At 31.6% G+C, this 288,358-nt stretch overlaps 13 protein-coding genes and 1 long non-coding RNA gene across 19 annotated transcripts; 7 read left to right on the top strand and 7 right to left on the bottom strand.

Annotated features, from left to right (window-relative positions):
- Positions 1 to 12,334: 12,334 nt before the first annotated feature.
- LOC134701385 (phospholipase DDHD1-like) lies at positions 12,335 to 34,670 on the bottom strand. 2 transcript variants are annotated; one of them, XM_063562534.1, is made up of 15 exons: positions 34,098 to 34,670; positions 32,153 to 32,320; positions 31,237 to 31,365; positions 30,412 to 30,550; positions 29,608 to 29,723; positions 28,884 to 28,990; positions 28,151 to 28,262; positions 27,307 to 27,383; positions 26,766 to 26,804; positions 25,523 to 25,590; positions 24,835 to 24,910; positions 23,343 to 23,492; positions 15,192 to 15,459; positions 13,607 to 13,771; positions 12,335 to 12,528 (listed from the first exon to the last, which is right to left on the bottom strand). In XM_063562534.1, the coding sequence occupies exons 1-15, from the start codon at positions 34,540 to 34,542 to the stop codon at positions 12,377 to 12,379; spliced, it is 2,211 nt and encodes a 736-aa protein (XP_063418604.1). In that variant the 5' UTR covers positions 34,543 to 34,670; the 3' UTR covers positions 12,335 to 12,376. The 2 variants fall into 2 exon arrangements, with proteins under 2 accessions (XP_063418604.1, XP_063418605.1); XM_063562535.1 differs by lacking the exon at positions 26,766 to 26,804.
- Positions 34,671 to 54,078: 19,408 nt separating this feature from the next.
- On the top strand, positions 54,079 to 59,569 carry LOC134701379 (neuroendocrine protein 7B2-like). Its single transcript, XM_063562520.1, has 6 exons — positions 54,079 to 54,215; positions 55,057 to 55,344; positions 55,763 to 55,864; positions 56,517 to 56,698; positions 57,402 to 57,461; positions 58,681 to 59,569. Exons 2-6 carry the CDS (start codon positions 55,065 to 55,067, stop codon positions 58,804 to 58,806), a joined length of 750 nt encoding a protein of 249 aa, XP_063418590.1. The 5' UTR covers positions 54,079 to 54,215; positions 55,057 to 55,064; the 3' UTR covers positions 58,807 to 59,569.
- Positions 59,570 to 63,401: 3,832 nt separating this feature from the next.
- On the bottom strand, positions 63,402 to 90,017 carry LOC134701442 (uncharacterized). Of its 4 annotated transcripts, none has more exons than XM_063562597.1 (7): positions 89,872 to 90,017; positions 77,727 to 77,880; positions 75,904 to 76,527; positions 68,844 to 68,891; positions 68,150 to 68,253; positions 67,238 to 67,331; positions 63,402 to 66,124 (listed from the first exon to the last, which is right to left on the bottom strand). In XM_063562597.1, exons 2-7 carry the CDS (start codon positions 77,850 to 77,852, stop codon positions 66,071 to 66,073), a joined length of 1,050 nt encoding a protein of 349 aa, XP_063418667.1. In that variant the 5' UTR covers positions 77,853 to 77,880; positions 89,872 to 90,017; the 3' UTR covers positions 63,402 to 66,070. The 4 variants fall into 4 exon arrangements, with proteins under 4 accessions (XP_063418667.1, XP_063418666.1, XP_063418669.1 ...); XM_063562596.1 differs by lacking the exon at positions 89,872 to 90,017 and adding an exon at positions 85,521 to 85,747; XM_063562599.1 differs by lacking the exon at positions 89,872 to 90,017 and adding an exon at positions 84,426 to 84,546.
- Positions 90,018 to 91,804: 1,787 nt separating this feature from the next.
- Positions 91,805 to 93,754, top strand: LOC134701516 (uncharacterized). The gene is made up of 3 exons (XM_063562666.1): positions 91,805 to 92,496; positions 92,854 to 92,920; positions 93,148 to 93,754. Exons 1-3 carry the CDS (start codon positions 91,818 to 91,820, stop codon positions 93,752 to 93,754), a joined length of 1,353 nt encoding a protein of 450 aa, XP_063418736.1. The 5' UTR covers positions 91,805 to 91,817.
- A 4,935-nt stretch (positions 93,755 to 98,689) lies between these two features.
- On the bottom strand, positions 98,690 to 116,734 carry LOC134701461 (uncharacterized). The gene is made up of 11 exons (XM_063562616.1): positions 116,602 to 116,734; positions 108,907 to 109,071; positions 108,187 to 108,361; positions 106,027 to 106,318; positions 105,171 to 105,296; positions 102,994 to 103,187; positions 102,161 to 102,357; positions 101,489 to 101,580; positions 101,146 to 101,200; positions 100,414 to 100,511; positions 98,690 to 99,450 (listed from the first exon to the last, which is right to left on the bottom strand). The coding sequence occupies exons 1-11, from the start codon at positions 116,661 to 116,663 to the stop codon at positions 99,221 to 99,223; spliced, it is 1,686 nt and encodes a 561-aa protein (XP_063418686.1). The 5' UTR covers positions 116,664 to 116,734; the 3' UTR covers positions 98,690 to 99,220.
- Positions 116,735 to 117,561: 827 nt separating this feature from the next.
- On the top strand, positions 117,562 to 126,034 carry LOC134701463 (uncharacterized). The gene is made up of 6 exons (XR_010104124.1): positions 117,562 to 117,660; positions 120,834 to 120,858; positions 121,929 to 121,982; positions 122,840 to 122,914; positions 125,074 to 125,178; positions 125,820 to 126,034. It is a non-coding gene; the product is annotated as an uncharacterized LOC134701463 (long non-coding RNA).
- Positions 126,035 to 130,423: 4,389 nt separating this feature from the next.
- Positions 130,424 to 155,245, top strand: LOC134701460 (uncharacterized). Its single transcript, XM_063562615.1, has 12 exons — positions 130,424 to 130,522; positions 132,341 to 132,582; positions 133,044 to 133,251; positions 133,742 to 133,860; positions 134,287 to 134,489; positions 139,632 to 139,800; positions 146,521 to 146,689; positions 147,056 to 147,153; positions 148,130 to 148,274; positions 151,409 to 151,491; positions 152,033 to 152,198; positions 154,006 to 155,245. Exons 2-12 carry the CDS (start codon positions 132,349 to 132,351, stop codon positions 154,122 to 154,124), a joined length of 1,713 nt encoding a protein of 570 aa, XP_063418685.1. The 5' UTR covers positions 130,424 to 130,522; positions 132,341 to 132,348; the 3' UTR covers positions 154,125 to 155,245.
- Positions 155,246 to 157,328: 2,083 nt separating this feature from the next.
- LOC134701386 (protein phosphatase 1 regulatory subunit 21-like) lies at positions 157,329 to 197,583 on the bottom strand. Its single transcript, XM_063562536.1, has 21 exons — positions 197,513 to 197,583; positions 194,455 to 194,523; positions 193,673 to 193,819; positions 192,085 to 192,189; positions 190,511 to 190,675; positions 188,632 to 188,690; positions 187,788 to 187,882; positions 187,182 to 187,384; positions 186,687 to 186,788; positions 185,777 to 185,865; positions 185,020 to 185,156; positions 184,190 to 184,282; positions 183,384 to 183,511; positions 181,703 to 181,870; positions 180,466 to 180,558; positions 179,761 to 179,862; positions 178,999 to 179,142; positions 163,881 to 164,027; positions 163,014 to 163,112; positions 162,384 to 162,518; positions 157,329 to 159,616 (listed from the first exon to the last, which is right to left on the bottom strand). The coding sequence occupies exons 1-21, from the start codon at positions 197,558 to 197,560 to the stop codon at positions 159,593 to 159,595; spliced, it is 2,352 nt and encodes a 783-aa protein (XP_063418606.1). The 5' UTR covers positions 197,561 to 197,583; the 3' UTR covers positions 157,329 to 159,592.
- A 3,035-nt stretch (positions 197,584 to 200,618) lies between these two features.
- On the bottom strand, positions 200,619 to 228,548 carry LOC134701515 (splicing factor 3B subunit 2-like). The gene is made up of 20 exons (XM_063562665.1): positions 228,425 to 228,548; positions 225,438 to 225,484; positions 224,868 to 224,938; positions 222,442 to 222,640; positions 220,359 to 220,521; positions 218,754 to 219,580; positions 218,070 to 218,208; positions 216,941 to 217,035; positions 216,340 to 216,455; positions 214,001 to 214,079; positions 211,981 to 212,115; positions 209,987 to 210,295; positions 208,860 to 209,009; positions 208,164 to 208,253; positions 207,544 to 207,651; positions 207,015 to 207,122; positions 205,276 to 205,412; positions 204,273 to 204,471; positions 203,295 to 203,486; positions 200,619 to 200,774 (listed from the first exon to the last, which is right to left on the bottom strand). The coding sequence occupies exons 1-20, from the start codon at positions 228,513 to 228,515 to the stop codon at positions 200,712 to 200,714; spliced, it is 3,318 nt and encodes a 1,105-aa protein (XP_063418735.1). The 5' UTR covers positions 228,516 to 228,548; the 3' UTR covers positions 200,619 to 200,711.
- Positions 228,549 to 231,407: 2,859 nt separating this feature from the next.
- Positions 231,408 to 238,300, top strand: LOC134701417 (large ribosomal subunit protein uL11m-like). Its single transcript, XM_063562565.1, has 4 exons — positions 231,408 to 231,579; positions 233,907 to 234,002; positions 234,724 to 234,817; positions 237,962 to 238,300. Exons 1-4 carry the CDS (start codon positions 231,439 to 231,441, stop codon positions 238,222 to 238,224), a joined length of 594 nt encoding a protein of 197 aa, XP_063418635.1. The 5' UTR covers positions 231,408 to 231,438; the 3' UTR covers positions 238,225 to 238,300.
- A 3,003-nt stretch (positions 238,301 to 241,303) lies between these two features.
- Positions 241,304 to 250,375, bottom strand: LOC134701368 (ribosomal RNA processing protein 36 homolog). 2 transcript variants are annotated; one of them, XM_063562507.1, is made up of 10 exons: positions 250,309 to 250,375; positions 248,602 to 248,865; positions 247,925 to 247,940; positions 247,329 to 247,389; positions 247,030 to 247,107; positions 246,321 to 246,387; positions 245,191 to 245,295; positions 244,643 to 244,717; positions 243,554 to 243,671; positions 241,304 to 241,481 (listed from the first exon to the last, which is right to left on the bottom strand). In XM_063562507.1, exons 2-10 carry the CDS (start codon positions 248,842 to 248,844, stop codon positions 241,348 to 241,350), a joined length of 897 nt encoding a protein of 298 aa, XP_063418577.1. In that variant the 5' UTR covers positions 248,845 to 248,865; positions 250,309 to 250,375; the 3' UTR covers positions 241,304 to 241,347. The 2 variants fall into 2 exon arrangements, with proteins under 2 accessions (XP_063418577.1, XP_063418578.1); XM_063562508.1 differs by having other exon boundaries at positions 250,220 to 250,329.
- Positions 250,376 to 250,377: 2 nt separating this feature from the next.
- LOC134701367 (dynein axonemal assembly factor 10-like) lies at positions 250,378 to 259,298 on the top strand. The gene is made up of 8 exons (XM_063562506.1): positions 250,378 to 250,637; positions 252,384 to 252,484; positions 253,614 to 253,741; positions 254,032 to 254,133; positions 254,550 to 254,665; positions 257,515 to 257,649; positions 257,981 to 258,078; positions 258,650 to 259,298. The coding sequence occupies exons 1-8, from the start codon at positions 250,464 to 250,466 to the stop codon at positions 258,855 to 258,857; spliced, it is 1,062 nt and encodes a 353-aa protein (XP_063418576.1). The 5' UTR covers positions 250,378 to 250,463; the 3' UTR covers positions 258,858 to 259,298.
- Positions 259,299 to 264,049: 4,751 nt separating this feature from the next.
- LOC134701403 (protein cornichon homolog 1-like) lies at positions 264,050 to 268,473 on the top strand. The gene is made up of 5 exons (XM_063562551.1): positions 264,050 to 264,185; positions 265,255 to 265,323; positions 266,113 to 266,225; positions 266,903 to 267,046; positions 268,133 to 268,473. The coding sequence occupies exons 1-5, from the start codon at positions 264,105 to 264,107 to the stop codon at positions 268,158 to 268,160; spliced, it is 435 nt and encodes a 144-aa protein (XP_063418621.1). The 5' UTR covers positions 264,050 to 264,104; the 3' UTR covers positions 268,161 to 268,473.
- A 17,959-nt stretch (positions 268,474 to 286,432) lies between these two features.
- On the bottom strand, positions 286,433 to 288,174 carry LOC134701393 (probable E3 ubiquitin-protein ligase MID2). The gene has a single exon (XM_063562544.1). The coding sequence runs from the start codon at positions 288,095 to 288,097 to the stop codon at positions 286,463 to 286,465; it is 1,635 nt and encodes a 544-aa protein (XP_063418614.1). The 5' UTR covers positions 288,098 to 288,174; the 3' UTR covers positions 286,433 to 286,462.
- Between the last annotated feature and the right edge of the window lie 184 nt (positions 288,175 to 288,358).

Raw genomic sequence — 288,358 nt, 5'->3', positions numbered from 1 at the left:
TTTTTTTGGTCATTTCCCGGATCCCGCTAGACCTTATTTCTTATTTTCACGAATTTGACTTTCACGTTTCACGCTAACAAAAAAATCGACAATCCCACGTCACGCTTAGACCCCACTGAGACCCAGGATATATTGGTAGTCAAATGATGTCTTGAAAAGCTATTATACCTTTTTGCTTTGATGCCTTACATTAAATAAGGTTTAAAAGCAAACATATACATTGTAATAGCCTTTTAAGACATTTATCATTATTTATAATATATTGGGTATGAAGGAAAGTTTTTTATACATAATTTCATGTTAAGTTCAAAGCTGAAAAACGCCCAATCAGATAACCATATTTATCTATTTAGATAACAGAGTAGAAAGGAAAGGCTAATTTTTTTTATTACCATTTGGTTTAGTACCAGTAACACTGTCAGAAAAATTTTAAAACTTACATTAAAGTTTAAAATTAAAAAAGTTGGTAAAAGTTAGGTCTAGGAACTTTAATTTAATGTTTAATGTTCTATATATAGTGTGCCCTTTTTTGCTTGAAATTTTATGGGCACATTGACCAGTTGCATATGGCAGCATCATCACGGATGAATATAACTGTTTTATTTTGAGGTGTTTAAAATTTGAAATCACCTGTACATTTGTAGTTCTAAAAGTACCAATACTTTTAATGCCCCACCTACGATAGTAGAGGGGCATTATGTTTTCTGGTCTGTGTGTACGTTCCTCCGTCTGTCTGTTTGTTCGTCCATCTGTCTGTCCGTCCATTCGTTCATCCGTCTGTTCGTCTGTCTGTCCCGCTTCAGGTTAAAGTATTTGGTCAAGGTAGTTTTTGATGAAGTTGAAGTCCAATCAACTTGAAACTTAGTACACATGTTCCTTATGATATGACCTTTCTAATTTTTAAACCAAATTAAACTTTTGACCCCAATTTCACGGTAAACTGAACATCAATGAACATAGAAAATGAAAGTGCATGTTTCAGGTTAAAGTTTTTGGTCAAGGTATCTTTTGATGAAGTTGAAGTCCAATCAACATGAAACTTAGTACACATGTTCCTTATGATATTATCTTTCTAATTTAAATGCATAATTATATTTTTTATCGAATTTCATGGTCCATTGAACATGGAAAATGATAGTGCGAGTGGGGCATTCGTGTACTTTGGACACATTCTTGTTTAAATATGTATTGGCTTATAATTTCTTTTGTGGAATGATTCTGTTGAGAATTTTTTTTTAATTCATCTTTGTCAATAAATATCGGTATGGTTTACACCAAATCATCTCTTCTGATAAAATATGACTTCAGATAAGAAAAATTCTTAGTATGCTTGAAAAGTTGACTGTAGTTTAATAAATTGTAATTTTATATTTTATTGATTCATTTCAGGTTTAAATGAAGAAAACATAATACCGGTATGTGGCCCTTAATTATGACCTTTGTGAGGACAAATGCTGTGTATATGACTTTCCCAGTGGCACTTGTAGTCGGTTTTGTTGGATATAATTTTGAAGCTGTTATTGGAAGAGCCGAATCACCATGGAAAACGAAAAGTATTCAGGAAGAGCGGGATGAAAGACAGTTTAAAGAATTAAAAGAACATAACCCTAGTGATGTGCCAAGTTTAAAGTCTAAAATGGATATACCAAAAACAGTTTTGAATAGAAATGACAAAAGTCAACTCAATCACTGAATAATAGCAGTAAAATTTTTATGTTTTCAGATTATTTTTTTTATTTGGAATATTTTCCAGCAATGTTTTGTAAGGATGAATTATTGCAACTTTTCAAATGACTAAAAATAAAAAGGTACAATTTTTATACGATCAATATATTGGTATCATGTCGTCAGCGTTAGTTGGATTCTAGTGTAGCTGTGGGATTTTAACTCACAACCTCAGTGTGGACATACTAGTGATACAGTTGTTCCATTGGACCACCATGCCCCTCCTTTCTAATTTTCTGGTCTGAAGTTCAATGTTCCTTGCTTTTAAATATCCAAGTGTCCCTGATGAAGTTTAAGTCAAGAGATAATAATATGTATTCCAATGTGCAAACTGTTATTTATGTCATTGATTTTCTAATGTTTACCCAGGGACCTTTTATCATTTACCATGTCATGAAACAGAAGTTCTCAAAATATTTAGTTTCTGCTTCTATCTGAATAAAGGGTGAATAGTATTTATATAATATGGCTTTGTGTTCAAGATTGCACCTGCTGAAATATCTCACCTGCTTTACTGACCATTGATTTTATGTTAATAGTCAAAATTATAAAGTTTCCTGGGGAAAAAAAAGGAAAGAAAATGAGGTCAAGGTCAGATAAATCAAACCAAAAATACATGTTCATCATACAATTATTCCATACATTGCATATACTTGACCAATTATCTATAGTATACAAGAAACAGACTAACTATGAAAACTTTATATTGACCTATCAATTATGAAAATGAGGTCAAGGTTAGATGAAACCTACCAGACAGGACAGATATGTAAACCTTACTAAATATTTACCAATGAATCATGAAAATGGTGACAAGGACCTAAGGCCATGTGATACCTGCCAAACATATACACCTTACAATCATAACATTCACCAATTATAGTTGACCTACATGTATTGCTTATGGTTTCGGAAACTCAGACCAAAACACACATAGATAAACTTCACTTTAAGCAATAAACAGTGAAAATAAGGTCAACATCAATTAAAACCTGCTAAGTCAGATGTACATCGTAAAATATATCCATACACCAAAATATAGTTGACCTATTGCATACAGCACTGAACAATGAAATGATGTCAAGGACTAATGACATATGACAGACAGAAACTTCATAACATAAGGCATGGTTTATACCAAGTATAATGCATAAAGGTCTTCTACCTTCTTAAATATCTAGCTTCTTAGTAATTACTTAATGCTGCTACCAAATCACTCTCCCTTTCTGCAGCGGAAGTGGAAGGGTCAACAATAAACATGTTTCCACAATACCTTCTTTTAGGATTCAGGATTCAAGCGTTACTGATGACTGAGTCTTATGTAGACGAAATGAGCGTCTGGCATGATAACAAAATTTAATCCTGGTATCCATGATGAGTTTATATAAGTGGAATTAATACACATTTGACAACCATAGAGTATGGGTTTTGCCCATGTTGAAGGCCATCTGGTGATATCTAGTTGATTAAAACATCTTTGTACTTTGATCTTTGGTGAAAAGTTGTCTAAACTGTTGTTCCAAGATTGTCCTGTTTTATCATCTTCTATTTCATACTGTCATTCCAAGATTTTCCTGTTTTTGTTCCATTTCATTTTACACTCAAACGCCATGTGATAACATCAGAATTCTATGCAATGTTTGAATCAGTTCAACATTGTATACATTAAACATTAAAACATCATATGGACAATGTCACCTTCTGTAGGTTTTTCTTCAGGGGTACAAACAATGACAGCCTGGTCGAAATTTTAGCTGTGTTGTAGTGGTTGGTACATCAGACTACTAACACAAAGGTTCCTGGTTTGATTCACGGTCCGGGATGAAAATTCAGGGACTGAATTTTCGCCTCTTCCTAGACATCATTTGCGAGTATGATGTTAAGGAAACAATGGAAGTCTGTTGGTAGGGGACAATAAATGGCAGACCCTTGTTAGGAGAGAGCCATATCTCTTGCTTGTAAAAGACACCCTTGTAGATTTCAAAAAAAGAGCAGGCTAATGCTGCTACAAGGCAGCACTTACACCTGCAAAGTGGAAAGGGATTAATATAAGTTGCAAAACTTGTTTCCCAATCTACTATAACAATGAATATGTTTAAACTAATTTTTTAAATGGGAATCTAATCAAAACCAGGCATGTGCATAGAAATATATCACATTATACAACCTCTTCAATCTCCACATTTAACGCAACAACTTTGCAGGAAGGGGGTCTCATTGGTGGGTTCCAATCCCGGATCCCGCTTACTGTTTTGTCAGATTCCCGTATCCCACTTACACTATGTATGTAAGCAATTCTCATTTTTTTGTCATTTCCCAGTTCCCGCAAGACCTCATTTCCCGTTTTCACGACTAAATAAGTTGACTTTCATATGTCACGCTTACAAAAATCAGCAATCTTACGTCACGCTGAGACCCTAATGTGACCCACCAGGAACTCTCCTCTTGGCAATCATACCACATTTCCATTTAGTAAGCAGCATATAATCAGATGAATAACCTCTAATCCTTGTCAAATGGTATGTATTAAGTGAAAACAAATGAATATTAGTAACAATAAAATTTTATTTAAATTTTCACATAACAAACAATTTGATTTCTGTAATAAAGGTTTGGTAGTAAGCACACATATTGCACCTAACAAAAAAGTCAAAATAACAACAATGAAAAAGATCAACTAATATTTGTTAATTTCCCCTTCAATAAGTAAATATTAAGTATAAATGAAAAAAAAAATTCCTATATTACCATGTCAACCTGAAGACAGAATAAATAGACTATTAGTATCTTTGAAAATCATTATCTTAACATTTAAGACTGTCTCTTTTTTTAAGGTGGAATCTAACATTACAGGGAGATAACTCTGTAAAAGTCAGTTGAACAATTTAATCACATTTCTATTGTCAAGGATCAAAATTAAAGTTTGTATATATCCAATGAAATTTTTCTGATAAAAGGCTAGTTCAAGTTTTTTGAAATTTTTATTTTTTTTATCAAAGGGTCAAAGTTAATGTATTTTGTCCAAATTCTATGAAAGTTGAATGAGAGAAATTAATATGTTTAGTATTACCTTGAACTAGAGGCTCCAAAGAGCCTGTGTCGCTCACCTTGGTCTATGTGAATATTAAACAAAGGACGCATTTGAATTCATGACAAAATTGTGTTTTGGTGATGGTGATGTGTTTGTATATCTTACTTTTCTGAACATTATTGCTGCTTACAATCATTCTATCTATATTGAACTTGGCCTAAGAGCTTCAGTGGAAAATGTTAGTTAAAATTTACAAATTTTATGAAAATTGTTAAAAATTGACTATAAAGGGCAATAACTCCTTATGGGGTCAATTGACCATTTAGGTCATGTTGACTTATTTTTAGGTGTTACTTTGCTGTACATTGTTTCGCTTTACAGTTTATCTCTATCTATAATAATATTCAAGATAATAACAAAAAACGGCAAAATTTCCTTAAAATGACTAATTCAGGGGCAGCAACCTAACAGCAGTTTGTCCAATCCATCTGAAAATTTCATGGCAAATAGATCTTGACCTGATTAACAATTTTACTCCCTGTTAGATTTGCTCTAAATGCTTTGGTTTTTGAGTTATAAGCAAAAATCTGCATTTTACCCCTATGTTCTATTTTTAGCCATGGCGGCCATCTTTGTTGGTTGGCGGGGTCATCGGACACAATTTTTAAACTAGATACCCCAATGATGATTATGGCCAAGTTTGGATTAATTTGGCCCAGCAGTTTCAGAGGAGAAGATTTTTGTAAAAGATTACCAAGATTTACGAAAAATGGTTCAAAATTGACTATAAAGGACAATAACTCCTAAAGTGGTCAACTGACCATTTTGGTTATGTTGACTTATTTGTAGATTTTACTTTGCTGAACATTATTGATGTTTACAGTTTATCTCTATCTATAATAATATTCAAGATAATAACAAAAAACAGCAAAATTTCCAAAAAATTACCAATTCAGGGGCAGCAACCCAACAACAGGTTGTCCGATTCATCTGAAAATTTCAGGGCAGTTAGATCTTGACCTGATGAACATTTTTACCCCACATCAGATTTGCTCTAAATGCTTTGGTTTTTGAGTTATAAGCCAAAAACTGCATTTTACCCCTGTGTTCTATTTTTAGCCGTGGCGGCCATCTTGGTTGGTTGGCGGGGTCACCGGACACAATTTTTAAACTAGATACCCCAATGATGATTATGGCCAAGTTTGGATTAATTTGGCCCAGCAGTTTCAGAGGAGAAGATTTTTGTAAAAGTTAACGACGACGGACGACGACGGACGCCGGACGCCAAGTGATGAGAAAAGCTCACTTGGCCCTTCGGGCCAGGTGAGCTAAAAATGGAACCAAATGTTTAAAAACATAAAAAAATGTATACAGCTTTAACCAGATGCTCCGCAGGGCGTAGCTTTATACGACCGCAGAGGTTGAACCCTGAACGGTTGGGGCAAGTATGGACACAACATTCAAGCTGGATACCGCTCTAAATTTGGATTGTGATTAAATAGTTGACACAGCATAGGTTTCTGACACAGAATGAATGTATTCAAATGAACTTAATTTTTTTGTTTTCTCTTAGAGCAATTCACTATGCTGTTGAATATTAATCCTCTCAAAAAAATGTTTGAAGAAATTTTCTTTTTATTTATGAAATTTCAAATGAGAAAAATTGAACCCAATTTTTTAATCACATCCCCCTTTCCCTTATTCCAAAACTAATTTCAATTAAAATATTCTAATGGAGTTTGCAACAATTACTACTCATTTAAATACATCATAAAATATTAAGATGTAAAAAAAACTGCTTGTTATCACTGAATGGTAAAGATTATTTAAATTTATCAGTTGGTAGTAAAAAGTGAATATACATTGTATATTGTATATAACAAAGATTTAAGTTGATTCTGGACAAAGAAAGATAACTCCAATTAAAAAAAATTCTTGCTTACTATACTGGACAAAGAAAGATAACTCTTAATTAAAAAAAAATTTGCAATTTCACAATATTGTGAAATTAGATATTTCTTGCCATTGCGCAATACTGTGCAATTGAAAAGACTTGCTATTGCACAATACTTAATATAATAATTTTAGATCCTGATTTGGACCAACTTGAAAACTGGGCCCATAATCAAAAATCTAAGTACATATTTAGATTCAGCATATCAAAGAGGCCCAAGAATTGAATTTTTGTTAAAATCAAACTTAGTTTAATTTTGGACCCTTTGCACTTTAATTAAGACCAATTTTAAAACTGGACCAAAAATTAAGAATCTACATACACAGTTAGATTTGGCAGATCAAAGAACCCCAATTATTCAATTTTTTATAAAATCAAACAATGTTTAATTTTGGACCTCAATTTGGGCCAACTTGAAAACTGGGCCAATAATCAAAAATCTAAGTACATTTTTAGATTCAGCATATCAAAGAACCCCAAGGTTTCAATTTTTGTTAAAATCAAACTAAGTTTTATTTTGGACCCTTTGGACCTTAATGTAGACCAATTTGAAAACGGGACCAAAAATTAAGAACCTACATACACAGTTAGATTCGGCATATTAAAGAACCCCAATTATTCAATTTTGATGAAATCAAACAAAGTTTAATTTTGGACCCTTTGGGCCCCTTTTTCCTTAACTGTTGGGACCTTAACTCCCAAAATCAATACCAACCTTCCTTTTGTGGTCATAAACATTGTGTTTAAATTTCATTGATTTCTATTTACTTCAACTAAAGTTATTGTGCGAAAACCAAGAATAATGCTTATTTGGGCCCTTTTTTGGCCCCTAATTCCTAAACTGTTGAAACCAAAACTCCCAAAATCAATCCCAACCTTTCTTTTGTGGTCATAAACCTTGTGTCAAAATTTCATAGATTTCTGTTAACTTAAACTAAAGTTATAGTGCGAAAACCAAGAAAATGCTTATTTGGGCCCCTTTTGGCCCCTAATTCCTAAAATGTTGGGACCAAATCAATACCAGCCTTCCTTTTATGGTCATAAACCTTGTGTTAAAATTTCATAGATTTCTATTCACTTTTACTAAAGTTAGAGTGCGAAAACTAAAAGTATTCGGACAACGACGACGACGACAACGACAACGACGACGACGCCAACGTGATAGCAATATACGACGAAAATTTTTTCAAAATTTGCGGTCGTATAAAAAGAGTTAAACCAAGCTACAAAAAAAGTTCCTCTTAGTACATAAAGTTGAATTTAAATGCTAACTAAAAGGAAGACAGTAGCCAATAAAATTGGATGAGAAATTTAACCTCTTTAACATCAAAACCTTATTTCTTCATTCATGAAACAAAGGCATTGACCTTTTTTTTTATAAGAAACATTATAACCTCAATTCAAGACACATATGGATTGCAATAAGATGATGTATCAACTATAGTGGTCGCTGAGATATATCTAAATGTTGACACAGGTGAACTCTCAACTTTGTCAAATCAAACCATAGCATTTTTTTATTACAGTATACATACACCAATATAACAAGAACAGTTATATAGATATAAGAAGATGTTTTAAGTATACAATAAAATATGGAAAAAAATACAGCATTGCATGTCAGATTTCCAAAATAATAATTTAAAAATAATTAAGCACTTGTTATCAAATTTAACGGATAATATAAACAAAAGTTGACACTTGAAATGTTTCACTGATGTTATATTTAAATTTTTCCATAAAAAAATGAATTCTGAAAGTGATGTCACTGCCAAAACTTATAAGTAACCGCTTGAGTGAGAGGATGAGTTCAAGGCCATCTTGCAAATTTCACAATCTTTTCTACATACTAGCTAGTGCAGTCAACCATTAAAGAGTTTAATCTATAAACAAGAAAAGTATACTTTACTGAGCTCTAGGTCGGAGTAAACATGTCAATAAATATACTTGTAAACATACAAATATAAAAAATATATCAGGCACTGAAATAAGATTGTCACATTTCACAACATCATGGATTTTCTTTAAAATAGATCATTATATTTAACATATAATATAAAATATCAAGAAAATAAAATACTGAAGACATAAAGTAATAAGAATACTGAAGACAAGATTTGCTAGACAATGGCATAGCAGAGGGAAGGTTCATCTGGAGACCAAAAACACAAACAAATAGTTAATATATCTCATACCATATTAACATAAACAGGCATTGGTTCAGTGCTTTTTAAAAGCAAATAACAAAACACATTCACATACATGTAATAATACAATAGCTTCATATATAAGTAAAACATATCACAACATTGTCCATTTGTTTCGTACAACATTTTTCTTCGAAAAAATTTAAATAATCCATGAAAACCAGCAGGCAGACATTTGAATCAATTAAATAATCTAACACAATAATCATTGAGTATTTATAAAGGTAAAAAAATGCAAATGCATATATATGAACTTGTCCATATCGGAACTTTTTGGTCAACATCTACTTGTACCAGGAATTCATGCGTAGGTTTGGAATGGTCAGTGAAAGTTTTTAACTTGATTCTATGACCTCAAAGACTCATTATTATTTTTCAAATATTCTTTAACCTGCAATCTTAATATTTGAATTTTTTTTATTAAAAAAAGGTGAGAGAACGGAAACCAAAAATCAGCATTTTTTTTAGGTGTAGAGGGGCATAACTCTAGAATGGTTAAAGTGATGCCACCCAAATTCACACTTGATCTGTGTTTTACAGTGATAAGCATTGTGTTAAGTGGCAAACTAAAGTTAAAGAGTGGAAACCAATTTGGGGATGTATGTACAGCCGGGCAAGGGTTTAACTTAATACCCCCTACGGTGGGGGGGCATAAAAAATTATTAAAAAATCTGTGTGTGTTCTTTTTTGTAATTGGCTATTCTCTGCACAATAAGACAACTGCATGGCATGCCAATGATATGTGAAAATAACAAGAATGTGTCCTCAGTACACGAATGCCCCACTCGCACTATCATTTTCCATGTTCAGTGGACCGTGAATTTGGGGTAAAAACTCTATCGGTAATTTGGCATTAAAATTAGAAAGATCATATCATAGGGAACATGTGTACTAAGTTTGAAGTCGATTGGACTTCAACTTCATCAAAAACTCACTTGACCAAAAACTTTAACCTGAAGCGGGACAGACGGACGAACAGACAGACAGACAGACGGATGAACAGACGCACAGACCAGAAAACATAATGCCCCTCTACTATCGTAGGTGGGGCATAAAAATCAGATAGTGTAACTTCCTGATAATAACTTTCATAAGTATTGAACACATACACTTGTAATACACACATACCGCTTACATAGAAATATTCCTTAAGGTATTCTTTATATCATAAATATACCAGATATCTTTCTGTGTTTACCATTTGTGTGATAACTGAAAAGTTGACATTGTAAAAGAGGTTACAAAAAATAAATTTCAAATCTTTTGGAAAGAAATAGTCAAATGTTTTGTTATTTTTCTTTTTAAATTATAGTTTTAAGGAGAGCAATCTGACATGGAGAGAAAGGACAAGGGTTTATTTTTATTCATAAGTTTCAAATTAAGCTTTAAAAGATATCAGTCTAAGTAAAAAGTAAAATTACAAAAATAATGAACTTAGAGGAAAATGAATGGGAAAGTCCATAATCACATGGCAAAATCAAATAACAAAACACATTAAAAACGAATAGACAAGAACTGTCATATTCCTGACTTGGTGCAGGCATTTTCAAATGTAGAAAATGGTGGATTAAACCTGGTTCTATAGCGCTAACCCTCTCACTTTAATGACAGTTTCATCAAATTCCGTTATAAAATACAGGAGTGAACAAGAAAAACAAGACAATTTTGGTTCATTAGACTTCAAAATACACATTAGCATAGTATTTAACATATGAATGCATATCACAAGAAAAAATGGCACCTTTCTGTTCTGGTTTGTTGGTTTACTGGCATTTTTGTCATATTCAGTATATTTGTACATTGAAATTTCATACATATCTTTTACAATCATAGAGTTATTAGATCATCCATATTTTATTATTCATATTCACATTCAACAGCAATAATTTATATATAAAACAAAAGAGAGCAAGGTCTTTCCAGCAGACGTCGTAATGACTTAATTATCTATTGGAATGAAACTACTTGAGACAAGTTTTTAAGAAACACTGGATTCTCACTGCCATATAACAGAGTAGTTAATACAAATCATCAGTTGTGCTTACAATTCAAATTTATCACAAAAAAAGAAGGGCACTGAATACCAAAAACCTAGCAAAGGCCATCTATGCCTGGAGTAACAAAAAACCTTAATATATATTGTAACATACAATTTTTAGTTTATACTCGGTAAAAAACAAAAAATGACTGCATTAACAAAATACGGAAACGTAAACAACTTAGACTTTTTTTAAATATAGTACCATTATCACATAGATGAAATTGGAATGTTTAAATTAATATATATGTATCACAAAATAAATATAAATAAATGAAAGACAATTGGTTTACATCAATATAGATGCTGTCTGGTAAGAAAATAATGTCATTAATAGCTACCTTTCTGGAATGCTTATCAAATGACTAGAATATAGTGTATAGGATGTGTAATACCCTTATAATTTGACAGTTTTTCTCATATAAACATTCATATTTTATTAATACATTGTATGTAAATATATAATTGATTGTACCTTTTAAAACTAAATAATAGATATTATTGTATAGCAATATAACATTTCCCACAGAAAGTAACCAAAAGTTAGAGTGCAATAAATCTTCAAATTCAATACATCATCAACATCAAAATCAATTTTTACTTCCAAATAATATATATAGCTATACAACAAAAGGGTTATTGCATGAATTTTGGGGAATATTGTCCCTTGGAGAATATATATTGCACTCACAAGCTCGTGCAATATAAAATTCTACTCTGGACAATATTCCCCAATATTCATGCAATTACCCTATAGTACCTTTCAATACATGTATATGCCCATCAAAATAATCATCCTATTTATCACCTCTTTTACCACTTTAGCTTAACGTTACCATTATGACATCATTGATATTTTTAGAGTCAATTATATTTGGTATCACAAAGATGTAAACAATGTGGTTAGACTAAATATAACACCATAATAACACTATTACTTAGAATAACCTGTATTCTACTGAAAAATAATAAAGAAATATCTATTTTTACATCAAGTCTGATGACTTCAACAAAACAAATTTTACACAAAAAACTTAAACTTAACTATTTAAAACATAAAGAATGGCAAGGCGAGCTGACATTGGTCATTACCCTGTTTTTTTGTAAACTCAAAAAAATAGACAACTAAAAACTAACGCTACCAACTTTTTCTTCTATATATTATATAAATCTATTTACCCAGATTGATTTTTTGTTTTGCAAAAATAGTATACACATCAAAACTGACCTTTGGTTTTGAAATTAGTCTACATCTAATGTAGATAATGTAAATTGCAATATATCAACTCTCAGAGGACCCAAAACCTAAGTAAGAAAGTTCTCTGCATTATGTAAACAAAATAAGAATATCCACCAATCTGTCATGCTGCCAGTGCTGGGTCAAATGAGTGTTTTTGAAGAATGCTAATTTTCTATATCAATCAAGAGTCTTCCAGACCAGGAAACAAATGAGTGAGTATGAAGTAGGCTAAGTCTTTATTTCCCCAGTATGAGGTGTGTGATGTCAACAATGAGATATAACTGTTGGTAAAATTCCCAAGTCTTATCTGGTAATCTATTCTGTACTCCAAGTCTGGAAAATAGAAACATATAAAGTGACTGTTAATGTTATGTTAACCAATAGTCCACTTTCCAGTTCATCCATCAACGGGAAAGACTCGTCAATTAGGCGACCCTTAGTGACTGCATTTACCAGATAGAGGGGATAGACTGTATCCCAACAATATTTACATTCATCAAGCCTCTTAGTGATTTTCGTTGTGCAGGATAAACTAGAAATAATTTTTGTTTTGTGAGTACTGAATCACAATTCCTTTATGACAGCAGTGCTTGATTGTCAATTATGAGAATCTAGTTTGCCGAATAAATCGTACAAAATAGTATCAAAATTTGCCAACCACTCGCTCAAAATTGAAATGGAAGTGACGATGCCACTAAATGCATGAATGATGTTCACTAAAACTAGAGTATTTGAGGGAAATGCATCGAACTCAAAAGTTGTCTATTGTGTCCTATTCTGGTTTGTCCTATTGCAAGGCAAATGATGCACCCATAGCAGGAGATGCTTATCTTTTTGACACACCCAATTTTTCCATTTAGAGTTCAGTATATTCTCACAGTTTTTGTTGGTTACCTAAGATTTGCCTTTTTTCAATTAAATTACAAGATTTGTACGTTTGTAGCATTGTAACCTATTTCCATACCATTCAAGGTCAATGACTATCAATAATGTTGTAAAAAAAAGTCCTGTGTTATAAAAATAAATTTATTCACTGTATCTGAAAAAATATCAAGAAGTTTACCTAACTTTATTACAACACACATAAGTGTGTTCACAGTGCTTTAGTTTTGAGATAGTACATTTTTCTGTATCCAATTTCATTTCTTTAATTTTTGCCGCAATATAACCTTTTTGTCCTCATGCGGCGTAAAGCAAACATTAATTTATCAATCAATTTTGTCAATTTCATTAAGTTAACAAAAAAAGTCACCTAATAAAGCCAGAATTCTATTGCAGTGTTGAGATAACAAATATATATATATGGAAGTGTTTAACAACCTTGACTGGCTTTTCAGCCCTCGCACGGTCGGTGTAACAAATAGGAGGGAAACAAATATTTAAGAGGAACTGAATATACTAGATTGTGTACCAGTTTGTTCTGCTTGCTCAACTGGCAGTACTGTCATGGAAACACTTCTGGATTGTTTATCAAATGTCAACTCAATTTCTTCTCCTTCTTTCTCCATTTTCTCTAAGTTTTTCAGTTCTGCACTCATCTGATCTTTGATTTCCTTCTTTTTGAACAAATGACCAACTATAATCAAAAATATTAACAGATTATATATTTTATCTTACCTCCTATACATTTCTAGGAATATGATTGACCTCCTATACATTTCTAGGAATATGATTGGTTAAAAGCGACCTCGTGGAGACCGTGAATATTCAACATAAGGTTAGTAGGGAGGCGGGGCTTATTTCAATACACGGTTAGTTGTGGATTTACGACTTGGGAACTGTTTGATTATTTAAAACTATTAAAGTTCTGATTAATATTGTTGATATCAAGGTTGTTGATAATAAATATTTATCATTTACATTAGTTGTTTAGTGCAGACCAATTGAAGAAGGTTCTTAAAATTGAACACTTGAACACTTTAATACAGAAATAAGAAGATGTATTATGATAGCAAATAAGACAACTTGAGTCTAAATTCAACAAATAAAGATAGTCGGTAAGACAAATTTGTTACATAGTGTGCTAGTATCCTAATATGATATATACAGGGTAAGTAAATTCCATATGGGGTTTGAGCTTCTCTCTCCCCCCCATATGGAATTTACTGACCCTGAATATATCATATTAGGTCACTTACACACTATGTAACTAATAATATCTGTCAAAGGACCAATACTGGTATCAACATAGTGTACAGGGTTTAACAAAATAAATATCAAAGTCAAATATTGTGGATTAATTATTATTCGTTAGATACCAATTTTTTGTGTATTCCATTGGTACAAGATAACCACAAATTGAAATGATGACACAATAACATATGTCCAGTATTTAAAAACAAGCAATTCTACTATAAAATAAATCTTGCTTTTCATGCATTTTCCATACACTCTCAATCTAGAAACGAATGAATAACAAAAGGAGAATGTGTTGTTAAACATGTATGCCCTAGCTCAAGCTTGGTGCCAATCATAATGTATGAGTTTCATAAAATTTGCATGATGCAAACTAAAGTTAAAGAGTGGAAAAGAAAAAATTGTAACATTCCAGTAATAAAGGGGCATAACTCTAGAATTGTTATTGAGTTACTTTCAAAATATGACCTCAGTCTGCCAGATTTTGTTCTTAGTATTGAGTATGAGTACTAATACACTTAATTTAATCACAATCTTTAATATGTTAACTCAGGAAAAGTTAGGGAGTCATTAAACTATGAATGAGGAGGTGGGGGCAAATAATTGCAATGTTAATAAAATGTGTCAAACCGTATACAATTGCATACCAAATATTACATGCTAATACAAGTGGCTCCCCATGAACTGAACAAATCAAAATTTTAGCAAATTGTGGACAAAATCAAGCAAAAAATCACTAAGTCTTTCCTTTGTGGCTTTTTAGGACAGAACAAATACTATAATACATGTATGCATAGAAAAAGGAAGACTAAAAAACTAACAAATATAATGCCATGCACCAATACCAAGCATATACTAACTAAAAGAGAATCTAGGTTGCCTAGAGGGTGAAGTATCAGCACTTCCCGTCACCTCAGGTTCTGTTCCATTCATGCTGCTAGTGTCTGCTTTATCACCTTTCTCAGTCAACTTTTCCATGGACCCTGACCTCGAAGTTGATTCAAAAGCAGCATAAGCTTTGGTTTTCATTGTTTGGTATGGCACTTTATTGGCTGCATCATATTTATGTATAGGTAAAGGCATCACGGTGGTATAATGCTTCAATATCAATGGTTCTATTCTATAAGCCTGTAAAATAAATAGAAGCATCATATTTATGTATAGATTAAGGCATCACGGTGGTATAATGCTTCAATATCAATGGTTCTATTCTATAAGCCTGTTAAATAAATAGAAGCATCATATTTATGTATAGATTAAGGCATCACGGTGGTATAATGCTTCAATATCAATAGTTCTATTCTATAAGCCTGTAAAATAAATAGAAGCATCATATTTATGTATAGGTAAAGGCATCATAGTGGTATAATGCTTCAATATCAATGGTTCTATTCTATAAGCCTGTAAAATAAATAGAAGCATCATATTTATGTATAGATTAAGGCATCACGGTGGTATAATGCTTCAATATCAATGGTTCTATTCTATAAGCCTGTAAAATAAATAGAAGCATCATATTTATGTATAGATTAAGGCATCACGGTGGTATAATGCTTCAATATCAATAGTTCTATTCTATAAGCCTGTAAAATAAATAGAAGCATCATATTTATGTATAGGTAAAGGCATCATAGTGGTATAATGCTTCAATATCAATGGTTCTATTCTATAAGCCTATAAAATAAATAGAAGCATCATATTTATGTATAGATTAAGGCATCACGGTGGTATAATGCTTCAATATCAATGGTTCTATTCTATAAGCCTTTAAAATAAATAGAAGCATCATATTTATGTATAGATTAAGGCATCACGGTGGTATAATGCTTCAATATCAAGGGTTCTATTCTATTAGCCTATAAAATAAATAGAAGCATCATATTTATGTATAGGTAAAGGCATCACGGTGGTATAATGCTTCAATATCAATAGTTCTATTCTATAAGCCTGTAAAATAAATAGAAGCATCATATTTATGTATAGGTAAAGGCATCATAGTGGTATAATGCTTCAATATCAATGGTTCTATTCTATAAGCCTATAAAATAAATAGAAGCATCATATTTATGTATAGGTAAAGGCATCACGGTGGTATAATGCTTCAATATCAAGGGTTCTATTCTATTAGCCTATAAAATAAATAGAAGCATCATATTTATGTATAAATTAAGGCATCACGGTGGTATAATGCTTCAATATCAATGGGTCTATTCTATAAGCCTGTAAAATAAATAGAAGCATCATATTTATGTATAGGTAAAGGCATCATAGTGGTATAATGCTTCAATATCAAGGGTTCTATTCTATTAGCCTATAAAATAAATAGAAGCATCATATTTATGTATAGATTAAGGCATCACGGTGGTATAATGCTTCAATATCAATGGTTCTATTCTATAAGCCTGTAAAATAAATAGAAGCATCATATTTATGTATAGATTAAGGCATCACGGTGGTATAATGCTTCAATATCAATGGTTCTATTCTATAAGCCTGTAAAAAAAATAGAAGCATCATATTTATGTATAGATTAAGGCATCACAGTGGTATAATGCTTCAATATCAATGGTTCTATTCTATAAGCCTGTAAAATAAATAGAAGCATCATATTTATGTATAGATTAAGGCATCACGGTGGTATAATGCTTCAATATCAATGGTTCTATTCTATAAGCCTGTAAAATAAATAGAAGCATCATATTTATGTATAGATTAAGGCATCACGGTGGTATAATGCTTCAATATCAATGGTTCTATTCTATAAGCCTGTAAAATAAATAGAAGCATCATATTTGTTGTATAGATTAAGGCATTACGGTGGTATAATGCTTCATTATCAATGGTTCTATTCTATAAGCCTGTAAAATAAATAGAAGCATCATATTTATGTATAGGTAAAGACATCACGGTGGTATAATGCTTCAATATCAATGGTTCTATTCTATAAGCCTGTAAAATAAATAGAAGCATCATATTTATGTATAGGTAAATGCATCACGGTGGTATAATGCTTCAATATCAAGGGTTCTATTCTATGAGCCTATAAAATAAATAGAAGCATCATATTTATGTATAGATTAAGGCATCACGGTGGTATAATGCTTCAATATCAATGGTTCTATTCTATAAGCCTGTAAAATAAATAGAAGCATCATATTTATGTATAGGTAAAGGCATCACGGTGGTATAATGCTTCAATATCAATGGTTCTATTCTATAAGCCTGTAAAATAAATAGAAGCATCATATTTATGTATAGATTAAGGCATCACGGTGGTATAATGCTTCAATATCAATGGTTCTATTCTATAAGCCTGTTAAATAAATAAAAGCATCATATTTATGTATAGATTAAGGCATCACGGTGGTATAATGCTTCAATATCAATGGTTCTATTCTATAAGCCTGTAAAATAAATAGAAGCATCATATTTATGTATAGATTAAGGCATCAAGGTGGTATAATGCTTCAATATCAATGGTTCTATTCTATAAGCTTGTAAAATAAATAGAAGCATCATATTTATGTATAGATTAAGGCATCACGGTGGTATAATGCTTCAATATCAATGGTTCTATTCTATAAGCCTGTAAAATAAATAGAAGCATCATATTTATGTATAGATTAAGGCATCACGGTGGTATAATGCTTCAATATCAATGGTTCTATTCTATAAGCCTTTAAAATAAATAGAAGCATCATATTTATGTATAGATTAAGGCATCACGGTGGTATAATGCTTCATTATCAATGGTTCTATTCTATAAGCCTGTAAAATAAATAGAAGCATCATATTTATGTATAGGTAAAGACATCACGGTGGTATAATGCTTCAATATCAATGGTTCTATTCTCTTAGCCTGTAAAATAAATAGAAGCATCATATTTATGTATAGGTAAATGCATCACGGTGGTATAATGCTTCAATATCAAGGGTTCTATTCTATGAGCCTATAAAATAAATAGAAGCATCATATTTATGTATAGATTAAGGCATCACGGTGGTATAATGATAATGTCAAAGGAGTAGGAAATTTGTCAAGTCCAGCCTGCAGTGATGTTAATGTAATGAGTTTATTTAATACTACCTTACGAAACCAACGTAGTCATGGACAAAAACGTTACCATCGACCTAATGTAAAAAAGTCTTCCAAATCTAGATCGGCCTCTGGAAGCTTTGATGACCTTCTTTCTCATCTGCATCATCCGTTAGGGTTACATTACATTAGAACTATTCTTTTTTCACTGCCGGTTAATTTTCTAAAATGTTTGAGAGATTATGCACTTGACAAAGGAGGTACTAATACATTTTCTCCAATATACAGACTTGTCAGTATAATTTGTGATGTAGCTCTTTTCCGTCTCTTTAAACCAGTAAGATCGGAACCTTTACATGAGGAAAAGAGAAAATTCCTTCCTGTTCACTTTAACAATAGAGGAATTGATGCAATCAACATCAGCAACGTTCTACATAACAAGGAGGTAACATCTAAAATTCCTATTTATTTTCAAAATCAGTCTGTTCCTATTGTATCCTACAGTTACACCAAAACCATTGCACCCAAAATATTTAACTATAAACAAGCATTACATGACCTTGATTTAGAACAATACCTAAAAAAACCTCTGACATGTGATTGTTCCAACTCGCCTTACAATTACAGCCCCTCTGGCCATGTTATTACTGGGGATCTAAACATAATTCAACATGATAATCTCCGAAAGGTGATTTCTCGTGGTCCTAAGTTTAGAGAACCCCAACACATCAATTGGAACCATAACTTCAAAATAATTATGGATTCCATTGAGAACTACGCCAGAGCATGGGCTAAGCGAGAAGAAGTTCAACTGGACACTTTGTCAGAATGGGTCAAAACAATCAGGTCTCTGATAAAACGTCGCATTCATAAGTTGAAAAACTGTGTGAATGATCGACCTAAGTCCATTTTCAGTGACAAAGAGGCTGTGAAATGTCTATCATCTCTTCAAGATAAGTATGTTGTTGTTCCTGCGGACAAAGCTTCAAATAATATTGTCTTTGTATGTAAATCGTATTACTACGAGTGTCTTATAAAAGAATTAGGAATTAATGAACACTCAGGTAATCCCACATACAAAAACATATCATTTGACAAGGATGAGATTTTGGCGAATCATAAGTCCTTCATGGCTTCTATGAACATTGCATTGAACGACAAATCGGAGGACTTACCTTGTTTGTATTGGATACCTAAACTTCACAAAATTCCGTACAAACAACGGTACATTGCCGGCTCATCTGCTTGTTCTACTAAAGAATTGTCCATTAGACTGACTAAAATTCTGTCCGCAGTTAAAGAGGGTCTTCAGATATACTGTGAAACTGTTTACTCTCGTAGTGGTATTAACCATATGTGGATTCTGAAAAACTCTAAAGAACTTCTTGATAATTTTAAATCTCGGTCTTTTTCTGAAATTAGTTCTATTAAAACTTTTGATTTTTCAACCTTGTATACAACCATTCCCCATGTGAAATTGAAAAACCGTCTAAAAGAAATAATCCACAATGCTTTTCATCATAAAAATGGTAGCATACGCTATAAATTTATCACTTTGGGATACCATAAGGCATATTTTGTTAATAAGGAACACAAGGGTAAAACATACTACACAGAGGAACAAGTGATCAGTATGCTGGAGTTTCTTATTGACAACATATTTGTTGAATTTGGAGGTAGACTTTTTCAACAAATTGTCGGCATTCCTATGGGAACGAACTGTGCGCCTCTCCTTGCTGACCTCTTCTTATTTTCATATGAATCGGAGTTCCTTCAGACACTTGTCAAAAACAAGAAGATCAAAGAAGCCAGGTTATTTAATTTCACTTTCAGATATATTGATGATGTTCTTTCCATTAACAATCCGAACTTTTCTGATTGGATTCCATTAATATACCCACCAGAACTAGAAATTAAAGAGACCACAGACACGGCTTCCTCCGCCTCATTTTTAGACTTATACCTCGAATTTGACATACACAGTCATCTCAGTACCAGAATCTATGACAAACGAGACGATTTTAATTTTGAAATTATCAATTTCCCCCACCTTAGTAGTAATATACCAACTTCACCTGCATATGGAATATACATTTCCCAACTTATTAGGTATTCAAGAGCTTGCAGCTCCTATTCAGACTTTGTAAAACGTCACCAGTGTCTGAGCAGAAAGTTGATGAACCAGGGGTATGTCAAAGAACGTCTCGTCCTTTTTCTAAAAAAGTTCATCGGAAGATACCCAGAACTTGTTGATAAATATTCCGTATCAACTTCACAAATAATACAAGATGGTCTTGAAGGATAGATTTTGCGTACTGACGTTTGTTATCATCTTAATTACGTATTATAGAATTCTTTTATAAGTCTTTTTTAGATAATCATTTGAAGTGACTCAGTGGTTATGTAAAACCACATACTTTGAACGGCAAAATCATTTCATTGATTGATATTACTTTTACTTAAGGATCTTGAATACTATGAATGACAAAACTATTTTATTCAATAATACTACTTTTTCTGTTTAGTCTGTTTTTCATGATATACATTTGACGTGAAACTGTACTTATGTATCCCGTCATACTTTGAACCACACCATTATTTTATTTATTATTATTACTTTTACTGTTAAGTCTGGTTTTTGGTATATCTACTTTACGTGAGTCTGTATTTATGTATGCCGACATACGACAAAATTATTTTTATGTCTACCTGTGCGAATTTCAAACGCGCATTTTTAAACCAGTAATGATAACCTTCTATCATTTATGGGTAGACTTTACATAGATAAATTCAGCCGTATTTGACGTGAAACTGTTCTTATGTATCCCGTCATACTTTGAACCACACCATTATTTTATTTATTATTATTACTTTTACTGTTAAGTCTGTTTTTGTTATATCAACTTTACGTAAGTCTTCATTTATGTATGCCGTCATACGACAAAATTATTTTTATGTCTACCTGTGCGAATTTCAAACGCGCATTTTTAAACCAGTAATGAAACCTTCTATCATTATGGGTAGACTTTACATAGATAAATTCAGCCGTATAAGAAAAGCAAAATGAGAATGTTAAATTAATGTATGCCTTTTTGTGCTTCTTTGTTACATTTGTTGTTTATGTAGAGATATTAAGATGATAACACAATATTGACTGTTGTACCCCTATTTTTGACATTTTTACTCTTTGAGTATGTTTGTTTTGTTCATGCATCGTTGACCATTTAATGGAATTTGATGCGACTGTCATATAAGTGAGAGGTTTAGCTAGCTATAAAACCAGGTTCAATCCACCATTTTCTACATTAGAAAATGCCTGTACCAAGTCAGGAATATGACAGTTGTTACCCATTCGTTTGATGTGTTTGGACTTTTGATTTTGCCTTTTGATTTTTGATTTTCCTTTTTGAATTTTCCTCGGAGTTCGGTATTTTTGTGTTTTTACTTTTTATAATGCTTCAATATCAATGGTTCTATTCTATAAGCCTGTAAAATAAATAGAAGCATCATATTTATGTATAGGTAAAGGCATCACGGTGGTATAATGCTTCAATATCAATGGTTCTATTCTATAAGCCTTTAAAATAAATAGAAGCATCATATTTATGTATAGATTAAGGCATCACGGTGGTATAATGCTTCAATATCAATGGTTCTATTCTATAAGCCTGTAAAATAAATAGAAGCATCATATTTATGTATAGATTAAGGCATCACGGTGGTATAATGCTTCAATATCAATGGTTCTATTCTATAAGCCTGTAAAATGAATAGAAGCATCATATTTATGTATAGGTAAAGGCATCACAGTGGTATAATGCTTCAATATCAATGGTTCTATTCTATAAGCCTATAAAATAAATAGAAGCATCATATTTATGTATAGGTAAAGGCATCACAGTGGTATAATGCTTCAATATCAATGGTTCTATTCTATAAGCCTATAAAATAAATAGAAGCATCATATTTATGTATAGGTAAAGGCATCACAGTGGTATAATGCTTCAATATCAATGGTTCTATTCTATAAGCCTGTAAAATGAATAGAAGCATCATATTTATGTATAGGTAAAGGCACCATAGTGGTATAATGCTTCAATATCAATGGTTCTATTCTATAAGCCTGTAAAAAATCAACGGAACATCTTAAATATGGAATATAATATATAGCTTGATTGTATTTCAAGTTTATAAAATTCACTGCATTGTTTTATTTCAGATATTTTAATAGTTAAAAGTATTCTATAGCTTAATTTTATTTATCTTAGGGAAGACATCAAAAGTTCAATGAAGGATAAAAAACTTAATTCGCATAGTTTTTCCACTGACCCCCCTTCCCCCTCTTAACTTAATTTGGGAAAAATTGATTGACCCATATGGATATATATAAATCTTATTTGTATAGTTTATAAAAGATGAAGAATCATTCTTGTGTAATGGTTGATTGAAGGATAAGATATAATCTTCTGGGACTTTCCATGTTGAGATAAATCTTTTTATTCCACTGCATGTTGATTTTTATAGCGAAATCAACATTTGATTGGTTGAAACTTTCACACTTAACTTCGAACAAAACTTCATATTCACCTCTGAGAATCATATTCCCCTATTCCCCTAAATGTCGGAACTAAATTGTGCGACGTTATGTTAAAAAAACTCTAGTGAATAATATTTTCGTGTTCACACGTATTTCAGATGTTAAAACAAAAAGACTAATTGAATAATTAATGTTTATCTGTACTGTTTATCAATATGTATGTCGTGTTTAGCAATTAAAACAAGCGGATAAGAAAAATGCCGGTTCGCAAACTAATATTTGAAGTTTATATAGTATACAAAGCTTAGGCAGTGGGATGAAACATTCATTTCCCTTGGCCTCGGGATATATGAATATTCTTAGGTGAACAAATCTTCATATCTCCCTCAGGCACAGGAAATAAATGTATAGTAAACCCAATTACTTATTACTACTTACTACAGGGTCATAGGGATGATAGAGGTTAAAAAGACGTTTACAGACAGACTGTGGTAAAATATGATCTATAGTTCCTTTAGGCGTAGGTCTAACTCCTCGTAAAGCTAAGAAAACAGCCAGCGGGGATCCAACACAAAACAAATTATCAACCTACAAAATATTAAAAGTAAAAGAATGTTATTTAATATGACATAGAATATATAAAGGTGGATATAAGGCAATATTATAAATATTTGACGATACAACAGGTCATACCGGCATATCAACCACTATTATTGGATTATCCATAACATGCCTAGAATTTTTTGAAAATATCTAAGATGGTTGTGTTACATATGATTTTGTTTAGCATTGTTTAACATCCAGTGGAAAATATCACATGCATATTCAGGTTAATTGCATTTAAATTCATTTCTATATAACGTTTATTATCCATTTTTTTTTTAATTACCTATTTAGCTGCATCGATATTATTTTAGAACTATAACAGCCCTCAAAATAGCATTAAAACAAGAATGTGTCCAAAATACAGGGATGACCAACTCACACTATCATTTTCTATGTTAATCACACAGGCACTTGTTTCTGTCAATATGGGGTTTACTATCCATACCAGTACAAAAAAAACACAAGGTAGCTAACGGGAATTTTCAATGTGTTCGCTTCAACCAATATTTTATTACTTTCCCTTGCCCCTTTCACGAATAAAAGTACACCAGTCTTTCGGTAATTGAATTATCTTTACAATGAAACCGCTCTCACGTACCTTGAGAATACCCCTCAAACAGTATAACACACTTGAGATGAGAATTATTGACCTTTTTCCAGACCATTGAATTTGGAAGGACTACACTTCCGGTTTACTTAGGAAGTTAATAGAACACAGCAATCTGATTGGTCGAATTCATCTGGTTACCTGTTTATTTATACTAGTTACCAGAAACCAGAAAAATCTGACCAATGGGATTGCTCAGTTTTATTAATTTCCTAAGTAAACCGGAAGTGTAGTTCTTCCAAATTCAATGGTCTGGAAAAAGGTCAATAATTCTCATCTCAAGTGTGTTATACTGTTTGAGGGGTATTCTCAAGGTACGTGAGAGCGGTTTCATTGTAAAGATAATTCAATTACCGAAAGACTGGTGTACTTTTATTCGTGAAAGGGGCAAGGGAAAGTAATAAAATATTGGTTGAAGCGAACACATTGAAAATTCCCGTTAGCTACCTTGTGTTTTTTTTGTACTGGTATGGATAGTAAACCCCATATTGACAGAAACAAGTGCCTGTGGTTAATCAGGTTGTGAAATTGGGATATAAACTCTTTTTTGGCATCAAAATTAGAAAGATCATATCATAAGGAACATTTTTACAGTTTTAAGTTGATTTGACTTCAACTTCATCAAAAACTACCTTGACCAAAAACTTTATCCTGTAGGGACAGAAGAACGGACAAATAACAGACAGATAGACAAAAGATAAATTCTTATAATCTTACATGAAATTTTAAGGCTGAATTTGCAGAATTCTGTTTGTCATGAACACCAGTCAATAGTGTTTCCAACTCTATAACTCTGTAAATATAAATTGATTGTATTAAAACAAATCAAACAGGTAATATACCACATCTTCTTTTTTTTATATCATGAGGTTTATGAAATCAGGTTCAAAACTAACTTGTAACAAGTGTAACTTTCAAGTTGATTTGATCACAATTTCATGGTTAATTTCCATAACCAAAATCTATGACCAGGTACTGGACAAACTAGGGGGATGAATGGACACACATACTAAAACAGATAATGCACTCTTTCTATGAAATAAAAGGCATACAAATATTGAATTATAAAACCATAATAGTAAAATTTATAATCATGATGTAATTATTTCATAATTTTTTATTCCTGTGAACTATAAAGCTGAATGTACATGCATTATACTGTTGGTTTTCCCGTTTGAATGGTTTTAACCTAGTAATTTTGGGGCCCTTTATAGCTTGTTGTTCGGTGTGAGCCAAGGCTTTGTGTTAAAGGCCGTACATTGACCTACAATGGTTTACTTTTTTAAAATTGTTATTTGGATGGAGAGTTGTCTCATTGGCACTCACACCACATCTTCCTCTATCTAATAAATGAGAAAGTACAACTGAATATCAAATCAAATCAAAAAATTTTGAATTAACAAACCTTTTCTTGGCTTCATTCAGCTCATTTAAAAGTTCATCTGACCCCTGAGCTTGTTCCTTTTCTTCATCCTGTAATAAAAACATATCCATTCTCACATATCTTTTAAGTTAAAAGCATACATTAAGGAAACTGGCTTGTCATGTTTTAGATATTTTGTCAGATTTTCGAAATCCTCTGGTTTTATCCAACTGAATGCCTTGAAAAAAATTGCCCAGTAATCCCTATTTTTCTATTTGTAAATCTTTTACATGTATAATGATAAGCCATCTGTAAAAGTCTTATAAACTTTTAATCACTCTTAAACAGTTTTTGAGAACTTCAACTTGTTAATGATAAAGCTATGAAAAGTCAAGAGAGAATAATTTCCCGCAAAAATTTCAATACCTAATATCTTAAAAACAAGCACGGTGACATATATTTTTTTTTTTTGCTCTTTGGATTCCTTTAATAATCCCCCATCAATATTAACTAGTGTTTTGAAAAGTTAATTACTTTGAAACTAAGAAGCAAACTTCATTAAAGGAACTACCTTACATAACCAAATTTTTCAACAATGTGCCTCCTTAAACAGTTTGTAGTACTTTAAATGGATTCATTAATTTTAGTGGGTTCCAATTTTCATTGATTGAGGAAAAATTAAATTTTCATAGATATTTGATTTTGTGGTCTTGCCAAATGTGTATATAACACTTACAGCTTTAGAAAATTTGTAATTCACTGAACATTCAAATATGTGGGTAACCTTTACTCTGGAAATTAACAAAAATTGGTATCTTCTTTTCTTCTTCTATATGTGTATCCTTCCAATTATAAATCACCTCCTCAACGGATATTATACAAATGGGAGTTAATTAAAACTTATAAAGTAAGCAATGAAAGTATCACATCAATAATTGAGAACTTACAGTATCTGGAAAACATATCTAAAAAAAAATCCTCATTAGATTTTGGAATTTTCCATAAATATTTGCAGAGTTATCTCAAACTTCCTCTAATAGGAAACTATCTGCAGGCAGCGCCAAATTCAAACTTGGTGAAATAGAATAAATAAACTCGTTTCTATCACAAAAGTCTGGATTTCAATATTTGATTTTTTTCAGTGTTTACTGTTAACAAAGTACAGCTTTTCATTTTAAAAGATAATTTGGATAAAAAGACAAATATTATAATATTCATATCATTTTGTGATAAAAACTTTCACAGCAACAAGTAATAAACAATCAACAAATTAGTTTTTAAGAACCTTTTCCGGTATTGTGCTTGGATGGATGGCTTCTTGACTCTGTCAAATGGAGAACCCATTAAATTTGTGAATATTCTTATCAAATCTATCGATTTACTAAGAAGTTGAAACCATTTTCAATAGGGAAAATAAACAATCAAATATTTTGTACAATTTACAGCACTTTCTGTACAAATTTAGAAGCAAATTCAATGACAATTTTAATTTTGAATAAAATGTACATGTATGTCTAATATATAAAACCCTCATCAAAGATACTAAACTTAAAAAATATTATGCCAGATCCCAATGTGTCAAATTTTACAATGGTCATAATTGCCATGGGGTTGAAAACCATAATTATAAGTTTATAAACAGAAATTTATAGAAAACTACAATATCAATATGTAGAACAATTCATATGGTGAAAAAGAAGAATTATCCTCAAGAATAATTACAGTTTAGTTTTACTTTTGACTAATCATATGTGATCAAAACTTTGGCATACATCTATGTAAATTTATAATCATCAGTTAATTTCTTTAAAGTTTTTGACACTTACAATGACTTTCGAGACTAGCTGATCATACAGAGTTATAGGGTTCCAGCCCGTCAGTATATCATAAGTAATAACAGCACCTACAGTAAACAAAAACATTTTGATGCATTATTTTCGTAAAATTTTACAATATAAAAAAGAAGATGTGGTATGATTGCAAATGAGACAACTGTCCACAAGAGACCAAAATGACACAGACATTATACAAACCTATTTTATAGGATAAACTTTAACACTACATTTTTTTAGTCGTTTGGTCCTATAAAATGCATTCATGTATATTACTCACCCTTTTTTTACCTTTGGAACACCAGATAAAAAAATCTTTGTACATATAACAGACATTTTTGAAAAAGTCCAAAATATTGACCATTTGATGTTTGAAAAGATCAGGAATTAATACTATGGCTCTTATTTGACAAATTTGGAAACAATATCTGATATGTTTACATGGGTTGATATTAGGGTATGAATCAAACTGGCCATATTATGCTAATGTAACATTTACAGATCCTTTTAGCTGTATCAAACACCTTGACTAAGATAAATTTGGCTTGTTTAATTTTCATAAAATTTTTACAACATATTTTAATACTTTGATCTTAGTCAAAAAATGTGAAAATTTCCCCAAAAATTAACCACACACTTTAACATAAAAATTTCATTGGGGATATATCTCAGTATGACATACACTAATTTTGATGATTGAAAAGCTTAATATTTTCCTAAAAATAGGATGTTATTAAAACGTTCATCTGATTTTTACAGAGTTATCTCCCTGTAGTGTTGTGTCCCACTCTAAACAATGCAATAATTGAAACATAGTGTTATTTCAGTAATTACTTACCGAGTGAATGAGCAACAACAGATATCTTGCCTCCGCTAGGCATAAAATAGGGATTTTTAGCACAAAATTTATCGAACAATTGGTTTATCTGTGTCTGTAAACTTTGAGTAATCTGAAGAGAGAAACAACTTTTACTTTTCTATACAAATTCATTTTAATATAATATTTGAATTTGTAGACGCCCTTTGGTAATTTGTAAATTGGTTGGTGTCTCATAGACAAGTTAAGGAGAAATAGTAGTTGTTTTCAATTCGACTTAATAATCAATTATAAAATTTGCCATATGTCATTTAAGATGAACATATTCACTGATTTCGACTCAAAATCTTATATCTAATTTCTTACACACTTAAATGCCCATTCAAATTACAAAAATATCTAAAGAAACAATTAACTATGCTTCGACTTGTTATAATGTATCAACATTTCCTATGTATTTTCAGAAAAGATGCCATCAAAATCTCATATCTAATTTCTTACACACTTAAATAAAAAAAATTCTGAAGAAACAATATACTATGCTTGTACTTGTTATAATGTATCAACATTTCCTATGCATTTTCAGAAAAGATGCCATCTAAAGTTAGAGAAGGGAAACCAACTTTGCGACATAAGTACATACTTACAGACAGACAATGGTTAATCTTAATGCACGATCAGCAACAGCTGGGGTATAAAAATATCTCAATCATTGAGAACCCAGAATTACTGACATAAAGAGATTAATATTTACCTCAGATCTGTAAAGGGGACTTGTATAGTATAATATATCCATAGCACTACTGTTCAAGATAGATCTAAATCCCAACATTTTGTTTGGTGTAATGGAATCTACTGTATCTGTAAATAGAAAACATCATCTTCCATGAATAGATAAAAATATCTTAATTAGGTCATATGATTTGCTGCATTTCATTAAAAAAAAAATCTATATATTTTGGCATTGTATTTAGAATACTAGACAAATTTTTCCAAGAGCATTATCTTTTTATTAAAAAAAAATAAGAGATTTTTTGGCATTGTATTTAGAACAGTATTTTAAAAATAATATTTTTTTCAGGCTCCAAAAAACAGTAGCACTCAAACTGGTCACATGTGCTTTTAATTTAGAAAATAGCAATCTCTAGCATCCGTACCCTTTGGTGTTTGGTGGATATTTGTCTCATTGGCAACCATTTCACATCTCATTATTTGTAATTTTTTACTTTGCTGCTCTAAACAGTAATTGAAAAAGAAGACACCCTATACGATAGTGTAATTTTGACTCACTAGACTTGGCTATTGTGACTAAATTTGATGTGCTTATGAAGAAGCAGCGAATTTTTTTTTTTAAATACATTTGTTTGACCTAGCATGGGTTCAAATTCATGACCAAGAGCAACAAAGGCATACACACAACTATGAAACCATAGATACATGTACAATACACTAATGGAAGCATAAAATCCCTTGCCTACCTCCATCTAAAGTCAAGCTTGACCGCCATTCAACAGGTAAAAATTCTGCTCTTTTATTATCATAATCCAACTGTGGAAAGGTTTTGTTCTTTATAATGACACATTTCTCTCTCAGTCTATAAATAGTAAAAAAAAAAGACAAAATTAACAGTAGCGTAATATCATAATAAAAGAGTAAAGCGTATCATATTTTTGTCATTGTTCCTTCATTTCACATAGATCCTGTGGTCCTTCTAAAATTAGGCAAACCTGAAATAATTCACTGTTGAATCTAAGTTTTGATGATATAAATATAGATTCTACCACTGCATCAAGGGTGATATGATATTTATCCACGTGAGACAGAAAAATTTTCAAATTTAAAATGCGAGGCTTGCCAGAGTGTTTTAAATATTTAAAATTTAACTGATGAGATTTGGTGGTGTTATATCTGTTTCTCTAATGATTTTCTAACATTATGCAGGCAAACTTACTTCTTCTTTTTGAATGATTTGCAAAAAGATGTGGTCTTTCTATGTGACGTCACTAGGCATGGTCGCCTTTTTTCATGCCGTCACAATAGGAATTTCAGAGGAAAGCAAGAAAATTCGACGTCATAATCAGATTTTAACCAATGAAGTACTGAGATCAAACGGGATGCAGAAAGGGATAAATTGACGAAGAATTTGAGAAATATATATATAGGATGCATTGAGAATGTTCAGTTCTACCATCCTCTAAAGTAAAATGCAAATCCTATTGTATGGATTTAATTTTAAATGTGATTCTCATTATAATGAATTAATAACTAAACAAGATATTTACTCTATACAGCTTTTGACTATACTACCAGTGTCCATCTTTTGACCAATACCATGAACAACAAATACTAAATGTGTGATATCAGGTGGCTTGTCGTCCATTACAGCTTCGTATCTGTAACCTCTCTGTAGTCGAGAGCCAGCTAAAACACAAGTCTTAACATTGATAAATCAAATAACATAAGGACAATAAAACAAAGAAACAGTAAGATATGAAGTAAGATATTCACTTATAAACATGTGGTTGGATCTATTTCAAAATAATTCATAGTTTTTTTGGCAGGGCGGGGCTTATATTTATGATCCATGCATCTAATATGTGAGATATGTATGAAACCCTATTCTCAAAAGCTTCATATATGTAGTACAGACTTTAATTTTTTGGGACAATCCTTTTATTTATAATGAGACAATTAGCTTCTATCACACATGTTCATGTCATATGGTATTTTTAATCTCTGCCGAAATTATAAATAGTTCTGGAGCCTGTAATTCAGTGGTTGTCGTTAGTTTAAGTGTTACTTACATGTTTTTCTATCATTTTTTTACATAAATAAGGCCGTTAGTTTCTCATTTTAATTGTTTTACATTGTATAATCGGGACCTTTTATAGCTGACTATGCTGTATGGGCTTTGCTCATAGTTGAAGCCGTACGATGACCTATAGTGGTTAATGTCTGTGTCATTTTGGTCTTTTGTGGATAGTTGTCTCATTGACAATCATACCACATCTTCTTTTTTATATTTAAGGACAAAGGATTAATAGATTAACATTGTTAGTTTTCTCTATTTTCTATTAAAATAAATGTATTATAATTGATTTATTTACCTCGCTGCAAGCCCAGCTTATTCCCGACTGCTCTGGCAAATTTAGAAGACATGGACTCACTATACAGATAAACATCATTAGGCCCGTTCCATTCCACATAAAACCATTCAAATTTTAATAGAAGTATAACTGAAAATATATATATTCATATTTCATTAAAAGATCAAAGTGAAGGTAGAGTAAAAAAACAGGCCCACAGGGCCTTAAATAGCTGCCTATGAAGTATGAGCTTTGCTCACTGTTGAAGGCCGTAAGGATGAATGATAATTGTAAATTTCTATGTCGTTTGGTCTGTTGTGGAGAGTTGTCTCATTTGCAATCATACCACCTTTTCTTTTGTATATGCTTATAGAATAACTAATCAAAGAATTCAAATATATAGAAAAATATTCAATGAGTGACCAAACAACACATTAATTCACAAATGCGCATAGCACATGAGTTAATTATCAGTGTTGTTCAGTGAGTTGAATATTTTTCAATACTTGAATTCTTCAGTTTGGTTAGATATTCTTTTATTACATTGGCAAATGTCATTCTTTTACAAAATTTATGTAGAAAATGTAAGGAACTATATTTTTTTCCTAAGTATTTACAATTTGTTTCGATCCCACGTCTTGACAATGCCTATTGTTGTATGATGTCAGAGAGTGAAATAACCACGTTTATTTCACATGTGAAATTATCTATTTTTATCAACTGGAAATCAATGTAATTCATTGCAACCAATGTAATGTAATAATAATATATATTGTTATTCAATATCAAAAAGAAACACTGCTTTACATCTTAAAGACATACATGTATAATACACTTGACAAAATCAACTATTTTAAATAAGCAATAAGTAATATGCATGGCTTTCACATTTCATTTGAATTGTTAAATAGTGTTAGAAATGTCAAATTGAAAGTACCTGGTTTCTTCCCTTTTAATGGAGATGGAACAAAGTCATCCAACCTACGACCAAGAAACTTGGACATATGTTCTGCTTCTAATTGCTGACTATAATCTTCTTCTAGAGGTTGCCAGTCCTGTTCATAAAACCATAGACCACGAGTAATTTCAGACTCATCTAGATCTCCTGTGAAAAAAATCATATGTACAATTTTAGTTATAGTTTATAAAATTAATCAATTGTGCTAAATCTATAGTTGCAATTCACTCAGACAGAATTTAAGTCAATGGTGTTTGTTTTGTTTTAAGTTTCAGCTCTTTCAGATTCATTTTTTTTTTCAGTTTTCTTAACTTTCAATCTAATTAAAATTAAATCCTTTAATTGCTCCTGTTCTGATATGTCACGCATGATGCGGGACATATCAGAACAGGAGCAATTAAAGGGTTTAATTTTAATTAGATTGCTAATTTTTGGTCTTGAGCATACAATGTACTCTGATGAAGATAATTTAAGATTCTACAGAAAAAAAACATGCTGTGTTATAATTCCTTGTAACAGAAATTAAGTATTTTTATCAATTACACAAAATGTAGATAACTTATCAAGAATATCTTGGACTTTTATGATATAAAAATATTATCTATAAAAGCAGTATTACTCCAAATAAAATTATGATACAAAAGTATTATCAACACATGCTATAATAGATGTGCAACTCCAAATAAAATCAGAGTTTTTGGTAACATATCTATTAGTTCTTAGGATCCTATTGATTTTTTTTAATTCTGAGGAAAATCATTGCAATGATTGTACCACTTACATTATACAAATCTAACTATTTATTTGGTTTCTTTTTATAAGTTAACCCCATCATTTTGAATGAAGCTTTGGAATATTATACATTTTGTAATAAGAATTAACTTGTCTGACAGTCACACCTGGTACCCAATGCACTTTCGCACCCTACACCTTGGCAGCCCACCATACATGGTCGCACCCAATTCTAAATCAAATTCCAGTTGAATGAATAGAAAATCATGATTGTTGTTATAAATTGCTTTGGTATAATACTACAAAATGTATATGTATTTAGCTTGGAATGAGTAAAACATTGAAGATTTTAAATGAAAAACACAAAAGATAATTGTTATAAACAGCTTGGCCCCTTTGATCTGAAACAATAAAACAAAAAAATATAGCAGTACACTATAAACCAAAACATGATTAAAGTTTATTCAACACAATAAAAAATTGTCAGAATCTTACTTTATTTTGAAACAATGAAATAAAGTTATAGTAATACACTAACCAAAACACAATTAAGATTTATTCAACACATAATCAAAGGTTGACGGAATCTCACCTTAATTAGAAACAATGATTATTTTTTTTAACAATACACTATTCAAAACAGGATTAAGATTTATTAAACAAAAAAAGAAACAAACGTCCCACTTTATAATGAGACAATGATAACAAATATACTTATATGAATACACTTGCCAAAACTTGTTAACATAGTTATCAAACAAAACTAATAAAAATTGGGTGCGAATGTGTATGTAGTGGGCGAACATGTAGGGCGTGAAAGTGAAACGTGAATGGGTTTCGAAACAGACTTGGATTTGTCAAACTTTGTTTCCACCATTTCATTTTTCTTTTTCTGACTATGACCTATAGACCATGACTGTTTCTTTCCAAGTTTATTTATTCAAAAGAGCATGCTTTAGAATTTTAAGAAAATTTTAGACGGCATACTCATTTGATTCTTTCTAAGTTTGTGTTCATGTACACTACTAGTCCAAATAATTATGACGTCTTGGAAGGTTATTTAAAATTTCTTTGACGCCTTCCTGCAATGTAATGCGTCAAAGAAAAAATATATAATAGTCTTTCTAGATGTCATGATTAGTTGGACTAGTACAGTTACTATCTAAATAAGAAAAGGAACATAAAACCATACCAGACCAATAAACTGGTTTGCATGTTTTCAGTACCACATCAACTTCATAAAGGCCTCCTCGAACTGAAATAACATCATTATCAATAATATCTTCATCTTCATCAATAGTCTGTAAGGCTCTAAAACGACATTCAATTCTTAAAGAATCATAGCCAATAAAAGCATGCCATTTCTTATCAGTTTTTGATTTATAAAGCCACCGGACTTCTTCTGGACGTAAATGATCTACTTCTTCATTAACAGGGTAAAGTAAGTTCTTTTGTCTGGTCAGTGGTGGCGTTGAACGTGATTCGCTTACAGTGCTGAAGCAATCACTATCAGGGCTATCTTCGTCGGATTCAAACAGCGACGGATACAACCGGTCGCTAGAACTTCTGCTTGAGGAAGAGTGTCTCGAGTTTGAAGAAAATATTCCATCTCCAAGAGATCCAAATTCACTCATCATAACATTTTTACTGTGGTGTGTTTGAGATACGCAGGATAGAGTTAGACTTTGTGAAATTACCGGATTAACAACCAGCTGATTCTGACTACTACAATACCAGTTTAGAATGACCTTCACCTCTTGCAGGAAGTATTTCGTACCTTTGCTCCTCGTTCCAAATTAATATTTCGACCCAATATATTATATTTCGTACCCCTTTCATTTCGTACCCATGTTAAAAACAATTTCATACATTAAAGACCAACTTCATATACAATTTCGTATCTTATAGATTTTGTTTCATATTTGTGAATTTTCTACCAACATTGTTAATGGAGATTTAATTTGAGTTCAACATTCAACATTTGTTTTCAACATTTGTCTTCAACATTCAACATTTGTACCAAACATTCAAATATATAAAAAAAACAGTTTAATTTTTTTTATTTTTCATTGTTTTTTTATATTCGAATGCAACATTCAACATTCGATTTCAACTTTCAACATACGTCTTTCCACATTCTATTTCAACTCTTGTTTTCAACATTCAACATTCGATTTCAGCATTCATCAGTCAATTTCAACATTCAATATTGAAAAAAAAGTCATCATTCGAGTTCAATATTCAACATTCAACATTCGTTTTAAACTTTCAATACTCACCAGTTCAGTAGTCAACACTTCGGTGTTGACATGAATATCAATAATGTTGTCATTTTTACAAATTTCCTGTTTCAAAACTTTGAATTTTTCGGAAAACTAAGGATTTTCTTATCCCAGGCATAGATTACCTTAACCGTATTTGGCACAACTTTTTAAAATGTTGGATCCTCAAAGCTCCTCAACTTTTTACTTGTTTGGCTTAATATATATTTTGATATGAGCGTTACTGATGAGTCTTATGTAGACGAAACTCTAGTTTGGCGTACTTAATTATAATCCTGGTACCTTTGATAACTATTCAACATTCGTTTTCAACATTTAACATTCAACATTCGTTTTCAACTTTCAACGTTCTTTTTCATTTGTTGTTTTCAACATTCACATTCAGCATTTATCAGTCAATTTCAATATTTAACATTAAAAAAAAAATTGTTTTTTCTTTATTTTTTTCATCATTCGATTTCATTATTCATTATTCAACATTCGTTTTAAACATTTAAAATTCAACATTCGTTTTCAACATTTAACATTCGTTTTCAACATTCAACATTCGTTTTCATCATTCGTTTTCAACATTCAACATTCGTTTTCAACATTCACCATTCGTTGTCAACATTCAACATTCGATTTCAAAATTTAAAATTGATTCGTTTTAAACATTCAACATTCGTTTTCCAACATTCGATTTCAATATCTAAGGATGTTTGCTTGTCATATTTTGGATTTTTTTGTCAGATTTTCGGAATCCTCTGGTTTTATTCATTTGAATGCCTTAAAGAAATTTTGCCCATTGACCCCCATTTTTCTTTTTATACATCTTTTGCATGTATAATTATAAGCCATTTGTAAAAGTCTTATAAAATCTTATTTATTTTTAATAGTTTTTGAGAACTTTAACTTGTCAATGATAAAGCTATGAAAACTCAAGAGAGAACATTTTCCCGCCAAATTTTCAATGGCTTATATCTCGAAAACAAGCACATTGACCTCTACATATTTTTTGCTCTTTTGAATCCCTAATCAGTCACCCATCCATATATAATAGTTTTATGAAAAGCTATTTATTTTGAAACTGAGTAGCGACTTTTAACATTCGTTTTCAACATTCATTACTCGTTTTTCAACATTCGTTTTCAATATTCGATTTCAATATTCGATTTTATTATTGAACATCCATTTTCAACGTTCAACATTTGTACTCAACATTCGTTTTTAACTTAATATATGTGGAGCAGGATCTGCTTACCCTTCCGGCGCACCTGAGATCACCTCTAGTTTTAGGTGGGGTTCGTGTTGTTTATTCTTTAGTTTTCTATGTTGTGTCATGTGTACTATTGTTTTTCTGTTTGTCTTTTTCAGTTTTAGCCATGGCGTTGTCAGTTTGTTTTAGATATTATGAGTTTGACTGTCCCTTTGGTATCTTTCGTCCCTCTTTTAATATAAACTTGATTTTTTTAATCTATTAGCAATGGAAAATTTGCAACATTATTGGGAAGAAAAGTTGAAAAAGATATATATTTTGGAAACATGTCTGTGTTGTAAATTGAACATTTACCGAAATGGAAGATTTTACATTTAAGTGCAATAATCACTTAAACGGTTGTTTATACTTTATTTTTCTATTTTGTATCATGTGTAGTATTGTTTGTCTGTTTGTCTTTTTCATTTTTAGGGCCATGGCGTTGTCAGTTTATTTTCGATTTATGAGTTTGACTGTCCCTCTAGTATCGTTGGTAAAGGTGTACTAAGGTGAGATTTAGGAATTCGTGTTAGGCAATGCTTTTAAAGCGAGAAAGAAGACCCAGACGCTCTTTCCGAATGGATTAAGGCTGTGAGGTCGCTGATAAAATTCAGAATTCAGAAATCGAATGTGGCTACCTATACCCATGCATCATCAATCTTTAATACTTAAATGTTGCAACAAAACACTTGTCCTACCTCAATGAAAACTAAAGTGTTGCCCCCACAGATAAAGCCCTAAACAACATAGTTTTTGTGGGTAAATCACATTACATAAACTGCTTGATAAATGAATTAGATATTGACAATTCACTTGGAAACTCAAAGTATATCCCAACGATACTTACTATAGAAGAAATCCTTGATACTCATAGGTCTGTTCTGTGTTCCTTTGAAATTTCAAAATTCAATATGAAAAACCGGATCTTCCATTACCAGAAATTGATAATGAGGGTTAATTGAAAACATAAATACGACAAAAGAGATGATTTTATCTTCCTAATTGTGAACTTTCCATTTGTATATAGCAACATTCAAGCAGCGCTTGCATACTGAGTATATATCTCCCATTTGATACGATATTCCCGGGCTTGTTTTTCCTATCATCATTTCTTTGATAGAGGGTTGCTGCTCACAAGTAAGCTGTTGAACCAAGAATTCCAAATGGTGAAGCTGAAATCATTCCTTCGTAAATTTTACGGACGCCATCAGGAGTTGGATGAACGTCATGAAATACCCGTTTTACAATTGATAACGGGTATGTTCCTAATGTCGAAACTACAATCCCGTCCCCTTTTCGCGAATTTGACCTACCAAATTAGACTTGCCACCGGGTTTGTACTTACACGAGGAACACGACGGTTGCCACGTGAGGAACAGGATGTACCTACCATTTCCAAGCACGTGATATCACATCTAGTTTTATAAGAGGTTCGTGTTTCTCTTGCATTAGTTTTATGTTTTTGGTGCGTTTTTCTTTTTCTTTTCTTTTTCAATGTTTGAGTTGTTTATAGTGCTGACAGTCTCGTCTATCATCTTTTGCTACCATTTCAAAATTTCACATTCGGTCAAGTTTCAGAGTAACACAGTTTTACATACACGATGGTAAAGAACTTGATGGTGTCTCAGGGTTAGACAAGAGTCAATTACCAATCAAATGTTGCATGATCAATTGATTTATAGTATTAAACGCACTATTATTTCATTGGAGTAGCAAAACGGATGTCACATGTGAAGCAGGTTCTGGTTAGCCTTTCGAAGCACATGAGATCAAACCGTATTTAGCGGGGTTTGTATTACACATTCAATAGTTTTCTACATTTTGCTTTGTGAACTGTTGTTTTTCTGTGTGTCTTTTTCTGTTTGAGCCATGGTGTTTATTTTCTTTTATGCGTTTATAAACTGACTGATTAACAACCAAACCTTTGCGATTTTTCTTATATCCAGTACACACCTCTTTCAATTAAACCAATTGAAATTTTCGACCAAAAAGGGCTTTATTTTGTCCTTTTAATGCGACAAGCCTTTTGAAAAATGTAAATCTGCAGCATGCACGCATAAAGGGCAATCCTAAATCGATAAATGTACCAATCTTTTAACATATCATCGTGCAGTAATACATACAAGTAATTTAATAAGCACATTGAACCGAATCTGGGCATACCTTTCCTATATCTTATTCATACTTGTCTTTTTGATGATTGTTACTAAAAAAATTATGTATTATGTAAACTTTCATCATTAAATCATGTGGTTAAAATTATGTATTGAAGATATTAGATTCAAAACTTAAACTGTAAGTGATCAACAAGATAAAATTTTGATACATTGGTGGAAAACAGAAATACCGTAATAAGTCAGATTGCACTTCGTCGCCAGATTTTCTCAAAGCTTATATTAAATCCCAACAAAAAAAATGAAATTTTACAATCAAGGTTGTGATGTAAGCTATATAATTGTCAGTGAAACTTACAGGAGTATTGTATATGAAATAGACTATATAGTATTTTTTTCAAGATTTTAGGTCCCATTTTCCACTCGTAAAAAGTCGAAGGCATCATATATTATTTAAATTGAATGGATTGTTTTCCCTCAAATTTACACAAATGCATCTTAACATAATGGCTGATTATGAATAGGACATAATCTTGATAAAGATCGCAGAAAATCATAGTTTGTGTAGAAGAAAAATCTCCTTGCGAAAGGACACCCCTTTGGTCATAGTACTCTTATAAAATTCTTACAATATCTAGCCATCGAAGATGATGCTTTAAATAACATTCTTATGGTCCTTCTCATTGATTTAGCATATTACATAGATAGTAGCTGGAGAGAAAGGTCATTGGCTAGGAACTTTTATTGGTAATACTGCTGTGTATGGGGATATAGCATATGTAGATGTAACCTTTTGACTTTTGTAATCTTTAATCTATTATGTTAAGATCACCCCCAGTTTTTAGTTGGGTTCGTGTTGCTTATTCTTTTGTTTTATATGTTGTGTCATGTGTACTATTGTTTGTCTGTTTGTCTTTTTCTTTTTTAGCCATGGCGTTGTCAGTTTATTTTCGATTTATGAGTTTGACCGTCCCTCTGGTATCTTTCGTCCCTCTTTTAAGAACTTTGCGAATTAAGAAAATGTTGAATGACAGTTATTTTATTTTAGAAGCAAACAAGGTTTCACGGTATTTTTTTCACAGGGGATCAGGCATGAAGTTTTTTTGTGTATGCATTATATTTCAACAATTAGTTCTTTAAAAAAAAGTCATATCAAACATAAGTAACTTGAAGCTTGTAAAATAAAACATAAAAAAAAATCAAGTTTGAGCTAATAGGTTTTTTTTGTGTCTTTTGACTTGGCTTTTTTCAACCTTTTTTTAATTTCTTTTATTTTGGTATTTGTTTGTTTTTGTTTTGTTTTGTTTGTTATGAATTTTTTGGAGGTGCAGTTTGAACACTTGTATGTCAGCCTTGATACCTGCTTTTTTTTATGGCGGAAACAGGTATAGTAACCGTTCGACGCCGTCTATTTAGTCTGATGTTAAGGTTTAGTGAGTAAGCATTTTTTACATTTGCGATGCATCTTCTTCTTGTTTGCCATTTTTTAAATTTTACAATACTCACTGTACAATTCCTAGAGATTTTAGAATGTGTACATATTAAAACTTTTCAGTTTTTTTATTTAGATTTACTCAAAGAACAATTAATTAACATACGCCGTACGGTGAAAGCAGGGCGAGAGATACCAGAGGGGCATTCGTCTACTCGTCTGTCGAAAATAATAAGACAACGCCTTGGCTAAAAATGAAAAAAGATCAATAGACAAACAATAGTACACAAAACACAATATAGAAAACAAGACTGATTACAACCAAGCCCACCAAATAGAAGGTGATCTCATGTGCTCGATCAGGAAGGGTAAACAAACATTGCTCCACAAGTTGTGACCCATAGATGATTACATCAACGTCATACGGTCTCTAATGGATAGTCAGTACATATCAAATGATGATAAAATCATAAACCAGGTATCTTTGGTAGGGGGTTGCTGCTCACAATGAAGCTATTAATCCAAATGGTGAAGTTGAAATCATCCCTTCGTAAATTTGGAGTTTGGTCACGAGTTAGTTGGCCATTATGAAATAATCGTTTCACAGATGATATCTGATATGTTCCTTTTGTCGTAACTACATGATCTACTTACCCGGAGCACCTGAGATCACCCCCACATTTTGGTGGAATTCGTGTTGCTTAGTCTTTAGTTTTCAATAATGTGTCTTGTGTACTATTGTTTGTCTGTTTGTCTTTTTATTTTTAAGCCATGGCGTGGTAAGTTTATACTCTGTATGTTAGTTTGGCTGTCCCTCTGGTATCTTTCGCCCCTTTTTCAATAGGACACAATCGGCATGCTTACAGATCAGACGACTTTTATTGGCATCTAAAAATCTAAGAACGCGTAAAATATTTCTCCAGTGAGTTGAGACATTAATATAAGTCAACCAAGTAGAGATGGTGACTGTTAAACTCATTTTGCACCGATGGTGTTCGTTCTTCCTATTTACTGTGTCAACTGAGATTCGATATGAACAAACTGCTTTGAAGACCCATTGGTGGACTTCGGCTGTTGTCTGCTCTATGGTCGGGTTGTTGTCTCTTTGACGTATTCTTTGAAACAGTTTTGGAAGTTATGGCTCTACCAGCAGGTTGGTGGTCTACACCTTGCTGGAGTAGTTGTCTGATATGTAAATTAACCCATTATAACATTTAACTGGGTTTGATGTGAAGCGTGGAGAACATGAGACGCTTGTCCTGTCGGTGCATATAGCCCTCTTCTATTGTAAATCATGCGATCGTTAAGGTTTTTTTTTTTTTTTTTTTACCTTCATTTGTATAACTTCTAAATGGATTTAATAGATTTGAACATCGGTAAACTACTGGTGCTTATCATGGACAAATCTGCTGACAAATCAGTTCGTTTAATGGTGATAATATATTCGAAACCCGGAAGATGATAAAACTGACTGTCTTCTGATGTTGATCGGATCAGAGTATTGTGATTTTCAGGTCTATTGTAAATGTCTGTAATTATCATATCCACATCGTCAAGGCCGGGAAATGGATCAGAAACATACTAGTGTTTAAAAATATTCAATTTAGGACTGGGGTTTTGGAACGTATGGTACAAACCTTAATGTTTTGTTGGGCTAATATCTGCCCTTAGAAGACTCACTCCACAGCAAGGAAATTCCACTACCTGTTTTGCAACAACAGCATCTAAATCCTCGTCAGAAATGTTAGAAAATTCAAGTTTACTCAAATTATACATTTTCATATTTCTATAAATTGTACTCTCCGATACACTAAACATCTCACTAATTTCTATAACAGTTCAATCGATTTCAAGCAGGGATTCCAGTGCTTCTTTGGGAATGAAAAACTTGTTATTACTCTTAGTCAAAATATTACTGCTGACATGAACACAAGCTATTCTTAATTCCATTATTTTTCTCCTGTCGTTCATACAAAAATATGCGAAATCTTGTAGCGACAACTTACAAATTAAGTCAGGAGTTATTTTTTCCTGGTGAAAAATGCCAACTTGGGAACGTAAACCACGCCGATTTAAAACTGCTTCCATTTCTTCCATTTTCATTCAATCACGTAAAGGTGTTCATGAATAAAACGTCAGTCAAAAATATCCGCGTTCGTTTTTTCCCCGACAGTTTCCGTTATTGACTTCCCGACTTTTACTACATCATCATAATGATACAACTACTGAACATAAAGTTGAACGAATCGAATATAATACAAATGCTTTTACTGAACATAATGAATAATCTACTGAATATAAAGAAACCGGGACTACTGAAGGTATTACATAATGTACTGCAAATAATATTGAATCTACTGAACATAATGTCGAAAGTACTGAACATTATGAAAAATGTACTGAATATAACGTCAGAAGTACCGAACATAATTTAAATACCACTGTATATAATAATGAAACTACTGAACATAATAACCAAAGCACCGAATGTAATGTAAAAACTTCTTAACATAATGTATTTACTACTGAACATAATAGGAAATCTACTGAACATAATATACATACTACTGAACATAATGCATAAAGCACCGAACATATTAAACAATCAACATCAGAAGACAGTCATGGCGTTCCATAGTACTACATAACGTTACGTTGTGGGTCATGAAAAATATGTCTTATCAATCCAAACGGTTCATGGGGAAGTAAAGGACTACAGTACTGAAATAAACTTTCCAATAAAGCATGTATAATTGTTTACTTTTTCGATTTTTTTCCTCGCTTGCATCACTTTGACTGAATCATTGGTGAATTATGTTATTATATCGAATGATGATGCGAATTAACAGCTTAATGGCTTAAACGAAAAATGCGTTCATTTGATTGACTTATCCAAAAACATGAAAAATTGAGATTTCAATTTGTAGGTCATTCATTGATGACCTTCAAAGATAAAAACGATGTACATTGAATGTGGTTGCTATATTTGATATTATTCTGTTTTGTGCCTCTTTGTAACATATTTGTTTGTTTTTATTCTTACTAAGATTGTGACACGGTGATGACTGCCGTATCCCTTTTTTGACATTTTTACCTTTTATGTCTTTTTGATCACACATCATTGTCAATATACTGAAACTTGATGCGACTGTCGTACACGTGAGAGGTTAAGCGCTATAAAACCAGGTTCAATCCACCATTTTCTACATAAGAAAATACCTGTACCAAGTCAGGAAATTGACAGTTGTCTATTCGTTTGATGTGTGTAATCTTTTGATTTTGTCATTTGATTAGGGACTTTCCGATCTGAATTTTCCTCGGCGTTCTGTGTTTTTTTCAGAAACTTTTTTTGTCAATTTTTTTAATTTTTCAAATTTTATTTTTTTGTATTTTTTTTTTACATTCAACCGTCGTGTTCAGCATTCTACATTCGTTTTTCATCATTCGATTTCGACATTCAACATTCGTTTTTCATTCAACACTTGAATTTAACATTCAAAATGCAAGGAAATCCTGATAAAAATGTAAGTGGGAAGCTTTAGACCTCTATTTGTTCGTAAAATCTTGTTCTGAACCCATGTATATTTTCATTTTTTTTTTAGATGTACCGGTAAGTCAAGTAAAAGGCATACTTTATTAAAGTATATGTAGTATCCTTCATTTGAAGTTTGATTGAATATGTGTTCAACACAGTCACCAGAATTATATAAGTAGAGGATATCATCTACAAAGATAGCGTCTTTTCGTTTTTCTACGCCTGTTTACGGGATGTATTATGGTATACCGTTGTCCGCCTGTTCATCCGTATGTCCGTCCGTCCTTCGTCAACGTGTCGGAAAATAACTTAAAAATGCTTTAATCAATTCGCATGAAACTTTTGTGAATTGTTTATATCTACTAACGTGAGCTCCCTTTCGTTTTTTTTTATATAAATCTATGATTTTAAGTTTCCGCTTTTTTGTAGGTTTTTATTTTTTGTTGCTGTTATAAATGGTTTTTTTTCCAATTTTAGGACAATAACTCCAAAACACTTTTTCCAAATAGCAAGAAACTTTGGTGAATATGTTAAATCTATTGAAATGAGATCCCTTTTGATTTCATAAATTTTAGATTTTACGTTTCTGAGTTATAGGGTTTATTCATTAAAAAGGGATGAATTTCCAGTTAGTGGACAATATTTCAAAAATGTTATCAGCAGTTTTCATAAAATTTTGGTGAATTGTTTATATCTTTTGACGTAAGCTCCTTTTCGATTTTTATAAATTTTAGATTTAACAATTCGGAGCAATGATATTTTTTTCATAAAAAGTGGCGGTTTTCAAGTGTCCAATGCTTTGATCAGATATTATAAAACTTTGGTGACTGGTTTATATATCTATTAAGATAACTTCCCTTCAGTTTTTCATGAATTTTGATATGACTTTGAAAAATAATTGAACTTTATTTCTTGAAAAAGTGACGGTCGTATCATGCGCTTATGGCACAGCTGTTAAGCCATAAGAAGCTCTGGTATGCAAACAGTCTAATCTGAATAATGGAACAAGGAGGCAAGAAAAACAGCACAGTTGATTTCTCTGGGATTCCAAATATTTGTTGAAGAACAGGGGTAAAGTAAACGAATGGTGAAATTGAAATCAAATGTTGAAAAACTATTGTTTAATGTCGAAAATGAATGTTGAATATTGAAAACGAATGTTGGATGTTGAAAACAAGCATTGAATGTTGAAATTAATTGTATAAAAAAAATAAAAAATGAGTTGTTGATTTTTTTTTTAAATGTTGAATTCGGATGTTGAATGTTGAAAACGAATGTTGAATGTTGATAACGAATGTTAAACGTTGAAAATGTAAGGTTAAATTCGAATGTTGAAAACGAAGGCTGAAAGTTGAAATCGAATGATGAAAGAAAAACCAAGAACAAAAACCACTTTGTTGTAAGAATTTTTTTTTAAAAACCGAATGTTGAATGTCAAAATCAAACGTTGAGAAACAAAGTTGAATGTTGAAATCGAATGTGGAATGTTAAAAAGTAAAATAACAAAAATACTGAACTTAGAGGTAAATCAATTCGGAAAGTCCATAATCACATGGCAAAATCAAATAACAAAACGCATCAAAAACGAATGGACAAGAACTGTCATATTCCTGACTTGGTACAGGCATTTTCAAATGTAGAAAATGGTGGATTAAACCTGGTTTTATATCGCTTACTCTCTCACTTTGATGACAGTCTCATCAAAATCCGTTATATTAACATGGATCAGTGCGTTAACTAAACCGACACAATAAATAAAATAGTCAAAATATGGATACATCAGTCATCATCGTATAACAATTTTAAAAGGAATGTTGAATATTGAAAACGAATGCTGGATTTTGACTATTGAAAACGAATTTTTAATCTTAATAACACAATAAATAAAATAGTCAAAATATGGATACATCAGTCATCATCGTATAACAATTTTAAAAGGAATGTTGAATATTGAAAACGAATGCTGGATTTTGACTATTGAAAACGAATTTTTAATCTTAATAACGGATGTTGAGTGTTGATATTGAATGTTGAATGTTGAAATTGAATGTTTTTTGTGGCACCCGTCGTGTTGCTTATATGTGATTACAAATCCGGTAAATAGTCGAATTCGGTAATGAAAGGAAAGGGGATTGTTACCATTGTAATTATTCAATATCAAATAGGTGAAAGCGTAGATTTTAGTGTTTATCTTCATGCAATAAATCGTACAAACAGTGAAAAACTGTTTGAAAAAATCGATTTCATTTTATTTAAGAAAGATAAAATAAAATCGGAAATTGAAGAATTTAAGAACAAATTCATTTTGATTCATAAAGAAAGGCAACATTTACCCTTTCGTGAATTAGTTAATCCTACTTGATTCAATCCATAAAGATAGATTGGGAAAACGTGTTTTTTAACAGATCAATATACTACGTGTGTCGGTTCTTTGTACGCGAAATGTACAAAATGAGTAGATTCTATTTTTTAGCCACTACATTTTCTTATCAAAACCACTGATTTACGGCCAATACGCGAATCTTTTTTTTCTCCATTTTTGTTATTTCAAAAGTCGTATTTTCACCCGAAAATTTCAAAATTGTTATTAGAACTTAAAACTTTATATTAAAACATAATCTACTGAAAGTTTTAAATGCTTTTGCAGATATTTAAATACTTAAGTCTCATCTTAAAAATCAAGTGTCGACTTTTATCATCATTTTCCGCAAAATTAATTTGACCTATATGTTCAATAACACGATATTCTCTCACTTTTCAATTTGATCAGCTTCTTTGAATCATATACATTTGCTTTTAAAATTAACGGGCTTTTCATATTTGAGTTTGAACTTGTGTATCGTTAATTTTTATGACTACTATGTTTATATAAGGAAAATGCATTGCCTTATATCGTTTCGTTGTTAACTAATATACATGTCTAGAGATTAGAGATTGATAGACTAGTGTAATGCCGTATATGTATACATTTTGAAAGTAATTCATGTAAAGTTCCCTAAATGCATTAAGTTTTATTTTAAGAGGTAAAATGTAATGAAAAAGTTTTAAATAATTAAAGAAAATGTATCCCCCATTTTACTTGCACGACACGTCCATGGACATCATTTAGGGAATGACTGTAATATTTTTTCTGTCTATGAAGTAATAACATAAAAAAAATTGTGCACACTGAATAACGCGCGTAGCGGGTTATTTAACAGTGTGCACCAATTTTTTTATGTTATTTCGAATAGACAGAAAATAATATTACAGTAATTTCTTATAATTTAATTCTAAATTCCATTTTAAACTGTAGAAAACCATGAAAAAACGTTGATGACGTCACGGTCACATGACTAAATTATGTCTATGGGCTCATAACAAAATAACGTCAGCCAATCAGAAGACGCTTTACAGTCAAAATTGAATTATATCACGATACCCAGGGTGCTATTCAAGATATAAAATCGGACAGCCGGTCTTTTAGACTAAAATCGCGTCTGGCGAAAATCTAAACTGTCAATCCTGGTAACTATGATGAGTTTATTTATAACCACTAGATCGATGCTACTGCTGGTGGAGTTTTAATTCCCCGAGGATATCCCCAGCCCAGTAGTCAGCACTTCTGTATTGACTTGAGTTATCATTGATATGTTCATAATTATAAATTAACTATTACCGAAACTTTGATTTTCTGAATTACTAAGGCTACCTCAGGATCAGATTACCATAGCTTTATTTGGCAATTTTTTTTAGCAATTTTGGTCCTCAATGCTCTTCAACTTCGTTCTTTATTTGGCCTTTTTAATATCTTTTGAATCGAGTGTCACTGATGAGTCTTGCGTATATATGAAGTTTCAATCCTGGTATCTATGATGAGTTTATCAGTTACAGAAACATTACCTTAACAATAGCTATTGGTTCAATAGAAAGCCAAAAGATTAAATTTTAATTATCTGCCAATAAATCTGTATGTTATCAACGAGGTTTATGTGTCAATGAAATCACTCCCTACTTTGAATTGGTAGATAAAACAAGATTACCAATTTAGCGTCAAATTGTGTACTGGAATCAGTAAACATACAAGTATGATAAAGGCTGTTTTGTTTTGTTTATCAGTACTTTTTGGTAAGCCATTATTTTTTTCATTAAAGCAATTAGTGATTATTCTTGTAAAATTATCGAAATCGTCTTGGATTAAACGGCTACAGACAGCATATCCTGTGGGTCTAAATTACAATATAATGGGACATGGGAGCATATCTTAAACTTCTTCTTTTGGAATTATGATTATTATTGATAAAAGATAAAACATGTTATATAAAAGAATTGAGAATGGAAATGCCGAATGTGACAAAGAGAAAACAACCCGACTAAAGAGCAAAAAACAACCAAGGCAATTCTTTTATAATAGAATAGAAGGAATCTTCGAACGTTCAAAGATGATGCCTTAAGCTTTGATATGGTAAGTCTTCTGGGATTTTTAATTTCAGTTCATTTATATGATTTTGATGTTTAGTATGACGTCCATTTTCACTGATCTATTACACATTTTTATTTAAGGACTATAGATGAAGAACGCCTCCGGGTGAGATATTTTCTCGTTGCATTGAAGACCCATTGGTGGCCTTTGGCTATTTTCTGCTCTTTGGTCGGGTTGTTGTCTCTTTGACACATTCCCCACCCATTTCCATTCTCATATGTATGTTGGCGGTTGTATATGTAGCCGTCCAGTGTTTCTGTTGTTCCATTTTTTACATTCCTGGTATAGTTGATTTGTTTCCCTGAGTTTAGGTTTATGACCCGGATTTGTTTATGACTATCGAAAAGCGGCAACTCGCATTGCCTTTATTTTACTAAACTACACAAAACATAAAAGTAAAATATCGTTTCGACTCGGTCTCTAGTAAGACTCTACAACTAATCTGTCGGTGTTTTTTACAAGTTTCTAGATTTAGAGATTTAAGTTTTACACGGCAAACTTTACACAAAATTTTACGGCAATCATTTTTTTTAATTAACAAAACAACTGTTACCGTTAATATCTTAATGATATTGTTTTGAAATCAAGAATCTAGTTATTAAGCTGAAATTTTCTAAAGGATATCTTCTTTTAAAAGAACACTTTTACAAACATTTGAAATTAATAAAGGAAGCATTCAATTCTTATAATCACATTTCATACTGTATCTATGAAAAACAAAAACTGAACTCCTAGGAATATTCCAAACGGTAGGTCTTTTACCTATTGGCAAAATCAAAACCTCACTATCATCAAACAACTGAAAAACGACTGTCATATTCCTGACTTGATCCATGCATTTCCTTATATAGAAAGAGGTGGATTAATCCTATATTTTTTACCAAGTTAAACCTCTCACTAGAATGACAGTTGCATAGAATTTCATTATAATGACAACAATATAAGAGCAAAACAGACAGATCGGCATAAAAGGTTTAAAAAGTTTTAAAAAATGGGGTACATAAGTAATCAAACAAGATGTTTAAGTACCATCAACATTTTCGTGTGTATTTTTCCCCTACACGTTGTTTGGTTTGAAAATAGTTACGAGCAACACATGCAGTCATATATAGATGCATTTATACGGAAATAATCATTTTGCATGTATGTTTCATTATTATACGTTTTTTTTATTAGCTAGTTCAGCAATCTCGTCACATTCTTAATTTCAAAATGAATTGCATGAAATGTAACATACATGATGACACACTTTTCCACATAATTTTTAATGTAATAATAAAACTTATTTTATATTGGCAGTTGTTGTGTTCATGAAGTCATGCCATCATCGTACCGAATGTGACGGTTTCTGCCAAGTTGGGACACAGTTATGTCAGTGGGGTAATTGCACTTGTGGAAAATGCACTCACCAAGGTATTCTTTATTCAGTAAACTATATTTTCTTCATTTCTGAGCTGGTTTTGACAAGTTCCTATTGATAGCGTTATAATACGGTTTCCTTATTCTATATAAATATTTTGATGCATTCTTAAAAGTTGCGAATAATTAAATATGTACTTCAATAAAACAACACCTCAACTGTTTTGAAAAAGAAAAAAAAGTAAATCAACTAATATGTCACTCAACCTGTATATTTATGGTATAACAAAACATCTTATTTCAAGGATCATAAAAAAATAATTTCTTTGCATGTATGTGAATTCATTAGAATCTGTAATTTTTATTGGCTGATAACAATCGTGAATTACTGTCTCTGTATAACATATCTTTGATGAGTTTATATAGAAAAGTTAAGACTACATGTTCTAACCGTTACAATAATATTAACGGTACCTTTTTTTCTGCACCAGATGCGCATTTCGACAATACATGTCTTTTCAGTGATGCTCGTGGCCAAAATATTTGAAATCCAAAGCTCATTTTAAAGATGAAGAGCTATAATTCAAAAGGTCCAAAAAGTATAGCCAAATCCTAAAAGGAATCAAAGCTTTGCATGAGGGAGATACATTCCTTAATTTATAATAATTTCTAACATTTTGTAACAGCAAATTTTAATAACACAAAGATCCGTATTTTCATGCCAGTATCGAAGTACTGGCTACTAGACTGGTGATACCCTCGGATTCAACGTTTACACAAAACATTATATGTAGAAACAATTGACAGCCACTGAATTATCTACACCAATATACCATGCTGTACAAACTCCTTGCAGCTTTTGATTTATATTTTAGCTTGCCACTACGTAGCTGACTGCCTCACGTGTTCGGATGGTCATTCAGGACATTGTATTGACCATTGTTGTCATTGCAGTATCTAATTAGAAAATCATTAGAAGGTAGTTATTATATATCAAAGGATAGGAAAATAAGATATAAATCAGCATATACGCAAGTCAATTCATTGCATACTATAATGAATTAGAATTTGATATATATCCTATTAATCCAATGCAGCATTATACTAAATAGAATTTAGGATATTCTAAATAGAATTTAGGATATTCAAAATAGAATTTAGGATATTCTTAATAGAATTTAGGATATTCTAAATAGAATTTAGGATATTCAAAATAGAATTTAGGATATTCTTAATAGAATTTAGGATATTCTAAATAGAATTAAGGATATTGTAATATAAATAGAATTTAGGATGTTCCAAATTACATTTAATATATTCTAAATTGGATTTAATAGAGGCAACAGTTGTATAACGCTGCTCAAAAGTCCTAAATTAATTGAGAGAAAACAAATCTGGGTTACAAACTTATACTGAGGGAAACACATCAACTATAAGAGAAAATCAACCAAGTAACAGAACACAGAAGTGCTTATAAAAAAAACAACGCAACATGCATAGAAACAAACTATTAGATAACAATTTCCATATTCCATGATTGGTACGATACAGGACACTTTAAGATAACAAATGGTGGTTTGAACCTGCTTTTGTGGCTAGACAGACCTCTGCGCTTAATGGCAATATTAAATATACCGCCAAAATTACAATATTACCTGATTGGAACAGAGTACAAATACATGCAAAAAACAAAAAAGACTGAGAAATATATAAATAAACAATATAAAAGTACATTTCGACATGTTAACCACAGAATAACAACGAATAAATAAGATAAAAGAGGGACGAAAGATACCAAAGGGACAGTCAAACTCATAAATCTAAAACAAACTGACAACGCCAATAATTTAGGACAGTACACAAGATGTGTGTCTGTAACACGAATTGATCAACGCCAAAAAAAAGTAACGTCACAGGTAAATATTTCAAAACTATATATATATGTTCTACATAAATCAACTAAAATATGTTGATTTCTAATTTTTTATAATTCTTATATGATCTGCACATTCTTTAGAACTTTGATCAAAGTTTGTGTGTCAGTGATGAGGTCCAGCTTGTACAACAATAAATTAGTTTAGAAATGTGTTAAATTCTTCTGTAGATTCATATATTTTCGTCGGTATCAATTTTCATGGATTGAGGAAAACATGCATTTTTTCTCTGATATGGAATTCGTGAAGTGACCCGGCTATGTTTTTGTCTCTATCGGTTTATGACTTTCAAACATCGGTATACTAATGTTGCCTTTATTTGCAAAAGTCTGCATACATTTCGAAACAAAATTTCAATTCTTTGAAGATTGGGATTCGTGGTTCCCTTGTGACAGGGAATCCACGAAAATTAGTATCTGAAATAGTTATAAATCCACAGTGTAATATACTGAAACTACTGCACTATTGTCATACTGGATTGTTAGTACATCCTGAATTGAATTCAGGTTATACTTAATTAGTATTTATTAAAAACTAGATACTTGTAGTGTAGTGTAATTTTTGCACTTTCTGTACCGAGATGCTACTTTAAATAAAGGCAACAGTAGTATGTAGCTTTTCGAAATTCATAAATCGATTGAGAAAAAAAAACCAAATCCGGGATAGAAACCAAAACTGAGGGAAAAACATCAAATATAAAAGAGGGACGAAAGATACCAAGGGGACAGTCAAACTCGTAAATTTAAAACAAACTGACAACGCCACGGCTAAAAATGAAAAAGACAAACAGAAAAACAATAGAATATAAATATAAGAGGAGAACAACGACATGACAACTATAATATAACAATGGCCTTGTTCCCGACTTGGTACAGGTGGGTTAAACCTTGTTTTGTGGCTAGCCAAACCTGCTGCTTTAAAACATTAAAACCATACAATACAAAACAACAGAATAGTTCGTCTGCAGATACACCTTCATGATGGAGAAACCAAGCTATTTCTCGTAGTCAGGAGTTTGATAAAATGACTGGGAATGAAGACGTCTCTTCCAATTATATGTTTAGAAGTATGTTTTCGGTACAACAAAGACTTAGTTTATTGTGAATATGAAGATCTCATTGAAAATTGTTTTGACGGATAGTTTTCACTTGGAAAATATTTAAATATGAATATTTTTCACAACTTTGAAAATATTATAGCTTTCTATCTGGGAATTGAATGCTTCTTTTTGTAGTTTTATTTGTATAAAAAATGGCTAATCAAAGCACAATCGATATGAAAGGCGGAAGCGATTAGATTCTAAAATGTGCACACGATAAAATCTCTGAACTTTATACAATAAAAAAGGGAAATAAAAAGAGGAAGAAGTAATCAACCTTTATTAAGGTCAGATGAATGTAAATAATCTCATCATAAATAGAAGATTGACAAAAAATACGTCCAACGCGCGTTTCGTCTACATAAGAATCAACAGTTCAGAGGCCAAAATAAAAAAAACGAACTTAGAAAGCATCTACAATTCAAAATTCCGAAAAGTTTTGCTAAATGAAGGTAAGATCATTTATTCCTGAGATAAAAATCCTTTGTATTTCGAAAAAAATCTAATTGGTTAATTCATATTTATGACCATATCAATTATATATCATGTCAACACTGACGAACTAACAACTGGTGCTGGTGATAACATCGGGGAGTAATTAAAGCTCCACTTATAGTGGCATCTACTCAGTGGTTGCATATAAAGTACAAAAAATCATTGCCAAACGTTTCTTAATTCGTTCGAAAGTATCAAATATAAAAAACTGAAGCACATGATTAAATCAATCGTAATTTAGATGGGTATGAAAAACGATTAAAACTGCGTTTCACAGCTTTCAAAGATCAATGCCTACGCTTATTTTTGACGTTTTTTCCATCAAGAATTCCATTTTGACGCATGTTTAACGACAGAAAAGATAGTCGGCGACACTGTTCATATTTTACATCATTCACACAGAATTCTTTCGAAATTGCATCAACAACTTAATGCATTTAAATTTGCAGATGTGATGATTTACAAAAATGTTTTAAATCGTTTGCATCGATTTAATGTGCTTTCTATACAACTTTCATCTATTTTGGAAGAATTATTTAACTATATTTTAGAAAATAGAAACAATGCTTAATTTTGTCGATTTTCAGGTTTAGCTCTACGTGCCAAAGTTGCATGCAAAATTTTACAAAAAATCGTGACATAGCTCATTCCGTTTATTGCGACCTTAAATTTTATGCCTAAAACAGGAAATTAACAGTATAATCATGAATTTCGCTTGTTTTTTTTTTAAACTCGTATTTGCAAATTCTGGTAAGCTCTTAATAAAAAAGTTAAGCGTTTTTACTTGAATGGTAAAACATCACTTTGAAGTCATTATTATGGAATGTTATGCGACTGTCATCAAATTTAGATGTTTAGCTAGATATAAAACCAGGTTAAATGAAGCCTGACAAAACATATATGTCAAATATGACAGTTGTTCTGCATTCGTCTGATGTGTTTGAGCTTTTGAATTTGCCATTTAATTAGGCAATATCCTCGGAGTTCGGTATTAATTTTTGCTGTATTTTTGAAACATTCTACTTATTCCATGTAATGTAATTATTTTCCAATAGTACACGTTCGATTGTCTATATCCACCCACTAAATGTATTTTTTCATAAACAAAAGGCTCATTTTTCCATATTCATCATTAAATACTGATACACGATAAAATCGTTATCAGTTATCAATTATCACCAATGACAACAGTGTTCCGCTCTGACGTATTTGGAATTGATTTCTGTCACCATATCGATTCTTTCTTGGAGAAGTGACGGAAGCAAAGCAATCAATTCCATTTCTGAAAGCCAGCGCCATTACAAAAACAAAACAGCCTGGACATAAGATACTTCGAAATCAAGAGCTTTATCTACAAAAGGGTGAGTTAGTCTTTTAACATGTGCTAGGTAGTTTCAAAACAAACCAATATATTTATATTTTTTTAATTAAAAGACACAGCTTTAATAGGAAAACTTCTGTTAAAAGACTAATTTATATTTCTGACAAGAATTCAATAAATGATATTAAGGATTTTCCATTTACTTTTAACAATTTCTAAAACAAGAAACTTAATTCTACAATGTAAATTCAGTATCTTTTTAACATTTGGCTTATTTCAAATTAAGAATGTCTTGTATGGAATTGAAATCGATTTTTCAGAGAGAAAATGAAAAGTAAGCTCCACAAAATGAAATTATTGATTGAAAGATGCACGCAATAATCAGATTACTCAGCAAGATAATATAATTACAACTATTATACAACACGTTTAAACATCCTATTGAAAGTTTCGTATTGAATTAAAGATCAGTATGACAAAATTGTGATCTTGAACACCATATCTCACGTTGGCTTAAAGGTATTTTAGAGTCTGTAATTAAATATTGGATGAGGTCTGGATGTGGTCTTTCCTTTTTTGATTTTTTTTTGTCCTTTTTTGTCCTTTTTCTCCATTCACTATTCATTTTTACCATTTTTTACTGATACTCTCCCCCTTTATTCTGCACCTTTTGATCATAATACTCTATCATGGCAAACCTTATCCTCCCCTACATGGAGGTTCTACCAAGCAACAAATTGCATGAACTACAACCAAATAATTTTTCAGTGGTGCCTTTAAATGTTGAGAAACGTCTTTAGAACGGTAGTGTCGATTAGCAATTATGTGCTTAAGAATAATTAAATAAGTAAAAATACTTATCTAGATTACAATCTTTTTAGGCTTAAACATGCTGCCCATTATTTTTGCCCTGTCAATGACAGTATATACCACACAAGGAGCCAGCTATTCCGACCTCCTCCTCAACGATCTGTCTCAGCTCTATCAACTCCAACAACCTGAGTCAGGTGGACGATATGGTTACTATGACGACGAACTTGTTGGGAGGAGTATGCCTGATGATTGGTCCTTAAACATGGATGACCCTAATTTATTCAGCAGAGCATCAATTAGAGACCCAGAATTAATACAACAGTTGCCTAGCCTTTGGGGATACCAGTCCATGTCTGGTGAGTTGAAGTTTTAGTATTTCATATATAATATCATAAAATATCATTCAGATCATAAAATCAGAATTCTATATAATTTCATGACGAAAGAATGTCACTGAGTATGTGTCAACAAAACATAGAGATTTAAGATTATGGTATAAAACTTGCATTTTAAAAGATTTTTCTTGTAATTGAGAAAAAAATGGTTTTCAGTTAGTAATTTTCTAAGATGTGAATGTAATATTTCATTTCGCAAATATTTTGAAAACGCTCAATTCAGAAACTAGCTGTTTAGGAAAGATGTCGATTTTGTGAAAGTGTTCTCTTGTATCATATACGTGCTGTTCCTTTCTGATGATATGTCCCTTTCGTGGTTCAGGCTTAACAATGAGCTTATAATTTTTTGTTTCATACATGAATTTTTGTTTTATTTTAGGTGGAACAGGAGGTGGAAAAGAAAATCCTAAACAAGTAAAAACTGACAAAGTTCTTCCAGCTTACTGTAACCCACCAAATCCTTGCCCTGTTGGGTATACAGGTGAGATCATGTGTATACTCGTTAAATTCATTAGGAAACAATCATTTAACTTTAAAAATGTCTGACTCGGAAAAACACCATAAACCCACCCCCTTTGAAGTTAAATTGTTGCCCCCTTATTTCTTTCCTACCAAAAATACTTCTTCTATAACCAACTCTTCATTTGTCACCAGAATGCATATTTCAGTGAAACCAAGTTCGAAACGTATAAAAATTGTTTATTCTTTAAATACAATTTGCGCTAAATATACTTGAACAACAAGAGTGTAAGAGGCAAAAACAGTTTTTTTTCCCATAGTTTAATTATTTTTTCACGAGAAAATATCGGACAAATACTGTAGATGGATCCAAAGGTCCATCTCCCTTTCTTTGGATTTTCCCCAACACCATAATCTTATAAAAAAAAAAATAGACTTGACTTACCACCCCCCCCCCTTTTTTTTTATCCAATAGTGCATTTCCTTTTAAAACTTCTTGGTCCACTCTTATATTTATGTTTCTCAAACTGAAACGAACAAAAGATGCTAGCAATTCATCAACAAATGGCCAGGGATCGATTAATCAATAACACCTACAATCATAATAGAATATTGTGTAAGTTCAGTTCCATATTTATAAATCGATTTTGTTTCATGATTATCTATCTTTTCAGCTGATGATAACTGCGTGGAAAAGTTCGAGAATTCCCTTGACAATAATCGCCGTCTGTTAAAACAACAAGACTGTCCATGCGATGCAGAACACATGTTTTCATGTCCGGCTGAAAATGACCAGGAAATTAAGCAAACAGGAAACTATCCAGAATGGATGCAGCAAAACTCAAACTCAGATTTGGTAAGAAAAAAAAACTACAAATAGTTTACCTCTACTATTTATAAAATGATGTACTACGACTGATGGTAAAGAGAATGACAGTGGAAATACATGAAGTATTATATAAGCGCTTATTACAAAATGGTGGCGGTAACTCTCTAGCTTTGGAATGTAATAGGTCTTATAGGTTCCTAAGATGTATTTGTTATACAGTTTTACCTTGTAGTCAAATTTTGCGCTTACTTTAAAATTTGATTCTTTCATTTTTAAATTAAAAGTAGTTCGATAAACCGGTTGGAGACCAGTAAAACTAAAACTATTGGGTCCATATTTCTTTACAGATGGTTAAGAAATAGCTCCACGCTCATCTTACAGTTTCAGTCATTAACTGATGAAAGGAATCAGCTTTGAATATCTTTCTTATTATGAAGCTGCATGCAAATTGCTCGATGGTACCCGGATGTGGAATTGGAATGAGACATTTGTTTTTTTGACAAACGTTTTTTTTAATTCAACAGAATGTCAAATAATGATAGGAACAACCGAATCATATAGTCGCAAAGTTGTGCTCATTCTGGAAACAGTATATCAATCCATATCTTCCTGGTTTATTTAAAACCTACTAGAGCTTAAATGGACTTAATTTTCTATCTCGATTCGGGTCAGGTTGAAATACGTTTTGTCTTATTCTCTTCAAACTAACGTTGTGTCCATTTTCCAACAGGACAGTATGAGTTTAGACAAACGCGAGAAGAAAGGTGGCAACCATATGAGATATAGAAGGGTTAGTCCACTTTGTTCTTATTGTCCGTTGTAGTTAGTAGACTAGCGCACTATAGTTTGAGCTTTTCTTGCAAATTAAGCTGTAACTGATCTCATTTTGCTTGCTTTTGGTGTTTTCTTATCTCATTTTGTTTGCTTTAAGTGTTGTCTAATCTCATTTTGCCTTGTTTTTAGTATTTTCTGATCTCATTTTGCCTTGTTTTTAGTATTTTCTGATCTCATTTTGTTTGCATGCACTTTTCTGTGGTTTGTGTTTTCATTAATCTGATTCTTATATTTTATTCTTAAAAGTTTGTGGCTTTAAAGAAATGTATATATTGCTTACGTTTGGTATGTGTTGTGGATTATACCTGCTAGACATTTTTGTCGTGCAATGTAGTATAGCTATCTTCTGTTGTCGTTGACAGAACAATTATGGCATGTTCCATTTTTAATCTTCTTCTGTATGAACAAAATCTTTAACGGTTTCAACCTGGGACATAATATAATAGTCCCAGGTTGAACGTCTCATCATACTTTAGACATCGAAATAGGTGTGCTGCCCTAGATCAAGTAACTGTATTTTGTTTGTGTGTTTGCTTTTTGTTTATTTGTCTGTTTTCAGTTTTAAATTTTACATTTTGTTCGTACTATGCTGTAGTTGATTGTTACTTTCAGCCAGATACGTATAATACAAGTCAGTGTTTTTGTGAACTAGACCATATCTCGCGATATGATGCGGCCTGCAATGTTTAGTTGAAAATCATAAAGTATACAGATTGAACTTAACTCTTCAAATATTGAGATATTTCCTGCAATTTCCTATTTAGAAAAAAATCAGATTTTAGTGCACTACAATGCATTGTTTAGGGATATATTCCGTTTATTTACCTTTAAAATAATATATTAAATTCAAGTATTCTAAATGGAGTAGCAAAACAAAGGCATCAGAAAAATGGCATCAAAGATTTTTGACTGTGCTTTTGAGTCAGATGTTAGCAACTGGAAAATATTTCAGGCGTACACTCAGCATTTGAACAAGCAATCTGAGAAAGAACTGTTATTATAACGCGCATTGCAATACCGTTGAAAGTTCACAAGATGATAACACTTTTAGTTCACAAGCACTAGTCTCTGATTATTTTACTAATCAAGCTTTGTTCTCTAATTGTTTTCACCGACAGCACTGCCGTTAAAAAAAATATGAATTGTATATTAATGGTTGTATTTTCTACTTGCAGGACAATGAACGCATCATGGAAATACTTCAATCTAAACTTGAGAAAATGAAGAACAACCCTTATTTTAGCGGACCACACAGAGAGGTTGCTGCCAAAAAAGGCGATCCTCTAATGAACAAACATTGAGTTGTTCACGCGTAAACCTAACGGGTTTAGTGTTTGCTAAAGTTGTGTTGCTTATTGTTCGTATTTCTTTTCAAAACTGTATTATTAGACGAGAACTTCAAAAATCTAGTGATGCAAAGAACAATTTAAAGCATTATTCATTTCAAAATAAAGCACCAGTGATGGAGCCATAGTTAAAAAGGGGATTTTTGCTACTGTAGTCCTCTTCTTGCCCGTAAATGTTACAAGAAAAGTGTTAAGGTAAAAATTGTTCAGAGGACATTTTTTTTCTTTTTTGTTGCTGAACTGCTCTTTCTTTTTCTAGGTGTCCTTGTTTTGTAAATGACTTTTTATTCAATTAAATTAAGTTAAAGCTAATAAGCAAAGATATAAGACACTGCAGAAAATCACAGACCACCAACTATAAAATGGGGTTCTCCAGGCCGGTGTAAAACTTCTGAAGACTTTCTGCTTATCCGTATAATTTCCTCTTTCATTTGTGTGTATGGAATGCAGACAATAAACGAATAGATCTGTTACGCTCGGGGTCCCTCAACAGTATCAGAATTTTATTGCCATAAATATGAAATAACTCATTATTTTCCTATACTTTATCTATGTTTCGCCAACACAAATACTGTTGGACTCTCATGGGCGTTGAACGATTCCAAATTCCATAACGATTTTATAACATTGTGTTCAAATATTTTATTGAGTGTACTTAACGGTTCTATATTACAAAGTCTATCAATTGTTGGTTTTAAAATAAAATATATTTACGTTTTGTTTAGTTGTTGCCGGTCAATTTTGAACTGAAACATGACTTCATCTTGCTTGCTGAAGCTTTTTTTTTTATAGTTTTAGTCAGTTTTTGTCAACTTGAAAAAGGATGCTATTTATGGAGACAAGTCATATTTTCTAGATTAAGAATAAAGAAAAGTATGTAATCGACGGTCAAAACCTAATGGAAAAGACATAATAATAATAAAACTAGCACGGAGAAAGCCTGAGACTCTGTTCAAATCTTTTCTTCGAGTCTATTGTCTAGCAGGGAGCCAGTTTCCCAGCCTAGTCAGGAACGAGTTGCTGACTGTAAATATATAAAATACCAAAACTTCGCTTGGGCTTTAACATGTGGTGTACACTGAATGTAACAATACCACTGAAAGTCCAATATCAAATTAAAATCAATGCAACTTTAATGTATTATTGATAACTCGTACTCAAGATCAATTTAGATAAGAAATCAAAAAGTACCGACAGCTAGTTTTTCTGTTTTAAACTAATACAACCTCTTTAGAATTCGAAATCACCGAAAGAATCACTGACTTCAACGGTTCTAGATACCATTTAATAAGCAAAACAAGACCCCAAGATGGCAAAATATGTGAAACAAATCACAAAACAAAACAACCGGATATGTACAACAAAACATAACAAAATCAAATGTGACAGACAGTAGTCAACGAAGAACACTTAATAATAGGCCAAGACTTGAAACAGGCACACATAAACTATGGCAAGATTAAAGTATTCGTCAAAAAATCATTCTAAAACCCACTCTACAAAAATGTGGTACTAAAAAAAAACATGTGTTCCCCTTTCAATTTCAAATACACCAATTTTCATCATTTTAATAACAATTTCTAATTTCAATTCTGGAATTAAGCTTTTTGTGTCCAGTTTAATCTCGAAATAACTCTTAGTTGTGAGCGTCTTGTATGAAAGGTCGATACAACTATCTGTACTGGGATCTTTTGGAGACATATTTTGTTTATGTATGGACTCTGCCTGTCAACAATTGTCCACTTCAAACAAGTCATTTGATTGATAGATTCGATCCATTCACATCATTCTTATTCAGGTAAAAACGATGATAAACTCATATTTTAATCTACAATATGAAATTAAACAGACTTATAAACATCAAATTGCACGAGTTCGCAATCTATTTATATCTATAGTTATGTTTTTTTTCATCAGTTCTCCCTCATATAACCAACGGATGTCTTCGAAGGTCAAACCAACAGTTAATTAGATAATACACACGAAAAAAATGTAAATTCACAAAAATACTGAACTCCGAGGAAAATTCAATCGTAAAGTCCTCTATTAAATGACAAAACACATGAAACGAATTGACAACAACTGTCATATTCCTGACTAGGTACAGATTTTCAAATGTAGAAAATGGTGGAAATAAAGCTACATATTATCGAGCCTATGACCTGTAAAAATAAAATTGTTTATTTTAGACCTTTTATGATTTGACTGATAACGGTTTTAAATTGTTAAAAATCAAATATAGGAATTTGAGTCAAATCGGTGAAGACGAATTTGACAGCTTAAGGAAAACCATAATCATCCATTATAGGATTCATTGACAATTTGATTTGAGTAGATGGTCATCTTTCCCGTGTCCTTGCACTAGTTGTTATGATTCTATTTAGATGAAAAACATTACAGAGTGAAACAACAAAGCTGTGATACCATATTAAACAATGTCAATTAGGAAGTAAACTCATTGGAAAGCACTGCATTAACGTGTTTATTTAACAAAAAGAATATCCACAGTAAAAGAGGGACGAAAGATACCAAAGGGACAGTCAACTCGTAAATCTAAAATAAACTGACAACGCCATGGCTGAAAATGAAAAAGACAAACAGAAAAACAGAAAAACAAAAGTACACATGACACAACATAGAAAAAGAAAGAATAAACGACACGAACCCAACAAAAACTATGGGGTGATATCATGTGCTCCGGAAGGGTGAGCAGTCCATTTAAAAGTAAAATAAAGAAAAAATGGAGTAATCTTTTTACAAAATTTACTTCTGGATACAATCTTATGATCTTAGATAAGCTTATATCAAAGTTTGGTACAAACCCAGGATATTTTAAGAAAGTTATTAAAATTTTAAAAACTTTAACCCCAGAGTGAATGTAATGTTTCCCCGCAGAAAAACTAAGTCCATTTAAAAGGAAAATACGGAAAAAATGGATTTATTTTTTTACAAAATTTACTTCTGGATACCATCTAATGATCATAAACTAGCTTCTGTCCAAGTTTGGTACAAATCCAGGATAGTTTAAGAAAGTTATTTAAAAAATTCAAAAAAATTAACCACAGAGTGGATGTTATGTCTCCCCGCAGAAAAAAACTAAGTCCATTTATAAGTAAAATACGGAAAACATGGAATTTTATTGTTACAAAGTTAACTTCTGGATACTATCTCATGATCATAAACAAGCTTCTGTCCAAGTTTGGTAGAAATCCAGTATAGTTTAAGAAACGGTTATTAAAATTTCAAAAACTTTAACCACAGAGTGAATATTTGTGGCCGCCGCCGCTGCCGCCGACGGAATGTAGGATCGCTTGGTCTTGCTTTTTCGACTAAAGTCGAAGGCTCGACAAAAATCACATAAAAAATAGTAGTGCACACTTGGCAACAGTATATCTAAGGTCAATATATATGCTCCTGTGCACACTGATTAAGCGCATAGCGCGTAGTGGGTGTGCACCACATTTTTTATGTTATTTCCAATAGACCGAAAAAATATTACTGCCATTTCTTATAATTTAATTCTAAATTCCATTTTTAACTGGAGTAAATCATGAAAAAACGTTGATGATATCAGTCACATAACAAAATTATGTCTATGAGCTGATATACAAAACACTCTCAGTCAATCAGAAGATGCCGAGTTACATCTAAAATTAATTAATTGAGAAATGGATAGATTCACAATAAGGAAGTCATAACATTGATAAATGAACCCTGGAAATGATTTCAAAAGTTCAGATAATTCCTGTAGGAGACATACATTTACACCATTGCTTACGATTATTCTAACCCCTGAATATAACCAGCTGATAACTGACTACACCTGAAGTTGATCCAGAGTTTAAGTCAGAAGAACATTGTTGAACATTGTTGAACAATTTTTACATTGTAATCCTTGCAATGATTTTATATATATACATGGTGTGTAAATACTAAGATGAAGCTGCCATTTTACTTCTTATAGGTGAAAAATCATGTGATATAAACTATATTTTAAAGCAGTCACAGTGAACCTCAAAAATGCAGTCAAGGAAAAGACAAAGATGAGATTGAAGGTCAAACCAAGGACTTGTATAGTGAGATATACAAATCATTGGTCAAACCATATATCATCTACATACAATATATGGCGCATGCCTATTTTTGCATATGGTCTTGATAAGCATCACCATAGAAATATGATAATATTAAACAGAGATTGACAACCCATCCATATAATCTCTAAGAAGCCATTCTGTGATAACTATATTAAGAACTTCAACAGGAAACAAGAATGTGTCCCAAGTACACAGATTCCCCATCCGCACTATCATTTTCTATATTCAGTGGATCGTGAAAATAGGATAAAATCTCTAATTGGTATCAAAATTAGAAAGATCACATCATAAAGAACATGTTTACTAAGTTTCAAATTGATTGGACTTCAACTTTATCAAAAACTACCTCAACCAAAAACTTTAACCTGAAGCGGGACAGAAGGACGAACAAACAGACGCATGCATAGACCAGAAAACATAATGCCCATAAATAGGACAAAAAAACAAAAACAATGAATCGGAAAGAACTTTATTTGAACATTTACAGTTAACTTTTTAGATGTACAACATGAGTTTTGGTATAGTTAATTTTTAGATGTACAACATGAGTTTTGGTATAGTTAATTTTTAGATGTACAACATTGGTTTTTAGTTTATATAATTAAAACATTACAATATAATAACATTGTAAAGAGCTTGTACAATGCATAAAATATAATATACATTGATAATGCATATCATAAGGAAGTTGGCCTTGGGTAGGGGACATATAAACTCTTAAAATCACCAGTGCGTTTGTACTAGACATGTTCATCAATATATTTTAAGCTTTTATCTAATATAGATTATTATAATTCTATTTCACATGAATGCCTGAAACACATAAGGATAATGGCTGTTACAAACGCACTACTGATTTTACAGTGTGCTCTCAAATACCCTGCAAACTCCAAAACAGTAATTAGGTCTGCACACTAGCAAATATTTAAGTTTAGTGTAGCAGCAAGGCAACTGTTTTAGAGTTTGCAAGCCAAGGTCTAACGCCTGAAGACCACATAATTATTTAAGATTCTCAACATCTTCCCCAACATAAAGATTTTCTTCAAATTCATTTTAAGAAATTTCTCTGTCCCTCATTAAATTATACTAATGTAAATTTTCATAGAGACATATATACACATGTACATACACATGTATATACACTACACATGTGTTCATATGTGATAACGACTGGGGAAAGAAATGTCTAAAGATGATGAGAAATCCAAATTTAAATTGTATATGGCCTCCACAATCTAGCATCATAATTTCTTTTATACTGAATCTTTCATACAAAAATAAGACAAACATTTACATGGCAAAATGAACATTTTGAAAACTTGATCGAAGTAGCTAATTATTTTGTTGGAGTTGTTCTGGTACATCAAGTAACACTGGAACATTTTTTTTTTCAAAATAGATGCATAAAAAGATATTTTATTCAATCAAATTGACATTGCTTTCTTTCTTTTTTTTCTTCTTTATCTTTTCTGGTTTAAAAAAGCTGCTAAATTCGAAATAATCTTGCAAGTAAATACTTATGATTGAAAACAGAAAACAAAAGTACGACTATTGCACAATCATTACAAAGCAAAAATTCTAAATTCATCTATATATACTAATAAATAAAATAAACCTGGTCCCAGTAGATTTTTGGTCTGTCTACATTGAGCTTATGGACTTGGTAGTCCAAAACATCTGGTCCCAGTAGAACTAAGATCAGTCTACATTGAGCTTATATTTGTACAGACTTGATTGTCCAATAAGATAGTAATGTACAGGTGAAATGAACATTGAGATTGTGTCATGAAAGAACATTGACAGAGTGAAAAAAACATTTTTCAATGACATCCGAATTATAAATAGTTCCTTCATTATAACAAATCATGGTGCATGTTTTCATTTATTTTATTGTTTTAAAGGTAATTGCATTGATAAGAAATCAATCAAGATTGACACCATTAATTACCTACACTTGAAACATGTGGGATCTGAATATTGGAATTAGTGATATATTGATCTAAAGCAAGTTATAAATTTTCAATGGTATTTTTAAATTCAGTGTAAAAAGTCTGATTAACATGGAAAATCTTTATGACAATGCATTCAAATTTCAGAGCAGATGGAAAATATGACAAAAAAATGAATTTGGTTCTTTGTTGGTTAATTCATGAAATTTCTCCCCAACATAAAACTTTGAGCAAGGAGAGACTTGTTACTGATTTCTTTTTTTTTTAATATAATTTGTTTACCCAGAATTTTAAGTATTGCACATAGATAAACTGTTTTTGCAGTAATTGCATATGTACAACAGGCCTGCATATTTTCTCAGCTGCATAGTTTATTTACAAAGATAAGACAAAAGTTTACATTTTTACAAATTTCATGTTTAGCTTAATCTAATTTCATTACAAAACTACATTTTCTGTTGATGCCTTTAATACAACTACCAGGTAACCACAAAATATTGTGCAAAATATTTTTTTGCAGATGCATGCTCTCAATTAGAAAAGCAACGCCACATTTTGTCCTGACTTTTATACAAGGAACATTTGTAGTTGTGGTCCCCATTTCAACTTTAGATAAAGAGTTTCAGTCTCTGTTCTTTAATTTTTTTTTAATAATCTGAAAGTGGATTATGAAAAAATGAAATTATTTGAGTTACATTAGTTTCAAATGGAAAAAGAAGAAAATTCAGTATGAACTTGAATTAAAAAAAAATTAACTTGGCTTTTAATCCATGATGATGAGGTCATCTGAATTTCACTACAGTAAATGATTGCAAAGAATTCAAAGTTTGACTATGAAATAATATAAAACTAAAAATAAAGGTCACATAACAGAAGGCACAGTTTATCCTTGTTCTTCAGCTTTTTATAAAATCTGTTTACCCAGAATGCACTAGCACATGTTTTATTAATTTCTCTTTGTCTTTAGAGAAATCCTTTCCTATACAACACTAAGGACATTGGATAAAAAAGTATCAATAACTGTCCACAGATTGTTGAATGAACTGATGTCCTGAGCGTACTAGTTGATCCATCATCACCTTTAATTACAAGCAATAAACTGATAGTTTCTGGTTCCTTGTTCATTACAATAAAGATATCATAACAACATAAACTGGATGTATTTAGGGATGTCTAGCTGACAACAACAACATTGTTCTCGATACCTTCTGCATCATTTTTGGTTGGCTGAAATGGAAAATAAAATCAATTTAATTTGCATCTTTGAGAAATAACAAGGGAATGATTATTTTAAATTACTTAAAACCCACAATTACTTTCACTAATATCAGGCACAGATCAAGCCATTTTGAAGAGTTATTCTATGTATGAATTACGCCATTGTTAGTTAAATATCTAATTTTTAAAAATACATAAATGTTATTTATTCTTGGCTTAATTCTCACTCTGGTTTTGTTTGTGACAAAGCCTTATTGTTGTCAGTGGCGGATTGAGGCGGTGACAGACCTTAGAGCTATAATTATGATACAAGCAATTTTTTTTTACATGTTTCACTCCAAATATTGCCCCCCCCCTCCCTTTTAAAAAGTCATGGATTTGCCTCTGGTTGCTGGCTCATTGACATATAATCCACATCTTATTTTGTTCATATTTAATCAAGACTCTGGTATGATGTCTATTCTTATTTGTTAAGCTCTTGCATATTATGAAAACATTTGACACTTAGATAAATCCTTGTTTTCAAAATTCCAATAGGGAACATACTTTATACAATTGTTTAAATAAACCAATTTTATAAGACGTTTCGGCCATTGGCCTTCTTCAGTTTTTTATTTTTCCTCTCAACTACATACTTAGATAAATTGCAGACAGTTTGACAATGACTAGTTCTTAAAGTTCTAAAATTTAAAATTATTTTAGTGGCTAATGTACATGTATTTCTTGATTTTCTTATGCTGAGTTCACATGTAATTCGAATTCAAATCGCATTAACTAATTCCAATTAGTTCAATTCGCATTCAAAATGTTTTATGTCCTAATGTCAATTCTTATTAGAATTACAAATCGCGTCAAATAAGCTTTACTGTCCAAACGACGTTAACTTTTAATTCGTATTAACAAAAACGTATTTCTAATTCGATTTGGGTAACTTGAATTAGCCAATTGGAATCAATTTGAATTAAAAAAGAAGAGTGTGTGAACACGATTAGCGAATTTAATTCGCATTATAAATTCGCATTAGATTCAAATTCAATTCGAATTAAATGTCCATGCGAACGAGGCATAACTCTATCAACTAGAAAAAGCAATGTCTACACTATAATTAAAATATAAAAGTACCTGATTTTTATTGATGACCCAGTCATCATCCACAATATACTTAAATAAATATTCTCCTTTTGGTAAATCAATTGAAACAGTAAAGACATCATTCCTGAAATAAAATTTAAAATATGTTCACCAATCATTTTTAAAATAGATCTACAAAACTAATTTATTAAGAAAATATCCATTGTGCAGAACTTCAACTATTTGTTACTGGACAAAAAACATTTAATTTGAAACTTCAAAACAAAATCAAATTTCTTAATGTCGCTTCTTTTTCATTTCTGAGAAAATTGGAATGACGGAATGGGAGATAACTCTGTACTTTAACATATAAAATTATCATTTATTTATTGATAAGAGTATGTATGATAAGAGTATTGCTTTTCTTGAACTGATTTTCATTTCAATTTTTTTATTCAACTGTTGAGAACAACTGTTTGTTAAAACAATAAATTTAAGTTAAATCTTTTTCATTTCAGCTTTCAATTGAGAAAATTAGAATTCAGTAATGGGAGATAACTCTGTAATTTTACTAATAAAATCATTATTTATTTATTGAATATTTTCTTGTACTTAAATTTTGAATTTGATTTCACTTTTTTGTGCAACTTTTTAAAAGATTAAAATGGGAAGGGATGAGATCTAAAATAATCCTGATTTGCATACAAGTCTTCAGACTTAAATTTTGAATTGTATACCATTTATTTATATAAATTAGACCATTAGTTGTCTTGTTTGAATGGTTTTAAGTTAGTAATGTTTGGGGCCCTTTACAGCTTGCTGTTTGGTGTGAGCCTATGCTCCTTGTTGAAGGCCGTACCTTGACCTATAATGGTTTACTTTTATAAATTGTGATTGGATGGAGAGATGTCTCATTAGCACTCATACCACATCTTTTATATCTATTAACTATTATTAACTTACTCTTTCTCTAATGATATTTGTTCTTTCCATTCATTAAATGTTCCTGCTACTTTAACAGTCTCTCCAGCATCCTCCCATTTAAATTCTGTTGATATTTTAGTTTCCTAAAAAAATTATAAAAATATAAAAATTTAAAAAGATTGGCCACTTAATTGATTGTTGGTTGCATAATGTCAGGTGGCAAATATTTCATGCATGTTCAGCACGATTTAACTTTTTATTTTTGTGAATTTATTTTGTATAGTTCATATATTAGAATAGAACCAATAGTATGAATTGGATTGTTTCCCTTTCTTATTTGCCTCAATAATATTTTACAAACGGTTTCAGTGAGCAATGGTATATTTGCCCTTATTTGAAATAAAACCCAACATCTTTATTGCTTTTTATTGTACAAAATATTTTTAATAATTTCATGACAATCATAAGCTCTCCTCTGACCTTGGCTTCGTCCTTGGTGAGTTTGTACATACCGGTAATAAGTGACTAAGAGGTCTTAAGACTGATCTATTTAAAAATATGATTATTACAGTTAGGGGTTTTTTGCTTGTGAGAGAGCTGTCTACTTATTCTATTATCATGATTAATGATCTATTTCTTATACTGTATTTTTTTGTGTTGTTGTTGTCTTTTGTGGATAGTTGTCTCATTGGCAATCATACCACATCTTCTTTTTTTATATTATTGTGTATACCTGCTGTGTTTCTTCTTTTTCTGGCTCTTTTGTTTCAGTTTCCTCTGTCTGAAAATAACAAAATCAATTATTGAATAAACTTTATACATTGAAACCTAATTCTATCTAAATCAAACCCTGGAAAATATGAAATTTAATGTAAACTTAAAAACTCTTTAATCAAGACATTCAGTGATTATTTTATAGCTTTTAGGATCTGATTTCAAGAGCAAATGCAATGTGATTTCTGTTTATAATTAATTTTCCAAAGGGGCATAACATTTTGATAAATAATTGACGACCACTGACTTTCAAAAATAAAAAGTATCAAAGACATTGCTGATATAAACCTATAATTTAAGATTCATAATTCTGGCAAGAATTTATCACATGAGAGCGAACAACACAATTTTCCATATAGTCAATACATCCAAGGGAGATAACTTTTTTATCAGCACTGATTTTTAAATTTGTCTGAGAAATTGATGATATAAACTGTAATATAAAATTCATAAAAAACAAGAATCGTACAAATGAATGTGCTAACAATGCAATTTTCCATTTAATCAACTTTTCCAAGTAACATAACTGTCTGCCTAAGACAGGGCCCGCTCCAGTCATGATTCAGTGATTCCTTATATAAACAACCAAATTTTCCCACTAAAGAGGGCTCCCTGAAAACCCCTCTTATTCCGCCTCTGCTCCCAACTGATTTTCACCTAATCAAAGTGATTGCTGATGTAAACCTATATTACTAGTTTTATAAATCTGGCAATTAAGAAGAGTACTGTGCTTGTGAGGTCACTCACAAGACAGGACAGACATACAGTATTTCTACAATGTAACCATTCCCATGGAACAATAGTTCTGACAAATGAAAACAAAATTTCCAATCAGATTTGTTAACACAGGTTTCACTGTATGATAAGTAAATCAAGACATTTATAACTGTACACCAGGCGATTATTAATGTCTAGACCCTGATTGTTTCAGTATTAATACTTCCATAACAAAGACTACCGATAATTCCCTATGATATGGAGAGTTGTCTCATTGGCAATCATACCACATCTTCTTTTTTATATTTATACAGGTTTCACTGTATTATAAGTAAATCAAGACATTTACAAAGGTTTCACTGTATTATAAGTATATCAAGACATTTACATAGGTTTCACTGTATTATAAGTAAATCAAGACATTTATAACTGTACACCAGGTGGCTATTAATGTCTAGACCCTGATTGTTTCAGTATTGTTACTTCCATTTCAAAGACTACTAATAATTCCCAGTGAACTTTCTGTATTGATTAGCTATCAGATTTCTTTACACTTTACCATACAGCCCATATTAAATTTTCCATTTGCAATATGGTTTAATGAGCTAGCTTTCATAATTTACAAATTTATACAACAGATGTTTAGAAGTCTATTATATAAATAGTAGTGTTATAGCTTGGATTTAAATCAGAGGGGCTCAGTTTTAAGATGAAGGGTGTGTTAGCATGTTTTCTTTTGACTTAGAAAAGGACTACTTGAATGTTTATAATGTAGATACAAATTTTAAAAAATCCCTTAAAATATTTTTGCTGAATTCATTATAGTGTTTTTTGTAAGGTAAAATTGTAAAAGAAAAATTCTTAAAATGATAAGTTAGTTTAAAAAAAAATTCCTTCAATTGCATAGGACTGGACTCATAGGTATTAGGGTAGATAAATGGGTGCACATAAATGGCAGATGGGATCACAGAATGGCATAGGCTGGGAAATCTTATTTTGGGGCTAGCTAAGACACTGCCTGTAGAATTGTTTATTTATATACAATGAACTGAATCCATTTCTCTTTTTACTTTACAAGCAAGTGGCTGATTTTAATTGTTGCAACAGCTTTTTAAAAAAGTTACAGTTGTTTAAAAAAATAGAAAATCTGTTTCACTTATATCTTTTGTTTTGATTTTCAAGTTCAAACACATTTAATATAGTTTTAGAAGCAATATAAGGTGATGAAAATACAGTTGGGCATTGTGATTTAGAAGACAATGTGGGCGTTGCCCTAAAAAATAATAAAAAAAATCAAATCCTGGGTCCATACTTGGTGTTGGTAGAAGCATTAAGAATTTTTTTCCATTTCCCATGACAAAAAGTTGATAAATTGAACTCGTGCATTCTAAATTTCCTCAAATCATATTATTAGAATAAGTTTACCAAATGACTCATAATTTTGAATTACAGGAACTCTTGTCCTGTCTAAAAGGTTAAAGATCAAGTAAAGTTATTATCTGTATTTGAATAACATTATCAATTATAGTTGTATAAATCAATAAGAATAAGATATTGTATTAGACCATCTGTGATGCAGCTAAGTTACTCATAAAAGTTCAATGTAAGGCTAAAAATATTCAATGAAAGAACATTTAACACAGAGAGCAAGCACATGTTTGGATTATATGAACAGTGTCAAATTCTCATTTGGACCATCAATATTGTCTCTTAAATTATGATGCTCGAGGCCAAATATTAGAAAATCTAAAGCTTATTAAAAAGATGAAGAGCTATAAACCAAAAAGGACAAAAAAGTATAGACAAAGCAGAGAAAGGGAGCAGAGCTTTGCATGAAGGATAATACATTCTACAATTATAAATAATTTCCAAAATTTTGTAACAGCAAATAAAAAACACAAAATCTGTATTTTCATTTATATATATATCCCACTAAAAAAAACCTGCCAAAATATACAGGAAGCTAAACAAACTTTTGAAGGTGATTTAAGTTAAAACTACCTGTAATTAAGAACATGGTTATTTTTTCCTTATTTCAAACTACGTATTTACAAATAATGTTAAAAACAAAGGGAAGTAATTATGCAAATAGAGGGAAGTAATTTTAAATCTGTTAAGATATATATAGGGATTATCATTCTCTTCTTCCTTCAAATATATTTTTTACATAGAAAAACAGTAAAACCAATAAAATAGAAATGATATGTTATATATTTTAAATTGGGCTAATTTCAGCAGAATTTTTTGTCATATATTAATGATTGGGTTTATCCCCTTTGCTATTTGAAGTAATTATTTATAGATGGGAACTAGTATACCTAAATCTGAAACTGGTTCTGCAATAGTATGTACTATCTATAAAGTTTGATGTTAGGTGTAAAGGCACAAGGAAAGTTTGGCGATTTCTACGGGTTGGGTTTAATGGTAATATATAAAGTTTGCATTATAGTGTATTAGTATCAAAGGTGCTCACAGTTGTGCCGAATTGAAGTTGGTCACATTGGTATATTTACAGAGGAACAATGTTATATGTCATGTATTTATATGTTGTTTGAATCGAAGAAATCTGTACAATAAAGTAAAATAAAATATTGTATCGCAAGAGAAAATAATATGTTACTGCAAGCAACTACCCTTTAAATGTGTTATTGTCTTATCAGGGCCTTTTATAGCTGACTATATGCAGTATGGGCTTTGCTCATTGTTGAAGGCCGTACAGTGACCTATAATTGTTAAAGTTTGTGTCATTTTGGTCTTTTGTGGATAGTTGTCTCATTGGCAATCATACCACATCTTCTTTTTTATATTGTCTTGTTTATAGCCTATTGAATTTAGAGAATTTAGGGAGAATTTAATTAATTAGAAAAAGAAACCCGAATAAAACACCTGTCAATCAATTATGGGTGAAGAAGTTCAGAAATTGTAATTTTATTATTTCTAATCAAGAACTTTCAAGGGTGATTTACTGCATTCACAGTTGTTTAGATATCTACTAGTTAACAAATTTCAGACCTGTTCAGTTTTATTAACAAATGCAAGCAAGTGTAAACTAAAAAATTACAATTATGTGCTGATAGATGTCAGGGATGGGTCCAAGATTTAAGGAATGGAGCCCATTGTAAAAGCAATGAAAATTATTATTTTAATAAACCCTTTTAATGGAAAAATTACAAAGATCTTAAACATTATTTAGGCCAGGATTTTTTAATTTGTTGATTTACGGATCCGCCGATCCGATTTTGTTGATTCTTAGAATAAAAATAAAATTGACTTTTCATGCTTTTTTATTCCCGCCGACCCAAACAAATACATTATCCCTGAAAAATAATTAAATTCTTCTTTTTTTATGAAATGAAATGCATGAATCAATAACAAAATTGATAACACTCTCTGTTGTGAAAAAATAAAACTTCCAGTTTACGTTTCTAAAAATAGACAAATCAAATATAACTGACCTTGAAATGTCATTTACGCAAATAATTTTGCGGAACGAAATCTGTGTTTAAAACCCTTTACACATTAAGTTCGTTTTCCTTATTTGTCATCAGTCTGTAAGATGCATAATCTCATAGAAATAGACTTGTCCAAATGTGGACAGGTGGAAAGCACCTTGGAAGAAAAAGTTCTGAATATCAACAAGTCATTTAGAATTTTCTTGTTTCATGGATAATGAAAAAAAAATATCGTCCGTTTGGATTAAAAACGGGAATGCATGACACAAGATTAGCCCGATATTCTCGTTTTTTCCGTGGACGAGTCTATTACATTTTTGACATGTGTGTTGAAACTTATTTTCGTACGACGTTTTTTACATTTTTTTCTTTATCAGTTTTCGTATTTGAAGATCATTACTCACCAAGTTTCTGGAATTGATTAAGAGCTACGCGAATTTGTTTTTCTTGTTTGTGAAAAGACGATTTAATTTCGTCTTTGTCTGTGAACACCCCCCTTTTTATGGCAAATCATTAGACAATGTCATGCGATATTTATGACAGCTGAGCAAGAATATTTCATCGAACTAAAATTTGAAATGATGACAAAATAGCAGAAAAAAATATTTTGTTAGAAAGGTGATTTGTATATTTATTTTGCATTTTTTTTCTGTCTTGAAAGATATTTTTTTTTCTTTTTTTTCCCGACCGACCGACCCGACTTTTTCATGGGGAAAATCCGTAAACCAACAAATTAAAAAAACATGGCCTTAGCAATGTTTGATGTTGGAAATGCTTAATTTCACTCATCTCTTATCAGACATCCATTTCTTTAATAATCTAATTCTTCAACCAATAAAAGTTAAACAGATATTTCTTTTACTTCCTATTTGGAATAATTTGGATTTTTATCAATATCTTTCAATATATAATATTACACGTAAACATGTATTTTTGTGTTAAATCTGGGTTTTTGCCAATTAGTTTTTTTTATGAGATTCTGTTTATGTGATATCAAGGACATACATATTTTTATATATGTAATTTCCTCACTGTCTTTAAGAAATGTAATACAAATCACACACAATGAAAGATTTTTCTACCACACAATAAAAAAATTAAGATTCTTCTACCACACAAACAAAAGCAAAAACTAAAAAAAATGTCTGAAGAAATTGTAATATTAAATTCATTAGAGCTGGTATATGACAGTCTTATATATTAGGTCATAGCTGAGTTATTTTGCAAAAATCTTTTAGATACATATTCTATAATCTGGTGATGTTATTTAAACAGAAAATTTGAACATTATTGTTTTACAAAGCTGCAAAATCATGTAATTTTTATCATAGGCGTACATTTTAGTACTTACAAATGGGAGATAACTTGAAATTTTGACATGCATAACCAAAGTGACAGTTGTTTCCATTGAAATAATAAAATTTCTTCAGGTTGCAGTCATCATTTTTCGTTACATTTGAAAGCAAACACTGCTTTTGTAGTCAGTTTCTTGAAGTTTGATTAAAAATGAAACAGATTGATTTTAAAAATATTTACATTTCGCTTTTAATAGAATGGTAAAAAAATATGTTGACCTTTAGATTTCTTTAGTTTTAATTTTACTGTGTGGTTTTTATCTCGGTGAGGTTATAAAAAATATAAACTTCATTCCTATGGTTAGATTATCATCTCCACTTAGAAGTCCCATAACATATAACTTTGCAATCTTATTCCATTATTTTTTTTCTAAATTTAGTTTTATTTTAATACTTTCTCACATGGATAGAAAAAAACGGCAAATAATAAATAAAATGTTACATATAGCAAAATAATCAAAAGAAAGTCCCCAACAATAAACAGATATAGAAAAATAATACGCCAGAGGTCATATGTTTAAGGACTACCAGGTATAACTTGTGGAAAAAGGTCTATTTAGTTTAATTGATTTACTTCCACTTCTGATTTCGGTCACGAGTAACTTCCTGTTGTCATATGTGATCAGATAACCTTTAGTCCAGAGTCGGAAAACACTTTAAATATAACAGGAAATTCTAAATAAATTGCATAGAAATAGAGATTGGCATTCATAAAATGAAAAATTGTGTAGAGATTATTTTTAATTTTATTTATTTTTGGACTTTTTTTTAAGGCAGAACTTTGTGGACAACTGATTGTTTAATAAATGTCTGTTAACACAGGGGCGGATCCAGCCATTTTGAAAGGGGGTGTGTGTGGTCACAACCCAGGACAAAAGGGGGGGGGGGGTTCCAACTAAATGTTCCCATTCAAATGCATTGATCGTCCAAAAAAAGGGGTGTCCAACCCAAAGGAATCCTCCCCTGGATTTGCCACTGGTTAACAGCATTTTAACTTTAATAAGATTAGACATGAATCTCAAAACATTGACATGTAAAATTTAATATTAAAATAATAAGATGAAGTAGTACATTTTATTACCAATGAGACAGGTACCAGTTACTACCAGAGACCAGATGAGGAGTGTTAGGCACTCATCAATTATCCAAACCAAGACCATGTTTATGTAAATTATAATGGGTGACCCAAATTAAATGTTTCCATACTTATGAATTACATGATGAGATCCTCCTGTACCATCTCATGATATAAGTTTGACTATTAATTGTCAAGCTTTTGTCAAGTTGAAGTCTCGTCAAATCTTATATAAAAAAATACAGATGTAATGTAGATAGATCCAATGTGTACTTTATATACTTTTTATAGCTTGCTGTTTGGTGTGAGTCAATGCTCCATGTTAAATGCCTTCTTTTTACTCATTGTGACACTGACTTGGATGGAGAGTTGTCTCATTGGAACTCATACCACATTTACATTGTAATTATAAATCCTCACCTTTTCTTCTGCTTGTACAACTGGTGTTACTTCTTCTGTTTTCTGTGGTTCCTCTGGTTTTGTTTCTTCTTGTGTAGATTCCTCAGCCTGTTTTGGTTCTTCTGGTGCACTTTCTACAGGTGTTGTTTCTGCTGCCTGTTGTACTTCTTCCACAGGTGCTTCCTGTTTTGTTTCTTCTTGTGGTGCCACTTCCTCTTGTTTTGTTTCCTGTGGCTGTTGTGTTTCTTCAGTTTTTGTGGACTCTGACTGCGGTGTTTCTTCAGTTTTTTCTGGTTCTGGTTGTTTTTCCTCTGCTTTAGGTGTTTCTGCAGATTTTTCCTCTACTTTAGGTGTTTCTGTTTTTTCCTCTACTTTGGGTGTTTCTGATTTTTCCTCTGCTTTGGGCGTTTCTGATTTTTCTTCTGTTTTGGATGATTCTGATTTTTCTTCTGGTTTAACAGGTGATTCTGCTGCTTGCACAATCTCCTTTGGTGATTCTGGTTTAGAATCCTCAGTTTCTGGTTTTGAATCAGATTTTACCTCAGTTTTTGTTTCACTTTGCTTAGTGTCACTTTTTTCTTCATTTTGTTTATCCTTTTGATCACTAGTTTCCTCTTTATTTTCATTGCCTTCTGCTACTTTTCCCTGATAAAATAAAACAAAATAATTAAATTACTGTTCACAGCTTTTGTAATTTTCCATTTTCATCATCAATCATATTATAACCATGCAATCAAAGATCATAAATTATTCAAAATTTGTCACATTCAGATTTATCAATAATATAACTATATATAAAGGAGTCTATATTTGACAAATTGTCCCTACTTTCCACCATTTAATTTTCTATATTCTGAGCCTCTCTGATTTTGTGTCTCTTTGTAAATTTTAGTTTGTTTCCCCTCTGTTTATTTTCTTTCTTTCTTGTCTCTCTGGGTAAACTTTCCCCATTTTTTGTGCCCCTCCTCTGTCAAACTTCTGCCATAAAATTTTAGGTATTGTGTCCTCTCTATTTTATTTTGGTCTGTTCAACCTCCGATGAGACATACATTAGGTCTCCCCTGTTTTATTTTCTGACTTTTGATTATACATATCTCGGGTTGGTCTCCCCTGTTTATTTTCTGCCTTCAAAATCCCTCTTATATACATATTTTAGGTTGTCTCCATTGTCTTATTTCCTTAGACTTTACCTTTTTGATTATACAGGTTTTTCTCCCCTGTTTTATTTTACTGACTACAACCTTTGTGATTATACATATTCGAGGTTTGTCTCCCCCTTTTTTTTTTTGTTGTTGGCTGAAACCTTAAGATAATATATATCTCAGATATCTAAGATCTGTCTCCATTGTTTTATTTTTCAGTCTGCCTCACCCTCTAAATCTGAAAATACATACTAGTATCTCAGATTTGTCTCCCGTTTTATTTTTTGGTCTGCCCAACCTTTTTTATCATACATATCTAAGGTTTGTAACTGCTGATGTATTTTCTGTCTGCCTTACCCCTTATAGATTATATATCTCAGGTTTGTCTCCCTTGTTTTATTTGCTGTCAGCCTAAGTTCTGATAAATATTATATCTGGTTTTGTCTTCCTAAAAGCTTTATTTCTGTCTGTGCAACAAATCTGATAAATCACCCTCTTATGGAGCTGCATAATATGATACATGTATAAAGTATCAGACCAAATTTGTCTTGCAGGGGCACATCTTTTTTCAGAATCCTGGATCAGAAACCTGAATATAACTATGTTTTGTCTCTGTTTTATTTTTCTGTCTGCCCAATCTCTGATTTATATAATTAGTTTGACACATATTTTGTGCCCATCTTCTCTTTATCTTAAACTTACCTCAGTTTTTGTCTCCCCTCCTTCCTCTGTTTTATTTTCAGCCTGTCCAGCCTCTCCATTTACTTTAGTAGAATCCCCCTCCTCGGTTCCATCCTTCTTCTTAAGTTTTCCACTTTTATTTCCCATGATAATTTATGTTTCAAGATTCACTAATCTAAAGGTATAATAAGATATATACATGAACTTGCATAAATCATCAAAATTTATCTGATAAAATATTAAAACTTTGTCATTTGGATAATAACAGTTATCTGTATCACACAGAAAAGAAAAATGTTCTGTGACCTTGACCTTCAATGTACATGTATTAGATACACACTATGTGAGATGGAGTAACCAATAGACTTTGCCAAGGACTTTTTTTTTATCAGACAGTCATGTTACGTAGACAAAAAAGGAACGTCATTAGACACAAGTTCAATCCCTATAACTATTTTAAAATTGCAATATAAAAAATTAAACCAAATTAAAAATATTTTATAGATTTTTATTTCTCCCTTGTTTAATCAAATTCTACATTTTGATAAATAATTTGTATATGAAAAATCTGGTTGGCTATAGATTTTGTCATATCCAGGCCTTTTATAGCTTACTGTAATTATAGGGTATGGGTTTTTGCTGCATTTATTAACTGAACAGTGATGTATAGTTGATTTCGTTAACATCTTTTGGACTCTGGTCAAAAGTGGTCTAATTTGCAATTATATCACATCTCTTATTTTTAAATTATGAACTAAACAATCTATGTGCGTTCCACAAAATCCTTCCACAGATTTAAGAGGAGTTGCAAAGAAAAACCTTTTCCTTATTTTCTTTATAATGTGAAGAAATCACACTTCTATCTTTGAATTGGATGAAAGTTGGGCACTCATTTCCCAAATCTTCTTTATTTGGTACTTTTTTCCAAAATTTCACTTCATTTTCATTGATTCCAGATCCCACTTTAGTTTACCCTCAATCCTGAAGTTTTACTCCCTCTTTTTATATGAGGACCCCAAAAATCAATTTGATCAATAAATAAAACAGTAGTACACAATGCTATATTGTATGCACAGGCTATGTGAGTTTATAGAAATCCCTCCATTATAAGAAAAGATTGTGTGGATGAGGGATGAGGGCTGACATACAAAGATCCCCATCACTATATATATCTTTATTATTGATCAATCATTTCATTTTTAAAAAATTCTAATGATTTGACTTGACATTTTCAGATTTTTTTATCTTTTTTTGGTTAAATGGTAAATAATTTATTTCTTAGCTATCCCTACTGTACCTTTTGAATAATTTGTAATCTCTATTCTAGATTTTTTTTTATATACATCAGATTATTTTATGATTGCAACATGTTGCAGTTTGTGTCCTTCAAGCTATTATTGTTTAGTGTAGTCATACAATTTACTTTTGAATTAAGCAGTTTTCTTATGTATTAGAATACAGGAACTGATGAAGTCTTCTTGTCTAGACAGGGGAAAAATAGTTATAAAATATTCCTAAATATTCAGTGGCACATCCAGAGGGGGGTTCCAGGGGTCGGACCCCCTTTTTTTGGAAGGTTAATGCATTTGAATAGGGATACATAGTTGGACCCCCCCCCCCTTTTTACCCTGGGTTTGGAACATCCCCTTTTTTTTGGACAATCAATGCATTTGAATGGGGATACATTGAGTTGGACCCCCCCCCCCCCTTTTCAAAATGGCTGGATCCACCCCTGATATTCATTACAAGAAACTAAATTTGATACATTTTCTATTAATTATTTTGTAAATGATGGCCAGGCAGTAGACAAGTATAATTTTTAAAGAAAGACAAATTACCCTTTTGCCCAAAAGAAAAAAGAGAAACAAGTCCACAAAACCTACAAGGAGAACTAAAGACCATTGCAAGGATCACATTACCCGCAAAAACATGGCTGTGTAGTTCATTAAAGAGATATAGGAAGATGTGGTGTGAGTGCCAATGAGACAACTCTCCATCCAAATAACAATTCAACAAAAGAGTATCACTATGTCCTCATACTAATTCTTTCCTAAGAGCAATATTGATTTTTGTTTCTTAAAGTATTACTTGTTACATTCACATTAGACTGAGCTTTATATTATATAAATGGTTTATGTTTTAAAAAGTAAGAATGTGACCTCAAATCTTCTTTTATTCACTTAATTTGTGATTGAATGCCAAAATAACTGCTTGATAAGAACCTTTAATCTAATTGAATACTGATAGCATAAATATACTAACTTTTAAGTTTAAGGCATTTAATAATTGATAAAAATCTTTACTTACAAATGTTTGTCTGTAAAGCTCTGAGCTTATCACCTACCTTACACTTTAAAAAGAAATGTTATTCATCTTCAACAGAGTTTCTTAAATTCTATATTTACATGAAATTTAAAATCAAGTGAAAGTTTGTAGTCAGTGTTAAGACTTCCTCTTTAGATTGTTGTATTATAACAGATATAAATCTTGTGCTTCAAGATCTTATTAGTTTATCTCTTTGATTATCTTAAGTACAATCATAAGTACTTGTTTTCTTCCTCAATCCTTAATGTATATTTATACACATAACATGTGACCAGATAACTTCTAGAAAACTCTTTTTGTTTTCTGTAACATCCCCAACCTTAGTTGATAAGATACCCAACACCTTGACTAATATTGTTTTGGTTCGTTTAATTTTCATAAAATTTTGACAAATTGGTTATTTTGACCTTTTAACAAAAATATAAAAATTTCAAAAGATTTGAACCAACCACTTTATCAGAAAAATTTCATTGGTTTTATAGCAGTTTGACCAAGCACTAAATATGATCATTGAGAAGCTTAATGCTTCTTTAACCAAACAACATGATTGAAACGTTTAACTGACTTTTACAGAGTTATCTCCCTGTAGTGTTAGGTACCACCTTAATTTATTTGAAAGTGACACTGAACTTTTGGTAAACTTATGTTGTAGGACTGCTGTCTCAATCATAATAACACAATATCTACCTTGATTTATTATGCACCACCTATTACCCTCAATGAATGTTTCTAGTGGGAGGGCAAGATTATTTTTTTTTAAATTGCAAGGGGGAATCCAACCATTTTTAAAAGTGGGGTTGTAACCCAAGTAAAAAAAAAGGGGGGGGGCATTCCAATGTCCTGATTCAAAAGCATAGATCGTCAAACAAAAACAACACCCTGAATCCCCCACTGAATAGTCTGATACAAAACGAAATGTTTTGGAAGAAAATTAAGCAAAAAATTAGCTTTTCTCTATCTAAAACTAGGTGGAGCAAAAAATTTAATTAAACTTTAGGCACAAAATCCACCTTAATCCACCCAAAGATAATGGTTATGGTCTAAGTTAAGACAGATCATTGCAGGGGGCAGATGTCATTGCGAGTGTTTAGGGAGTGTATTATACATACATAAATCTCTATTACATGTATTCAAATGGTCCTATAAATTTACACCTGCCTATATGTATGTATGTATCAACAATTCACTCAATAGCCCTTACATGAACTTAATATTCCCATAAATGGGTCAGAAACAAATTACACATAATTTTACTTGTCAAAATACAGGTAAAGTGTCAAATATTTCTTCATCACCAGTAATCTATGATGACATGTATGAAATATGACACGGAACCATAACAAGTGCTTCAAATAATTGTCATTTTTCTACAAAATTACATGTTAAAGGCTGATTAATTTTCACATAAAAAGAGATCGCCTCAGAGAGACCTTTAATTAAAAAAAAATAATTAAGGCATATCATATTTTAAAAGGCTATTAAATCTAACAGGGCAATGGGCTTTAAACTCATTGATCCAAAATATACCAGACTAATAAGATCTAATAACTCTTATTTTTTAAACAAAACTCTGTTAGATTCAATTAAAAATATTTTGATATTTATATTGATGAATGAGTTTAAAAGCTCTGGTAACACTGCTAAAACCAGTTGTTTTTAGGATTGTGTTAGGATTGTGCATCAGGTTGCTGCAACCATTTAGCCTAAAGGGGGGAATTGAAGTTACAGTAGATATCTACAGTGACAGATCCAGGGTAAAAAGGGGTGATAGAGGGCATCCCTTCCCATTGATCAACATTTTTTTTATTATATCACTTTTTCCACATCCAAACCATCTACAATATATGACCTCATGATAAAAAGTCCACAAATTAAATCAGAGTGTGGCACATATATATACATTGGATGTTAAAATTAAGTGACCTTGAATCATAGCTTGTGTTTGAAATGTGAAAAAAATAGATGTAGATACTTTATGAGACAGCTACCCAATGTAACAAATAACTGACATATATCTTCAACGACAATTAATGAAAGTTATTCAACAATAAACATGTTTCTATACATTGGCGGATCCAGGGTTTGGAACCCCTTTTTTTGGACGATCAATGCATTTGAATAGGAGCATAAAGTTGGAACCCCCCCTTTTTTACTCTGGGTTGGGACCCCCCTTTTTAAAATGGCTGGATCCGCCCCTGCTATACTATGTATAAAGCCTCCTATAAAGCTTTACATTGCCACAGTTAAAAAGTCAATTAATAATATCAGAATGTGGCAACCATACAAATAGCTAACTCCTCCATATACAATGTTTATATTCCTGAGAACGTCCCCAAATTACATCATGGTAATGCAACCTGATGACACAGTTGAGGGTGTGATAGACCCATAGCATTATGGTGTTGAAACCATATTATCACCTATTCATATAAGGGTGTGACAACTGTCAGATAGAAGATAGAAAATCCAAATTATCTCCCCTTTGCATATTTGGGTGTGGCTGTTCAAGGGAATAGAGTTCACCTCATAGTATTTTTTCTACCTCGATGATCCCTATCTATTTTTACAGATTTCTGTCCTTTTCTGAAAAGTTCCAGATATAGATTAGTTTTCAAAAAATCTCTGCATAAGACATGATTTGAATAAGCAAATTAATGTTTCCCTTTGCTTTGGCAATGGCTTTCTAAACAAACAAAATCCATTAAAGATAGAAAATTAAAAAAAATCATCAAAGACAAGAAAAAATGATATAATTCAGGTAAAAACAGAGATCTGAAGACATTATGTTTTTCAAGATTAAAATACATTGATTAACAGTAAACTCAGGTTGCCTATGACAACTTTTAACATTTCAAATTAAAAAAAAAAACAATGTTATTTACTCAGTTCAAAATCAATCAAACATCTTTAAGGATTCTTGTACATGATGATGATTAAAGATTTGTTTTCAAGATTGCATATCTTAAACTTAAAACTATGTATATTTACCAAATTATATGTTTATATAATCTAAACTTACCTGAACTCTAAACTACACCTAACAAGCAGACCGTCTGCTGTTTAAATCAATCTTTCATTTACACAAAAATCTGATGTTAATTTTCAAATAGCAGGAGTAACACAAATTATCTGAATTCACATCAGTATTAAAAACAAACATTATCATTCAAACACAGAGGAATGTAAATTCATTATGAACTATTACATTTCTTACGAAAAATCTACAAAATATCAATTCTTTTCTGGTTGCTATGGTAACCGATAAAGCAAAGACATATTAAATGAAAGAAAAGTAAGAAAGTTAATTGGTAGTAACTTATAATTTCTGTGTTTTTCTGGACTTATTGCTTTCATTCTATTTAATTTTGTAGTGCTGTGAAGCACAGGGTAAATTGATCAATAGAGTTTAACAATGTCTGTGGCAGTAGTTTAATTATCCGGTTACATGTGCTGTGTTTCACACATCTCAGAAATATTTGTTGCGGTGTCATTTTTCTTTGCTTAGATCAATAAGTAATTCATTAGTTCATATTTTTAGATCAAATTAATTAGGTATTTAGTTACACCAGGAATAATTATTAATTTTGGAAATTTGCTTTGTCATCTGACAATTCTGCAGCAGACAGAAAATTAAAGATGGTTTGGTTTATTTTAACCATTTTCTGCTAAAAAACATGAATTTCCAGGGCCAGATCTAGGATTTTACTTAATGGGCACAAACTTAAAATCAGGCAAAAGTATCGAAATATTCTTCATTAAGCTGAGGACAACCCATACTTTCCAAATTTGAGGGGAGGCACAGGAAACACTCCTGCCACACTCCCCCCTGATTTTAATTTATTTCTGTGCACTTCACAAGATGATCTACAAATTTCTGTACTTTAATGTCTTGCACATGATTTTTATAGTTGACCGACATAATTGAGGGTGTGGATGGTGGTGGCATCATTTCTTTGGTTCAATATTCTCAATTTCTTTTTCTTTGGTCAATTTTTCTCTTTTCATATTTTTTATCCCATTTTTCTCAAAAAAAAGTTTAACCCATTATTTTCTAAACTGTAAATTATCCAGACCCTCACCAGACAATTTCTTGTTCTGAAATCCCATTCTAGATAAAACCATTATTATAAAAATTCAAACTGGTACTTAAATCAATACCTAAATGTCACAGGAATGAAATAACATTAGAAATCTTTAATTACAAAAATAACGATTTAAACAAACACAATTAAGGTGTCTTGTTGAGCTTTATTGGCCTATTATTGCAACCTTAATATTAATTTTTTTTGTCCAAAACAAATAGAAAAAAAATCAATAAAACTTAAAAAAAAAAATCACAAATTTATTTTTAATCCAATTGTAATTTTAAGATACAAATACTATATAATTTCTTACCTGTGTTTGAGAAGAGAATGTTTTAAATGATAGTATTGTTATTATAACATTATAACATTTTACAAATTCCGATGGTCCTCATCCTTAGTATGTGATTTATTTATAGCCTAAAGCTACACGTTGACCAACTAAATGCATTGTGGTACATCTAGTATTGTCATAATGTTCGATGGGATTGTCATAATTAATTAAAATTATTGGACAACAAAAACAGGGCTCTCATAGTTTTATATAATTTTGATAAAAATTACTATTGGGAAATCAATTATATGGGATAAAATTATATCTGATTTTAACCTGGCAAATAAAAATACATTTGACCGTCATTTCAATTTCGTATAGTAACACTTTTTTTTAAATAAGCCATCTCTTAATTATTTTTACAGATGAAACAAAATGTGTCAATGACTTTCATCTAAAGCTATGCAGGGGCGGATCCAGCCATTTAAAAAAAGAGGGAAAAAAGGGGGGGATGGGGGCTGTTTCTAATTGCAAGTACCTATTTAAATGCATTGATTGTCAACCCCACACCCCATTGATCCCCACTGAAGTCACCTAAATTTCCCATTATTCAAATATTTTTACAATTTAAACAAAAATGTCATAGGCTTTCATCTAAAGCTATGTTACATCGCACAGTTATTGAAAATGTGAACCAGATGGCATCTCGTTGTTACTCAATTAAATAGGAAACTTAACATGAAAATAAACTTGATACTGAAAAGATATCAACTTCAGCAACCAATTAGGCCTGCATCCCACTCAATTAACTCTCAACTAAAAACTGATACCACAATTCATCAAGAATCAAATTAAAACTTATCAGGATAGAGAGTGGGGGAGGGGGAGGTGACAAAGGGGTTCTCATATAAAAAAATCTGGCTCTTTTTTTAATTTCCTACTTCCTATTTTTCCACATCCCTACTTTTTTACTTCCTTTATATCACATCCCAAAAAGACTGTCACCTCCTTAATATAGGGATTAAAATATTTAGAAGATAACAATTCTAAGCATAAACCTGCCATCGAAAGAGCTGATTCTTTTTCTTCTTCATGAAATTTTAAAAATACATAAAAATGAAAGATATTAATTACCTCTGATTCTGATATATCACTTTTCCATGGAATTAAATTAAATGTGTTGAAGAAACCTTCCTGCTGGAGTGGACAGGAAATCTATATTTAATATTTCCTGAATATAAGACGTTTGAAGATTGTGTTACATCTTGATTTTAGCATAAGTAGGGTTAAGAGACAACCTACGTGTTAGATTTATTATTCAGGTTTAAATAAGGAGCTTTACATCCCATGTAATACTTAAGACCACTCACCTAAAAATTTATAAAATCTTAGGGGGATGAATATGGCTGGAGGATCATAGGACATTTTACACTCATGAATAGACTAATTAAAGTATTTAGCATGTTTAAATCTTAATAATGAATAAAGCAGTATATTTGATTAAACTTTAAGGATTTTAATTTTCATTTCATATAATTGGATTTTTATGAACGGAACATCTGTAAAAATGAAGCTAGCAAATTGATTTATCAAAATATCAGTGTAAACTTTAAATATAAATGGTTTAAAAATACCATTGAAATTTCCTAATCAAATAACTGATCAATAAATAAAAGCAGCATGGTTTTTATTAGGAGTATGTTAAAAATTACTCTTAACTTAAAGACATCTTTCATTGATTACTACAGTAAGTAAGTAAGTAAGTAAATAGTTTATTAAAGTGTCACATATTGATTGACATAAATATAAGCAACATTATATAAATATATACACATGAAACAATCAATATCCAGCCATAAAAACGACTTATGAGACACTAAAAAGCTTAAAATTCTATAAAAATTTCAAATATATTCCGTAAAAACATACAAGTCACAAAAAAAAAAAAAGTCACCATTAAAATTAAAAATCACTATATTCAATAAATATATATATATAAAAATTGTCGAAATCTGACTTTCCTGGTAAAATTAAAATAATAAAACTCTGAAGCTAGTAAAAATTTCATGAAGAGCAGTTAAACAATTTTCTTCGCCAGAAAAATTTATATAAAAATTTGCAAAGGAAATATTGTATATCAGAACAGTTCATAATTTCAATAAATTTGTTATCTATGTCAAGGCTGAAAAAATTTTGAATTAATTTTGAACATTCATGAAAAAGGTTATACCGAATATCGTCATAAAGTGTACATTCCATCAGAAAATGTTTTTCAGTCTCTACACTGCAACTTTCACAAAACAAACAAAGTCTATTTTCTACGGGTGTAGGCGGCCTGGAGTACATATTATGGGTTTAGATCATGTTAAAATGTTGAATAAACAATTACATAATTATGCAAAGTCCATATTTGGTGAAAAATTTACTTTTTCAATACCTCTATGCCCTAATAGAAAATTTGCACTTTCACTCTGACTTTACACAAACAAGAAAACAACGAGTTTCACATTTTTTAAATGATGTCCTATTATGGAAAAACAACTGAATTCATAAAATTCATAAAAATGAAAATTTGAAGCTCTATATGGAATCAAAATAAATTCTATTTTTGTGAATTTAACAATATAAAAAGTTGTTATGCCAGTTTTGATCATTTACTGTTATCTTTATGATATAAAAAAGAAGATGTGGTATGATTGCCAATGAGACAACTACCCACAAAAGACCAAAATGACACAGACATTAACAATTATAGGGTACCGTACGGTCTTCAACAATGAGCAAAGCCCATACTGCATAGTCAGCTATAAAAGGCCCTGATAAGACAATGTAAAACAATTCAAACAAGAAAACCAACGGGCCCCATCTATGTAAAAAAATTTGAATCTGTTTGCATTAATTAGTATTCACTTAGTTAGTTTTTATCTAGTCGTAGTGATAGTATTTTTGAGAAATGATGTAGATGAAAAACTTTATCTTCAATCACCATACATAAAATATCAATGATTCAAATAAGGAATAAAACGAGTTTGTGTGTAATTCTTACAATAACATCTTAAATTGTCCTCAAGAGGTTTTGACTGTGAGTTACACTTGACACTATTATAAATACAATAATAATCCATACCATAGACAGGAATCTCAATTACCAAAGTTCAAATATAAAATCGGAATTGTTTTATACATATAATTCTTAAGATGAGTTATATTGATATCGATGAACATGCATGTTCTTCCTTATTTTATATATACATGTATATTGATACGGAATCTAAATACTTATGTGTGTGCCTATTGTTTAGGAAAACATACTTCCCTGTATACTTGTATTTGATACATTTATAATTGCATGTAGTTGATCTAGATTTATTTTTAAGATTTTGAAATAAATAATCCAAAGAAAGAGGATGTCATCTTAAAGTTCACACTATATTGAACCTGACAATTATATTTATCCTATTTTGAGAACTCCTAGATCTGCATATGTTGTCCCCCCCTCCTCATATTTTTTAAAATTTCATAAATTGTCCTTAATTTGAGTTTGATATACATGGAAACCATATGTTTATTCTATACTAAGATCCAATAGAACCACATCCCCCCATTTTTTTTTATTAAATTTCATAAATTGTGTGACTATATATATGAAGCCCCCCTTTATTATAACCTGTAGAGGATATAAAACTGTTGCACCACATCAAAATGAGAAGATGTGGTATAATTGCCATTAAGACAACTTTTCACTACAGAGGTCCTATGATGCAGAAGTTGTAGGTCAATGTACTGCCTTCAGCAATGAATAAAACATATACCAATTAGCAATCTACAAAAGCCCACCTACTTGACAAAAGTTAATTCAAATGAAAAAAAACTTATAACCATTTATCAAGTGATTATTGTTGTGTTACAATCAGGAAACTATATTAATCAGGAAGAAAAAGAATCATCAAAATAATTCAATAATTTCACTTCTAAGCACCTCATTACATGTAAAAAGGATAGTCTCACACATTTAGTGTATTATCGTGTGGTTAAAATAAATTAAATGTGTTGCTACTCCCACAGTATTTTACTTTTGTCATTTTAAAATAATTTCAGAGCAATAAATCATTAAAATAAAAGTCAATTGCTGTCAAAGCCAACATACCCAATAATTGTCACAATTTTAAGTCAATAAAATAAATTGCTTCAGTCTGGTTGGCATTCTAGAGATAAAAGCCATGAGTCAACAGATTACTATCTATACCAGTGCTGTACAAATTACCTGCATAAACAACCTCTGATCAATACTGTTGTCCAGTTCACTCAAACATTGTACAAGAATTTTCTATTTATTTTACACAAAAGGACAGACAAGCATAAATTTTTAATGAAATAACAGGACAGTGCCCTTTTTCAGAAATAATTATGAATTTTTATCCCAATTAGTGGCCCTTAAGTGGGCAGCATGATTAATATCCACATAGCAGTACACTATAATTTGTAACCAAAAAAAATCTCCCATTTTTTTTACGTTGAAACATTACAAGTTATTGAGCTACATATCAGTGACAGATCCAAGGGGAGGGTTCCAGGGGTTGGAACCCCTCTTTTTTTGGATGATCAATGCATTTGAATAGGGACATAAAGTTGAAAGCCCCGCTTTGTCCTGTGTTGGGAACCCTCTTTTTGAAATGGCTGGATCTGCCCTTGTACATATACTTATATTATAGGGCGTGAGGGGAAGAAAGCACTTATCATTGTATTTTATCATGAATAACATATATTAAATGATTCTGACATGATCTTCTTTAAATCCATGATTCTTTTAAATTGAAGTACCTTCAAACCTCAAATATTTCTAGAAAATAAATTATCTTCATATGTTGATACCAGGGGAGATTACTCATATAAAATCAAATTAAAACAGGGACCAGCCAATCAACAGTCAAATTGTTGCACATTTTGAACATCATATGCGCATGATTTTTTTTCTACCAGTATAACTGACCAGCCTTTGTGAGTTACTAATAATGCATTTACAATCCCCCCCCCCCCCCTTTTTTCAACTGTGTCCAAATCATGTAAAATCAATAAACTATTCAAACAGAAATTTGTTCTTCTCAGTCTTAATTGATACAGAAGAAAGCAAAGTTCAACAAGTTAACTAAAACATATACAGTGATTAATTTAATGTATAATGACTTAAATATCTGATAAATAAGTTACACCAGAAAAAAATAATTTTAAATATGAAATGAAAATTACTTTTAACAACAGAAATCTGTTCTTCTCCGTCTAAATTGTTAAACAGATTTGTAAAAATAAACTGTAACATATGCAGTGATTATTGTATAATGACTCAAATATCTCATTTAGCTATACAGTAAAAAATTACTTTTAAATAATGAAATATAATTTACCTTTTATATAATATACTCTCTAAACCATAAAAACATGTAAATAATTAGAGATTAAAAAGAAATATAAAGCAGTGTGACTATACCTTTTGCATCCATCTGACTGACTGATTCATTAGATATTGATTATGAGTGAGTCAGTCGCTTGCTCAGGTCTCTTAACAAATCACTATTTATTATTTAAAACCAATTTTTGTACTATTAATCTACAGTTCTGTGACAATATGACAATACTAAAATAATAAAAGGTCAACAAAATAAATACTTTTGTAGGGTTGTGTATAATAATCTTTGGTTGATTTATATAGAAAAGATATCTATCGTATCTGTCTTACAAAAAATTGATAAAAAAAGAGTGACAGCTGTTATCTGGTGCAACATCTGAAATTCTTCTGATTTACTAGTATTTTATACAAACTTTCACAGATAGAGGCACATAAAGGTTAAATATGCAACAAAACATTTCATTGTAAAAGAGGCCCCCATGAGTGATAATGATCATCCTTAATATATAAATTGACATAAAAAATAATGATACTGGTACTATAAAGCTTTGAGAGATGATATTATTAGAATTCAGGCGCGGATCCAGAGGGGGGGAGGGGGGGTCGGGTTGGACCCCCCTCTTTTTTGACGATCAATGCATTTGAATAGGGACATGTAATTGGAACTCCCCCTTTGTCCTGGGTTAGGACCCCCCCCCCCCCCCCCCCCCCCCCCCCCCTTTTTAAAATGGCTGGATCCGCCCCTGGAATTGATTTTGAAAAATATATTTTCACATCTAAAATACTTCTGATTTACTAGTTATTTATTCAACTTTCACATATAGAAACACATAGTCTAAATACATAACAGAATGTCAGAATGTTTCAATTAAAAAGAAGCTCTCATGAGCCAGTAATATGTGTTTTGTATATCTGACATAATTGACATTGCTAATGGTACTACCGGTATAGACCTTGAGACGATATCATCAGCATTGATTTTGAAAAATATGTTTTTACATCTGAAATACTTCTGAGATTTTCTAGTATGTTATATAACTTTCACAGATAGAGGCACATAAAGGTTAAATATGCAATAGAATATCTTTTCACAAATCTTTCACTTTAAAAAAAGAGGCTCCCATGAGTATAATGCTCATCCTGATCATTTGATTGATTGATTGTTGTTTGCTTTACGCTTTATTAGCACAGAAAGGCTATATCGTGGCAACGGATTATTTGACATAATAGAACTAAGATCTTGAGAGGCAATGATATCATCAACAGTGATTTTGAAAAAGATGTTTTACTAAGACTAATAATCCTCTGTTGATTTAGATCATTGATTTTAAAGATAAGATGCAGATATCATATAAACATTGAAGAAGATGGACAGCATTGGATATCTTAATATAAAAATCTATTTCTACCATCGGTTTCTTTTGCTTTAAGAATTTAGTAATCAATCACTAGCAGCTGATTTTTTGTTGAAATTTTTTAACAGTAAAAGCCTGATATAACAAAGAGGTTTTACTGTAGGACCTTAGAATTTTCAAAATATAAATGATTGTGTAGCTAGTTTTATATTGATAGAGAGACCACAGATAATTTTATAAAATAGCACAATTCTTCTCAATTCTATTTGACATTTTTGGAGGTCAACCTTAATTACATTTAGCAAATTTTGAAATAATTTTTGTCAACAATAAAGAAAGAATCCTGTTTCAGTTTGTTGATATTAGTACACTATATATAATTATCGCACCTCGAGTAAATAGTCATATTATGATTGGTTTAACGCCGTCACGTGGTGACCCCCTATGGGCCCGTATGGGGTCAGTAGATTTCATATGGGGTGTCATGGCGGCGATAGAAGATTAGTATGTGCCGCTTCGAATTTTCAAAACGGTATTTTAAATGCAAACCTTATCTATTCATTTAATTATTTGGGAGTTGTCCCCCGTTGATCAGTATACAAAATCAGCCCTTTATAGAAGTTATCTCCCATTGCAAACAACATGTGACGTCATATTTTCGTCTGCAACAAAATGGAGAGATTCGGGACGTCAACACGTCAGGACATTGACGATAAAAGACGGAACATTCACGCCGACAAGACACAAAAGAGTAACACCCAATCTGCAAAATTGTTCAAGGAATATCTTACCAGTAAAAACCATGAAGCGGACTTTGAAAGCTTTACAACACAACGTTTGGATGAAGCGTTGTCTCATTTCTACCTTGATGTTAGAAAAATAGATGGTTCAATGTATAAAACCTCTTCCTTGGAATCTATTCGACATGGCTTAAATCGTTACCTTAAAGCACCTCCGAACAATAAGGTATTTGACATTATCAAAGATACAGCTTTCCGATATGCAAATATGAGCTTTGACGCTGCGAGGGCCGAACTTAAACAATCTGGAAAGGGAAACGTACAGCATTATCCAATAATACAGGAATCTGACAGGGAGAAGCTATACAAGTCAGTCTACTTTTCTACACATACCCCCACAGGACTATTTAATAAAGTCCTGTATGATATAAGACTGTACTTTTGTCGACGAGGTGCAGAAAATATGCATACAATGACCAAGTCAACCTTTGCTCTGAAAACAGACCCAGATACTGGAATGAGATACATCGAAAAGATTTTAGATGAATTAACCAAAAACCATAGAGGAAATGATAAGGAGACAACGAGTGGAGTCATGCCAGAAGCTACAGGTACATTAGTTTGTTTTTTTTTATAATTATCAGACTAGGTTAGAAATATATATCATATGAATCATTCCCAACTTTTCACCCCAATTTATTTTTTTTTTATTAAAAATAACCTTAAAATTATTGGTAAGTTGAAGAGTCCTAATCTGAAACAAACACAAAATAAAAATGTAACCTGATTATTCACAGACAATCAATCTATAAAAAAAAATTATATCTTAAAAAGCATGGTATGGTTTGTATTTTTACTTGTCAATAACTGCAGCACAAACCAAAAATATCAACATTTTCTCAATGTTTGTATACTTTGAAAATGTATTTTCTTACTATACCTACATCATATAGAAATTTTTATTCCAGGCTCAATGTATTGTCCAGTGGATTCCTTTATAAGATATACAGACAAACTGCACCCTGATTGTGATAGGTAAGTAAATCTAGCAATAAAAAAGCTACAATCTTCAAACAATTTTAAACACAATCATAAGGACCAAAACCCCAAAAACATGAAACAACATTGTCACTGTTAAAAAAAAACAGCTGAAAAATATCCACTCAAAGTGTATTTAAGATCGCATGTGTCACAATTGTTCTAAAGGTAAAGAAAAACCAGATAGATTTTTTAACGTTAATTCTTCATTTTAAAAATTTCAGATTGTGGCAGCGTCCAAGGGATTGTTTTGTTGATGATGACAACGAAATATGGTATTACAACGCACCTGTTGGAGAGAAAAAACTAAAAACATTTATGAGTGACTTGAGTTTGTCATGTAAACTTAGCCAGAAATATACAAATCATTCAATCAGAGCAACAGGAGCTTCAATTTTGTCAAAAAATAAATTTAATGATGCTCAGATAATGTCTGTCACCGGTCACAAATCCGTACAATCTCTATCTGTTTATCAACGGGTAGACACGCAAGAAAAGTTAGAAATGGGACAAACCCTGGGAATAATTATGGGAGCTGTGCCCGCCCAAATAGAGGCTTTACCAGCACCACCTATAAGACCAGCACTACCAGCACCTCCCGCAAGATTAGCACTTACTGAAAATGGATCTATGGCGCCTGCTCTTATTGAAGCAAACACTCCACAAACTTTGCATTCCGATTTCGAAGGATTTGATTTGAACGCTATATTAGGGGACTTTGATTATAATGAATCATCAATAAATGTTAGCAACACAAGACAAGCTGCCGGTCCACAATTATTTCACAAATGTAAAGTGACAATCATTCAAAATCTAACATTGAACAAATGAATTACTTTCCAAATTCTATATTCATACTAGAAAATACTTTTTATACTTGTTAGTGAAAGTGTTATTAAATTCCTATTGTTATTGACATTGTTATTATTTTGATATTTTACACTAAACTTGACACAAAACGCTCTCAGTGCGATAAATTCGTTATACGGTGTGCTACTGACCCCATACGGATCCATAGAGGGTTAGTAAAATCCAAAGGGGACTCGGCCTCCGGCCTCACCCCCTATGGATTTTACTAACCCTCTATGGATCCGTATGGGGTCAGTAGCAAACCATATAACTTATAATAACTAGGTGATAAAAAAAAAATCCCATATTTTTTAACAAAAAACTCTCATCATTTTATTAATCTGTCGCATCTCTGATATCATAAATCAATTTTTATCAATAAGCTTGTTGTATAATAAATTGATTAGTATATTGGATCTACAATATAATGATATTAATAATGAAACTGATATTTTTATTATGATGAAACTATTCACCAACATTGTACACAAGTTCCATTGTATTTTCACAGTGCCATTGTTCCTTTACTGATCAAGATATAAAGGTTGTATCAGTACTCTTAGAACTAGTTTACACGATATGCTTTATGTATAAAAAATGCAAAAGTGGTAATTTTAACTTTAAAATAAACATTTTTCTGGGGGAAAAAATCAAAATTTTGCTATAAAGGATACTGTATTTTGATCAGAAACAAGCTTCTGTTTAAATTTTATAAAATTACACTATTGAATGTTTTACAAAGTTATTGATATGTCACCAAGAGCCAATGCACGTCGAGTGTAAGGAGGACTATCAAACATGAACAGCCCAAGGTACAGAGGGTCAGTCTTCCCTAAGACTTGAGCAATGGCAGGCAAAACTGTAAAGCAAGCAGCAAGTTGTAACAATTTTATATAGTAACAGGTCTAAATGATGATAATGATGCCAAAACAATTTACAAATAAATAAAGTTCAAATTGTTAAATATGACAAAGTCACTAATTTCACTAATTCATTCACAGTATAAGTTTAAAGTCCAAGTAAGAGTTGTCTTGCTTGAGCAGTTACAGTTGTGTTGAGCTGTCTTTTGAGTAAGTGTTTCTCCTGAAGTAGCTGAGCCTGGTTGGCTTTGGAAGCACTCCTTTCTGGAAGACACGGACTAGACTAGACTGACGAATAACTGTTTGATATTTAAGGCGAATGCTGAACACTTCTAATAAAATGCAAACATTGATAATTTTGATAATTGAGATAATTAGAGTATTAACAATGTCAATTAGAGAGATACAAGTTAATTACATTAATAATCCTAATCAAAACATAATATTCAGTGGCAGATCCAGGGGAAGGGTTCTGGGGGTTCAAACCCTCCTTTTTTTGATGATCAATGCATTTGAATGGGGACAGATTATCTTGGAACCCACCTTTTGTACTGGGTTGGGATTCACCTTTTTAAAATGGCTGGATCCACCCCTGATATTGCTCAGATTAATTAATGAAAATTGACAAGATACCAAAGTGTTGCTCTGAGTAATTTTTGACAAGTGACATATTTCACAAAATTTACCTGAGTAATCAAATTAAAATTTGTCAAATAATTATTTGATAATTTCATATTTTCTAAAATAATATATTTTCTCAATATATAAAATTCACTTTTAAAACTTTTACATAAAAGAACACCTATGACAAATAACTTTACAACCTTTAACCACAGACTGAGCCTAAATGTTGATGATGGAATCAATGATCACTTTGTCTCTCTTTCACAAAATAATTTTTCAGGCTCGACAATAAACCCAAATGTGTAGTAAGACAGTAATCCTATAAATTGCTGCACCATAGTGCTAGATACTGTTTGAAAATGAAATGTTTTGTAAGTTATTCATTTTACTTTATTTTATAAGATAAGATTCAAAAATTTTCACTCTCGAAATTTAACCTGTTATGAATATAAAATGAAAGGCGAGAAAAACATTTAAATTTTTGAAGCCATATTACACAAACAGGGCTAAATCACAAAATTTAAAATCTGTGAAAAAATGAATTTACAGTATTCCATGATAGTGAGTTTATAAACAATTTGATCTTAAATTGAGTGTCCTGAAAAGAAACCGTAAGCTAACTTTTAAGTTAATCAAATTATTGTAAAAAGGTTGAACATATGAAAGGGAGATAATCACAGTTGCCTTAGAATTTTATAATTACATGCTGTACAATCATTTCCCTTTAATAAAATGAATATTTTACTTAAGCAATAAAAAAAGAGCTGTACATCTAATAGCAAGAAAACAAGACAATTTGTTAGAAAATGAAACAATTTATCCTAAAAAAAACCAATATATATACCATGGAAAAGTTTTCTTATCCAAATAAAGATTTTTCCTATCTATTTTTCCTATAAAAGAACATTTGTTCAAATATTTTTTTTTGAAAATTTAACTTACCACCTAATCTTTAAGGAATATCATTGGCCAAAAAGTATTTTTTTATTTTCAAAAATAAAAAAGTGGGCATGGTCCTTATTTATAAATGGAATTAGTCCTGCATGTTTTTATTTTGATTTCAACCACAATTTCATGTCTGCTTTGGGATGCCATGCAACACTTTTTCCCCTTCTAACTAAGGTAGATCTGTGACATTTTTACCTAGAATGGTAAACTTTATTTCGGAGCCTAGTATAGCGAACTATGTGGTATGGGCATTGTTCATTGTTGAAGGCCATAGTCACCTAGAAGTGTTAATTTCTGTGTCATTTTTGCCTCTTGTGGAGAGTTGTTTCATTGGCAATCAAGCCAAATCTTCTTTTTCTATATTATGAGGTTTATTTACTGTTAATTCAGAAATTAATGTTCACAATAATAGGAACCAGTGCTCTATAAGACATACCATATAGCGGGTTATTTTTTTGGCGGGTGTTAATTTCATTGAATAAGGTATACGAAATATTTCCCCAGTTATTATTTTGGCTAACTCAAAACTTTTATCAAAACCTTTGCATGTGCACTTTTAAATTAGTGGAATTTATTTTGGTGATTTTGTTCTATCTGCGAAAATAAGCGAAAATTTTCACCCTGTGAATATAACCACTATACAGTAACAGATCTGAATGCTCAAACAACTTTAAAAACTTGAACAATTTGGCAGAAATAGAAAAAATGTTTATCAAGCTTCAATTTGATGTGACCTTGGTAAACATTAACCATCATGGATCTTTAACATATAACGTGACCATATATCCAAGTATGACCTAACCTCAGAGTAATTATCCTAATTCCTTAAACATCTCATCTGTAAGGATTTTGGTCTTTATATGTCCTTGACATTGTGTTGAACCCATTTTCAGATAGGGTCTTTCTCTAATTACATGTGAATAAGTTTGATTACAATCCAAAAATAAAAGAGGTTCTCCAGTTATCATTCTAAAACTATGTTTAAGTAAGTGACAGACAGACAGGTGAAAGATAATATTACCGGTACCCTGCTACTTTATAGCACAGGATTAGATTGATGTTTTTATTTACCAAGTGGCAAATATTTTACAGACATTCAGGGCAAAACCAAATTAACAGTTAATCCAATAAATATGGTCTGCATAGAATCATTGATGTTTATTTTTATCACTCTCAGCATTCTTGCTAATAAATCATGGCAAAAAAAAAATGAATCATGGCAAACGTAGATGTGACAACTGCTAATAGATGGTATGTGACATTGGTGCATAAATTTTTCAGGAATCAGGTCACCAATGGACCAATCAGAGTGGCTGTGAAAGGTTCTTTAATGTGAAGAGAGCATGGTATTCTCCATAAACTAGGCATTATATTGTATGTACCCTGTTAAATAGATGATTTTCCATTCATTGAGCTTTCACACTTGAAGAAATCAAATGGAAAGTAAAAACAGCCTGATTTCACACAACACTACAGCAGTAAAAACAGTTAAAAACAAGAATGTGTCCCAAGGACACAGATGCTCCACTCACACTATCATTTTCTATGTTCAGTGGACTGTGAAATTGGGGTCAAAACTCTTATTTGGCATTAAAATTAGAAAGATCATATCATATGGAACATGTGTACTAAGTTTCAAATTAATTGGACTTCAACTTCATCTACCTTGACCAAAAACTTTAACCTGAAGCAGGACATACAGAGGAACAAACAGACAGACAAACCGACACACAGACCAGAAAACATTTTTTTTTGACCAATTTGATTCAATTTCTTTTAAAAAGAATAAAATAACCAAAAATACAGCAATTCTGATAGAAACTTTAAATTAGCCACGAGCCACCTTAACTGCAGTTTCAGCAGCCTTGGCTATTATATGACAACCAATATTAATTAGTGGAGGTAGCTGGGGTACCTGGAGAAAACCACTAACTTTCTGCAGAAAAAAAACCCTGCAATTCTAGTCAATTAAAATTGTAGTCAAACACAAGAGTAGTTCAATCTCACAACAATCAATAATTTAACACCAGATAGCAGATTCTGTAAATTGTAATGTGATATAATTCAAATTCGAAGGCAACAAGGGTACTATAAACATATTACATTCTGATGGAAATTTGATGAAAAAAAAACACTGTAAAAGGCAATTTCTACATCTGACATACGGTTACATTTATGACCAAATTTATGTGGATAAAAAACCTCCTGATCTGAGTCCTGATCTCCTGACCAAAATTTCCAAATCTCCTGATCTGAGTTTCACAGTCCATCACATGTATGTCAAACACAAGATTAGTTCAATCTCACAACACTCCATAATTTAACACCAGATGGCAGATTCTGTAAATTGTTTTACTTGACCTCAGGTCAGATATCAATAAAGACTAGAAATGTTTAACAGATTTTATTACTACTGAAATATACTAACAAGGAAGACAGATCATAAGATCATAATGGTTAATAATGATGATGTTATTATATTTCAACATAATAGGTTCAGGATGATCAAAACATTTCAAAATAAATAATTATACAATATTTTCAAATTCATGATAATGATTCTAAAATCTTTTCAAAGTTTCAATTAAATTTTCGACTCTCTGAAATTTTTGTCATCAATCATCAACTTTTCTATTTGAGATCCAGTGTCATTGGTTCTTATAAAGATAAAAATGTACAGACATATGATGGCATGGTGTTCCTTTAACTAACACCACTTATACCAAAGTATTGACACATAAAGTCATGAAAGAACAATGTCATAATTTCATTCTCTGAAAACCAAAATCGTACAATCAATAACAAAATTTATTGTAAATTCAATTTGATTTTACTTAGTGTCAGCTATTTTTAACACATAACTTTATAATATGGCCTAATAACCATTCCTGATTAATTTCAATAATAATATCTAAGGTTAAAATAATACAGCATCTGATTCATGCACATAATTTCTTTATATACAAATGAATAAAATACGCAATTACTGCATAAATACACAATAAATACAGTTACTTTATGAATTCTGAATGGCATCAGTTAGGACAGTCTGATCTTCTATAGGATTGAATGGAATGTTAGCCGACAATAAATCATGGAAGAAGTTCCCGTCATTGTTACCTCCTCCAAATATCAACACCTCATCCTGTTCTTCATTCTCATGATTGTATGGCAGACATATAGCCTGGTGACCAGCTCGAGGTATTGGACTGGGTTCCAGTTTTATCTTCATCCAGGATGATGTAGCTGAAAATGAAAGAATAATCTATCATTGTCATATATATTTAAAATTTGTTTAATACTGATGATATATCATCTATTTCATTTTTTTTTCATGTTATATCTAGTTTTGTGGATTAGATATAGCTGAAGATCAAATCTTCAAAAGATTTATATTGCTTTTACTATTTAGGAAACTTGTACCACATTGGGACTCAAGGTTAAGATGATTTCGCCCTCTTTCTAGGTTATATTCTTATAACATCAGATAAATATTTCTTTCAATTACTTACCAAGTGTGACAATGTCTTAATTGATTACTAACCAAGTGTGAAGATGTCTTAATCAATTACTACCCAAGTGTGAAGATGTCTTAATCAATTACTAACCAAGTGTGAAGAGGTCTAAATCAATTACCAACCAAGTGTGATGAGGTCTTAATCAATTGCTAACCAAGTGTGACGATGTCTTAGTCAATTTCTAACCAAGTGTGATGAGGTCTTAATCAATTACTAACCAAGTGTGACAATGTCTCAATCAATAACTAACCAAGTGTAATGATGTCGTAATCAATTACAAACCAAGTGTGATGATGTGTTAATCAATTACTAACCAAGTGTGAAGATGTCTTAATCAATTACTAACCAAGTGTGATGAGGTCTTAATCAATTGCTAACCAAGTGTGACAATGTCTTAGTCAATTACTAACCAAGTGTGATGATGTCTTTATCAATTACTTACCAAGTGTGGTGATGTCTCAATCAATTACTAACCAAGTGTGGTGATGACTTAACCAATTACTTACCTAGTGTGAAGATGTCTTAACCAATTACTTACCAAGTGTGAAGATGTCTTAGTCAATTACTGACCAAGAGTGATGAGGTCTTTATCAATTACTAACCAAGTGTGGTCAATCACTTACCAAGTGTAAAAATATGTTTAACAATTTAATACCTGCAAAGTGTAAAGATATTTAGATAAAATACTCACCAAGTGTGAAGATATGTAAATCATCCAGTGCCAGATCACCATCATAGCCACCATGTATCATTATTCGGTTTCCTTTCAAAGCACAGGAGGCATGCCAACTGTAATTAAGAGATATAATTTATTAGCTAGTAATGGTATTAAAGAGTCATACAGCAATACTAATTATATGAGAAAAAAAAATGTCATGAAAACTAGAAAAGTGATAATTTAATCAAATTTTCACAAAGTATCCTGCTAACAGTAAAACCATCAAACAGTGACTGCCAAAACCAGTCTTAATTGAGTGCTACCTGTATTTTAAGCTACATAACCTTCTGATTAAGTATAAATTGTGGAGGCAAGCAGTACCTTGACCTTCATTTCCTGTAATGACCTCTATCAAGTAATTAATATTTTTTTTTTTTAGGGCAACAAAGGGAAATAACTTTTGTCAAACTCATCAAAATTTTATGGTACATCACACTGGTTAAAAATTTCAAGATTTGGTCAGTGAGTCCTTCAAATATAAGAAAAAAAAAAAAAAAAAACCCACCGAAATTGTGCATCACTTTATACCTCCTTCAAGCAAAACATAGAATTAAGTTTCTGATAAATATCTTTTTCTCAAATTGTAATTCAAAAGTATTAATCTTCAACCATTTGAAAATGGAGATCAATGTATATTTTGAAAATGATAGCAGACAATCATATTCTACCTAGTATAAATTTTTTATAACTGATTTTGAACTTTACCTTCTTGGTGATGGGGGTGTTCCGTTAACTTTTGGTTTTGCCCATTCCACAATACCTAAAGGAAGAAGTGCATAATTTTATAATGATTTGACATCCATTTATTTGTCTTAAAATGGTGAATTACACTCACTAACTTTTCTTTTATAATATAGAACAGAATTTGTGAAGTGGTAATATATCAGTATTAGTTTTCTAATAATGAAAGCAATCTTTTGAAATAAAATACATGCATATATATATTGCATTCTGATTTTTCAGTTAAAGTTGAGAATCAGATAATATAGAAACTGGTTATATTTTCCTAGTAATGGAAGTGTTATATTCCTTTACAAATTATACTTACTCATATCTAGTATATAAAGATCATTGTAGCAGTATGGGGCATCCCAACCTCCAAACATGACTAGCTGGTCATCAATTAAAGTTGCTGAATGTCTAAAATTTAAATCAAAATATTTATAATTCAACCAATCTAGTGATCATTGCTATCACATACATGTATAAATAAGCTAACTGTGATGCAATTATAGAAGTAATTTGTTTGTAAGTTCCCCAAAAACATTTTGACTATGATTATAAGTTTTGGAGTTCTTACATGTAAGTGAAATGCATTCTTGTAGTAGTGAATGATTATGGCACAATTCCAGAACTCACAGTGATTTTAAAATTATCAGCATGCAATAATTTAATATGGTCATGATGATAGGTTTTTTCTTTTGACATGGTAAAGCTTACATGGATATTTCTTTTCAAGCTGGCCTTTGTTTTTCTATCAATTTACATCTACTGTGGATTCATTATTATCTGTTGGATACCAATTTTCGTGGATTTCGTGGGTTCAGGTGAACCACGAAATTAAATGTTCAACGAATAACATATTTTCTATAGGTTTGTATGCAGACTTTGCCAAAACCACAAAAGTTAATATCAACGAACATGTGATTTTTCCTCTATGCACGAAAATTGGTACCCACGAAAAATTAATGAATCCACAGTATAACAATTCTTATCTTACCCTGATCTTGGTAGTGGCTTCTCTCCATTGACTATAGGGGCATACCAGTTTTCTAGAACGGGGCTGAAGATATGTACTTCATTACTGCAACCATCAGGCTGAGGGTCTGGTCTGGGATATACTCCACCAAAAATCCATAACTCATTACGATAAAGAGTAGCACTGTGATAGGCTCTGGTTGGTGCTTTTCCTGCCACCTTCAATACAAAGCATTATATATATATATGTATATGTGAACATAAGAATGTAGGGTAAATTGTTCTTGTGGAATAATTGTAAAATTACTAGTTATGCATTTATTCAATTTATTCAAAATCATTTCAAAATTACAAATTGTCTTGACCAGTAACAAAAATCTATGACTGTTAATTCAGAAACTAATATGTGCACTTTGTTTTTTATGGAGCATGTGGTCAATAACAGTTATGGCTATTGGAAGGCTTTGAATTGATTCAGTGTTATCTAGAGTAAACAGAGAACTGTGAAAATTGGGTCAAAACTCTAATAATTTTAAAACTTCATTGAACATGTGTACAAAGTTCCAAGTTGATGTGAACACATCTTCATAGTAATTTATCATAACAAAAATCTTACAACTAAAAAAATAAGGAACTGAAGAAGGCCAATGGCCGAAATGTCTTGAAAATTGGTTTATTGATGCAATTATATAAAGTATGTTCGCTATAGAAATTTTGAAAACAAGGATAACAAAAATCTTTAAATCTAATGATATGAAATGGACAGACAGACAATAAAACTAAAAGGCCCTATAAACTATCTTTGATGGGGTATAAACAAATTATAAGATTTTATTTTACACTTGTAAAAATTACCTTTAAAAGCTGCCATTTAAATTCATCTACATCTAACATGTGAACATCATGGAACCATTTGAGGTTTTTAGATCCACCATACACATATACACATCTAAGTGTAGGGTCATAGGTTGCTGTATGTCCCATTCTATATTCTGGTTTTTGGTTTGGTATCTCACTGGTAATTTCCTGGTCTCTCCATTTTCTCGTCACTGTAACAGAAACAATATATTTTTTAAAACCAAGCTAACTAGTGTTTGCTCTTACTCTTAGATGTAAATGCTGTAAATTTTGAGAAGTGGCAAATACCAATTGTAAGAATTATATTTATTTATATTCTTATTTTTAATATTTGGTAGACGATACATTTATATATAAGCACTAATAGTGTGTACATGGTCACTTGGCTGCCATTTTTTAATCTATAGATAAGCTTTTTGTAAAAGCTATTTTTTCTTTGTAATTATTGACGTTTACAGCACTAAATATATTTGCTGTATTTGCCGTTCGTCTTTATGTTGTTATGTTTTCCTATGAATGTTATTTCAATTTGTTTATGGCAGTTTATTATTTGGATTTCATTTGGACACACAAGATGATTTTTTTCAAATCACTGGTTTCAGTGGCCAGGATTCCAAACCATGATTTTTGTTTTACTGCACATATAGAACCAGTGTAGGACACAGCCGGTCGCCTGGTCGCCAAATGCGACCAAAACCTTGATTGGGCGATTAGAAACTGTAAAAAGATAGATAGTTACTGACCCAAAAATAAATCATTGGGCGAGTGCATTATTTTTCTCAAAATCGTAATTACTCCTATAAATAACACACCCCAACTTCGGAACAATCATTTTCGGGAATCCTCTGGTCACATCGTTACTTAAAAACGTACAAGTTGAAGAGGTGTTCCATAATTAGAAGGATATACAGAAGAAGAATAAGTGCAATAGAATATTAACATGGCGAATGACAAACACATCGTGCGTGATATTGCTTGTTTAGTGGGTCAAATAAGCTTAGGCTTTACTGGCAATGGTGGTCGCTAAACAAATTGTGTTTTATAAAAGATAACGACAGTCATTGACAGTAAAACTTCGTCTGACCCGCTAAACCAAACAAGGACAAGGGAATTCTGAAAAGAACTCAAAACGCAGTAGTCCGAGATTACTCTGACGGACGTCAGAGTAATCTCGGACTACAAACGCAGATAAAACTGATAAGCTGTCAAACTATTTTTCATACGATTGTGGATAGTAAACCCCCAAGGACAGAAACAAGTGATAAGAAAATATTACGTTTATAAAGGTGGTCTCATTGCGGGTTCCGATCCCGGATCCCTTTACTGTTTTGTCAGATTCCCGTATCCCGCTTACACTATATACGTAAGCAATTCTCACGTTTTTGTCATTTCCCGGGTCCCGCAAGACCTCATTTCCCGTTTTCACGACTTTCACGTTTCACGCTTACAAAAAATCGGCAATCCTGCGTCACGCTTAGACCCCAATGAGACCCACTATAAAATGTCTTTGATTTTGTTTTGCACTGACATTTTGGACTGAAATACAAATTTTGGAAATGACTGACCGGATAGAATATCGCGGAAATTCCCAGTCCTATTTTTTATAGATCAACTCACAGAAAACTGTTTAATTTTAAACGCAACAACAAAATCTTCAGTTATGGGCACGAAATCACTATGCAACCGACACAGTAATGGAACTTCACTTCTCGCTATTCTTATGGAATGAGAGGTCACTTTTTCCTCTTCAAAACCCTATATTGATCGATATAAGGCACTGGACTGTACAGTGAGGTTTCATTAATTCAGTGACAATATAGACTGGATCAGACTGGGAATGTGTTTTTCAGGGTTAATATGTGTCGGCAAGGTTTGATTGAAGAATTAAGAACATCAATTTATATTTGTTTTTTTTCATTTTTTATGGCTCAACACGGAAAAATAATTGAGTAAAATAATTGGGCTACCAATTTACATTTTGGGCCTGTGAAGTAATTTTTTTACTGGCCCAAAAAAAAAATTTCGGGCCAGCCTTTGGCTGGCCCGACTGTCCTACACTGAGAACCTTACTATTCTTACATGGAAACGTATCAAATTAAAGTGTTAAGATGTAAACTAAATGAGAAAGATAAAACCAGATTTTTTGTATTATGTAGTAATTGATATCATTTTACCTGGATCTAAAGACCACACTGAATCTTTGCTGGTTTGCTGTCGTTCACCTTGTCCACCAATCAAAACACCCATGTTGTCATGTACCATACAGAAACTATGGCCCCATCTACTACTGGGATGTGGTGCTACAATATAGAAAATTGATAAGTTAAGTGTTCCTGATGAAGGTAAATCCAGAAAAGTGCTTTGGACAAAAGAAATTATTAAACATGTTGTTTTCAATTTTTTGCATCACTGAGTGGATACCTCTGCTGGTGGACTATCAGTCCCTACTCTTACTATCAGCTCAGTAGTCAATACTTCAGTACTGACATGATTTAACAAACTTTACTAAAATTGAATTACTAAATTTGTCCGTTTATAAATTTTGAAATTATTAAGAAACTAAGGTTTCCACTCCCTCAGGCAAAGTTGGCTTTAGATGAATTTGGCTATTCATTTTATATAGCTCTTCAATGGTTTCGGTACTTATATACATATCTACATCTATATCTTGGGATTTCAAATGTTTGGTTTGACTTTGAGTGTTCCTGATGAAGGTAAATCCATATAAGTGCTTCAGATGCAAGAAATTATTAAATGTGTTGTTTTCAATTTTTAAACTGTGTTTTCCACAATTTCTGATAAATTGTTTTTCATGTAAATTCATACTGTGGATTCTTTTATTTTTGTGAATATCAAATTTTTATTTGAAAACTTGCATTGTTATGGATACTTGATATTATGGTCTTGCCATTGTCTACTTACAATGCAATTGAAAATTTGTTAAATCGCTGAACATTAAAATTTGTTGTTTATCTAGCGCCTGTTCCCACAAAACCTACAATTTATCTATTTCACTAATATATTTCCTACCTCGACTAGTAACATCTTTACATGTTGCCAGTGTGGGTTTACTGGTAACAATTGGTTTACTACTTGGAGAAAGACTCAGTTTAAGTGGAGATGGTATTCTGGTCTGTGAAATATTTTCCTTCTCTTCCATATTGACTTCAGTAACTGAACTGTTTAACTTAGTTTTAAGATTTCTTGTTCTTGTTTTTGGCTTCTTTGATGATGGTCCTGTTGGTGTTTGGTCAGATTTTGTCAGACTTGATCTACGTTTCTGTTTCACCGGTTTGTTGTTTTCTTCATTATTATGATTTACCTGTGAATATAAAAAAAAATAAAAATATAATAAACCTATCAAAGAAATATTAAGGAGGCTCGCAGGTATAAAAAAATTAGCCAAAAATTAAAACATTTGTTTTTTCATTACAAATTTTATTTTTTACACTATTAGTTATAACTTTATAATATGGTACAAAATCACCCAGACAAATCGATTTGGTTTGGCCACAGATGACTTTGAAAATGTTTACATCATTGAAAAAGCTCCAGATTATCTCCCTTTGGTTAAAAAAATGTCAATTTTTTTACGTTTAAATTGAAATAACTTTTTTTAACTCATCGGTGACCTATATTTTGTGTACCTGTCTCAGGTCAGGAGCCTTTGTTAGTGTTGCATGTTTTTCTTTTATTTTAGTTCACTTACTTGTTAAGAAGTTTATTAAAATTCCCATTTTCACTTTACTACAGTAGACTCCACCTAATCGGATATCCGTTAAACGAATATATCGGCTATTGTAATATTATGTCAAAACACCGAACCATTCCCTATACGTAACATTTCAGTCAAAATACATCGGATAATCGAATATCGGTTATTAGAATATATCGGCTAATTGGATAGGAATATTCATGAAAAATGTGTGAAAACCATGTACAATCGAATATTTTGAAATAATTTCATATTTTTCTTGACAGGAAATGAAGCCGGAAGTTGCTCCATTACGAAGTTTAAGAAAACTTCAGTACAGAAATGTTTCATTTTATTAATAAAACGATCTTTTACAGTCAAATAAAACATGTTTTTTCTTGTTGTCTTGTTTATTCTATGAATCTGATATTATATTTTGCCTAAGATGTGTTTATTATGTGTTTATCCAAATGTGATCGTTATCATTTACTTCACAAACAATGACACGACAGAAATAATAAACTGTGCGTGATGTTCATCAATATTTATTAAATATGAATGAAAAGTACCCTTTTCTCAACAATTTATTAAAATAAATATAAAAGTCCCTTGTAAAAATAAGGAATCGTTTGTCAATAGCATATCCCAGGTGAAATAGATTTATGTAACTTGTACACACGTACGCCATTTTCCTAATTTGCATAATATTCAGTTTTTAATTTTGAACCACGACAAATAAGATAGAAAAGCAAATTAATTTTACTCATCTTGATGTCCAATTTTATAATCATAAAAGTAGTTGTATTACTTGAAATTGGAAATGTGTTGCATAAATAAAAAACTGTAGAAAATTAGATCCGAGTTCGATCAACTTCTTAAGCTATTAATAGATTTACCTGTGGCCTACTTCCGAGAATTCATAGTTATTTTTAGCTTTTACCTGTTTTAACACTTAACACACAAATGAAACAAATCACGCAAAAACAACAAGTCTCATTATTTAAGAGGTATATATTTTATTCAGATAATCAACACATCATTAAAAATCAACAGACTGACAGATAAACAAAATACATTATAATCAACTGATCGATCTATTACTCAATCAACCGAATTATCCAAACTTGTACCTGAAAAAAACATTGAGATTAGTTACAAATTTCCATTTATAAAGCAGCTATAATAGCTATTGGTATCTTAGGGTTGTGTCTGTCAAGTTTGAAAAAAAACTTGGAGGAATATACGTTCATCGGCTAATTGAATATATCAGACAATCGGATATTTTTAGCTGACATTTTGGGTATCCGATTGGCCGGAGTCTACTGTAGTACACATTTTAATTTAGTGGCCAACAGAAGCCAACCTCCAGGTGCAAGATTTTCTCACTGGTCCACTGCATAGAAGACTCATTGGTTGTGTTATTTTCTTTTTGACATATTCCCTGTTTTCCGTTCTCAATTTTACAATGTAACTACTGTAACAAAATATATAATTACATGAACTTTTGGCGTATCTTCATTTTCTTCCTGTTTTATGATAGAATCATCTGCTGATTCTAAACTGGTTTGTCGATTCTGAACTTCCAACACTAATTTAGCCAGACCATTCTGTTCAGATGAGAATACATTACTGCTACCTTTCTTCATCATTCTTCTTTCCCAACACAAACATCTACAATGTATAAGAAAACATGTAATGTATATTTTAAAGACTATTTTTTACAGCATTTTTCACTACCTACATGTATGGATTGAACAGATATATTTTAAAGTTTATCACCAACATTTGTTATTTCATTGTGAAATTTTACCAGGAGACTTTAAACCGGAACCCCTTATGTATATTTTAAACTTGTCAGTACTTATAATCAATGTATTAAAAGAAGAAATCAATCAAAGTATCAAGAAGAATATCTTACAAAATACCAAAAGGGAGATAACACTTGCATTACAAAAGTAATGTAATTTATATTTGAATCTTCACAAATTTGTCATTTTAATAGAGGTTGACCACATATTACATGAATTAAGTGATAGTTGTTGAACTAATAAAATTTCTTGATAATTTTGGTTCCTAATTTCTGAGCTCAGCATACGATCCTAAAAGGAAATTTGTTTTTATATATAATTAAGTCCTCATTTAATATTTTGCGTTCTTATTTCCATGAAATCATTGAAATAATTATCTCACTCAAAATAATGTACCCAAATAAATACCTTTGGTTTCTGGTTATTTTGCCAAGCTGTAGTGGTTCATCTTTGTAGGTAATGGTAGCTTCTATACATTGCTGTGATTTTGTCCAATCTCCCAATGTAAAAATGAAGATCTGATCTGGTAAGGGCAGAGGTATAAACTGGTAGTGGCTATTACCATCTTCTCTCCTGTTTTGAAAATATAAATTACAATGTAAAATCATATAAATTAGGCCAAATACATACATTTACTGTGAATCGTCAAAATAAGCTCATGGTGTTTCATCAGATGTCTCAAATAATTATTGTAACCATCATTTATGGAAAAAAAATAACATGATTTTTTTTTAAATTTTGACAAAGTATTTACTTTGACCCTTGGACAAAAATATAAAAAAAAAAAAAAATTTTGAACCAACCATTTTATCAGAAAAATTAGACTGGTTAGGCCACACCAATTTGATTCCTTGTTCGACGGACCCGCCCGCACCTATTTTTTTCAAAACAGATTTTTTTTTTTTATTATATTCCCGCTTCCCGCATCCGGAAATGAAATCATGTCCATTTCCCGCACCGTTTTTTTTTGTAAATATTATATAAAGATCTCAATATTTGTTTTTAAAAATCGCAGTCTAGCCTTTATAAAACGCACAACACTGTATTTATCTGCAAGAATATTTGTTTCAGCATGAAACCAATTAATTCCAAGCGAGAGTGCTCCGGTATAAATAGAAATACCTGTACAGAACAAAACGTTGGTTTCTTTCCCCCTAACTTATATTCCCTATAAAAAAATGTTCGTTGTTAAAATAAAGTACAAAGAACTTCTGAAGGATTTGCCTTCAACTGCAATTTTAATGTATGGTGACTGTCATACCCGCTGCAGGTTTGTGCACCTGTCCTGGTTGATTCAGAGACCTGTTGTTCAGCAGTTATCGTTTGTTGATGTGGTTCATTGGTATTTTCCCGTATGGAAATATAATTTAGATCGTACGTTTTCCAGTTCGAATTGTGTACAATACTAAGTTGTGGTCCCTTATAGCTTGATGGTTGGTCTTGATCAAAGCACTGTGTAAAAGGCCGTACTTTGACCTATGTTTGATATTATCAGGTTGAGACCAACCCTCCCTCAGACAAGTCACAAGGGCCTTGAAGGGGTCATTTTACCATGTTTACTGTTCAGTCTGTTGTAGAAAAGAAAATAGAACTAGAATTGCCATTGCAAGCAATAGCGGATGTCACCCTTCCCCCCATTGCCACTAAGTGGCAGCCATTTTGAAACATCCAAACAGTGAATGCAGATCTATGAATTGCGATATATCTTTCTGTAAATTTTCAGTACAATAAGTGCGTTGACAAAAGTGTCACATTTCTGCTGTTTCCATGGCAACGGCAGCCATTTTGAAAATTCTAAAGTCAAAAGTCTCATCTATACATGTCAGTTGACAATAATATTAAGTTTCATTAAGTTTGGAGCATTTTGAACATTTTTAACATTTCTGCAGTTTCCATGGCAACGGTGGCCATTTTGGAAATTCCAACTTGAAAAGTCTCATGTAGACTTGAAAGTGAACAATCCTTTTAAGTTTCATTACTTTTTGAGCATTTTGAAATTTTTTAAATTTTTGACATTTTGGCTGGTTTCTATGGTAACAGATACCATTCCAAATTTCTAATGGCAGATACCACATTGGTACATGGGAGGGAACATACCATCAGAGTTTCAATGGATTTGACCTACCATTTTAAGGAAGTAAATGCAACTTTTAATGGTTTTTAAAGCGTTTTTACCATTTTTGCCCTGTTTCCATGGAAACGGCAGACATTTTGGAAATTCCAATGCCAATTTCCACATCTACTAAAGTTGCTCATCGTTATGCTAAAGTTTCAAATGAATTGGAGCATTTTCATATTTTTGACATTTTTGGTGTAGTTTCCATGGCAACATAGTAGTTCCAATAATGACCAAAATCACCCAAAACCAGTATATGCCTGGCACCTTCATTGTATCAAAATATAATGATTCTGAGTTTAAGCATCTCCAAATTATTCACCAAAAACAAAAACTGGAATTTTTCACAATTGTTCCGTTTCCATGGTAACGGCAGCCATGTTTTTTGGTCTTGTGACCCACTGCAACCCGAAATTTTTTGTTCCTCATTATAGTTCACTATCATCAAGAGTCAGGTTCCATTGTCTCCAAAAAAGCTGCCGGACAAAAATCATTGGAAGAATAAGAATAATAACTAGATTTGCGATTGCAAGCAATAGCGGATGGCACCCTTCCCCTATTGCCAGGTGAGCGGCAGCCATGGTAACGGCGGCCATTTTGGAAATTCCAAACTCAAAAGTCAAGTGTACATTAGCTGAGGAACATTTGTTATAAGTTTCAATAAATTTGAAGCATTTTGAAGTTTTTTGTATTATTGCTGTTTCCATGGTAACGGCGGCCATTTTGAATATTCCAAAGTCAAACCCCCGCTGCAATTTTTTCCCTCCACAATCATATACCATTTGATGTCTCTAGAATAAAATAAACATTGATGTTCTAGAATGTTCTGTGAAAATTCACAGTTTTGACCTTTTTGCATTGTTTCCATGGTAACAACAGCGATTTTGGAAATTCCAACGACAAATTACACATCTTCCAGTGTTGCTCATCGTTACTGTGAAATTTCATTAAGTTTGGAACATTTTGAGATTTTTGAATTTTTTGGAGTAGTTTCCATGGCAACATAGTAGTTCCAATGAGTGCCAAAATCATCCAACACCTGTATATAGTGGGCACCTACATTGTATTAAAATATAATGTTTCTGAGTTCAAGTCTATCCGAACAGTTCGAGAAAACAAAAAACTGTATTTTTTCACATTTGTTTCGTTTCCATGGCAACGACAGCCATCTTGATGGTGCCATACCCCGATTGCACAATTTCATATAGTGGTCCTCATTATGGTATAGTTCCATCAATATTGTTCAAGCCAATTCTGAGAAATAGCATGGACAAAAAAGTGTGGAAGAATAAATATAACTAGAATTGCCATTGCAAGCAATAGCGGATGTCACCCTTCCCTTATTGCCCCTAAGCGGCAGCCATCTCAAAACAATTTAACAGTAAATTAAGCAGATCTATAAATTGCAATATATCTTTCTGTAAATTTTCAGTACATTTAGAGCATTGTTAAAAGTTTCATATTTCTACTGTTTCCATGGCAACGGCAGCCATTTTGAAAATTCCAAAGTCGAAAGTCTCATCTGTACATGTTAGTTAACAATAATATTAAGTTGCATTAAGTTTGGAGCATTTTGAAAATTTTTGACATTTCTGCAGTTTCCATGGCAACGGTAGCCATTTTGGAAATTCCAACTTCAAAAATATCATGCAGACCTGACAGTCAACAATCTTATTAGGTTTCATTAATTTTGGAGCATTTGGAAATTTTGGAAATTTTTGTCATTTTGGTTGGTTACTATGGTAACAGAGACCTTTCCAAAATTTTAATGGCAGATACCACATTGGTACATGGGAGGGAACATACCATCAGAGTTTCAATGGATTTGACCTACCATTTTAAGATAGTAAATGCCACTTTTTAAGGTTTTTAAAGCGTTTTGACCATTTTTGCCTCGTTTCCATGGAAACGGCAGACATTTTGGAATTTCCAACGCCAAATTCCACATCTACTCAAGTTGCTCATCGTTATGCTAAAGTTTCAAAAGAATTGGAGCATTTTGATATTTTGGAAATTTTTGGTGTGGTTTCCATGGCAACATAGTAGTTCCAATGAGTGCCAAAAATCATCCAAAAGAAGTATATAGTGGGCACCTACAATGTATCAAAATATAATGATTCTAAGTATAAGCATCTCCAAATAATTAACCAAAACCAAAAAGTGGAATTTTTCACATTTGTTCCGTTTCCATGGTAACGGCAGCCATTTTTAATGGTCTTCAGACCCACTGCAACCCGAAATTTTTTGTTCCTCATTATAGTTTACTATAATCAAGAGTCAGGTTTCATTGTCTCCAAAATAGCTGCCGGACAAAAATCATTGGAAGAATAAGAATAATAATAACAAAGAAACGGAGGAATAACAATATGTCACCCGACATTGTCGATCGGGTGACATAATAATAAGAAAAAAAGAAACGAACAATAACAAGATGTCACCCCAACTCCGTTGAGGGTGCCATAATAACAAAGAAACGGAGGAATAACAATATGTCACCCGACATTGTCGATCGGGTGACATAAATACATGTTCTAAGGATTTGTACAATACTACTATACAAAACCTTTGACAACTTAGAATTTTTTACTCAAAAAGAGGAGAAATACATTATATTTTAAACAGCTTTTCTAAAAGAGGGATGGGTCCACTTATTTTGAATAATATTAAACTCTTAAAGTAAATGTGTTAACATGGTTAAAGTCCAGGAATATATCAAAATTCTTGGACATGTTTTGACCATTTAATACCAAATATTATAGTTCTTTGGGAAAATATAAGCCCTTTTGTACTTAAAGTGTTTTTACAAAAAAAATATATTAATTTATAACTTTAATATATATTCATAACATTAAGGGGTTGTTCTGAACCTGATTATGACTTGGATGGAGAATTGTCTCATTGTCAGTCACACATGCATAGACCAGATTTAATTATTCAATTATTTCTTGTTGAACAGGGAAAAAATACTTCATAAATTAAAGAAATGTCAAGGTACAAGTGATAAATCAAGTTTTAATATAGTCAAAACCTACTATTTTATGTTTACAAAAAAAAATTATAATCGCTCGCCTTTACTTTTTAAGCTTCGCCTCAAAAATTTTCAAATTAAATATTTTTTTATTAAAATTTTCAAATCGCTCGCTCGCCCCAATTTTTAGAGTCCAAAAATCCGTAGAACAAGAAATTAAATTGGTGTGGCCTTATATAGCAGTTTGACAAATACTCATTTAGATCCTTGAGAAGCTTGCATGTAATATCCCTTTAACAACACAACGTAATTAAAACATTTAGCTGATTTTACAGAGTTATCTCCCTGTAATATTAGGTACCACCTTAATTGTCCAAATCAATCCATTCTTTTGTTATCGTTTAAAACTAAGTGTTCTTTTTACCTTCATGCACCAAAAAATAATGTTTACTTCATTTGACAAGATTTTTTAAAGTTATTTGTCATGAAGGTCAACCTGTAAAGACCCTCCCTCAAGCAGTACCACGATTTCACGTTAAAATATCCCCAAAACAAACTGATATATCCTGATAACAAGATTTTTTATGGTGTGTAGGTGTTATGCTACTTTTTTATGGTGTTACATGTACTACTTGTTTTCACTCATCATTAAAAGTGCATTTCACTTCATGAGTTCGATTTGTATGTCTTGTATACAAAATATAACGTCCACCATATTGTTTTCAACAAGGAATTTGCATACAAGATATATACTAATAGATTTTCTGAAGATTGTTTGTGCTTTTATTAATTATGAACTCCTTAAACCTTATACATGTTATAATTGTATGCTGTTACACTAATTTAAGCAGTATAACACCATAAAAAAATCTTTTTAAATATCAAGATACAGTACATTCCGGTTATTTGCATAGCCTATTTGTCAGACGAAATTATGCAATAAAGCGGAGTATGCTTATATCCGAAATGCCAAATTACGGAGTCAAATAACATCGATAGTGCAGATCAGCAAAGAAGAGAGATGAACATCCACAGTCCACTTACAACATATTGAATGCTTATTTATTCTAATAAAAGTTATTTGTCTTCTGTCATACATTTTATTTCATTGTGTATTCTTTCAATAAAGTTTATAAACACATTTTGTTTTAGTTTATTTATGTACCGACTTTTCCTTTACCCGAGATACGAAAATAAAATTGTTCTAAAAATAATTTGTTTCTATGACCCGGATGTACAAATTAAATTGTTACGCTTTGTTTAAAATAAACTGTTTAACGATACTACACAGTTTATAATCATTGTAAACAATAATTGATAAATTGTGCAATGAACTGCCTTTGATATTCAGTATTTACTGATTACACAGTGATGTAACGCTGTCACTTTAACATCGTAGTTTCGTATATGCAAAGGTGATGGGGCCCTGCACGGGTTATTTGCTGGACACGAGTGTTGAAAGTGAGAAAATATAATAATCAGAAGTTAATTTTCTTTTAAAAAAATATTAAAAAGGAAAGATTGATGTATAAAATTCTTCAACCATATATAAATGCCCTGTAATATTTAACATAAATGTAGATCACCCAAGCTGAATTATGAAATTACACATTGGATAATGATCGATAATTAGCAGGCGTTAATGTTTTAAAAATTCACCCAAAATATAATCTATGAACAGTGTTTGAAATCCAATCAATAATTAACACCTTTTGAGATAGAAGATTATAGATTGGTTGTGTTTTTACAACAATCAGCTGATTGACATTTTTATGACCTCGAGGCTTAAAATAGAATATGGGAAACTTTACCTGTGTACACATCGAGGCCTTTTCTATAATCATATAAACACGAAAGATACTGTTTCAAAACTTTATTTGAATAACACACAAGTAAATGTGAAATAATAATAAAAATTATGATGCATTCAAGAAAAATATACTTACCAAATTGCCGTTTCCGGTCAAAAATCTCGTCAGATTTAATTGAGCATATCTAGCTGGCGATTATTTTCTATGCAATAAACTGAAATGCCACTTGTAAGGCTATGCATATAACCGGACAATTTAACATTAGGTGAATGGGAAATGGTTTTGTGCAGGAGAAAAGTATGCAATTAACCAAATTATGCTATTAAGCGGTATGCAATTAAGAGGAATCGACTGTATATCATTTTTTTTTGGGGGGGGGGGGGGATATTACATTGTTCTTATATTTCTCGGGAAATTGTTGTACCCTCTCTCAAGGACCTCTGGATGAACAGCTCCAGTATGCCGGCTGTGAAGTTCAAATAATTATGACGTCTTGAGAGGTTATATTTTTTCTTTGACGCCTTACATCGACAGGAAAGCATCAAAGCAAAAATTTTAAATAGCCAACAAAGACGTCATAATTATTTGAACTACATTGTACCACCAGACTTAAATTCAAGCCATTAAGGGGGTCTCATTGGGGGGTTTCGATCCCAGATCCTGCTTACTGTTTTGTCAGATTCCTGTATCCCACTTACACTATGTACGTAAGCAATTCTCATTTTTGATCATTTCCCGGGTCATGCTAGACCTTATTTCCCGTTTTCCCGACACAATAATTTTGACTTTGATGTGTCACGCTTACAAAAAACGGCAATCCAGAGTCACGCTTAGACCCCAATGAGCATGGAGCCACATTAGTCCAAACAATAGGCGTAAAAGAAAAAAATTATAATAGCCTTTCAAGACGTCATAATTATTTGGACTACATGGACTTGTAGCCACATTTGACTTGACATGCTAGAAATATAAAAAAAAATTTGTGGTTCATTCTAGACTACTTTGTTGAAGTGCGAAGTTATTGGTAACTGTTCATACTCTTGAAAATTAAAAAAAAAAAATGCCTAAAAAAATTCACAGCCTCACCCTTTTCTCTCTTGCAAAATTTTTTACAAAGCAAAAAAAAAAGCCAAATAATTAAAAAGTAGTTGTTGCAGGCATATGTGTGTCATACAAATTGAATTTTACTATTGTACATGCACAAATACCTCTGTAATTTAGCTGGAGGGGAGTTCAGATCAGTAATACTGTAAATTTCAGTCTCGTTCATTGTCCGCTGTTTTGTAAACACCGCGAAAACAAGCGCCAAATCGCATTCGTCAAATAGTAATGAAAAGTCCCAAAAGAATCCGAAATGAAATAAGATTATTTTGATGAATAACCTAAGAAATTCAATTTATATTACTTTCTTCATATGTGGCAAAGAAAATAAATTTCATATAAATAATCGTTTGTCACAAAAATACTCTATTCATATTAGGAATACTTTATAGTCGTTCCAGAACAATTTTACCATTCGGTTTCCTCTGATCGTTTCTTTAATTAAATCAGCCAAGTGTTAGAAACCAGCCAAGCGGTAGGTCTTTTCACCACCGAACACCACCGCACACCGCCGAACACCACCGAACACCCCAAAAGTTTATTATTTTGTCTTTTATCGTTATCAATGTGAATTAAATATAATATTCAAGTTATTAATTCAACAAATCAGAAGATTTAAAGTCCAAATATCTACAGAAAACAGAAAGGAAGAGTCTTATAACACCACACTTTTTGAACTCCGCTGACCCTCATGGACACCGGCTCAAATATACTTTTTTCCGTTATTTCTTCTTCTAACACTTCTTTAAAATAGTTGTACCAATAATAATAAAAGAGAAAAATTTCAAAATCTAACCAATGAACAGAGATCCAGAATACTTGAACTGATTACTAATTATGAATATATTTGAATCTTATAACGGAAAGTGATGAATCCAGAGACGTTTTTCCTTATACAGAAAAACGATGCCCATAAAAATCGAAAAATTGATTAAATTAAATGTAATTTGTTTTATTTTATCGTTTTATTGTATAATATCAAAAATTTTCTTAATGGTTGGTGGTTTTCAGGTGTTCGGCGGTGTTCGGTGGTGTGCGGTGGTGTTCGGTGGTGAAAAGACCCACCCCCAGCCAAGCACTCATCAGATCTTTACTGTAAAATATTTGTATAGGGAAGTATATTCCGCAGCAATCAACATGACAGTAAAGATTCACATAGTATACTGGTAAGGTTATAACTTTCTACCATTTATAGATTGTCTTTCTTTAAGTTTACTTTGTAACTTTTTTTTTAATATTTTTCAAAAATGGAATGTCATCTGATCTGCAAGAAATCATGGAATGTTAGATAAGATAAGATAAGAAATTTTATTTTAAGTCGGGTTTCATTAAATACAAACATTATTATGTGGAAGGTAAAATATATGGAATGGAAACGAAAGGCAAGTGATCATATTTGTGAACGATCTGAGAGACCACTGACAGATCCAGAAATTTATATAAAGGGGACTCCAACTGTTAACCTTACTGACCGCATATTAAGACTTAAGAGTGGGTCTGTTTCATTTGGGTCTAAGTGACACGCGATTGCTGACTTTTTGTAAGCGTAACACGTGTAAGTTCAATTATTGTGGCGTGAAAACGGGAAATGAGGTCTTGCGGGACCCAGGATAACAAAAAAAATGAGAATTGCTTACATACACAGTGTAAGCGGGATACAGGAATCTGACAAAACAGTAAGCGGGATCTGGGATCGGAATCCCCCAATGAGACCCCTTAAGAGGAGCTGCTACAGTCATGCTTTATTGTAGGGGGTCTCATTGAGGTTGGGGGTGGGGTTCAGATCCCAGATCCTGCTTACAGTTTTGTCAGATTCCTGTATCCCACTTACACTATATATGTACGTAAACAATTCCCATTTTTTTTGTCATTTCCCTGGTCCCGTTTCAATAATTTGATTTTCACATGTCACACTTACATAAAATCAGCAATCCTGCGTCACACATAGACCCCAATGAGACCCACATTGTAGTCCAAATAATTATGCCATCTAGAAAGGCTATTTTTGATTTTGCTGTTACGCCTTTTTACAAAGCGTCCATTTTTTTTTTATTAAAAAGCCGTACTAAAACTGCATAATTATTTGGACTAGCTTCATTGATTCCCCATGGACAGAAGAATTGTGAATTTCTGACAATAATTCTATCTCAAGCATGTCAAGTGGGTCTCATAGGGGTCTTGTGTGACATGGTATTGCTGATTTTTTGTAACTTGTAAGCGTGACATGTGAAAGTCAAATTATTATGCCATGAAAATGTGAAATGAAGACTAGCAGCAGGACACAGGAAATTACCAAAAAAAAATGAGAATTGCTTATTTGCAAATGTACATATATACATGTAGTGTAAGGATACAGGAATCTGACAAAACAGTAAACAGGATCTAGAATCAGAACCACCCAATGACTATAAGACCCCCTGTCAAGTGGTAAAAAAATTACATTTGAAATCAATTTAAAGTAAAAAACCTGCATAATAACCTGATGAATATTAAAATTGGGTAGGGTGGATTATTCAACCATATTTAGAGATTCAAATCTTGTCACCTGTACCTCACATGTACAGTGCAGTTGGTGCAATTTAAACTTGTTTTGAATAGTTGATAGAAAAACATCTTCATGCTCTGATAATGAATAGTATAAAAATGTAAATTTGACTGTACATAACTATCCATTTTGATAGAAAAAGATCTTCATGCTCTGATAAAGAATAGTTTAAAATATTTAATTTTAATATAACTTAAACTATCCATTTGTATATTTAGGTTAATCATTGCTCATTTAGTATACATCGCAAAACATTTATTTGGTCTCAAATATTTATTAAAACTTTTTCTTGATGCTTTTAAAAAATTTCACGTCAGTGGTTAGTGTATATGACAATGTATGAATAAAGACTAGCGCTATTAATTTTTTGAAATAAAAGCTATAACCAAATATTGTTCTGTCAAAAAATTATAAAAGGTGAAATACATGTATATATACAACACTTTCTAAATTTGTCAACAGGGTTTTTATATTTAAAATAAATAATAATAAAAATGTCATTTAGAACTAAACACATTAAGGACTGGAAACATGATATATGTTTTTAATATTTTTTTATTTAATGTTTTGTTTTCATTGTATGTCTTTAAATAGATAGATATAGGAAGATGTGGTATGAGTGCTAATTAGACAACTCTTCATTTAAATAACAATTTATAAAAGTGAACCATTGCATGTCAAGGTACAGCCTTCAGCATGGAGCCTTGGCTCACAACCAATAGCATGCTATAAAGGGCCCCAAAAATTAATAGTGTAAAACCATTTACACAGGTAAACCAACGGTATAATCTATAAAAAAAAAAAGAGAAATGAACACTTATGAACCACATAAAAAGACGACAACCACTGAAAGTATGTTTTGGGTTTCTGTTTGTATAGATTTATCTATTTTCTGTTTGTGACAACAAATACAATATTAATCTATAATAATTTTTTATTGAATAATGCAGCCTTAAATGAAACAGATGTTGGTGGTTTAAGGAGGCTCGCGGGTATAAGATTTTCAGAAAAAAAATTAAACTTCCATTTTTCATTTCAAATTTTATTAATTACATTTAGTAGTTTTTACTTTATTTTAGGGTTCAAAAATCATTCCAAAAAATCGTTTCGTGTTGGCCACAGATGACTTTTAAAATGTAAATATCATTGGAAAAGCTCCAAATTATCTCCCTTTGGTGCAAAAATGCCATTTTTTGGCATTAAAATTGAAATATCTTTTTTAACTCATCGGTGACCTATATTTTTTATGGGTGTTTTCGAATAAGCTGTACATAAACTAAATAATTGTAAAATTTAAGCGATTTCTGTAATTAGGTTCTTTTTTTATTTCGATATTACCGATTTTTCTCCTATTAGTTCAACAGAAAAAAAGAACATTAACAAAAATGTATGCTTCTTTCGAAGGCAGATTGTGAGCGTAAATGAACGGTGACCCCATTTTTTTATTTCATTTTTTTTATTAAGTATAAGATAAAGTTCATTTATAAAAAAATAAGGCGAAATCCTATATTAAATAAAACATTTGATTTAGACCCGCAAGCCCCCTTAAGTATGTATTGTTTAAAGAGACTACTATTGAAAATTGATACAACCTAATTCAATCCCAAAAACAAAAAAGAAAGCAAAAAAAAAAAAAAACTAATTGAAAAAAAAAAAAAAAAAAAAAAACATCACCTAAATGTTAGATGATTTGTTTTATCTCTCTTATGACTTTCTGACGCATGTATTTTAGTATGTTTAAATTTTTCTCTCTCAGTTAAAAACTTATTGTTGAAGATATTTTTTCTTTTACAGAGGAGCATGAGGATATGAACCCAAGGTAAATATATATATAATAGATTGGTATATACAAATTTACATTTCAATAAATGAAAACATTGACCTACAACACATACATAATGATATATATATATATATATATAGTCAGCAAAATGTAAATTGCAGGTCACCATACACAGAAGTCTGAATCCAAGAACAAGCTCTACAACATACTGTTATAAAAAATTGAGAATGGAAATGGGGGATGTGTCAAAGAGACAACAACCCGACCAAATAAAAAAACAACAGCAGAAGGTCACGAACAGGTCTTCAATGTAGCGAGAAATTCCCGCACCTGGAGGCGTCCCTCAGCTGGCTCCTATATTTATAATATTTATTATATTTTTTATAGAAAATAATGGTATACATACATGTAGCATGTCCTTTTTCATATCAGACCCCTTATTAGAGTATGGTAAAAATCATCTCTCGAGCCTGTCAGTTCTCGGGCTAATAAGGGGTCTGATTAAAAAAATGCCTTGATTTACTTTAGTAATCTATATGGTTAAGACCACAGAAGATAAAACACAAAGATAATTCAAAATGTTGATATGGTTTGCCCAACAGAATATATGACTGTTTTGGAAGCCCAGGTTATGGTCCTATAAATGCATTTGGATTTATCTCCCTTTGAATGTTTAAAAATTACTCAAATGAATCATATATAATAATGAGATATGGTTAAATTGAAAATGAGACAACTTTCCAACATAATCCTAATAATGTGGATTTATGCATTTATAGCATGTATAGGTCAACCTACAACCATATGTTTTGTTCAAACTTTTATGAAATGATAGCCATAATTTCATATACAAATGAACATATTTATAGGGAGTTCTAAAGTCTTTATATGAAAATGTTGCCTTTCAAGTTATACTATTTTATTTGTTCCTCTGTATTGTTCCTCTGCAGTCATGCAGTGTCCTTTTCATACAAAAATAATGTGACTTTTTAAAGGCTAGACGAAGAAAAAAAAGATTTATACCCAAAATTATATTTCATATTTCAACTTCAGTTTAATTCTTGTTTAATTGTGTATGTGTATTATAATAATGCTTTATTTTACAGTTCCGTAAGTTACAGACGGAGCTTGAGCGATCATATCCCGGCCAGGTAGCAATTGTAAGTTTTATTTGTTTGTTATACAGTTGATAAACTATCATTTTTATTAAAAATAAAATATGCCTAGAATATCTTGGTTATACCATTGTTTAGTCTGAGTGTAGGTCTGTCAAAGGAAATATTTCACTAGATATCAAGGAGTTTCCTGAATGATCCAGAATATTTAATTTTGTATTGAATTTATTAGAATGTTATATTTGTGAAAAGCCAAGAAGATGTACACCATAAGGGCCATTTGCAGTTTGCTAACTTGTGAAAGAAAGAAATATCACATGCCATCCCAAAATTTGAATCGCATGTGAAAACGTCTCGTCTTTGAAATGAACCAGCATATGACATCCAAAGCTACATTTACTATATGGACAGAGGAATTGAAGAAAACTTTACTTTATCACCTTCTTGAAAAGATTGTGCATTTTGACCCATTCAAGATATATAGACACTAGAAACTTTCAAAAGGTAGGATTTTAATGTAAATATTTCAAACACAAGTAGTATTATTACTAAATAACAAAATGAAGGTTGCCTTAAGAGAGATACATTTACATGATACAAAAAAACTGGTTTATTCAAAGATTATATGATCAATCTGGTAGTTAGATGTGTCCTGGTGCTGAGCCTGTCATTCATTTTATACATTTCATCCCCTCTCAACTCATTTGGCTGAATCTACATATTAATTTTATTCACATCTTCATCTACATTTTATATGGGGTAATGCATATAACTTTAAAAAAAATCATAAGTCACCCAAGTTGCAATAGGTATGATCATTAGCTTACATTACATTTTATCATTTTATTCTCAACTGTTGTTTATAAAAAGTTTATAAAAAAATGCTTTTATTTATTTTGTAGACCGGAGAAGGAACACCAAGTGTAACTGGCTTTTTTGAAGTTGAGGTTGCTGGAAAACTTGTACACAGCAAGAAGGTTAGATGAAGTGTTAAGATGTCATAATTTGTTTTAAAGAAATTGTTGATATTTAAAAGTCTTTCTGTTTGTTTACAAACTTGTGCAAGGAACAAATCTGTCTTCAAACACATTTACTTCAACAAAATCAATTGATTTAGTTACATACTTGATTACCTCCTATCAGCTTATACTGTAGATTTGTTCTTGGAACAAAATGAATGTATATACTGTGGATTCATTATTATTTGTTGGATACCAATTTTTCGTGGGTTTCGTGGGTACAAGTGAACCACTAATTCAAATGTTCAACAAATATCCTATTTCCAATAGGCTTTAAATACAGACATCTACTAAACCACGAAATCAAATATCCACGAATATGCATGTTTTCAGCAATCCACGAAAATTGATACCCACGAAAATAAATGAATCCACAGTACGCCACTGGCTGCAGGATTTTCTCACTGCATTGAAGACCCATTGGTGACCATCGTCTGTTTTCTGCTCTTTGGTTGGGTTGTTTTCTCTTTGACACATTCCCCATTTCCATTCTCAATTTTATATGGTTGAATTATTTAGAACTGTATTAACTTTATTATAGTCAGAGATTATGTGTTAAATAATTTAATTAAAACACAGAGCAGTTGGACATTTTTACTTATAGCTATCAGTTGTCTAATTTTTAGCTCACCTGGCCCAAAGGGCCAAGTGAGCTTTTCTCATCACTTGGCATCCGTCGTCCATCATCCGTCGTCGTCCGTCGTCATTAACTTTTACAAAAATATTCTCCTCTGAAACTACTGGGCCAAATTAAACCAAACTTGGCCTCAATCATCATTGGGGTATCTAGTTAAAAAATTGTGTCTGGTAACCCGGTCAACCAACCAAGATGGCCGCCATGGCTAAAAATAAAACATAGGGGTAAAATGCAGTTTTTGGCTTATAACTCAAAAACCAAAGCATTTAGAGCAAATCTGACGACGTTAAACTGTTTATCATGTTAAGATCTATCTACTCTGAAAATTTCAGATGAATCGAACAACCGGTTGTTGGTTTGCTGCCACTAAATAGGTAATTTTAAGGAAATTTGCAGTTTTTGGTTATTATCTTGAATAATATTATAGATAGAGATAAACTGTAAACAGCAATAATGTTCAGCAAAGTAAGATTTACAAATAAGTCAACAGGATCAAAATGGTCAGTTGACCCCTTAAGTTATTGGCCTTTAAATTATAGTCAATTTTTAACCATTTTTCGTAAATCATAGTTATCTTTTACAAAAATCTTCTCCTCGGAAACTACTGAGCCAAAATTTAACCAAACTTGGCCTCAATTATCATTGGGGTAGTTAATTTAAAAATTGTGTTCGGTGACCCGGTCAACCAACCAAGATGGCCGCTATGGCTAAAAATAGAACATAGGGGTAAAATGCATTTTTTGGCTTATAACTCAAAAACCAAAGCATTTAGAGCAAATCTGACAAGATAAAATTGTTTATTAGGCCAAGATCTATCTGCCTTGAAATTTTCAGATGAATGGGACAACTGGTTGTTAGGTTGCGGCCCCTGAATTGGTAATTTTAAGGAAATTTTGCCGTTTTTTGTTATTATCTTGAATATTATTATAGATAGAAATAAACTGTAAACAGCAATAATTTACAGCAAAGTAAGACCTTAAAATAAGTCTACATGACCAAAATGGTCAATTGACCCCCTACGGAGTTATTGCCCTTATAGTTAATTTTTAATAATTTTCGTAAAATTTGTAAATTTTTACTAACATTTTCCACTGAAAGTACTGGGCCAATCATTATAGATAGGGAAAATTGTTCACAGCAAGAATGTTCAGTAAAGTAAGATCTACAAACACATCACCATCACCAAAACACAATTTTGTCATGAATCCATCTGTGTCCTTTGTTGAATATTCACATAGACCAAGGTGAGCGACACAGGCTCTTTAGAGACTCTAGTTTCATTAGAAGAAACTGGTGCAGAATAAATTGAATAATTTTTTTTTGTTTTAAATTTTTTTATTAGAAAGGACACTAATAAGAAAATTTATTGGTGATACAGACTGTTTTTAAGATGAAAGCTATATAAATCCAAGGTCAAGGACAATTAAAATGTGTTGAAGAATTTCCTTTACAATATTCAGTAATATTTGTTTATTTTCAGAATGGTGATGGTTACGTTGATTCAGGAGCGAAGAAGGACAAAATAAATAATGCAGTAAAATCTGCTTTGAATTAGTCCGGAATTAGAATCTCAAAAAGCAAACATGTAAGTTATTTGTAGAAGTTTTTATGTGCCCTTCATAATTTGTGCTAATGGAATGCTCTTTTGAGGTCCGTGGATGGAGATATGCAAGTGGTCCTATGCATAAATTATTTAATTTGCCTGGTAGAAACAGGTACAGGGATATGTTTTTTTAGCAGAGATAAAAACTTCAGATCATTGCAGAAATGATGACCAGGCATGACGTAATTTAGTTACGATTTAAGTTGCCAAATATTTTGAAATTTGCTTTAACTCACAGTGAAGTCAAATCACTTTTGAAATCAGTAGAAGGGAAACAACTATTAATTTACAAGTCCCACAGGTAATTAAAAATGGGGAATGATATGGAAAGTCAAAATTTTCGAAACAATCATGTTCTTATACTTTTAATTATTAAATGATATAAATGCTAGAGTGATATTAATCATCCTTGGATGTTCATTTAAAACTAATTAAACTGGAAACCCAGAAACTGGTTGAGTTATTGTTTACTATGATTTTCTTCACAAGGCTATAGAGTAATTACTCAGCTGATTTTACTTTTGTTTTATTTTAATAAAAGCCAACCAGCTGTACTAAAATCAGGTGAAAATTTGCAAAAAAAGCCATTATAATTGATTAAAATATAATTCATTATTTTTCAGTGTGTTTTTGTATGAGCCTTAGAAGCACCAATAGGACTCTGATGATGAAGGAACCTAACTAAATCTGACGAATGTTTTGTTCTGGAGAGATGAACAGGTGGGCCTCTTGGTGATTTCTGATGTTTTCATACAGCACATGTGACATAACCCAGGGATGTTTCTAAATTATACAATTTATTTATTCAATAAAAAAATACCTACTTAATTTTGATCACTTTAATGTGTTTGTTATTTATTAGCATATAAGAACAATTATTTACATCCAAAAACACTTTGGATTTCCTTATTTCTTTCCTGTTAAAAATTTAAATGAAATATTTACATTAATCATGTTAATGGGCCTCAAGTATTGACCTTTTTGAAACCTTGAAAGAAAATAGAAATAGCTATAAATTATCTTTTCCAAAGACTTTTTAAATGTTTAAAGATGAGTCTCTTACTGATTTTAGACAAAATTTGGTTTCAAAGTTTTCTTTATAATAAAAAAATATAGATCATAATTTTGGTGAATACATTTATGATTTATTGAAAAATTTAAGTTATTGATTTAAACATATTTTTTTTTTTAAGAGAGGACTATGGTATATGATATTTATGAAAAATCATAATGATTGCCTGATTAATATAAAATATCAATTTTAGAAATTATCTCCCCTTGAATTGAAATTTTCATTTAAAAATGTCTCTGATGACCAAGAGAAATGCAAAAGTTATCTTCAGTGACCAGATTAAAGACTTTTAGACTGGTTCATTTCTAAAGTATATCTGTAAAAATAAGATAAGATATTTCTAAGCAATACTATTTGTAAGTGTTTGTGCTAGCATATTTAATTCAAAAGAAAATTGTCAGACTTATATTCTGTAATTGTTTTGCAAAGAATTCTAATAGTTGCTCAATATGATGTTATGCGAACCAATTTCAATGTTTCAACACATTTTTCTGAACTAACCTTCATTAGATGCACTCACTACCAAAAGATTTGGAAGCCAAACACATACACAAAGGGAGATAATATTGGGTTATCCAAAACTGAAAGGGCGAAATTTGACAAAATACATAAGCAATTATATATAAAAGCAAACCAAAACTTTCACATCTTTACAATGAACTGAGATATCCCTTTTTCATTCAACCACATGGGTGAAACAGTGTACACATTTCTTTCCAGCTATTCATTGAATTTTGAATGAATTTCAATGTAAAATAAGTAATAAAGAAGAATCAATCACTGTCAGGAATAAGTGATTAACCTTTCAAACACCTTGGGTATTTCTTGAAACAGTTTTATTAAAATTGAGAATGGAAATGGGGAATGTGCCAAAGAGACAACAACCCGACCATAGAGCAGACAACAGCAATTATTGTTTTGTTATGGCAGGGTATCTATTCTTATTTTTGTCTTTCCTATAATTGAAGTTACAGAATAGACCATTTTCATTTTCATGGTCAAGTTTTAGTCTGTTGTTGTAAAGGTACTATAAACAAAATGTCAGCTATATTTGGTGTATGGATTGCTTGTAAGATGAACATTGATATTAGAAGATATGATTTGAGTGTCAATGAGAAAACTCTCCATCCAAATCATAATTTGTAAAAGTAAACCATTAGAGGTTAAAGTACAGTGCATATTTGTCTGGCAGTTACCATATGTATTGCCTATTTTGATGCCCAACCTACAATAGTAGAGGGGCATTATGCTTTCTGGTCTGTGTGTCCGTCAGTCCATTCGTTCATTCGTCTGTTCATTTGTTTGTCTGTTCCTCCGTCCGTCTGTACTGTTTCAGGTTAGTTTTTTGTCAAGGTACTTTTTGATGAAGCTGAAGTCCAATCAACTTGAAACTTAGTACACATGTTGCTTATGTTATGATCTTTCTAATTTTAAAGCCAAATTAGACATTTGACCACAATCTCACAGTCCACTGAACATAGAAAATGAAAGTGCAAGTTTCAGGATAAAGTAATTGGTCAAGGTAGTTTTCGATGAAGTTGAAGTCCAATCAACATGAAACTTAGTACACATGTTCCCTATGGTATGAACTTTCTAATTTTAATGCCAAATGAGATATTTTTACAAAATGTCATGGTCCAGTGCGAGTGGGGCATTCATGTACCTTGGACACATTCTTATTTCATAGTTTATTGATCAATGTTAAGTTTTGGTGTATTGGTCTTTTTCATTATAATAAGCAATAGGTCAGCAATATTTGTTGCATCAAATAATTTTAAGGTGTCTACATGTCTGTTTGGCAGGTATCATCTGAATTTAATTTCATTTTCATGGTAAGTTTTGGTGTTTTGGTCTGGTTCTCAAATACTTATAGCAATAGGTCTACTATATTTGGTGTATGAAATAATTGTATGGTGTACATGTCTGTCTGGCAGGATTTCTGTCACTGGGGAACTGAGTGACATGTACTGGATTGTGTAATAAGAGCCTGACTAAATGGCCTCTTGTAACTGAAACTGTGTGATGCACACAATAGCACAATCACACAACGAAAAGAATGCTCTGAATAAACAATGACAACTCTAGACTGAAACGCAAAAACCTCTTGAGACTCTGGAACATGTGATGAATAGTTCAACAATTCAGAATGGAATACTCTTATTAGTTCAGTGTAAAGTCAAAATCTAATGCATGAAAATTATCAGTAAGTATTTATTTTTTGGCTGATCAATGCATTTGATTGGGACAAATAGTTGGAACCCCCCCTTTTGTCCTGAGTTGGGGAAAACCCTTTTTAAAATGGCTGGATCCGCCCCTGAACAATATACATTTATTTTAAGTTAATGGTCATGAATTAGTTAAGAGTAAAACATGTTACTCAATATCCAAGCTGAGAATTAAATTGCATATATAAGATAAAATGAATTATATTATACAGGGAATATATGAAGTATAAAATATATAAAAAATCTATTACATTAGAAAAAAAATAAAGTAACGCTGCTTTTTTCCTGGTCACATTTATCTTACATTCGTCTTCAATGTCATGATTTATGCATCAATGTTAAGTTTTTGTGTTTTGGTCTGATTTTTCAAATACCATAAGCTGTATTTGGTGTATGGAATAATTGTAAGAGTTACATGTCTGTCTGACAGGATTTATCTTACATTGACCTCATTGTTGCATGGATCTTTAAAAATGTTTAAGTTTATGTGAAACTTGTAGTAAAACTTTTATGTTTTAGACTTTTAATGTAATATCAATTATCAGCAAAACATGCAAGACATTTCGAAGAGTACGTGCACTCTTGTCCTATATATTATCAGTGACGTCACAATGTGTAAGGAGATGTTATCAAGCTTGCTTTCCCCAAGTGTAAAACTGTCTTAGGGAGGGGGTAGAGACCAGTACTAGAAGGATAAACAGATTATCTTAATTTCTTCGTACAGATACTGAAAAATATCAGCCTCTGGACACAATGTTGAGCTTTTTAGGTTAGCTGCTTATAATTTATAATATCAATGTGAAGTGAACCCAATAATCTATACTTATAAATCTCAGAGTTATCTCTCCTTTATCGAATTATTATTAGGTTTAATAAAACCATTATACATGTATAAGTAAAAATACACACCAAATTTTTTGTTTGCTGAGATGAATTGGTATAGCTTTTTCATTAGAACATTACACCATGAAAAAGTATCATGAATAAATTGAGTTCTGGTTCAAAATTTGATTCCATTAGGAAATTGACTGAACGTGCAATTTCTAGATTATACTACCTATAAATTAACAAATAAATTACCACATGTAATATAAACAATCTAAATTTGAGTCTTAACTAAAATGGAGTCAACACAACAAAACATATTTAAAGAATGACTTCAGACACACACTTTAGTGACAATATTCAAGATTTCTAGATTTTATATGAACACCACTTGGACACAGGCCTATATACATGTGTAGCATGAGGTCTTAATAATAGTGTTACATAAACTTGACGAAGTAAAACATGTGGTATTAATAATATAGATATAGTTATACATGTACAAGTATATAGATCTAACAATAATATACAAATATGTTTTAACTTTTTCAGAGCAATTATTTACAGTGTCTTTGATATATACAGAAAGTCATTTATACAGTTATACATTAATTATACATTTTAAAAGAAGAATTCCCATTATAATCAGAATTTACTGTGAAGTATCTTGTTAGAAACTTTCCCCCCAAAATCAATAATATACAGAAAAGCTGAGAAAAATTTCAAGATTTTATTTTCGTATTACATACCATACTAGTAAAATATTGCATTTGATCTTAATTAGATAATTTTAGTATTGTTACATATTTTCCTTTAAGCAATACTGACAAGCCTGAAGTCTAACTTGTCATAGAATTTCAAAATGTCCAACCTGGGAACAGTATATATGTTCCTGGTCCAACTTTATGAGCCTTCAGACATATGGCAGCTATAATGCTTTCAACCAACAACTTCAGAATGTACTTAAAAAAAGACTTAAAAAACTAATTAAGAGATATAACTAAAGGTATTCCCTAATAATCTTAAATCTTTCGTATTTTAAATTTCCCACCAAATCTTAAGTAAAGGGAAGAAATCAATAGGTCAAAGTCCAATTTGTTGATATAAACAATCCAGCCGGTCATAGCCCTACAGGTGAATGTACTTATTATTATAACATTATTTTATTGTGCTAATTTTCAGTTGAGGAATTGATCCACCTTGGGTAAGTAATATATGCACAATTCATTTTTTTTACAGAGTTTTTTGTTTGCATACAAAATATTATCAAGTGCATGAAGGATTTGCAGTGGTTATCTAAAATTGTAAGTTAGGCATGTAATTTATAATCTCCTGTTTTATTATTTACAGAGACTATGTAATTATGTGTGAAAGTGTGTTTTGATAAGGTTTTTAAGTTTTAAAATGCAAAATCATCTTGGGGTGTTTTAAGTAAATGGAAGAGCAACATAGACTCTTAAATATGCAGAACAATCATACTAAGTCTAAATGTTTTAATGTTCTTATGACATATTTATTCTCTCTACAATAATGAACTGACAGTTCTGTTTGTTTTTGTCTGTTGTTTATTTATATATACTGAGTAAAAAAGATAAGCAACATTAATTTCTTATTAAAAAAACTTCTAAAGCAACACAAACAATTTTAAATAAATTAGTTTTAGTTTTAGTAAACATTGCACCTAATGGTTTATTTTCTAAATGTTACACTTATAAATTCATTGTTATGTTTAAAATATAAACAAATGTGTTGCTACCTTTTTCCTCTCATTATATGTTATTATGTTATTTAGGCCAAAACCTATTTTAAAGTGAAATTGTAGTACTAGTGTGAAAAAGAGTATTTATTTTTTTTATTGAAAAAAAAGAAAATAAATAGAGCATGAAAAGTATGAATCAGCTTACTTGTAAGGAGAGTATAGACATTTAATTTTGGATTAATTTAATTATGTTATGATACATAATTGTACCTACATTATTACACTTTTACAATTTATATGGTATTCAATCAAACCCTTATTGTTATTTTAACTGTGACATTTAAAGGACATATAAAACATTAAATAAACAGTGAGATAACTATATATTGATTTAATACACTCTGAAATTTTTTCAAGTTCATACTGTGAGGGGCAAACTTTTAAAGATATTTTTAACGTAAGAACACGGCTAATAAACTGTAGACAGAAGTTTAAGGTATCACCTCTGGGTATTTGTGTAAATAGATTAAAAAAAAAAAAGATTTGATAGCTGTAAAACCTTGGATCTCATTGTGGATTCTGACTGGAGGGAAAATAGGGACAGAAATATTTGACATTTGAGATGGTTAGGATTGGTTCCCCTATTAAATAAACCTCAAATCCTTATTGTCTGGATTTGTCACATTTAATCATGAAATTTGTTTAAAAGGACAATTGGTTCTTTATTACAATACAGATTTTACTGGAAGTTCAACAATAAATGCCATCATTTTGGGTAAAATAGTAAATGTGCTCGTTTTTGTAGGTTCAATTATTCCAAATAAAAGAACAGCATTCCAATGTCCCCACCACTGCAAATATTTTATCTGTTGAAGGGAAATAACTTATTTTTTTTTGTTTTTGTTCTTTTGAACATTTTCATATAAACTGACAAGAAACTTAGCAGTGAGTGAGCTAACAATGCATGTTTCTATTTAACTTGTATTTAAAAGGGGTTAAACACCAATAAATATTTCTGGTCAACTCTGATTTTCATAACATGTCTAAAACTTGCTAAGATAAACCTTAACAAAATCACAATTTTTCCATTAAAATGAAGAGTAGTAAAAAAGAAATCCAAGATGACACAACTATTTATTTTTGAAAATCTAAATCTTTAAAATGTTTTGATATATTTGTTACATTTTTACTGTAGAAATATCGACTTGCAATCATTTTTTATTGTTTCTCATACTAGCTAGGATATTGTATAATCCTTGGTTCTATAAATTCTCCTTATTTAATCAATGTATCTTCTAACCAATTTTCTCTTTTTTTCCAGAGAAAGAGCCATGGCCTCTAACAGTTGTTTAAACAGAGTTTTTCGGTCAAGTCGTCCTCTGCTTAACCTTGCAAAAAGAAACAGAGACAAAAGGACCAGTGTGGAGACCAGTGTGAAAAGCTTCAGCACATCAGACCAAAGAAAAGTCCACAGAAGTCTCATACCAGACATAGACATCCCCAATGTTTCTCTTACAGACTTCTTGTTTCCAAGATTTGACAAATTCAGTAAAAATGTTGCCATGGTGAGTGAATATGAATGCCACTTGCACACACATTTGTCTGAGATAATGTAAAATTAAGATGTGATATGATTGCCAATGAGACCACTCTCCAACAGAGACAAAATGGTGTAGAAGTTAGCAACTACCATATAGGTCACTGAAGGACCTTCAACAATGTGCATAAACAACACCAATAAGCAAGCTATAGAAGATGGGACTAGTGACAACTGAAGGGAAAAAAACATGTGCTTATAATGACACAATGAAGATTTATTTTATAGTTTATCTAAGTATTTTTTTTATTTTAAGAAGGCGGTAAGGGGCATACATTCTATAGCCTCCTCTGAATCCACACATAGTTTAACCCAAATAATACTGTTAAAGTTTTTTTTCTGATTATTTTCTACCTGAATATTATAAGCATATCAAAATTGTACAAGACTTGATCACTCAAATATTACACTCATGTCACACCTTTACAGGTAGATGGCACCACTGAGAAATCCTATACTTATACAGAACTGAAAGAGAATGCTATTAAAGTAGCCAGTGCTTTAACCAGGATGGGGTACAAGAAGGGAGATGTTTTAGCCATATATTCTACAAACAGCCCTGAATTTACCATGGTGATGTTAGGGGCCGCAGCTGCAGGCATTATAGTCACAACAATGAACCCAGCCTACACATCAGGTTTGTTTTTATGATAATAAGCCTCTGCAAATGAACTAGAGATTACATAGCAAGAAGTAATGCTGCAACTCTTTTTTTATATGTAGTAAATATTTATTCTTTCAATTTGTAATTCTTGTCAAATATGAGTGGTTTCCCTATTTGGAACATCAGGAGGGGGTCTCATTGTGGGGTTCCGATCCCGGATCCCGCTTACTGTTTTGTCAGATTCCCGTATCCCTCTTACACTATATACTTAAGCAATTATCATTTTTTTGTCATTTCCTGGGTCCCGCAAGACCTCATTTCCCGTTTTCACGACACAATAATCTGACTTTCACGTGTCACCGTTACAAAAAATCTGCAATCCCGCGTCACACTTAGACCCCAATGAGACCCACTCAGGAATTTAAGTTATTTTTTCTCTCTCTCATTTTCATAAGATACGATTGTTTGATACTTGTTTTATTTGAATTGAACTTTTGTATAACAATGTTGTTTTTTGTCACAGGGGAACTGGCTAGACATTTAGAACACTCGGGAGCTAGCAGTTTGTTTACAATTCCTGCTTTAGTTGGGACTGTTAAAGATGCACTAGAAACTGACAAAGTTCTCAACAGTATTATTAAGGTAATGTTATCCATTAGTTGGGACTGGGACTGTTAGATATTCATTAGAAACTGAAAAAGTTCTCAACAGATTATTTTTCAACTCAGATGGTTTTAAAACAAAAGATATAAAACAGCAACCTCAAAACACAATAAAACCAGAAATTAAAACAGCATAAAGATTCCAGCAATCAACAAAAAGCCATAATATATATCTTGTGCTGCATCACCCCAAAACTTAGAAAAAGTAACAGGGACTATAAAGACCTGTGATCTGCCCCTTAAATTATTCCTTTAATTATTCTTGGTATATTCATTCTTCTCTGTGTTGAAGACCCTACTTTGACCTGTAATGATTTACTGTATAAATTATGACTTGGATGGAGAGTTGTTGCATTGGCACTCATACCGCATCTTCTTCTATCTACTTTATCTTTTTATTTTATAGAACATAGTAGTGTTTGGAACAGCAGACGGTCACCGACCATTCTCCACCTTGTTAGAGGATGATGGGAAGGCCTTCCCAGAGAACATCAGTATTGATCCAATGGAAGATGTTGTGGTTCTGCCTTACTCAAGTGGTACTACTGGTCTACCTAAAGGGGTTATGTTGACACACAGTAATATAGTTTCCAATCTTCTACAGTTCAGGTAGGTGTAGAAAACACTTGTAAAATAGATATAGGAAGATGTAGTGCCAATGACACAACACTGCATCCAAGTCACAATGCGTAAAAGTAAACCTAATATGTCAAAGTACTTCTTCGACATGGAGCTTTGGCTCACACTGAACAGCAAGCTATAAAGGGCCCCAAATAATGTATAATTGTTGTTTCTAATATAGATTCACTTATTCTCAAGGAAATTTTGAAAAATAAAATATATGATTTTATTTCATTCAAATTTTCATCTTTGAATTTACAATGTCATATCAACCCCTATACCTAAGTTTTCCTTTCTAAATGAACTTAATTGCACTAATATTTAGATAAACCAGTGCATATGTAAGCCATTGACTCAAAGGTTGAGATTTTATCTTATAAACATCCCATTAAAATAAACAGAATTACGAAATAGACCACCAGCATTCTTGTCATATCAGGAAACAATATTCAAGGTCATTGGAGTCAAATAGGGACAAATTTATTTGTCACTACTATTGATAAACTGTGCAACTGAAATTTAAAAATGATAATATTGTATTTAGATATTTCCAATTATTAAAAAACATCATTAAAAGAACAAAAGGAGAAGGTCTGGACATTTTTTGGCCTGTTGAGTTCAAATATCAAAATTAATCCTAAATCTGCCATAAAACATTCTTCAGATGTTCATCTTTTAAAGAACTTTTAACTTCAACTTCAACTTAATGTTTTTTTCTTTAAAAAAAAATCTGATCCCAAATATTAAGAAAAAACAATTGTGGTCAAGCAGATGACAAAAAAAAGATATCTGAATCCAGATTTTTAGTGTTAAATTTTGAAAAAAATAATTTGATTCATAGCAACGAAAAAACCTAACTAAAGAATGTTTGAGTTTTGGGTGAGAAAAATTACTGAATCGGACAAAAAAAACCCAAACATATCCCCCTCCCTTTGAAGTTAAATAGTTACTCCCTTAGACATAATTCTATCAGATATCAGTATATAAAATTGGAAATTTGTTTTACATATTGGCATTTAGAACTTCAAAATTTTTGCATTTAGTGCAAATCATCAAAAACTGCCAAAATAAGTCCCATTTTAGATGTTGTTATTGATATTTAGATATGAGCAACGTATTAAAATATATTTATGTGTTCGATAAAAGTTCTAGTTTTAGTCTCACCATAGATTGTTAAGAAGTGCAAATTTTATTTTCAACTTATATTTAATCTTTTGCCAAGATATAAATATTCAGAGGGGAAAATGTATTATTTTACATATAGAATTTCTTTTTTAGGCATATTTAGATTTTACGTATTGATTTATAGCTTTATATTTTTTAAATTGAAGACAAAAGAAAAAGAAAGATATTCAAAAAAATTGAAATTATGAGTTGAAGCTAAATGAATCAATTTATTTTAAAGGGAAACTTCGCAAAAAAATCAAAAATTGATATTATGTTCATTCTGAATAAAAATCCTCAAATTCATAAATATTAAAGTTTTATTCCGCTAGATAAGCGATCACCATCGATTTTAAATTTAGAGTATCAATCCTCTCTGTTCAGCCATTTTGTGTTCTTTCCCAATGAATAACAACGATATGTCTATAAACCACAAAGAAACAAAACTACAGTAACCGATGTAGTCGTAACTGCGTGTCGATATCTTGTCAATCGTTAGGTTGGTTTATCCAGAGACATATGTGTGTATATATGTCTCTGGTTTATCCGACTAACTAACTTGAAACGGAAAATATTCTTATTTTTTTAAATTACCATGGTTTTTAAACTGTTGATATTGGAATTAGGTAAAAAGTCAAAGTTGAAATCATAAATAAGTGTTCCTTGAAAATAGTTTTCCAAAATCTAATTTGTTCATAATTCTTTAAAGTAATAAACTTTTTTTCAAATAAATTCTGATCTTCCCTCATCTGATCACCAGCATGCCTAAAGGTATTACTTCCAAAGGTATTGTGAGGGGTTTGAGGTGACACGTCCAGGTATTCAAGCGATTTTCTGTCGGGCTTGCAAGTTCATGCTTTGTTTCACTTCTGCAGGTATTGATAGTGTACACGGCCGATAACTTATAACTTTCCATTTTGAACTATCAGATGTATAATATACAACTATGTCTTACTTGTCATTACTAAACTCATACGCTTGTTTATAAATAACATTTCTGGTGTAAAAAATAAGATTCATAAAAATATAAATAATACTAAAAAAATTAGATTTGATGAAATTAAAATCTATTTAAATATTTTTTCCAAGGGTGAATTTTGGAAAATGTAATATATACTCGTTGTCAATTGTGAAGGACAGATTGGAACATACCAGAAATATTGATTTAAAAAAATGTACGCACTTGTCGACGACTCGTGTATACGACTGGGTAGAAAGTTACGGAACTAAAGCGCAATTTAAAATATATACATGTATGCATTGAACATAAGAAAAAAACATATATTTTGAATAAATTGGTGTAAAAGTTTTGTAAATAGACTAGTCCACGTATGCCAACGGTATGTAATCATCGAATGTCGTTAGACTATAATACCAAAAGAAGAAGACAATAAGAAGAAAAAGTGAACCAATTTGATTTAAATAAAGGTCAATGTTTAACTTGCTTTGGTTCATCGTAGTTGTGGACAAAGTAAAATCACAGATTCATATTTCAATAAGATTGTTCGCGAACAAAGGAAGGAATTCGTCATCACAATTGTTATATATGCCACTGGACGAACACTAGTTATCCCCAAGGGATGTGAATTTTTTGCTGGGAAACTATTGAGTATCAAAGTTCCAAATTAATTTCGGGATTTATTTTCTTTCTTGGTATTCAATAACAGAAAAAAGACTTTTAGTTATATTAAAAAATAGGGAAATATGACATTAAATTGGTTCTGTCTTTTTTTTAAAACATCGTTAAAAAGATGTGTGTCTAAGGTGAACGCCACAAGAACCCTGTTATACTAGTACGAGAGTATAGCATGTAAACATTCCGACTTAATAATATGGTTGTATTGGAAATCTTTTCATACAGATTGACAACTAATAGTCGGATATGCATGTAATATTTGCCACATGACGCCCATAGTTCTTTCTACAATCATCATCTTATTCTTTGATATTGCTGTAAACATCGATGGTTCACACCCAAACAAAATGGGAGTTATGTACCTTCAGAGCTTCTCCATGTTATACACTTGTGAAACTTAATATATAGACGAAATTTCGGTACTATTGAAATGAATCTACATCTCACAAACAGGATGTTTAAACAACGATTTTGAGTACTCACCTAACAAACTAATATAAACGTATGACAAGATATAACCATGAAGGAATTTAGTTTTTGTCAGACGCAAGAACTCGTCACTATCATAAACTTATACGTATATATGCATGCAGTTTCAAATATCAAGAACAAGCGGTCGATGTCGATAGTCCGTTTTCTAACTGTTCAGAATTAGACATGTTACTTGTTCATTCTTGGAAGCCTTCATATTCCCCGTCCATGATGGGAACTCTTTCTGGTTGTGTTGACTATAAATGCTTGTATGGTAATTCTGTCGTTTATCTGTACAACTGGTTGCATTTCCTCTCCTTTCCCAACAAACAAACTAACGAAACGCTACTAGTCTGCTTTCTCTGAAGCTCATCCTCAATAGCATTTATACTTAAGGAAACTTACATGTATACTAATAATGATTGTTTCAAAAACAACGATGTAGGGACGAACTATTCTAAATTCGTCAATATCAGTTATGCATGACTAAAATATAAGTTTTATTACAACTACTGTATTATTTATTTGAATTAATTATAGATATCTTGTTCAACATTGCACAAATATTATCATATAATTTTTCTTAAAAATGAACAAAATCCCCCCCCCCCCAAAAAAAAAAATTTTCTTAGCTTATATAGATAATTGATATTCTTTTCACAAAAAGTTCGTGTAAATAATCCAATGAATTTAATTATGTAAGAATGAAATGCTAAAAAGAAACAAAAAAAAATCATGCATGTTGTATGTTGTATTTTTTTTTCAATTAAAACTTTAAAATTGCGATAGTTTTACGAGCATTAAAACACAGCCAGATTTGAATACAAGTTAAGAAATTCCGGTAAAGTCATTGATATCAAACAGATGTGCAATGGTATATCCTATCAAATTAGGTAACATTGAATTTAGTTTTTATTAAAGATTAAAAGTACTACTTTTTTTATTTCATATTTGAATATTTACGATAATTGCCGCTAAGAAAGTAATCAAAAATTGTTTCATTTTATTTTTATACACTTTCGGAATAACGAATCTGAATTTTATTTTATCTTAATTAATTTACACAATTTAATTATTGTATCTTTATTCTCATCCTGTATTAAATCTTAGTGTATTAAAAACGGCACACGTTTTCTGATCATTTCTGTTTATCCTTTCCAAATAACAACATTCATACCTGTGTACGGTTGAGCTCACACCTGGGGCTAAATAGCTACAAGGTAAACGAATTGACCTCAGCCGAGAAATATACAGCGACCTTTACAAAATAATATACACACTCTGCTCACACATTAGTTGCATTGAAATGATCATCAAAACAATAACGGTAAATAGAACGGAAATATTTTCAGTTAAATATCAGTAAAAATGTTCAATAAAAATTTTATGAAAAAATCTCAACAACAATAAATGAAATTTATTCGAAAACATTTACTAGAGATAATTTTAAAGGAGTTCAATTCAATCAATACAAAACGGTATATGCATATTCATTTTCGTTTATTCTTATATTGTGGTTAATAACTACGACCATTCGTCAGCTGTGCGCTTTTAATTACGTATATTGTCGATAAGCTATAAGAGTTAAATAGATTTTATTTTTTCCCAGAATTCAACAAATCGGGCTAATACGTCACGACCCACTCGAGAATTCAATAAAAAAAGTTACAAATACTTGATTTTCTCCGTTATTAGAAGGAATATAAATTTAAAACTTTGCAAATGTGTTTTTTATGTTAAGATGAATATAATTAGATGATAAGTAAAAAATCGTGGAATTTCCCTTTAAAAACCAATATCTACCTTAGAACTTTAAATTAATTAAGAGTGACTTGAAATATGGAACAATTTTTTTTCAGACCATTAATAAGTGTGAACGAAGAAGATACATGTTTGGGAGTTCTTCCTTTCTTCCATATCTATGGTTTGTCTCCTGTGATGATGGGAGTTCTTCAAGATGGAGGTAAACTTGTCACTCAACCAAGATTTGACCCGGAAATGTTCCTGAAAGCTTTACAAGGTTACAAGGTTAGTTTTTAATCAGTTATTTATTCCCAAATTAGAATTTGAAGGTTTAGATGACATATTTTGATATTTGGTTTAATTTTATCAATTGTAGACAGATATCGCCTTGTCCTATTTTTCTATTTTTATGATTAAGTTGAATGGGTGTAATTCTCCCTTTGTTAAGAGAATCCAACTCTAGGACAAGACTTTTTTTTAACAAAATTAAGAAATCAAAGATAAACTCTTTATGCCGGTAACTATTTATTTTTAGTCACCAGAATTAGTTTCTGTCCTTTTACTCTAAGCTCAAATACTATGAAGCTCCTACACAATAGATGTAAGAAGATGTGGTATGAGTGTGCCATTATAGGTCAAAATATGGTCTTCAACACGGAGCCTTGGCTTACACCAAACAGCGAGCTTTTTTGCACCGAACACTGATAAATTTGAATTTGGGTGGCAAGACATTTGTTATGTCCCTTTATTAACAGAAAAATTGCAAAATTTGCCATTTCCGCTCTAACTTTAATTTGCCTCAATAAAAATTTTCATTACTTATACACATTGCTTATTACCAAGCACAAATCAAGTTCAAATTTGGGTGGTGTTAATTTCACCAGTCTTGAGTTATGTCCCATTGTAAATTGAAAACACTGCAGAATTTCCCATGGACACATTCTTTATTTATTTTATTTTATCTGTCAACCCTCCCCCTTTTAATATTCATGCAGCAAGTTCTATATTTATATCTACAGGTAACACAAGCACATTTGGTACCACCCATTATACTGTTTTTATTTTTCTACAGGTAACACAAGCACATTTGGTACCACCTATTATACTGTTTTTATTTTTCTACAGGTAACACAAGCACATTTGGTACCACCTATTATACTGTTTTTATTTTTCTACAGGTAACACAAGCACATTTGGTACCACCCATTATACTGTTTTTATTTTTCTACAGGTAACACAAGCACATTTGGTACCACCCATTATACTGTTTTTATTTTTCTACAGGTAACACAAGCACATTTGGTACCACCTATTATACTGTTTTTATTAGCTCACCTGACCTGAAAGGTCAAGTGAGCTTTTCTCATCACTTGGCGTCCGTCGTCCGTCGTCCTGCGTCCGTCGTCCGGCGTCCGTCGTCCGTAAACTTTTACAAAAATCTTCTCCTCTGAAACTACTGGGCCAAATGTTACCAAACTTGGCGATAATCATCCTTGGGGTATTTAGTTTAAAAAATGTGTCCAGTGACCTGGCCATCCAACCAAGATGGCCGCCACGGCTAAAAATAGAACACAGGGGTAAAATGTATATTTTGGCTTATATCTTTGAAACCAAAACATTTAGAGCAAATCTGACATGGAGTAAAATTGTTAATCAGGTCAAGATCTATCTGCTGTAGAATTTTCAGATGAATTGGACAATCTGTTGTTAGGTTGCTGCCCCTGAATTGGTTATTTTAAGGAAATTTTGCAGTTTTTGGTTATTATCTTGAATACTATTATAGATAGAGGTAAACTGTAAACAGCAATAATGTTCGGCAAAGTAAAACCTACAAATAAGTCAACATGACCAAAATTGTCAGTCAACCCCTTAAGGAGTTATTGCCCTTTATAGTAAATTTTTAACAAATTTTCGCCAGTTTTTGTAACTTGTACAAAAATCTTCTTCTCTGAAACTACATGGCCAAATTAAACCAAACTTGGCGATAATTATCATTGTAGTATATAGTTTGAAAAATGTGTCCGATGACACTGCCTACCAAACAAAATGGCCGACATGGCTAAAATTAGAACATAGTGGTAAAATGCAGTTTTTGATTTATATCTTTAAAACTAAGACATTTAGGGCAAATCTTTCAAGATTTAAATGTCCATTAGAATAAGATCTATCCCCTCGCAAATTTTCAGATGAATCTGACAACTCATTATTGGGTTGCTGCCCTAAAATTGGTAATTTTAAGGAAATTTTGCAGTTTTTGGTTATTATCTTGAATACTATTATAGATAGAGATAAACTGTAAACAGCAATTTTGTTCAGCAAAGTAGGATCTACAAATAAGTCAGCATGATAAAAATTGTAAGAGTACCCCTTAAGGAGTTATTGCCCTTTATAGTAAATTTTTAACAAATTTTCGTCAGTTTTTGTAACTTGTACAAAAATCTTCTTCTCTGAAACTACATGGCCAAATTAAACCAAACTTGGCGATAATTATCATTGTAGTATATAGTTTGAAAAATGTGTCCGATGACACCGCCTACCAAACAAAATGGTTGACATGGCTAAAATTAGAACATAGTGGTAAAATGCAGTTTTTGATTTATATATCTTTAAAACTAAGACATTTAGGGCAAATCTTTCAAGATTTAAATGTCCATCAGAATAAGATCTATCCCCTCGCAAATTTTCAGATGAATCTGACAACTAGTTATTGGGTTGCTGCCCTAAAATTGGTAATTTTAAGGAAATTTTGCAGTTTTTGGTTATAATCTTGAATACTATTATAGATAGAGATAAACTGTAAACAGCAATTTTGTTCAGCAAAGTAGGATCTACAAATAAGTCAAACATGATAAAAATTGTAAGAGTACCCCTTAAGGAGTTATTGCCCTTTATAGTCAATTTTGAACAAATTTATACCATTTTTGTAACTTGTACAAAAATCTTCTTTTCTAAAACTATGGGCCATATTAAACTAAACGTGGCCACAATCATCACTATGGTATCTATTTAAAAAAAGTGTGTAATGACCCCACCTACCAACCAAGATGACCAACATCAGTAAATACAGTAACAGGTGAGCGACACAGGCTCTTGAGAGCCTCTAGTTTTTCTACAGGTAACACAAGCACATTTGGTACCACCCATTATACTGTTTTTATTTTTCTACAGGTAACACAAGCACATTTGGTACCACCCATTATACTGTTTTTATTTTTCTACAGGTAACACAAGCACATTTGGTACCACCTATTATACTGTTTTTATTTTTCTACAGGTAACACAAGCACATTTGGTACCACCCATTATACTGTTTTTTATTTTTCTACAGGTAACACAAGCACATTTGGTACCACCTATTATACTGTTTTTATTTTTCTACAGGTAACACAAGCACATTTGGTACCACCTATTATACTGTTTTTATTTTTCTACAGGTAACACAAGCACATTTGGTACCACCCATTATACTGTTTTTATTTTTCTACAGGTAACACAAGCACATTTGGTACCACCTATTATACTGTTTTTATTAGCTCACCTGACCTGAAAGGTCAAGTGAGCTTTTCTCATCACTTGGCGTCCGTCGTCCGTCGTCCTGCGTCCGTCGTCCGGCGTCCGTCGTCCGTAAACTTTTACAAAAATCTTCTCCTCTGAAACTACTGGGCCAAATGTTACCAAACTTGGCGATAATCATCCTTGGGGTATTTAGTTTAAAAAATGTGTCCGGTGACCTGGCCATCCAACCAAGATGGCCGCCACGGCTAAAAATAGAACACAGGGGTAAAATGTATATTTTGGCTTATATCTTTGAAACCAAAACATTTAGAGCAAATCTGACATGGAGTAAAATTGTTAATCAGGTCAAGATCTATCTGCTGTAGAATTTTCAGATGAATTGGACAATCTGTTGTTAGGTTGCTGCCCCTGAATTGGTTATTTTAAGGAAATTTTGCAGTTTTTGGTTATTATCTTGAATACTATTATAGATAGAGGTAAACTGTAAACAGCAATAATGTTCGGCAAAGTAAAACCTACAAATAAGTCAACATGACCAAAATTGTCAGTCAACCCCTTAAGGAGTTATTGCCCTTTATAGTAAATTTTTAACAAATTTTCGCCAGTTTTTGTAACTTGTACAAAAATCTTCTTCTCTGAAACTACATGGCCAAATTAAACCAAACTTGGCGATAATTATCATTGTAGTATATAGTTTGAAAAATGTGTCCGATGACACTGCCTACCAAACAAAATGGCCGACATGGCTAAAATTAGAACATAGTGGTAAAATGCAGTTTTTGATTTATATCTTTAAAACTAAGACATTTAGGGCAAATCTTTCAAGATTTAAATGTCCATTAGAATAAGATCTATCCCCTCGCAAATTTTCAGATGAATCTGACAACTCATTATTGGGTTGCTGCCCTAAAATTGGTAATTTTAAGGAAATTTTGCAGTTTTTGGTTATTATCTTGAATACTATTATAGATAGAGATAAACTGTAAACAGCAATTTTGTTCAGCAAAGTAGGATCTACAAATAAGTCAGCATGATAAAAATTGTAAGAGTACCCCTTAAGGAGTTATTGCCCTTTATAGTAAATTTTTAACAAATTTTCGTCAGTTTTTGTAACTTGTACAAAAATCTTCTTCTCTGAAACTACATGGCCAAATTAAACCAAACTTGGCGATAATTATCATTGTAGTATATAGTTTGAAAAATGTGTCCGATGACACCGCCTACCAAACAAAATGGTTGACATGGCTAAAATTAGAACATAGTGGTAAAATGCAGTTTTTGATTTATATATCTTTAAAACTAAGACATTTAGGGCAAATCTTTCAAGATTTAAATGTCCATCAGAATAAGATCTATCCCCTCGCAAATTTTCAGATGAATCTGACAACTAGTTATTGGGTTGCTGCCCTAAAATTGGTAATTTTAAGGAAATTTTGCAGTTTTTGGTTATAATCTTGAATACTATTATAGATAGAGATAAACTGTAAACAGCAATTTTGTTCAGCAAAGTAGGATCTACAAATAAGTCAAACATGATAAAAATTGTAAGAGTACCCCTTAAGGAGTTATTGCCCTTTATAGTCAATTTTGAACAAATTTATACCATTTTTGTAACTTGTACAAAAATCTTCTTTTCTAAAACTATGGGCCATATTAAACTAAACGTGGCCACAATCATCACTATGGTATCTATTTAAAAAAAGTGTGTAATGACCCCACCTACCAACCAAGATGACCAACATCAGTAAATACAGTAACAGGTGAGCGACACAGGCTCTTGAGAGCCTCTAGTTTTTCTACAGGTAACACAAGCACATTTGGTACCACCCATTATACTGTTTTTATTTTTCTACAGGTAACACAAGCACATTTGGTACCACCCATTATACTGTTTTTATTTTTCTACAGGTAACACAAGCACATTTGGTACCACCTATTATACTGTTTTTATTTTTCTACAGGTAACACAAGCACATTTGGTACCACCCATTATACTGTTTTTTATTTTTCTACAGGTAACACAAGCACATTTGGTACCACCTATTATACTGTTTTTATTTTTCTACAGGTAACACAAGCACATTTGGTACCACCTATTATACTGTTTTTATTTTTCTACAGGTAACACAAGCACATTTGGTACCACCCATTATACTGTTTTTATTAGCTCACCTGACCTGAAAGGTCAAGTGAGCTTTTCTCATCACTTGGCGTCCGTCGTCCGTCGTCCTGCGTCCGTCGTCCGTAAACTTTTACAAAAATCTTCTCCTCTGAAACTACTGGGCCAAATTTTACCAAACTTGGCCACAATCATCCTTGGGGTATCTAGTTTAAAAAATGTGTCCGGTGACCTGGCCATCCCACCAAGATGGCCGCCATGGCTAAAAATAGAACACAGGGGTAAAATGTATATTTTGGCTTATATCTTTGAAACCAAAACATTTAGAGCAAATCTGACATGGGGTAAAATTGTTAATCAGGTCAAGATCTATCTGCTTTAGAATTTTCAGATGAATCGGACAACCCGTTGTTAGGTTGCTGCCCCTGAATTGGTTATTTTAAGGAAATTTTGCAGTTTTTGGTTATTATCTTGAATACTATTATAGATAGAGATAAACTGTAAAGAGCAATAATGTTCAGCAAAGTAAAACCTACAAATAAGTCAACATGACCAAAATTGTCAGTCAACCCCTTAAGGAGTTATTGCCCTTTATAGTCAATTTTTAACAAATTTTCGTCAGTTTTTGTAACTTGTACAAAAATCTTCTTCTCTGAAACTACATGGCCAAATTAAACCAAACTTGGCGATAATTATCATTGTGGTATATAGTTTGAAAAATGTATCTGATAACACCGCCTACCAAACAAAATGGCCGACATGGCTAAAATTAGAACATAGTGGTAAAATGCAGTTTTTGATTTATATCTTTAAAACTAAGACATTTAAGGCAAATCTTTCAAGATTTAAATGTCCATCAGAATAAGATCTATCCCCTCGCAAATTTTCAGATGAATCTGACAACTCGTTATTGGGTTGCTGCCCTAAAATTTGTAATTTTAAGGAAATTTTGCAGTTTTTGGTTATTATCTTGAATACTATTATAGATAGAGATAAACTGTAAACAGCAATTTTGTTCAGCAAAGAAGGATCTACAAATAAGTCAACATGATTAAAATTGTAAGAGTACCCCTTAAGGAGTTATTGCCCTTTATAGTCAATTTTGAACAAATTTTCGTCATTTTTGTAACTTGTACAAAAATCTTCTTTTCTAAAAGTATGGGCCATATTAAACTAAACGTGGCCACAATCATCACTATGGTATCTATTTAAAAAAAGTGTCTAATGACCCCACCTACCAACCAAGATGACCGATATCAGTAAATACAGTAACAGGTGAGCGACACAGGCTCTTGAGAGCCTCTAGTTTTTCTACAGGTAACACAAGCACATTTGGTACCACCCATTATACTGTTTTTATATATCTACAGGTAACACAAGCACATTTGGTGCCGCCCATTATACTGTTTTTAGCCAAACATCCGGTTGTGAGTAAGTTTGATTTGTCCAGTATTACAAAGTTAATCAGTGGAGCAGCACCCCTGGGAGATTCCTTGACAGAAGAGGTTATGGAGAGGCTCAAAGCACCTGTTTGTCAAGGTAAGATATTACATGTATGGGTACTCTAAGTAAGATATATGTGATATATGGGCCTTGAATATGATTATCTCATGATTCATTGTTGTGGTCAGAAATTAATAAATTTGCAGATATTCTTCAATTATTTGTTGCAGGATTTCCAAATTTCTTTCGATACTTTTTGTTTATATACATTGTTTTATGTAGGCAGGTATTGGTTAAGTTTACAGATTAGATGAAAAGGGCAAAAGAAAAAAGAAAGAAAATAATGGGGTTAAAATATAATGAATGGTGAAATATATACAACAAATAACAATACAGAAAGGATAATCCTCCATCCAGACTCTCATGGACTAATGTAGTATATTTATTTTTCTTATTTCCTAGGTTATGGAATGACAGAGACCAGTCCAGTTATTCATGTTGATACAGTACCAAATACCAGAGGATCCGTGGGAAAAGTTGTCCCAAATACACTCTGTAAAGTAGGTTGACTCTATTTCTTTGTAGTCCCAAATACACTCTGTAAAGTAGGTTTACTCTATTTCTTTGTAGTCCCAAATACACTCTGTAAAGTAGGTTTACTCTATTTCTTTGTAGTCCCAAATACACTCTGTAAAGTAGGTTTACTCTTTTCTTTTAACATTGACAATACTAAATATTTTTATGCCTCTGCTGCTTGTCAAAGGAGGCATTATCAACTTTACCCTTGTCACTTTCACTAATGATTTATGTTCATTTGCAAATGGGGAAATTGCTGAATTGCCTAAACCATATATTTTTTCGAACTTTATACAGACAGTCCCCCTTGAAATACAGTGTTGTAATCTTTATGTTCTTTTCATTTAAATTAAGATAAATATATAATATTATGGGTGTGAATTTGTGAAAATGTGTATATAAAATAAGGAGATGTTATATAGTTGCCAATGAGACAACAATCTGCATAGTTCAAATAAAATGGATGCAAGGAATTATAGGCAAACATACAGTGATACTGCCTTCAACTATGAAAACAATAGTGAACCCATTCCATTTAGTTGGCTATAATTGGCCCTGACATGAAAAATATGAAACAATTCAATTGAGAAAACTTACTTCCTAATTTATAATAAAACAATTTATGAAAAACAAATATGACAGACATGAACTAAAGACAACCACTTGACTACATGACTAGAAGGAAAAATTAAGTTTAGTAAGGATACAAAATGAATAAAATTTTATTAGACTTGCCTTTTTTAACATCTTAATTTACAATCAATTTATTTTGTTAACAACTTATCTTAATATAGTATATTAATTTTTTTTACTATATATATTTTCTGCAACTAGTTCGATTTATTATGATTTGTGACATAAATTATCTTTTTGTAAACATGTCCTTTAACTGTGTCAAGTAATTTATCATTAAATGGCCATGTCACCTAATTTATCAATGAAAGAATGTTTGTTTTACAGATTGTCTGTCCAGATACAGACACCCAGTTAGATAAAGAAGGAGAAGTCGGTGAAATATGTGTTAAAGGTCCACAAGTTATGAAAGGCTACCTCCATAATATAAAGGCTACAGAAGATATTATAAGAGATGGATGGCTTCATACAGGTTAATCCTTTGAATATTTAATTTTTGACAAAAGTTATAGGAGATATTACATGCTTTAAAAAAGTGGGGTATACTGTATAACATCTGACACTGTCCATTACGTCTATCAGGTCGTCCTTTCCATCTCTAGAACATTTTTGTCGCATCTTTCTCAGGGACTACATCATAAGGGTTTATGAACTCAAGTGTCAGACCAGATTTTTTATAAGTCAGCTATACTGTATGATGATTTTTCAGATTCATCACTGAACAACTTCTTGTTTACCAAACAATTACATATTTCCACACTATTAAAATTATCCAGTTGGGGCAGGGATATCATCAGTGAGCAGTTCCTTACCTCACAGTGTCACTTGTTTTATTTCCAAATGAACAAAATGACTGATTTCATACACATGTAGGCCTGATATAAAATATGTAAATGACCTCTAGTTTTTTTTTCAAGTTTCTGTCACATTGTCTTTTACTCACATTATCTTATATTGATATTTGAAGTACTTCTTTATCAACAGAAACAATTAAACCTTTAAAAATCAAGTATTGATGTCCTCAAGCAAAAAAAAAAAGATTGTAAAAATGAATAATTCTATCAATTTTGGGCGTCTGAAGCACTTTTCTGAATATCAGGAATGCTAAAACCCTAAAATTTGAAAGCCAAGGATGTATAATATATCTCATAGATTTGGTACCAATTGTTTTGGTTACTCAGTCTTTAGTTTTCTATATAGTAACTTGTGTACTGTTGTTTTTGGTTTTTTTTTTGCGATGTCAGTTTGTTTTCGACATACAAGTTTGAATATCCTTTTGGTATCTTTCACCTCTCATTTGCAAGTACAAAAAAGAAAGAAAAAAAATGTAAAACATAATATTGGTAATCTTTTAAATATAATTTATCTATTAAGTATTTACAATTTGATGTGTGGCATCTGTTCCAACTTTAGAACTGAAATGTAGATAGGCACAATTATCACACATAACAATATTACAGTTCATACATTTCCATTTGATCTGTAGAAATTGTTCACACAGTTGACACGGAAGAATAACTTCTGGTTCAGGTTCAATACTCACAGCTGACACAGGAACTTTCTTGCAGAACAAGTTTCCCATTCTATTGAATTTAGATAAATATATATGGTGCCTCATGTAGGTTTTAAAATTTTAGTCCCATCAAAATTGGTCAGCTATCTTACTTTTATTTTGTCAACAATATTTATGTTTGATTAAATCCAGATTAACTGCAGCGCTTATTTTCTTTTCCTGTCTGCTATCCAGCACTTCACATCTTTTATTTCTGTCGAAAATTTGTATGAAAAATTCAGATAATCTTCATAGTGTTATCTTGTTTGTAAATATGGAAATGTGTCTTTTAATTCATTTAATTCGTTAGTAGATCGAGCAGTTTGATGTCATGTAAAAATATCACAAAGATTGATTGATTGATTGTTGGTTGCTTTATGTCCAGAAAATATCACAAAGATTGATTGATTGATTGTTAGTTGCTTAACGTCCAGAAAAATATCACAAGAATGGTAATCCAGTTTTGATAGTCCAGATCTATGTCCTCACTTCTGTACATTCAAATACATATATTTGTGCCTTTACAAGGTTGTCTTTATAAATGTCTTGATGTTATATATTACGAATTTACAATATCTTCCCATAAAGAAAGGAAAAAAAGAAGAAAAAAATCCAGCTAACAACTCCAAAATCAACTTCAAAATTGATAAGGTCTATAGTACTAAAATATCTGACAAATACGCACTTACAATGAAAGAAATTACATTTGGAAACCAAAAGTAGTATTTTTATTCAAATACTTATCAATTTAAAACATAAAACGTGTAACAAACATATCACATTTCATAGCCAAAGCTCTATTTACTTGAGACCAAAATTCATTCTGGATATCTAATCATTATAAATAAGGTTAAAATAGGTTATGCTTTAGATGAAACCAATTTTATTTCTGAATTTGTTTCACATACATGGAATCGATCAGAGTGAAAGGCTTATTGTACTTTTCAGATTTTTTAAAAAGTGTTTTCCAATCTTGATAGTATGGTTGATAATTACAAATGACTTGAATTTGTTACAATTCATCACCAAGATATTTTTTCACTAAGTGAGCATAACAAAGATAACATTTTGTATAAGAATGATAATTAAGAAATTTCTCAGAGATGTTTTTAGTTAAGCCAAGAAGTTTACAGATATAAACACAAATAATTTAATTTTGGATGTAACGCGTCTTCTGATTGCCTTCATAACCAATCTACAATGTACAATCTTTGTTTTTTCAAAGTTAACATTCAATAAATTATCTTTACACTATATATCAAGAATAACTAGCATTAATTGTACATTATTTTCATTACAGCAATTAACACAATGTCATCTGCATACAATAAAATACCAATTTTTTCACCAATAGATGTCATAACTAAAATTTAACTGAGTAGAGATGTATGATGTAAACAGGAATCGAGAACCTCCTTGTAATGGCGTAGATTTAACCACTTCTGTGGTGCTAAAATTTATTTTTCTATTTATTACAGTACTGATTTTTCAGTCATTATTTTTCAGTCATGACTATAGTGGATGCAAAATATTACCGTGTAATATGTAAGGAATTTAATCAAAGAGGTTTAATATAAAATTTGCAATAACATTTTTTTGTGTCTTTTATTTCAAATTCCATATTTTTCTATAATAATTCCACAAAAATAGTATATGATATGTTAATATATAACTATAAACTTAGTTTTGTTTATTTGAAAGAGGCAAATTCAAATTTTGGTTAAAAGTATACATTTCAGGGGAGATAACAAGGTTTTATTTAAATAAGTACAATGGGTCTCATTTGGGTCTAAGAGTGACACGGGTTTGCCGATTTTTTGTAAGCGTGACACGTGAAAGTCAAATTATTGTGGCGTGAAAACTGGAAATGAGGTCTTGCGGGACCCGGGAAATGACAAAAAATTGCATAGTGTAAGCTTGATACAGGAATCTGACAAAACAGTAAGCGGGATCTGGGATCAGAACCCCCCAATGAGACCCCCTAGAAAATACACAGATGACATTTATTTCATGAATTACTTCCATTTTTAAAAAATCTAAGGTTTTTTTTGCAGGAGATATTGGTTATGTGAAGGACAATGGAAGTTTTGTAATTACAGACAGACTGAAAGAATTAATTAAATATAAGGGTTATCAAGTAAGTAAATACACTTATATATTATGTAGATACTTCCTATATATGTGAACTTCAAACAAAAAAGTTTCAACACCGCCAGTTTGGGTGCACTTGACTCCATTTTTAATTGACTAGGATTGTCAGTTTTCCTATTGAATTTGGTAGATTTCTCCAGGCACTCTGGATTCCACCACCAATAAAAACTGGCCACCACGAAATAACCCAAATGTAGCATTTAAAAGTGGCGTTCAAACACTAACAATCAATCCATAAAAAAAATAAAGACATTTTATATTGATTTTAGAGGACCATCACATATAGAGATATGGAGTATACGCCAAATGGATTGTGAGCAATGCAACATAAATTCATAAGACCATTTGTTGTGCAGGGTATACATACAATGTGTCAATTTCTCCTGAGTCAAAAAATATATTCAGGAGAACAAAATTTAACTCTAATATTTTATTTACGACTGCTCACCCAGACTTGAAAAATTTACTCCATAGCAGAAAACTTTGAAGAAGAAGATCAAACTATAGTAATGTACTATTTGTTTTAGGTTGCCCCAGCAGAGTTAGAAGATCTACTCCTTAACCACCCAGCAGTACAAGATGTAGCAGTGATAGGTATGCCTGATGATGAGGCCGGAGAGGTACCAAGAGCTTACATTGTCAAGAAACCCAACTCTGATGTATCAGCGGGAGAAATATCTCAATATGTAGAAGGTAGGGTTTTTATGCCACACTTAGGGCCCATTATGTTTTCCAATTTATGCTCTGTTCCCTATGATATGATTTTCATAATTTCAATGCCAAATTATAGTTTTGACCTTAATTTCATGGTTACTAAACATAGAAATGGTAGTATGAAAGGCATCCTTGTACTTTGGAAACATTCTTGCTCCTTTTAATTTCCTGTTTACAAAACTTTGAATTTTTAGAAAAAACTAAGGATTTTCTTATCCCAGGCATGGATTACCTTAGCCGTATTTGGCACAACTTTTTGGAATTTTGGATCCTCAATGCTCTTCAACTTTGTTCTTGTTTGGCTTTATAAATATTTTGATATGAGTGTCACTGATGAGTCTAATGTAGATGAAACGCGTGTCTGGCGTTCTGAATTATAATCCTGGTACATTTGATAACTTTTTCTTGTAGCATTATCAAACAATGTGGTGGATTCAGAATTTGATACATTGGGTCAATCAAGATGTTTCCTACATTTAAAGTAGCAACCATAAAAAAAATCTTAAATTTATTCAATGACGTCAATAAATGATTCTTTTTTTTTTTTTTTTAAATGTTAAAAAAAAATAAGAAATAAATGATTCTTCAGTTTTGTATCCCTTGACTGTCTAGTTTGAATTTTTCTTTACATTGAAATACCACAGTCTGATCAACATTACATGAATAACCAAGAAAATGTTTACCGTTTTCATCAATGATCCTATCTTGGGCCACTTATGAATTATTATTTAATTTGTATGCAAATTTAACTTACTGAGAAATGAACGAAAAAAAGGGAGGTAAATAGTTATCTCTGACAATAAAAGTCACATGACTATTGTTTCTTTATTAAGGTGGTACCCAACACTTTCACTAAAATTAATTTGGCTCGTTTAATTTTCATAAAATTTTGACAATGTATTTACATTGACCCTTTAATAAAAAATTCAAAATTTCAAAATTTTGAACCAACCGTTTTGCCAGAATAATTACACTGGTTATATAGCAATTTGACAAACACCAATTTTGATCATTGAGAAGCTTAATATTCCCTTTACAACACAACGTAATTAAAACGTTTTGCTGACTTTACAGAGTTATCTCCCTGTAGTGTTAGGTAAGGGTGCAATCAACAGTTTTTTTCTATGACGTCATGTTTTGAGGGACCATGCATATGTGACCCTTACTGGTGGACTGATTAATAAAGATACATGTATAAAACTAGATATCACTGGAATCAGAATGTTCTCTAGTTTATAATGAAATAAAAATAATGTGTACTTTTAATATATTATAAAAATTTCATCCAATGAACATGGGGGAAAAAAGGTATAATTTTAACATAAAAAACTTGAAATCAGGTCAAGTGCACACCCATGAAGACATGATCCATGCACATTTTTCATAATCGAAACTGTATGAATTTTGTAGGTTTTTACCTGACCTTTCAAAAAAATCTTATTTCAGGGTACGGTTTCCTGCTCCGAAAAGAGCTACAGTGGCTGCAAATAAGTTTTCAATTTTCACTGCTAAAAAAACAGACTGTTTACAGTGTTGTCTCCCCTTGAAACATGTTTATTTAATATAATTTTAAAAATTATTTCAATCATTCAACCTGTTTTAATTGAAAGCTAATTAACTATTTTTTACAATCAAATACAAAAAACATGATACTTTTTCACCAAGTAAGTAAATAAACAGGGGTTTTCCTCCATGGTTATTTTTAGACGGGGAATAACCCCTAGTTTTTAGTACGAAACTGTTTATAGCACCCTAACACCTTAATATTCTATATCTTTGTTTCTAGATAATGCTGCATATTATAAGAAGCTAAGAGGAGGAGTACAGTTTATTGATCTTATACCCAAAGCACCAAGTGGTAAAATCTTGAGGAGAATTTTGAAAGAGTCGTTGACTCAGGATTAAACAAGAATTACATAGAAGCCCAAAATCCATATTATATTAATACATTTCAACTATGCAATGCATGTACATGATAGGATCATCAAAATCACTGAAATTGTGTGAAAAAATGTCCCGATCATTGATGGTCATGGACAATTTTAAAACAAGATAACCGTGGATCACATAGATAGATAGATAGATAAAGTTTAGTCCTATATGTGGACACACTTTGATTTTATTTAGCTAAATATAATTTTGATTTTACATTTTAAGCATGCTATATAATGGAGCCATTTGAGTTATCATTAGACGAAAACTTTATCTTTCAAGTTTTCCATAGACTTGAATATTGCTAGAATTTAAGAATTTTTTTTGCAGTCAAACTTGTATTATTATTGTGATTAGCTTCAATGCAAACTTAATTTTTATTGATATTTTACCAAAATGATTTTAATGATATTTTATCAAAATGATTTTAATGATATTTTATCAAAATGATTTTAATGATATTTTATTAAAGGAAAAGTTAATAAATTAGAAATGGCAGCAGATTGTATTAAGAATTATTATTTTTCATGCATAGATATTTTTACATTTCTGATCAAATCAGGGTTTTTATTTACCATATAACATATTTGTTTTGAATATTCCCTCATAGAGAGTATGGCATTATTTTAGGAATATAGTTTATATCTTATGTTACTTTCACTTTTATTTCAATTTCATTTATTTTATCTTTGTTTGTATATTTCATTTTGACATCCATTTGATTTAATCATTCCTTAGGTCAATTGACATCCCATTGGTGTCATCTGTACTAAGATCATCTGACCACTACTTGAGGTCATCTGTACTTAGGTCATCTGACCAGGACTTGAGGTCATCTGTACTAAGGTCATATGATCTCCAATTGAATTTCATATGTTCTAAGAGATAATTTGACCGCTTATTAAAGTAAAGCTCTTTATCTACCAACATTTGATTTTTTTTCTCAACATCTTTAAATTAGAACAAAAAGCTGAAATGTTTGTAGCGTTAATATATTCTAATTTAGGGTTGCATTTTGCAGTTGAATGAACATAGAAAAGCATTAATATTATCATCTAAAAAAAGCTATTTCTTATATATTTACTAAGAACAATGGATTTAGTCCAATACAAATGGTTGCTACAATGTGATACATTTATTACATTTTGTTTAGTTTTTACTGTGATGTATAGTACTGTATAATAGCATATAAGATATGTTTAAATGTTTTACCTTCTTTTTAACCATATTAATTTTATATAAACTGTAAATAAAATGCATTATCAACGTTGTCTAACATGACATTAAATATTTTAATTTATTTGTGTTATTTTCTGACATGTTGGGTAATTTGCATCTCACAACCTTAGGAAAAAGGTATGATAGTTAAGTCCCCTGTAAAAGCTCTGTCAGTCTGTGAAAGTTGTGTCCAGAACTTTTGAATGCCATGAATGATTTAAATGAGATTTGTACATGTACAGTGTAACTTGCCTATTCCAACACTTGTATATTCAAAAATCATGCTTTAATCAACACATTATCCTGGTCCCAAAATATGCCTATCATTGCAGAAAAAATCTTGAGTATTCTGACACCATGCTTAATCCAACATTTTTTTCTGGTCCCTCATTGTGTCGGTTAACACAGGTGACAGTGTGTACCATCATTATCACCCACAAGAGGATATAATTATTTCACTAATACTGTGGATTCATTTATTTTTGTGGGAACAAATTTTTGTAGATTGCGTAAAACTTGCTTTTTCATGGATATTGGAATGCATGGTTTTGCCCAAATCTGGATACAACCTGATAGAAAATTTGTAATTTGTTAAATATTTGAATTTGTCTTTCATCTGTATCCACGAAAACCATAAAGTTGGTATTTAATGAATAACAATGAGTCTATAGTAGCAGGTTTGTATGTCTGTAAGCAAAGTCTGCAAGGTCAAGATCACAAACTTACTTAAACTTTACATACAAAATATTGGGGACTTAAACTTTACATTCAAAAATAGTGAGGACTTAAACTTTACATACAAAAATAAATGGGGAAAGTGTCCATGAGACATGGATGATTCCCCCACTTGCATATAATGTTATGAAGGGACATAACTCAAGAACAGCAAAAAATAGGATCGGAGTTTTGTGGAAATAAGCTTTTTGTATAACTTAAATAACATTTAGTTAAGGAAGTTAGATAATGGAAATCAATTTCCAGATGCACAGATGGGGGCATTATTAGCATTTAAGCAAAATTAAAGACAGTTTGCCATTGAGACCACTATTTATGGTCCAAAGGACTAAGGTTTAAACAATTACAGGTAACCATACAGTCTTCAACAATGAGCAAACCCCCTATATACCATACAGTGTAAAGCCAGAACTACCATGAAAAAATGTAAAACAATTGAAAAAAGATGGCCAACAGCTTGAAAATGAAGAAAATACCAATATGGCAGACAGCAACCACTGACAGCTACTGGATTACAGGTTCCTGGCGTAAGATAGGCAAAGTCTAATCCAGTTTCGCACAATTTTTTGGAAATTTGAATCCTCAATGCTCTTCAACTTTTGACTTGTTTGGCTTTATAAATATTTTGATATGAGCGTCACTGATGAGTCTTATGTAAACAAACATGCGTCTGGCGTACTAAATTATAATCATGGTACCTTTGATAACTATTTAGACCTTTTTAATGACTTGGATACTAATGAAACTTGGTATTATTTTCCCCACTGTCAAAGGGTGCATTATAAATAAGATTGAAACTTCTTTCTGCAAGAACAATGGACAGCAATGTAAGATTTATCATAGGGATGACACGGGAGGATGGCAAAGATCATTGTTGTAATTTTTCAAGTTTTATCAGGAATATAAAGTGGCTTTCTTTAACACATATGTTTTGCTCATAGCTGAGGGCCATACATGTATGTAGATTGTAAATATACTAATTCTGGACCTTCAGTATTTGCCATTTTGGTAGATAGTTGTCCAACTGGTAAATAGACCAACATTTAGTTATTAGCAAATATCCAAGATGTAATGACCAATTTTAACAGCATAAAACTTGGTATCTCACCTCAGTCATTGCTCTGGTTTTCGGTGAGGTCTGATGAAAAAGTAAACTAGTTTAATAAATTTTTGAAAATTTATTTCAAATATGACATAAACAAATAAAATCAATTACATATCACAACATACAATTTAATTGCACTATTCTTGCACAAAATTTCTACTCTTACTTTTATATATATATCTAGTAAATTTGTAGAAGGGAGCTACACAGATACATAGTCAAACACAGATACATAACCAAATCATTTCTTAAAATATTTAAAACGCATTTTGATTATTCTGAGGTATTAAGTGCCTTGTTGTATAGCAAACAACAATTCCCCTTACAAAATCTGATCTCACACTATTGCAGAAAAAATCAAAAGAATTTGTTTTGGTTTACCTTAAACATTAAAGATCAAATCAATTAATTTAATTTAAAAACAAAGAAAATGTTAAAAGCACCAAATAATGCCATTAAATGTGTATCATTTACATCATGTAGTAATTCTATCTTGTTTAATTTTTCAAAAGGTACCTTTATTCAAAAACGTTAGACAGAAACCAATTAATTCAATGCTTTTCAAGCAACATAAAGTTTTTCCTGATATTTAAAGACAACTCACAGATCCAGTAATTCAAAGAGTGCCTGATACCTAATATAAAAAAAATAATAAAAAATTATAAATTGAATGATCATTCACTTCCCTATTTATATTATCATATTGCACAAAATGTTAAAATGCATATTTATTGTATATATCTATTATTAAATGTTTAATGCCATTTACTTGATATGTTATCATAAATCTCTTTTATTGGCAACCATTTTAATGATGGACAATTAATAAATGTTGCAATCCGGGAATTGTCTCCCCTTCTTTTTGGGGGGTAAATAATCAATATATCTAAGCAATAAAGATTTGCATGATGGTCTGCATTATGATAAAAACCTAATACCTACATACAGAATGGAACTTAATCTTACAGAGATAGTTATATTAATGACGATAACAAGCAAATATGAATGATAAAAATATAATATATCTTTTTGTCACAGAAAGTTAAAAAAAAAATTAAGTCCACCATTATATTTCTGGTGATCCAGATGAATGATTAGAATTCTGCAAAAGACATTTTCATTTGATCAATATTAAATGAATCAAATGGAATTTAAAATTTTCTTGAGGGTCTTAGGAATGCAGAAGAGATTGAGCATTGAACGGAACTCTGAGTAAATTTAAGCCATGAATTAAGAAAAAGACCTACAAAGCAATCTAAAATTGTAATCATGAAAATCAATTACTGTAATTTCAAAAATTATTGCAAGGTTTTTATTATTTTGGAAAATGAGACAGTGTTGTAAACTCATGAATTCAAACTCGCATTTTGAAATACTTTATATGAATTTAAACAGGAATTTTCTTAATATTGTAAGTCTAAAATGACAAAATCACAATAACAAATGCACACAAAAATTTCTGAAATTACAGAAATGATTTTTTTTACAATCAATTGCATTCATAAAGCTATTGTATCTATGATGAGTTTATTTGGACTAGGTCTTTTATGGAATATTATAAGTATATAAATTTCATTTTCAAATCATTACATGTGTAAAGACTAATTGTCCTTATATAATATCAAATATTGTTGTGCAGTTAGGCAAGATATATATAAAGTTTGTGGAGATTATGTATATATAATTAATATGATATTTACAGGAAATTTTTGTTACAATTCTCCCTGGTGCACACTCCCCCATACAATATAAACACGGAAATATCACATCTTAAAATATATTTATGTATACTGAAGTTGATGATTTTCTCTATTACTTCTTCAGAGAAAACGCTGTAGTAAATTCCACTTTTTGGGAAAATATTTTTAAACAAGCTAGTTGTTGCATGAAAATAAAAATTTGTATTTTGAATTTAGATAGTACATTGTATAATGGAAATTTCCCTGCAGATTTTCGTGGAGAAATAATTGATACCACAATTTTTTTTTATTAAGAAGCTACAATTTTTCCTTAATCAAAGATAATTGGTACCACAGAAAAATACATGAATCCAAGGTATTTTTTGGAAGAAAAGTTTCAAGCTAACAATTTGCCAAAAGTTGAAGTGTCATTGCATCAAAGTTGTAAATGTGTAGCTGTTTACTAGTTACAAATTAATTGTTTTTCAACAGTTTTTGTTTATTAAACATAAATATTGCTTCTTGTATACCATAACTGCTCAGAATATCATAACTTTAAACTTCCATAATTGCTGTACTTTCAGTAAATAGTGAGCAGTCCATCACAGTAGACACAACAATTGAGGCAGAACAATGAAGTTTCTGTTTTTTATCACCAGTATCAAATCAAAATTCAACTTTAAACACTAATGTCTTTGTAACTGTTATCTTCTGAACTTTTTACCACTCTGAAATACAAAAGAAAACCAAGTTTAACTATAAGCTATGGCTCACGAAAGGTACCCTCAATAATTTGACAGAAGGTTGTTGAGTTGTGATGTAAAAATGCCTCACACAGTCACACAGTACAGCATGAGCACATTGAGCTTGGTTCAAAATATCGAGAAGCCTTGAAGATTCTCATAAAAATGTGTTGCAAATTTCATTCTGGTACATGGCCATTCTGTGTAAGAATATATAAGTGTTTGTTTAACAGGATGTTTATTAGGGATGAACATGTGATTCTTGAACAAGTGACCATAATTTGTGTACTAGATGTACTGAGGGAAACACAAACAGATGTACATAAGTATACCATGCCCTTTGGAGCAGGGCATTACCATGCCCTTTGGAGCAGGGCATAATAAAGATAATTAAGTGAAATATTTGTAACCATTGTTGTCTAGAAGTATTCTGACACCATACAAACAATTTAATGTAAACTTTAGTATGGCGTTCATTATCACTGAACTAGAATGTATTTGTTTAGGGGGCCAGCTGGAGGACGCCTCGGGGTGCCTGAATTTCTTGCTACATTTAAGACCTGTTGGTGACCTTCTACCTTTATTTTTTCTATGGTCGGATTGGTGTCTCTTTGACACATTTCCATTCTCAATTTTGTTTGTAGTCTTTGTAACCCATGACTATATCAGAATGGACTACTTTTTAAACCACCTACTGGTAGACTAAATATGTTTCAAATAAGGAGATGAAAACACTGATAGGGCACTGTTTAGCTTTCTACAATGAGCTCAGTAAATTTTGAAAATAAATGTGAACATAATTAAATAGGTAGACAATATGAAGGGAACAAAACAAACTAGATACCATTGAGATGGGAGCCATTTCTGTGGGCCCCGCTGTCAATAACGTGGGGTACACCCTCTGGTGTTGGTTAATAACATTTAGATAACATTTTTGTTCGCTTTGGGGATTCCGTATATCGTCAGATTATCGGAATTCCAATGGGGACTAACTGTGCACCACTTATTGCGGACCTCTTTTTGTATTGTTATGAGTTACAATTTATGACAAAAATAAGCAAAGACCCATCAAAACAACATCTGATAAACAAATTTAATAATACTTTTAGATATTTGGATGATATTTTGGCTCTCAATAATGACGACTTCAGTATGTATATTAATGAAATTTATCCTGCTGAACTTACTTTAAATAAAGCTAATACTAATAATGACCACTGCCCTTTCCTCGATCTTGATATCTATATCACTAACGGAAAGCTGAATACTAAAATTTATGATAAAAGGGATGATTTTTCATTTCCTATCGTTAATTATCCGTTTTTAGATGGTGACGTTCCCTTGTCACCATCTTACGGTGTTTATATATCTCAACTTGTACGATTCGCTCGTGTTTGTAACAATGTTTTAGATTTTAACGAGAGAAATTTATGTATTACTGAAAAATTATTACACCAGGGTTTTCGATATCACAAACTAGTCAAAACTTTTACTAAATTTTATCATCGGTATAAAGACATCATTCGTAAATATAGCTCAACATGCAGACTTTTTATACGTTCAGGTATTTCACATCCAAATTTTTATGGAAATATTCTTTATAAAGCACAAAGGTGTCAGTGTTCACCTCAGAAACTTACAAAAACCTTTAAATAGACTGATTAAGAAGGGATATAATTACGATACTGTTGTCAAGTCATTAAAGATTGCATATTTTGGCGTTATTATTGAGTCACTGATAAGGTCTTTGCGTCGGAACTAAAGACATTTATTCTAAAAACAGTTGTTGGCATGACACTGGTTATGTTCTTCTCATATATGTTATGATGGTATGATACTAAACCCCTAACAGGAAGGATTGTGCCTGATGTTCATATGATGAAATCATAATCTTTCAGTCAGTTTAATTGAAGTCTGGAGCTGTCATGTCAGTTAACTGCTAGTAGTCTGTTGTTATTTATGTATTATTGTCATTTTGTTTATTTTCTTTAGTTACATCTTCTGACATCAGACTCGGACTTCTCTTGAACTGAATTTTAATGTGCGTATTGTTATGCGTTTATTTTTCTACATTGGTTAGAGGTATAGGGGGAGGGTTGAGATCTCACAAACATGTTTAACCCCGCCACATTTTTGCGCCTGTCCCAAGTCAGGAGCCTCTGGCATTTGTTAGTCTTGTATTATTTTTATATTAGTTTCTTGTGTACAATTTGGAAATTAGTATGGCGTTCATTATCACTGAACTAGTATATATTTGTTTAGGGGCCAGCTGAAGGACGGGTGTGGGAATATCTCGCTACATTGAAGACCTGTTGGTGACCTTCTGCTGTTGTTTTTTATTTGGTCGGGTTGTTGTCTCTTTGACACATTCCCCATTTCCATTTTTAATTTTAATAAACATGTTAAGTATTATGTATAAAATCATAACGGTTATCTAGATGTGGAGCGGACACGATCTTCACCACAGGACACAGGGTTGTCAACTGAAACCAAAGTTTTTGACCTTGACCTTTGACCAAGGAAGTTGTATATACATCATTACACACCCTCTGGTGTTGGTTAAAATGGATGTCAAGTATAAACTTTGAAATCATAACGGTTCTCAAGATATAGAGCGGACACAAAGTTAAAATGTTACTGACGGAAAGACGGACAGATGGACAGACAGACGGACGAACGGACAGACTGATCACTATAGGGCGACCCTTCTTAAGGCGGAGCCCTAATAATATATATATATATGTATACACACCTTGGAAGATGCTTGTGCTCTTAGTTCATCAATTTCATCTTTTTGTTGTGTTAGTTTTTCGTTCAGTCCTGCTAAATGTTCACTCATCATACTTAACTGTCCTTCATAACTCTTAGTAGTCGTCTGATATTCATCCTGTAGAATAATAAATAAATTTGCATTATTTGGGAATATTTACATCCTAAGTCAGGTGGTGATTATAAGGGTATTGTAAAATTGGGACAATTAAAAACAAATAAAAGATAAACAAGAATGTGTCCATAGTACAGGGATGCCCCACCAGGAATATCATTTTCTATGTTCAGTGGACCATGAAAATGGGATAGATTTTTTAATTTGGCATTAAAATTAGATTATATCATAGAGAACATGTGTACTAAGTTTCATGTTGATAAGACTTCATCAAAAACAAAAACTTTAACCTGAAGCAGTACAGACGGATGAATGGACGAACGAATGAACAGATGGACACACTGACGCACAGACCAGAAAAACATAACGCCTATAAATGGGGCATAGAAACAAACAAATGATAGATGATGGACACACTAATGGGTTTAGCTTGCATGGCCTTTGACCAGGTGAGCTAAAACATGAAATATTTGAGGTTCTTTTTTTTAACTAACTTACTTTGAGTTGAGCCAGACTTTGTGCTGTATCTTTAAGTTCATCCTCAGCTCTATACTTGGTTTTATCTGATATCTGTAACTGTTTGTGTAAGGCTCTTACCTGCAAAAAAAGAAAATTAAATCGTAAAGTCAAAAATCAGTTTGTAAAATATTAAGTCAACCTATAAAAACGCAGATTCATGTGATGACGAAAGTGACAAAATTTCCCATGATTTACTATTTTGCATAAATCTGTTCAATTTTTTTACGCTTACCTGATCGTTGTCCCTTCCTATACAATTTTAAGGAATGCTTACAAGTTCATTTAAATATAATTTCATGATTTTATCAAAGTCTGCATAGAGGCCTATAGAAAATTTGTTATTCATTGAATATTTTTATTTTTGTGGTTCACCAGTACCTAAGAAATCCACGAAAATTGGTATCCACCAAATAATAATGAATCCACAGTATTCTTATCATACCAGTCTTTGTAATTCATACTTTAATCATAACAACCCTAGATTTCATCTTAATAGTCTATGGTATTGAAGATTTAAAATGCACACACCTTATTGTTATTTTTCCGCCATTACTGGATATCACACAGGTTCCCGTTAAATTTTGACATAATAAAACAAAATATCTGACGCCACAATGGAAAAGTGATTGTTGTATGCATCAAAAGTTCAAGTGGCTGGGTCAGCCAGAATTAGCAATAAGGTGTAATGCTTCACAGTCTTTTGTTATTCTTAATCTTATTAACAGATTTATTTTACAAATTAGTAAAACAGTTCTTACCGGTATATTCTGTGTCATTTTGGTCTCTAGTGGACAGTTGCATCATTTGCAATCATACCACATCTTCTTTTCTTTACTTATAACTTACCTCAGAGTGAAAGCTAACAGATTTGCTATCTGCTTCCTGTAGCTGCAATGTCAGTTCATTTATACGATGTGTAAAATGGTTTTTAATCAGACTTTCCCTAGTGTCAGCGTCTGTTCCTGGTGAGGATATAGCTTCTAGTTTACCAATCTGTTAAAAAATATAACACTGTTTTAATTAGATTTGAACTACCATGAATTTAATTATAAAAATGGAAACAACTTTTGGTGAATTTAAAAAAAATCAAAAATTTTGATGAAATTCTAGATATAAATTTTCAAACGATAACTATGCTCTGCACATGTACACAGAACCAAAGTGAGGTTGGAATGACCATGCAGATGTTAAATCTGAAAGGGGCACCAGGGGGTCATAACAGCTATAAACTATAATTATATACATAATTGCCACTTGTGCTGATCATAATTTTATTGCATTTATTTATAAACTAGAGAACTCTAGTTGTTCCAAATAATGTGGTGCATTAATACCAGTAGAACAAAGACGGCAAAAGCAGTTCATTTGTTCTCTCATATTAATGCACCACCAAAATGTAACAGATTAATTATCAGTTGAGAGGATTTTTTGTATGAAATTTCCAAGATGGTTGACCAAGTATCGAATAAATCTAAACTTTCAAACTAATGACCAAAGCATAGCAATACAATTATATATTAAATATTTGTTTTATCAATTTTGATATAATTACTGTCCTAAAAAAAGGCATATAGATAAAAATTGATTAAATCTAATTTGTTTTACAAAATAAAAATAGCATACATCTAAGGGGAAGCAAATCTTGTAAAACTAACTTCAATGTTTCTTTAATTAGATGTAGGAAGATGTTAGGTGAGTGCCAATGAGACAACTCTCCATCCAAATAACACTTTTAAAAAAAAAATTGCAGTCATATAAAAGGTAAACCATTATAGGTCAATGTACGGCCTTCAACACATCATTATTGTTCAGAAGTGTTAAAAAGGTCATGTGAATAGTAGCAGATCAAGAACTTTTTCAGAAGTGGGGGCCCTCTGACTGCTTAAGAAAGGGGGGGCCCCTCCCGTCATGCTTCAGTTGTTTCCTATTCATAATCAATCAAGTTTTCAAAGAAAAGCATGGGGTGTTGGTTCCTCATGCTGGTCATTTAGTTGTTGCAATAATTTTCAATAAAACTAGAGGAATCTAGTTGTACCAAATAATGTGGTGCATTAATACCAGCAGAGACTGCAGTAGCAATACTATGGTATCTGATATTACTGCACCACCATACACTCATGAACCTTTCATTTGAAGAGTCTGAGTGGATTTTTTTAATGAAATTTTTAAGAAGATTAACCAAGAATGAAATAAATCTAAACTTTCAAACCAATGATCAAAGGATAGAAATACAATTATTATTATTTTATTCTTCTTTTTATCTTGAGATGATTTCTGTCCACATCAAATGCATATTTAAATAAATATTGATTAAATCTAATCTGTTTACCAAAATGAAAATTGCTCCAATCTAAGGGGAAGCAAGTCTAGTAAAACTTAATTACTTAAATGTGTTTTTATCATCATTATTATTCTGAAGTGTTTAAGGATTATGTCTCTCATATTTGGCAATTTGATGACTGATAGATATAGGATCATTGCATGCAGTGCACACATTTATTTCTTAAAAAAAGTTTGGTTAAAACAAATAAAAATATGGACCAAATCAGGTACACCTTTTAGGGTGCGCTTGACTTTAGTAACTTAGCACAAGGTATTTTAAAATTTACAGGTTGGTTAGAACATTCTGTAGAAAAAGAACACTAGCATATCATAGAAAAGTAAGTGATTAATCTATGTTTTAGATTTTATAACGAAAATCTCTGTATTAAAGACTGTGGATTTTCTATAAAAATCTTAGTTTATTTGTCACAAAGTACTCTTTTTCTAGTAAATGAAATGAAACAGTAAATAATGATGCTTTCCATCAAGGTATAGGTACAAAATGGTCTAACTCTATTATTCATTATATCTGTAGTTTTAAGACAATTGAAGTTTGAAAAATTCATACAAAATGGCTATGATGGGGTCATAAACCTTAAAAGGTCATGTGGCTTACTGTCTTGAAATGCTAATAATAAATTGAGGATGGGAATGGGGAATCAAAGAGACAACAACCCGAATATTTATAACAGACAACAGCAGAAGATCACCAATAGGTCTTCAATGCAGCGAGAAATTCCCGCATCCTGGGTCGTCCTTCAGCTGTCCCCTAAATAATGTAGACTTGTTAAAATGCATCTCAACAACTCTGTTCTTGTGTAGTATATTAGAATATTGAATATTTCCACGAAAACTGGCTTATCGTGGACCTAGTGCCTTGTGTCTTGTCTGTGATTGCTGTTGTTAGTGTAAAAGTATCATGTTGACTAAAAAAAGTGAGTTATTAATCAAAATAATACAGAATTTATTTAATCCAAAACTGTCTGTAAATGTTTTAACTGTTTTATAAAAAAATAGTCCATTATTCAGAAAAAAATTAAAATGATAAAAATATACTTTCAAAAGTTTGCTTCAGATAAAAAACCTTGTCAGTGTTATAAAATCCCATGAAATTTTGACCAAGTAATTGCATGATGTGTAACAAACTTTAACAAATTCTGAGGTCCCAAAATTCGAAGAAAGGATTCCACGGATCCCGAAAGGGTCAATCCCAAAATCTCCAGCTATAAAAAAACACCCAATCCCGTAGTCCCGATAAAGGTCCTATCCCCCTCCATAAAAGTTTGACGAAGTAATGGATGTCTAAAATAAACTTTACCACAGACTGAGCATTATATGTTGATGCCAATGACGTTGCCAAGGACCAAATTTAGGATTGCTATGTCTTACTTTTGTGACATATTATCTTCAGGCTCCACAAAAAGAGCATGTATTAACTAGCCAGCCAACAATTTCTACAAGTGATCAAGTTCTCTGGCCGGTTTTATTAAAAAAACAAACATTTTCTTTAACATCCACACTTGGGCTCATCAATTTATAGATGCTTTAGTTTTAAAACTAGAGAACTCTAGACATACCAAATAATGTGGTGCAATAATACCAGCACAGTAAACTGTTAAGTCAGCTTTGGTACTGTAGCGAACGTTGGCTGTATCCTGCCAGCACTTTGTTGTTCTCTAATATTATCGCACCACCTAACACTAGTGAGAAAACCCAACAAAGAATAGATTTTCTTTAAATGAATTTTTTAAGATGGTTATACCATGTATTAAATGAATTTTAACTTTCAAACTATATACCTCACCTTTTTATTAAAATTGTTTTTAATTTCGTTTTATTTATTGTAAGACAATATCATATCTTATAATAATCCACAAAAGCCAATATTATCTTAATCTAATCCATTAAAAAAAATATAAATAGCATATATCTAAGGGGAAGCAATCTAGTAAAACAAAATAACTATCATTATTATTATTTAAGAAAGAATTGATGCAAGCTATACTTTATTGTAGTTTTAACATGGGTAGGCATTATATTCGTGATTATTTTTTCCAGAGAAATACTGATACAATAAACTAGTAGCTTGCATCAATTATATCGATTCTGATTAGGACAATTAGGGTAACCTATAAGGCAGTTGTTTACTGTAATAGGAACAGCTCTTCCATGAACCTCCCTTTTTTTTTGGAGAACCAGCAAATGCCTGGCAATGTGATTTTTCAGAGGGAGGAGTTTGAACAGCTAGCATGAGCGGTTGTCGTATCTAGGTCAAATATGTCAATTTCCAAATGCAACACATTAAAGTCATAACGAAACATGTGCATTATTTAAGAGTTTGAAAGTGTTTTAAATTAATGAAAAATATAAAATGCATGACAATTTGATAAAATTCTTTATTCTGCAGTAGTCAATTTATGCATGTGCAAACAAATTTTATTGGATTAAGAACTTGGCTATTTTCACAAAGCCAAAGAAGCATGTCATATTAATATCTGAAGTATTAAAAAGATCATGTCACCAAATGTCCAGAGGTGGATTTAGCGGGGAGACACAGGGGCCCCCCTTTCTCTGTGAACCAATTTGTTTGATTATATAGGGAATCACTAAAGTGTGACTGGGCAGTCAGTTGGCCCCAACCTAAGAAAATTTCTGGATTCGCCACTGATGTCTTGAACTGTTGATGTATTAAATGTATCCCAACAACTCTGTTCTTGTGTGGTACATGTTACCACCGATAAGAATATCTAATGTTAAAAATTAATTCATTAGGGGTTCAGTGAACCCGGGCCCCAGTGTCTTGCCTGTGATTGCTGCTGTCAGTGTCAAGAATATTGACTTAAAAAATTAGTCTATTTATGAGTTAAGTACAGAATTTAAACTTTTTTATTCAGATGCTATTTATTTGTCTTGATGATCAGCTTCTGTCCAAGTTGCATAACCAGCCATGAAGGTTAACAAATTTATCAAGTAACAAAATTTAATCCTAAAAGTTTTAAAGTTAAGTCCATCTATCAGAAAATATCAAAAACTGAAAAAAAAATATATTCCTTCTATTCATCATAAAAAAGCTTCTGCCAAAGTTTCATAAAATTATAAGAAAATTTTTTTTTGATTACTTTTTAAAACTAGAAAACTCTAGTTATACCAAATAATGTGGTGCAATAATACCAGAACTGAGTTTTCTAAATTTATTTAGTTTCAACCAGTAGCGAACCATTGCTGCAACCAGCAAGACTTGTTCTCTGTTATTATTGCACCACCATACACCGGTGAGTACTTGAAGTTAGGGAGCTAATTTATTTAAATAAAATTTCAAGATTGTCATCGTAAGTATTCAATAAAATTTAAACTGGCAATTTATACCCCCTAATCTATAATTAAAATGGTATGTTTACTTTTATTCTATTTATCTTAAGACAATTTCAAATCTTATAAAAATTCACAAAAACCAATATTATCTCAATCTTACTTATTTTAAAAATAAAAAAATAGCATATATTTAAGGGGAAGCAAATCTTGTAAAAGTAAATTACATTTTTGTGAGGTTATCATTATTATTATTCTGAGGTGTTAAAAAGTTCATTTGATTTTGTCTTGAAAGGTGAATGTAAGTTTTTTATCCTAACCACTCAGTTCTTGTGTGGTATATTGTAAGAGGGTGGTAAAGGGTTATTTTCGTGCAACGTGATTGCCGTTTTTTATTTGACGTTCAATCGTGCAAGACAGATGCATATTTCAATGTGTTCTGCTTATTTAGTTTTACGTGCATCATGATTTTTAAAGACTTGTTTTGTGTGCTCGTTTTTTTTTCAAATAAAATTCAAACACTTGGCAGGGATCGTCAAGAGATACTTTGTTAAAAGCTGTAAACCAATTACATCATAAATGTGTATACTGAATCGGGAGTATCAAGTAAAACTAAGAGTTAATATATACAAGAAGACAGTGACTCAGTCACAAAAGGTTCACATAAAAGTATTTATTTTTCATGCAACCTTAATTATAGTCCAAATAATTATGACGTCTTGAAAGGCTATTATATTTTTTTTCTTTGACGCCTTACATCAACGTCGAAGTAAGGCGTCAAAGAAAAAAAATATAATAGCCTTTCAAGACGTCATAATTATTTGGACTACCTTAATTACAGAAATTATTTCACGTTCAGCGTGAAATTATGTTTCATTTCACGTTTTTTTCGTGCAAGCAGCCCCCCTTTACCACCCTCTTATAATAATGAATTTTTCTGACAATAAGAATATCTTGTGTTAAAAATTTATTCATTAGGGGTTCTGTGGACTCTGGGTCAGATCCTAGCTGTGTCTTGCCTGGGATTGCTACTGTCAATGATGACCGAAAAAGGGAAAAAGGGACTTATTTATCAGCAAATACAGAACTCAAACTTTTTCTTCAGATGCTATTTCTTATAATTAGTGTCAAAGATCAGCTTCTGTGCAAGTTTCAAAACAACCCATGAAAGTTAACTAGTTGATCAGTTAAACAAACTTTCAACCAAATTTAAAAAAGTTGTGGTATGATTGCCAATGAAACAACTCCCTGCAGGAGACCAAAATGACACAGAAGTTAACAACTATAGGTCATTGTACTGCCTTCAACAATGAGCAAAGGCCATACAGCATAGTCAGCTATAAAAGGCCCAAAATAACAATGTAAAACAATTCAAACAAGAAAACTAACGGCCCTTTGCTTTCTGTTAAATTCCATGATTTTCGAGTTTTTGTATACTATGAACATAAAGGTTGCAGTCTTGTAATTGACTGCTCCATAGGCTTACATGCTAAACAGCTGATCTTTGAAAATAAAAAAATAAAAAATGCTACATAGAAAAAAAAATTCATGTTCATATCATGTATGTACTAATGTGAAATTGTGATTTAATCGAAAAAAAGAGGGTGTTGCCACGAAGAATAAAAAGTTACGCAATCCTGAAGTCAAAACATTTTTTTTCTACTTTCTGTTTGCTATTTTTACTAGGCCGCACCACTTCCAGTAAACATGATATCCTTCCACTTTCCTGGATTGAGATCCCCAAAAGATGCAAGGTTTTTTTTAAAGTCTATATATATGTTTCAATTCAGGATAAACCTATAATCAAACAGAAAAAATTGAGTTCAGAAAAAAATTCAGAAAAAAAATGCACTATTTTGTTTCCCTCCATGTTTTGACATGCACCGGAAATTGGAGTTGTAATACAAGACTGGTACCTAAAGGGTATTTGCTATTAACTACTAATTCCAAGTTTTTTCTCCAAGAGGATCACTGCTTTACTATATAGCGAGTGTCTTTTATAGAATTATAATCATAGTTTAATTGTCCTGTCCCCGAGTAATTATGAATAAGTTTAAAATCAGAAGTCTTGGGTAAAACTTAAAAGTCGGTGTGATGATTGAAACAAAATCCAGACATCTCTTTCTTTGTTTTTTCTCCCAAAATAATTCAAACTAAATAATCCTAAGAATGGGTGACAAATGCGACTGTACATTGTACCTGTAGAACACAGAGGCATTTTGATAAATTTATTGGGGATGGAAGAGAAGCATCACACAATATGAGGTCTTTTTGTTTAATAGTATAGTATAGTTTATTAAACTAGAATATTCTAGTTTATCCAAATAATGTGGTACTATATTACCAGCACAGAGGCTGTTTAAAGAACAATGTTCACTGCTAATATCACACCACCTTACAGTACTGAGTGTTAAGTACAAAAAGTTGATTTTCTTTTTAATGAAATTTTCAAGATGGTTATACCAAGTATTGAATAAATCTAAACTTTCAAACTAATGACCAAAGCGTAGCAATACAATTATATATTTCATATTTTTTATCAGTCTTAAGATGATTTCTGTCCTAAATAAATATATGTATAAGTAAATATTGATTAAATCTAATTTGTTTTACAAAATAAAAATAGCATCTATCTAAGGGGAAGCAAATCTTGTAAAACTAAATTACTTTTCTGTGTTTATCATCATTATTATTCTGAAGTGTAAAAAAAGTAATGTGACTTGTCTTGAAATATGAATGTTAGTTATGTATACTAACAAGTTACAACTCTGTTCTGGTGTGGTATTTAAGAATAATGAATATTTCCATCAATATGAATAACTTATGATAAAAATGCATAAGGGGTATCTTGGAGCCCAGTGTGTCTTGCAGTTGTCAGTGTAAAAGAATTATGTTGATCTAAAAAAGTTATTCCATGTATGCCTTCATGTAATTTTGATAGTAAAATATATGCAAAACATTCAGTCATTTATTTTGTTATATTGAATATATTATGTATAGAGAAGGTTAACTTTCTGGTAATGAGACACGTCACGGCCTGGCAATGCTCACATTAATCTGTACCGATACAGGCTCCCAATGCTTCCTTTATACCCCTTAACTCATGGTGGTGATCCTTAAAAAGGATGCTTATACGGAGACAAGAAGAAGTATGAGTAAAATACAGAGTTCAATCTTTTTCTTGAAAAAAAAAAATCTTCATATGCTATTTTTTTTGTCTTTATGATCAGCTTCTGTCCAAGTTTTTTAACAACCCATGAAAGTAAACTTTTCTATCAAGTAAACATAATTTAATCCCAATCTGTCTGTAAATTTTTCAACTGTTTTAAAATTAAATCCATCTATCAGAAATATTAAAAATGGAAAAAATAATTTTCAAAAGTTTGCTGGAGACATACTATGGATTATAAAAAAGCTTCTGCCAAAGTTTCATAGAGGATTTGATAGTGTAATTGATGTGTAACAAACTCAAATCTGGAACTATTTCTCCTTGTTAACTGTGAAAGTCCATTCATCAGTGAAATATGGAAAAGTTAAAACAAATATTTTTAAAATTTTAATCTGTATACAGTATCAATTTCAAATGTAGAGAGTCTTATAACAACAACACTTTAGGGACTGCTGCAGAAATTGTTATTGTATTGATTTCAATAACCAGTTTCTGGCCATGTTGGTTTGACTTAGTTACACGGCCCCAGCTTGTCTGGCAAAACAGCCGTTGGACAGTAATCTTGGACTAAAATGACAACCAGAGCCGGCCACCCCCCACCCCCTTTTTTGGGAAAAAATTTGTTGATTATATAAGGAATCACTGAAGCGTGACAGGAGTGGGCCCCCTCTTAGGCAGTCAGTGGGCCTCCACAAATGAAATTTCTGGATCCGTCACCGTTGACAACAACTTCCATAATTGTCAGAGCTGGTCAATTTTAAGAAAGATTAACTTTTTAAAACTAGAGAACTCTAGTTATACCAAATAATGTGGTGCGATAATACCAGCACATTGTACTAAAACTATTCGTTTTGTCATGTAGGCGGACCATAGCTGTATCTCAGCAAGTTTTCGTCCTCTGATATTATCACACCACCAAACACTAGTGAGCACAGCATATAAGTGGTTTTTATTTTTTAAATAAAATTTTCAAGATTGTCATCGTGAGTATTGAATAAATTTTAACTTTCAAACTAATGATAAAAGCGTATTATTAAGACTATAATTTTTATTTGTTTCTATCTATCTTTAGACAATTTCAGATCTTATAATAATTAATAAGAGTCAATATTAATTAAATCTAATTTATTTTAAAAAATTAAAATAGCATATATTTAAGGGGAAGCAAATCTGGAAAACTAAATTGCTATTACTACAATAATACAATACAATATTTTTATTTATAAATTAAAGGGCCCATTAAGAGCAGAACATTAATTACAACATAACATAAACATTACAGAGTGATTAAAGAAACATAAAATAATGGTATGTGTGTTTATCATAATTGTTATTCTGAATCTAAAAAATAGTCGTTTGACTAAATGTCTTGAAATACTAATGTAATTCATGTATCCTCACCACCCAGTTCTTGTGTGGTATATATTAGAATAATGAATATTTCCACAAATAAGAATATCTTATGTTAAAAATTAATACATTAGGAGTTCGGTGGGGCCCTGTGTCCGCTCTTCAATTGCTGCTGTTAGTGTAAAAGAATCATATTGACTTAAAAAGTGAGTCCAATTTTAACAGTAAAGTACAGAATTCAAATTTTTATTCAGATGCTATTTCTTTATCTTCAAGATCAGCTTCTATCCTTATCCTTGTTTTCAAAATTTCAATAAGGAACATATACATTATATAATTGTATAAATAAACCAATTTTTTGAGAAGTTTCGACCATTGGCCTTCTTCAGTTCATTATTTTTCCTCTCAACTACATGACTGACATTACATTTGTATTACCTTGTGAATTTCAATCATTGAAAAGATGTTATAGATCAGTACAGCTTCTGTCCAAGTTTCATAACAATCCATGAAGGTTAACTCCTTTATCAAGTAAACATAATTTAATCCCAATCTGTCTGTAAATGTTTTAACTGTCTTTAAATTAAGCAGGCCTGTAGCCAGGAATTTCAAAAGGGGGGTTCATGACTCACAAACTCGACTTTAACAGTCACAATTTGAACAGAACATTGACTTTAACAGTGCTTATTTGTTTTCAAGGGGGGTTTGTCCGAACCCCCCCCAAACCCCCTGGCTACGGGTATGTTAAGTCTATCTATCAGACAAATTTTGAAAATGGAAAAAATTGCATTTTCAAAAGTTTGCTTCAGACATGCTATTGATCATAAAAAAAGCTTCTGCCAAAGAATAAAAAAAAATCCAGGAGGGTTTGATCAAGGAGGTTATATCTAAATATAACTATAGGTCACTGTACGGCCTTCAGCAATGAGCAAAGCCATGTAAAAGTCAATTTATCAATAAAATATGGAAAAGTTAAAATAAATATTTTTCAATGATGGTTTGTCTAAGTTTTAGTTATCTAAAAACCCTTACCCCAGACTGAATATTCAATGTTGATGAGGCTGACAAAGACTGAATCTAGAATCACTATATCTTGCTTTTGCAACATTAATGAAGCAGGCTAGACAAAATAAAAGGAGTATGCATTAACTAGCAGTCAGCCGTTTATACCATAACTCATTTATTACAATAGCCTTATTCATTTATATATTTAAAATGACAACAACTCCCACCCTTTTCAGAGCTTAGCTGGTCATTTTAACCTGGGTTACTTTTTTAAACTAGAGAACTCTAGTTATTCCAAATAATGTGGTGAAATAATACCAGCACAGTAAACTAAGACATTATAGTTAATACCTGTGACGAATCATTGCTGTATATCAGCCATTGCTTCAACGAAGTCAATTAATGTTCTCTAATATTATCGCACCACCTTACACTAGTGAGTACAAAATATAGTATTTTTTTTTATCTTCAATAAAATTTTCAAGATTGTTACCCTAAGTATTCAATAAATTTAAACCTTTAAACTAAACCCGTAACTCTATTATTAATATGGTATGATTAATTTTATTCTATTTATCTTTAGACAATTTCAAATCTTATAATAATCTACAAAAGCCAATATTATCTAAATCTAATTTATTTTCAAAAATAAAAATAGCATACATCTAAGGGGAAGCAATTCAGGTAAAACTAAATTTTATCAAAATAATTTGATTTGTTGTGAAATGCAAGTTATGTATCCCAACACCTCTGTCCTTAGATGGTATATCAGAGCCATGAACATTTTCACTACAAGAATATCCTAGGTTCAAACACTTTGACTTGGCATAGGAACATACAAAATGTGGAAGGGTTCATTCGTTTAAAGGCACCATACCTCCCCATACCTAGGACATTGTTGTAACAGTATATATCAGTATAGTTCAAAAACAAACTATAATAAATTGCTTCCCTGACCACAGCTGAATAAGACCACAGAAGTCCAATCCTGAACAGTTCGGGCAAGTATGGACACACAACATTCAAGCTTAATACAGATCTGAAATAGGTTTGTAATTAAATATTTGAGACATTTTGGTTTCTGAAACAGAATAAATGTAGTTCAAGAACTTATTCAAGTTGTTGAATTTGGTTATATGATTTGAATATTTATTCCAATTAAGATTACTTTCTCGTGTGCAATACACTGCATTGGCAGATGATAAAAGGGGGGGGGGAGTAGTTGTTGGAAAAATTCTCCCCCCTCTTAAACACAAGTTATTGTCTGAAGAAACATATTTGTTTAGAACCCAAATTGGCCAATTGGCCTTTAATTACAGAACCATTGGGCAATCACCACCAAAATGAATCACAAACTTCTACTTTTGGTATTGAATCTTGTGGTACAATTTTAGAGCATTCAAAGAATTTATACTCAAGTTATTGTCTTGAAACTAGAAAATACTTGTTTTGGGTTCCTCTTTGTACCCTAATTTTTAACTGTTGGGACCATCACCACCAAAATCAATCCTAACCTTCCTTTTGTGGTATTGAACCTTTTGTTTAAGTTTCATAGAGATACACTTAACTAACGTTTTTGTACAGAAACCAAATTCCTTGAAACAACAACCACAACGCTGCCAAGGATGCACTGATAACACAACTAATGAAGTAAGGCAATATATATATGACCCCAACATTTTTTTTGCAGCTATATAAAAGTCAGTTTAAGAAGGCTTACAGGTAACTTATCAGATGGAAAAAAATAGAATTACATCTTAAATAAACCCAGAGTTGACTTCGACTGGTACTTGTACATCAACTACAGACCTGAGAATACTCTTAGTTACTGACAGCATAGCCAATAACAACAAAAAATCATGTATCTACCAGTCAGACTAAAATATCAATCAGAACACATCCAACGTCCAAAGGATTTATTGTAAAGACATCATAAACAGTCAAGGAATAACAGACTTTTTGCAATCCATAGATACAGGAATCGACAGATTGTAGAGTCATGAGTGAGCATATTGATAGAAAAATCAATAATAATACCTATAAAAAACAATAGTCAAAGATCCAATTACAGTGTTGAATTGGTAACCTTTTAGAATAATTTATTTAAAGGATCAATAAGTTTACAGGGATTGTTTCTAAATTTGTGGGCTCAGTAAACAACATCTCTGTCAAAACAAAGATGTGCTATATCATGAAATAAGTTTTCTACAGGTACAAACAAACTTCAACATATATGGAAGAAATTAGCAACGGTCTTAAGGATGTTTAAGGGAGCTGGCTTTAGATTTTTTGTCAGATTTTCAGAATCCTCTGGTTTTCTCCATTTGAATGCCTTGAAAAAATTTACCCTGTGACCCCCATTTTTCTTTTTGTAAATCTTTTACATGTATAATTATAAGCCATCTGTAAAAGTCTAATAAAATTTTAATTACTTTTTTTTAACAGTTTTTGAGAACTTCAACTTGTTAATGTTAAATCTATGAAAAGTCAAGAGAGAATATTTTCCTGCCAAAATTTCATTGGCTTATATCTAAAGAACAAGCACGGTGACCTATATATTTTTTTTGCTCTTTGGATTCCTTTATTTGTCCCCTATCTATATAAACTAGTGTTTTGAAAAGTTAACAAGTGAAACTGTGAGCTACTGCTCACTGTTGATACCCCTGCCGCAAGTGGATAATATAAATAGCGTAAAAATATGCAAGTGTTCGGTAAACAGGAAGTTGTCGAGTGATGAATCTGAAAAGGCATCACACGGTATAGCTGACTTATATAAATCCTGAAACCAAATTTCAGAAATCCTTGTATTGTAGTTCCTGAGAAAAATGTGACGAAAATTTTCAACTTGGCTATCATGTGTAAAATCATACAAGTGTTCGGTAAACAGGAAGTTGTCAAGTGATCAATCTGAAAACGCATCACACGGTATAGCTAACTTAGATAAACCCTGAAACTGAATTTCAGAAATCCTTGTATTGTAGTTCCTGAGAAAAATGTGACGAAAAATATTCATGGGACGGACGGACTGACGGATTGACGGACTGACGAAAGGACAGACAGAGGTAAAACAGTATACCCCCCCCCCCCTTTTTTAAAGCAGGGGTATATAATTACTTTTAAAGTGAGAAGCAAACTCCCTTAAGGTGGAATTTAAATAATTAAGAAATTAAAATTGATATCATTAGTGGAAAGAGCATCAGTTAAGGAACAAATGAAGCTAAAAATATTTATAGGTTATGGAGCTGTTTTTTTTAGATATTTGAGTTTTTAAACAAGAAGCTCTCAAGAGCCTGAATCGCTCACCTGTACTTCAAAGGGAAGATTTTAAAATGTAAGCAAACTTGATGAACAAATTGTGCAAAATTGTCTTTAAAGGGTAATAACTCCTTAAGGGGTCAATTGACACTTTTTGTAATATTAACTTTTTAGTAGATCTTACTTTTCTTAACATTATTGCTGCTCACAGTTTATATCTATCTATAACAATATTCAAGATAATAACAAAAAACTGCAAAATTTTGTTGAAACTACTTATTCGGTGGCAGCAACCCAACAATGGGTTGTTTCATTCATCTGATAATTTCAGGGTCGATAGATAATGAGCAATTGAACAATCTTGCCACATGTTAGATTTGCCCTAAAAGCTTTATTTTTTTTATATATAAGCCAAAACTGCATTTGACCCTTATGTTCTATTTTTAGCCATGGTGGCCATGTTTGTTGATGGATCAAAACTTCTGATACAATTTATAAGCAAGATACCTTAAGGAACATTTAATTAAAGTTTGAAGGTAATTAGCCCTGTACTTTCAGAGGATAAGATTTTTAAATGTTAGCAAACTTGATGAACAAATTGTGTTAAATTGTCTTTAAAGGGCAATAACTCCTTAAGGGGTCAATTGACAATTACGGTAATTCTGACTTTATTGTAGATTTTGCTTTGCTGAACATTATTGCTTTTTACAGTTTATATCTGGGTTGTTCCAATTCGTCTGTTCTATTTTAGTCATGGCGGCCATGTTTGTTGATGAATCAAAACTTCGGATACAATTTATAAACTAGGTTCCCTAAGGAACATTTAGTTAATGTTTGAAGGTATTTGGCCCCGTAGTTTCAGAGGAGAAGACTTTTTAAATAGTTTACAATGACGACAGACAACGATGACGACAACAGACACCAAGTGATGTCATAAGCTCACATGGGTACTCTGGGCCCCGGAGATTTAAAAATGGAGGGGAAAGGCTGACTCAAGACTTTTACCTTAAATTTGCATTGGTATTATTTGGGTAAAAAGAAATCAAGAATCTGCTTAAATTTTAAAAATGACTTTTTATGAGTTATTAAAGAAAAAATGGTGTTATGGGGCAAAATATTTAACCCGGTTTCATAGGAAAAAAAACAAGAAGTCCAAACATCTGACACAAATTTCCAAAACCTCACCTTATTACATTCTTTAAATAAATCTCTGACAATGTTTACCTTATACAATAATCTTCAACTTGAATTTTGCTATTCATGGCATTGCGTGGTAATAATGAAAATATCTTAATTGTGCAAATGTTTATTTATGTCTATTTCAATGTGCTGGTTTGCATTAAAGACTAAAAATGAATTTAATTGGATGAGGCACTGGGTATTACTATCTTAATTTTGCTTGACTGCACTGAAGACTACAATGAGATTTCATTGGTTGTGGCACAGGGTATAACTATTGATAAATCTAAATTGTGAAAATGCATATGTTTATTTATGTTTTGGTCTGAACTAGTATAAAGACTATTGCTAAGTACTAAATATGACAAAACTTACTTGGCTGGTTAGCACTGAAGGCTTGGACTGAGTTTCACTGGTTGAGGCACTTGGCATAACAATTGTAATGTTATCTTCAATAGAATCAGTTCTTTGAGATCTGCGCTTTATTTCTTGCAATTCTTTTTCTATCTTTTTCACTTTCTACAAAAAGTTAATGTTATTGCTTTAACTTCAACTATTAATTATTTATATTCTGTAAATTCATTATTTTTCATGGAAACCAATTTTTGTGGATTAAGGAAAACTTGCATGTTCATGGATATCTAATTTCATGGTTTTGTCAAATTCTGCATACAGGCCTATATAGAATATGTCATTTGTTGAAGACTAAATAAAGTTGTTCACTTGAACCTACTTAATCCAGACAGACAGACAGTCATTCTGCTCATTATTTCTTGAGAAAAATGTGAAGTAAAGTTATGTGCATTGACACTGCATTCCACATATCAAAAAGTTAAAATCATTAGCAAACAGGAAGTATGTGTCTGACAGTTTAGAAAAGTGCTCACACTTAAAAATTCATCATTGCCAAGTTGCTGACTAAAAATCAAGTTGTTATGTTTACTAGTTCATCAGAAAAGTGTGACAGAAATAATTCTTGGACAAAACAGATGGCTGGAGAAGGTAAAAACAAAATGTTCCCTAATCCTAAAGGTTAGTGTATAAAATATGTTGACTGAAGATCTGTTGATAGACAGGTAAAATATGTGACAGAAACGCAATGTCTATGCATTTTACGGATAAATACAAATGACTTACCTGGATTTCATTGTCATATTTTATTTGTAAAAGTTGTAGCTCTAACATGTAGTGTTCTTTGTCTTGTTCCAGTCGTCCCACTCTCTGCTGGAAAGTTGTTAACTGAAAGAAATGCACATATTTTAATTCATTATTCCTGAAGGAATTTATCTTCAAAATCATTAAATTCAGCTTAAGCCAAATGTTTCAAGGGATGTCACCATAAAAAATTACATCTTGATTTACTGCTGCTCTCTTAACACTGTATAATCCTTCTTGTATAAGACATATTTTTTACTTCATGACATTTGACTAAGGACCAGTTAGCAATACTAAATGTTATACCAAAAGTCAGTCTAAATCAAGGGTTCAAAATTTGACATGATTTAAAACTTTGAATTTTTGGTACTCTCCCCTTAAATACCGATTTGGCAATTCTGTCATTAAGGTAGCTTTTTTGTAATGCAAATGTTGAAATGTAAATATTTAAAACATGTTAATTATACAAAACATTCAATTTCTATGAACATGACTGAAAATGGAGTGCAAAATTGCTGCAGCAACAGCCGGAAAAAAGCACAGCTAAGCCTTGATTTTTTACTTTGTAGAATCGAGAGAGACAAAATGGTATAGAAATTTAGGATGAAAGATTGGATTGCTGTGTTCGAAATTTTCAGAAAAAGATGTATATGTTGAAGAGACAAAAAGAACAGTTAGAGTTGTTACCTGTTTAGAGAGTCCCTCTTTACTTTCTGCTGAACTGAGAAGAGTTTTTCTATTCTGAACTGCTGTTTTGTGTGGAACTGAATCTGGACATGGCTGCAAACAGATAAAGAAAAAATAATGCCAAATACTCTTTTCTCATTTTCTGTTTTATTAGATTTTTTACAGTGTAGATTCTTTATCTGAACACATAGAGTAATCAATAAATATACACATGAAAACAACCCAGAAAGACAGTAAAATTAATGAATTAATAAATTCATAGAAGAGATGAAACCTTGTTCTATCGGGCACAGGATGTTTGCGCTTTATTTACCTGTAAAACGATAGGACATTTGCGCTTCAAATATTATGGACATTTGCGTTTTTTAATTTTGATTCACCTGTATTAAATTGATCAGACATTTGCGCTTTTATCCTATAGTCAACTACTTATAATCTGAATGAGAAGTTATCATTACGTAAATAAATTTAACTTATATTTTTCATTAGTTAGTTCACATTTACACAGTCTTGATCATGGATTTTAAAGTTACAGAGACTAGACCGGGTTATGGTTGTTGTTCGAAATTTGTTTCCACCAGCTCTCTTGAAGTGCTACTGTTTCGATCTGTCCCAAGCCTGGTGGGGAAAAATTCAAGCATTAGGACTCTCTAGAGAATACAAGGAATGTACAACTGAATTAGGAAGGAGAAACTCAATCATTTATTTGAGATGTGGGCTAGAACCAATCAGGACAGATAACAAGAGCAAAATTTGTTCACTCATTGGGCTTCAAATATTAAGCTAAAACTCAACTGCAATTGTGATCACAGTACTTGATTTTATTTCTTAAGAATATTTACCTTTTAGCTACATACATAAACATTTAAACACATATCAACAATGTGCTATGAAATGATCTTTAAACTTTTAAAGCCCGGATAAAAGAGGAGGGAAGTCATAGATTTATATATATATAGAAAAAGCGCAATTGTCCTATGTAAAAAGCGCAAATGTCCATTTTTCAAAAGCGCAAATGTCCTATGTTTTGAAGCGCAAGTGTCCACAAAAAAAGCGCAAATATCCTATGAAAAAGCGCAAACGTCCCGTGCCGGTTCTATCTATGGTAGGGTCATTACTTCTAACTATTGTTAACAAGGTCAATTAAATTACCTTTTTCAATCTGTAAACTCTATAGCTTAAACCTGGGCCTTTAAATTGTATGGTCATTAAATTTTATGGTCATTAAAATACTTACTATTGTTAATAAGCCTAAATAGTTGGCAGCTTTTTGTCTAAACTGTACAGTGGCTGGATTAGACCTGGGTCCTTCCATCATGGGGTCATTACCAATACTACTACCCCGTGTCCTGTATCCACCAGTCTGACCGAAGAAATCTATATTACCCGACAGGAACGATGATAACTGGAAACATAATTCAACAAATTACACACACATTTTTTTAGCAGTCAATTTTATTTTAATCTTATTACTGGTAAGTAGTTTGAATTTTTTTTATACCAAAATTGGACAGGAAGAATGCATATGAATCTCAGATAAATTGACTAGATGATATGCTGTTTCAAATGACCAATTAACATGAAAAGCAGTCCAGAAATTCACCAGGTGAAATAAATGAACAGATTAAATGACTTGTAAAAACAATTACACCCTCTTCAACATTGTTGCATTTGGTATAAAAACATTAGGCCAGGATTTTTTAATTTGTTGGTTTACGGATCCGCAGACCCGATTTTGCAGATTCCTAGAATAAAAATAAAATTGACTTTTCATGCTTTTTTATTCCCACCGACTCAAACAAATACATTATCCCAGAAAAATAATTAAATTCTTCTTTTTTTATGAAATGAAATGCATGAATCACTAACAAAATTGATAACACTCTCTGTTGTGAAAAAATAAAACTTCCAGTTTACGTTTCTAAAAATAGACAAATCAATTATAACTGACCTTGAAATGTCGTTTTCGCAAATAATTTTGCGGAACAAAATCTGTGTTTAAAACCCATTACACAATAAGTTCCTTTCCCTTATTTTTCATCAGTCTGTAAGATGCATAATCTCATAGAAATAGACTTGACCAAATGTGGACAGGTGGAAAGCACCTTGGAAGTAAAAGTTCTGAATATCAACAAGTCATTTAGAATTTTCTTGTTTCATGGATAATAAAAGAAAAATATCGTCCATTTGGATTAAAAACGGGAATGCATGACACTAGATTAACCCGATATTCTCGTTTTTTCCGTGGACGAGTGTATTACGTTTTTGACACGTGTGTTGAAACTTATTTTCGTACGACGTTTTTTACATTTTTTTCTTTATCAGTTTTCCTTTTTGAAGATCATTCTCACCAAGTTTTCTGGAATTGATTAAGAGCTACGCGAATTTGTTTTTCTTGTTTGTGAAAAGATGATTTAATTTCGTCTTTGTTTGTGAACACCCCCCTTTTTTTACGGCAAATCATTAGACAATGTCATGCGATATTTATGACAGCTGAGGAAGAATTTTTCATCGAACTAAAATTTGAAATGATGACAAAATAGCATAAAAACATTTTGTTAGAAAGTTGAAATGTATATTTATTTTGCATTTTTTTTTCTGTCTTGAAAGATTTTTTCAAATTTTTTTCCCGACCGACTGACGGGGAAAATCCGTATTAAAACCAACAAATTAAAAAACCGTGGCCTTATACACTAAAGCATAACCACTTGACATTATGGGAGAAAATTGAGAGATTTTTTACTATATATCTGAAAATTTTTGCATGTGTCTCCTCTTTCCAGATGACATTTTACCATGAAATTTATACTATGGGAGTATCTAACTATTCATTTGGCCATAAAGGACAGATTTTCAAATTTTAACAACCTGATAACAGATACTATACAGACACATATGATTGCAAAACAATGACTTACTTTACTTGTACATGTGACTAAAGATATTAATGAAGACACAACACATTCATCTGTAGTTTTGAGTTTCTGTGAGGCTGTAGGCAACTGGTGTTCTAGGGATACTTTAGAATTATAATGCTTGGATACTTCTACAAACATGAAAGATATGTGTTTATTTGTGTGCTAAAACAACTGCATACTATAAACCAACTTATTTTTGCATATACTTTATTTTGTGTTTAGTCATTTCTAGCACTTTTTGCAGCAATTTAATTTCACGATTCTTAAATTTACTTGATATTGTTAATTAAGGAAAATTCCAAGTCTAACATATTCACGAAGATGTCTATTCACTAAATTTTATACTCGCTAAAGTCGTGAAAATCAACCACTCACGATAATGAGTTGGTTTACAGTATATAACATATATTATTCTGTGTATACAACTCGTCTAAACATCAACCCAACAATGTTATATCTGTAAATTTGCTTTTGCAAATTTTTTGTCTAACATATATTATTCTGTACACATAGTAATACATGTATTGGTTCATTTGTATACTTTAACAGCTGCATAACTCATTTGTGTACTAACACAGTGCTGTGGCATACATGCAGTTCATTCATGTATTTAAACAGTGGCATACTGTGGACAGTTTATTTTATTCTTGAATTTTCATGGATTGAGGAGAACTTACTTTCTTATGTGTGTAACATAAGTGACTGCTTTTGAATTTGATATGCATGTGTTTACTGATGTTTATTTGAAAATATTTGTACATTGTAATGTATCCAAGATAAAAAGATTTTAAGGTACTATATATTACCTCTGACTGCACGGTCTAAATCTTTTAATACTTGACAGAGTAAAGTGAAGAATCTGGGATGATTTATTTTTGGATGTGGACATGACTTAGAACCTGAAAAATAAATGTTAAATTCAAGTAGAAAATCTGCCCTTACTGGACCTACTCAAGTATAATAAGTATTTGTTTGTACATATGATTATTTAATAAATTATTACACTAATTCCATTATATAATGAAATTAAACTAGAATTATCTTAAAGAAGGTCCTGTTCAATTATTTTTTTTGGTTTTCAGCCATTTGACATTTTTTAAATGAAATCAATGGCCATTATTATTTTGAGCATTTTTCTCACTCACAATATCAGACAATGACAATAAGAATAGCTTTGCAGCAGTAATTCAGAAAATTTTGAAATATTTATATTGTTGCGAAAATTTTAACAAGATATAAAGTAGATGTCACAAAAATGAAAACTCACCGTTTTAATTGTGATAACATTATTTGTATGTAGCATTTCTTAAATTTCAATATCAAACTAATATTTCTGACAATTGTTTAACAATTGCAATAATAAAAAAAAATCATGCTATAATTTCTGAATTAACAGTATTGGCATTGTATATCATATATATAACTGTTTGGTTATTTTCAATTAATTTAAGAATAACAAGATAACAATGTTTAACAAAAGCAACCATGAAGCATAGAAATTGTGATTGCTGGTTGGAAACAGCTTACTGGTCAGTATATATCTAATATTTTCAGAGTTTATTTCAAATAGAATTATTTTTAATATTTTGACTTTTTCACAATGAAAAATGAAATGATATTCACTCTCAATTCTTACTTTGTGAGGCAAGAAGGCTGATATAAGACTGTAGTTTATTGAAGACTTGATTTAAATGTTTAAATGATTTATGAAGGTCTCTGTTTTTGGTTTCTAATGTTGATGTACAAGACGACACAGCACATTCTTCTTCGATACTGAAAAACAAAATTTGATATTGGTGAACAAAAGGTAGATAACTCCAATATTTAAAGATGACTTTATCAATGTGTATCAATGACATCATTGATATTTTTAGAACAGTTATTCGATTCCTACACCTTGCAATAGTTATGTAGTTTTCTTGAGAAGTTTAACATCATTTTGTGACCTAAATATCTGAATAATCTGATTATATATTTTATTGATAAATTTTTCAAACAATCATGGATAGGATATATAGAATGTTATGATCTATTGTGTATCTTAAAGTAGTAATCAATCTTAGAGTATTTAGATATCGAGTCAGTTACATAGGGTTTCGATTGCATTTCATGCAATCTTTACCAAAAAAGAGTTTGATAGGACAATTTTCCATACAAATGTGATTTAATCATTAGTAAATATCTAATATGGTTACAACTTGAAATTTGTATTTGCTTTACAACTTTTATAATGTAGGAAAGTTTCATATACCTTAACAATAGTTTTTTTTTCAGTTGTAATAGCAGCAATTGTTTGTCTACATCATTTCTTCCTCGAAAATAAATAATAAATTGATATGACAAAAGACCACTTAAACATTTTAAAGTGTCAGAACCTTTGACAGTTTTCTTACCTTAATAACTGGTATGGCAATAATTTATTAAAATATTCTATACAAGTGTTAAATTTTTTGGAAAATATCTGCAGGTCAGTTGCTGTCTCCTACAACAAAAGAAAGATATAAGTATTCGGTATTAAATGTAGTACACGTATTTGTATCAAGTGGTGGCAAATTTACAATATTTTCTGCTTAATTACTCACATCTTTTTCAAAATTTATATTTTGTGGTTTTGTTTTGTTAGAGTGCTGTCTCATTGATATTTACTCAATATTTCCTTTTATTCAAATAACAAATATGGTAAAAAAAATTATGAACTCTCTCTCCTGAGATGACAGATAGTTTTTTCAAGCCAATTCACAATGAAATACACCTTATCGCTATTAGCCTACTTGGCTGGCTGACCCGGCCGCTTGACCTTTTGACGCATACAACAATCACTTTTCCATTGTGGCGTTAGATATTTTGTTTTATGACTTCAAAATTTTATGGGAACCTGTGTGATATTCAGTAATGGCGGACAAATAGCGATAAGGTGTATTGCAATGAAAATGTCAATTATAGAAAATAGAACAAACAAGATGTGTCCATAGTACATGGTTGCCCCACTTGCACCATAATTCGCAAGGTCAGTCTATGCTCAGGGGGTCCTGAAATTAGAGTCAAAACTCATATTAGTAAAAAAAATATAACCTGAGCGAGAGGGACATACAAATGAACAAATGCACAGACTGAAACATAATGCAAATAAATGGGTAAAAAAATCCTGATTGAAGAAACAGGAAGTGAACTTTACTTATTCGTGAGTTTTTATTGAATAATACAATTGGAAGAATGACCACACGGGCAACCACATATTTTAATCTGTTATTTACTTTTCATTATAATTTTAGCAGTATAAAGAAGGATGATTTCTATACATACCAGTGTTGTTAATGTGTCTTCATTGAGAGTACTGAGGAAAACTTTAAAAGACTGTTCTAGTGGACGTAAATATTGCAAATTTTCATGGAGATATTTACAATACTGTAATAAAAAAAAAAGGCAACAATATATTAATACATATCAATTATTGGTTTATGCACTTGCAAATTTTTTTATATCAGCATTCATTTTTTGGGATTCATGTGAGATTTCATTTGCTTGATCGTCTAATGGATGTAAACTAAAGACTTAAATGTAAAGTTTATGAGTTTGTGGCCCGGATATGAATATCATTTAAGAAATTTTTAGGTTTAAATGTTAAATGTTAATTTATGATATTGTCTTCATATTTATAAAATTGTCTTCAAATAAATTTTGTACATGTTTATTTTCAAGCAAATATATTTTTTCAATTGTTAAAATCTATTGTACTTTTTGCTGATTTCCTATTTTCTAGTAATGATAGTTTTAAAAGCTGTAACTTAAATTGTATACCTGTATATTAACAGGACTCATTGGTTCATTAATACATTCTGCTGGGTAAATCTTAGATCTCTGTTCTGAGTATGTAAAGAAGTTAGACAAGGCTTGGACCATATCTGTCAGATGGTTAGCTGTCTGACTAACTAATTCTCTGGCTCGTAGCTGGTGTTTTCTATCATGGGTGGGTAAATTTAAACCATTTAATTCTCTGTTTTCTGTAAAATAGTACATGAATATATATTAAAAAGATCTAAAAAGGGTGAGAAAAAAAATTATGAACACTTTGCTTGGAAAATAAGTAAAGCCTCCTTTTGCACATTGTTACATTTTGACTTTTATACATCATAAGGCTATTAATTCACATTGATCTTATGTTGTTTGGATATTGAAAAGAAAAATAGTAATTGCAAAAAATAATCTTAAATGAAAATTTATGTCCAAGAATCTCTACTTATAAAATGTTGATTTTGTTAGGCCAGGATTAAAAAAAAAATACCAACACTTATCCAAAAACCAGACAAACAGTACATTCAAATTGCTGATTTCATGTTTGAACTTATTAAAAGAATTTTCCATGGAATAAACACAGCAAGGTAGATTCCTTGTGTATATACATACTTGTATCTATAAAAGGAAGTTTATCTGATATTATTTTGTTGGCAGTATCTAACTGTTTCTGTAGCTGACACTGAACATCTGACAAACTTTCTTCTCTGTAATAATAAATACATGACATCAATTAAAACACTTTAACTCTCTCCTTAATAACAATGGGAAATTTCCTTGAAGGGTTTATTTAAACTTATTCTCAGATAAAATTGCAATAAAATTACCTGGTGTTATATTTATCCTTTCAATACTGGTTAATGAAATCGTAACAGTGTGTACTGGCTTGTCATTCTCATGTATGCGACTTTGACATGCCTACACAAAGCTGATGAATATGCATGACTATAGGTAAGAACAGCCTACAACTAGGAGTTGTGTTGTAGATTTGTAGCAAAACTGTACATTTGTAGTTTTGAGAATACAAAATAATTAAAAATATAGTTTTTAATTTCAATAATCTGAGCGAGTATTACCTGGATCTCTCACTGGCATAAATCGAATCTTGTGGTAAGTGACTTACCGTAAGTCATATAAACCTGATGTGAAAAAGGTGAATAAAGAACTTCCAGAACTGTTTTGGCTCTAGAAATGTTTTTAACTGAATTTAATGAGTATAAAAAACTTCTGTATCTATAAATAAATTTCAAGATCTGTTAATTAATTTAAAATGAAAAGGGAGATAATTTTGTTATCAGTTTTATATCAAACTATATTATTTTCAAGTCTGAATATAATAGGTGCATGCCAAATAAAATGATAAAGCTAAATTTAAAAATTTTACAATCCTGTCCAATGTGTATTTAACTAATAAATTATGTAGATAGTTATTCCAATTAAATAAAATACAACTTACGCTTTATCTGCCCGAGATCTGTACTTTTTAGTATCTGTTTCCAATGTTTGAAGTTTAACCTACAAGTAAAACACATATCTATTCGATTAGTTAAGTATGATTTTAAGACTGTAATGAAATTATCTTTGTAAACATAATATTTATATTTTCGATTACTATGACTATTAATACAAATTTGTGTGTTTTGAGTATTGTTTCAATAACAAGAGTGCACACGCTGAAATGTCTCGCCTTCTTTACTAATCATTGATATTATGTTGAAAGACCTAATTATAAAGCTTTATTACAATTGTCACATAAACTCAACATTAACCAAGAAAACAAAACATTGATCAATAAACCATGAAAATGAGGTCAAGGTCAGATGAACCATGCCAGACAGACATGTACAGCTAACAATTCTTCAATGCAACAAATATATTTGACTTGTGGCTTATAAATTAAGAAAAACAGACAAAAACACAAACACTTTACACTTAGCAATGGATCCTGAAAATGAGGTCACGGTCAAATAAAACCTGTGTAACAGACATATAGATCATAAAATATTTCCATACACCAAATATAGTTCACCTAATGCATCAAGTATTAGAAAAAACGACCAAACTCAAAAACTTAACTTTGACCACTGAACCATGAAAATGAGGTCAAGGTCAGATGACATCTGTCAGCTAGACATGTACATCTTACAATCATTCCATACACAGAATATACTAGACCTATTGCTTATAGTATCTGAGATATGGACTTGACCACCAAAACTTAACATTGTTTACTGATCCATGAAATGAGGTCAAGGTCAAGTGAAAACTGTCTGACGGGCATGAGAACCTTGAAAGATACGCACATACCAAATATAGTTATCCAATTACTTACAATAAGAGAGAATTTAACATTACAAAAAATCTCAACTTTTTTTTCAAGTAGTCACTGAATCATGAAAATGGGGTCAAGGACATTGAACATGTGACTGACAGAAAGTTCGTAACATGAGGCGACTATATACAAAGTATGAAGCATCCAGGTCTTCTACCTTCTAAAATATAAAGCTTTTAAGAAGTTAGCTAACACCGCTGCCACCATAGCTGCCACCGTATCACTATCCCTTAAGTCGAGCTTTCCGCAACAAAAGTTGCAGGCTCGACAAAAAATGAACAGATTATATTTTGGAATAATGAATAAAGCTGTTGTATGAGTCATATTTACAATTTTTTTAATTAAAAGGTTTAATTTGAGTTTGCAGAAGTTTGCTCTTATTAAATAAATGGAAATGACAAAATTCAACAGGGCTATGGTCAAGGATCTGGAAATTTGTTCACCTAATTTCGGTCATTTTGAGATATAAACTTAAAAGTTGGTGCCCCTTTTCAAAAAAATTGTCAAAATCACATTAATGAATGACTTGTAGCCTCAACAAACTTGCTGTTGCTTGTATTGCATTTAGTTCAATTTTCCTACCATTTTCCTAAAATCGTGCAAGAGCAATTAAGGGAAGGCAACAGTTTAAAAATAAAATGATTTAAATTGGAATACACTTTGTATTAATAATACATGGGTGATGGGTATCAGAGCAACTTCTTACACTATAATGCACTATAATTCTCAATTACAATTGTATGGGTGGCGGGTGCTGACAAAAAACTGCCTTCCAACCCCCCATACATTTTTTTCTGGAATAGCCCTAATGGAAAATATTCATTTCATGGTCTATAGTGAAGTGTTAAGTTTTGCTCAGTGTTGAAGGTCTCACTAATTAGACTTTTAGAAGCACTGTTGAGTGTAGGGATTGTAAGTAGTGAATTAAATTTGTTGGGTATTATATTTCCTGGTTTAAATCAATTAAAACTCAAATACGATTTGATCCACCGTAAAGACTCGCCTCAATCATGGCTTTCTCTTCCTGCAGTCTCTCTATCAATACTTTATTCTTCTCTTTATTCACATCATTTACTTCCTGATGCTGATTAAATTTGTCTTCATATTCCTTCACTTTGGCCTCAAGTTCTTCTATCCTTCCCTGATACATACGAGTACTTTCATCTACCTGGTAAAAATTTAAAAAATCTATTAGTCATGACACACTCATTTATAATGTACTAGTACCACATCTTAAAAGATGATTAGTTTGAAAGCCCCTGCAAGTACTATCATCTAGCTAGTAAAATATCACAACATATACTGTGGGTTCATTTATTTTTATTGCTATCAATTTACCTGGATTGAGGAAAACTTGCATTAATCCACAGTGTTAGGTTATGGCACATACAATTATAACTGGCCACATAATTTTTTTTAAGATGATTAGGATAAATATCATCTATCTTGTAAAATGTGGTAATTTACTTAAGTTTCATACAATTAAAAAGTCATAAAAACTAGAGGCTCTAAAGAGCCTGTGTCGCTCACCTTGGTCTATGTGAATATTAAACAAAGGAAGCAGATGGATTCATGACAAAATTGTGTTTTGGTGATGGTTATGTGTTTGTACATCTTACTTTACTGAGCATTCTTGCTGCTTACAATTATCTCTATCTATAATGAACTTGGCCCAGTAGTTTCTGTGGAAAATGTTAGTGAAATTTTACAAATTTTATGAAAATTGTTAAAAATTGACCTTTGGGCCAGGTGAGCTAATAAGACATCTAGAGGTAATCATACTGTCTTCCCACATGTGTAAATAAAGTAAGCATAAACTATCAACATGATCAACGATCTGAAATCAGCCTACAAATTTTTACCAAAAATGAAGACTGTAAGTTAAGTAATTATTTCAAAGGTTTTGTTCATTGCGAAAAAATATCACAAGGTTATAATCGCAATAATTAAAACTCACATTTAGATTTTTTTTTTTTTTAATAAGACTAGATTTTTCTCAATATCTCAAAAATTAAAATCGCATTTATTACTTAAATGACAAAATAGCAATAATAAATGCTCGCAACAATTTCTGAATTTACAGTAACAAGTTTCTCAATTTTTCTAAAAATTCTTTACCGTAAAAGTTGATATTTTAATAATTTCATTTCAGAAACTTAAAAATTGTTTTGGAAATAAAATCCAAATGTCAAACAGTAAGTGCATTTCTTAAACATTTGTATTGTGTAATTGTACAAACTTTAACGCATAAGGGGAAAAAGTGAAAATGTCTACCCTCATACCCCTTCAGCAGCCAATATTTAAAGTTTTCAGTAATTAAGAATTCTACCAAATGCTTTATAAGATAAAATCTTTTACATTTTATTTGTAGTTTCTGTTTTAATATTTCTTTATATTCCATAATTTAGCTGGTTTTAATACTTATAGCATTAATACTGTTTAAAAAGTAATATACAACCTAGTACCAACTGATTTTCTTCTTACAAAACAATGTTTGGATAACGAACAATGCTACTTTAAAAATCTAAATGCTGTATGTTTATATGTAACAGACTAATCAGTGTATGTACAACTCACCTGTTGACTAAGCTTAGCATTTTCTTCAATCTTCCTTTGAAGTTCTTCATTGAATACTCCAGCTGATATTGAGGATGGAGTGTGGCTAGCATCTGAATGTTTGTTCTAAAAAATATTTCAAATATTTAAATTCAAAGTCAACTCTAAATAAAACATGCATTTTTGTTCTATTTCATCTTTTCTTCCACATTTAAAATTTCCATGTTGTATTTCTATATTATGTGTTTAAAATTCATACAAATTCTCTCCAGTGTCATAACCTTACTTTTGAAGTTCGTATGTATTCAAAAAATTTGTTGACGGACAGCTGATTAAATTGAAAATCTAGACCAACCCTACCCTACGTCTTAAATATGGAGCTTCATAATTATCATTCAGACACATAGATATAGGAAGATGTGGTGTGAGTGCCAATGAGACAACTCTCCATCCAAATAACAATTTAAAAATTAAACCATTATAGGTTAAAGTACGGCCTTCAACACGGAGCCTTGGCTCACACCGAACAACAAGCTATAAAGGGCCCCAAAATTACTAGTGTAAAACCATTCAAACGGGAAAACCAACGGTCTAATCTATATAAACAAAACGAGAAACGAGAAACATAGTTCATTTTAAACATACTATAAATTCAGTAATTATTGTGGAAAATGTGACAGGGTAATAATACATTATTTTAAACTCACATTTTGTAATTTTTTATATGAATTAAAAAGGATTTTTCTCAATACATGTATCACAAAAATTCAAATGGCATTTAAGTCCAAAATGACAAAATCACATTAATAATTGCACGAAATAATTTCTGAATATACAGAAGTTGAAACTCTTTTTACATTTAAATGCCGTGTGGTGAACCAACGCCTGTGAAATCGTTTTGGTAGAGTCCCTGAAGTGGATACCTTGGTATGCCGGGTTGTCAAATCATGCAAATGAATGCAATCCTTAAATAATAATTAAAATTGACAACAACACTTCAAAAGATCTGCAATTTTATTATCTATGTCTACATGTTTCGCCTGCAAGGCAGGCTTCATCAGGACAATTTTTATACAGAAATTGAGCCCCTGAAGTACTCAAAGTGGTGCATTGAATTTGACGTCGTCATGGTGAGAGAAACAATGAAAAGTGAAAGTAGCAATACAGAGTTATAAATAGATAAGATAAATATAGAAAATTAAAGTTTGTATACAATGTAACTTGAGTTCGTTTTACTATTATATGATACATGAAATTTTTTACATTTGTTAAATCATACGATAGAAAACAAATCATCTGATTAATTGATTGTTGCTTGAGTAACCATGGTAACATTCAAAGATCCAAAAGCATGCAAATATTTTTGTAATTTGATTTCATGAAAAAGATTATTTACAGGGGAAAAAAAACAATATATATCATGCACCAAATTAAAGGAATAATGCAGAACAGAGAATTACAGAAGAGTAGGAAGGAACAATATTTGGCAGTGCAACCTAACCCGCCAAAGAGTTGCTGAAAGGGTAACACTCTACTAAAACTAGACATCAGGTTTATAGAAAATATTTGCTGCAGTAAAACATAAATCATTAATCACAGTAAATTCTACCTTCCCCTTTTTCTTGTGTGACTGAGCATCATCTAATTCATCTTGTAGCAGTAATACACGTTTGGATAACTGCTGATTTCTGAAGGTCAAACTGTCAATTTCCTGTTCAAATTTCCTGACTGCTAGCTCTTTTTCCTTAAGCTGATCCTACATATACATGATAGATTTAAAACAAAGGTAAAAGTTTCAACTAAATCACAGAAACAGACCTGAACGATGACTAGTGTTGCAAGCCTATATCCTTTTATTAACCAAAATATAAAATACAAAAATTGGTCTTATTAAAATTTCTTAGTTTATACCACAATTCATTGATATTACTTTTTTTTTAAATATTGAACTGGAATTTGAAATCGTACAACACTAATGTAAATGCATACATTGCAGGTTGGATTAAGGTTGGCGCTTTTATTAGCCTTTAAACCTGCTGCATTTGTTTGCACCAGTCTCAAGTCAGGATCCTGATGTTCAGTGATTTTTGTTGGTTGATGTGGTTCAAAAGTGTTTTCTTGTTTCTTTTTTTTTTTTTATGTTAGATAGTTGGTTTTCCTGACACTAATCATTTTTGGGGCCCTCTATACCTTGCTGTTCAGTGTGAGCTAAGGCTCTGTATTGAAGACCTTACTTTGACCTATTATGGTTTACTTTTACAAATTGTGACTTAGATGGAGAGTTGTCTCATTGGCACTCATACCACATCTTTTTATATCCATGTATAGACATAAAAAAATATCTACTCCTATGAATTTGAATATATTATAAAAAAAAAATGCCCTTCATACCTTTACTTCACTACAGGCTGTTTGTTCATCTATATATGCTTTCTTCAACACAGGGAATTGTGCCTTCAACTGTAAAGTAAATTTGAATTTCAAACCCAACAAAATGATTCATAACATAAATAACAGGCCCACAAACATACCTGACATTAAATTAAACGCAATGGTAATCAAATATACCAACTTATAATTATTCTGCACTAATAAAATGTAGGTATGCAAAAACAAACTTATTTTCTACCCTTCAATAGACCCAGTAGTACCTCAGTGCCTCTCCAATATGATATCAATAAAATAACATTTGATTTACTCTTCATATGATGAAAATATTTAATAATGTGAGTATTACTTCAATGTTTGTGAAACAGAAGATAAAAATACTTTAATGTATAATACAGATCCTCTTTAAATCCCAAATGAATATTTTTACAAATTGGCAGACTGTATGCAGTGAGGATTGGTATATTTGTGAGTCTGTCTGATGTCCTTTCAAAGTTCAAAATGTCTAAGACCTACAAACATACAAACAACCTTTCTCTGCTCTTTGGTCAGGTTGTTGACTCTTAAACATATTCCCCATTTCCATTCTCAATTTTATTAACTGTACATGTATTACAAAATGTATTATAAACAATAAGTGATCATTAAAACAGCACTTAGTCGATTCACAGATTGTGAAATCCCTAACAGAGAATGTCTTCCGTTCATATAAAAATAAGGAGATGTGATATGTTTTTAAATGAGACAACTACCCAGTAAAGTCCAAATGGAGTGGATGCAACCAATGTCTTTCATACATGTAATTATGACGAATATTTTTTTGCGATTTATTTATATGAATTATATAAATGTAATGTACATGATGTATAAAGGCTGTTAGTTTTCTTTTGGAATTTACAATACAGAATGGATTTGTCTCATAGTTGAAGGCTGTTTTGTTGACTGTAATTGCTTACATCAATTTCATTTTATCTTGTGTGGGATAGCTGTCTCATTAGCAATCATACCATATCTCCTTTATGTTAATTTTCAAGAGTCAAATTAATGAACTTGAATTTTGATAGCTAGTGCCACTTTAAACTATTGATGGTTTATATTATACAAATGTAATTCATAGCCCAAAACCAGGATCAATTTTCAGTCATAAATTATAATTCATTGTGTAAATATTCGTGTAAATGACAACATTTTAAATATAGACACCATCATGACCATGACTGAATTATCATGAATATTATTTTGATAAAACTTTATAGCCTTTAAAAAATATTTTTATATTTAGTTTGGGTTTGAACTCTGTCACCTGTAACTGTCATTTGTGTCTGCATAATACTAAAAATGAACTAAAAGTTGCTGGGTAAACTTATCTAGGATAAATTGGTGTGACTCACTGTTCCAACCAGTATTTTCCACTGTATTTAACTGTTGGATAATGTGTTCCAATCATTTATAGTTTTTTGAATGCAAGATTTGTGAATGTCAGTAGTTTTTCACAAAATTTTCATTTGTTTTTGGTTCAAAGATCTTGATGGTTTGCTATCAATTAATGATGTTTATTATGGGGACGAAGTTCCCAATTACAGTAGAAAAATCAATAAACAAAAATAAAAAAAAACCCAAATTTTCATTGTTATTTGAACTCAAAATCGTTCAAACTTTTTTTTTCGCTTTTTTTAATTCCTGCATTTGTGCAGAACGCAAAAATCAACTTCCTTCTTCCCGTCTCGTTGTCGTGAGACTTTGAGTAGTTTAGTAAAATATAGGAACTCAAGGAACACAATACCAATATTTCATTTTGAATAATTCTTTGTCTTTGATATGAATTGACGTTACCTGATGCATTGCATTTCTTTGTTTACATTGAAAATGACATCATAACTTAAATAATGTCACAAGTAAAATCCCTAACAACAGAACCAAAATCGGAAACATAACGGTATTTCTGTTTCTTTCTTTTTTAACAAAAGTATTAAACAAAAAAATTAATTCAGACAGACTTCGTCCCCATTCACAGGTAATGCCTGCCTCATATAAGGGATGGCTACCAGATTGTTCACTATCTTTTTGAAAAGGTCAAGAATCTGTTCTGAATATGAATCCTACAACAGAACAAGCCCCTTAAGTTTCATCATAACAAACGGACAAATATGGCTGTATTTACATGCCTAAAATTACTCTGAGTACAGACTTACCTGTAAAGTTGGAACAGGTTTAATGCCTAGCATCCACTAGATATAATAAAGTTAAATGCATTTTGTGTTTCAGAAAGATAAAATCTCTTTTGGATTTTGATGGCCATTTTTTTTCATGCATGCAAAAGGTGTGGAAATTGACTAAGTTGTGGTACAACTATGAGATGTTCCCTCAGGTAAAAACCTGGTTTGTATTGTTTTCATTGTCCTTAATTGACATTTTATTACTAATTTTCAAAAAGATAGTGAACACCAGGTATCTTCACAACTATAGGTGAGTTAAAGAGTTTATCTGAGTCAGTGAGTGGACAGTATCAAAGTAATTCAGGTGTTTGTTTATTTTTGCACCTTCTGAAGAAAGGAAAAAATATGCCCATCAAAAACCAAGAAAGATTTTATCTTTCTCAAACACAAAATGCATTTAACTTTTATATATCTAGTGGATGCTAGGCATAAAAACTTTCCAAACAGCACAGGTAAGGTAAAGTCTGTACACAGAGTAGTTTTTGAGGTGAAAATACGGCCAAATTTGTCCATTTGTTTGGATGAACCTTAATTGTCCCTTACACGGCATTTGACGATTTGTTTACAGTAGAATGATTTTTGTTGATAAAATTATAAAAGACGACAGCATTTAAATTTCTCAACAGATCCAACTCCCATTCAGGAAAAACAAATCCTTTACCTTAGTAAACATTTAACAGTCTGTAAGTGTAACACTAACAGTGACAGTGTCAGTGAAAAGGGGGCGTTGCAATTTATGGACGGTTTATGAAAATGAAACTATTGACCGAGATAACAGTGTATTATTTTTTATTAATCGTCTTTTTTGTTTATCTCTCTAGAATTAATTTTAATTTGGATCAAACCTTAGCGTATTCGCTGGCTAATCTCTGATATTTTGCTGCATCTGCCATCCTCCACCCGGAAGACGACAACTGATAGGTACTACTCAGACCGAAAACGGTAACATTTTCCGAATTTTTAGATCCTCCGAAATGAGGGTCTGGATGGGGTTTACAGAATGCATAATTTCTTTATTATATCACCATAATTAACTAACTTAAAATCCTATTACATAATAAAATAACCTCTTCCTGTACCTTAGGTTTTTAAAAAATATTGTTTAGAATTTTTTTTCAACAGACACATTTTTTTTTATCAACTACAAGATTATTGCTCTTAATGGGAGTCTCATTGGGGGGTTCTGATCCTGGATCCCGCTTACTGTATTTTCAGATTCACGCATCCCGCTTACACTATGTAAGTAAGCAATTCAGATTTTTTTGTAATTTCCCATGTCCTGCTATACTTCATTTCCCGTTTTCATGGCACAATAATTTGGCTTTCACGTGTCACGCTTAACAAAAATCAGCAATACCACTTCACGCTTAAACCCCAATGAGACCCACCTACCACGTCCCAAAAAAAATATTAAATAGCCTTGCCAGACGTCATTATTATTTGGGCTAGCTCTTAACCAGATCTAAAAGACTATATATAATGCTCTCAGGAAGTAAAAGGTGTGTGTATTACTTTTACTATAAATGTGCTAGCACATGTGTTTTGGGATAGACCCCCATTTTTTCCAAAAAAAATTCTAAGGGGGAGAAAATACATCGACCCAAAGACCCTCCAAAAAATATTGCAAAACAGAAATTCAACATTTAAGCATACCAGAAACAAACAGAAATAAGACTGAACAAGATGAAACATCATCACTATAAACCAGGGGTGAACTCAGGTGTTTTTGAAGAGTTATTTAATTCCTGCATTTTTACTAATTGCACTGTTAGGAAATTAGTGTCAATAAACTTTTTTTTACAAAAAAGAATTAGAGGACAGAAGTATGACTGCTAGTTGGACAATATTATATATCAACCTAATAATGAAGATGCCTTTGATATATAAAAACACAATTCCGGGATAATAGTTTACTCAATAGAAAATAGGAATATTAAACAACACTTTGTGATGATTCATAAATTAGGCAGTTTCAGTCCTTACATTCAGTGACTTTCTTACAATAAGAATGATGGATTAATAGTTCCACTCTCTTTCTCCTAATTATAAGTTATTAAAATGCTCTTCAACTCTGTATTTGAATTGGCTATCCAACTGTTTTGGTTCTAGCTCCACTGTTGAGTCGAATGTAGAATGTAGGCATACTAAATTGTAGGTCTGGTATCTTATGATATGTTGTTCTCTCTCTGTATATGAATATATTTTGTCCTCAATCACTTTTCTGTAAAGTATTTTGTAAATTATTCTCAGTCTTCCTTCAACTGATGATGACTATTGTTTATGTGTCTAATTTATTGGTATCTTTTACCAGCTTTTTCCATTATTAATACTCAATTCTGTGATGACAAAGCTATTAAATTACAACTTTTTGGTGTTCTGAAAACTTTTAGGAAGTCTTTGTTGTGATTAAACTCTTTAGTTTTTTGTGTTTGATAATATATGTTCATTTTGGAGATGATTGATCTCCCAGCAGAAAGTTTTAATATATATTAACTGGGCCAATCTTGTCACAGATTTATCTATATAACTATAACATTATAATTGTACTTAAAAAATATCAACCAAAGCAATATTTGATGTATTTTTTGAAACAATATTGTAAAGATTTAGCTGAAATAATATTGCTTCATAATAACCCATATTTTTTCATATGTATCATTGAATTTTATCTTACTCAACTTTACCCTTAATAAATGCAACTGTTTTACTTTCATGCATTGGTTATCATTCTCAGAATTTCATACCAAAATTGGGCAAATTCTCTTTTTCTAATGTTAATTGCCTTTTCCTGATAGTGGTTATTTGTTATTTCCTCTTATGGAATATACATTTCTCATCTATTTTAATATCAATCTAATTAAAAACAGATCGCTCATTCTCCCGTTTTCTGAAATGCCACGCAACATATCAGAAAACGGAAGCATGAGAGATCAGTTTTTAATTAGATTGTTTTAATATGTTCTTGTTAGCAGATTTCATTTAACATTACATTTTCTTTACTAAAATTTTTTTTATAAAAGGTTTAATGCAGGTCATAAATTGGTCAGAATATTTACTATATTTCATAAAATTTTGTGAATAGTAAGGATTTAATGTGGAAGTATGATTCTTCTGGCAGGAATTTAACATAAAGTGTTATGATTATGTATATCAACAGGTTGGACCTATAACAGTTTGTGATATTTCATGTGTAGCAAAACTGGTAAGGAGATCTATAGATTCCAAAATCCACATTGTTTTGACTCTTGGTGATAGTTGTGTTTTCTTATTGGCAATCATTTCAGATCTCCTTGTTTGCATATTAGTAAAAATTTCAAGATGCACTCCTGTTCCTGACTTTTGAAAATTTCCATACAGGGACTTTAAATTTACTCGAATTGGTGTCCCATACAATGCCTTTTCAAGACTTTGGTAATCTTTGTTTCTTGTCTTTGAATAGGTTTATAAACGAGAAACTACTTTTTTATTCATCAGTTGATTTAGAGCCTGACTCATTATCTATTGCAGAAGACTACCGTATAGCGGGTTATTTTCGCGGGGTGCAAATTTTCGCTTATTTTCGCGGACAGAACTAAATCGCCAAAATAAATTCTACCAAATTAAAGGTGTACATACAAAGGTATTAATAAAAGTTTTTAATCCGCCAAAATAATAACCGCCAAAATATTTTGTATACCTTGTTCAATGAAAATCGCGAAATTTAACACCCGCAAAAATAACCCGCTATACGGTATCTTGAATTATGGATGCCTTATTTGTGCTATTTTTGGGTTGTTGTCTTTTTTTGTGGTGATGACTTCATACACCTTTATTAATACAATCATTCAATCGAAGTGAAAGCCTTGTATAAACCTGAATCCATTTGTTATTTTCATGTGATAAATACTATGTCTACTTATAGTCCATTTTTTCTTTAAAGGTTCCTTCAAATATTAAACATCTTAAAGCAACTACTGTATATACATGATTTAATTATGACGACATAATATATGAAACAAATGACATGATTTAAGGTCCAACAAATTACATATAAAAACATTGTCTTTAAAATTTGAATTCTTTGTATTTTTTGGACGATTTCCCACTGTCTTGCTGTTTCTTTCGTTTCTGAAAAAAAGAAAATAAAACAAGTTTAATACTTTTATTAAAAATAAATATTAAATAATTTTGTATATCTACATCTTTCCATATCTATTATGTCAAAAACAAACTATGTGTAAAATTCTTATTTAAGGTTAATGTCAATTTCAACATGTTTATATGACTTACAAGGACACCACAAGTGACCTTTATGCACCAAAGTTTCAAGATTATAATGACCCGTTCATCTGTCAATTTTAAAAACTGTAAGTTTAATTTTGAAAGTTGGAGTAATTCTTTTATTTTTTTGCACTTTTCAGAGTTTTAATCATGGTTCTTTTCAGACCTCATCCTTTTAGCATAGCTTAATTTTAGAAAAAAAAATTTTCCTTAATTTGATGAAAAGCTGTAAAACTAACATGAATCATCATTATAAAATCTACAGATATCAGTTAGAAAATATAAAATAAGTGAAGGCTATTCCATAAAAACATACATATGACCTAGGGAAGGCACTTTGAAATCTCTACTTTGGCTGGGCGTTAAATATAGTTAAAATTGCAAGTGGATTTCTCAATTTGCCTCTACAGGTGGTTACCTCATTTTGAAAGTATGTCCCCTGGGTATCATGTATGTTTTAATGAAAATTGCAAGATTATTTAGTGAGCAAGTTCATAAACCAAATGCCCCCAACATACAGGGCCGTAACTAGTCTCTTTTAATAATGAGGCAAAATATATTCGCCGAGCGTAGCGAGGCGAAATTTATTTGTCTAAGTGTCTGGGGGCCGCTCAAGGCCCCCAGAAGCTTTGAGTAAAATAACGCAAAATCGTGCATTCTGAGCGTTCCACGGACTCTTTCTTACATTGAAAAGCAAATAATCTTTAGCTATTTTTTCGACAATATTCTGGTTTCAATGCAAAAACATAGATTCATTATAATTTCAAGAATTTAAGTTTTAGGGGCAACATTAAAAGACTGATATGTAGGATAAAGTAAAATTCGTATTTCTCATAATCATTAATACCGGGTCTGTCTGTCTGCTCTTGTCTTGTATTGTGCTGACTTTGATGATTTTTTTATGACTAGATTTAAATATAGTGACAGTGCAGTATTATACTTTAAGTACTAGCACTGCTTAATTCGACACTAGGGACCATCTTGACCTTCTTTTACAGTATTAATGATTCTTCTATTATTGAGTACCCTCCAGCAACTATCAAGATGAAGAACAGGAATAAAAATTTTGACCATTGATCATTTGTATTTTTTCTATGCATTGACTTTGTGTGCGATAAGTTCCCGTGTATGTTTACCCCATGTTCCTTTATATTGTCTGAACACGACTTAATGCAAGTTTAAACCTTCAATGTAAAAGGTCATATGGCAATACATTGTTGTTGTTTTTTTCAAATGATTTGGTACCGGGAAATCGGTGGTCTTACTTAATTTAAACCATGTCAGCTATGCAGTTTTGTCAACAGGCGCTTGGGTATATGATACATACATATTTTTATTTTTTGTTGTTGTTGATCAAAATAGTCAATTTTCTATATTCATAATATATATGTTTGTGCATGTCTCAGAGAAAATACCCAATTTTACAATCCATACTAAGAAAATTTGGTATTTTCTCTGAGTCGTTAAGATCACTCGAAACTAGGTGAGACATGCACAAAAGTGATATATATGCATTATTAATATAGAAAATTGAATATCTTAATCAACGAGAGAAAAAAATATCTGTATCATATGCCCAAGGCCTGTGGTTTAATATACAAAAAAGGCAGTTTTGTATTCTTTGATATCAAGTTCAATTATCAATGCAGAAAAGACAATTTTTTTCTGTGTCCAGTAGCATCGTAAAGCATATTCTTAAAATATTTTCCCGCACAATATCTGGACATTGGTGGACATGCAACATTGCGCACGTTTAGAAATGAAAATCAACACTCAGACTATAGTAGAAAAATAAAAGAACAAAAGACCGTGAAACCCGAGACACAGAAGTACAAACAATAGACCATCAACTCCGAAAACCAAAAGTAAAATAGAAACATGGATCACGAAAAAAATGCAGGGGCGACATCAGGGAGTGAAGAGAACTTGCTTTTTGCACGACACTTTCCGTGAAAACAATTTGATATGAAGACAATCTTTTTTCATTTTTTTTTTTTTTTAATTTCCAGCATGAGGCATTTGCCTCATTTGCCTCAATGTAGTTACGGCCCTGACATAATGAGGAAAAGCTTGTTTCTCATTTTGGGACTTAGTGAAAATCAAACTTGTGCAAGGTTTTGATATGTGGAAATCTTAATTCAAGTTTAAAGGTAGTGCCATAATAGTAGAAATGAAGGTGCGGATGAAACAATAAGAATTAATAGAAATATGATTTTACGAACACCTTTCATAAGAAATGGTCACTACTATTCAGATTTTTCTCACTTTCAAAATTATTTAAGGTTTTGTAGTGGTTTGAATAAGACTCAATCAAAGAGATGGGCCTATAAAACCCCACAGAAACTAAGTGTGTGGGGTATAAATTACCTTTTGTTTAGCTGCATGTTCTGCTACCATATCACTGAGATCTTCTTTTGCTAATTGAGACTGCTGTTCTCTCATTGTCTCATCATACTTAGCCTGCATGGCTGCTGAGTCAAGGTCTAATTCTTCAGGGTTCAAGGCCACTTCAATACCCTCTGCAGAAACCTTGTCTGTTTTCTTTGCACCAGGTGCGGCCTACATAAAAAGTGATATTCAAATTTCATGTTTTACATCACAAAATACCTGCTTTAAGATGTGTATTGGTCTTTTTTACAAATACATTCAAAATTATAATTCATTGTCTTTGTTTTTGATTTCATGATAGTTTTGAATATGAATCAAATCAATTGAATAATAAATATTTTCATCAACAAAAATTGATTCCTTTAAATTCCAGGCAATAATATGTTTTTATCAAAAGCAGACATATATGAAGTTTAGGCTGTTGACATCTTTATGTTAATGCTTTATATATATATATTGTTTATCAGGAAATTTGTGAGTGCGCCTAAATTTGGGAGTACAAAAAACGATTTTGATTTTGTGGATTTGCCAAAGTCAGTATACATGCATATGTGACTGTCTATATGAAATTTGTACTCCATTGAACAAGTAAACACATGGTTTTCTTTTACCAACAATTTCAATGAAAATAAGTATTCCACAAATAAAATTTAATTCACATTATGACCGTCTGCAGTTCTTAATTAGCTAGTTGCTCCATGTGGCATTTAAACAGTCTGTTGAATAAAAACAAAGAAAAAAGCTAACATTAAATAAAGTCATTTCATTTCTACTGCACCTCTTGCAACTGAGACAGTAAAACAGATAAGGATGCTGTCACAATCAGTTTTACATAAATATGCACAGGAAGTGTGTAACTCACTGCCATCATGCCATATTATTCCTCAATGTTACTTTAATATTGAATACAGTTTGCTCTTAATATGTTGGGATCATGAGCAAAAAGCCATAACTCACCGCCGTCATGTCGTATATATGACTAGATCCCATCATGGCCTGACCCACTTGTTGTTTTTTCTCTGGCAGTATAGTATATAAAGCAGGAGTTTCTCCTCCCTGGTCCATAGCATCTTCTATCCTTTTCTTTCTCAGTTCTATCATATCTGGGGTTTCTACACCTAAAGGTACTGATGTTATTCCACTGGGTGTTACTAATCTGAAAATATATGTACATTTAGTTAGTCATGTACTTATATTTTGTCTATATTCTTGTAGTTGATACAGCAAATGCATGACATTAACACACAAATCAACCTTCTTTTTTTCATTTCTGGTGTGCAGAAATAGTTATATGAAGTATAAACAAGAGGCTGTCACAACGACAGCAATTTAGATTTATTAACCTATATTTGTGTCCTGGCAATATCACAAGAACCATAACTGATGAATGGTTAAAGTGAAAATTATCAATATCAAATTTGACCTCCATTTTGTCATCAGTATCAACATATTAAAATTTGAAAAGCTTACGTTGAATGGTTCATGAGTAAATGCAACAACATGAATAGAAACACCATTTTTCAATCTTTCAAGAACCATAACTCCTAAATTGTAGAAGTCAAAATCAACGTTATTGGACTTGACCTCCATTTTGTCATCAGTAACAACATTTTAAAATTTGAAAAGCTTTGGTTGAACAGTTCATGAGTAAATGCATGGACAAGACTGGAAACACCATTTTTCCATCTTTCAAGAACCATAACTCCTGAACGGTTAAAGTCAAAATCGACATTATTAAACTTGACCTGCATTTTGTCATCAGTAACAACATATTAAAATTTTAAGAGCTTTGGTTGAACAGATCATGAGTGCACGGACAACATAGGGCTGTCGCCCACCCAGCCACCCCACTCAACGCCATACATCCCCAAATCAATAACCAACATTTTTGTCACAAAAATCTGGTTAACAAATAATTTACAACTTTTCAAACATAATAGGACCTAATTATAAAACCTACCCTTCCGGACCAGGAGTTATTAAACCTGTGTCATCAGGAAGCTCCTCCTCTTCCTCTGATGACTCCTCCTCTGATGACGATTCTTCCTCCAGCTCACCCCATAATGATTTATCTATTTCTTCTTCTTTTACAGGAGCCTGCAACAAATGTAAATATATAATCCCCCATGTGGATACTAAATCAACGAACATGAAGCAGGTGTTACATGCAAAACAGTTCAAGTCTGTATTACAAATTTTATTTATATTGTATATAAATGTTGTTTTTGGTAATCAGTTATGCCAATTTGCAGGAAATCATAGGACTTAGAACACAGCAGCGTCCATAACAGTATAGTAGTAACAACATGTTTCATGATTTTGAGTTCATTAGTAAATTGATTTGTCATTTTTATTATTTAAAAGATAACTAGAAATTTTTAGAAGCATAAAAAAGATATCAGTTTAGGTCATGAAATTTAAATGTCCTGAATATGGATGAAATTATTCACAACTGGACATATAGCAAACAATTGGGAGTGACATTTTGATAAATGATCAGATGAATTTTAAGATGGGTGGATGACAAATTACAGACAGAAACATGACTTCCACTATATAAGTATATAATAAAATAAAGATGATTAACAAGCTCTTAGGAAAATGCAATCTACAATTACATAGATTATATTATTAACATAATACTAGAACACACCCGTGATATCGCCGGTCCGTGACTGAATTAAAGTATATAACTATGCGCAAGACTTATTTTTGTATTAGTATTGTCATCTGATAAAGTCATTCCGCCGGTTATAAGATAGTTATCACAGTTTTCTCTGCTTTCAAATCTTTCTGTTTGAACCCGTCTAACTGGAACTTATCAATTATTGGTAATGTTAATTATTTGGAAAACAAAAGGTCCTGGGATGGAGTATTTTTTTAATCAACAGCATTGTCCTATATTAGTTATAAATAAAGTTGAATTCTTTGATTCGCTGTTTTCATGACGTCATGCCCGCTAACAAATTAAAAACTGTACCTATACGCCTTATTTTTAGTATTCGTATTGTTATCTTATAAAGTCTTACTGATTAAAATACTACAATAGATAACAATTTGACAATTTAGTAGTGTCAACCCTGTGATTATGACCCGTGTATATAGCATATCCTGCATACACCGTTTGGTGGTGCGCCTGCCAAATGCGGAACGTACAGATAAGGTAATAGGTAACAGATGAATATACTATTGGTATCGGTATCGGACTCGACCCGGAACTTCTTAATTATTGGCAATATTAATTACGTGGAAAACAAAAGGGCCTGGAGTGGTGTAATTTTTAATCTACACCTTTGTACTATATTAGTTATATATAAAGTTGAATTCTTTGATTCGTCGTTTTTACGTGATGACGGCTGACAAATTGGACCTCGTAATTTTAGTATTATAGATACAATTTATTCACTAAATTATGTATATTTACTGAACAAATAATTGGTGTGAGCCAAGGCTCTGTGTTGAAGACGGTACCATGACATATAAAGATTACTTATATAATTGTGACTAAGATGGAGAGTTGTCTCATTGGCCCTCATACCACATCTTTATATATGTAAGTTTGTTTCAATGTCTTTTGTAAGTGTTTAATTTGCTGTCATTTTCTTATGCATTGTGAGTAAATTTGTTTGTATTTCAAATACCTTAACCTTTATGCTTCAAGCGTTCAATGTCAGTGTTGTATTATAAACTTATATTTACCGTAAAGTCAGCACTTTGTGTACCAAATACATCACCATATAAAGGTTTACCATTCTCATCTACAGGAGGTTTACCCCAGCCTCCAGCATGGTATCCAAATGAACAACCCTATAAAATAGATAAATATTGAACTGCAATCATTACACTGATAATTTTTATAAACATATATCTTAATTATGAATAGTAATTCAACTCTTAATGACTTACTCTCTTCAAAATCGATTTATTTTTTTCATGAAAAACACTATCATTTCTATCACAAAGCCATTTCTTTCTACAGGTCAAATCTTATTGTATGAACTATTCAGATAATTTTTGATGAGTGCATGTAAATACTAATACCAATATTTTTTCTGCTGAATTATTTTAAATATTATGAAGAAATTAAGTTTCTACCATCATACTGGAACTGTCGGGTGTATTTTTGCAAATAAGGTCAAGATTTTGTTCTTGTTGCTGATAAATATAATGTTAGAACAGGAATTACTACTTCTGGTATAGGCCCATGAAAACCATAAATTTTACTAACCTCTGGAATAGCTGCAGTAAGACCAGGTATTTTTAGGTTAGGATAAGATGGTGGAGGACCATATCTCTGCATTGCTATCAACCATGGAGGTGGAAATTTCTCAGAATTCTGCAATAATTTTGTTTAAATAATTGTTAAGAACTAAATAATTATTGATTTTCATATTATAATTTATATTCAAAACAGTAAAATTAATATATAAACAAGGTCTTGTAAAATAGATAATGTATAAAACATTAAAATTAAGAAAAATAGTAATAGGCCATTAAGCTTGTCTTTTTTAAATACAAGTGTTTGTTGGAGAGAAATAATAAGAAGCAACATAATAGATACTTTCTCATTTGGAATGCCAATACATGTACTAGATCAATCAACAGAATGATAAAATACAAATTATTTTTGTTCAACAAATAAATGTAAAGAATTTTATTTGTTTTAAAAGATGTCATGTACTTATGTGTTTTTATCCCTTTTATTTTTGGATGAAAGGCAATCATTAGGCTTTAGATATTCCACAATATGGGATATTTGATCTTCTTGTTCCAAAGTACCCTACTCTAAAATATATCTCAATGAATGAAGCATACATGTAGGTTATTTAAACTTATAACTGTACTCACATGTCCAATTGGCATTCCTAATGCTGTTCGTAATTCATCTGATAAATTTCCAGGTTTCTTTTCTTTTAATCGAGTTTCAAACTCTTTACCCTACAAAATATAAAATAACATGTTTATGGAAGCTCTTATATCATTAAATGCATAGTAAATGCTTTGGTATTAAGCAAAACTAACAGAATCTTAAACATGAATGACACAGCTGACATGAAATTATGTTGTTCTCTACTGTGTATATAATAAAGATTTCCTCCAAAGTGACACCTTTCGACGCAACCCCCTTTACTCCATAATGACACGTTTTAACGCCTGTGTAGTAACTCAGTTGAATCGCTTTGACTACAAAGTGTCTGCAGTAAACTTAATAAAATTTGTATCCAATATGAAAAGGAATATCATAGAAATATTTGGCTTAAATTTAATTGATGAAATATTTGTTTTTTTCAGTGCTTTTCATACTTAAAAGCATATTTTCAGTATTTTAATTGAAAATCCTATGCAAATCAAGTATTTAAACAAAACAAAATCAATGGAGAAAAGGGTTAAGTATGATGTAATTTCAGTGAGTTATCATCCTTGTCAACAATGTTATAGGGGAAACAGGTTGTCTTATTTGACGAAATAGTTAGAACATGTTATACAAGTAGATTTGATGAGACAGTCTCATTCTTTCATCACAAATATTCTATTGATAATTACCTCGTAATATAAATCTCCATGTATAGTCATTTTAGGTTTGGTCTGCCACCTGAAGAAAGCATCGTGTAATTTTTGATAATCAATATCAATTTTTCCCATTTTTGGTCGAATCTTTTCCCTCATCTTAGATTTTAGTGTCTTTTGGTCTTCCTAAAATAGTAAGATAAATAATAAATTTATTGACCTTTATTTTAACAGTTTATTAAGCTATTACGAGCCAACCACTCGGGACCTCCATAAATACAGGATTCAGAAAAATAGCTTTCCCAATACATTGATTTTTTTAATCTCTAATTTCTGGACAGACTTGTACTAAAATAGATGAGAACACATTTTTAATAAATAAATTTGTTTTTCTTGCTATAAAGTTGGAAAAAGTTTAACTGTGACAACTTATGTGGAATATTAAATTTTTGAACTTTCCACAGTGTTGGTCACCCATAGACAAGTAATATCCACAACCAATGCCATGGTTTTAAATTGTAAAGGGTTTATAGAATTTATAAATGGATTCAACAAACACAATCAAATAAAATTGAGAATGGAAATGGAGAATGTGTCAAAGAGACAACAACTCGACCAAATAAAAAACAACAGCAGAGGGTCACCAACAGGTCTTCAATGTAGCGAGAAATTCCCGCACCCGGAGGCGTGTTAATTACTAGAACTTGAAGAATTAAGTGACACATATTCTTTCTAATTTCAGAATTAAGATTGAATAAAATACCAATGACTTTAATAAAGAAGTGAAAAACTATTGTATTCTTTTAAAGAAATTATCTGTATTGGAACAAATAGTAGAGATCAATCTGTTAATAAGATTTCCCAGTAAAGGGATATGTAAGTACTAGATAATGTATATTGCTACTAAGGCCTAAATTAATATATTGTTCGTTTCCCAAATACCAACCCTGCCAAGCCAGGTGTGCGTAGGTAGATAGGGAAATAATTTTTTTTTTTCCTAAAAGCTGGAACAATGCCGGTTGATCTGGTAAGCATGAAAATCAGAAAAGAATAAAATAATATTTGACTAAGTTTGGACATAAAAATTTTATGAGTAGGACTGTTTTTGCGGGGTTGGTCGGGATTGGGGAAACAAACAATATTTTATTTTAGGCCTAAATTACCTTTTCTTGTAAAGCTTCTCTCATCTCCATGATTCCTGTAGCTTTGATAAAATCTGGAAGTTCAAATGGTGGCTTCTCTATACCACGCTTTCCTTGTAGATATTTCCTTTTAAAACACCAATGTCTTGGTACAGGTACTGTGTTCCTTGTGGCCTTCAGACATACCAACAATCGAGGATCCTGTGCTGTAACGTCGTGCATTTCTACTACGTCAGGTCTACCGACAAGTTGTTTTAACTGGGCCACAGATAATCTTGTCATCTTCTTCAACTTTTTCTTTGACATTTTTGGATGATCATCTTTCTTGTCCTTGAATTAAAATGTTAATTATAGTATTACAACATCGAATGTCAAGTTGAAGTAATTTAAGGCTGACATACAAAAAGTTACCTATTGGCATTCTGATAGTAAAATACAACTAAATACACAGGTTATTCCTGCTTTTTTTCAATAAAAAACGGGCATGAAATATCAATTTTCTTCTGCTACATCACATAAATATGATAGTGATATCTGACTTTTGAAATATAAAGCTTCTAAAAACTATTTGGTCGGTATCTGGGCTTGACTCTCTAAGATTCTAAGAATTTTTCATTTTACTTTTCAGTTGAAATGAGAAAATTTAGGATAAAGCCATACTGCTCCTTGATCTGCTGCCGTAACACTATGAAAATTCTGACAAATGCATACCTGTCAACTCACCCGTTTTTTGCGGGTGACACTCGTTATTTTCACCTCTCACCCGGGAGTTTTTCTTAACCCGGCGGGTCCCGGGAATTTCTAACATTACCCGTTTCACCCGGATTTCTGACCGGAATTGTTTCCGGTATTTAGAAGTAATACGACCTTCGGTTTTATCGGTCTTTTTCAATGTAACCAAAAGTCAAAATGTAGGACTTGTTTACCTGAGCTACGTAACGATATTTTCAACAAGCTACAAGATGAGTTCAGTGAATATCAGTTGACCCCATTAGATGAACTTCCACTTTGCACTTCCCCTGAAACTGACATTGGTACATTTTGGGGAGAAATGTCCAAGTTGCATGACATTTTTCTTAACAAGCCAAGATTTTTTGTTTTGTCAAAACTTGCTAAAACATTACTGGTTTTGCCAAACAGCAATGCAGACAGTGAGAGGGCATTTTCTTTAGTAAAGAAAATAGCTACAGAGTTTAGGGCTGATCTTAATAAGGATACACTGTGTGCTCTTCTTTCTTGTAAAATGAATACACATTTGCATTGCTATGAACTGAAACCAAGTGCAGTTCTTTTAAAGAATGCCAAGTCTGCTACTATGGAATATAACAATAGTCTGAAATAAACTTGTATACATGTTCTAACTGTTTCATATACATATTGACTATATAAATTATATGTAAACATATTTTTTTTTTTCAATTGAGCCCGCAAAATGTCGTACGCGTTATGACCTGAGATTTTTTTTCTCAATGCAGGTCATGACCTGACTTTTCATTTTCAGAGGTTGACAGGTATGCAAATGAGGGGAAAAAAATCTAATGAAAATCATTTGTCAAATCAATAGCTAATCAGACTTAACTTAAAATCAAAAGTATGATTGTTTTTAAAGAGCCATAACTCTTGACCAGCATAAGTGGAAATTATCAAACTTGACCTCAATTTTGTCATTGGAAAAATAAATGAAATTTGAAAGGTGAACATGTGGCTTTGCTCATTGTTGAAGGCTGTACAATGACCAATAGCTGTTAATGTCTGTCATTTTGGTCTCTTGTGGACAGCTGTCTCATTGGCAATCATACCACATCTTCTTTTTTATATGTGGTTTATCTCTTCTAATGAAAAAAGATCTATAATGAGAACAGTTGCTCTGATACCCATCACCCATGAATTATTAATACAATGTGCCTTCCAACCCCCTATACAATTTTTCTGGAATAGCCCTTATGAAAAATGATCTATGTATCTATAACATGCTCCCCACAAGTCATGATTCACTTGTTTATTTTTTCTCTTACATCTGTTTCCATTCTCTCATCATCCTCATCATCCTCCTCCTCAAACATTCCTCTGGGCTTGACCTCCTCAGGCTTCTTCTCTGCTTCTTTCTTTTCTTCTAAAACTTTTTCTTTTGGCTTTTCAGCTTCTGATATCTACAAAATAATAATTAAGAAATTTTGTATTGATGTCCTTTGATTATTGGTTTTTATTTTGTATTGTCGTGAAAATTTTACATGTAGTAAAGAGGAGTAGAAATTATACAAAAAAGAAAGCCTATCGTATTTGGTAGAATTAAATATGTTTTGTATCTTCAAATATTTTTCAATACTGTAAATTCAGAAATGATTGCGAGGTTTTTATTATTGCGAGGTTTTTATTATTAAGAAAAATGCGACAGAGTTGTAAACGCAATAATTTAAACTCACATTTTGAAATGTTTTATAAAAATTGAACATGATTTTTCTCAAAATCGTAAAAATTAAATTCGCATTCCAGTCTTAAATGACAAAATCGCAATAGTAAATGCACGCAATAATTTCTGAATTTACAGTAACATCACAGTGAGCTCTAACATGTGCATTTTTTGTATTACTAAAAGTTTGTTGTTGAATTGCATACAACTGCTACATGCTTTTATGTAGAAAATGGCTAGTTCAGAATTATATATAAACTGCACCTCAAAAACAAAAGAGAATGGGATAACAAAGTTTTTTTAACAGAGCTCCAGATAAGAATTCACAAATTGGGGTTTTTACCCACCATTTTCTTATATAATTGGGTGATAAAGTTTTTTAATTGCACGATCAATTCCAATGCACCCCTCAGGTTAATATCAAATTGGGTTTTTCACCACCAAGCTCCTTAATGTATTGGGTTTTTTCATCAACATGATCAACACAATATTGAACATTTAGGCAATATCAACGCCAGTTTTTTTTCCATCTTAAACATGTTTCTTTCTTTTTCATGTTTGTTTAGCTGTTTTATTTGGTTTAGGGTTAACGTTATTTGCTATGAGGAGCAATTGTAGGTTTTATTTGTGTCCCGTTTCAAACCTTCTGCCAGTTTTGTATTTTCTCACAAAAACGGATATGTGTATTCACAGGCATTCGTCTTATACATGTACTCGAGGTCTTATACCTTTATATAATAAATTCTGAGACCAGTGCCTGTGCGTGTATTCATTAATTAACCGTAAAATGAAGAAAAAAAATAGTATATAAACTCAAATTATACTTTACTTGAATGATTTTGTTATATTCAATTACATAAATCTGGGTTGAGTCGTCTTTTATTAGAACTTTTGGTTTCTGATGCTTCATCATTATTGATTTGGCCTTTCTCTTTTTCCAACTGATAACCTTTTTGACGAAACCCCTTGTTTATTTATAGCAATGTTTTTGTAAAGGTACGCACACAAGCCCGTGCATTCGGTGGACGCTTCCTAAATACACTGGCTGAGTTTTGTTATCATCATTACTTTCCCTCAGCTTTTCAAAAGAAGCAGAACACATGCTTCAATTTAATATTTTTACCGGACATTCACTTTCGTTTTAATTCAATGTATGTTATGATGTATCCCGAGCAATGCGAAAAAAGATGAATACATGACACACGCTAATTGGATAAACGGTGATAAGATCGAAATGTTTTCCAAAACACGTGTACCTATTGAGCAACGGAAAACGCCAACAGGGACCCATTTCAGCTACTTGATGCAGGGATCTATTTTTAGAGCGAAAGGAAATTTCCAATTATAAATATCATAAAAATAGTTAACGCAACGACTGTAAACAGATAAGGGTAAATAACGCAAACGGTAGCCAATAAAAGGGTTGAGAACTCATGGTTTTGGCATATAATTGAGTTTTCCTTTGAATTAATTGGGTCATTGAACCCTGCAATTGGCAATTGAATTGGGTTTTTTATTATTTGCATTGCGTGATCACGCAAATACGCAGGTTATCTGGAGCTCTGTTTAATGAATGAGGACTAAAATGAATACAACATACTTTAGAAACTGACAATATATCGTACCTTAAAAGCTTCAAATATCTTTGCAAATGTGTAGTAATTAGGATCAGAGGGATCCAGCTCTAACTGTTCCTGTACATATCTGTAAAAAAAAACATTATCATGAATATACAAAACTAGAGGCTCTAAAGAGCCTGTGTCGCTCACCTTGGTCTATGTGAATATTAAACAAAGGAAGCAGATTGAAAATTGACTACAAAGGTCAATAACTCCTACAGGGGTCAATTGACCATTTCGTTCATCTTGACATATTTGTAGATCTTACTTTGCTGAAAATTATTGCTGTTTATAGTTTACCTATATCTATAATAATATTCAATATAATAACCAAAAACAGCAAAATGTCCTTAAAATTACCAATTCAGGGGCCGCAACCCAAAAACAGGTTGTCCAATTCATCTGAAAATTTCAGGGCAGATAGATCTTGACCTGATTAACAATTTTACTTCATGTCAGATTTTCTCTCAATTATTTGGTTTTTGAGTTATAAGCCAAAAACTGTATTTTACCCCTATGTTCTATTTTTAGCTGTGGCGGCCATCTTGGTTTGATGGCCACGTCACCGGACACATTTTTTAAACAAAAAAAACCAAAGATGATTGTGGCCAAGTTTGGATCAATTTGGCACAGCAGTTTCAGAGAAGAAGATTTTAGTAAAAGATATATAAAATTTACGAAAAATGGTTAAAAATTGACTTTAAAGGGCAATAACTCCTAAAGAGGTCAACTGACCATTTTGGTCATGTTGACTTATTTGTAAATCTGACCTTGCTGAACATTATTGCTGTTTACAGTTTACCTATATCTATAATAATATTCAATATAATAACCAAAAACAGCAAAATTTCCTTAAAATTACCAATTCAGGGGCTGCAACCCAAAAATAGGTTGTCCAATTCATCTGAAAATTTCAGGGCAGATAGATCTTCACCTGATTAACAATTTTACCCAATGTCAGATTTGCTCTAAATGCTTTGGTTTTTGAGTTATAAGCCAAAAACTGCATTTTACCCCTATGTTCTATTTATAGCCATGGCGGTCATCTTGGTTAGTTGGCGGGGTCACAGGACACAATTTTTAAACTAGATACCCAATGATGATTGTGGCCAAGTTTCAAATAATTTGGCCAAGCACTTTCAGAGGAGAAGATTTTTCTAAAAGATTACTAAGATTTACGAAAAATGGTTAAAAAATGACTATAAAGGGCAATAACTCCTAAAGTGGTCAACTGATCATTTTGGTCATGTTGACTTATTTGTAGATCTTACTTTGCTGAACATTATTGCTTTTTACAGTTTATCTCTATCTAAAATAATATTCAAGATAATAACCAAAAACAACAAAATTTCCTTAAAATTACCAATTCAGGGGCAGCAACCAAACAACGGAATGTCAGATTCATCTGAAAATTTCAGAGCAGATAGATCTTAACCTGATTAACAATATTACCCCATGTCAGATTTGCCCTAAATGCTTTGGTTTTTGAGTTATAAGCCAAAAACTGCATTTTACCCCTATGTTCTATTTATAGCCATGGCGGCCATCTTGGTTAGTTGGCGGGGTCACCGGACACAATTTTTAAACTAGATACCCCAATGATGATTGTGGCCAAGTTTGGTTAAATTTGGCCCAGTAGTTTCAGAGGAGAAGATTTTTGTAAAAGTTAACGCCGGACGACGACGCCGGACGCCGGACGCCAAGTGATGAGAAAAGGTGAGCTAAAAAAGGATTATATATAAAAATAACAAAGAAACAAAAAGCAATAAATCACTTGTATATCAATTGCCAGAACCAATGAAGAAAATGAGATATTTTCCTGACTTACTTTTGTTTATACCACAAATTCTGAAATAAATTTATCACAGCATTTGTAAATCTCAGATTATCTTTGAAAACTTAAAAGTATAGTTTTCCACTTATAAAACATTTATATCATAATATTGAACAGGTCTTACTAAACGGTCATATATTCCAGACAAGTCCGTTAAATTATATAAATGACTTGTTGTGCCAAGGCTGAAACGGTCATTTCAATATAGTTCAGAAAAAAACCCAGACATTTTAATATAGTTAGGAAAAAAATTGAGTTTACAGTTAACTTACTCTACATTAACAGTAAACTTACTCTACATTAACAGTAAACTAACTCTACATTAACAGTAAACTAACTCTACATTTACTGTCTTACCATACATTAACAGAAGACTTACTATACATAATCAGTAAACTCACACTACATTAACATTAAACTTACTCTACATTAACTTTAAACTTACTCTACATTAACAGTAAACTTTCTCTACATTAATAGTAAACTTACTCTACATTAACAGTAAACTTACTCTACATTAACAGTTTCCTCTGGAGTTGTCTCTTTAGGTTTGGGTGGCAGCTGTTGCTGCATCAGTCTGTTCTTTTTGGACTTCTTCTTCTTCTTTTTCTTCCTTCTATTCTTTGACTACATAAAACAAAATTCATACTAAAATTGCTTTCATTTAACGACAACAATTTTATAGTTTGTGTAACAAATAATTTATTGTCTCAAAATTTGTAAAGCATTTTATACTTCTCTCAGAATTAAGTTTTTAGATTAGTTACCTTCATATCAAGACATTTTTAAAGAATGGTCTGCTTGTCTCATATATAACGCTTTGGTTTTTACCAATACACAGATATAGTATTCATACACGATTTGCTTCTTCTGTTGTGTTGAATAAACATGGATACATTAAATAATTGCTTACATTCACTTCATTTGAGCTTTGATGGATAGTTGTCTCATTGGCAATCATGCCACATCTCTTTACATTGATATGGATAATATTACAATATTTTGATATTATACTGATACTTTTCATTGCATGGCTTACCTTAACAGAGATAACTGTTTGATTATAAATTCTGACCTAAAACATGTCATATTACAACTATAATTCTACTAACCTCTTTACTTGCATCAGGTTTTTCAGTCTCTTCATCTTCATCTTTATCATATGTTTCATAACCAATATCTTCATCTATTTCTTCTTCTTCCTTAACTGTAAAATAAATAATGTATGTAGTTCAGTCTATAACTTTTTAATCTGATTTTGGCTAATGACTTGTGTATTTTTATCATATTATTTTATTAGTTATTCCTAATTTTCGTTACAAAACAAAGGAGTAGGTTTGGTAAGGGCAGATTTTCACCTCAATTTTCATGTTCATCTGACGAAATATTTTAGACACTTTTTAAACACTTAAGTGTCTAATTCAATTGATTTAATTAGTTTTTGTGAAAGATTTTAACTGAAAAGTCATTAAAAACACTCCGATTCAAGCTTAAATATGAAAAATCTATAAAATTTACCAAAAATCTCCACTTTTTAGATGGTTTTTGTCAAAAATGAAAGTGGCTGAAACAGTGTTCATCCTCAACCTTTATATATATATATTGTGTTTTATCGTCAAATACAACTTGCATTTCAATATTATGAACACGAATGCAGCCACTTTCATTTTAGACAGAAACCGTCTAAAATTTAACTAAAATGCTAATTTTGTGAAGATTTCAGTAATCTAGAATGACTTAATGATGCTAGTACCCGATATATGTGCATTGTATTATCAAAAACAGCCCATATTTATGTAGCAGAATCATTCAACTTTCCAATAAATAGCTTCATGATTACATTTACACAATTTTGTAAAACTGCTATATTTTGAGACCAAAAAGGGGTCTTACTGAACCTACTCCTTTGAAAAATTGAGGAAATACTAAGTACTGTAAATTCAGAAATTATAGTAATGTTTTTATTATTGCCAAAATGTGACAGGGTTATAATGGCAATAATTTTAATTTTTATATGAATTAAACAGGATTTTTTTTCCATATTGCAAAAATTAAAATAGAATTTTAATCAAAATAGCAAAATCTAAAAAATAAATGCACGCAATAATTTCTGAATTTACAGTACTTTTATGAAACAGAGACTTTTAAGCTGAAAATCCCCCTAACATAGATGTATATCTGAATCATAACTCTTTCAAACCAATTCATTTCCCCACGTAAAAGATTATAGATTACACTTACCTTTGGGTTTATTCATTTCCTCTATCTCTTCTACCGACACGCCCACTTCCTGAGCTCTGGCATCTTTAAAAGCTAAGATCTTCTCCAAAGCTTGTGGTAATTTAACTTCTTTTTGTTTCTCCTCTTCTGGTGGATCAAACTGAAATGCATAACCAATATTCCCTAATTATTTTAATAACAAGAATACTTGATGGTTTCAATAAAAAAAAATGGGAAATTACAATTGTACTCTGATCTATCATACAAAGGATTTTAAGGAATTAGCATTCTAAATAGCTTATTAAAAACATTGTTTTAGTCAAACTTTTCAAAACCTGTTCTTGCGAAGATGAAGAATTTCAAAGTATTTAGATTTCTCTATCTAAGTGCTTTTATCTGATATTCAAATATCATAACAATAGTCAATATTAAAATTTGGCCAAACAAAAAGGACTTGATCAACAGTTTCAGAGGTTGATAGTGACAAGACATGATCAAGCATTCTTTTTTTTTCAGAAACACCTGTAAAATATCAGGAAATCCATTTTGATAACTCCACCTGATTTGAAAGTGTCTATAAAAACTATAATGTGAATGTAAGTTTCCAGTTTTTTTAGAAGTCTGTTCAACCAGATGTTTGAGTCACCCTCTGAAAGTAGTTACATTATATTTCAATTTTTAGTGGCATGTAAAAACTTAACTTACCTTTGGAGGGGGTAGTTTCTCCATTGGCTGTCCGGGTGGTCCTGGCTGACGACTCATTGAAACATTTGTTGGTGGTCCTGGGGGTCGACTCATTCCAACAGATGGTGGTCCGGGAGGACGATTCATTTGAACACTTGTTGGTGGACCAGGAGGTCTTCCACCTGGACCTGAGCCTGGTGGTCCACCCATTAATGACTGAGGTGGTCCTTGTGGTGGTCTTATCATTGGTGGCCCTGGTTGTCCTGGACCCATCTGTGGTGGCTGCTGTGGTCTTGGCGGCATATTTTGGGGTCTTGGTGGAGGACCCACACCTTGTGGTCCCATCTGTGGTGGAAACTGATTTGGTGGAGGACCCTGTGGTCTCTGTGGCTGCGACATTGTAACAGGTGGTGGACCTCTTGGACCAACGACTGGCTGTTGCATAGGTGGTCTAGGTGGACCTTCTGACATCTGTGGATGAGGAGCCTGTTGCATTAATGGAGGAATTGATGGTGGTCCACCACCAGGAGGCATGAATGGTGGACCAGAAGGTGGTCCCCCACTGGGTTGCATATGTGGAGGCATGCCAGACTGCATCAAAGATGGAATTGGAGGACCAGGCGGGGTCTGCATTAAAGATGGAATTGATGTAGGGTCTGGTCCAGACTGCATCAATATTGGGGGACCTCCCCCAGACTGCATCAAAGGTGGAGGTCCTCCTACAGATTGCATTAATGGTTGTGGCCCAGTGTTAGATACTGGAGGTCTAATTGACTGTGCCATCAAACTAGGTGGTGGCTGTTGGGGTGGTCCTGAAGCTGGAGGCCCAACTGGTGGTGGCCTAGGAACTGAAAATAAAATAAAATATAAATATTGGAGTAAACTTTTTATTGTCTTTGATTTCATGAAACAAAATATAAAATAAGGAGTGTAATATTTTATGTCCTTGAAATAACAAAAGTAATTCTTGTTATTTGGATTTTAAATTCATTGTTTTCAAATATTGAAAATAATATATGAATAGAAAACACATGAATATTATTAGGTACACAAATTTGTTGTTTTAATGAACAATGTAATCTAAGAAAAATGTGTACACTTAGTACAAATAACTATTTTACACAGAATATGGTTAAAAGATATAAAATCAAGTACATGTATAACAAATAATCATTTCAAAAGTTTATAGATGTGGAAGATAGTCATATTTTTTACAATCATCACTGAAATTTCATTTTTAAACCAAGAATTGGAGCCAGATGTCTAGTTTTCTGATTTTTGGTGAAGATTGGTGTTGTCTCAAATGTTTAAGGGACTGTTTTACCAACTTTCTATTTCATATCTTAATATTTTTCTTTTTTTTTTTCTTTTTTTTTTTCTCTTTGATCCTACCTCGAGGATCTTAGTGTAGTTTCATTTTCTCTTCTTGTTTCACCTCTTTGAACATTTCTCTTCCAATGATCTTTTTTGTTTCCTTCTATGAACCTACCTGATGGAGCTTGCTGCTGTCTCATTTGTTCTCCACATTGTATTTTTTGTTTCCTTCTATGAACCTACCTGGTGAAGCTTGCTGCTGTCTCATTTGGTCTCCACATTGTATTTTTTTGTTTCCCTCTATGAACCTACCTAGTGGAGCTTGCTGCTGTCTCATTTGTTCTTCTTGTATTCTTTTCTGTTCTTCTTTCTGTGCCTCCATCATAGCAATCTGTTGGTTCCTTAGTAACTCAGCTTCTTTCATTCGTCTTTCATTCTCTACTTGATTAATTGCAGCCTGTTGTTGTTGAAGTAGCTAGAAAACAAAAAATTCTCTCAGCATCTTTTAATACTACTTCAACAAGTGAAACTGTGAGCTACTGCTCACTGATGATACCCCCGCCGCAAGTGGATAATATAAATAGTGTAAAAATATGCAAGTGTTCGGTAAACAGGAAGTTGTCAAGTGATGAATCTGAAAACGCATCACACAGTATAGCTGACTTATATAAATCCTGAAACCAAATTTCAGAAATCCTTGTATTGTAGTTCCTGAGAAAAATGTGACGAAAATTTTCAACTTGGCTATCATGTGTAAAATCATACAAGTGTTCAGTAAACAGGAAGTTGTCAAGTGATCAATCTGAAAACGCATCACACGGTATAGCTGACTTGGATAAACCCTGAAATTAAATTTCAGAAATCCTTGTATTGTAGTTCCTGAGAAAAATGTGACGAAAATTTTCAACTTGGCTATCAAGTGTAAAATCATACAAGTGTTCGGTAAACAGGAAGTTGTCAGGTAATCAATCTGAAAACGCATCACACGGTATAGCTGACTTAGATAAACCCTGAAACCAAATTTCAGAAATCCTTGTATTGTAGTTGCAGAGAAAAATGTGACGAAAATTTTCAACTTAACTATCATGTGTAAAATCATACAAGTGTTCGGTAAACAGGAAGTCGATGAATGATGAATTTGAAAACGAATCACACTGTAGGGCTGACAAATATAAATGTTGATACCAAATTACAGAAAGGGTGGATGTGTAGTTCCTGAGAAAAATGTGACGAAAGTTTCATGGGACGGACTGACTGACTGACGGACGGACTGATGGACGGACTGACGGACGGACAGACAGACAGAGGTAAAACAGTATACCCCCCCTTTATTAAAGCGGGGGTATAATAATACAAATAAATAGAATACAAAAGAAACAGATACAAATGTAGTACTGTCGATCCATCATTATTTGTGGGATATCAATTTTTGTCTATTTTTAAGTTTTGAGTTTGAGTTTTAAGTCCAATGTCATGTTGTTCTGTGGTTGTCGTTTGTAAGGGTGGTTGATAGGTGTTATATATAGATTAGACAATTTGTTTTTCCTGTTTAAATTGTTTTACACTAGTCATTTTGGGGCCCTTTAGAGCTTGTTGTTTCGTGTGAGCCAAGGCTCTGTGTTGAGGGCTGTACTGTGACCTGTAGTTGTCAACTTTTATGTCATTGTGACTTGGATTAAAAGTTGTCTCAATGATTTTGTTTTTGTGATTTCCAGGTGAACATCACACCCTGTTATTGCCCTGACCTACCTGTTTTTATTTCATAATTTGTTTTTGTTTTTTCCAGGTGAACATCTCACCCTGTTATTGCCTTGACTTACCTGTTGTTGTTCCATCATTTGTTTCTGTATTTCACCAGGTGAACATCTCACCCTGTTATTGCCCTGACCTACCTGTTTTTATTTCATAATTTGTTTTTGTTTTTTCCAGGTGAACATCTCACCCTGTTATTGCCTTGACTTACCTGTTGTTGTTCCATCATTTGTTTCTGTATTTCACCAGGTGAACATCACACCCTGTTATTGCCTTGACTTACCTGTTGCTGTTCCATCATTTGTTTCTGTATTTCACCAGGTGAACATCTCACCCTGTTATTGCCTTGACTTACCTGTTGTTGTTCCATCATTTGTTTCTGTGTTTTTCCAGGTGAACACCTCACCCTGTTATTGCCTTGACTTACCTGTTGCTGTTCCATCATTTGTTTCTGTATTTCACCAGGTGAACATCTCACCCTGTTATTGCCTTGACTTACCTGTTGCTGTTCCATCATTTGTTTCTGTATTTCACCAGGTGAACATCTCACCCTGTTATTGCCTTGACTTACCTGTTGCTGTTCCATCATTTGTTTCTGTATTTCACCAGGTGAACATCTCACTCTGTTATTGCCTTGACTTACCTGTTGTTGTTCCATCATTTGTTTCTGTGATCTCTCAGCCTCTATTAGTTGTTGTTGATGTCTAACCCTCTCCATCATTTCCTGTTCTGACGACTGTTTATTCTGTGACTCCAGTAACTGCTGCTGAAGAGCTACCTTTTGTTGTAAATCTTCATCATCTCCCTCCTCATCGTCCTCCTCATCTTCCTGTTTTTCCAAAATTAACAAAAATTCAAAAATATTTTATAAACAAATATTGTTACTGACCTAGTATATATTTTTGTTTAGGGGCCAGCTGAAACACTCCTCCGGGTGCAGGAGTTTGCATTGGTGGCCTTAAGCTGTCGCCTGCTCTTTGGTCAGGTTGTTGTCTCTTTTCCATTCTCAATAGACCACTTTCGAGTTCATCCGTCACCGGAAAAAACTCGTCAATTATACGCGCCTTTATCACCGTCATTTGTGCGTTTAGGGGCGTCGTCACTTCCTTCCAATGTTGAGCGAGTGGTTGGAAAACTATAATTCTATATTGTACGAATTATTCGGCAAAATGAATTCTCAAAATTGACAATAAACACTGCTGTCATTAGGGAATTGTCAGTAAGTACCTACAGAGCAACAATTATTTATAGTTTATCCTGCACAAAGACGATCACTAAGACGCTTGATGAACGTAAATAGTGCAGGGATACAGGCGAGCCCCTCTATCTGGTAAATGACGTCATAAAGGCGTGCATAATTGACGAGTTTTTGCCGGTGACGGATGAACTCGAAAGTGGTCTATTTTATTTATCTTTTTGAACTGATTTTTAATATTCATAAAGTAAAGATGTAGAGTAGTTTTTTTTATTATTATTCCTAGATATGTTTAAGCTGTAAGTAAGCCTGTTTTTGTTGGATGTTATTTTCATGTTTTCGTTTAGTTCCTCATAACATATTTTTTGAGAAAGTTGCTGATTTTTCATTCATCTTCTATACACCAAAGACAGGTGGAAGGATCTTTTATGAGGGTGGTAAAGGGTTATTTTGCGTGCAACGTGTTTTACCATTTTTATTTCACGTGCAGCACTGAAAAAGATTCGTTATTCATTGTGTTTCGTGAAATCGGTAAAAAAAATTAACATGCAGGAAATTTTAATTGTTCGTTCATCATTGTGTAACGGCAATTATTTTGTGTTCTTCAGTGTAGATATCCCCTTTAAGTCCTCTTTTTTAGGAGGTTAGGATTGGGCCTTTATCAATTTTTTCTGGAATTCTGGATTTGTTCTTACAATTTTTGCACTTTAACTTAATCATAAATTTAACTATATAATGCACCAGAAATAGGAATCGTTGTCTGCTCAAACAACACAACATCCTATTAGTGATAAAAAAAAACCAAGAGGGTGACCTAACACGCTTAATAGATGGTATATTTTTTACTTTGACTAATTCCAATAAATTTTATTTTATTTAATACAACCTTTTCCAATTTTCATGTCAGCGATTACATTCTTCAATATACCTTTGTACATGTACCTGTCAACTTAGTGTGAAATGAATCTAATTTAATGCCATAAGCTTATACTACCTTGTACTGTTCAATAGAAATACAAAAGTCTTACCTCTTCTTCTGAAACAGAAAAACAGTCATTCATTATATAAACATGTCTGCTATGTAATGAAAGTCACATTGCAACAAAAAAACATATTCTGTACTTAAATCAGTATCTGTTTTAAATACTATAATCAATAATATTACATGTATTATAATTTAAGTTAAACAAGTAAACTGTATGTATATGTCCTTATTCACATTATATTGTTATCTTTTTTTTTATAACATACATTGTAACATGTTGAATTAATGTAATGGAATTTAAATAAATTTAGCTATTACATTTGTATAAACAAATACAGACCTCTTTTAATAGGCAGCTAAATGTCATATTTTTGTTTTGTTTTGTACAACATTCATGACATTGAAAATGTGTAAAATGTGTGGGGAATTGGTGTTTAAGAGTACTAGCAAAATTAATGAAGCTGATCTTTAAGACTTCCAATTATCTTGATTTTTCTTTAGGAGATAAAATAGTTAAGCAATACAAAAATCAAGTGTCACCACTGGTACAACTTTACTCTGATTTGAAACTGGGTGAATCAGTTTTTACTAGAGTTAAGACTGGATCATGATGCATTATCAGTGAAAGATAAATAATTTATTCTATAATTTTCTGTGTTTACTACCATGCTTTGTACAATTCATTTAAAACTGACATCTTACCAAAAGAAAATATGGTGATTGGTTGTTTTGGGTTGCATTTTTTCACCCTGGACCCTTCAATAGCTTACTTTACAATACTGATTTTGCGCATTGTTGACATACCTCATCTCATTATTTTAAAAATAAAATTTGGCATCAATCAACAATGAAAGTGTCCTTCATGATAAATTAAAAACATATATCTAGCTAGGTCATATATTTACCATTTTCCTGCATTGGCGTTCCATCTTCATCGTCCTCATTTTCTGTTTGAGACTCCTAATTAACATAAAATATAGCTTAAGTGGATAGAAGAGTAGATGAATTCAAAATGTAAGGTAGAATTATAGCCTTCAAGGTGCTATGTTAATGTATGTTTCGAAACAGCAAAAATTTGAGAGGTAGCTTCACTAGTCATTGCTAGTCATGTTTGTACTAAAATTTTTAGAGAAAAACACATAGTGCCAATAAATACTTCAACTACTATGTACAATTACCAGTGGCAAATGCAGATACAGAAATTTTCATAAGTGGGGGCCCACTGACTGCCTAAGAGGGGGTCCACTCCAGTCATGCTTCAGTGATTCCATATATATTCAACCAAATTTTTCCAAAAATAAAGAGGGGGGTGAGGGCTGTCCCCCCCTGAAAAACCCTCTAAATCCACCTCTGATTTCTCATACACAAAGAGTCATTTTTAATGACAGATTGGACCACTGAACCAATATTAAATGGAGACTGGCATGGAATGAAAAATTAACTATATAAAAAAACGTACCTCAACATAATGTTCATGAAGTCTTGCAATTAGATCTGCCTTTAGTCCTGTAAATAAATTAAAAAATGAATTTAGAAAAATGTACGAAGATACATTTGTAGGAGTTCAAGGGTTAAGGCAGTCAAACGTTGAAAAACAATTAGTACCACATAAAATATCCATTTCAAAATGTTATATTTTAACACCATTCTAATCATGCTAATAAATGTTTATGAAATAATCACTTATCGGTAATTTTCTACACATGGCTATGTAATAACAGTAACTGCAAAATGGACAGACATGACCGAATGCTGTGATTGAGAATTACTTTCACACAAACAGGACAAAACGTTCAACCAGTCACATTTAATAGATTTCAACATATAATTTAAAAGCATCTTTTTTTTTAATTATGCACACCATATACGTATGTATGTACAAATGTACATGTTTAAAAAGAATAGTGGTCTTAGGTCAATGAGTCTCAATGAGACAGCATCCCAACAAGCAAAAGTTTACCATAAAATAGACATCCCTTCCTTTTCCAATACAGAAGTCTCTTAAACCTTTCCAACATAGACATGCAATTAAACCTATTAGAAGTTTAGCCCAGTTTAAACACACATTTCAGACAATAAATATTTTTTTCTTAGTTTAAAAAAAATCATAAGCATAATTTTCTTTAGAAAATTGTCATTTTACATGTACTTGTCAGTTATCTTTTTCAATTTTGAAAACAAAATGTGCTTTACGTCAGATTTAACTTAAATTCTCTTTGACAATATTAATTGTATCACAGTTTGGCAACCACAATCAAGTAGTTCAAATAAAATTTGAATAAAAAATATTCATATGAATTGCTTCCAAGAAACATTTTAAAATCAAATAGATTGAATGACTGAAATCTCACTTTGGATTATTCTTAGTAATGTGTTCTCTTCTTCAGAAAATTTCTATAATATAAACAAGAGATAACGCTGAATGTATGTAAATAAAGATCACTGTGGATGCATTCTCATTTAATTGATACCAATTTCTGTGGATTTTGGGGTTTAGGTTAAGTTTCCATGGATTTAAATGTTCAACAAAATTGAAGTTTTCTATAAGCTTATCAATAAACTTAGGAGAACAAAAAATACAATATCCACGAAAACATGCAATTTTCCTGCAATCCACAAAAATTGGTATACACAAAAATAATATATAGAGTGCAGATGTAGACATAAAAAAAGCTTAGTTCCCTCGTTAGTATCTCACCTTCTTCATCTCCTAAAACTAATTAGTTAATAAATAATAACAGATACAGAAAATGTAACATGTAAATGAATATTGTAAATAACCCATCAATTTTGTCAATTAGTAATCCAAAACAAAACCCCAAGCTAAATGAAATACATATCCTGTGTCTAAGCTTTGCTTACCAGGATCTAACATTTCCTTCTATTATTTTTTCTGATAATTATTACTTTCAGCCAATAAAATGTTTACCTTCAAATTGTATAATGTGTACGTGTGAATTATGACAATAAAGCCCTGGACCCTGATAGAATTTTTACTAGAAGGGAGACGAGTCTTGTCATATCTTTGAAAGCAGAATGCAGATACATGATCTGTTGGGGTTTTTTTTTCAGATAGAAAAGAGAGCATTGTTATAAACCACCATTCTCTTGGCAATTTCAATTTTGTTATTTATTTTTTTGGAAGATAATGGGACATCATCATACCGTATGTATTATGGTACTGGCTACAATTTTGTTGAATATATTACAATGACATGAATGATGAAAAGTTGCTGTTAGTTTTCAAGAATGCTTCGTCAGATAGGAACTGATTAACATGATTAAATACTGTACATGTAAATTCAGAAATTATTGCGATGTTTTTATTATTGCAAAAATAATTTTAACTCGCATTTTGAGAGGTTGCTTTTGAAATTTTTATATGTATTTAAAAGAATTTTTCTCAATGTTGCAAAATTATAATTGTTTTCTATTCGAAAGGACAAAATAGCAATAACAAATGCACACAATAATTTCTGAATAGTGAATTTACAATATTGAAAAAACAATAAGCTGGGTCTCATTGGGGTCTAAGATCTAGAGTGACGCCGGATTGCCAATATTTTGTAAGAGTGACACTTGAAAGTCAAATTATTGTGTCGTCAAAAAGGGGAAATGAGGTCTAGCGGCACCTGGGAAATGACAAAAAAATGAGAATGCTTGCGCACATAGTGTAAGTGGGATGCGGGAATCGGACAAAACAGTAAGCGGGATCCGGGATCGGAACCCCCAATGAGATCCACTATAGGCCCTGGCTTTGATAATGTTGATATCAGAAAAACAGGAAATTTTTTCTGAATTTTTCATTCGACTAACGAACTCAAAATCGTTAACTTTTTTTCTTCAGATCTACTTCCTGTTCTGGTTTTCCCGGCATTTGTGCAGAAATCTGTCTTGTTTGCATGAGACTTCGAAAAAAAAAAAATATAATTTTCAGTCTAGTAAAATATAAGATTGGAACTCAATACAAATTCACTTTTAATAATTCTTTGATATGAAAAAAAACATAACCTGATGAAAGCGTTTCTTTTGTTTACATTGAATATGAGGTCATACTTAAAGAACATCACAACTAAATCCCTAACAACAGAACCAAAATCGGGAAAGTTACGGTATTTCCATTTCTTTTATTAACATATTAAAAAAATAATACATACAGACTTTGTCCCCATTCACAGGTTTTGCCTGCCTCATATCATTTGCGTCTACAGCCCTTTTAAAAATTCATTCCTGTTACTAAACAATCTCTTCTAAAGAGCATGCACTATAGATTATACTCAAATAGAAAAAAATTACGACCACAAGACAAATGGATGATGAAAATAGAAAATAGGTTGTGCCTGGACTGTGTTATGATAAAAAAAAATGGATTGGATATATTTTGTTGTAGTAGCCATTTAAACAGTCGTTATTGACCTATACAATTAAAGTGAAAAACAAGAAAACCTTGAGTAGATAATCCAAGCTCTGTTAATTTCTGTTTTAACTCAACAACTTTAAGTTTCTTTAAATCGTCAGTCGTAGGTACCGACGCCATGCTGGATCATATAATGAAGTCCGAAGAGTACCGAAAATTAATAAAAGGGAAGAACAAATTACGACTATTGATTGTAGTACGATCATGTACAAAAACTTTTTGTAAATTACGGATCAGTAATAATATCCGGGTTTGTAACATTGAGCGAACAAATGCGTATTTCAGATAAAACTCCATAAAGATCATTATAGAAGCGGTCACGGTAAAATTTTAAATTTAGGCATTTCAAAATTAAAATTAAGAAAAAAAAACCATTAAAGTTTTTTTTCTTCCAAAGCTTACTTTTGCAATATTTCATGTAACTGGACTTTAAATAAAATTGTCTATCATATAATATTCTATTCTATTCCAAATTTTAATGCTAAAAAAGAGACCTATGCAACTTTTAGTCGTGACCGTCCTATATCCTACCTGGATACTTTAATAAGTTAGAAGAGAATAAGTGTGATGGCTGGTTACGGCCAATTCCCGTTTTCACCTTCATATTTTATATATAGGGCGATAGTAACGGTAAGTAACTAAGTAAGTATAAATTTTATTTAGAGTCGGCATATATATACATAAACAGACAAAACATGAGCTCTTGTGAGCTCTGTAACCGACTACATAATGACGCGAATTTGCGTAGTCGAAAACCCGAGGAAAAAAACAAAGCCAAAAACAAAGATTTTTTTTTCCGTTTTCGCGATTTCGTTTTGGTGTTTTTACGTTTTCAACTACGCGTTTTCGCGATTTCACGTTTTCCGCGGCGTTTTTGTGTTTTTGCGCAGTTGGCATTTTTCCGCCTTTTACAAAAAAAAAAAGAAAAAAAAACTATGAAAATTAGAACTTTTGGGGTGTTTTTTTAATGTTGAAAGCGCGCATGTATACGGAAAATGAATTGTACATTGTCGTTTCTTTTCAGTGTTCGCTAGTAAATATACATGTTGTGTGTGTAGTCTATGTCTTCACTATGATAAAAAAAAAAAAATATTGAACACATCACAAAATCATATATACTTGAATTCTAAATTAAAATTAAAAAAACCAAAAACGGCTATATATATATATATAAAGTTTTTTTTCTTCCAAATTTTAAATTTAAACACAGAGACAAATGTTTTTTAAGAATGCTTTTATGATTTTAGTATGTTTAAATGTCTGCTATGGTTTTAATAATACTACTTTTGTAACGTGTTATGTAAGTGATATTTGATATCAAATATAAATCTATCTATCTACTAGTATGTTCCTGACAGCAAGCACAATCGATATTTTATTTTTTATTTTGATTAGCAGTCATCGGTGTCCTAATAAGATAGATGAAAAAACTTTTAATTCAGAGTTTGAAAAAAAACCCAACGCCACTGAGTCAGTCAGTCATATAAATTTAAACATAAATGTTTTTTCAAGGTACCCGGAATTGTTTTCTGTGACAACTCGGACAAATGCGTTTAAGAGTTTTATACTAACTGTCAAACTCTGCAGTTTTTCAATATTTGCGGATGCTGCGATTTCAATCATTTTAAACCATAATCCAATGAATTCACTTGATTCAGCTTCCTTTGATAATCATGGAGAAAATATAAGGGAAAACATACTAAACATTTATAAAGCACAAAGGTGTCAGTATTCACCTCAGAAACTAACAAAACCTTTGAATAGACTTATTAAGAAGGGATATAGTTACGATACTGTTGTCAGGTCATTAAAGTTTGCATATTTCAGCGTTAATATTGAAGTTCACTTATAGGGTCTTTGCATCGGAACTAAACACATTTATTCAAAAAATATTTGTTGGCATGACACGGGTTATGTTCTTCTCATATATGTTATGATGGTATGATACTAAACCCCTAACGGGAAGGATTGTGCCTGATGTTCATATGATGAAATCATAATCTTTCAGTCAGTTTTCAATAAAGTCTGGAACTGGCATGTCAGTTAACTGCTAGTAGTCTGTTGTTATTTATGTATTATTGTCATTTTGTTTATTTTCTTTGGTTACATCTTCTGATATCAGACTCAGACTTCTCTTGAACTGAATTTTAATCTGCGTATTGTTATGCGTTTACTTTTCTACATTGGCTAGATGTATAGGGGGAGGGTTGGGATCTCACAAACATGTTTAACCCCGCCGCATTTTTGCGCCTGTCCCAGGTCAGGACTGAGCCTCTGTCCTTTGTTAGTCTTGTATTATTTTAATTTTGGTTTCTTGTGTACAATTAGGAAATTAGTATGGCGTTCACTATCACTGAACTAGTATATATTTGTTTAGGGGCCAGCTGAAGGACGCCTCCGGGTGCGGGAATTTCTCGCTACATTGAAGACCTGTTGGTGACCTTCTGTTGTTGTTTTTTCCTTGGTCGGGTTGTTGTCTCTTTGACACATTCCCCATTTCCATTCTCAATTTTATTGTCAAGATAAAAAAAAACAAAAAAACAATTAAATTTGACATTTGTCACGGCTTAGCTTTTCAAATTTTTTACAACCTATTAAAATATTATCATGAAATTCTTTTGTCAAAGAGTTATAGAGGAGACACTGATATATAAAATGTTCTTCGTCTTCAACTTTTTCTAAGGTAAATAAAATTGAGAATGGAAATGGGGAATGTGTCAAAGAGACAACAACCCGACCAAAATAAAAAAAAAACAACAGCAGAAGGTCACCAACAGGTGCATTTTTTTATTACATAATCTTATAGTCAATCAACTAATAAAGGCCAATAAAGTAATGTAGTTACTAACTTTTTCCCCAACAAAAAAATATATTGTTTAGGTATATGAATGTGTCCTGTAGTAAATAAATACCTCCTTATTCAAAAAATACAAATCCGGATATTTTTTCCCTTTCCAATATTGTAACTATGTTTTAATTTTTGGTATATCTAAGGGAAACAACTCTATACTTTTTCGGGATTCTCTAGAGTAATCCAACAAAAATGGCTGCACGGGGTGCAAGAAAAGTTGCAAAAGGTGCAAAAAGAGGTGTAGAGAAAATTATCCATCCCCCGTTTTTGAAGACGAATATAAATTCCTGTCAAGCTGCTCCAGCTCCACCTCTTGGACCAAATCTTGGACAGGTGACATACCTTGATATCGTTTTGACAAGAAAAAACCTAACACTACATGCACTATCATCACTAACACTAACACTAACAATCACCTTCCGTCTACTAGTATGTTGAAACACATACTTCTATCTGTAATTAAACAATAAAACACATTTCTTTCTCTTTATTTTTTGGAGTGGGCATGTCATATACTCATGATACTCTTCTATGGGGAAATATACAATCTGAAACAACCAGAGGTCACTCTGACATAAAATTGGAATGTCCTAGACCTAGGCTAGTGTTATAGAATAAGAATAAAAAATATTTTATTTCCAATTAAAGGGCCCTATAAAGAGCTTTCGTGACATAACATTCAAGTACATAAAATAACTATCGTATCAATTGGGAGATATATACCCCGTATGCAGATGCTGCTGGAATGTTGCTACCTAGAAATGGAAAGTTCACAATTGGAAAGCTGAAATCATCTCTTTTTGTCATATAGTTTTGTTTTCAACCAACCTTCATTGTCATGATTGTCAATTTCTAGATGTAAGTCAAGATATGAAGCTGACTTAACTGTATCTGTAATATCCTTTATCTCTAGTTCAATGGGATATCTGCGTTCCACATAGTCACCAAATTTTGAATTATTTAGTGAAAGAACATCATCTTAAATGTATATAGCAGAAAGTAGAGTTAAAGGATATTGCTAACTTCTTATCTTAATTCCTAAGAAGTTCCTGCATGAAGTCAGCCTCACAATAATAAAGAAATTATTCGGCAAGTAGAGGGGCACAGTTTGTTCCCATTGGAATGCCGACAGTCTGTTGAAAAACATGTCCTCCGAACATAACAAATATGTTGTCAATAAAAAAATCAAGCATCTTGATAATATCAGTTTCAGAGATTTTTTTTTTTTAATCAGAGTGATCCTTTACAAAGTAGGATTTATTTCTTCCTAAGACAAGATACTTGTATCTACGTTGGCCATTCTTTGTTATGAAGCAAAGCAATACCAACTCTTTCAATTTGTCTTTAGTTTGGAATGTGGATTCAGGAATACTTGTATAAAGAGTTGAAAAGTCAAATGTTTTGATACTGTTACAAGATGAAAGAGAGTTAGATTGTATGTACTTTAAAAGATCTTTGGAATTTTTAAGTATCCACATCTGATTCATGCCACCTCTAGAATAGGCAGTTTCACAATAACTTACCTTGACATGTTGAAAAATTCTGTAAATGGTCAACTAATGAATCACGAAATCTAGATTATAGCTTGATAAAAGATATGAAAACACCTTTAGAGCTGTTTGTTATACACTAAAGACCGCTAAGAAATCAAGAATCAATAAATTTTGATGAATAGAAGCGTTTAAGTTATAATTTTGTATCAATTTCTATTGATATTTCTACCTTTTACTAGAGTTATTTCCCTTTTCAATGCAAATCTCCATAGGAATTTTAAATTGTGATTTTTTTTAGTTTTCCTCAAGTTAGATTTTAGGACTTTTTTCTGTGTGTATTTGGGGTATAATGCTAAAGATTAACACTTTAAAATCTTCTGTTGCAATTACTTTTGGGTTAGGGTCAAATTTATGCTAGATTGACTGGACTATACATAAATATGCATCATATTATAATAACATGTTCGTAGAATTATTGAGTCAATGATAATATTTCAATGCTATTATCGGCTGATCTGCCTGCTTGAACTTTTTTCTTACAACAATCACTTTTTCATTGTGGCATCAGATATTTTGTTTTATGACGTCAAACATTTGTGATATCCAGTAATGGTGGACAAATAGCGATACGGTGTATTGTATATTAGTTTGATTTGTTCTCTTGGACTTGATTTATTGTAACCTTTCGATGAACATGCGTTTGAGAAATAGTATGGCATTGATTAATTTGAACATGATACCTACATTACTTATGCCAGAGTTAAGCACTAAACTAGTAACAGTGTGTGCCATATTGTTGTTTGGTTTGTCTGACCAAAAAAAAAATTTGACCTTTACTACAACATGTATATCATGTATTTTGTCAACTACAATGTAAAAGATCTAAAATTTCTGTCTGACCAAAAGATTTTTTTCTGACATTTAGTCTGTCAGACAGAGTTTGAAATACATTGCAGTAATGAAATTTCTCATCACATAATTTATTTAACATGTTTAATACTATTTAAGGATATTTAAGAAATAGTATTTAAAAGACTAAATGCTTTTCTTCTTTCTTATTCTTGTGAAGCATACATGTTGATTTATAACACCAAGCTAGATATATCATGTATATAAGTAATGCTTAGCTCATCATGCTATTACATTTAAAATTTTCTTTTTTATTAGCGTGGAGTACAAATTGCTGCCTTTTGTAAGGAATTCAATGAGAAGACCAGTCACATAAAAGAAGGGATACCATTGCCTACCAGAGTCTTCGTTAAGGTATATATATATATGTACATTTTGTATTTACTATTAGTGCAAGTTTTTCAAATGGCATATAAAAGTCAAGAGACTGATATTGAAACCAGGATACATTTACATCATATCAGTATTTAGACTAAAACTATGTTTTTTTCAAGACATAACATTTTAACATTGAATTAAACAGTTTTTAGAATTGCATTAAATGAATTACACATTGATATAACTTCAGTGCATACTTTATATATTTAGTATTTAGCTTTTTTTAAAAGCGTAATAATTTATTTTGTTCAAAATACACCTTTGAGTTTATCCTGATTTTAAATGACTTCTAAGAATTCGTACAAAATTAAGTTGTTAAAACAATTGTTGAAAGTTTTTAATATTTTCTGCCTTTCTTGACACTTTTTACAAAAAATGAAATGTGAATGATAAAGTCAACTCTGAAATATTTAAATGCATGCATAATTTTAAAAACACTTGTTCAAACATATCTTAAAACAGAAAATATATTGATGTAAAAATATTTCCCAGAAATGATACTGCACAGTCATTTATAAAATTAAGAAGATGGGTTATGATTGTCAATGAGACAAGTCTTCAGAAGTGACCAAATAACATAGAAATTAACAATTAAGTAGGTCACTGTACGGCCATCAACACGGCCGCAAAATCAACTTGGCATATATTTAAAATTCATTGGGAAAAATATGTTGACCTCAAATTTTGTCTATTTCAGCCTGATAGAACATTTGATCTACTAATCAAGTCACCAACTTCTACATATTTTTTACTAATGGCTGCTGGTATTCAGAAGGGTGCTAGAAATCCAGGTAGGGTTAAATTGCATACCAACTTAAAAGTAGGCCGTTGATAGATTTTTGCCGATGACTCTTCAATTTCTTTACAATTTTGTTTTGGACTTGGGGATTCACAGATTTGCATGTTATACATGTATAGAGTTTAGTCACGGTACTCACCAGTTTACTGTTAAACATATTTAGCTATTTGATTTACGTATATTCTACATCTCTATTGATTCTTATCATAAAACCATATATGTCCTGTATCTTCCTGAATTGACTTTAAATAATGTGATCTTAACATTGAAGAAATTTTCTTTTTATTTATTGCCCCTAACTTTACAAAAAATGCATAAAAATGATGTACTGTGAAAGTACTTTTATTCGTGGAGTACTAATTTTCGTGGTTTTCGTGGATGACTTTATCCACGAATTTAAGTGTCCAACGAAATAAAACAAACATTGTCCAAATCAAGACATGGAAAGATCCCCATCGGTAGGTTTGACCACTGATATGATCTAGAGAATATATTGAATAACGCCAAATCTGAGAATACTTTAATAGCAGTCACAGAACTACAACCGCATGCAGGATTATACCCATTTTATATTAAATGACTTAAACTGTACAACTTTTGATCTTTTAATTCTCATAAAATATATTTTTGATCGATGAAAGTCAGATTTCCGGTAATGATATGCTAGTATGATAAAGTGTTCATTTTATATTCTCTTAGTTCTCGTACATATAGAAAATAAAAACTTCATGCTGGGCTTGATTTTTATAAGAATTATTTGACAATTCAAGATACGTTTATAGCATTTGTTTATGTTACTATTTTCAATAGGTGACATGTTTATGGCCTAATTGACACCTTTGATGGTTTTAATCTGTTGATCACTTTATCATGGGTTAATAAGTGTTATTACTACGATTTACACAGCCACTGTTTACTTTGCAATTTCCTTCAATCCAGACTATTTGAAACCATCGTTTTTAAAGGCTTTAATTTTTCAATTTTTTTCTTCGAAAAATGAAATCCACGAATTTAAAAACCCACGAACATGTAAATATTGCTCAATCCACGAAAATTGATACCCACGAATTAAAGTACTTTCACAGTATACAAAAACTTTTAAGTGTACATAGAAATACATTTAAAGATGGCAAATTTTTGCTAGCATCATCTGGTGCATGTTTAACAGATGTGAATTTAAAAATTGTCCACAAAGTTTTCTTTATTTTTGCATGGACAATGAGTTATAACAATGAAAAAATTTGAAGCTCCAGTTGGGACAACATCCCTAATTCGCCTCAAAATGAGGAACTCAAAAGTAACGTTTAAAGAAAAAATCTCTGTGCAGTGATATTGGACATGTTTCTATTTTTTACAAACGACTGAACTTAACCATTTGTGGTGATTAGGAAAGTAGAGGAACATAGAATAAATGTGTAAAAACTATGGAGCTATTAAATGTGTTAAAAGTATTAAATTTTCAAAGAACTTATTGTGTTAAAAAGGGGATATTTTAACACAAGGAGCCGCATCACAAAAGGATGATCCGGTTATTCTAATTTACAGAAAAAGTAATCTCACTTCATACCCCGAAAATTTAACCACATATGTGAAAATGTCACAGATTCGAAACAAGCTATCATACATAACCAAGTTTACGATATGGACTGAGCTACAGGAAAAAACGTTACCATTACCGCCTATGTAAAATCAATTAAAGATTTTGACCAAGTTGCATTCTGATTGATTTGTGTACATGGATCTGGCAAAACTCGGTTCTACTTACAGTTCTAGTAACTGATTCATCAGCCAATGAAATTTAAGCCTTCTTATTTTTCAAGATGCATATTATTACCACAAAACCAATTGATCCCTAAAGGACCATGAAAAAAAAATAAATGAAGCATTGTCAGATCCTTGTAAACTTGGAAACAGCATCAGTTCATTTCAATCAGATTGGCTCCAGCTGGTACCTACTTATCATGCTTATAATATCTTTACGAAACGTCTTTTTGCCAATTCATTTCAATCAGATTGGCTCTAGCTAACCCTCTTTACTAAATGTCTTTTTTGTCGAGCCTTCGACTTTAGTCGAAAAAGCGAGACTAAGCGATCCTACATTCCGTCGTCGTCTGCGGCGTCCACAAATATTCACTCTGTGGTTAAAGTTTTTGAAATTTTAATAACTTTCTTAAACTGTACTGTATTTCTACCAAACTTGGCCAGAAGCTTGTTTATGATCATAAGATAGTATCCAGAAGTCAATTTTGTAAAAATAAAATTCAATTTTTTCCGTATTTTACTCATAAATGGACTTAGTTTTTTCTGCGGGGAAACATAACATTCACTCTGTGGTTAAAGTTTTTAGAATTTTAATAACTTTCTTAAACTATGCTTGGTTTGTACCAAACTTGGACAGAAGCTTGGTTATGATCTTAAGATAGTATCCAGAGGGAAATTTAGTAAAAAAATAAATCTGTTTTTTTCTGTATTTTACTTTTAAATGGACTTAGTTTTTCTGCGGGGTAACATTACATTCACTCTGTGGTTAAAGTTTTTAGAATTTTAATAACTTTCTTAAACTATGCTTGGTTTGTACCAAACTTGGACAGAGGCTTGGTTATGATCTTAAGATAGTATCAAGAGGTAAATTTTGTTAAAAATTAAATCCATTTTTTCCGTATTTTACTTTTAAATGGACTTAGTTTTTCTGCGGGGTAACATTACATTCACTCTGTGGTTAAAGTTTTTAGAATTTTAATAACTTTCTTAAACTATGCTTGGTTTGTACCAAACTTGGACAGAGGCTTGTTTATGATCATTAGATAGTATCAAGAGGTAAATTTTGTTAAAAAATAAATCCATTTTTTCGGTATTTTACTTTTAAATGGACTTAGTTTTTCTGCGGGGTAACATTACATACAGTCTGCAGTTAAAGTTTTTAAAACATTTATTATATTCATTAAACTATCATAGATTTTTACCAAACTTGGACAGAAGCTTCTTACAATCATAAGATAGTATCAAGAAGAATATTTTTATTGATTTTTTCCTCATTTTTGTTGAGCCTGCGATTTACAGCAAAAGTAGGCGAGACACTGGGTTCCGCGGAACCCTTACAAATTTTTTCACTTAATAGTTTCAAATTATTTTGCAGGAAATGAAATAGCTGGGAAGATAACAGTGAAGCATGTTTATGAAATAGCCGAAATCAAAAGTAAAGATCAAGGATTTGAACATGTTGACCTTAAAAATATTTGTCGGCTAGTCATTGGAGCTGCTCATAGTATAGGCATTGAAGTTGTCAAAGACCTCGACCCTGAGGAATATGGAGAATTCTTGGCAGAAAGAAAGTTAATTGTGGAACAACAAGATAAAGAACTTGAAGAAAAGAAACAAGCAAAATTGTTACGATTATAGAAATATTGTATATACATGTATTGTATGGTTGAATGTGTGAAAGTGGTATCAAATTTTATTAAAATTAAGTGTTAAAAAATGTTTTTACTTTTTTTTTATGTACTTTGTGAAATTGTGTGTTTTTATTCTCATTTGTTTCACTAATATTTGGAAGATAGTGTTCAGTCTGTCACAAATCCATTATAAGGTATAAGCATGTTTTTCAGGCTTATGTCAAATGATGCTATTGTTGGTTTATATATGTACTAGTCAATGTAGTCATCCACATTATGTCTTACTTAGACGTTTCCTTTCCTGCGGCAGTAGGGGGCTCGGTTAGCTGAGTGTTCTAAGTTGTTACTTCTGTAATCACTAGCCAGTCAACACTGAGGTTGTAAGGTAGATCATGATCATGCGGGTGCAATCGACTCCAATCTTTATTGACTAGGATGGTCAGTTTTCCTATCTCAGGTCAGTGGTTTTCTCCCAGCACTCTGACTTCCTCCTTAATAAACACTGGCCTCCATGAAATAGCCTACATGTGGTGATTAAAAGTGGCGTTAAGACACCAAAAATAAAATAAAATCTTTTTTTTTATTGTTCGCTAGTGAAAGCTACTTATTCTTAGTGATTGGATTGACATTTCATAGGTTTAATATACAAATTAATTTTATGAATACTGATAAAATTACATTTTTAGGCCTTCTACGGGCACTCTGGTTTTCTCCACTAATAAAAACTGGCTGCCACAAAATAGCCCAAAAGCGGTGCTAAAAATACAAAAAATCAAATCAATCAATCCTGTGGCAGTAAAGATGACAGCTTCAACATTTGCAAATACTTTAACATGATGTTCCCATTTCCACTACGAAAACAAACATTAGTATGAAGGTTATTCATGATAAGAACTTTTTAGTTTGACCTTGAACTCACTTTCTCGTTTATGTTTCCTGATGAGGTCTGCTCCTGAGCAACTATGCATTATGATATGTCAAAAATATTTGGTATGCATACTTGTATTCTAATTAGTTGAACATAGATATAGGAAGATGTGGTATGAGTGCCAATGAGATGCTAAATTTAAAGCACTCCAATGTTTAGTTATGGCTTCAAGATTTTTGTAGGTATATAAACAATAATATAACACATTATATAAATATATACACATAAAAGATACCTAACCATAATACCAAATATCACTCAATTATACTTGCACTCAACAAAGAAGCAAAAAGCTACAATAAAGGTTGACTCAAGATCAGAATTGTTTCAAGTAAACAACAGAACCAGGTCATTAAGACCCTATTTTCACAGTAAGTCTTCATGCATAATTTTAAAAGTTCCATCAATTTCTAATTTACAAAATTACATAAAAATCAAAACTGGTACCCAATTGCAGTATGAATTTACACACAGGTCAACTAGTAAAGCATATAGCTAATTGCATTAGTGAAAGGTGGTATAAAGTAAGTGCAGTGTAATAACAAATATTTTCCTATCTTATTCTGGTGATTCAATGTCCGGGTTAACAAATTTAAAAAAAAAAAAAAAACTTAACATTAAGTTTAAGGAACACTAGTTTAAAAATATTAACTTGGATATGAAAGCTTCTAAATAATACTTATGGCATTTGATTTAATAGTTCTAACAGTTGTTTTGTTGACCAATAAATTGCTGTTTTTTTAACATGAAGTTATTTCATTTGTTATACCCTATCTGGTGATATAAAAGGGAGATAATTTGAAATGTACAACATGTACAACAGAATACCATTTTGATTATGTCCCTTTAATAGTTCCAACATTTTTGAAATTTCACTCATGCATGATGAGTCATCTTAAAAATAAAAAGTTGTGAAAAAATTTGATAAGCATGAACTCATTCTTGAATACAAATTATTTATAAAATGTCATTACGATGGGAGTTGTTCCTGTTTTCAGACTTGTTTTTCTCACATAACTTATCACATCAGCATCAATTTAATCATAAATCATACCAATCACAAAATTTGGGAAGAAAATGGTAAAAACAATAGGAAATTAAGAATTATTACACTGCACTTTGTTTTATATTGACAGCCTTTTAATACTGAATCCATGAGTAAAAATACTTTACAAAGTTTTTATAGATAATTCAATCTTCAATGACAATATTCACAAGATTAGTCTTGTATTTTATTAAATTAAAGAACAATATTTCATTTGTTATAACTGATCTGGTGATATTAAAGGAAAATAATTTGAAATGTACAACAGAATACCATTTTGATTATGTCCCTTTAATAGTATCAACACAGGTTGTCTTATTTCATCTCTTCATGTTTCTTCGTTGCATGTATTTAGGGACGACATCAAAAGATCAATGAAGGATAAAAAACTTAATTCAAATAGTTTGGGAGTGGAGGGTTGAACTGCTGCAAGATTTGGTTATCCGACATTGATTTTTTACATGTATCCATATGGGTCAATCAATTTTTCAGAAATTAAGTTAAGAGGGGGTAGGGGGACAGTGAAAAAACTATTTGAATTAAGTTTTTTATCCTTCATTGAACTTTTGATGTTGTCCCTTAAGAGTATTTGATGATGATATCTTCAATAGTTTCTGTTTAATTTATTCACAACCATTATTTAGATTGGGCAAAAAATGGTATGTAGATCTCTAGATTTCTTATGATTTTTAATGGGTCAGTGCAACATTAAATTATACCTCACATTCAATCATATAAATAAGAAGATATGATAGCAGTGCTAATGAGACAACTCTCCATCCAGTTCACAATGTATAAAATCTGAACAATTGTAGGTCAAAGTATTATTCTGCTGAAATAAATGTATCCAACTTACAATAGTTCATACAGACTATTCAGAAATGTTTTCCGAGTATTGTCCACAATTCAGGCTGTTCTTTCATTTATTCATTTGAACTTTTATAGCATGATATGTGTGTTACTTTTGCTCATTGTTGAAGGCTGTACAGTGACCCTTTAGTTGCAAACCATTATGCCTTTATGTCTCTGGTGGAAGGTTATCTCATTGGCAATTATACCACATTTTCTTATTTCTATATCTTTATATAGTAGGCGTCAAAAATAGGCTTTCCATAAAGATGTTCAAATATTTAATTGATATGCATATAATAGAATAATTATGTCATTAATGGAAGTTTCTTCTTCTCTTTTTGAGCTGTCTTCTTTCTCTTTTTACTAAGATAATTTTCTAGTTTTCCACTCTTCTGCAACTCCTTGTATTTTTCTGCCAATTCAAGCTTGCGTAGATCAGCTGTAAAATATAAAATATATCGGAATGAGAATTTTATCATGGCAAACATAACTAAATCCAAATTTGTAACCCTTGCAAATTTAGGCTTCACATGTTAGACAGAACATGTTGACAACATATTGGGATGAACCAACATTTGAAATGCATACCGTAGATACTCGCCTATTAGTCGATCCGACTATAAGTCGGATGCCCTTTTCAGCTCCAAATTCTGAGGATTTAGTCTTGACCCTCGTATAAGTCGGACAAAATTGGGACATTTTTTTGGCAGCTGACAGTTACTGAACGCCGGTAAAACCAATGCAAATACAGGAATTATATTTATTTTCTGCATGGATGTTTATTTGATTTGAATTTAGTTGACGTTGATTTTGATAATTTATATAGCTGTTAATAATAAAGATGTATTTATTCCTGTTGTTTTGCTCACTGTTTGATTACAGATCAGCCATGTGTTGTTTACGTAATGCATCAATGATTTTGTAGGGTATTACTAACAACCTAGTGTTTGAGAAAAGCGAACATAAACCAATATGAACCTTAAAAAATTTAAGGTCAATCAATATTTTTCTGGGCACACATAACTCAGTGTTAAAGAAGCATGTAGACTTCATAATTCTTTTTATATTGTGATGATTAAAGGATTAAAACAATTAAGTGAAGCTAATCTACTTTATATTAAAATAACTCCCAACTCATTAGTGGCATCTGTTTACCTATCACTGATATTTTTCACACCTTTAGTGAATACAACTCTTTGTCTCTTAATTAGGGGTTATCAATGGATTATATTGGCTTGTCAATCAATTTTGTAATCTTTGTGTTTACCTGAAACATTTTAATGAATAATATTTTGATCTTGGTACTGACTATCAAAATTATTTTTTTATTATTGTATGATTAATAAGTATTGGATTGATATCATAATATCACAATAATGACACAACAACTCCGCTGAATACATCCTTTTACATAGTTGGTACATTGTAATCTTGTTTACATTTTTGGTTCTTAGCCCTTTCTTTTGGGTTTATGCACAAACCATTTGACCATGAAAATCAATACACAAACCGGAAACAGTCGGCAATTTAACACAAATTGTCAGAAAAAGGTTAACAGAGAACAAATAAAACACAAAGACAGTATTGTAGTCATTTATTTTCGCCAAAAACTTTTAATTTAGGGATTAATGTATGTTTGGTAATCACCAACGTAGTTTTGACCAGGAAATTCACTCCTGACCACTTTTCTCGAGCTTGGATTTTTCCTCTGGTCGCTAGATCTCGCTTATAAGTCGGTACCCCTCTCTGGGTTCTGAATTTTACTCCCAAACTTCCGACTTATAAGCGAGTATCTACGGTAAGTAATAATTTTCTCAAACCAAACAGAAATGCAAAACTTTTCATTTCTATTCAATTATTAAAAATCAATTTCATTGGCTACATTGATATATTTAGGAGATAACTGTATTCTAGTTTAAGCTCCGATGGCATCAATTGGGGATTTGGTGGTCACAAATTAAGTTTACTGGTGACTCATTAGCGGAGACAGTAAACGGGTATTTGCGACCATCAAATCCCCAATTGATGCCTTTAGCGCTTAACATACAATATTGTTATCTCCATTGTAATAAAACTGACAGAAAACAACATTAAAACATGTAATTAAAATCTGTCATATGCCGTCTGTGCGTACATCCTGTAGCATCAATTGTCAAATGATGCCATGTCAAAAAGTGTCGTTATCCAATCAAAATAAACATTACAAACATTGTTGCATTAGAATCACTTATTTTTAGAAGTTCACCAATTTCCCCCTATGATATTGATAATAAGTCTTCAAATGAATATTTAAGGTTCTAGTTTATATGTGTGGTAATACATGCAAGTAACAATGTAGCACCTTAGTCATAGAAAACTTGTCCTATGTTGATAAGATTCATTTTCAACAATTATAAGAACATCAAAATTTTGATGGGAAGCTTTTTATCTTTTGGACAAGTATATTTCACTTATACATTATTAGAAATCCCAATGTTATACTCTGGAAAAATAAAGAGTTATCTTCCTTACTTTTCTTTAAGAAAAATGGCTTCTTTCCTTCCTTGACTTGTGACTGTTCCTTTTTCTTCCATTCTTTTTCCAATGTTTTCCTTTTGTCTTTCTGTTTCTCTGATTGTTCTTGTTGGTCCTTTATAGAAGAGAATTCAATCATTAATGCCCCATCTTTCAAACTGGTCATTTCAGCAAAATTTTTAACTTTACATTGTAGATGATGTTCACAGCAGTATTTACACTTTTGACAATATGCAGGGTAATAATATTAATATTGAAAAGTATAATATGCAGCACAACTAGTATCTCTATTTTTATTATTTTTTTTTCTAAATTGGTTTCAATAATTGAACTGATAACTAAAATTCAAGGTGATTTTGATCAGAAAAACCAACATCAGACAGAAATAGAACACATCAATAGATCAGTATGGCTTTGCTTATGAAACAAAATTATGTCTTTAATCCAAAAAATTAGTTACTTGTATGAAGAAAATAAATTGAAACAACTTAATTTTTTTAAGATGATAACTTTTCCCAGTCTGCTATAGGAAGAACATGAAATCAGACAAGGATAGTAATATCCCTATACTGTGGATTCATTTCTTTTCGTGAGTACCAATTTTTTGGGGGGATTATAGAAAAATTGTATTTTTATGGATATTTGATTTTGTGGTTTTAAAAAAGTCAGCTTTTTGGGCTGTATAAATTTGTATGAATAATAATGAACCCACAGTAGGTTTTCGCTATATTGAATGTTATCAAATACTAGAAGATGCCAGCAAATCGCATTACAATATTGGGCAAGTATTGAAACGAAAGAGATTTTGAATTTCGTTTGGCAGTACATTGACTGAGCATGCATGAAAGTGTATAAAACAGGGATCGATAACCATCTTCAAATTTGGATATCTTCTCAGATATTGATGTTGTATGTGGAAAACAGATTGTTTTCAAAGACAAATTTAGGAAGAACAAAACATTACATTTATATGCCATATCACAAATATTTCTGACTTTGTATGGTTCAAAGGATTTGCAGCTCAATGAAATCAGTATTTTCTTTTAGTAGTACATGTACAGATCATATCTAAACTGACATACTAACCATTCTGTTGTATAGCATCTTAAGTTCCACTTTCTTTTCAGGGTCTTTTTCTTTTTTCATAGTCTTCTTGATTTTCTAGATAAATGATTTATGAAGACAAGTATTTATTCATAATAAACTGTTATGACAGAGATATGTCTCGTGTTTTTGTCATTTTGATATTGCAAATTTTGGAATGAAAAAAGCAATACTTTAACATGTAAGTTATGCAAATATTCCAAGTGACCTGACTGAAGGTACAAACAATCTCCATATAAATGAGATATGCCAATGCTAATACAACTGCATAACAAATACCATTGACTTATAAAAAGTAGTTCCCTTTAAACAAACTTAAAAACAAACATTAACTTGTAAACTATGTAAAAGTTTCAGCTTCAATGATGAGGTCACCGACGCCAGAAACAGCAAATTTCAAATAGTAATATATAGTCTTATGTAATGTTTTAACTATTAATCCAGTCATGAATATAAGTCAAGGTCGAGAACACCCTTGTAGTTTTTTTAGCAATTTAATGTCGAAGATGATAACTTAATTGATGAATTACCTCCTTCTCTCGACTCTTTATATCGTATAGGAAAGAATAATTAGATTTAAAGTAGCTCTCATTGTACTCCCCAGACAGATCATCAAATCTGGGGTCCCTGGTCATCTGTAATAGAAAGCACATTTGTACTTACAGTAAATGTAGGTAAATACATGTGTAATAAAAGTAAATTTAAGTTGGTAAATGTGCAATAAAATCTGAAATCTGTCTTACATATAGTAGGTTTTTTGTTTGTCCCCCATATAATGTCACACGGAGAACATGGTGTCTGTGTGTCGGTTTGATGCAGTTAATTCTCTCACAGGTACAATTCTTGCAAGAATTTTATAAAACTTATACTAAAATTAAATATCAGCAATATCATGGACAGGTTCTATAATGGTGGACGTTTTATAGTTATGCCCCTTGGAAATATAAAATATGTGCAAGATGGGGAACATAAGAACTTTTATTATTTTAGTTAAGTATATGAAAATTCGCTAATAAAACTATTATAAAGACTACAAAGCATTGTTCGGTTGCAGAAATGATGTCCTGAACACTTCAGAGATAAATTGAGTGATAGGAAAAAGTGACATTGCTAAACTACTATGTGATGTTGATGTGTTAATACATATATTTTCATATTTCAAATATAAATACATACTTCTGTATCCAGTACAACCTAAGATTTCTTTGATTGGGAACATTTAAATTTGACAAGACATAAAATAAAATTGAGAATGGAAATGGTGAATGTTTCAAAGAGACAACCCGACCAAAGAAAAAAAACAACAGCAGAAGGTCACCAACAGGTCTTCAATGTAGCGAGAAATTCCTTCAGCTGGCCCCTAAACAAATATATACTAGTTCAGTGATAATGAACGCCATACTAATTTCCAAATTGTGAACATATTTTGTATTGCACATGTTGTAATGCAAGTGATAAAATTGATTGCTCTAACCACTTTCGGTTTATGTCTGGTAAATCATATTTTCTTGTGGTTGACATTAAATTGGGGTCTGTTTTCTAAGTCATCTGATCTTGTTGCATTTAATTCTGGTGTTGGAATTAGAAAGGAAATTTCTATTATCAGTAACAATAATCATATCTTGACGTATTAAAGCATTAAAATAATAAGATAAATTACCTTCTTCTTAGCTGGATCACTTTCTTTGCTTAACCGCACTGGTCTTTTAGATGACATTTCCATAGGTCTATAAATAGATTAATTCATTTATAAAGTAGTTTTAGTGCTAAAAATATAGAAATATATGTGTGACTTGATGAATGAAAGGAAATGTTATGTTACCATAGCAGTCATCTATACTAGTCTAGTCCATCATAATGTGTTAATGTGACCAATAAATTTACCAAATGTACAAGCTTTACTTGTAATGAACTTGAGTTGCTACTTTCTATGATGGTCATAGAAAGTATGCATACCAAACATACTGTCTTAACAACAGAAAAAAAGATCCCTTAGAAGGAATTATTAGAAGAAAATCCAAAGTTTTGATGAACATGAAGTGATTAATTTACTGTAAATTCAGAAATTATTGCAATGTTTTTATAATTGCAAAACAAATGTGACATCATTTTGATTTTTTTTTTATAACAATTCAATTCAAATAGATTTTTTCTAAAGATCGCAATAATTAAAATTTCATTTAAGTCTAAATGACAAAATCACAATATTAATAAATGCATGCAATAATTTTTGAATTTACAATATTTAAATTTACATTTAAGGTTTCACATATTTTTTTCAAAACTTACTTCAATAATTTGCACCAATTAGAAATATATTTACTGCATTCTTCATTTTAAGGGAGGTTTTAGCTATTGGATATTGTTACCTGTTCTTGTTTTCTCTTTTAAAAACTCTTTTAGAGGTAGGCTTCTTTACTTTATCTCCATGAACCACCTGATTATACCTGAAAATTTTCAAATTGTTAGCACCAGAGTTGGCAAGAGTATATTTCAACTTTGTTACACTGAAGATTTCAGGGACAAATAAAGAACAAGCACAATTTCAGACATTTTCGATTTCTCAACATTTTCATTAAATAATAACTTTTTTTTAAACTTTAGAACTTTATTTAGGTTTAAGTAGAAGGCGATTTTCAGGTAACGCAATGAAGAATAATATACTTACACTTTTAAACCAAGTCTCTCTTTCAACTGTATTAGTTCTTCAAAAGACATATTTGATAATTCTGAAACAAAATGGTATATCATATAAAATAATTTGAAGGTATAACAGTTACACTCTTCTTACCCATCATTGACATTTAAATTTGGTGTGGAATGTTCTTGATGAAGTTCCAGAAGACTGCTTCAGGCCACCAAATTTATAAAATATTATTTTCATTTTCCAGCACACCTTTGGTACTACTGTTGGTTAGTTCTCAAGCTGAATAGTCAGTGTTTTGCCATGACATGCATGATTTATTACACATTTCTTAAAACTGTCAGTGTGGTTGAAAAATTTAGAAATTAAACAGAATCTTCCGTTCCAACTCCTTCAGTCAAAGCTGACCATATATGGTTTTTATTAGTCTTTTAAGGTCCCAAGCATTTTATGCATCTTTTTTATTAATACATGTAGCATTCTGACGAAGGCAATTACAGAAAAGTCTTGCAAACACCGAACTAATAAATGTATAATAGATCTCTTTTGGATATTTTTGTTGTTTGATTGCTGTCTGTTTGGTTGCTGTCTAACTGCTGCTTTATATATATGTAACTTACCTTGCTTAACTGTTACCTAAAAACAAAAAAATAAAAACAATGACTATTGATTTGATAATGAATGCAATTCTTTTAGAAGACATATTATATTGGGACCATATGTTGTTTGTTTTGGTTTTGTCTTTGTTTGTACATATAAAATGACCTTTAATTTAATTTTTTTTTAGGTGTTAATGTTACTGTTATTGTCTGTTGTTCTGTCCATTAGGCTTGAAGCATCCTGTTGATATTTTTTTATACTTTAATATTATACATGTAGTACAATTCGAAAGTTTTGTACAAAATATAATTCCTTTTTGTGTATATCTATAGAGTAATTGAACAATGACAGTTTGTCTTTAGCAAGTTGTGTGGTGACATATTCTAATTCATTTAAAGATAACTGGGAATTATACCTAGCAGTATTCACTTGTTTTAACTCTACCACTTCAGGTCTTGGTTCACTTATAGAATTTTAATGTACATTAAGGCGAGTGAAATGTATATAGTTTATTGAATAAGATTTCTCCTAAACTCTGAGGCAAACAATATTTTTATTGACTCCTTTCAAATAAATTTCTGTGAGAAGTAATTTTAACTAGTAGAACAAATCACAAATCCTAACAAGTTGTTATTTTATTTATATATAGTAAAGTTGTACAAATGTTAAACTTATATATGCAACTTATTTATCTTACTAATTCATCAGCTTCAGTCTCTTGTGTATCTGAACCTTCATCTTCAGATTCTTCAACGGTACTTTCCTCAGATGATGTATCTGACTCTTCAACCTGCTCTCTCTTCTTCATCACATGTATTTTATCATCTGGATTTTGGGGTAATTTAGACATCTTATTCTTTTTTGCATTATTTACTGAATATGAAGCAGTTGTGTCTAATGTAGATTTTCTTTTTTTGGATGCAGATATAGTGGTCGACATTTTCCTCTAAAATTACAATTTCTGCAAAAATAAAATATTCAGGTAAGATTACTTACACATTCATTTTATATTTATGAAATAAGTTTATTGTACATGTTTGTTCCTTTGATTATTCATGAAGTGTTAAAATTAATTGCTTTAACCTCTTTTCTAAATTAAATTGTTTATGGTTACACATCATGTTATGTTTATACATGGATGTCTGATTTGTTTACTGAGGTTGATAAAGGGTAATGTTTGCACATTTTTAGGCCTTTTCATTTCACTTGATTATGTGTTCTAACGTTTTATTTCTCATTTTCTCTATGTTTGGTTAGATGTGTGAGCTTTTTTTTTTATCCATATTTATTTTTTTCGTGTTTCATGTCATACTTCTCGTGCTTGTCCAGCATTTGATTGAAAGGTAAATCAGACTAATTAAAAGTTGACCTGTATATACACCTTATCTCTATTTGCCTGTCATTACTAGATATCACACATGTTCCTGTAAAATGTTTACGTCATAAAACAAAATATCTGACGCCACAATGAAAAAGTGATTGTTGTATGTGTCAAAAGTTCAAGTGGCCTGGTCAGCTGGGATTAGGGATAAGGTGTATTGTACATGCATGTTGGGCAATAACAGGGGGACTATATTAATCTTTTAACGGTCAAAGAAAGAATAGTGACTTTTTAGTTTTAAGCCCCAGTTGTCTGCAACTGCAAGCGTGAGCCCTCTGTAGCTTGTCAATTTCCCACGCTGGTGTACCATCATAAAATATACAGGTCACAGTAATACATGATATAAAGCAAAATTAACATGCACCAATAGACAACTTTCGAGTTTGATGCATTTCCCTCAAAAACTCTGGTTTTAGTGAACGACATTGTATGCGTTTTGGGGCGTCGTCACTTCCATTCCAATGTTTAACGAGTGGTTGGAAAACTATAATTCTATATTGTAGGAATTATCAAATTGAATTCTCAAAATTGACAATCAGCATTGCTGTCATTAAGTACCTACAGAACAACCATCATTTCTAGTTTATCCTGCACAATGCAATCGCTAAGACACTTGATGAACGTAAATAGTGCAGGGATACAGGAGACCCCCCTCTATCTGGTAAATGATATCATAAAGGCGCGTATTAATATAATTGACGAGTTTTTTCCAGTGACGGTTGAACTCGAAAGTGGTCTATTACTTTGAAGATCTCTGGCACCACGTAGCACCTGACTAATATCATATCTATATGCCACTATAGGCCTTAAGTTTAGGCTTAAAACAAAATTCCAGCTGCACATGTTTGTTTGTTGACAAAAATAAATCTTAATGTCTTAGCGTGTACGTGTTATATAATTACCACTCTGTAAAAAAAAAGTATCAACAATCTACCTTATAAAGTGAGAAATGTTAAGAGATTGCATATAATTGTTATATAAAAGAGTAAGTATCGTTTTAGACTTAAGTGACTTTAACAGCACCTGTTTTCTTTTTTATAGAGCTCTTCTGTAATAAGGTACGAAAGTTTTACTTCCGGTTAAAGTTCGCGAAAGAAAAAGAAATTTCATGTTGATACAAGATTGAGTTTAATCGAATTTCTACAAGTTTCCTTATTTAAAAAGGGTGTTTAAACAAAATGGAGAAGCCACAGATTATTTCCCATGTACAGAAACCAGTAAATTACACATTATTTGATACAAAGTGGATTCCTTGTAGCGCAAAATTTATTGTACTTGGTAACCATGCACGCGGAACTGGAGCATTTCAGGTTTATGAAGTACAACATGGTGATATCAAACTAGTTCATGATGTAAGTAACATTAAATTTCACAACAATCTGTTTCCTTGAAGCTATTATTTTCCTCCAACATGGTCCAGGTTGGTCTAAATCTGCCAAATTTTATTTCTTCTCTTAGTTCTTCTTTCAGTTTCCGCACTCCATCATAATATTGATGACTATTTGGATGGATTAATTGATTGTTGGTTGCTAAATGTCCAGTGGTATTTCAATACACCTTATGGCTATTCCCGTTTGACCTGAGAATATGTTACTCTTTGAACTTTTAACGTCTTATAGCAAAAAGACGGAAAATGAAACTATATATACAGTCACTGTAAAGGAAAAATATATATGATGAAAATTAATACTATTATAAAATGTAAATGCAAATTTAAAGAATTAAATTTTACTGAATTTGAAAAATAACCATAACCAGCTGAAGGACGCCTCCGGGTGCGGGAATTTCTCGCTACATTGAAGACCTGTTGGTGACCTTCTGCTGTTGTTTTTTTTCTTTGGTCGGGTTGTTGTCTCTTTGACACATTCCCAATTTCCATTCTCAATTTTATAATTTTATATGAGATTTATAAATAATCTTTTAGTAAAATGTAAGACAGAAACTGAAATTTAAGTTACAAGTCCATTTAAAGTGGAAAGTACTGAAAGTAGACATACATGTATCCTTAAAAATCAATTCAATAGAAAAACTAGAAGTATTCGACGTAAAACAAAATAAAATAAACTTGAAAAATTAATGAAACGTGGCAAATTTGATTTAAAACAACAATTAAATAGAAATACCTTGTATCAGAGAAGTTTTAATCAATTTATTTACTAATTGCAACAAATTCCCTATATATTTCACGTTTCATTTCTGACTCTATGTTATTTTATTTTAAAACTGGATGTGGGTTGTGTAGCCTACGAACAGCAAATGACTATTCACACCCGCATGCGGGTATGCGCAGACACTGCCTTTGTGAAAACACGGTCTAAATCTGCCAGTATTGAAATTTAGATGCCTTATTATTTTTCAATTTTGGTCTGTTCGCAGAAAAAAACCCACACATTCACTCTTTTGGTTAGTACCACAGCCCCAGCTTGTCTGGCAAAACAGCCATTGGACGTCAAAGTAAATCTCAGACTATCTTTGGGTCTGTTCACAACTTATGTTTTATTTAAAAGCAAATTATATTACAAGTGACTTTTTTTAGATGTGTACAGTGAGGTGATTTAACATGTTTAGTGTGAGCGAATTTTTAAAAAGTGGGGAAATTTGCCAGTGGGTAGATTTGTCTTGCTTCAGAAATATGATTATTTGTTACAGTTTGTGACAAGTTTGATTACCGTTTGAAATCATCTGCCTTTCTTATACAAGTCTTAGAGACAAATGGCACAGTCTCTTTGACATCGCCATGACAATATTCATTATCCATTTCGTCAAAATAATTCACAAACGAAAAACTGTTTATGCATTGAGAATGTGACTTTATTTAGTTTAAAAACATTAAAAAAAATCTTTATTTTAAAGTAACTAACTAAAGCACTGTTTAAAACTAATTCAACACAAAACCTTTAAAAAGGATGCAAACATGAAAGGGAGACTAACGAGAATGTAATTTAAAATGATTGAACACAAACATAGCTACATGGATGAGTAAGGATCTCAATGAATGCATTACAAAAAAATACATACATTTGTACATGTACATGAAATGATGAATACATTTAAAAAAAAATATATAAAAAAATCTTCTAAATAATTTTTATTAACAGATTGAGAAATCCAAAGCTTTGAAATGTGGAACATTTGGAGCATCAAGTTTACAGCAAAGATATTTTGCAACAGGAGATTTCGATGGAAAAATGCAAATATGGTTTGTAACTTAGATTTTTAATCCTTTGCAGATGAATGGATGATTTTATTTGCTATTAAAAAAATTAAAATAAGATTGGAATGTCCCTATTTCAGATTAAAAAAAAAAGATTGCTGCCAAGTTGGCTCAGAGTTATTAGAATAATGTGTTTTGGTTGGGTGTCATGCCTTACTATGTTTTTTTGAAATTTACATTCAATTTGCTGCTGTACCTTAACAACCATCCAGCTTTACCTTATGCACATTTGTAATATGTACATGTATAACATTTATTTCCCCTGAAGCATAGGACAATCAAAGAAAACAAAAATTAGATATTTGCTGGTGTTGAATTTGATTATGTACACAATAAAAAAATATAGCCTTTGTATGAGGTCAATACATTTGATACACGTATATTGACTGAAGTATATTGACTGAGCACAAAGCCCGAGGTCGATATACTTGTTCGGGTCGATATATCCTGTATTGACCTCATTTAAAGGCTACATTTGTTAAATTATTATTATAGATAGAGATAAACTGTAAAGAGCAATTATTTTCAGCAAAGTAAGATTTACAAATAAGTCAATATGACCGATATGGTCAATTGACCCCCTAAGGAGTAACTGTCCTTTACAGTCATTTTTTAACAATTTTCCACTGAAACTACTGGGCCAAGTTCATTATAGATTGAGATAATTGTAAGCAGCAAGAATGTTCAGTAAATTAAAAGATGTACAAACACATCACCATCATCATAACACATTTTTGTGATGAATCCATCTGCGTCCTTTGTTTTATATTCACATAGACCAAAGTGAGCAACACAGGCTCTTTGGATCCTCTAGTTTTGTTTAATTGACATCTAATGACATAATACTGTATCTGAAAATTTTTTTCATCAAATAATGGACCCACAGATATCATTTGTTGCAAAACATTGACATTTAATATCCTGAAATTCATTACATGACGTCACATGGTATATCAGTTTTTCTAAAGATAAATGTGCAATATGCTTTTTGCTATCTGTCGTTTTCTCTCTACCTGTGAAAATATAGTTTTATATGTGACTATCCCTAAACAAATCATTTGTTAAAATATACAAATTAATAATATTATGTTATATTGAAGTTTTTATATTATAGGAACTTAGAGTCAATGGAATTACCTGTGTATTCTGTAAAAGCCCACAAAGAAATTATAAATGCTATTGATGGAGTTGGTGGTTACATTGGAGAGGGAGCTCCAGAAATAGTCACAGCAAGTAGAGATGGTATGTGTTCTATACTTCCTAATGAAAGGAAGGAGCACAAGCTTTGAAAAAAAAATGTGTTTTCATTAATTTGATTAACTGTGTTGGGTGATGTGAATGTCAGATAGTTTGTATAATAGGGATTTAAATCCAACACCTGGAACATATTGATATTAAAGGTTATTCAAGTAAAGCACTTCAGACAAAAACAAATAATTTCTTTTTTTAAACAGCCTTTAAAAAAAATATCTGTTGCCTTTAAATGTGTTTAAAATTTTTCATTGAAAGGTGTATTTTTTCTGTTTAAAAAGGTGCTGTAAAAGTATGGGATCCCAGACAGAAAAATGACCCAGTGGCTACAATGGAGGCTGGTGAAGGAGAAGATAAACGAGACTGTTGGACAGTGGCTTTTGGTATGTTTTTTTATTCCATGTTCTTCAAAATTTGGTTCTTTTTTCATTGTACATGTACATGTGTATTGGTGGAATTAAGTCATTAACGAACCTTTGCAGTATTGGTATTTTCAATATTCCAAGGGTTGTACATTATATGAATTTTGTGGGGAGAATACTAATCTTATATTTATAAAATCAATACAGAATTACAAAAATAAAATTAAAAATGGAAATGGTGAATGTGTCAATGAGACAACAATCCAACCACAGATCAGAGATGGTACTCTCATCAAGATATATATTATCCAACCTTATAACACCTTTCATTTATATTTTCTTGTGAACATCATGCGGCATTGCCTCTAACCTGAGTGATAAGTGGGTTTTTGCAGGGTATGATATTTACTCATCTTGTTTATATTTTCTTTTTATAGGTCACGCCTATAACCAGAGTGATAGATGTGTTTGTGCAGGGTATGACAATGGTGATATTAAATTATTTGACCTCAGAAACATGGCCTTAAAATGGGAGACTAATATTAAGAATGGAGTAAGCATTATAGTAAAACAAACTAAATTTGTGATTAGCTCTGCATATATTTTTATAATTTTTCTAACATCTTACATTGTTGATATATTTGATCTAAAAAAGATCCAACTTTGATATATTTTCCAACATATTAATGTTTTACTTGGGATAGTTGCAGAATTTTTGGGGGGAATTTTTGGCAGTTTACAGTTTTGAGAAGAAAAGTATAGATGATTTTTAGTGGAAGAAGACGTCAAGTCTTCTGAAGACTTAAGGGGCCGACCCTTGGCATTGAGTCTCTGTATGCCGCATTCATTTCGTGTATTACAATTTCAAAACAACTTAAGATTCCTGACACCGATTTTTTACACATGATTAGGCATCTGAATCATTTAATTTGTAAATTATGATTGTAAAACAATCACTATCGTAAATATGACCCTTTTATTTATGTGAATTATTAGATTTCATCTCATCCACATGAACGTTATTTGTTTACTTGTAACAGGATGTTTTTACTGTTGATATTTGTATAACGCATGCGTGAATTTGGTGTCGGGACAACTCGCCCTGTTTACAAGTTCGCCCTTGAAGTTACGAATTTGCAATCCTGCAGACAAGAAGATTTTTTTTATATAAATAAAAAGGATATATAAAGTGTTGTCTTTATTCATGGTTTTCCTTTGTCATGTGAATTAGATGCCCTTCGTAACATACATGTGAACCTCCCGACGGGAGTACAAAACTCCCGTTTTCAGGGGTCTCCTCCCGTCCTCCCGTTTAGGAGAAAAAACTCCCGTGAATGAAATATTTCATGAATGAAAATTTTCAGACGCCATATTTGATCATTTCTAATTACTACTGTACGGGTGTAATTGACACCTGTGTTAAATTTTACCTGAACATCAAAGAAGATGTATAATTATATGGCTTCACTTGACAGCTTGGGTGTCAAACATACTGGTAATCAACGATGTTTACCTCCGGCTAACTGCCGTTGTGTTATCAAAACGATGTGTATTGGGAATATTGAAATACTTATTGTTACTTCCCTTTGTTTTAGCCTGTTTTCAGTTATTTTGCTTTTAAAAATGTAAATTGTAAAAAGACTATAAATAATTAATATTTTAATCAAATAATCATAAAATGATGTTGATTAAATGAATTTAAATGATTTTGGACAAATAAAAAAATTAAAATTTATAAATTATTTTAGCAATCTACCCTCTTTTCAAGGATTAAATTGAAGTTTATATGATAAATTTGTTTCTAACTGATTAGAAGTCAACATACAATATGTGCAACTAGACTAATAAAAGGTCTAGTACTTAGATTAATTCCTAGTAAAATCTTGAAATTTATATTTGTTAATGTTAGTATATAATAGATTTTATTGTGTAAGCTAAGAAATAGCAAGACATTTTACACTGTTTTTAAGTCTTTTTAAGCTTTCTACAAATATGACTTTCATAATGCTTAAAATCCATGCAGTACTAGTGTTAGTGTATGTTATTTTTTTTAATTTACGATGTTGCAAATATACATGTGGAGCTTATTTCTTTCTTATTTGTCTAAACATTTACAAATGATAAGGAGATGGAGACATGAACAAAAATATATACAGATAAGATATATAAATATAATGATTCATTTGCAAGCAGTGAACAATCATTTGTCAAAAACAAAACAAAACAAGAAACAGATTCTTCTTATTATTTTAATTTATTCAAATAGAGAGGCAATAAGGGAACTATAAACATAACAATTTGATGGAAATTTGAAGAAAAAACACAATTTCTACATCATTTGGTTACATTTACGACAAAATTTATGTCGATAAAAAAACATGACGTTTTGACCATTCAGTACTTAATAGATGCATAGTTCTTGGGGAAAAGTTTCATCAAATAATATGAATATAAATGACTTTTTTTGTGCTCATTTTTTACAGTGGATTGTGATGATCTTCCAGTTAGGTTACTCTCATTTGGAGTGTTGTTCCCAACCTGTTAAAGGTCCATCTTTGTGCATTATTCAAAATTGGAAATTTCAACAAGCATCTAATATTCTTAATCTGGAAAATAAACCCTGGTCTGCTAGCTTCATGTATATTTTTTCTACCGATTTAATATATAACTAGAATCATGCAAACAGACTTAAGGAAAAGGCATATAAGTTCATCATACAAATATGACACTTTTTCTAGACAATCCAGATCTTGCAAAATACGTCGCTAAAAATTGTTACCTTTAAAATTGTTGTTGTGCAGTAAAAACCCATATTGGAACTTTCAAAAGTTGGCGGGTATGTAACAAGTCTTACTATTTTTATGCTCCATTTATGGGCAATATGCTTTCTAGTCTGTCCGTCCGTCCTGCTTCTGGTTATAAAGTTTATGGTCGAGGTAGTTTTTGATGAAGTTGAAATCCAATCAACTTGAAACTTAGTACACATGTGTTCCTCTTGATATGATCTTCTTAATTTTACTGCCAAATTAAAGATTTTACCTAATTTTCATAGTCAACTGAACATAGAAAATGATTGTACAGATGGGAAATCCATGTACTTATGACCTTTTCTTGTTTGAAGAAAAAAACAACATTTTAACAATAATGGAACAAAGCAGCCTGGGTAAGTGGGGCTGCTTTTATGGTAATTCAAGTTACCTTTTATTCACCTTCTTCCACTTCAGAGCTATCAGCTCTTTGATTTTTTGAAGTTTTAAAAATAGTACATTTTTGTGTACCTTATAATGTCTAATAAAAAGATAATGCAATTGAAATATGTGAACATTATTTAATTTATTTTAGTTTTCCTATAATATTCAGATATATAAAAAAAAAATTATAAATAACTTTCTGTATTTCTAGGTTTGTGGATTAGAATTTGACCGGAAAGACATCAGTATGAATAAACTAGTAGCTACTACATTAGAATCAAAGTTCCATGTATATGATATGAGAACACAACATCCAACTAAAGGATTTGCTTGTGTTACAGAAAAAGTAAGTCACAATTGTTTTGTAAATGTTTCAGATTTCCATGTTTGATTCAAGTAAACAAGTCAAATCATATCCATCAAATTTACATTCCAAAAAACATTTGTGCATTATATGAATCATTAATGTTTTTTTGTATGACAACCTTCTTTTTTTGTAATTGGTTAAAGAGGTCAGTATTTGTAGCTTATTTCATTTGCATTGTACCTAATAAATATGCATATGCGGTTGCATTAAATTTTAACACAAAAGTCTTTTTGATAATGCCGTCGACTAACTTTTTGTAATGACTCTTAATATACTAACTATTAATTGATATAACAATCATTTTTACCAGGCACACAAGTCTACAGTATGGGGCTGCAGACACTTACCACAAAACAGAGATGTCTTCATGACACTTGGAGGAAATGGTACACTCAATTTATGGAAATAGTAAGTTAAAGTCTATATTTTAAAAATTGAACCCAAAGTAACAACATGAATTTCTTTCTTCAAAAGAATTACCGGTAATTCTTAGCAGTCTTAATTATATCATTGCAATTTGTATTATAGTGATAATGGAAGATGACCTATTAGAACTATAGGTCATCAAGGCCTTAAAAAAAGAAAGAACATTTGTTTTTTAGAAGAATTTCTATTTAATTTATCTACAATATTATTTAGCAACTTGTAATTTAGACACATGTCTATTGTTCAGCTCTAGATCTAGATGTTCTTTGGTTGTTTGTGTTGTTTAGTTGCTGTCTCATTGGCCTCAGTATCCTCATTTAATTTGCTAAAATCATGAATACTTTATGTCACCCTTATTAAACCATTTTGCAGTTATTTAGTTTTGTGATTATCAAATTTGCTTGAGGAAAGATCCAAGTTTTATGTATTCACAATTTATTTTTCATGAAATTTTTCTTCTTGGAAAGTCTAGAAAATTAGTTGGTTTACAGTAAATATATTGTGATGATTTGTATTAAAATCAAATTAATATTTGAAACTGTTTTATTTATAGCACATATCCTGCAAAGAGGGTGAAGGAAGATGAGAACGGAGCAGAAATGGGCGTGGCTGGTACTGTCAATCTATTACAGAACGTAATGATGTCAACACAACCAATCAGCTCCTTTGATTGGAGTCCCGACAAGGAAGGATTGTGTGTCTGCACTGCATTTGATCAAACATTACGTGTTCTTATTACCACAAAACTTAACAGAGTCTGATATGCAAAATGAGAGTTTAAGTTTGTAAAAATACCAGTTTGTTTTGGAAAATCCTTCTCAACCCAATAATATTTTATATTTAATATATTTGAAAATGTTTTAATTCTTAGGTTGTTAAGGATTTTCTTGAAACAAATACCCTTATTGGGCCAGTGAAAAGTTTGGGCTCTCCTGTCCAAATGTACAGAATTGAATATGAAGCCTTTTTGGTGAAATCATCCCGAATTATGTGTAGAAATGGCATCATATGCTTGGAGAATGGATACTTCTAAAGGGAGAATTCATTTGTGAGATGTAAAATTTAGCAACATTCAGATTTCCTACGATCATCATTAAATTCATTGTTGCATTACAATTACATGCATTCTTGTTGTTTTATTGTTATTTATTATTTAATAAATGTTTTGCATTAATGATGAATAAAAACTTATTTATTTTTAATGTTAATATTCAAGACATTAATTTCATTTTCAATGAATCATAGTATTTACAATAATTTGTACTCCATATGTTACATGCTGTTACAAAGCATGTTGTATGTAGGAAAATATATCATGTTCTAAGTTGCTGTGGCCTTATGCCTATTAAAGGAGTAGGCTTTTATCTCATTGTTAATGACCTTCCCAAACATAGTAATACAGATAAGAAAAGTAGTATAGGTACACAATTGCTTCATATAGTGAAGATTTTGAGAAAATTTCATAAAATTCTAATTAAGGGTTTATAATATGACAAAAGTAAACCCCAATAAAACAATTGGATATGGAAATAAATTGATGTTGCCTTTGGACTTCAGGTGAGTAAAATTTTGAGAAAATTTTACACAAATCTGAGGGTTCAGGAATAAAGATGATACAAAAGAGGGATTTTATGAAGAAGGAATGGACACCCCCATTAATGTATAATGATAGCCAGGGGTATAAAAATTCAATGGGAACAGACATATATATATAGATGCCTTATGTTATGAAGGTATTGTTTGTAATATATGTCTATTGTCCTTGACCTCATTTTCATGGTGCAGTGACTACTTGAGAAAAAAGTAAAGATTTTTAGTATTTTAATTCCTCTCTTATAACGAGCAATAGGATAAATATATCTGATAAGGATTAAACTTGCAAGGTCTCCATTTTGGTTTGAATTCTAGGCTTTACCTTATTTCATAGGTTAAGTTTTTCGTGGTTAAGTCATTTCTCAGACACTTTTACCAATATGTCTGCTATATTTGTTGTAAAGAGTGATTTAAGGTGTACATGTCCAACTGGCAGGGGTCAAGTGACCTTCACCTATGAAAATATTTTTCAATGTGGCCTCATTTTCATGATTCATTGATCATGTAAAGAATTCATGGTTTTAAAAGTTGTTTCTTAGATGTGCAATAGGTCAATAGATATAGGAAGATGTGGTATGAGTGCCAATGAGACAACTCTCCATCCAAATAACTATATTTAAGCATATTTGGTATATGGAATCATTGCAAGGTGTACATGTATTTCCAGTTTGGTATATCTGACCTTGACCTCATTTTCTTTGATCATATAAAGGGTATGTGATTGTTGCAGTAAAGCTTTATATGAAGGCCTATCAACATGAAATCAATGGCCAGTAAGGAAGGTGAGACATGTCAGTGTGTGCTATCTTGTTTTAGATCAGTTTTTTCTATATTTTGTTTTTAGTCCCATATTCTCTACACTATATTTATAATAATATATATGATATCTCATTCTCTTTTTTCCATTTTTTTTCCTCATTATTATCTATGAAGTGCATCCAATCCAAATCAAACAGATCTGAGGTCAAAGTTCAAGGCTAATTGTGATGTCCAAGCAACGATCTTGTCTTGGTGGTACATATATCTTATAATGAGATCTGACTTCATGGACCTATACATAGGGTTTGTTGATTTGTTGCATTTCATAGATCAAATTTTGGTTCATGTCAATGGCTGCATAAGATTATGATGGTCTGCTCGTCAGAAAATGTCAGATCGCACATGACAGATCCTCTACCAAATTACCTGTTGTTCAATGATCTGAACTTCATGATGTGTCAGTGATCAAAGAAGAAGCAGATATATACATGGCTTTGACAACGTTATTAAAGCACAAAAGTGTGGCTGTTGAACGTCTAAGATGTTGGCCTTGTTTTAAAAGAGAAGATCGTACTAAGTAAAAAGGACAGCACATCATTTAATAAATTAATAGCAAACCAACAAATCAAAGTTGGAGCTTTACCAAAACCGAAAATAAGTGTTAACTCAGTGTGGACCTTAGTTATTTTCGAGTTCGAAGGAGAACAAACTTAGTTTCAAGTTGAGTGTTGCTGAACGGCAGAAACGGGTTTTAAGTTACAGTTCGAATTTGAGTAGTTTTTCGAGTTATATTTCTTTCTAGGATCAAAGATGTTCAAAAAGAAAGAGGATGAGTCTGTCGGAAAATAAATGGAACCATCATTTAAATATGGGGAAAAGGTACTAGTAGTCTGAACATATATAAATGCTGAACTTGACAAACGGGAATATCACCAGCCCCGTAGATTCGCCCGCTATTTATTCCATTGTTATTTGCATACAAATAAAACCCATTTTTTCCCGTGTAAGTGATCCTAAGAGTAACTGGGGTATAAAATACGGTCATATTTAATGGTCTGCCTCTGGTCTACAGTAAAACCCTTGCAAACGAGGGAGTGTTGCTAAACAAAATTTCTATTCATAGATAATGTTGCTCATGTGACAGGCTTATTTTCCACTTGTCACCCAGGTTGAACAATTACGCAGAATATAATTCTTTTATATATTTTTCTATTTTTCCTCGTCCTGAATATGTAAGAAAGAGAGACAAAAGATACCATAGGGAAATTCAAATACTTGCGAATGGACCGTAACTTCACGTAATTCCGGACAAACAACAATCAACGAATCACTCACTCTAGTATTATTTTATATACCAATAGGTTCGGGCCAAGACCATTAGAAAAATGAAATATCAAAAATTATATGTTTTATAATTTTTTTCTTGTTACAACAACAAGTGTGGACACAGATGAGTGTGGATAGTATGTTTGGATGTTTGACAGTGTTACTGTATTATGACAAAAGGGAGTTCTATGTTTTCCTTTATGATTTTTGTCGAGCCTTCGACTTTAGTCGAAAAAGCGAGACAAAGCGATCCTACATTCCGTCGTCGTCGTCGGCGGCGGCGTCCGTCCACAAATATTCACTCTGTGGTTAAAGTTTTTGAAATTTTAATAACTTTCTTAAACTATACTGGATTTCTACCAAACTTGGACAGAAGCTTGTTAATGATCATAAGAAAGTATCCAGAAGTAAATTTTATAAAAAAAAATCCATTTTTTCTGTATTTTGCTTTTAAATGGATTTAGTTTTTTTTCTGCAGGGAAACATTACATTCACTCTGTGGTTAAAGTTTTTAGAATTTTAATTACTTTCTTAAACTATCCTGGGTTTGTACCAAACTTGGACAGAAGCTTTTTTATGATCATAAGATAGTATCCAGAAGCAAATTTTACAAAAAAATTATTCCATTTTTTCTGTATTTAGCTTTTAAATGGACTTAGTTTTTCTGCAGGGAAACTTCACTCTGTGGTAAAAGTTTTTAAAATTTAAATAACTTTCTTAAACTATCTTGGGTTTGTACCAAACATGGACAGAAGCTTATCATAAGATAGTATCCAGAAGTAAATTTTGTATAAAGATAACTCCATTTTTTATGTATTTTACTTTTAAATTGACTTAGATTTTCTTCCAGTTAACATTACATACAGTCTACAGTTAAAGTTTTCAAAACATTTATTAGATTCATTAACTATCCTAGATTTTTACCAAACTTAGACAGAACCTTCTTAAAATCATAGGATAGAATCAAGAGGAATATTTTATTGATGTTTTGCCTAAATTTTTGTTGAGCCTGCGATTAACAGCAAAAGTAGGCGAGACACTGGGTTCCGCGGAACCCTTACAAATTTTATTAACTGTGTTGCATGATGACAACCAACCTGAGCATTAGGAGTATTGTTTATTTAATATGTTAAGACGGGCATGGAAGAGACAGTAATTACATCAGTTACCAAATGATTATGCTAGAATATGTTCTACATCATTGATTTTGGATACATTTTGTAGCTAGGAGAGCAACACATATAACAGGTTCATTTTTTCATGGTTTTTTTTCTAAATGGGAGATGATATATAGATTTTTCTTGTAACAACAAATAGTTATAACAAACTCAGTGTCGATTGTCATTCTAGACACAAGTCTAAATTCACCAAAGTCCTCTTACTTCGAGATCTACGATGATCATAACTATCAAACTTCAAATGTCCATTTCCCTTACAATTTCAAAGAAGTATCTATGGGCATCGAATATAGCATTTATGATAGATATCATAGATATATTGCTGCAAGCCCAAAAAGTCTATCATTATATCTAAACAGCCATTACTGACATTTCCATGGTTCCCACACGACTCTAAATTACACCAGACTGGTCACCGTCAGAGAAAGAAGCAGTTTTAATTTAACAAAAACTTTGAATTTTAAATCTCTGTTAGAATAAGCTTTATGGTTTATTTTCTGAAGACTATCTTTCTGTATCTTTCACCAATACCGTCAGATTATCTATTTTTTCTTGGAGTAATCTAATTTATTGTTCCAGAGACATATGTGTATATATGTCTCTGATTGTACCCAGGTCAAGTAAAACCCTTCGTACAAGAAAATAAAGTTAAATAAGATTATAAATAACGCAATTTTAAAAATAAACAAAATTTTTAAATGCGGTGACCCTGCAGATAGGGTGGACTTCCTGAAGAAGAAGAAGAAGAAGAAGAAGAAGAAGAAGAAGAAGAAGAAGAAGAAGAAGAAGATATGTTGATTGATTGATGCAGGCCGACTGATTGATTTATTTATTTATTGATTGATTGGTTGATTGATTGATTGATTGATTGATTGATTGATTGATTGATTGATTGATTGATTGATTGATTGATTGATTGATTGAATTAGTGAGTGCCATGAAACTGCTGGGATATGTGTTTTGATTTATCAGTGCTATTTTAAAAGTTGTAAAACTCGATGATTATTTAAGATTTGTATGAATGTAACATGACTATTACCATTTTTTTTTATTTCACGTCCGGAACATCATATCTGTACCTGAAAGAGTCGGTCGTTTTCTACCATACATAAACTTCCGTTTAAAAATTGTAGGCGAGGAAAAAGTTTTGCGATGGCATTCACATTTGCTGCATTTTGTTACATATTTGCATTGATCTTATCAGCTGTTCTTATTTTTTTTGCAATATTTCATGTAAGTTAAATCAGGTTTCATCGAGAATTGCTTTGTATACAATTGGAAATTTTACGTTTGCTCCTCATAAATAATTTATTTGCTGGGTGTGTATAACCATGATAATGGTTAACAAGGTTTTAATCAGCCTTTACTTGGGCACTGTCATTCTGTAGGGTAGTTTACTTTAGAAAAAAAATACATTCTGTTAGTACATACTCTTGATTCCTTATTAGATTTTATTTTCACAAATACTTGGTGCAGTATCAAATCGAACGTTTTCTCCTGTTTGCTCAATGCATATTGGAAATGTTGATGCCTATATTTTGGTAGTGTTGTGACAGATTCGACCAAAAAACGTATCCAGAAACTGCAGTATTATAGATGATGTTTTGCACTTTAATAGTGGAACCTCATGAAACATTCCAAAATATGCTACTGTTCTATGTTTATAGTGATTGACCTTGATTGGCTTGAATGAATGCAAGTGGTTGTTTCCAAATTTTCAACATAATACCTGGTGCCAGGTTTACATGACAGCATGACATTACAGCATAATGCATTTTTTTCCATACATCAGAGTACATGTAACTCGATCTCAAATATCATTAATGTAGCTAGAAAATGATCCAGGTATCAAAAATTGTGCATTTAAAAATACTTTGAGAAATTGAGCTTTATCCCCTGAAAATGATTCTCAATGTTTTATATCAACGAGTATATTTACAATGAAAAATGTATAGATTTAATGATAAGACCATGCCACTACAAAACATTTGTATGTCACTTACATGTATTCTTTGTATGAATATCTTATATGAATGGCCAGAATGAGAAAACAAAGTTTTTTTGCCCAGGTGATACATGTATATACATTACCAAATGTCACTGTTCATTTCACAATATTAAAATTAGTGCAAGGTGTGCATGGTGTCCTATTAACCATGATTCTTGTTTTCTAGTGTTTTGATTTACTGACCAATGTCTTATAATCAACCATCTAATGTCCTTTCTTTTTCTGAACTGACTTTCTGTTATAAATATTTCACTACTAATGTTAAAGTTTTAAAGATGTAATTTTATTTTGTAGATTATAGCTTTTGATGAACTTAAAACAGATTACAAAAATCCTGTAGATCAATGTAGAAGTCTTAACCCTGTAAGTAACATTATTAATAACCTCACTTTATATTTACAAATTTATGTAGCTGAATCAACTAGACACAACATTGAAAAACCTGGAAGGATGAATATTTAACTAAGTTCCTAGCTAGTCTTTCAAATGGTACAATTTAGCAATACATAGTTATGATGCTGTATCTATCTGTGCAACTGATACTTTCTAGCTTCACTTTAAATCAACAATTGAATGATAAATTGTGAACGAATTAATTACATACATGACATACTTTTATTTCATGAAATCTTCTTAACATGCTTAATGCATGAATTCACCCTTAAGATTTTGTGTAATGTACATGAAACCAAAATTAGATAAAAAAAAATCCCAGTTTTGACACGTCTTCAAATGTTCAGTGATTCCAACAACTATTGAATTTATTACTTGGCAAACAAATGAGATTCATGTCTTAAAATGTGATTCTGAAGGAGTAGATTCATGTCTTAAAATGTGAATCCGAAAGGAGAAGATTCATGTTTTAAAATGTGACTCCGAAGGAGTAGATTCATGTCTTAAAATGTGATTCCGAAGGAGTAGATTCATGTCTTAAAATGTGATTCTAAAGTAGTAGATTCATGTCTTAAAATGTGATTCCGAAGGAGTAGATTCATGTCTTAAAATGTGATTCTGAAGGAGTAACTAATAATGCACCTATATGTGATCATAATGTTACAGTGGACTTAGAATTTTAGAAAACATAAAAGATAGGCAAAATGTCTTGTAAATTAAGTTTTATATTTTTTATCAAAATGTATATTTTTATTACAGTTAGTCCTACCAGAGTATTTAATTCATGTGTTGTATACGATACTGTTTGTATTTGCACAACAATGGGGGACACTTATAATGAATATACCTTTAATAGCATATCATGTTCGAAGGTAAGTTATAGTTATATACATTTGTAAAAGAATGCATTTACACTATATACATGTATGACCAAACAAAAACCTAGATTTTACACTATATACATGTATGACCAAACAAAAACCTAGATTTTACACTATATACATGTATGACCAAACAAAAACCTAGATTTTCCAGTTATATTTTTGAAAAAAAATCCAAATTTGATTTATTAAAACTAGGACTACCTCAGTAGTTATCTCTGATAAATTGAGTCAACCGATGACAGTATTAAATATGTATTTTAAATACTTCAAAAATCTATTTCTTTAGTAATAAATATAATTACTTACATGCTGTAACTTAAGAGAAAAAAAAGGATAGTAAATAGACTAATTTTATCCTTTTTAAATTGTAAGGTATCTACATGTAAGTCTAAGCAAATACATGTACTTATGGTTTATGTTTACAGAAATTCATATGCATGGAAAAAAATCACCAGACTACATGTATGGTAAATTTATATAAAAAAAGAAGTTGTGGTATGATTGCCAATAAGAAAACTTACTACTAGAGTATATAAGGTTATCTGTTACATTCAACAATGAGCTAAATCATTCTGCATAGCAAGCAATAAAAGGCCCCTTTATGACAAATGTAAAATAATGCAAACAAGAAAACTAACGATATGTAAACCTGTTTTTGTATATAGGTACATGAACAGACCTGTGATGAGTTGTCCTGGGTTGTATGACCCTACATCCATCATGAATGCTGATGAGCTGAGTAGAGCTCAGAGGGAAGGATGGATCAAATTAGCATTTTATCTCATTTCATTCTTTTACTACTTATACAGGTAAGAACTGGAAAATAATATTTTATTTCTATCTGGAAAATGGCTGAAATTCTAATTATTGCTATTTTGTGCATTTTTCCTTTGATCTTTCTTTGTGATAATTTTCCATATCATGCTACTTGCTTGAGATGGAAAATTATTGCTAGAAACTAAGGAGGCATGTGGCGTTGCTAATGAAATTGACATAAATTTGACATCCTCGTCAAAGGTAAAATAGTGATAAACAGATTATCATTGGTCATCTCAACTTGATTGCTTTACTTCCTTTTACTGTACCGGCTCTAGGGAGAAAATCAATTTTGTGGGATGATCAATGATAATCTATAATTATCTCTTTTTATTCACTCTTTGTGACGGAGTAGGAATTTAGTGTTATCCTTGTCAGTCTGTTCGTACATGTACTTCTGAATTTAGTTCTGTTCTCTAAGTTTAGTTTGCCTCAGTAAATATTATGAAACTTGGAAACAGCACTAATCACCACTTAACACAGATTAAATTAGAATTTGTGTGTGGTCACCTTTATCATTCTTGAGTAAGGGCTACTTATTACTGAAAAAGTTTGTGAATCTGTCGTATCTGTTCTTTAATTTTAGTTTTCCCTAACTTATACACAATGCTTATTACTTTCAAAAAAACATATGCTTGAATTAGGATAGGGTTGCTTTAAGAGTTCTTTTTGAGATAATTTTTTGTTAAAAATGAAAACACTAATTTAAAAAAAATATTTTTGTTTTTTCTTGAACAATTATGTATAAAGCAATTGGTTTAAATAAATATCAATAATGATCAAATAATTGTTATGAAAACAAAATATCTAAGTGACTTGATAGTAAAATGGCTTCATTCTGCCAAGAAATATATCCTTTAGATGATTAAATTTTAATAATTTTTCATTTATCAAGGCTTATGAACAATCGTCTAAACTTAAGATAAATATATGTGACAAAAAGAAAATATTTCAAGATCTTTTTCTTGTATATTCAAACAATTATTTGTGACTTTTTGTCCTGCGACTTTCTGTCCATTTACCATTTCCTTTTATCAAACATACCTTATGAAAAAATAAATATTTGTTTTCTTTTTCAGTATGATATATGTTTTGGTGTCCAACTAAAGCATTTAGGTCAAAGATCAAAGAATTATCTACTTATATATTTGTCCAACAGCTGAACAATTAAATGGTTATTGGATGTGTTCAGATTGGAATTGCCATGTTTATATGTTGTATCCATTTCTATACTTAACTTATTAAATATTTCAAGATGTGTAATACCCGAACAAACTGTAGCGGTGTAAATTTTAATATGCATGTGGTACATTAAATGCAAAAGTGGTTGATAACTATTTAACATGAAAAAAATGACAATGCACCTTGTCTCTCTGGTTTTTTTTTCCTAATTTTATTACTGTGTTTAAAACACATACGTTCTCTAAGGCCGTGTTCACATTGACCTAAACTCGGTGTTGTGTTAGTTTAACTCACACTTAAACTAAACATAATTACGTTCCCATTGATAAAACTCAATGTTTACATGTAGTTTAAATCGTGTTTTGTCTACATGCAGTCGATAGTCGATGTAGGCCTTGTGTAGGTTAAGTGTACACACAACTAGGCATTTATAACTGTAATTTTCCCATTTATTTAAAAAAGAAACGAATTTTATATAAAATTGATACTTATATAACACTTATTAATAAAGTTATTTACAGAAATATTTCTCTAAACTTGATATATATTTTTTGTTATAAAAACACTTTATGTAGCCTTAATAACCCCTTATCAAGACTCATCCATCATTGCCGAACACATAATGCATATGACAAGGTCTTCCCGAATCGACTGGACATACACACTGACAGAAATATTTGCCACTGGTCTATACTCAAACAACGATTCATTCATAAATGCAATACTGAAAAAGGTGAGATTAACTTTTTTTGTGTAGTATCTTAGATCCGTTAAAATACAATTAGAAAAAAACCAATTTCCCCCTCCTTTTGCCAAATACTCCTTGGAGAAAAATACTATTTAAAACAAACGGAAAGATAGAAATGTAGTGATCCTCTTTAAAACATCGCATTTTTTTTTCTTTGTCTGTAAGCACGGTGATGCAGCCTATGTTTTTAAAGCGTAATCGAGACCTCTTTAAACTACTGCAAATCAACCAAAATGACTTTCTCAAAGGAGTAACCACTTTACTTAAAAAAGAAAAGGGAGGAGGGGGGTCTGAGTCCGAATTTGTTTCTCGCGCGAAATTTTATATAATTTTTTTTCGATGGTACTCATTTAATATTTAACACTATATTGTATGGGGAAACTTTGGATTCAAAATATTTGTTCATTCTAATCATCTGTATGACCCGATTTTTTAAAATCAAATTGTAGAAAAATCCATCCCCCCTTTTTTTTTTAAAGTCAAATGGTCGTTCCTTAACTGCTAATACAGTTGTTTGTAAATTTGAATTCGGTTCTACGTAATCAACATTTAAATGACATATTGTTTAAAAATGTGAACAAATCTTATGTACAGGTAACTAAACAAGGTGTATAGATCTGAACAAATGTCATGTGCAACTAGTGTACATTGCACTAAACCAAATGTAAACATGTTTACTGTACACAGCGTTTGGTGTGAACACGGCCTAAGTTATACTGAGCATAATAGTATTTTTCTACTTGGTGTATTTATGTGAATGTGTGATGCTTTTATTTCAATGTATTTGCTAGTTTGTATTAATTTAAGTTCATTTTATAGTCCATGATTGATGTTGAGTTAAGTCTTATTAAAGAACTTCTTTTTTAGTTGTTTTTTTTAAACATATAATTGTTGAAATTTTGTTGGCTTCAATTATTTCTTGTCGTTATCTGTAATTAAATGTAAGACAATCTGTTCATGTTTTCATTTCTACTACAATTCAAACACCAAATTATGCCAGTACATGTTACTTGAAAATATTTTATCAGTATCTTTGTATGACTATTAAATTTCATTATGGCACAAGTGAAAATGCTAATTTATTAAGAAAATGAGTTATTTCTAGATATGGAAACATTCTCCAAAAAAAGATGTAATCATGGGAAATTTTTTGATGTTTAGATGTAGAATTTGCCACATACTGTTGCTCAGTTATCCATGAGGCTCAAAAAGTGCAAACATTGATGCATAAACATTTTTAATTTACACTCTAAAATTATAAATTTACAAAGGAAATGTCTTTTACATTTATTTACTATAAAAAAATTCTTGTTTAATTCGTTCAAAAATCTCTTTTTTTAGCAACAATTATAAATCTTATAATTTTCTCAATTGTTAAACTATTGCATTGATAATGCACACACTGATTTGAAGTAATAAGAGTTAATAAAAACATGATTACAGGTAAATTATTATTGTTTCACTCTTAAGGGATTAATTCAGTAAATAAAGAGGCGGATTTAGGGGGGGGGGGTTCCCCCTTTTGGGAAAAGAATTGGTTACTTATATAGGGAATCACTGAAGTGTTACTGGAGCAGGCCCCCTCTTAGGTCAGTCAGTGGGCCCCCACTTATGAAAATTTCTGGATCCCCCTCTGAAATAAACACAGGTCATCAAGGACTAGATATAGGAAGATGTGGTGTGAGTGCCAATGAGACAACTCTCCATCCAAATAACAATTTAAAAAATAAACCATTATAGGTTAAAGTACGGCCTTCAACACGGAGCCTTGACTCACACCGAACAACAAGCTATAAAGGGCCCCAAAATTACTAGTGTAAAACCATTCAAACGGGAAAACCAACGGTCTAATCTATATAAACAAAACGAGAAACGAGAAACACGTATATATTACATAAACAAACAACAACTACTGTACATCAGATTCCTGACTTAGGACAGGTGCAAACATTTGCACAAGAGTTTTCTGAAATGATATAACATTTAAATCCTGTGCTCCCCTGATTGGTAGATTATATTTTTATACTATATATATTTTGATAAAGTACGTTGGATTTTTTTATTATTTGTTGGATACCAAATTTCATAGGTTTTCTTGGATAAGGCAAACCACGAATTTAGATGTTCAACAAATACAGATTTTATATAGGCTCTTAAGCATTGATTGATAAAACCATGAAATCATATATCCTCAAACATGCAAGTTTTACTCATTCCACGAAAATTGGTATTAAACCACAAAAATAATTGAATTCATAGAAGAAAAACTAGGTTAAAAAAAAAGAAAATTAATGCTGAATGTCCTTTATTTATTTTTATAACATGTTTTGAGTGTGCAAAAATTGGCCCTTTATACCCTATGTTTTCATTTGTATGTTAATGAATGATTTTAAACTCTGTATGAAAGCCCCTGATTACTAAAGGTAGAACATGAAAATTGATTCTAGGAATAGGTTTGAATTATATTTGACTGGCGATATTTTACCGAAATTTACACCTATATTGCATTTACCCATGTCCATATGTTCATACAACAAATATTTTTCGCAACTTTTCTCAGGTACTGAACAGAAAGATTTTTGTCGAGTTTCAACTTTAGTCGAAAAAGCGAGACTAAGCGATCCTACATTCCGTCGTCGTCGGTGTCGTCGGCGGCGTCAACAAATATTCACTCTGTGGTTAAAGTTTTTGAAATTTTAATAACTTTCTTAAACTATACTGGATTTCTACCAAACTTGGACAGAAGCTTGTTTATGTTCATAAGATAGTATCCAGAAGTAAATTTTGTAAAAAAGAAATTCCATTTTGTCCGTATTTTACTTATAAATAGACTTAGTTTTTTCTGCGGGGAAACATAACATTCACTTTGTGGTTAAAGTTTTTAGAATTTTAATAACTTTCTTAAACTACCCTGGGTTTGTACCAAACTTGGACACAAGCTTGTTTATGATCATAAGATAGTATCCAGAAGTAAATTTTGTAAAAATATAAATCCATTTTTTCCGTATTTTACTTTTAAATGGACTTAGTTTTTCTGCGGGGAAACATTACATTCACTCTGTGGTTAAAGTTTTTAAAATTTTAATAACTTTCTTAAACTATCCTGGGTGTGTACCAAACTTGGACAGAAGCTTATTTATGATCATAAAATAGTATCCAGAAGTAAATTTTGTAAAAAGATAACTCTATTTTTTCTGTATTTTATTTTTAAATGGACTTAGATTTTCTTTAAAGTTAACATTACATACAGTTTGCAGTTAAAGTTTTCAAAACATTCATTAGATTTATTAACTATCCTAGATTTTTACCAAACCAAGACAGAAGCTTCTTACAATCATAAGATGGTATTAAGAGGAAAATTTTATTGATTTTTTTCCTCATTTTTGTTGAGCCCGCGATTTACAGCAAAAGTAGCCGAGACACTGGGTTCCGCGGAACCCTTACAAATTTTTATAATTTGTCAGCAGCTTGACAGTGATGAGTTTTAAATTTTTAATGCTTTTCATATCTGTTAAACTTACCTCATGATTTCTAAAACATGTACTTTGAATAACAAATGGTTACCGGTATACAAAGCAAAATGTTCAACTTCTTGTTTGTAGTTCTTAAGTTTTTTTCTGTGTACATGTGCTAATTTATCCTTATGGAATAGAAAATGAAAAAAATGATTATGAAACCAATATTAAAGAGTAGTATATGTATCATAGTTATTATTAAAGTTTTTGCAAAGTGAAATATGGGTTTAATTCTTTTAAATAACTTCTATATATTGTAAGTATTACACTATACAATTATATTTTTTGACAGTGGTCTACATAAAATTCTAAATATTTGATACCCAGTACCTCTCTTACACTTAGCTTATTTTCACTGCATTGAAATTAGAAGTTTTTCACTATTTGCAATATTTGATAATTTCTATTCTGTCAACTGAAATGTAATTTGTATTGAAGCAGTACATATGAAAATAAGGAGATGTAGTTGGATTGCCAATGAGACAATTATCCACCAGAGTAGACATGTGTAAACAAAAGCTTAAGGGGATTTTTTACTTATAACCTTTGACATACAGTTAATTGGGAAATTTCGGTGTCAAGATATTTTGGCAGTTTTCACTCGAATGGCATGTGTTTTATTTTAGGAGAGAGATCCGTTTGCGCCAAAAATGCATCCTTTTGCGCCACAACTTTTTTTCTCACATGGTACGTTTGCGCCACATGTTTTCAAATTACATGGTATCATTTGCGCCAAAAATAAAACATAAGATTGCGCCAATTAGAAGAAAAATGACTTCCCTCCTCCTTCAAGGAAATTTTGCAGTTTTCATACGACCGCAAAATTTGAAAAAAATTTCGTCGTATATTGCTATCACGTTAGCGTCGTCGTCTGCTTCGTCGTCCAAATACTATTAGTTTTCGCACTCTAACTTTAGTAAAAGTGAATAGAAATCTATGAAATTTTGACACAAGGTTTATGACCACAAAAGAAAGGTTGGGATTGATTTTGGGAGTTTTGGTTTCAACAGTTTAGGAATTAGGGGCCAAAAAAGGGCCCAAATAAGCATTATTCTTGGTTTTCGCACAATAACTTTAGTTAAAGTAAATAGAAATCAATGAAATTTAAACACAATGTTTATGACCACAAAAGGAAGGTTGGTATTGATTTTGGGAGTTTCGGTCCCAACAGTTTAGGAATAAGGGGCCAAAAAGGGACCCAAATAAGCATTTTTCTTGGTTTTCGCACCATAACTTTAGTATAAGTAAATAGAAATCTATGAAATTTAAACACAAGGTTTATGACTATTAAAGGAAGGTTGGTATTGATTTTGGGAGTTTTGGTCCCAACAGTTAAGGAAAAAGGGGCCCAAAGGGTCCAAAATTAAATTTTGTTTGATTTCATCAAAATTAAATAATTGGGGTTCTTTAATATGCCGAATCTAACTGTTTATGTAGATTCTTAATTTTTGGTCCCGTTTTCAAATTGGTCTACATTAAGGTCCAAAGGGTCCAAAATTAAACTTAGTTTGATTTTAACAAAAATTGAAACCTTTTGGTTCTTTGATATGCTGAATATAAAAATGTACTTAGATTTTTTATTATTGGCCCAGTTTTCAAGTTGGCCCAAATCGAGGTCCAAAAGTAAACATTGTTTGATTTCATCAAAAATTGAATAATTGGGGTCTAACTGTGTATGTAGATTCTTAATTTTTGGTCCAGTTTTAAAATTGGTCTAAGTTAAAGTGCAAAGGGTCCAAAATTAAACTAAGTTTGATTTTAACAAAAATTTAATTCTTGGGCCTCTTTGATATGCTGAATCTAAACATGTACTTAGATTTTTGATTATGGGCCCAGTTTTCAAGTTGGTCCAAATCAGGATCTAAAATTATTATATTAAGTATTGTGCAATAGCAAGTCTTTTCAATTGCACAGTATTGTGCAATGGCAAGAAATATCTAATTTCACAATATTGTGAAATAGCAAATTTTATTTTAATCAAGAGTTATCTTTCTTTGTCCAGTATAGTAAGCAAGAAATATCTGCAAGATTTTTTTTTAATTGGAGTTATCTTTCTTTGTCCAGAATCAACTTAAATCTTTGTTATATACAATATGCAATGTATATTCACTTTTTACTACCAACTGATAAATTTAAATAATCTTTACCATTCAGTGATAACAAGCAGTTTTTTTACATCTTAATATTTTATGATGTATTTAAATGAGTAGTAATTGTTGCAAACTCCATTAGAATATTTTAATTGAAATTAGTTTTGGAATAAGGGAAAGGGGGATGTGATTAAAAAATTGGGTTCAATTTTTCTCACTTGAAATTTCATAAATAAAAAGAAAATTTCTTCAAACATTTTTTTGAGAGGATTAATATTCAACAGCATAGTGAATTGTTCTAAGAGAAAACAAAAAATTTTAAGTTCATTTGAATACATTAATTCTGTGTCAGAAACCTATGCTGTGTCAACTATTTAATCACAATCCAAATTTAGAGTGGAATCCAGCTTGAATGTTGTGTCCATACTTGCCCCAACCGTTCAGGGTTCAACCTCTGCGGTCGTATAAAGCTACGCCCTGCGGAGCATCTGGTTGTAACTTGTACAAAAATCTTCTTTTTTAAAACTATGGGCCAAATTTAACCAAACTTGGCCACAATCATTACTAGGGTATCTATTTAAAAAAGTGTCTAATGACCCCCCTGCCAACCAAGATGGCTGACATCAGTAAATACAATAACAGGTGAGCGACACAGGCTCTTGAGAGCCTCTAGTTTGATTACTCTATTGATGTGTTGTTTCTAGAACAAGACTGATTACATGCCAACTTCAAGGTATTTGGTACATTTTTAAAGGCAGTGCTTTAAGGCCTGACTTTTAAGTCATGAGGTTCATCTTTTCATACGCAATCTTTGCAGGGGGTCTTTTTGCCAGAAATAGATCCAGAAATGTTCGAATTTCTCCTCTTCTTTTTATGGTATGATATGGGTTTTGTTTCTTTCATTTACATTGGGGACTAAAGAAACGATCAGTGTGTATTGTTCGTTTTATAGAACTTGTTATTAGTGTGTATTTTGCATTATAAGCAGTCAACCTGACTACAAACTATCATTATGTGTATTCCGTGTGGAAAGAGGTCGGGTCAATTTCGAGTGTTATCTGACATCTTAAGATTCTTTCAGACGTTGATAAAACAATGAAAAGTCGACTGAACATGATTAATATTGCATCTTCTATAATTCAAAGCGGAATTCGGTTTATGAACGAGAAACCGTAAAGCGTTTTCAATTTCGGTATTAGTTATGTATGTTGTCTACGTATTATCCTGGTTCCCGGTACTACGTTCCGGGTATTAGCTATTTGATATATGTGATGTGTAACATTACGATCGGGTACCAGCCAATCTACGTGTGTATGTGTACATGATTTCCCGCCAAAATGACCGACATACAGCTATGGATAAAATAGTCCATAAACGTTCCGTATAATGATATGCAAATTCATAATTATTCGTAACTTTTTTATCTTTGTATAATAAATATAACAAAATGGATTCCACAAAATTGAAGATAGTATTATTTTACGAGGATTTCTCATATTTTTCTCACTTCCGGCGCAGTAATACGTATGTTTTGAAGAAGTTCGAAGAATTTGACAAAGTGAATTGAGAAGGAAACGGATAGATATACGTCCTTGCTATCAGGTAAAACAATTTAAATGTACAGAACAAACATATTTACTTCACACAAATAGTACAGGCTTAAGCTTTTTATTGTCTTATACACGACTGTAGTCTAGTGTTTAAATGACGGCGGTGACCTACAAGGTACGGGTCATACTGGGTCAAGTCTAAATATGTAAACATATCCACGTGCTATTAGGTAGAAAGCATCGTAATGCAATATCTACAATTTTTCCTCCTTTATACATCGTTTAACCAGATATATTTCTCTTTCAAATACACATATAAAACACGGGTTGTATGTACGTATCTTTTCTAGTGTTTTCTTGTCCTTATTAAAGTTCATTTGTTGATGTTTAAATATTTTTGAACGACTGAACACAGGAGGGAATGCATGCAACAATTATATATACTGAAGACTTGGGCTGTACAATGATAGTGTACGTATGTCATGCTGATAATTATTCTAGCAGTAATTATATTAATTTAGGATGTAATGACAGGAATTCATGAGCTATGCCTCAGGCTTTCTGAAAAAATATCAATGACAATGTAAAGAGGAACGAAACATTGACACGAATGATGCTCTCTTCTATGTTATAGTTATTTAGGTATGTGTGTTGCACTAGTTTCAAAAAAACTTAAGTTATAAAACTTTTTTTCAGGGCACAAACCCACATTAAAGAGACTTGTCTACTGCCATACCCATCCTATTTTCATGCACCATTTGCAAGCAAGAGACTAAAAGGTTTGCAAAATTAAAAATCAGGACGGTGTCCAATTAAAACAAAAGAACTAAACTGGATAAATATTGTAGGAGAAATCTAGAGGAAAGTTTTGATTTGTGAAATTGGTTTTCCTGAAAAGTCATTCATCCTAGCCTGCAGGAAGGAACTATAACTGTCCACCACCAACTGACGAGCTAATGACGTTGAGCTTCACATATGGAATTACTCAAATACCACCAATGTCTATGTTTTCAGCACAGATTTCGCAAGTTATGACACAGCTGTGCTTTTTTTTTATACCTGTTAAAGAGTTGTATACTAAATTTTATTTTTTTATCAATAAATATATATTGTGTCATTTAAGAACTTGTATTTTGCCAAAAGATGCATACTAGTGAATGAAAGTGGTGCAGTTCATTTTGCTTTGGTATATAGAATTGAATTACAATTGTTCATGTTATTGGAATGCTTATAAAAATAAGGAGATGTGGTACAATGTATATGATATTAAGTGAGTTTATCAAGCAAAAGTGAATAAGAAATAGGTATAAGCAGTTACAGGTACTACTGTACAATCTCAATGAGAAAAACTCGTACTGTAAAGAGAATTTCATATTTACAAGTAAGTTTTGTTTTTGCGTTGAATAATTTTCTTCTATTGTTTTAATTGCAAATATGGGAAGTGGTTAAAATGCTAATGAGACAGCTGTTATGGCCACAGAGCCTTAATTGAAAACTTCTTTTTCATTCATACTGGTAGATTTTGCCTGGAGTTAGAAACAAATCTGACAACTTTTCAAAATGCACATGGCCATGGGGGTTTTACGTGAAAGATGGTTCATATAGTCATACAAAACCTTCTAGGGGCCTTCAAATTGAAGCAGGACAAGTCGCCCCACTGGTTAATCGCCCCACTTTTTAAAAAACCGCCACAAACTGATTTATCAAATCGCCCCACATGTGAAATTGGTTAAATCATGTTTAATATTACTCCCTGATCCTACGGCGGTAGCGATGTAAGCTCAGTTCTTAAAAGCTTTATATTTTAGAAGGTGGGAGACCTGGATGCTTCATACTTTGTATATGGTTGCCTCATCTTACGAAGTTTCCGTCAGTCACATGTCCAATGTCCTTGACCTCATTTTCATGGTTCAGTGACTACTTGAAAAAAAAAGTTAATTTTTTTTGTAATGTTAAATTCTCTCTTATTATAAGTAATAGGATAACTATATTTGGTATGTGCATACCTTGTAAGGTCCTCTTGCCCGTCAGACAGTTTTCACTTGACCTCGACCTCATTTCATGGATCAGCGAACAAGGTTAAGTTTTGGTGGTCAAGTCCATATCTGAGATACTATTAGCAATAGGTCTAGTATATTCGGTGTATGGAAGCACTGTAAGGTGTACATGTCCAACTGGCAGGTGTAATCTGACCTTGACCTCATTTTCATGGATTAGTGGTTATAGTTAAGTTTTGTGTTTTGGTCTGCTTTTCTTATACTGTTTGCAATAGGTCTTCTATATTTTGTGTATGGAATGGTTGTAAGGTGTACAGGTCTACCTGGCAGGTGTCATACATGTATGACCTTGACTAAAGCTTTATTCTTAGGACTATCAACATAATATCAATGATTAGTAAAGAAGGCGAGACATTTCAGTGTGTACACTTTTGTTTTTAAAGTGGGGCGAGTTAGTGAAAAAGTGGGACGATTTGTCATGGATTCCCTTCAAATATATTCTAATGTGGTTTTTGGCTTCTTCGTTCATTAATAAGCTCATAGCCATTGTTGAATTAATTGTTTTCTTTAAAATAGTCAACAAAATTGCTCTTACAAAATTGCCATTTGGGAGCCTCGAGCTCGATGGGGGAAATACTCTGCAAATACTGACAGTTGGCAGGTATGGTCATAAAAAAAGTTGACATGTTTCTATGTACATTTACCATTATTTTACTTGATGTTCTTGCTATATACACAGTACAGAGACTAGTCAATCTTTGTGAACTATTTTTTATGGGAGTCATAGAATATGCGTATACAATCTATAATTAAAAATAGTCTATTTATATTGAAAAGAAAAAGTTCTTATATGTCTAAAGAAGAGGGACGAAAGACACAAAAGGGACAGTCAAACTCATAAATTTAAAGCAAACTGACAATACCATGGCTAAAAATGCATTTCATGGGAGGCACAGAAAATATACTGTAAACAGTAGACTATAGATATAGGTGAACTAGGTACAAAAGAACTCTAAATCTTAAATTCTACAAACCACCTCTGTTCTATGGAAGATAATGATATACATGTAACTGGACTAGAAATACACACAACCTGTAATTAACTGCCTTTACAGCGCTTTCGCGCTTTGATTTTTATCATTATATCTGCTTCCTTTCTTAAAGATTGCAGTCACGTTTGCTTTTTCCAGTCCTCTGGTACCAGACCAAATACTATGCATAAAAGGGTTGCTAGGTCGTCAGCACGTTCCTTTAACATTATGGCGGGTATTTTAGCAGGGCTGAATGCTTTACTCGGGTTACATTTGTTTAATAGCTTTCTGACGCCTTTTGTTATGTCTGAAACCTCTGGCATTGGTGAATATTGTTTACCTGATGGCTTTGGTATGTCTTTGTTATTTTTCTTAGTAAAGATGATTGGTACTGTTTGTTGTCCGCTTTGTCTATTGCGGTATTAAATAATCGTCCATTGTCTTTTAGAGTGCCGACCCCAGTTTTGTAATTTTTAAATGACTTGATATTACCCCATACATGTTTCTGTTGGCTGGGTTGGTCCATGTGTTAACCTTCCACTTCTATGGTCTTATTTATGTAGTTCAGATATGAGTTACTCTGTGTCTTTTATTCCTTCCAAATATTTGGCTACTAGTATACTTTTTGGACCTTTTGGATTATAGGTCTTCATCTTTTATATAAGCTTTGGATTTCAAATATTTTGGCCACGAGCATCACTGAAGAGACATGTATTGTCGAAATGCGCATCTGGTGCAAGAAAATTGGTACCGGTTATTTTATTTAGCCATTATTTTGCTCTCTTTGTTCCTCCTTATATCAGATGTATGTTTCGTTTTCCTCAATCGATTGTATAATTTGTTTATCCTTCTTATTCCGGCTTTAACTTTTTTAGATATCCATTGGTTTTGGTCTTGTTACCGTTGCCGTTTTACCTCTGATTTTTTTTAATTGTATATGCTTCTCCATTCGAACTATTAGGTTTAATTGTTTTGAATTTAGTCCAAATAATTTTCATTGGTTGGTTATTAACTTCTTGATCTATGAATTCCTGCTCCATGTTTTAAGTGCAGATTTTATCACATCAAAGTCTCCTTTTTGTCGAGCCTTTCACTTTAGTCGAGAAAGCGAGACAGCGATCATACATTCCGTTGGCATCGCCGTCGTTGGTGGCGGCGGTGTCCACAAATATTCACTGTGTGCTTAATAGTTATCAAAGGTACCAGGATTATAATTAAGTACGACAGACACGCGTTTCGTCTACATAATTCTCATCTTTTGAAATTTGTACCAAACTCGGACAGATGCTTGTTTATGATCATCAGATAGTATTGAACAAGTAAATTAAAAAAACAAATCCATTTTTTCCGTATTTTAAATATATAAATTGACTGTGTTTTTCTGCCAGGACACAACACATTAACTCTGGGTTAAATGTTTTAAAAATTTTAATAACTTTTTTTTATACTATCCTTGATTTGTACCAAACTTGAAATATTTCGATTTGAGTTCACTGATGAGTCTTATGAAGACGAAACGCGCGTCTCGCGTATTAAATTATAATCCTGGCACTATTGGACTGAAGCTTGTTTATGATCAAAAGCTAGTATCTTGAATGACATTTTTTTTTTTATTTTGTACCTGTTTATCCGTTTTTTATTTATTAAAAACATTAGTTTTTCTTCTAGTTAATATTACATACTGTCTGCAGTTAAAGTTTTTAAAACATTTATTAGATTCATAAATTATCCTGGATTTTTTTTTACCAAACATGGACAGAAGCTTCTTTCAATTAAAAGATAGTATCAATATTTTTATTGATTTTTTCCCCTCACTTTTGTTGAGTCTGTGAGTAACAGCAAAAGTAGGCCACACACAGGGTTCCGCGGAACCCTAAAGATTTTTTTTTATATGTGTACACTTCTCTAGGTAGGAGTTTTGTTTTGATCGCAATGTTTCCAATGTATATCATGTACTCTATTTACTAATGAACTGTTATAAGGGAAAAATAAAAGAAGTGTGTTCTCACATGTTTCTGTAATTCTTGTGGGTTCTGTGACGACCTGGTTGAGGAAGTGATCTTTACTGATGTTTATAAGCAATTGATGTTATAGACCTGATTCTGCTGCATATTGTTTTACGCTTTCTTCTTCCAAGTTAATGTCGCCTAGATTAAAGTAAATTAATGTTCAAAATAAAAGTTTTAATATAACAGTTCATATTTCACGTATGATATCATATTTGATGATTACAGTCCATATTTCAAATCTTACCACACAGTATCTAAATCTAGCAGGTGCTCTCTTGGTTCTGTTCGGCATCTCTCTTCATCCTGGTGCAACCATGTGTTTGTCTCCATTCGGTTTATTGTTCATAACGATTCTACCTCTACACTTGTCATTTGAGTTTGGAACGTCAATGTTATTTGCGAGTTTGAAGTGTGAATATTCAAGAAACACTTTTCTTCCATCTGACCTCCGCTAAACTCAAATGGTTGATCCGGATATTTTTGTATATGATATACAGTTCAAGTTGTTAGGCACTTGACCATTTATTCATTTTCTCTTTCTTGAATATGACACGGTCACAGATTTTAAACGAATGTTCTTTATATTTCCTTTTCTTTGAATGTTTATCAAAAACCTTTTGTTTGTATTCTTTGCCCCTTTGTGTGATTTTCTTGTTCGTGTTTTCGGTTTCTGTACCTTACGTGGTTTGATTAAATCCTTGCTGCTTCATTTCTTATATCTGGTATTAAATGTTCAAATTTTACATTTCCACCCAAGTCTCCGAATCCATTTGGCTCTTTTAATGTTCCATCTTCTTGTATTTGTAGCATGCCTAATCCAATAAGTGTTTCCTTTCCAATAAGTGGTGATAAATTTATTCCTTTAATTCCTTTAATCACAATTATTTTTATTTTTATCCTTCGTACTGCATTTTTCACGGTAGTTATGCATTTCCTTTAACTTTTAAACTGCTTTGCAAAGTACTAAATTTTGTATTGCTCTCTGATAATTCAGTTCCCTCTCTAATTCTGTTTCTGTATGCTATGTCCTATACTCATCCATTACGTTGACATCGGCTCCACTATCTGGTTCTACGTATACTTTCACTTCAACATCATTCATCATAACTAGTACCGTTCTCCGATTTTATGTACATTTATACACTGCACCTAAATGATTCACTGTTCTTCCGAAAAAGTCATTATCTGAATATTTTTCTTCGCTGGTGTCTTCTATTGTTTTTCTAACATTCCTACCTTGATTTCGTTTAGTGTATCGTTGATTCCTGAATTGATCATTGTCCTGGTCCATGTGCTATACGGATTGCATTCTCGATTTGAAAACTACGGCAAAGTGGTTCCATTTCTGACATTTGTTACACTGTTGAACAGCGGTATACTACTGTTGCCTTTGTTTTTCCGTAAGCACCACAATCTTCACGTTGTTCAAACGAATGTGTTCTGTCACAATAGTTACAATTATTGCTCCTTTCATGTTTCCTCTCTATTTTGCGTTCCGTATTATTTTGTTTTCCTCCATAATTTTTCACTTTTTACAATTTCTCCGGTTCTTGATGCTGTGTATATATCCTTCATGTCATGTATCTGCAATGTTGTATCTTCTAGCTGATGTAATTCCTGTAACATTTGATCAAGTGTCCCCTTTCTGTTAATCGTCTTCTTGATAAGCGATTCATTATCTGTGGTTTGAATAATGCGTTCTAAAATGCTGTCATCTTGATTTTCAAACTCACAATCAGCAGCTATCTCTGGTAGTCGTGTCACGTATGCCACTGTTGATTCTCCATTAAACGGTCTCATTTTCAAAAATACGTATCTCGCATAATGTGTATTATTCTTTTGAGCAAAATAATCATTCATTTTATTCTTTCACTTCTCCTATACATCTAAGCTTTTGTCTACGGGGTCAGGTGTACTTTTCTCTAATCTAGAAAATCATCGTAAATAATCATTGCGTTCTTTTTGTCCTCAGCTTCTGTAATGCGAAAATATCGGAATTATATTTCTATTCCTTCTAACCATTTCTCTAACTGACTTCCGGTGGTGAGATGATCCTCTAACGGTGTGAAAGGTAAAATTATTCAATTTTTGTTTTGTGTAACAACTGTAATTCTTTCAGCCATTTTTATTTTATTTTTCTTCTTATGCCTTTTAATCTCTTCTTTCAATCGCTTTCACTTTTTTTTTTATAGTCGTCGAAATAACGTAGGCATTTGCAAGACATCAAACATAACATGTGGAACGTGTATTAAAATCAGTACAAGAACGCATAACAAAGTAACTCAGGATGTGATGTTATATGGAACACCGTATAACGCTACGTTACGCGCGGTTAAAGTCATTACAACCCTGTATCGCAAGTGTCGGAACAGAATGGGTTTTCTTAGCTTACCAGACATTTTGCTTTACCAAAGCGTGTGAGTTGGACCTTTTAACGTTGTATTTTGTTAATGTGTCTTGTGTTTTTTGCTAGTTATCCCTTTCAAAATCAGGGCTATGTCTAGTAAAACGTCAACATACTGAACGGTAATATAAAACCGGTTATTAACAATCAGGCTGTATAAAGTAAAATCACAAAAATACTGAACTCAGAGGAAAATCAATTTGGAAAGTCCATAATCACATGGCAAAATCAAATAACAAAACGCATCAAAAACGAATGGACACGAACTGTCATATTCCTGACTTGGTACAGGCATTTTCAAATGTAGAAAATGGTGGATTAAACCTGGTTCTATAGCGCTAACCCTCTCACTTTAATAACAGTCTCATCACATTCCGCTACATTTACATGATGCGTTAAATAAACAGTCACAACTAATAAAATTATCAAAATATGGGTACATCAGTCATCATCGTATAACAATTTTAAAAGGAACAATTTAACAGGACACAAAAACATCTAATATCTACGAACACATGGATTCATATGAGTGTCTGACGTCAGAAAAATTATATACGTCACATAAATTTGTCGTTCAATGTGCATACAAACAATTTTAAAATTTACATAGGCAATGTACGCATACAGGGTTAAAAAATCAAAAGTATGTAAGAATAAATTACAGAAATAGACCGAGATTCAAACTAGTCCAAAAGTTATACATAGAATTTATGAGAATCCAAAAATTATAAAAGGAACAATTTGACAGGATGAGTAAGGGTCTATAGGGGAAATCTGGATTTTATGTTCTGAATAAGCATTTTGACTGAGAAAGTGAAGTATATGAACTGGACAATGAAAAATAAGCTATCTGTAGAAGAAATCTAGATGTGGTTTTAGGTTAGTACATAAAGTATTAAAATTTTACAGAGCTCTGAAAATGGATGTTAGTTCGATGCCACCGGATGTTCGTACATTAGGTGAACTGTTAGTAAGGGATTTTGTTTTTGGTTGATTGATAAACTGTTGGTTTATGATAGTGCTATTAATTGGTGATTATGGATTTGGTTACATATGGTACATTCTGAACATCAGTTAGCTTTTTAAAAATATGGTGAATGTATTGGGTAACAGATGGTTCATTGCGTTGATTGGTGGACTGTTTAAAGGATTGATGTATTTGATTGATTGGTGAAATGTTGGTTAGGGATGTCGATATATTTGGTTACTGATTGTACATTAGGTTGATTGGTTAAGGTAAGGGTTGATGGATTTATCAGACTGGTGTCCTGGGCAAGAAATTATTTTGCATTTTGGTGTATTAATAAAATTGAGAGTGGAAATAGGGAATGTGTCAAAGAGACCACAACCGCCACAACCGACCATAGAAAAGACAACAGTAGAAGGTAACCAATAGGTCTTTAATGTAGCGAGAAATTCCCGCACCCGGAGGCGTCCTTCAGCTGGCCCCTAAACACATAATATACTTGTTTAGTGATAATGAACACCATACTTTACTCCAAGTTATGTTATACACAAGAAACTAAAATTAAAAATAAAATACAAGACTAACAAAGGACAGAGGCTCATGACTTGGGACAGACGCAAAAATGCGGCGGGGTTAAAAATGTTTGTGAGATCTCAACCCTCCCCCTTTACCTCTAGCCAATGTAGAAAAGTAAACGCATAACAATACGCACATTAAAATTTAGTTCAAGAGAAGTCCGAGTCTCATGTTAAAAGATGTAACAAAAGAAAATAAACAAAATGACAATAATACATAAATAACAACAGACTACTAGCAGTTAACTGACATGCCAGCTCCAAACTTCAATTAAACTGGTTGAAAGATTATGTCTTCATGTATAGATGTTTACGAATTGTAGTGTATTTGGTTGAAAGGTGTACTGTTGTTTAGTTATGGTTTTCATTTGTTTGTTTGTTTTTAAGTATACTATAGGTAAGGCATGATGTTGTTTCGGTGTACTGATACTTATTGATGTTGCTGTATTTTGTTGACTGAAGTACTTTTGGTCTAACCAACCACTTTCTTCAGGAATATGACAGTTGTTTTTCATTTGTTCCGTTGATTAAAAGTGTTTGATTTTTTAATTATGTCAGTTTTTAACGACTTTCCGTTTTTGAATTTGTCTTTAATTTCGAAATTATTGTTATCCTTTTTTTTGGTTAAGGATTATACTGCTTTGCTAATTAGTGTGCGGTTATAGAAGAGCAGACATTTATTCTGACACAAATCCCTTGCACATGCACAACAATTAAAAACAAATTCAAACCAAAGTAGCAATGTCTATTTTTTGTTCTTTATCTCGAAGTCATGTTTAAGGTCACACTTTTAAGTCAAGTGACTTAATAACAGAATGATCCATTGAAGTCTGGGTTAGATTCGATGCACAATTAATATGCTTAATTAATTCAATTACCAACATTTCAAGGAAGAAAATATTTTTGATAGATCGAAGATTAACAGATATAATCATGTCCACCAGAAAAAGATCCGTAAGGTTTAACCTGCCCTTTAATGTAAACAGGAATTCTGTCCTTTTAGCAATGGAACATGAACTCTTATGAATATATTATGAATTAAAGAATGTATCTACCTAATGCAAAGCTCTGATTCCTTTCACGGATTTGGCTTTTCTTTTTGGACCTTTTGGATTATAGCTCATGATCTGTTATATAAGCTTTGGATTATAAATATTTTGGCCACTAGCCTCATTGAAGAGACATTTATTGCCGAAATGCACATCTGGTGCAGGAACATTGGTACCGTTAATGTTATCATGGTACTTAAATCAAAGGCCACCAGGAAAATAAATGATGACAAATTTTAAATATTTACAGTGTTTATTTTTTTCTTCTTTCAGGAAATGGAACAAAACTTTATTACACGCATGCCTTCCTAAACAATATCCCGGGGATTTGTCCCTGTGTTACATTCGTTCCATTGCTGCTGATATCTGAATCTTTAAAACTGAAGACAATATCTTCATGTTCTAATGTAGACTTTCCTTGTTCACCATAGTTACATAGTGATTGACTGTTAAAGATAAAAACAATTGTGTATTGTTCATTTGGTGAAAGTGTCACAGGCCTTGGCAGAAGAATTTCAGTTACCTCGTTTTCAAACTTTTTGTCATGCAAGGTTGTAGTAATTTCCCTTAAAATGTCTCTCCCATATTTAATGGTAGCTTGAATGGTGCAAGAGTTTGACATTTGTTTGCTGCCATATGTTAAGAAGCCAGAGCATAAAACTTGTTTTGAAACTAAAAAAGAAACTGCATCTGGTTCGTTACCTTTGACTACCCAAGCACCAGTGTCTGATCCAAGTGTTGCAAACCTATTGAATTTGAAAATCGTAGAAATAGGTTGACTTTTCATTGACAGGGTATTTGCCGTGATGTCACAATGCACCAAGCAAAGCTTCTCAATTTGATTAATAATTGACTGATATTCCGGGTTTTTCAAACTAAGTGTTATGATTTGAAGATCGTTATTATCGCGTAAAGTGTTCTTATGTTTGGATAGTTGTGTCTTAAATTTATGTACTTCCATCATTACTTGCACATTTGAAGCCTCTGTTACGCATATTTCCAAAAGTTTTCGTTCATTTTCAATTGCCTTCCTATTATTTTCAAATTTAACTATTTCCGTTTCAATAATATCTTTCTTCTCGTTAAAGGTTTTCTGAAGTAAATCTTTACGCAATGACTGCTGTTCGTCCAACTTATCTCTAAGACTCTGGAATGTCTTATCCACAGTCTTTAGTTCTTTTTCATGCTCTTTTTCAAGCTGTGTTAAATTATCATTGCGGTCTTTTAGAACAGTGTCCACATCATTGCACACATCTTGCAATCCTTGTCTAATATCTTGAACCATAGCCGATGATAATATTCCCTCCGCTGCCTCATCAATGGTCTGAACCTTTTCACATCGTCGATGTTTTATAGAGATACAAATTGAGCAACACGGACACTCGTGATCCGCGCAATAAAGTTCGATAATTTTATTCGGGTGTTCAGAACAGGTGTTTTTAAAAACAGTCAGATTCTTCTTATCATCTGATAAATATTCATCAAGAGGCTTTATTACGTGATCTGACGTAAATTTCATCAGGCTATGATACTTCGCGCATGTTTCACATAAGGTATCAGCGCACTGCAAGCAGATAACGACAGCTTTAGCCACAGATTTTCTGTTGGACCTCTCGCACAACATACATGGTTTCTCAAGTCTGCTTAATTTTTTATTCTCTAACATGCCAGAAATGAGAAAATTAAGAGGAATTAACTTTACCCATTCTTCCGGTGTACAATTATCCTTCGGGACTGCAACTGGTCCTCTGCAAACAGGACATTCTATGGTTTGTTTAATTCCTTTTTCAAACCCGGAAGTAATATAGGTCAATAAGCAACTTTCGCAAAATGTATGTAAACAAGGTAAAAATTTAGGTTTTGTAAATATTTCGAGACATATCGAGCAAGTAAGAACGTCTGGTGTACTTTCAACTAAAGATGCCATTTCAGATATGTCTTTGTAGTCTTAAATCAAGAAGAGTAGATCTACTGATGAACACGTTATTGACATTCAGGTAAATATCGACCTTGATAACCGGAAATGATATAACGTAAGCTATTTAAGCGGTCTTTTCAAACACAAAAAAACACTTATATATATATATCGGGAGCTGGTTGATTATCATGTCCCCAAATACAGTGTTTTTCTGGGCTTATACCGTGATTATTTTGGCTTCCAATCTATTTACGTTTAAAAATGTCCATA

The sequence above is a fragment of the Mytilus trossulus genome, unplaced genomic scaffold, assembly GCF_036588685.1.
Source record: "Mytilus trossulus isolate FHL-02 unplaced genomic scaffold, PNRI_Mtr1.1.1.hap1 h1tg000244l__unscaffolded, whole genome shotgun sequence".
Taxonomy (NCBI): domain Eukaryota; kingdom Metazoa; phylum Mollusca; class Bivalvia; order Mytilida; family Mytilidae; genus Mytilus; species Mytilus trossulus.
The sequence above is the reverse complement of the archived record's forward strand: the minus strand, read 5'-3'. Positions and strand labels throughout refer to the sequence as shown.

Excerpts from the sequence above, each read along its gene's own strand:
- LOC134701515 (XM_063562665.1), bottom strand. The coding sequence starts at position 228,515 with ATGGCGTCGGTACCTACGACTGACGATTTAAAGAAACTTAAAGTTGTT. Across the intron at positions 212,116-214,000 it reads AGATATTTGAAGCTTTTAAG|ATATCAGAAGCTGAAAAGCC; the intron begins GTACGATATATT and ends ATTATTTTGTAG. Across the intron at positions 207,123-207,543 it reads TTACTGCAGCTATTCCAGAG|GGTTGTTCATTTGGATACCA; the intron begins GTTAGTAAAATT and ends TCTATTTTATAG.
- LOC134701393 (XM_063562544.1), bottom strand. The coding sequence starts at position 288,097 with ATGGCATCTTTAGTTGAAAGTACACCAGACGTTCTTACTTGCTCGATA.
- LOC134701386 (XM_063562536.1), bottom strand. The coding sequence starts at position 197,560 with ATGGCAGATGCAGCAAAATATCAGAGATTAGCCAGCGAATACGCTAAG. Across the intron at positions 179,863-180,465 it reads AAGAGGGACTCTCTAAACAG|TTAACAACTTTCCAGCAGAG; the intron begins GTAACAACTCTA and ends CATTTCTTTCAG. Across the intron at positions 159,617-162,383 it reads GAGCACAAGCATCTTCCAAG|AGTGGTAAAAAGTTCAGAAG; the intron begins GTGTGTATACAT and ends TTTGTATTTCAG.
- LOC134701460 (XM_063562615.1), top strand. The coding sequence starts at position 132,349 with ATGGCCTCTAACAGTTGTTTAAACAGAGTTTTTCGGTCAAGTCGTCCT. Across the intron at positions 132,583-133,043 it reads TCAGTAAAAATGTTGCCATG|GTAGATGGCACCACTGAGAA; the intron begins GTGAGTGAATAT and ends ACACCTTTACAG. Across the intron at positions 134,490-139,631 it reads TCCAATCTTCTACAGTTCAG|ACCATTAATAAGTGTGAACG; the intron begins GTAGGTGTAGAA and ends ATTTTTTTTCAG.
- LOC134701403 (XM_063562551.1), top strand. The coding sequence starts at position 264,105 with ATGGCATTCACATTTGCTGCATTTTGTTACATATTTGCATTGATCTTA. Across the intron at positions 264,186-265,254 it reads TTTTTTTTGCAATATTTCAT|ATTATAGCTTTTGATGAACT; the intron begins GTAAGTTAAATC and ends TTTATTTTGTAG. Across the intron at positions 267,047-268,132 it reads TTCTTTTACTACTTATACAG|TATGATATATGTTTTGGTGT; the intron begins GTAAGAACTGGA and ends TTTCTTTTTCAG.
- LOC134701385 (XM_063562534.1), bottom strand. The coding sequence starts at position 34,542 with ATGATGAGTGAATTTGGATCTCTTGGAGATGGAATATTTTCTTCAAAC. Across the intron at positions 27,384-28,150 it reads TGTTGTTGCTCATTCACTCG|GTGCTGTTATTACTTATGAT; the intron begins GTAAGTAATTAC and ends TGTTTACTGTAG. Across the intron at positions 15,460-23,342 it reads ATCATCCCTATGACCCTGTA|GCTTATAGAATAGAACCATT; the intron begins GTAAGTAGTAAT and ends TTTATTTTACAG.
- LOC134701379 (XM_063562520.1), top strand. The coding sequence starts at position 55,065 with ATGCTGCCCATTATTTTTGCCCTGTCAATGACAGTATATACCACACAA. Across the intron at positions 55,865-56,516 it reads TTGCCCTGTTGGGTATACAG|CTGATGATAACTGCGTGGAA; the intron begins GTGAGATCATGT and ends CTATCTTTTCAG. Across the intron at positions 57,462-58,680 it reads ACCATATGAGATATAGAAGG|GACAATGAACGCATCATGGA; the intron begins GTTAGTCCACTT and ends TTCTACTTGCAG.
- LOC134701368 (XM_063562507.1), bottom strand. The coding sequence starts at position 248,844 with ATGTCGACCACTATATCTGCATCCAAAAAAAGAAAATCTACATTAGAC. Across the intron at positions 245,296-246,320 it reads GTGATCCAGCTAAGAAGAAG|ATGACCAGGGACCCCAGATT; the intron begins GTAATTTATCTT and ends TTTCTATTACAG. Across the intron at positions 243,672-244,642 it reads AGATGCTATACAACAGAATG|GACCAACAAGAACAATCAGA; the intron begins GTTAGTATGTCA and ends TCTTCTATAAAG.
- LOC134701461 (XM_063562616.1), bottom strand. The coding sequence starts at position 116,663 with ATGAACGAGACTGAAATTTACAGTATTACTGATCTGAACTCCCCTCCA. Across the intron at positions 108,362-108,906 it reads AAAATAACCAGAAACCAAAG|ATGTTTGTGTTGGGAAAGAA; the intron begins GTATTTATTTGG and ends TATACATTGTAG. Across the intron at positions 105,297-106,026 it reads TAAAGATGTTACTAGTCGAG|CACCACATCCCAGTAGTAGA; the intron begins GTAGGAAATATA and ends TCTATATTGTAG.
- LOC134701516 (XM_063562666.1), top strand. The coding sequence starts at position 91,818 with ATGGAGAGATTCGGGACGTCAACACGTCAGGACATTGACGATAAAAGA. Across the intron at positions 92,497-92,853 it reads AGTCATGCCAGAAGCTACAG|GCTCAATGTATTGTCCAGTG; the intron begins GTACATTAGTTT and ends TTTTTATTCCAG. Across the intron at positions 92,921-93,147 it reads CTGCACCCTGATTGTGATAG|ATTGTGGCAGCGTCCAAGGG; the intron begins GTAAGTAAATCT and ends TAAAAATTTCAG.
- LOC134701417 (XM_063562565.1), top strand. The coding sequence starts at position 231,439 with ATGGCTGCACGGGGTGCAAGAAAAGTTGCAAAAGGTGCAAAAAGAGGT. Across the intron at positions 231,580-233,906 it reads TTGGACCAAATCTTGGACAG|CGTGGAGTACAAATTGCTGC; the intron begins GTGACATACCTT and ends CTTTTTTATTAG. Across the intron at positions 234,003-234,723 it reads CTACCAGAGTCTTCGTTAAG|CCTGATAGAACATTTGATCT; the intron begins GTATATATATAT and ends TGTCTATTTCAG.
- LOC134701367 (XM_063562506.1), top strand. The coding sequence starts at position 250,464 with ATGGAGAAGCCACAGATTATTTCCCATGTACAGAAACCAGTAAATTAC. Across the intron at positions 254,134-254,549 it reads CTGTTGGACAGTGGCTTTTG|GTCACGCCTATAACCAGAGT; the intron begins GTATGTTTTTTT and ends TTCTTTTTATAG. Across the intron at positions 254,666-257,514 it reads AGACTAATATTAAGAATGGA|GTTTGTGGATTAGAATTTGA; the intron begins GTAAGCATTATA and ends CTGTATTTCTAG.
- LOC134701442 (XM_063562597.1), bottom strand. The coding sequence starts at position 77,852 with ATGGGAAATAAAAGTGGAAAACTTAAGAAGAAGGATGGAACCGAGGAG. Across the intron at positions 76,528-77,726 it reads GAGGGGAGACAAAAACTGAG|GGAAAAGTAGCAGAAGGCAA; the intron begins GTAAGTTTAAGA and ends TTATTTTATCAG. Across the intron at positions 68,892-75,903 it reads TTGTACAAGCAGAAGAAAAG|ACAGAGGAAACTGAAACAAA; the intron begins GTGAGGATTTAT and ends TGTTATTTTCAG.